The 258,682-nt window shown below is 58.1% G+C and overlaps 10 protein-coding genes across 13 annotated transcripts; 3 read left to right on the forward strand and 7 right to left on the reverse strand.

Annotated features, from left to right (window-relative positions):
- Positions 1 to 4,936: 4,936 nt before the first annotated feature.
- On the reverse strand, positions 4,937 to 11,519 carry RPL22 (ribosomal protein L22). The gene is made up of 4 exons (XM_079728429.1): positions 11,470 to 11,519; positions 9,555 to 9,659; positions 7,617 to 7,741; positions 4,937 to 5,138 (listed from the first exon to the last, which is right to left on the reverse strand). Exons 1-4 carry the CDS (start codon positions 11,479 to 11,481, stop codon positions 4,994 to 4,996), a joined length of 387 nt encoding a protein of 128 aa, XP_079584555.1. The 5' UTR covers positions 11,482 to 11,519; the 3' UTR covers positions 4,937 to 4,993.
- Positions 11,520 to 18,166: 6,647 nt separating this feature from the next.
- Positions 18,167 to 30,834, forward strand: RNF207 (ring finger protein 207; the record flags this gene model as incomplete). Its single annotated transcript, XM_079696658.1, has 17 exons — positions 18,167 to 18,357; positions 19,003 to 19,135; positions 20,323 to 20,467; positions 20,557 to 20,638; positions 20,713 to 20,788; positions 20,867 to 20,992; positions 21,454 to 21,500; positions 21,762 to 21,834; positions 21,901 to 21,969; positions 22,493 to 22,561; positions 22,646 to 22,743; positions 23,487 to 23,673; positions 23,845 to 24,030; positions 24,303 to 24,354; positions 24,675 to 24,792; positions 29,404 to 29,484; positions 30,666 to 30,834. The coding sequence occupies 17 exons, from the start codon at positions 18,167 to 18,169 to the stop codon at positions 30,832 to 30,834; spliced, it is 1,902 nt and encodes a 633-aa protein (XP_079552784.1).
- Positions 30,835 to 35,168: 4,334 nt separating this feature from the next.
- Positions 35,169 to 41,025, reverse strand: ICMT (isoprenylcysteine carboxyl methyltransferase; the record flags this gene model as incomplete). Its single annotated transcript, XM_079696937.1, has 5 exons — positions 35,169 to 35,613; positions 37,791 to 38,008; positions 38,814 to 38,983; positions 39,899 to 39,987; positions 40,831 to 41,025. The coding sequence occupies 5 exons, from the start codon at positions 41,023 to 41,025 to the stop codon at positions 35,431 to 35,433; spliced, it is 855 nt and encodes a 284-aa protein (XP_079553063.1). The 3' UTR covers positions 35,169 to 35,430.
- Positions 41,026 to 48,307: 7,282 nt separating this feature from the next.
- Positions 48,308 to 49,465, forward strand: HES3 (hes family bHLH transcription factor 3; the record flags this gene model as incomplete). The annotated part of the gene is made up of 4 exons (XM_079697406.1): positions 48,308 to 48,367; positions 48,457 to 48,552; positions 48,649 to 48,730; positions 49,092 to 49,465. 4 exons carry the CDS (start codon positions 48,308 to 48,310, stop codon positions 49,463 to 49,465), a joined length of 612 nt encoding a protein of 203 aa, XP_079553532.1.
- A 3,787-nt stretch (positions 49,466 to 53,252) lies between these two features.
- GPR153 (G protein-coupled receptor 153) lies at positions 53,253 to 58,195 on the reverse strand (the record flags this gene model as incomplete). The annotated part of the gene is made up of 5 exons (XM_079698229.1): positions 53,253 to 53,918; positions 54,376 to 54,560; positions 55,170 to 55,362; positions 57,072 to 57,501; positions 57,840 to 58,195. 5 exons carry the CDS (start codon positions 58,193 to 58,195, stop codon positions 53,253 to 53,255), a joined length of 1,830 nt encoding a protein of 609 aa, XP_079554355.1.
- A 7,306-nt stretch (positions 58,196 to 65,501) lies between these two features.
- Positions 65,502 to 159,915, reverse strand: ACOT7 (acyl-CoA thioesterase 7; the record flags this gene model as incomplete). The annotated part of the gene is made up of 9 exons (XM_079697964.1): positions 65,502 to 65,908; positions 82,056 to 82,240; positions 100,920 to 101,036; positions 116,775 to 116,861; positions 124,146 to 124,260; positions 129,758 to 129,849; positions 134,015 to 134,171; positions 140,913 to 141,030; positions 159,758 to 159,915. 9 exons carry the CDS (start codon positions 159,913 to 159,915, stop codon positions 65,810 to 65,812), a joined length of 1,128 nt encoding a protein of 375 aa, XP_079554090.1. The 3' UTR covers positions 65,502 to 65,809.
- Positions 159,916 to 168,103: 8,188 nt separating this feature from the next.
- Positions 168,104 to 169,066, reverse strand: HES2 (hes family bHLH transcription factor 2; the record flags this gene model as incomplete). The annotated part of the gene is made up of 4 exons (XM_079698715.1): positions 168,104 to 168,354; positions 168,441 to 168,540; positions 168,832 to 168,927; positions 169,022 to 169,066. The coding sequence occupies 4 exons, from the start codon at positions 169,064 to 169,066 to the stop codon at positions 168,104 to 168,106; spliced, it is 492 nt and encodes a 163-aa protein (XP_079554841.1).
- Positions 169,067 to 174,189: 5,123 nt separating this feature from the next.
- On the forward strand, positions 174,190 to 205,424 carry ESPN (espin; the record flags this gene model as incomplete). 3 transcript variants are annotated; one of them, XM_079698442.1, is made up of 15 exons in its annotated part: positions 174,190 to 174,483; positions 177,575 to 177,768; positions 188,752 to 188,938; positions 189,070 to 189,252; positions 189,401 to 189,532; positions 191,957 to 192,158; positions 193,122 to 193,393; positions 196,058 to 196,219; positions 196,310 to 196,505; positions 197,846 to 197,872; positions 198,975 to 199,120; positions 199,196 to 199,459; positions 203,991 to 204,070; positions 204,161 to 204,172; positions 205,277 to 205,424. In XM_079698442.1, 15 exons carry the CDS (start codon positions 174,190 to 174,192, stop codon positions 205,422 to 205,424), a joined length of 2,499 nt encoding a protein of 832 aa, XP_079554568.1. The 3 variants fall into 3 exon arrangements, with proteins under 3 accessions (XP_079554568.1, XP_079554569.1, XP_079554567.1); XM_079698443.1 differs by lacking the exon at positions 197,846 to 197,872; XM_079698441.1 differs by lacking the exon at positions 197,846 to 197,872 and having other exon boundaries at positions 196,058 to 196,505.
- Positions 205,425 to 206,563: 1,139 nt separating this feature from the next.
- On the reverse strand, positions 206,564 to 210,770 carry TNFRSF25 (TNF receptor superfamily member 25; the record flags this gene model as incomplete). Its single annotated transcript, XM_079727948.1, has 10 exons — positions 206,564 to 206,982; positions 207,152 to 207,332; positions 207,805 to 207,842; positions 208,030 to 208,137; positions 208,236 to 208,291; positions 209,059 to 209,137; positions 209,231 to 209,398; positions 209,754 to 209,888; positions 210,075 to 210,192; positions 210,729 to 210,770. The coding sequence occupies 10 exons, from the start codon at positions 210,768 to 210,770 to the stop codon at positions 206,660 to 206,662; spliced, it is 1,248 nt and encodes a 415-aa protein (XP_079584074.1). The 3' UTR covers positions 206,564 to 206,659.
- Positions 210,771 to 212,327: 1,557 nt separating this feature from the next.
- PLEKHG5 (pleckstrin homology and RhoGEF domain containing G5) lies at positions 212,328 to 228,861 on the reverse strand (the record flags this gene model as incomplete). 2 transcript variants are annotated; one of them, XM_079698280.1, is made up of 20 exons in its annotated part: positions 228,727 to 228,861; positions 221,745 to 221,874; positions 220,711 to 220,813; positions 220,268 to 220,328; positions 219,817 to 219,908; positions 219,224 to 219,360; positions 218,797 to 218,942; positions 217,974 to 218,186; positions 217,707 to 217,895; positions 217,310 to 217,405; positions 216,560 to 216,610; positions 216,054 to 216,203; positions 215,591 to 215,701; positions 215,313 to 215,462; positions 215,092 to 215,229; positions 214,805 to 214,924; positions 214,065 to 214,197; positions 213,856 to 213,971; positions 213,577 to 213,764; positions 212,328 to 213,108 (listed from the first exon to the last, which is right to left on the reverse strand). In XM_079698280.1, the coding sequence occupies exons 1-20, from the start codon at positions 228,844 to 228,846 to the stop codon at positions 212,328 to 212,330; spliced, it is 3,225 nt and encodes a 1,074-aa protein (XP_079554406.1). In that variant the 5' UTR covers positions 228,847 to 228,861. The 2 variants fall into 2 exon arrangements, with proteins under 2 accessions (XP_079554406.1, XP_079554407.1); XM_079698281.1 differs by lacking the exons at positions 216,560 to 216,610; positions 228,727 to 228,861 and having other exon boundaries at positions 221,745 to 221,802.
- Positions 228,862 to 258,682: the final 29,821 nt, after the last annotated feature.

A 258,682-nucleotide genomic window follows, 5' to 3' on the forward strand; every position in this document is an offset into this window, starting at 1 on the left:
ACCAGGAGAGTTGTGGGTGCTTGGCAAGGGCCCCGCGTGCAAGACCTCTTGGGGAGGTGGCCACAACCCACTCCACAGTGAGTCCAAGCTATGACCTGAAGGTGATGGATGGCATGAGGAAAGCTGGAAAAATATGCAGCACATTTCTCCTCGCCCTGCCGACCTAGTGAATTGCCAGCAAGCCCCAAACCAAAGCTCCTCTTCAGTCATGCCTGGGAGAGAACAGATCTGTCCAGCCTCCCAGAAAAAGTGCAGGGCGCTGGGAATCCCATCTCCTGGATCACTTTTAAACCACGTTAGGAGAGGTGTTGATTCTGCCCCGGGCAGGTGGCCTGCGAGGACCAAGGCAAGGGCAGCAGGGAAGCGGACGAAGAAAGCTTCCTCCTGGCCTGAAGCTGTACTTCACCTCCTGGGCAGGTAGCTGAGGGAACCTCAACCACTGAGGCTTTAGCAGGCCTGCATTTTCCCTGGCAAGGTTGCCTTCCTCTTTCCAGACCTCCTGTCTTCCTGAATGTTAACCATAAAAAGACCCTAAGCGCCACCAAACTGCCCACCCCAGTCCCCAGCCCTGCCCCCAACCCCTCCCACATGGTGGAATGAGTTCAGGACACTTCCACAGGTCCCCTGTCCCACTTCACAGAAAACTGTGACCTACAGCATTTCCCATCACCAGAGAGCCCACCACACACGCACCATTAACCTTGGCTCCAGTTCCCAAGGTGAGGTTAAGTCAGACATCATTCAACCAAGAACAGTTCCAACTGCTTAATTTGGCAAATTAGAGTCAAGATGTTCATCACTCATAATCCTCTCCCCGTCCTTGTTCTTGGCGATGGCTGCAGCTAGGTAACATTACTTAATGACCAAAAGCAAAGCAAAGCAGAAACTGGAAGGGCAGAAACAAATGGATTTTTGCCTAGAAATCTCTAGTAGTATTTAAAGGAGAGTGTTGATTACTGTTAAACTATTAAAATATGCATTTTAATAACAATGGACCAAAAATAACTTGTTAAAAACAAGCCCCAGGGCTTCCCTGGTGGCGCAGTGCTTGGGAGTCCGCCTGCCAATGTGAGGGACGCGGGTTCGTGCCCTGGTCCGGGAGAATCCCGCGTGCCGCAGAGCGGCTGGGCCCGTGAGCCGTGGCCGCTGGGCCTGCGCGTCTGAGGCCTGTGCTCCGCAACGGGAGAGGCCGCCGCGGTGAGAGGCCCGCGTACCGCAAAAAAAAAAAAAAAAAAAAAAAAAGCCCCAAAAGGTGAAAATTCGATAAACTCTGCAGTTCCAAGAGGAAGCCTGTCATTAAGGTAACAGTTTCAAGAGACAAGATTCTCGGATTTGCTGATCACAAAGTTTGTAATTACACCTCAGTGACAATTCAAAATCAAAATATTTTAGGGCTTCCCTGGTGGCGCAGCGGTTGAGAGTCCGCCTGCCAATGCAGGGGACACGGGTTCGTGCCCCGGTCCGGGAAGATCCCACATGCCGCGGAGCGGCTAGGCCCGTGCGCCACAACTACGGAGCCTGCGCTCTAGAGCCCGCGAGCCACAACTACTGAGCCCACGTGCCACAACTACTGAAGCCCGCACGCCTAGAGCCTGTGCTCTGCAACAGTAGAAGCCACCACAATGAGAAGCCCCCGCACCGCAACAAAGAGTAGCTCCCGTTCGACTCAACTAGACAAAGCCCGCACGCAGCGACAAAGACCCAACACAGCCAAAAGTAAATAAATAAAATCAAAATATTTTAGGACGGACCTAGAGATTGTCATACTCAGGGAAGTCAGTCAGTCAGGCAGACAAATATCATATGATATCTCTTATATGTGGAATCTAAAAAAATGGTACAAATGAACTTTACAAAACAGAAATAAAGTCACAGATGTAGAACACAAACTTATGATTACCAAGAGGGAAGGGGGGGATAAATTGGGAGACTGGGATTGACACACGACTGTATATAAAATAGATGACTAATAAGGCCCTACTGTAGAGCACAGGGAACTCTACTCAACACTCTGTAATGACCCATATGGGAAAAGAATCTAAAAAAGTGGATACATGTATAGGTATAACTGAATCACTTGGCTGTACGGCAGAAACACAACATTGTAAATAAACTATACTCCAATAAAAATTCATTTAAAAAATCAAACTATTTTTTAAAATATATTGAGTCTGTCCAAGGTTACCAAGCAGAGGCCTGTCCCCTTGGTACTGCCAAATCTGTAGTTGTCTCTTGTCAGGGAACCACCTCCTAGGGATGTGCCCCCCTCACAGGAAGGGGCCCGCACAGGGCCCTGCTTACAGCCTTGTGAAGTTTGGGGGTAAGTCAGCAGAAGGGCCAGGCAGCAAGAGGAAGGAGAGCAAGCTTCCAGGCTCCCCTGAGCGTGTCAGTGATGGACCAGGGGACCATTATCACCTTACTGGGGTCCTGCTCACCTTCCAAGAAACCGAGACCCCTAAAAAGGCTGAGGCCTAAATACCCCAAAACATTCTGTAATGTTGACCAACTGTCTTAAAATATACTTGATGGGATCCAACTCTCCCACTTTCCCCCGAACACCTCTGTGCTAGGCACCCCTTACCAGCCAGCACTGGTCTATTTCAACACGTGGCTCGTCCCAAAATGCTAGGAGGATGACCCTACTCAGAAAAGCACACCTTCACCACTGAAAAAGCCACAGAAGGGGGTAGTGGGCGCTTTTGAAAGGAAAACAAAATTAAACCTCAGATGAGATGGTGGTCACCCAGCCAAGGGTGAAGCCGTGCTGGATTTGGAGTCAGCTGAGAACAAGGCTGCACCAAGTTCCTATTTCACTACCTTTATGCACTTAAATCTCAGCTTGAAACACTCCAAGACCCAGTCTCTTCCTATGCCTTAATCAGGCAGGTGAAATGGGTCTAAACTGTGGCTCGGGCACAGCTGGGATAACGGGTGCCATGTAATTCAAGTTCACATCACGTACCCATCAGAAAGTCATGTGTTTGCAAAGTTATTCTCCGGCTCTGGGTCTGAAGAAATTCTACATGGAGAGTTCGGTTATAAGTCAACTCCAGAACCTGAGGCACCGCGGCATAACTAGGGTGAAGAAAGTGGGAATAAAAGACACATGTTCTTCTCAAACTTAATGAAGTCCAAGGTCATTGTTGGTATAGCAATTCATCAGTGAGGACAAACAACCAATTTATTGTTGCTAAACAGATTAACATGCCAGTCCTTTAAAAAAAAAAAAAAAAAAGCCTTGTACAATAATAGTAGCCATGCGTTAGCCACTTTAATATAAATGTGATCAAAAGTCAAAATACAAGAGTTCAAAAGGCATAGAAAAACCAAAAAGTTTCAATTTTATTACAAGTTTTAAATTCTGGGAATAGTTTAAAAAAAGAAATTTATATGCTAATTTCAGCCCAGGGCTAATTTTTTTACAACCAAACTAAGAATTACTACAAGGGAACATCAATGCAACAAACAAGTAAAATTTGCAAACCCAAGTCACAAACTTGCTAACAAAGTTAATAATCATGGTAACGGACAGCACCAAAGAGCAACTGATGCCTCAGTTAAATTTGAAACAATGCCTTCTCTAGGGCAGAGAAACATGCAAACAATTCTGCCTCAAGAAATTTGCATAGAAATAGAAAATGCTAGAGCCTTTACCACAAATGAAATTACAAAGCCTCAACATGTTAAATTCAACCCAAGGAACACCAAATGCTAAATTGGAGCCAAGGTATGACTCAAAACATTTAATTTCCAGCTATGCAACTAGCAAGATCACAAGAATTTCAGGTGTGGAAAGGCACCCTAGGCAAGCTCTTGAAAGACATGAATTTGATACAACATAATCTTAAAACAATGCAGACATTCCTGTAAAATTTAAATTTTAGAGGGCACCATAAGGCATCAGGGTCTCTTCTCAGAGTCACTCTTGATATTCTGTCAGCAACAATCACATCTTTATGATCTCATCAATGACCTTTCACAGATCTCTAGCCTCTACACATACAGCAGAACCCCTAATATCGTGGGAAGCCCTTTCAGTTTGGCCCTGCTTTTAACGTGTTTGTAGAATGACTTTTAAGCCCAGCTGTGGCCTAAATGGTGTGAAAGGGACTACTCCCTGGGCATCTCAACACTTCTCTTCACCCTGAGCTGTCTCCCAGGCCCCTCTCTTCCACACCTGCCCCTGTGGTCAGACTCCAGAACTCTGGGATTCTGATCCAGACCCCAGGGAACCTCACCGGCACCCACCTTCGGAAGCTCCACTATTCCTCATCTCCAGCTCCCCCTGGTGGGGTTCAAAGTGACAGTCTGGTGCAAAGACTTGTAGAAACAATGATTATTTACAAATTCGTATTTTTGTAGACCTTTCCTTAATTGAACACCTGTGACTTTTACAGTCGCTCTCCAGACCCTTTCCCGGGGTGTAGTAGAATATGCGAAGCAAAAGGACATTTTATTTCTAAAGGAAGAAAAAGGATGAACATACATAGTAACTGTGTCCATCAAGAGTAATTTGTAATCAGAAAATGAAAAGACAAATGCCCCAGAAGCCCGCGTCTTATCGGCACTGCCACTTTCCCAAAAACAGAACCTCAGAAACAAGTCACTGGATCTGCTTTCAGTGAATCAGGAGTTCCCACATTTGTATTCCTCCATCTTTGAGAAAAGTACCAGATGAAACTGACCCACCCCTTTTTGTGTAAAATAGTAACTAACTGAACTCACATCTCCACGCCCTCATCCACCTGTTCAATGTCTAACAGTAGTCAGTTCCCTTGAAGGAGACTTATACTTGGTATTTCTACCAAAAGAATTGAAATTTTCAAACAGAAAAAAAGTTTAATTACAAGTGAGTGGCAGCCCAAGTGAAGCCCTTTTACTATGATTTCCAATTTTCTGTTCAATCCACACTGCAGAGATACAAGGAAAGCCACCATTTTGTTTCCTAAATTTTATTTAAGAATTCATACAAAATACTCCAGATAACTGAGTTTCAATCCTCATCTTCCTCCTCTTCTTCATCTTGATTAATCTGGAAGTAACGTAATTCATAACTTTCTTTGCTGTTAGCAACTACGCGTAACCAATCACGGAGATTATTCTTCTTCAAATATTTTTTGGTGAGATATTTCAAATACCTGCAGAGAAAGAACACTTCAGAACTGCACCAGATACAAGGCCTTCTTACATTCTGAAACACTGTTAACTTTTATGAAACCCCTGCATTCAAAGTCGTAAGAATTCAAGGTGTTTCCCCATGGTTCAAAAATGGCAAAGATAGGCAAATATTATACCCAGCCAACGCTCTAACGAGAATAAACATCAATCACATTTCATCTAACCTGGACATAAAAATGAGAACAGATTAAGATGGGACTGCTGTCCATGAAGCAATAGCCCTCACCTATAAAATGGTTTTTAGCGACCACTAGGGAAAGAGATCAAGGTAGTAATTTGGCAATTAAGCACACAGTCTCAGTACCTTTTACTAAGAAACCGCTGGATTTCCAAAGAGCTGCAAGTACTTCACCTCACTGACTGAAACCTGCCACTGAGGTTGCTGGGTTACTGGGACCGGGTCTGAGGGCCGAGTCACACACACGCTCACTCCTGCTGCGTGACGCTCACCTCCCAATGCCCCCCACCTCGGCAACCGCCCTGACTGCGACTCTGCAGTGGGAGCACTTGGCCTCTCTAGTCCATCCACCCAGCGGCTGCCTCAGCCTGAGCGAGCTCAGCAGCCAACCCTGCACAGCGCTGTCAGCAAACTCTGTTCACCTAAAGGCAGCGATGCCTCTTGTGCTCAAAAGAAAGCCTGCAATCCTGTTTCTTCTCTCAGCTGTCTGCTTATGAGGCCCTGAGGTTTATCTATTCTGGCATCTTCCCAAAGCCATAAAGAGGAATAGAACGCCCAGCAAACCCACCACTGGGCAAATTCACCTTTCCAGACCTCAGACGCGCCCTCTGTAAAACAGGACTCATGCTACTTAGCCTCTCTTCAGACTGGTACAAGGACCAAATGAGATGCACGGGCAAACTGTGGCACTTTAGCCAGGACCCAAATATTAACAAATCAACAAACTCAACACCTCCAAGAAATGAACACTGTTCAACTGTCTTACTTACGCCAACAAAGCAATCTTCACAAAGGTGTGAAGATCTCAGTTCAATTCTACCCACTTTTCCCTACATAAAAATAAATCAGTTTGTTAGATTCATCTAAAAAGTATTCTTTTTCTTCCATTTATTATTTCTACTATATTGTATTCAGGTGAGGTGGTTAATTCAAAAGTTTAGGTGGCGCTTCCCTGGTGGCGCAGTGGTTGAGAGTCCGCCTGCCGATGCAGGGGACGCGGGTTCGTGCCCCGATCCGGGAGGATCCCACATGCTGCGGAGCGTCTGGGTCCGTGAGCCATGGCCGCTGAGCCTGCGCGTCCGGAGCCTGTGCTCCGCAACGGGAGAGGCCACAACAGTGAGGGGCCCGCGTAAAAGCAAAAAAAAAAAAAAAAAAAAAAAAAAAAAAAGTTTAGGTGGTCTGAGTATCTTCCTAATGGAATGCTGGGGGAAGACAGGTTAAAAGCGCTTCCCTGCGAGCTCTGCAGAAGCCCCATGGGGGTGTTAAGCGCACCCTGCAGGCCCTCCAGTGGCCCCACCTCTCACTGTATCAAACTGCCTTCTGCACAAATGAAATAACGCAGTCAGGCAGAACACGAGTAGTTCACTTAGCTTTAAAGTCATCTCTTGACTGTTTTAGTTAAAAATGGAAGCAAAGGGGAATTCCCTGGCGGTCCAGTGGTTAGGACTCGGCGCTTTCACTGCCAAAGGTGCTGGTTCAATCCCTGGTCAGGGAACTAAGATCCCGCAAGCCGCACAGCACGGCCAATAAATATTGATTAGTTCATTAAACCCTATTCTTTAAATAAGTAAATAAAAATAAAAGCAAAGGCTTAACTATAACCAACTTGTCCTAGCACTTCAAACTTCCCACTGTTTGATTCAGTTTGATTAAACGCTCCTAAGAATTATACGCCAGGCTCTGGGCTAGGAGCTAGGTATAAACACATCCAATTCCTTAGTGACCTGTAACGTGTTTTTAACCTCATTCTCAAAACAAAAGACATAAATACAGCAGGGCAAGTGAACTGATGTCTCCAACTTAAAAAATTGGCCCACAGGAATTAACAAAGTGGCTTCAGTCTAAACTGAGATTTCAGATCCCTCACCTAATTACAGCAGCATTTACAGGGGCGGTGGTGGGGGGGAACAACCAACCATAAAATTAAACATGAAAGCTCTTCAACGTCATCTAGAGGCAAAGGAAGCAATATCTTCACTTTTAAGAACATAGTCTAAGCAAGTCCGAGCATCTTTACTGCTTGAAATACTTTAGCCTGTGAAAAACAAAACTGTAAAAAACTACTAAGAGTTGAATACTTTTAACGACCATAACATTCATCCATTCATTCACCACCTCCTTACACCGGACACTGCTCCAGAGGTTAACAGAGGTAACCACAGAGCAGATTACTCAAGGTGGAGTCACATTCCTGGCCAAGGTGGGGGTGGGAATCTTAGTGCTAGGATGCAGGCAAGAAACGCCCATCTCTTTCCCATACCTTTTGGAAAAAGGCACCTCGGAAGTTACAGTGATCTTGCTTTTGCTTCTTTCAATTGTTACAACACCTCCTCCGAGATTCCCAGCTTTTCCATTCACTTTGATTCTTTCCTGAAGAAACTGCTCCTGTAGAAATCATCAAATTGACCAGTTCACCCATCTCATTTTCTTTATACTCCTAACTCTAAGCAAATATAGTTCATTAAATGTTCAATCTTAAAAAAAAAGAAAATCTTTGGCAAAAGAGCTGAAATCTAGGAACAGCAATTAGAAGATGGTACTATTCAACTGTTTACGTATGTAACTGAAGACATCCTAGCATGAACATACGTGACTGCTCCGCACACGCTTAATGTGCCTCTACGCCATGGAAGGCTGACTGCTGGGTCACGGGAAAAGAGTAGTTAGGAAACCCAGGCCCAAACTTACAAGATACAGGCAACCAAAGTGACAAGCAACTTCTGGACCTAAGACATATCTTTATATGTGTGATAAGAGAAAACAGGTCTTCAATCCAGCAGAAGGAACATACAGTGACCAAAACAATTACAGATCTGCTGAAGGGCCACGTGCACCATCACCAAACAGCAGAAGGGACAGTGGCCTAGGAGTCCAGAGATGGACTCTGGGCAAATCCCCGTGGAAGCCTGGGCGGGTCATTCACTTCCACGGGTTTCAGGAGTCTCTGACCAAACAGGAGGACTCGTTTTTGGTTTTCTTGCTATTGCAATGCCATGAAGTCCCTTCAGCTCCCAACTCCTACAGTCCTCTATTTAAAAACTCCAATACACAATATGTTAACTGGCAAGTCGGGGGGTGATTAGGTCAGAAATCCTGACCTTTGCATCTCAGACTCATAAATGACTCGTGTTTTCTATCCTCAGGAGGCGTCTAGAAGGAAGACAGTCACATACACAGGTGAGTGCAGAGGGAGGAGGGAGAAGGGAACATCCCAGACACAAACTGGAAGAAGCCACAAGTTACGAGGCACAAGAGGCCACGGAGAAAAGCAAGAAGTCACTGGCTGGAGAAGGAACTAAGGAGTCAAGTGAAGGACTTCTTGCAGGACAAGGACACAAAAGGCATCTACAAAAGGGCAGTGAACTACAGGTTACCCGAATTCCACGCTTTGTAAGCAGTGGCTGTAAGCCAAACTTTTAATTTTTTTATTTGAAAATTATTCTTGTTGTAATATTTATCTTGCAATAGTTGACCTTCTGGAGACTAAAGAGAAAATGTCAATTTAGGGCTCTGCACAATATGCCTGAATTCCCCCAAGCTTGACTATTGGAGAGGAAAACAGTAAAACGCCAAAACCAAGTTGCAGAGTCAAAAATATGGCAATGAGGTTAGTTTTTCTAGACTTATGTGAAATAGAGGAATATTGGGGAATGGGGCCAACATGAGGGTAAAAAATCAGTACAGAGCAAGGCCTGAAAAAAACCAAGCTCCAATTACAAATCAGCAAACAGGGTATTTTCACATAAACACTGAAGCTCTGATGCTTAATAAACTAGAAAACTCAAGGAGATGCTGCCATCTGTCCAAGGCCCCAGAGCCAAGCATCAGGCCCAGGTCACAGGCACCCCCTTGGCCCTGAGGGTCAGGGCCCACAGCTTACACTTAAACACACCCAAGTGCAAAGGTCTGCCTGTTTCCTAGTGAATTTTAAGTAAAATCATTTTTGGAAACTGAAGAAGATGATGATGAGGTAGTTCTCTGGCACTGACGTGCTGGAGTGCATCTCCTTTACTCCTCACAACTGCTACACAGGAAAGCAAGGGTTAGAAACAGAACTCGACAAAGCTCCAGGGTCAAACAGTAGAGCCAGAACAGCAGAGTAGCCGGGGCCAGCCAGCAAACATGCTCCAGGAGGTCTTCTCAGCGACAACTCAAAGGGCTCACTACCGCCCAGGGTGGCATCAAGGGTGTAACTTACAAAATTGGCCGCATCCATGATTCCATCTTCTACAGGATGGGTACAGTCAAGAGTAAACTTCAGGACCTGCTTCTTTTTTTTGCCCCCCTTCATCACAAGCTTTTTCTAAGAAAAGTATACAAATGATAACAGAGATGAAGGCATAACCAGTCCAAAAAAAGAAAAAAAACTCAAAAAAGCAAAACTCCTAGAATCGTAAAAGTACACGCAAATACAAAAACCATGAAACTGTGCTCGCCTGCAAAGGCGCCAGGAGTGGAGGCCGGATCATACTCAAGATGCTGCTCTACAACCTGGGGTCATGCCCTCTTGAAGGGGAAATCATTCTAGCACTCCTGACCCATGTACACTTTCCAGCCTCCCCAGTTTCTATGAGCATGAAGGTCTGTTAGCTTATGAACTACAATAAAATGAACGTTTCCTCTTACTTGCCCTAAAATTTCCAAAATAAAGTTAAAGAAATACTCATTCGTTTTCTCCCAGGATTAAGACACAGGCATGCACATGTCTTGCAGACCCAAAACAATTTTAATCTGCAATAAATTCGTGTCCTAACTTTCCGGACTCGGGTCCTGATCCAGTTTAGCCGTTTTCCCTTCGTCCTGTCTCATCTACCTTCTCAGAACAGCGACCAGAACCACACATCCTAGAAGCCCATCTAACCCCAGCTGGGACAAGGGTAAAGCTAAAACTTAGGTTCTAATTATAACGTTACTGGTGACAATTTCTGGCCTTTTGACTGATTTAATCTAGCACTTTCAAACCACTAGTTTAACTACAAGGTTCCAGCCTCTTCACTCTCAGAAAAAGCCTTGTATGATTCTTCTCTGTCTACAAGTGTAACACCGTTAAGAAAAGCATTTGGACAACCTACTTACCCGCACTTGCACTTGAAAAAGCCTTTCAGAATCTAAAAAGACCTTTCCAAGAACCCATCTTACCTCTCTTCATGTCTCAAAAAACTTCACCTAAAACCTGTATTAACTGGGTCAATTTTTCAAACATTTAGCTTTCAACAAGTCACTTCCCCCCCCCCCCCACAACGTCTTCCTAGTAACAATCAAAAGGGCTGCTTCAAAAATCTAGCCCCGGAAATATACAATCAGCAAATAAAAGACCTGCCGGCAATAGTCTCCATACCTCCCACCATGGTTTTAAACCAAAAGCATACACATGCCTAGAAACCTTACAAGCCCACCCAGGCAGAAAACTGGAGGAGCCGAAAATGTGCACAAGGGCGTCCCAGCAAAGGAGGAGGGTAGGAAAACTTCCTCCCAGTAACCTGGGAGAGGAACGATCTGCAGCCAGAGTGACGCGAGGGCGCCGCGCGAGGGCCCAGTCCCAGCCTGGCTGAGACAGAATGGAACTAGGCCCTCACCCGACACCTAAAAGGGGCTGTTGAGCTGCACCCTGAAGATTTAACTTCCTCCGCAGACGCGAAAGGCTCCTCTAACCCGGGGCTCCCTCTGAAAACAGGCCGGCCACGCCACCTTCCGTGGACCTTTCCACTGGTCACCGAGGGCGCCGGGTCCCCTCCTTCCCCGCCTTCCGCCCAGGTAACCAGGCCCAGGCCTCGGCTGCCTCACGCCGGCCGGGATCCCAGGGCCGCTGACCGACCCAGGGTGCAGTCGCAGTCTCAGGCTCCCAGATCCCCGCTGGCCGCGCAGGCAGGGGCCCAAGCCCGAGCCGCGGCCTCCGAGAGCCCCGGGTCTGCCTCTCACGCCTCGGGCCGCGGCCTCCTCCGCCCACAAAGTGCGGGGCCCGGCGGCCGCCCCAGCCTGCTCCGGCCGGCCTGCTAGCCCGGCCCCGGCAGGACGCTGAAGAGATCCGTGCACCGCGAGCCAGGCAGGGGCCGGGCCGGCGAGGCCCACGTGCCTCTCCCCAGAGCCGAGGCCTCACACGGAGCCATACTAACCACTGGCGCCATCGCCGCAGCGGAGGCAGAAAAGGAGTTGGGCGAACTACGCAGACGCAAAGAGCCCGCAGCGCGCAGAGCACGCAGGGCTCAGTCCGTACCAATCGCTCTGCCACGCCCCACGGTCGCCACCATCTCGCCCTGTTCTGTACGCTCCGGGAGCGATTTCTTTTTCCTGAATGCAAAACCTGTCCTCTCACCCGTCCGGAGGATTGTAGGGGGAGGGAGGCCGGTTGGCCTGTCCCACTGCGAAGGATCGGAGCGGGGAGCCATACTAGACTAGCCCAAAGAGAAATAAAGGGGTTCGCTCTACTTTGGAAAGTCTTAGAAAGAAAAAATATATAAGGAAATTCAATAAATTACCAGCTACCGGGATGGGAGTCGAACTCACTAACTTGGGGAGGTGAGGCCTAATTTGGGGTCCTAATGCCCGAGAGCCCTTGGCTTCTTCCTACTTAAAGCGCCCAGCCGGGAAGCTGGTGCCGGGGGTGGGGGGATGGGGGGGATGTCTACCTGCGCTAGCCCTCTTTGCTGCAGTCAGGTACACTCTCCACCACCTGAAGTTCAAGCCGCCCACACTCCGATCATCACCTCCTAGCTTTCTTTCATCCCTTCTAGTTTCCCAATTCCAAACATTTTTCTGCCGGCGCTCCCCAAACTTGCATATAGACAGGAATCACTTGGGAATCCCGTAAAAACGCAGATTCCAAGTCAATGGATTTCAGTGGCCTGAGATTCTGCATTACTCAAAGCTCCCAGGAGATGCTGCTGCTGCCGGTGCACGGTCCAAAGTTGAGTGGCAAAGGTCTTCATGCCCAGACCTACAGTTTGTGGGCTGGACCACTTTGACCCACTCTCCCCCCGTCGTGTCCTTACCAGTTACAATCACTCACTTGCACACACCCTCCAGTCCCTGTGTGCCCTGTACTCACCTAGCAGAAGCCCAATCCTGGCTCACAGTGGTGGGGGAGGAAACTCCCCATGCTGTCTGGTCTAGGTTTACCCTCAGGCCTACTCTGCCAGATGACCAAGTTCCAAACCCACCCTGCTGTCTTTTTTTTTATATAAATGTATTTATTTCATTTATTTATATTTGGCCGCGTTGGGTCTTTGTTGCTGCGCACGGGCTTTCTCTAGTTGCGGCGAGCGGGGGCTACTCTTCGTTGCGGTGCACAGGCTTCTCATTGCGGTGGCTTCTCTTGTTGCAGAGCACGGGCTCTAGGCACACGGGCTTCAGTAGTTGTGGCTCGCAGGCTCTGGAGCTCAGGCTCAGTAGTTGTGGCACACGGGCAACTAAGCGGCATGCGGTCTTCTTAGTTGCAGCATGTGGACTTCTTAGTTGTGGCATGCATGTGGGATCTACTTCCCCAATCAGGGATTGAACCCAGGCCCTCTGCATTGGGAATGCAGAGTCAAGTCTTTTTTTTTTTTTTTTTTTTTTTTTTTTTTTTGCGGCACGCGGGCTTCTCACTGTTGTGACCTCTCCCGTTGCAGAGCACGGGCTCCGGACGCGCAGGCTCAGCGGCCATGGCTCACGGGCCCAGCCCCTCCGCGGCATGTGGAATCTTCCCGGACCGGGGCACGAACCCGCGTCCCCTGCATCGGCAGGCGGACTCTCAACCACTGCGCCACCAGGGAAGCCTCTAAAGTCAAGTCGTGGTACCTAGTTAACAATCCTTAGTGTGCTTCCTCCCGAGTGACATCTCTCCTAACTCTGAGCAAGCCTCGGGGCTGCCTAACAATCTTCTAAGTGACTGTTTTCACATCTCTGCTCAGAATGCCACCTCCTCGCCCCAAAACCTCCCTCTCAGCTGATGACTTCCATTGCTCTTTTTTTGAAAACATAGAAGCAATCCAAAGAGAGTTTTCAGACACACCTGCCTCCACATCTACCCATCCAGCAACAGTTTTACCCAGCTCTGCCTTTCCTCCTGTTACTGCGGAAGAAGCATCCTTGCCCCCATCTGAGGTCAACCCAACACCCAACACCCAATGCCCAACACAGGGCATTCATCTGGCATACTTCCGCCTACTTGAGGACGTCACTCCAACAGTCCTTGCCCCCCACCCCGTGAAATCATCAATGTATCCTTTCTTCTGGATTTTTTTCCATCAGCACTCAACCATTCTTTAACATCTCCCATCTTGGGACTTACTTGGTAGCGCAGTGGTTAAGAATCTGCCTGCTGGACTTCCCTGGTGGCGCGGTGGCTAAGAATCCGCCTGCCAATGCAGGGGACACGGGTTTGAGCCCTGGCCCGGGAAGATCCCACATGCCGCGGAGCAACTAAGCCCGTGCGCCACAACTACTGAGCCTGTGCTCTAGAGTCCGCGAGCCACAACTACTGAAGCCCGCGCGCCTAGAGCCTGTGCTCCAGAACAAGAGAAGCCACCGCAATGAGAAGCCCGCGCACCACAGTGAAGAGGAGTCCCCGCTCACCACAACTAGAGAAAGCCTGCGTGCAGCAACGAAGACCCAACGCGGCCAAAAATAAGTAAATAAATTTATAAAAAAAAAAAAAAAAAAAAAGAATCTGCCTGCTAATGCAGGGGACACAGGTTCGATCCCTGGTCTGGGAAGATCCCACATGCTGTGGAGCAACTAAGCCCGTGCGCCACAACTACTGAGCCTGCGTGCTGCAACTACTGAAGCCCACAACCCTAGAGCCCGTGCTCCGCAACAAGAGAAGACACCGCAATGAGAAGCCCGCGCACCGCAACAAAGAGTAGCCCCCGCTCACCGCAACTAGAGAAAGCTCGTGCAAGCAACGTTGACTCAATGCAGCCAAAAATTAAAAAATAAAATAAAGATAAAATCCCCCATCTTAAAACAGAAAAAGCAATCTCTCAACCCCCAACATTCCCAGTCACTTACCACCCCTTTTGTCTCCTCTCTACTATGGACTGAATGTTTGTGTCCCCCCACATTCATAGTTCAAACCTTAGTCTCCAAAGTGATGGTATTTGGAGGTGAGTCCTTTTGGAAGTAATTAGATTTATTAGCGATCGTGAGGGTGGGGCTCCATGATGGGACTGGTGCCTTTCTAAGGGAAAGAAGACACATGAGATCTCTCTTGCCACGTGAGCCACAGGGAGAAAGCAGCCGACAACAAGCCGGGAAGAAGGCCCTCCCCAGGAGCCAGAGCTGTTTGCACCTGCTCTTAGGCTTCCAGCCTCCAGAAATGTGAGAAGTTTCTGTTGTTTAAGCCGCCCAGCCTGTGATATTTTTGTTGCAGCAGCCTGAACTAAGACAACCTCTTTAACCAATTTTCTTGGAAGTTTCCTCTGTGTGCTGTCTGCAATTTCTCTCCCCCCATTTCCTGTTGAACCCACTCTGGTGAGGCTTTTGCCCCCCGCCTCCTCAGCCACTAGGACAGCTCTCATCAAGGTCACTGGTGATGTCCCCCTGCTAAGCACTGGGGGCGGGTCCTGGTCCTCCTCTTCCTGCTTCTGTAGCATCTGACACCACAGGTCACTCCCTCCTCCTTTCTGACCCGTCTTCCCTGGGCCCCCAGGACCTCGGGCTCTCCTGGTTCTCCTCCCACCTCACTGGCTGCTCCTTCTCCGTGTCCTCGCTTCTCCCTCCTCCTCCGCGGACTTGAAGAGCCACAGGGCACAGAGCTCCTCTCATCTTCATCTGCACTTGACCTTTGGCATGCCCCAGACTCATATCCTTAAATACAGCTCCCCAGGTCTGTGTGTGCAGCCTCCATCCTGAACTCTTGACTTCTCTAGACCGGAGGGTCAAGGTGACCACCCTCACCCCCATGAAACCACTCTCACCTCTCCACCCTTACCCCACTCTCCATCCCCAGCCTCACCCCCCTAGCCTGTGTCCCTTCATCTCCGCCCACATTGGTCTTCCTTTCCTTCCTAGCCTGTGTCCCTTCATCTCCGCCCACATTGGTCTTCCTTTCCTTCCTCTAAATTTATTCCAACTTCTGGGACCTTGTACTTGCTGTTGGCTCTGCTTTTTTTTTTTTTTTTTTTAAGATTTTTTTAAAGTCTTTATTAAATTTGTTACAATATTGCTTCTGTTTTATGTATTTTGGTTTTTTAGCCTGGAGGCATGTGGGATCTTAGCTCCCCGACCAGGGATCAAACCCTCACCCCCTGCATTGGAAGGCGAAGTCTTAACCACTGGACCGCCAGAGAATTCCTGCCTCAGCTTTGAACTCTTCCTGGCTTTTCTTGTGTCTGATTTTTTCTCATCCTCCAGGGGCTCTGCCCACGGTTATCTAGTGTGTCCTCAGCTCCACCCCCTCCCAGCTGCCCTCCATCACATCATCGTGATTCTTTCCTTCAGAGCATTTAACACAATCTGTCATTATTGTACTTGTTTATTTGTCTACTTGGTTAACCTTGCCTGGTGGGTTAGGTGCCCTTCTTGTGTATGGCGCATGGCAGATGCTCAGTATATACTACTCAAATAGTAACATTGTCAGGATTAGATGACATAATACAAGTAAAAGAGCTCTGAATAGTATTTTGACCCATAAACACTGACCACTGTTTTTATGACTTGAAGCACAAATGGAACCAGGGCTAGGGAGGACCCTTAAAAGAATAGGTAGTTCCTGCCTAGAATTCACTTCCTTTCTTCCCCCCGGCAAACTTCTACTCATCCTTCAAAACCCAACTGGAGGAGGCTTCCCTGGCGGCGCAGTGGTTAAGAATCTGCCTGCCAATGCAAGGGACACAGGTTCGATCCCTGGTCCGGGAAGATCCCACATGCCGCGGAGCAACTAAGCCCGTGTGCCACAACTACTGAGCCTGAACTCTAGAGCCCGCATGCCACAACTACTGAAGCCCGGGCGCCTAAAGCCTGTGCTCCGCAACAAGAGAAGCCACCACAATGAGAAGCCCATGCACTGCAACGAAGAGAAGCCCCTGCTCGCCGCAACTAGAGAAAGCCCGCATGCAGCAACGAAGACCCAACGCAGCCAAAAATAAATAAATAAATAAATAATTTTAAAAAATCAGCTGGAATATTATCTCCTAGTTTTTTCTAGTTAGTAAGATTGTTTTTTATAACTTTTTTTTTAATTTATCTATTTTACTTTTGGCTCCGTTGCGTTTTGTTGCTGCATGCGGGCTTTCTCTAGTTGCTACGAGCGGGGGCTACTCTTCATTGTGGTGCACGGGCTTCTCATTGCAGTGGCTTCTCTTGTTGCGGACCATGGGCTCTAGGGCTCGCGGGCTGCAGTTGCTGTGGTTCGCGGGCTCAGTAGTTGTGGCTCGCAGGCTCAGTAGTTGTGGCTCGTGGTCTCTAGAGTGCAGGCTCAGTAGTTGTGGCCCACGGGCTTTGTTGCTCTGCGGCATGTGGGATCTTCCTGGACCAGGGATCGAACCCATGTGCCCTGCATTGGCAGACAGATTCTTAACCACTGTGGCACCAGGGAAGTCCCTGATTAGTAAGATTTTATTGCGCACCTTCTATGGGTCAGGCTGTGGGCCTGACTCTGATTTCAAGAGGGACTGCTACAGGGGCCGCTTTCCCGGAGCTCAGGGTGACATGTGCAGAGAAGGCGGACACGCTGGAGAAAATGACACTGGGTGAAACAAGCACTTGCCAGGCTAAGAAGGGCAGAGGGGGCCCAGCCGGAAAGGCTCAGAGCTTCCTCTATCACTCTCCCACCCAAACCTACCTTGGGAACTCGCTGATGATGGGCGTGGGGCCTTAATCAGTTTGGAAGCTTAGGATGTGCGTTTCACCTCACTGAAGTCTCACCTCATCACCGGGCGGCTGCCCTGTTCTATCCCAGCTCTGAGGCTCTGAGAGGTCAGAAACTTGGCCGAGAGACCCAACCTGCCAAAGGCAGCCCTGGGCTTTCAAGCCCTCTCACGTGCTCTCCCAAGAACTGGAGTGTCTGCGGGAGGGAGGGGCGGCTGCTGCTCTCGGGCGCCCTCGACTGCCCGTCGAGGAAATGGGGCCGCGCGGACCCACTCCTGTCCCGGCCCAAATCCGACCGCACAGAGCCGGCCTAGCCAGCGGGGCCGTATCCCCCTGAGGAGCCCGCAGCCAGGGTCCTCGGGCCCTGCTCTGCGCGGCGCTCCCGCGTCTCCGGGCTCCGGGCTCTGTCACCGCGGGCGGGGTCCAGTCCGAACCTCGACCCCTTGCCCGGCAGAGTTCTTTCCAGCCGCGCGTTGCCGCCTCTCCTCCTCCGGGCGAGGGGAGCAGTGGCCGCGGCCGTGGCCGTAACCGGAGCCCTGGGTCACAGTGGCGGCGAGCGCCGAGATCCATCCAAGTTTTCGGCGCGAGGCGGGCGGCGCCAGCCTCGGGAAGGTGGACGGGGGCACCGCGCGCGAGGCTGGGGCGCCTGGCGCGGAAGGGGTGTCAGCTGCGGGTCACCCAGAGGACACTGGGAGGGGAATTCCTGGGGTGGGGGGAGGGGAGGGGAGGGGGAGGGGGAGGCCCGGGGAGGCTGGGCGTTGGGTAGGAGGCACCGACTGACCTTCCAGGGCTGCCGTGGAGAGGCGGGGAGGGCGGCCGCACAGGGTCTGTCTGGCCCCTCCGCGCGCCTCCTGCCCGTTCTCCCCGCGCTCGGCGCTTCAGCCCCCAGCCCCGGGCCCTCGCTGCTCCCCGCTCCACGACGGCTGGACGCCGCGCGTGGTCCAGCGGGCCAGGTAGGAGGGAGGCGGCTCCGGGGCAGAGGGGCCGCGGGCGCCCCGCCGCCCTCCTGCGCTGTGCCCGAAGATGTCGGGAGCTATCTTTGCGCCCCTGGAGGGCCCGGGCGCCCTGGACTCGGCGAATGGCCCTCCGCTCGTGTGCCCGCTGTGCCGCGCGCAGTACGAGCACCCCTGCCTGCTGGACTGCTTCCACGACTTCTGCGCCGGCTGCCTGCGCGGCCGCACCGCCGACGGCCGCCTCGCTTGCCCGCTGTGCCAGTGAGTGCCTCCAGCCCCGGAAGAAGGGGGACTGGCCCCGCTGGGCTGGGACCTAGGTGCTGGGAGGGCAAGGCTCTGACTCCCTGTGGAGACGGCTGGGAGAGGCTGCCCGCAGCCTGCACCTCTCTGCCAGAGAACGTGAAGGCTCCAGCCCATTTTACAGATGGGGTAACTGAGTCCTGGGGTTATGGCCCAAGGCCTCCCACAGAAAGTCAGGGGGCAAGGGCGGGCTAGAGTGCGCGTGCTGTCGGATTCAATGCTGCTGGAGTAGGGGATCTCAGCTCAGCGTTTGGACACTCCCAGTAACTCACTTGGGGGTCCTGAAGTCTTCAGTCAACACAAGCAGGTTATGTTGGCTCAAGTTACCCGGGGTGGCCTGAAATTTGCCCAATGCCATGAGAGGGGGTTGAGGGGAGCCTTCTGCCTTTGACACCCTGAGTCGCCAACCCCATCCCAAGATTCCCCTAGGACTGGAAAGGGACAGGGTCAGAGAGCACTGGCTGAGATATTTATAGACATCAGGCCTGCAGGCATCCCACCTCCCGCCGCCCTATTTTTAGTTCCAGCCCGGAATGTCTGGAGTAGGAAGGGGGTAGGGAGCCTTAGGGAAGGGGCCTCTGGATCTTGGCTGGAGCTTCTCCGCAGACACCAGACGGTGGTGAAGGGCCCCAGCGGGCTGCCTCCGGTGGATCGGCTGTTGCAGTTCCTGGTGGACAGCTCAGGGGATGGTATGGAGGTGGTGCGCTGTGCCAACTGCGACCAGGAGTGCGGCAAGCAGGCAGGGGCGCCTGGGGGTGGGGTGGGGAGCGGAGGGTGCCAGGTTGCACTGTCCTGACGCTTGCAGTGTGCGCCATGTCATCAGAGGGTCACCCATCAGGGCATTCTCCAGCGCCTCTCTAAGGCATCCTGTATCCAGAATGTGGGCCCCATTTTACTGGTGTGGAGACTGAGGTCCAAAACGACTGCCTTGGGCCAACACCAAGATAGTTGCAGGGGTTAAGGCTATTTCGATTTGGGGGGAGCTTACTGGTCCCCAACTCAGAACACAGTTGTGAACTGGAACAGGAAGGGCATGCCAGGGCACAGGCCTAGGCCAGCCCTCTGGGGTCCGCTGCTACCTGGGTAGCCGTGAGCAGCTATCAACAGCCCAAGGGGAAGTGCCGTTGGGGAGGGGTGATCCTGAAAGACCAGGGAGCAGACCAGGCCAGGCTTCAGGCTGGACTGTGAAGGGCACGCGAGACTCTCTCTGGCCTGTGGAGGCTGGACCAGGTATTCCGAATCCCAGGAGGATGTCCCTGCAGGAGCAAAAGGTCTGGGAGGGCGGGTGAGTTCTAGAATATGTGCCACGCAGAAGTACAGAGATAACCAGCAGGAGGTGAGGGGCTGGAGGTAGGGAGAGCGTGGGGGAGGAAATGGCCTTGAGTGCCAACGTAGGAAGTTGGGGGTCTGTGCTTTCATAGCCATTGCTGGGGTCAGTGCCCTGGACTCTCAGCCCTGGGGAAGGGCACCTGCAGGTCTTCACTCCTTTTCCACTCCCAGCCAAGTTCCCACTCCAGATGGCCGGCGTAGGCATCCATGTGGCTACTATTGAGGGTGCCAAAGGGGGGCTTCACACACACACAGGCGTACACATACGTTTTTGTTATAGGTGAAATGTTTTGCAAATGCAGTGCCTGCCCTCCCCACAACCCCACGTAACCCCCTCCGCAAGACCGTCCTGGGTAACTGCCCCTTACTGACCTACTTACCTACTCTCTGAGCCTCAATATTCTCGTCTGTAAACTGGGTGCATGAGAGCGCTGCGCGTTGGGGTTACATGAAAGGGCTGCATGTGACCGCGCGCCTGCCCCAGGCTGGGGCCAAAACGCACAGCCATGACGTGAGGAGGCTGCAGTTCCCTCGCGGGCTGTGATCGGGATCAGGCGCCCAGTTCACGGGCGGGTTGAGCCCGAGCTCTGTCCGCAGGACGCAGAGACCACGTACTTCTGCAACACGTGCGGTCAGCCGCTGTGCGCGCGCTGCCGCGATGAGACGCACCGGGCGCGCATGTTCGCGCGCCACGACATCGTGGCCTTGGGCCAGCGCAGCCGCGACGTGCTCCAGAAGTGCAGTGAGTGCGGCGTGCCGGATGGGGACCAGCGCTGGGCGGGGATGGGGGCGGGCACCGGCCGGAGCCCTCACCGCCGCCCACCGCCGCAGCACTGCACGCCGAGCCCTACATCATGTTCTCCACCGACAAGAAGTCGCTGCTGTGCATCCGCTGCTTCCGGGACATGCAGGGGTGGGTAGAGGGCGCGGGAGGTGAGGGGGCTGGAGGGTGGCCCGGAGCAGGGCTCATCAGCGGGCTCCCCGTAGGGAGAGCCGGGCTCACTGCGTGGACCTCGAGTCGGCGTACGTGCAAGGCTGCGAGCGGCTGCAGCAGGCGATGCTGGTGAGCGCGGGGTGCCCGGCGCGCCGGGGCGGGGGTTGGGAACGCACGCCCACAAGGCTGAGGCCGCCCTGTCCCCAGGCGGTGAAGGCCCTGCAGACCGCCACACGGGAGGCCATCGCACTGCTGCAGGCGATGGTGGACGAGGTGCGACGCAGCGCGGCGGATGAGGAGGCCGCCATCCACGCCCTCTTCGGCAGCATGCAGGTGAGGGGTAGGGGGGACTAGACAGCCACAGGCTGAGCATCCTTATCAGCCATGACCGGTGCCCCGGACACAGGGCAGGCCCCTCCCCCCGCCGGGGCCCTTGTGGAGTTTCCAGTGTAGCAGGGCAGCAAGCCTTGAGCTACTTTCAGAAGTTACTTAATCGTGGTTGCCAGGAGAGTTCTAGAGGTGGAGCACGGGCCTGCCCCAGGCTGGCGCTGGTGGTGAGAGGGGGTCAGGGAAGACGTCCCCCAGGAGGTGACATTTAAGGTGAGGGCACCAGGGCTCTGCAACAGGCTCTCTCAGGCAGTGAGATGCAAGAAGGAGGTGGCTCGGGCAGCAGGGCTGGTGGGCTGGAGAGAGCCAGCCTAAGCAGCTGTGTGGCTGGGGCCCAGGGGACTGGGAGAGTGCTGGGAGGTGGCAGGGCCGAGTTTGCCCAGTCAGTAGCAGACCTTCCCTCCCAGGACAAACTGGCAGAGAGGAAAGCGCTGCTGCTGCAGGCTGTGCAGAGGTGAGTGGTGGCGTGCTCTCCATCCCCTGCCCCTTGACCTCCAGACACCTACCTCATAGCCTGGGCAGGCGCCGGCCCACCCTGGAGAGCAAGACATCAGGTGTCTACCGGTGAGGAGGAAAGCTCAGGGCTCAGGGAAGGGGTGCTAAGGAAGGATGCACAAAGCTGGTAGGGAGATGGAACCACCCAGTTCTGAGCCCGCCCCCAAGTGGGGGTGGGCAGCCCTCCCCTTGGAGATGAGGCTGCCTGCTCCTCCCCCAGCCAGTATGAAGAGAAGGACAAGGCCTTCAAGGAGCAACTCTCCCATTTGGCTACTCTGCTGCCCACCCTGCAGGTAAGGGGAGCTGGGGGCGCAGGGCCGGGCACCCAGCCCAGGCACTGAGCCGTGTCCCTCTCGCAGGTCCACCTGGTCATCTGCTCTTCCTTCCTCAGCTTGGCCAACAAGGCTGAGTTCCTGGACCTGGGCTATGTGAGTGCCCACAGCTTCTGTGTCTCCCCCGCTCCCCACCAGGAATCCACCCTGCACACCAGAGCCCCCCACCTCAGGGCTGGGCAGCCTGTTACCTGGAGGCTGGACCAGGGGGTTTTTGGGTGGCCCCCTCTTCCACACCATCATCTACAAAACATTTGGGGGCTAGCTGAATCCCTTTTAAGAGGACAGCAGGGAATTCCCTGGCGGTCCAACGGTTAGGACGCCACCCTGTTCAATCCCTGGTGGTCGGGGAACTAAGATCCCGCAAGCCACGCAAAGCGCGGCCAAAAAATAAATTAAAAAATGAGAGGACAGCAAAGCCTAGAAGGGAGCATAAGCCTCCGCCCCCAAAGTGCAGAGTGTCTACTGGAGTCCACACACCCCCCCCAGTCTTTCCTGTGGATTTGGGGGCAGGGGTGGTGTGGAAGGATTGGATGGCAGGTGAAATCCTAAAGACGGACGCGTCCTCGGGTCCTCCCGCCTCCCTGTCGCCCCCACGCCCCCACCCACCTGAGCGCAGGAGCTGGTGGAGAGGCTGCAGGGCATCGTCACGGGGCCTCATCGCCTACGGCCCGCGCAGAGCAGCAAGGTGGGCGGGGCCGCGGGGTGGGACGGGCCGGGGGCGGAGGCCTGAGGAGTATGGAGCTGCCTCACGAGCTCATCCGCCCCCCAGATCGCCAGCGACCACCGCGCCGAGTTCGCGCGCTGCCTGGAGCCGCTGCTGCTGCTGGGACCGCGCCGGGCGGCGGGTGCCGGGGGCGGTACCAGCACGTGAGCCGCAGGGGCGCCGGGACCGGGAAGGGGATACGGGCACAAGGTCCCCGTTGGGGTGGGGGCCGCCCTTCCCAGATCGCCGAGCTCCCCGCGCCGCGTCTGGGCTCCAAAGACGTCCACGCGGGAGGGAGAGTCCGCCCGGCCTGCAAACAGCCGTCGGGGCCGCCCTGGATCGGAAGCCCGTGGCTGACCTGGAGTGGAGCCAGGCCAGGGGTGGACAGAGGGACTCAGGGGCTCCCCCAACCGCCGCCGCTGCACCCGGACTGGGGTGTCTAAGCCCTGAAAGGAAGGGGTAGCTTAGGGTGGGGCCTGGGTCTCCAGAAGCCGCAGGGGGTCTGACTTCCGCGGGGGGGGGCCAGTCTAGAGAGCTGGAGACCCCCGGGGGAGTTAGGAGAAATGCCTAAGCTGGATATGTCTGCTAAGAGCTCCAGGGCCCCAGGCAAGGGATACTGGACATCAAGCCAAATTTGCAAGGTCCAGTGTGTGTGAGTGAACATACTGTCTGAGGACATCCTGGTGGACTCTTCTGCATATTGGCGTCACCCTCAGGATTTTTTAAAATACCCTGCTGATGTCACTGGTCTTGGGTGTACACAGCCTTGCATCAGGTTTTTTCAGAGCTCCTGCGTGGTTGTGGTGTGCAGCCCGGGGTGAGAGGGCTGAGAACGCGCTGGGAGCCTGGGGGAAGGGAAGACTCTCTGGACCCCCCACATCTACATCCACACTAGTTCTCTCCCCAGGCTAGCAGGGGGCTCGGGCCCCAAGGTGCTGATGGGGCCCAGCTGCCCCTCCCCCGTGGGAAAGATGTTGGGGTCACCGGTCCAAAAGCCCACGCTGCACCGGTCCATCAGCACCAAGGTGCTGCTGGCAGAGGGCGACGATTCTCCCTTCACGGAACACTGCCGCCACTTTGAGAACTCCTACCGGGTGAGTGGACCAGGGACCTGCCAGCTGGGAAAGGCCCCACCCCTTCTCGCCAAGGCGCAGTGGCCAAATCTAGTCCTGGCCACCTGGCCTGCAAGCCGTCCCTCCACCGAGGCTCCTGCTGTGCACCCAGCCTGCAGGAAACACAGGCACTGACGCGGTCTCTCCCCGCAGCGCCTGCAGGCAGAGATGCAGAACCTGAAGGACCAGGTACAGGAGCTGCACCGGGACCTCACCAAGCACCACTCGCTCATCAAGGCCGAGATCATGGGTGATATCCTGCACAAGTCCCTGCAGGTGGACACGCAGATCGCCTTGGAGTATGCTTCCGTGGAGGGCATGAGAGCAGTCTTCCAGGAGGTAGCCCTTCCCGAGGAACCTCTCTCCCCTGCAGCCCCACCTGTCAACATGTACATGGGCTACCCCAAGACGAGAAGGGGGAGGAGGACCTTGGCCTGGTGCCCCAGGAGGCCCTGGTGTGGCAGGCTCTGGAACCTGGGCCTTTGCTGCCTGGAACCACGTGGACTGGCTGGGAGCGCCCCATGGCTCTGAGTAGCTAGAGGACAGAAATGCTGCCAAGGGACATTCCAACTCACGGCCACGTGCAATATCCAACTTACTTTCTCTTTCAGATTTGGGAGGAATCCTACCAGCGCGTGGCTAACGAGCAGGAGATTTATGAAGGTCCTGGGCAGCTGCTGGGCGCACCCCCATCCTGGAGCTGATCCACATGCTTTCAGGGGCAGGAAGCCAGTTACCCACTAACCAGATACGAACCCCCGTGCTCTTCCCCCTAGCTCTTGATTTTGCCTCACAGCTGCTAACTGGCCCCCAAATGATATATCTGAGATCAGGGTTCAGTAAGTAGGATGCCTTCAGGAGTCTTACCTCACTCTTTAATTAGAGGTAATCACTGAAATAGTTGGGTTATTTAGATGGTTCAAGGCTGGAGAGTAAGAATTTGAAGCCAACAAGACCTAACGCTCTGGCCTGGTCCCCCACAGCCCAGCTCCATGACCTTCTCCAGCTGAAGCAGGAGAATGCCTACCTGACCACCATCACCAAGCAGATCACGCCCTACATCCGCTCCATTGCCAAGGTGAAGGAGCGGCTAGAGCCCAGGTGAGACCAGGGGGTATTCCGGGGGAACCAAGACACTTCAGAATATGCGTAGGAAAGGTGCCACACCTCTGGAAGAGCCCCTTTCAGGAAAGTCAGTGGGCCAGGTCATGAAGGTTTAATCAGGGCATCTGGGAGGACCAGGTGCTGGACATCTGCCAAAACACAGAATGAGCCGGCTGTTCTGAGTTTCTGCTTTTAGGCACACAATTGCCCATCTCTTTACACCTTGGGGGTGTAATGAGGGTCCTCAGCTGATCCAGACAGCAGGACACAGAGGAAAGAGAACTTCCCCAGTACATGGTTAAGACAAGTTTAGATAGGAACCTGGACCAGGCTCTCAGCACCATACTTGGGCACTGGAGGTGTTACAGTGGCAGAGGATTTTTGGTGGCAGGTCCTCAATGTGCCTGCCTCTCAAGTCTGAGCCCCACAGTGGTTGCCCTGTAGGGCTGGTACACCGTGGCCAACCTAGCCTCTCCCTCCACCACCCTCCAGGGGACTCCATTTGCCTCACTCCAGAGTGAGATCTCCTGATTCCCATATGACACGTGTCCTCTTTCATGGTTTGGTGGAGCCCATCCCCCAAGCAGCTCCTTGAGAAAGGGTACAGAGAAGGGACATGTTTTGAACAGCGTAAGGCTGCAATATCTTTATTCTGCCTTTGCACTTGACTGATAGTTTTGCTGGGTATTGAATTCTAGTTGGAAATTCTAAATTGGAAATGATTCTCCTTCAAAGGCATCACTCTATTGTGTTCTAGCTTCCAAGGTTGTCTTTGAGAAGTTTGAAGGCATTCTGATTCCTAATCCTTATAATGTGACCCACTTATTCTCCTTATTTATTTATTTATTTTAATATTTATTCATTTATTTATTTCGGCTGTGCCGGGTCTTAGTTGCGGCACGTGGGATCTTTAGCTGCGGCATGCGGGATCTTTAGTTGCGGCATGCGGACTTCTTAGTTGCAGTATGTGAACTCTTAGTTGCAGCATGCATGCGGGATCTAGTTCCCCAACCAGGGATCGAGCCTGAGCCCCCTGCATTGGGAGCACAGCGTCTTACCCACTGGACCACTGGGGAAGTCCCCACTTATTCTCTCTTCAGAAGTTTGTGGAATCTTCTCTGCTCCCAGTGTCCTGAAATTTCACATTGGTGAGGGTTTAGTTCCATCCATTGGGTACCAGTGGGTCCTTTCAATCTGGAAATTCATGTCCTTGTTTGGGCATATTTCTTCTTGAACTGGTTAGTTGATTTTCTCCACTTTTTCTCTTTCTGGAATTCTTATTGGGTATTGGCCTTCCGGGGCCGGCCCTCTGATTTACCATCTCTTTTCAGTCTTGTTTTCCACCTCTTCATCTTTTTGCTATACTTTCCGGGAGATTTCCTCTCTTATCTTCTGGCTCTTCTACTTAGTTCTTCATTTTTGAAGAAAATTTCCAAGAGCTCTTTTAAATGTTTTAAATTGTTGTTCATTTCCAAAGAGGCATTTTTGGTACCCTGACTGCTCTTGTTACACAGCATTCTGTTGTTTCATGGACAGAATATCTTACCCCTTTGGGGGCGATAGATGTTTTTTCGCTTTTGTTTTTTTCCTTCTCCCTGAAGTCTGTTTCCTCCAAGTTACTTTTTGTTTATTTAGGTTTCTACCTTCCCTGTTAAAGGCTTTTCTCAGCTGTCAGGACATCTTTTTTTTTTTTTTTTTTTTTTTGGCGGTACGCAGGCCTCTCACTGTTGTGGCCTCTCCCATTGCGGAGCACAGGCTCCGGACGCACAGGCCCAGCGGCCATGGCTCACGGGCCCAGCCGCTCCGCGACATGTGGGATCTTCCCGGACCGGCGCACGAACCCGTGTCCCCTGCATCGGCAGGCAGACTCTCAACCACTGCGCCACCAGGGAAGCCCTGTCAGGACATCTTCGATTACCTCTTCATGTTAGGAGTTGGGGTGGAGGAGAGCAGGCTGGAAGCTCTGAGCACATGGGCGGTGCTTCGGGGTAAGGGATCTGGGTGGGCAGCGTTTTTTGTTTTGCTTTATCTTACTTTTGATGCCCCAAGGTCAGTTTTAGATCTTTGCCCAGTTTCCCTCCTGGGGAAGGGAGTATCTGTATGCACAGCTGATTTTCTGTCTTTCAGTAGTTCTCACGGTGTGTCGCACCCTCCCAGAGACTAACCCTAACCCTTCAGTATTGGGGGTGGGGGCAGCGGTTCGGAGGTAGGGATCTTGACCTTCATCATCCTATTTCAGTCCCACCCTCCTACTTGCAGAGGCATCCGGGCTGCCCGTTCCTGGGCCCCCTGAGGATTCTGTGGGGGGAACTGGTCGGGCCTCCGCCGCTCGGGTCTGCTGAATTAGTGACCGTTGTCTACATGCTCTCCAGTTCCAAAATTTTGCTGTTATCCTTTCCTGCTGTCAACCTGGAGAGGTTTTTTCCCCCTCATTGTTTTGGTCCCTTTACTAGTTTTAATGAGTTTGGGGAAGAAGGAAAATTAGAGAGAGAGAGAGAGTGTGTGTGTGTGTGTGTGTGTGTGCAATTGCTGTATTAATCCAGACCAAGCCGCCTTTAAAGTGACTATTTTAACATGTCACACTGCGAGGTTGCACTCATCATGCCTTTTGCACAATTTTGATCAAATCCCTGTCCAGCCAGGACTAGTTACAGTGTCCTCCTAAGCTGACTTCACTAAGCAGTTTACTCCAGATGCTGTGTGATTCCACTTATAAAACCTCAAAACCAGGCAGAACTAACCTCTGGTGTTAGCAGTTGAGATTGGGATCATCCTGGGGGGCCTCCGGGTGGAGGTGACATGCTGGTGCCGCCTACCCAGCCTGTTCACGCCGTGTGCCCGCTCTCAGCCGTGCTCTTACCATCGGCGTCCTTTCCCTTCTGTGTGCTCCGCTTTGGTGAGCAGCCGGCTTCAAGGAGGGTGCTCCTGCCTGCCTGCAAGGGGCAACACCCCGGCAGAGTCACATCTCTGTGGGGCAGTGGCATCCATGCTTGGTGTCAGCACACGGAAAGCTCGGGCAGGAGCGCAGCTCCTGGAGGTTTGGGGCAAGCAGAGAGGCTGCCTCTAGCCTTCTTCACGGCACCACTTTCCAGGTATCTGGAGCTGCCCTCCCACTGCTGGCAACTCACACCAACCCCACCCACCAAATCTGCTCTTGTTCCCACCATCAGCAACCTGTCTGGCTACATCCCTTGGCCTCGGAGCAGCACTCGTGAGCCTGGACTGTCTGTCACCTGCGTCACACTCTTCTTTTGCTTCTGAGACTCCCCACGCTCCCGGTTTGGTTTTCCTCCTGCCCCTCCAGCTGTTCCTGCTTCTTCTGTTTTTTTTAAAGGGAAAGAGAACCTTTTTTAAAATTTTATTTATTTTAATTTATCTTTATTTATTTATTTGGTTGCACCAGGTCTTAGTTGCGGCTCGCCGGCTGCTTAGTCGTGGCATACGAACTCTAAGTTGCAAAATGCATGTGGGATCTAGTTCCCTGACCGGGGATCGAACCCGGGCCCCCTGCATTGGGAGCACAAAGCCATAACCACTGGGCCACCAGGGAAGTCCCCCAGCTGTTCCTTCTTAGTCTCTTTGGCTTGGCTCTGCCTCCTTGGCTCAAGGCCCAAATGTCAGTTTTCCCCAGGGCTCAGTCCCAGGCATTCTTCTCACCCTACACCCTCTCCTTAAGGGGCTTCACCCAGTCTCCTGGCTTTAAAACCCCATGGTATTGCAGATGACCCCCAGTCCCCCTCCCCAGCACAGATGTGCCCAAGCTCTAGACTCATCTCCAAGTGCCCCTTCCTGGGAGAGTCTCCTCTTGGTGGTCTCAGGGCACCTCAAACCCCACAATGGCCCCGAACTTGGTTTCCTCCCCGCCGAACATGCTACTCCTGTTTCATCTCAGTGAAGGCATCACAGTCACCCAGGTGCTCAAGTAAAAAGCCCAGGAGACTTGGATTCCTTTCTTTCCCTCACCCCTATTGCCAACCCATCCTCAAGTCCTGTTGACTCAACTGTCTTGGTCCACCTGCTTTGTCTCCACTGTGACCCTCAATCCAAGCCGCCGTTGTCAACCCCCGCACCCTGGCCCCTCCAGCATGCCACAGTCAGTGGTCTTTCTAAAGCCTATCATGCTGGAGCCTGAAAGTCCTTTTGGGACCCTCTCTGCCCACCTCTGACCACGTCGGCCCCTCCTCACACCCCAGGCACAATGGCCTTTCAGTCCCGCACAGAAGCTAGACTGGCTGCCACTTCCCTGCCTCTGCCTGGAATGTTCTTGCTTCGTCTTGTTCCATGGACCTCATCACCCAGGTCTCAGCTTGCACGTCAGCAGGGAGGCCTTCCCAAACCACCCTATTGAAAGCAGGTCTCCCTGTCGCCCCCCATCATCCGTCCCGCTGGGCCTCCTTCCCACCCTTGGCGTGTCTCCCCCCGCAGAACGGGTCTCCCACGAGAGCAGGGCCCAGCCTCTCTCGTCCACTGCCGTGGCCCTGGCCCTCGGTAAATATTTGAGGCCCGAAGTGTTTGCTCAAGTTTCGTGTTTGTGCCGTGAGCCTAAGCACACGCAGCGGGCTGGCTCTGCTGCATCCAGATTCCTGGGAACTGCTTTCTCTCACGCAGGTTTCAGGCCCCTGTGGATGAACCGTCAGACCATCTACAAAACACGCACGATGATGGCGTGAACGGCGAGGCCCAGGCCAGGTAAAGTGAGTCTTTCCAACCTGAGCGGGCAAACAATTTCATCTCAGAGACAGATACAGGTGACAAAGACTGACCTCCGGTTTTCTTTTGGTCCCAACTCGCCACTGACCAGCTCTACAGCCTCAGCTGGGCCTCAGTGTGTAAAATACAGGGTCAGAGGGGTTCTTAAACTGGGCGGTGCCTTCAAATGACCTCGTAGATGACAGATGTGACCTTGATAGACATGACGTGAGGGACAGCCGTGGTTGCCGCCTGCCCAACCCACACCTCTGAGAGCGCAGGCTTCTACGCCACTGCGACTCGAGAAAAAGGGATCGAGGGTTACTTCTTCCTGTGGGAGAGCATTGCTACTCACTGGAGCCACAGTGTTTGCCGAAATAATTGCCAGAGGGAGAAAAGAATGCAATAACAGATGTGTCACTGTCACAGGCTGATCTTTTTGTATTTCTCTGGAGTTGTAGAAAGTCAGAGCTAAAAGGGCCTGGGGGTGGGGAAAGGTCTGCTGCATCTAGAGCCACCACGGGGTTGGTGACAGAGCAGAAAGCAGCCCTACCCTCCCAGGCACTATGCTTCAGGGGAGGGTCAATTCAAAGGGCAGGGTCACCACAAGCCACTGAAGCGGTCTGCACTGCTGATGTTTTGGCAACTAAAAGCCATCAGAAGTGAATAAGAATCCTTTAGGAGGGGCTTCCCTGGTGGTGGAGTGGTTAAGAATCCGCCTGCCAATGCAGGGGACACGGGTTCGAGCCCTGGTCCGGGAAGATCTCACATGCCGCCGAGCAACTAAGCCCGTGCGCCACAACTACTGAGCCTGCGCTCTAGAGCCCGCGAGCCACAACTCCTGAAGCCCATGTGCCACAACTACTGAGCCCGCACGCCAAGAGCCCGTGCTCCGCAACAAGAGAAGCCACCGCAATGAGAAGCCCGAGCACCGCAACGAAGAGCAGCCCCCGCTCGCCACAACTGGAGAAAGCCAACGAAGACCCAATGCAGCCAAAAATAAATAAATTTATTTTAAAAAAAAAAGAATCCTTTAGGAGATAATGTAGTTAAGGTCCTATCACCCGCTGGTTCCTTCCCGGAAGGCTGGCCATTCTGAAAGCCTCTGCCTGGGTGGATTTTAGCGCTGGGACACAGTGAGACGGGGAGCAGAGAGGAGCTCACATTAAGTGTTTCTTTAGGAATGATCCAGTGAGTGTCTCGGAGAGGAGAGAGAAGACCTCAGAGCCGAGAAACAGCCGGACCCTGAGCAGCCTCGCAGAAGAGCCTCCACTGAAAAATAAGGATTCTCACAGACCCAAACCGAAAAACGGGGGTGACGTCCCCACATGGAGAGAGCGCCCAGCTTAGCATGGGACGGCTCCCGGAGGTCGGGCGTTTTACAGCATGCACATCAAGGCTGGGATATTTAAGAAAAGGCGGTTCCCATCGTGATTTTCTGTTTAATGTGTAATAATCATGTATCAGCAGTAAAACCCAGACACTCTCTGCCAGGTCCCAATTTCAGGTTCTCTGGCTTGAGCTAGACTTCGTGTTGCCCCGAATCTTGGTCCTCATCAGGGTGACTCGGGACGGCATCCCCGTCCGCGTGGAAGATGTTACATGAGTGAACGTCCAGCCCGAAGCCCCTCACTCCCCCGGCCCCTCCCTGGCGTCTGTGTGCTAGTCCCGTGAGCACCCGTTGGGGTGGGGTGTGCACCCGTCTGAACTTCGGGTGATGAGACTCGCCCACGGTGCAGCACCTGCCCTACCACAGAGGAATCCGGCTCCGCCTGAAGCACAGCCCCACTGTTAACCGGGCGCCGCTGGAAAGTTCCACCGCTAATCTGAGCGCTGACTCAGCAGAGGGGAAAAAACCCTTTGCTCCAGCTTTTCTCACCGTAGGGCCAGGGCTGAGCGCGTAAAGCAACGCAATAGCACCTGGTGGCCTGCGTGGCAGGAGATGGCCTCCGTCACGACTTCCCCACCGCTGTCCCCGCCTGCTGTCACTCTGCTGTGTTCACCTTCTATTGATATTAAAGCACGATTCACCAGCAACTTCGCTCTAGTGGTTTTCCACTCCTACCCAGTACCCATTTTATCAAGCGGAACTTAAACAAAATGCTTAAAAAAGAAAATTAACCTGCATGACCTAAAATGTAAAGTTTTGGAGGCAAAATGATGCCCAAAGAATCATGCTTTAAGCAAACGTCAGCTTGATTCAGTGGTTCAAACAGCGAGTGGCTTCTACGTGCCAGGTAGGCCTGCAGGTCAATACACTGACCCATCCGCCACATCAATACCCAACACCTCCACACCTGCTCTGTCAAGAGCACCGACGTTCCCATCCCAAAGCATCACAAACCTCCACGGTAGCCTGGGGGGCTGGAGGAACTTGTCATTACAAACTGGTTAGAGGTAGGACTTCAGAACAGAATCGAGGAGGCAAAACACATCTGGTTTTACGCTGTAGGTTTTGGACATTTCTTAGCCAGAAGCAAAAAGACCTTAAGAGTTTCTGGGGGCTTCCCTGGTGGTCCAGTGGTCAAGACTCTGCACTCCCAATGCAGGGGGCCTGGGTTCGATACCTGGTCAAGGAACTAGATCCCGCGTGCCACAACTAAAAGATCCTGCACGCTGCAACTAAGACCCGGCACAGCCAAATAAATTAAAAAAAAAAAAAAGTTTCTGAATCCCACATATACTATTGTTCATAGTGAAATCAAGTACAGTTTTATTTAAGAATTGGAAATAATTTCTGTGAAAGAAAATCCAATATTTAAATAAACATTTCTGCATGTAAAAAATAATAATAATTACCCCATTAGGTTACTCTCCTAGCTTAAGCTATGGGACAGTCCCGCAGGGGCAAGCACTTGGGACCGAGCCCAGAACAGGGCGTCAGGCCTCCACCGTGGGGCACAGGGAGCAAGCCTCTCCCACCATGCCAGACAGGCTGGGGTCGCCTGGCCTCACCAAGTCACTGCAGAAGCAAAACAGAGGGAGAGCACAGCTATCTAAGGCAGCGAGAAAGTGCAGCGGAGGGACAGCGGTTCACTGTTCCTGTCACAGAGGGGCTGCGACCAAACGGAGCTGCAGTCGAGACCCTACGGAACCTCACCTGTCAACACAACCGGTTGGTTTAGCGACGTTTCCCCATCACGTTAATCACCCAGAGTGCTAAATAAGTGGAAGGGATTAATAAAGTTCACTTTGTAGGCTTATGCAGTTTACGACAACGAAGGGCTGGCGGGGTGCGCTGCCTTCTGCCCTCTGCCAGGCTCGCCTACAACCTCGTTTCCGTAAACTGCCATTCCCGGCCCCAGCCTGCAAACCCCCGTGAAATGTTTCATTTTGCACTGCTTCAAAATAGCTTTGTTCTGTGCGGTGCCTATTTTCCATTTCAGAGTCTCCGCTTTGAAACCTGCAATGGAAAAAGAAATCTCCTGACGGTTTCTTAATTTGAGGGAACCGGTGATGTGGCCTTTACCCAAAATAAGCTTTCGGGAATACCCAAGAAGCCTATACCCCATTGACCTGATTCTTTTCCTGTGCGCTGTCACTGCTGAATATAAAGTTAAAAATAGCCTGAAGACCTCAGTGCAGATGAAAGTCAATCACTTGCCAAATCTTGCCCCTACGTAGTTCATCTTTGATCCCCAAGTAATTGCGGACTTCCGCCCTGGGTTACAAATCAGGGTGACAACTTGCTTGTGGAACTGCTGTTTCAGGCAGAGCAGAATGTCACGTCCAGCCCAGGTGGTGTGACAGCAGCATCTCCCTGCCGACACCAGGGCCTGCCTCCTGAGCTCCAGGCCTGGCAGGCAGGCGGAGGAAGAACAGACCGTCAGAGGCCAACACCTCCGGTCTTACTGTCCGCAAAGCCAGGGTCCTCACTAGCTCCTCTCCATCTGCTAAAGAGACGACTTCACGACCCCCAGTGGTAATGAAAGCTGGGTCCCAACCTGCTAGATGCAGCAAGAAAGGACTTTCCCTCAAGGAGCTGGGGGTGGCTGCCAAAACCCCAGCTACACTACCTCCTCAGTTTTGCAATCCTATTAAGTGGAGTTTATTTCACTAGGAGTGGTCTGCAGAACAAGTTTAGTACGGATTCAAGTCCCCAAACACAGGGAGTGCACGTTGATGTCCCACCGGGCAGTGTTCCCGCCAGAAGAATCTGCCACGAGACTCTGGCTGCTGCCTGGGTTTTCTGCCTGCGAGACCTCAGGAGGCCGAGGCTGGAATCTGTCCGGTCCTCAAACCAGCAAATGTCTCACCTGTCACCGATGAACCTGTAAACCTCTTTGGTATATATAAGGATGAAAAAACTAATTAGGCCAGGAAATCTAGAAATAAGTTAATATTTTGAGTTGGTAAAACGCTTTTTTGAACACACATTTCCAGTATCTGGTACAGTGAATCGTGTCCATTTTTGTGTAACTCATGCAATATTCATTTCATTTATGTCATCTCTGTCACCAAAGTATTAAAAACGTTTGACATTGTTCTTCTAAGTCTTCACAAGACCCCTGCGAGGTAGGTGGTATTGACCCCATCCTACAGATGGGGAGGTCTAGGCACGGAAAGGTTTAGTGGCTCCTTGAAAACCGCGTCGCGTGGCGTGGCGTGGCGTGGCATGGCATGGCGGTGCTCCAGCCAGGGGCCGATGCCACCTGATTCACGCTCTGTTGGTGCCACTGCAGGACTGCATGGAAGGAAGTCACACTGAGAGCAGGTTGCTCTCTGGTCCAGAATTCAACAAGGGTCTCAAAGCTTGTATGTTTGACTCGTAAAGCCAACCAATCTTCCCGAACTTGAAAAACAAAAGTACTGACTAAATCTCAGCTGGGATTATTTGCCCTATTTTTCTCATGAGTTGGCTTGCTTGACTGTCATAGTTGTTTATGCTCAAACCCCTTTGGAAAAGACAGTTTGAAATGGCATTAGGGGCGGTGGAATTTTGAGAACAGAACGTAGAAATCAACGGTTAACAGACTTAAGTCAGAACACAAAAATATAAGCTACGATAGAATAAGAATAAACCCCAAGTAAACGGAGAGCAGTATTTCTCAGCGTTTAACAATGCCCTGCACAGAGCAGGTGTCCAGGAAGCATTGTTTTGGATAAAGGAGAAATGACACATCTTTGACATGCCTGTCACTGGTAACAGCCCCCTTTTGGGAGCAGCCAGGACCCAGGAAAGCCACAGGGGCCCACACTGTCCCTGGCCCGGGGAGCCCTGGTAACACAAAGCATCAGCTGAGTCACCTGGAGGTGTCTGTGCTGCCTTTCTGCCAAATGAAAGGTGGGGCTCACACGCCAAGCGAGTCCCCTGAGTTCATACTGCTGTTTTTGAAAACAGATAAGTAAACATGATGAGATACATGAAGAGCCAAAGTGCCTTATAAGGAAGTGTCTTTAAAACTGTAGAGATGCTCATGCACTTAAGGACAGAAACGGGGAGGTTAAAGCTGTGCTATTTGTGTGTTTCGGTCAAAGTAAGGATTCTGAATGGGTTTCTAACACTAATAAGTACTGGTGCCCACGTACCCCTCCCTGCTGCAGGAGCCTCACTCAGCATCAAGAGTGAGCCCACCTCTCCCCAGGGGTCTTGGTTACAACTTAACACCCCCGGCCTCATGGGGGATGGAGTGTGGCCTAGGCTCTCCCCAGGCACGTTGGGGGCGCACTGCCAAGTATTGCTGTTATTTGCTTCTTGTCCACCTTTAATCTACATCCTACCTTGATGCAGCCCGAGAACAGGCTGCTCCGGGGCAGTGGGGAGGTGGGAGTGGGGGTGGGAGGAGGGGTCCTTTGGTCCTAAGGCCTTCTGACCATTTGATCTTGAGTGATATTCCAGAAGAGTAACCGGTGACATACAAAATGATTTAAGGAAGTCCGTTCTGCAGAGTGGCCGACAGGAAGCAGTTCCGTCCCACGCTGCCTGGCCTGGGCCGCCCGGGCCTATCATAGCTCCACCTTGACCCCCTTTATGAAAGGCAGGCCCGTGGGCACCCGCTTCTTATACTCCAGGTACTCGTCTCCAAAAAAGTGAATCAGCGAGATCTCCTCCTCCTCTGTCCGGTCGCGGAAGAAGCGCCACACTGTCAGAGCGTAGCTCACGCCGCAGATGGGGTTACACAGCACCACCTGATGAAGGGACACAGGGTTAGTGGACTGGGGTCAGTGTGACCCGAAACCTTGAACTTTAGCGGCATGTGCTGCTCTCCAACGACCACAGAGGACTTCCTGCCAAGGGCCCAAGAAACTCTTGAAATATCACTAGGGTCTTTGAGACCCCGAGCCAGGGCGCCATTAACGGAAACCACGCCATCACTTTCCCAACAGGGCTAAACACCCATCACTGTAGCTCTCGTTCGTATGCTTTTCTGTTGTTCCTCTTACCTGAGAGATACCTAAAAACTGGAAGGAAAGAGCAACCTCTTGGATTTCAACCCCCAGGCAGGGGTGCCGGCAACTCCTCCCTCCACCCCCACGCGTGAATTCCCATTCCAAGCACCACTGCCTTCCCGCGTGGCTCCCAGCCTGACCCCTGCCTAGCACGCTCCCTCCCACCCCACAGCTGCCTGGCCCCCGACTCTGGCCCCCGCAACCTTCCTGCGTACGTGCCGTCGATACACCGCTATCAGCTGAGCCCCCAAAACCACTTCTTCCATCAGATCACTCCCCTGCTCAGAAAGCACGAAGGCCTCAAGCACGCCTCCTCAGCCCGGCTTTCGAAGCCCAGGAAAGCAGCTCCTCGGCCCACTTCCTCTGTGTAGCTCAGGGAGCCCACTGATCCTCCCCGGCCCCCGCCCAGGACGTATGTCTTCCCCACATGGGTGACCTCACTTCTTCTCACCACTGTTTACTGAGCAGCTACTGTGTTCCCAGCACATGCCAAGCCCTTTACCACCAGCCAGTAAGCCATTCGACGCCCAGAGCAAGCCTCTTGAGTAGCGCTGCCGCCCCCGCTTAACCCGCAAGGAAACGGAGGCCAATCAGTTGATGTTAGAGCCGGACCGGCCCCACCCGCCCAACAGCGACCCCAGAGCCTGTGCCGCCACCGCCAGCAGACCCTAGAGTGGGGTTTCCCAGTCTCAAGCCACAACCCGTCATGGAGCCAGGAGATCAATCCCGTGCATCCGAAACGGCATGACAAACACTAACAAGATAGGAAACAGTGTTTTGTACACAGGGTGAGTGTTGTTCAGGAAAGATCTGTGCAGTTGTTACACACACGTGTGTGCTGGGTCATGGTGTAGAAAGATCTATAGTCAAAGAAGTATGAAAAGCTCTCCAGTCCTAGAGCACTGAGGTTTACGAGCACTTACGGCAAATTACAGGATTCCACTACAGTCAATCTGTTCCTGGGAATGTGATCGTTAATGCGGCAGTCTTAAGTTTCAGAGTTGCAAGTTTTCACACAAATGCTGTGCAGTAACCTACTATACCACTGGGGGTCACCAGAGTGCCCCCCCATACCATGCATGCACTGCAATGGGATGCCTGGGGGCCCGGATTGGATGCTCCCGAAGAGGTGATGAGTTTTCTAAGCTCTATCCACATTCTCTGGCCAAGTCCTTCTAGGACTAAGAAAACAGATTCAAGAGACAATGCTCAAGAAACAAGGCTCGGTCTGCAGCCTGAGACAGAGCAAACCTGCATTGCTCACGTTAAACCTGACACGTGACCCTGGGCTCATCCACAGCAGCCTCTGATGAAAATCAGCTAAGCTGCCTCTTGAGTGGCAGAGGGCTCTCCCCAGAGCCCCATCTCTGTCCCCATCCCACTGGGATGCTCCAGATCTAAGTTAAAGAGGCAGAAAAGGGGTACGACAGAGGGGGTAACGGCACCTAGAATCGCCGAGAGTTTACAAGCTTAGAACACCCAGATTTTAAGTACATGGCAAAAAATGCTAAAGACTAAATTAGTTCTCTTGACTTTTATTTAACTATCACTTGAAACATGGCAGGGAACACGTGTACCTATTTAAAAAGGACCAACAGGGAATTCCCTGGTGGTCCAGTGGTTAAGACTCCATGCTTCCACTGCAGGGGGTCCAGGTTCAGTCCCTGCTAAGGGAACTAAGATCCCACCAGCTGCGTGGCGTGGCCAATAAATAAAGAAAACTAAACACAACACTTAAAAAAAAAAAAAAGACAATGGAAAAAAAATTTAAAAGACCAACAACTTCGTGAATACACTGAAATCTACTGAATTATACACTTTGAAATGGTGAATTTTATGACATTTAAATTATATGTTGGCTTAAAACATATTTTTAAAAACTTTAAAGGAGACCAGTATCGTATCTGATACCATACCTGGGTTCCGATACTCCAGTAAAACCACCCAACATAAGAAGGATGCCGGAACCAAGCGTATACTCCACTTGTCACCAGGGTGTGGGTTTCTGACTTTTCATTCTGCACCACGTGGTTGAAATTGGAACCAGCTGTAAACATGGCCGCTTTCCGCAGACACTCTCCAAAGACCACCATCAGCAGCCCCGTGGCGCTGAGCCACGTGATCTGCTTCAGCTCTGCAGGAGAGGGGTGGTGACAACCGGGGAGTGAAGACCCTGGACTGCTGAGTTCCCCTCTGCATGCTTAAAATTAACCTATGTTTCAAAAGACAGGAACACTAGAACACAAGCTAGTGGGCAATCGGCATCACATTAAAACTTAATTATAAACAAAACACATTCCCCTAAGTTGTGCTGTTCACCCATTCATGTTAAAACGCCAACAGCCCAGTTAGAGTGTCATGGCAAAGAGCGGACAGGCTCTCATCCACACACACACACCCACCCCCCCGCCACACGCTCCCATCCTTCCTCTGGGGACAAAGACAGCTAGCTAAGTGAAGCCGAGAAGGATCCAGGATCTCCCCGCCTTGGCCCTTTACTGAATCTTAGGAACTACATACATTTCATTTAACTTGCTGTGGAAAGTTCAGTGTCAGAGTAGGTTCCAGATGCAGTAGTTTTTGCTCATAAAATTTTTACAAGAAATTTCTCAAGTCACAGAAAATGAACAGATCCAAATCTTCTGACTGTAAAACTGGTATTACAGCTATCAGAGGTTGGGACTTCACGTTAAATGGTACACATTACGTCCTGCAAGGCTTAAAGCAAGGCTTAAAGCGGTCAACACATCCTCCGTTCAAAATCCAGAAGCGGAATTCACAAGTGGAGCTTGTCCTTTTTAAAGAGCTTAGTGAGGACAGAGGTCTGGGGAAGATCACTCGGGGAGATTAGACCTGAGAGGGGAACCCACGTCACTGTCCTCAGGCCCACGTGGAAGCCACCCATCTCCCCTGCAGAGGGGAAAGTAGGGCACACTGACCTGGCCAGAAGATATTTTCAAGTGTGAACTCTATCCAAGAAGAAAGAGCTGCTACTGTGTACTCCACACTGTGATTCAGGAGAAAGGAATCCAAGGACAGACTCTTGGGATTATTGACTGCTGTGACTAAGTACTCAGAATAGTGGAACAATGACAGGGAGCACATATACCTAGTTAAAAACAAAAAGAACAAAAAGAGGTAAGTTGGGGCAAGGGAATCAAGTTAGCCTTTAAGTCCAAGTACAGATTTGGTCTGAACTGTCCCTGAATTCTATGATGAGGGCCTGCTGTCACCTGTCTGAGAGTGGACATCAGGCACCCACATGTAGCATTATTCCCTGAGGTTTGCAGAAAGTGGGGTTGTAAAGGGACTATGTTTTTGAATGTCACAGGAGGGAAAAAAATAAAAAAAACCAAAAAACAAAAAACATAGGTTAGGAAGGCACTATGGGCCTTCAGCCTTTTTTAAAATGACACTACACACAGTAAAACATGAAAGAGAGAAGTATCAAAATAAAGTAGTGATGTATGTCGAATACAAAAATTCGAAAAACTGAAATAATTCCAGCAAAGAAGGATTAGATGGCTCAGAGTATTGATAATAGGAGATAAAGCGTTTTACCTTGAAGCCACTGGTTCATATCCAGGTCAGGGACTAGAAGGCTCAAGGGACTGAAATCATAGTGTAGGGAAAAATCCTACACTGGCCGTGGGGGAGGCACTAGATGTGACCTAATAGAAATTAGAGACGGAAAAGGCCTGTGAAGACGAGCCAGAGCCTTGCCCCTTCCTGTCACTGAGGACCAGTACCCTCTTCTGGGAAGGGCTGGTCACATTACTGAAGGTGCAGCAGATGAGAGCACCTATGGGAAGGGTGCCAGGGAGACCTGTTTCCACCTGCGACAGAAGTAACCAACGGGCACAAGTTCTCAAGGTTCAAGATGCGGGAATCTAGGAAGCTAGAGGCCTCATTCCCTTAGAGCCCTCACTAGCCTTCAGCCAGCCAGGGATGCGGGAATATCACTACTGACCCTCTGATCCGCCCACCCTCACCTCAAAACTATCATTCCCAAAGCACTTCTTACCAGCCAAAGTGATTCCAAGAAGACTGGCTAAAACTTAGCAGCACTCCACAGCCAAACACAAAGCCAAGGAAACAGGCTCGGATGGCTATCTGAAACGGACCCAAAAGAGGATCAGTCACCTGGCTGTTCACAGAGCATACATCCTACTTCCACCCGCAAGTCCATGGAGCCGATTTGCTCAGAGGTTAACAGGGTGAAGCAGGGCTGCCTGGGTTCAAATCCCAAGCCCACCCCTCTATGGCTCTGTGGCCTTAGGCAAGTTACTTAATCTCTCTGGACCTCGGTTTCCCCATCTACACAATGGGGATGACAAGAGTACCTACCTCTGAGGACTGCTGTGAAGATTACCCATGTAAAGCACTTAAGACGAAGTGCTTCGTAAGTAAGGTTTAGCTACCATTACTATTATGATTGTTACTGTCACTCAGGGCTGTGGGAAAACTGCGTTAAACCAAGCTTATTGGCCGGATTCTCCCAAGTCCATGCAGCGAATCTGGTCGGGGCAGCCGGGACTCTGCGCCCAGCCCCCTCCACGTAACTGCGGGGGCCTCTGACCTCAGACTTGACAGCAGGTAGTTCTCCACACCTTAAATTACATAAAAGAACTCGTGGGCCCGCTCACTCCCCACCCCACGTGCATCTGCCGCAGCTGCTGAACAGCACCAACTGCAACTTCCCACCCACTCCGCCGGGTGGAGGGGGCCCGCGCCCCACGCCCCCCGGGACTGGCAGGGAGGGGGCCCTCCTGCCACCTGAACTCGCAGCTGCTAAAAGACGCGGCCGGGGGAGGCAACTCCTCTCGCGGGCCGCGCTCTCGCCAGACCCGGACCTCGACCCCGGTGGGACGGTGCCCACGCGCCGCGCCCAGCCCGCCCGGCCCCCGGCCCCCGGTCCCCGCCCCGGCCCTCGGCTCGGCCCGGCCCGGCCCGCACCTGGTAGCGCGGCGGCCGGTAGAGCAGCAGCAGCAGCGCGTTGAGTCCGGCCACGTAGAGCGCCAGCCCGGTGCGGCCCTGCAGGCCGGCGCGCGTGAGCAGCGGCAGCGCGAGCACCGAGGCGCCCAGCAGGAAGGTGGCGAGGCTGAGGCGCGCCTCGGAGCCCGGCGGAGCCCACGCCGCGCAGCCCGCCATGGCGCAGGGCGGCGGACCAGCGGGCGGCGGCCCCAACGGTAGCCTGGGGAAACCCGCCCGCCGCGCCTGCGCACTGCGCTGCCGACGCCGGCCGGGAAGGGCAGCCGCCCAGACCTGCGCGCCGCCCGCGAGCTCTCGCGATACCGCCGCGCCGCGCGGCGGGGGCCCGAATTTGACAGGAGCGCCCCGCCCCGCCCCGCCGTCCCCCCGGGACCCCCTGACCCAAGCAGAGCTGTGGCTGGCGGGCGGGGCCGCGGGGAGTCTGGGTCCTGGGCCGAGAACTTGCCGGCGGCGTCTGCCAGGAGTCGGCCCCAAACTCCAGAATGTCCCCGTCCAGAGAAATCACGTGAAACCTAAAGCACCCAGCCCCCGCCCCCGCCGCTCACGGGCCCTGCGCGGTCCCCGGCGAAACTGACAGTGCTGGGCATAAGGGCGCGAGCCGGCGATCCGCCTCCACCCCACCGCGCCCCGGGAGGTCCGCGCGCAGAGACCACCCGCCCTTGGCAGGGTCTCCGAGCGCCCGCTGGGCGCCCAGGCTGCGGGGACACTACCCTTGGGGCATGCACGCAGCGGGGTGACCGCCTACTTCAGTTCGTGTCGAGGGAGAATGTTAGCCGACGGTGGAAATCCTCAAGACATTACGTTTTTTATAAGGCAGCATGCAAAACTTTACAGTGTGTACCTGACTTCACTTGCGAAAAAGAAAAGCATATGTGTGAGCCTGGGAAAATGTTTGGAATAGAAGGCAAAATTACTTCACAACGATAATCTTCAGGTGGTAGGGACTCTGGGAGACTTTTACTGTCTTTTTTATATGTTTTTGTATTTTCCATATGGCCCACAATCAATCTATATTACTTAGGAATTTTTCCTTACTTTACCGGCGCGGCATTTTGGAACTTCCCGGACCGGGGATCCAACCCGTGCCCCTTGCAGTGGAAGGGCTTAGTCTTAACCACTGGAGCACTGGGGAGGTCCTGTTCCTTAATTTTTTAAAAGGTAAATGCCTCCACTTCCGGGCGCTCACAAAGGCCTGATGGAGGGAAAAGGCAAGTAAGCAAATGACTAGAATAAACTATGGTGGGATGGGAGTGGGTCAGGAGCCAAGTAGGGATAGAGAGGGAATGGGAGGGACCCCAGGGAGAGGCCAATGGGTGGGGGCGTTAGGAGTCTGCCCGGAAGAGTCGGTACTGGCAGCCCGCCTGAGGCTGGAAATGAGAGCAAGGACATCTACAGGAGGGAGGGGACCGAGTTTTGCAGACACAGAGGCAGGAGGAAGCAAGCCTAAAGCGGGATAGGGGACAGGCCCTGCGGGAGGCTGGAACCCAGAGTAGTGGGTCAGAGAGCCATAAGGGCAGGTGGGCTGTGAGCTGCAGTCAGCCCAGTCTGCCTCTGAGTCCCTGGCCACTCTACCTTCCTGTGTCCTTGCAGGACCAGGCAGGAGGCCTGGTGTCTGGAAAGCTGGGTTCAGGGAAGGGTAGAGAGCCTGCCTCAGCAGCTTTGTGAGCTCGGGCAGAGCAACTCTGTGAGCCTCAACTTCCTATAAAATAGGGATCCTGAGTTCACGGGTCTCATACCAATGTTCTGTAAACCCAGTATCATGTTTAAAATGTGCTCAGAAGACATTTGCTAAACTCGGTAGATGGGAACTGAAAGGAGATTTAATGTTATAAAATCCAACGTCACCCAGTTGCAGCGCCATGTGGGAAGGAAGCCTGGACTGTTACTGGGGGCTGAGAGCCAGGGTCCTGCCACTGTCCCCTGTTTCTACTGTCTCCCCCACTCAGGACCTCTCCTGCATCTCCAGGACACCTCAGGGCCACTAGAGGGTGCTCACTGCGTCTTCACTCCTGGGAGTGAGTCTGGTCCTGGGGCAGAGGGCTGCTCCCAGGAAGCTCCTTTTCTGGCCATTGGTATCTGCTCTCCACGCTGACTTATGGCAGGGGCAGTCCCTGTTCTGGGGGACACAGAGTAACATGTAATGCAGATTGGAAGGCTTGAGCAACTCTCTCTTCTCTGCCCATCAGTTCCTCTTAGACCATACATCTCCATCAGTCCCAACTTGGGGAAGGGAGAAAGAAGGGGGGGGCAGTCCCCTTCCAGGTAGGGCCAGACCAGCGGGAAGGGGAATTTTTAGAAGTCACTAGAGTTGCTGAATCTGTCAGGGCCCGGGGGTTCACCGAGGAGTGATGGAAGAGAAAGGCAAGTAAGCGAATGTATGTACCCACTGGCATAGACCCAGAGCAACAAAGTCACACAGAGAGATACACAGGCACACAGAAAAACAGTAATTCACAGAGGTATAGACAGAAAGAAACACAGGGACCTGCTTTCCCACCAGAGAGGAAAGCAATCTGATCAAACATGTCCACTCTGCACCCAGCTCTCCCGTGTCACTCCAGTTTGTCATCCCCTAGGCTAGAGGAACAGCACACCTACAGTAATATAAGAAAATAAAGAGAAACCAGTCAGCCTGGGGATGACTTGCTTTCCATTTTTTCCCCTCTAAATAAGCATTTGAATGTGTTTTGTTCTAGGAGCTGTGAGGCAAGCACAAAGGGAACCCTTTCTCATGCAGGAAGTTCCCTCTCTAGGGCCTCCCCTCCCCACCCCCCAATCCAGCCATCCACCCACCAGCTGAGGTGGCTTTCCATCCTGGGCCCAAGTGGGGATCCCTCTTGTTTTAAAAAGCCGTCAGAACCATGTTGACTTTTCCAAGTTAAGCTGCAGGCTGAGGTGAAATTAGACTCCCTCTTCTCAAACAGGGTTGCTTTACGGGAGAAAGAGGAAATGTAGGAAGGGGGAATGCTGCAGAGCAAGCAGGAGAAGGGGCAAGGATGGCTGTTAACCAAGCACCTCCACCCACACCAGCTTCCCAGGATGCAAGGCTGGCTCCTGTCCAAGCCTGACACCAAGTAGGAAACAGCTCTGGAACTCTGCCCCTCCCTCCTCCCTGAGGGTGGGTGACCTCCTGGGACTCCTTGTCACTCACAAGCCTCTGCCCCATCCACTTCCCACGTGGAGGCCAGGAGGGGCCTGTCCAGTGTGGCTGCAGCTCGCTCTGATCCTCCAAAAGCTGTTTTTTCTTCCCCTCCTCTGGCCATTCCCCACTCCAGGCATGAAAGCACCACCCCCCCACCCCCCCACCCCCGGTCTGGTAAATGACTCCCGTAATTTATGAGCACATCAGCCCAACGTGCATAAGTCATATGTGCACAAAGGGGCCGGGTAAATATTTAAAGATTAGAGCCAGCTGGGGAGAAGCACAAAAGGCTGGGACAATGAGGGTCTCCCAGAATTCACTCTCTCTGAGCTGGGCCAGCCCGGTTCAGTGTTGATGCACTCACCGGAGTCCCAGCCTTTGTCCCCTGGAGGGCCGTTGGCTGCCGGGCTATTCGGAGTCCTAACCCAGCCAAAGAGAGTTAGACAATCGCAGCCTCTCCAACCCCATCTGGAGACAATTGGCTGAGTCATTTCTGAGCTTTTGCTGTGTCCCAATAGTTAATTACATGGAGCAATCACTTTATTCCATTTAGAAGTGCATCCTGGAGGGGGATGCACATTTCTCCCTCCAGTCACTGCGCAGGCAGTGGCCTCCGCAGCACCTAACAGCTCGGGTAGCTTTAAATGCCTGAGGGCTGCAGGAAGGCAGGGGTTCCCATCCAGGGCCTGCATCGTTCTGTAATGTTCTTTCTTTTGCCAAAGTCAAGAAAACCAAATGGAGGAAGAGAGGGTAAAGGCACAGGTCACTTTGGGCCTCAAATCCCCCAACCTGAGGAAGCCACGGGCTTTGAGTAGCCCTGGAAGCCCCCAGAGCTCTCCTGAGTTATAGAAAGAATTTTTCCTGAATAAGCAGAGAGAGGGCAGCCTGTGTCCCCCCAGCGCTCTGCCTGGACTTGTGCTCCTTTCCAAGCCCCCTGGGAACCCCAGAGGCTAAAGATGGAAAGGGAGTCGGTGGCCTACATCCCGGCTTGCATAAGCCGGGTTTCTAAGTTGGTCCATGCCCTTGCCGGCAGCCCGAGAGCGCTTGGTCCTGCTTGCTCTCAGAGAGGACGAGGTCAACCCGCAGCCGCTCCCCCTACGTCGGAAAACGCCTCTCCCGCCTCTGCACGCGCCCTCGGAGCCCAGCCTGCCTAGGGTGTGTAGGATGCCCAGACGCAAAACTTGCAAACAGACCTGGGTGTCCCTAGCCTAGGTCTCCGAGTAGGATCTCGGTGGAGACTCCGGTCTTTTCCAATGACCTTGCCAAATGCAAAAATCTGCCTTTAACTTCCGAATTGGGGGTAAAGGGTGGCGAGGGTGGCGAGGAAACTGTCTCTGAAGGTGGGTAAAAGGTAAGATGGAATTTGCACAGAGATCCCTTTCAGCCTTGAGTCCCGCGCGACCCTCGGCCAGCTGGAGGCGACGAACGCGCCAAGGTGGCTGTTTGTGGTGAGGGAGCCGAGCGAGGACCCGGGCAAGCCCGGAAAGTGGGGGAGGGGATCGGCCTAGGTGGGGAGACGCCAGCTGAGGACCTGCCAGAGGGGGAGGGGGCGCAGCGGGCAGTGCCGGGGTGGGGGTCGGGGGCAGCGGAGGCGGAGGTCCATTAAGCCGGCAGGGGCGGAGCTTGACAGCCCGAATTCCTCGCGGGCCGCCCGGGCCGGCCTCGCCTGACGCAGCCAAAGCAGAACATTGCGAATTAGCGCATTTTGCGGTCAATTTTCCACTGCTTAAGAAACACTAAGCCGCCCACGTGAGCGGCCCCACCCAGAGCGGCCGGGATCTCGGGGCACGGGCTCTAGAGGGGTGGTCGCCCTAGGAGCTGCGGGGGCAAGGGTGCAGGCGGGGGCGTCTCGCGGGCCCCTTTATTGCGGCCCGAACTCTGGAGAGAGGGCGGGCCCGGCTCCCCGCTGTGGGCCGCGAGATCTGCGCCGAGGGCCATTGGTTTGCTAATAACGCCGGAGGTGAAAGGCGCGGGCGGCGGTTTATGGGGAGGGGTCATAATTAGAGGACAAATTGCCCGGCTGCCCGCGCGGCTCGAGAGCGGGGCGGGGATGAGGGGGACCACCCGAGCGAGGCGCGCGCCCAGCCTCCCTGCAGATGTGCAGCAGCTGGACGCCCGCGCGCCGCAGGGCGCCCGGGGTTTGGTCCCGAGGTGTCGGGCGGGGGCGCGGCTTTGTGGGGCCGGCACAATGCCCTTAACACTCGGCTGCCCCCTTTGTGCCCGGCCTCGCCGCCCGCCCGCCCGCCCGCCCCGCGGCGCCTTTGTACCGCGCCGCCACCGCCCCAAGCTGGAGCGAACCCGCGGAAGCCGCTCGGGGCCGGTAGGCCCCTGCTTTTCAAAGCCGCCCGGCGCGTGCCAGCGCCCGCAGTCCCGCCGCGGCCCCGCCACCCGCCCTGGGCCGGGCCCGGCCCGGATCTGGCCGGCGGGCCCTGTGGCCGGGGCAAAAGAACATTTGGGAGCCGCTGTAGCCGACGCTTCTGCCTGAAAGCAGGGCGGGGAGCGATTCTCCACGCTGCTTGGCGCCTGGGAACGCCACTGCCGGGCAGGGGGCCCATCAATACCCCGAGCGGGGGTGGATGGGTAAGAAGATGGAGCTGGGGCCCACCAAGGACCCAGCAATTTCCCCTCCCCCTCCCACTGGGACCCCGCAAAGGCCAGTTTGTTCAGTCTTCGGCAGCAGGGCTCCACTGCCGAACTTTTGGGTCCTTGCGACTTCCACAGCGCCCCCACAAGCAGCGCTAGGGGCCGCATGTTCGCTGAGGCCAAGGGAACTCAGTAAAGGGAGCTGTGTAGGTTTGAACCCAGGGACTCCCGCAGACGTCAGTTTTCCTGTCCCTCACAGCTCCTGGAGCCCAGCCTCCTGAAGCCGAAGCAGGGAGTGCACCGGAGTCCTGCTACAGGGCCTGGCGGGTCCGGGGGCAGGTGTCTCCTCCTCTGAGCTCCTTGGGTCTTCAGCCACAGCCTGAATAATGAAAAGGGGTTGACATCCTGGACCTCCAAACGTGCAGAACGGTGCTCTCCCCAGATGCTCAGGGGTCTTCACCACCACCTCCCATTTGTTGGGACCCAGAGAAGGCCAATGGGCAGGGGTGGGGGGAATAAACTCCTAGGCCTTCCCTGTGAGGGAAAGGTCCTCAGAGCCTGAGTCTTCCAGCCTGCAAACTCAGGACTGGGGGTGGGGGAGGCCTTTCTGACTGCCCTGGCCTGAGGCTGCCTGCAGCTTGCCCCCCAGTTTGAAGAGTGTGGGTTGGGTCCTAACAGGGCCAGAGGGCCCCTGAGCCCAGACTGAACCCCAACGCAGGACCGCTCCCAGTCCCGAGGCCCCAAGGAGGAGGAGGCTGGCTGTGGCCCCGCGGGCGGGCTGCATGCTTTAATGGGACACATGTTGCTGCTTGGCCCCCGCGGGCCTGGTCTGCACCTGGCTTTGAGTGGCCACAGGCAGAAAATTGCTGCATTGTCCCGACATTAGGGCGAATAATGTGGCATTGCCAGCGCGGCCCGAGCGTGAAGCCGGCAGAAAGGCCTCGCTGGCGGGTGGGTGCTCCCTGCCTCCGCATCTTCATCAGGCCCGAGGAGGCCCGGTGCTCAGTCATAGTCATTAGTGGGTCTTGCAGCCAGCTGGGCCCGTGGACCTCCCCCAGTGGGCTTGGTGGTGAGGCCCAGAACTTAGGGAGACTGGGACGGGAGGGGATGGGCTTGGGAAGGAATTCCAGACTCAGGCAGTGGTGAGGATGAGAGGGATAAAGGAGATACTGAGAGGACCTCCCTGGTGGCGCAGTGGTTAAGAATCCGCCCGCCAGTGCAGGGGATACGGGTTTGGTCCCTGGTCCGGGAAGATCCCACATGCCGTGGAGCAACTAGGCCCGCGAGCCACAACTACTGAGCCTGTGTGCCGCAACTACTGAAGCCCGCGTGCCTAGAGCCCCTGCTCCCCAACAAGAGAAGCCACCGCAATGAGAAGCCCGCGCGCCGCAACGAAGAGTAGCCCCCGCTCGCCGCAAATAGAGAAAGCCCGTGAGCAGCAACGAAGACCCAACGCAGCCAAAAAAAAAAAAAAAAAAAAAAAAGGAAAGACTGAGAAAGGGTAAAGGTGGTCCCTCAGGAGGGAGGAGGGGTCCTGGAGGTGAGGCCTGGACTAAGGGAAGAGAAGAGGCGGAGGGAGGTGGCGAACTTCCCAGTGTGTCCCTCTCTCATCCCCTCCCCCTGGGGGTTCCACAAGTCCAGGAGCGCCTCATTGACATGTAAACGAGGGGCCCCTATAAAGGCGGTTCCGCCTCCAGTGGTCTCCGCTACGACAACATGGGCACTGAGTCCGAGACCCAGGGCAGCTCTGGCGGCCCCGCCGGCAACTTCCGCAAGGTCTGGGGTCCTGAGGGCTGCGGGGGTGAGGGGTGGGGCAGAGGGCGAGAGGGCCAAGGCCCTGCCCTCTAACTGCTGCTCACCCACAGATCTCCAAGCCGCTGATGGAGAAGAAGCGACGGGCGCGCATTAATGTGTCGCTGGAGCAGCTCAGATCGTTGCTAGAGAAACACTACTCGCACCAGGTGAGAAAGGGGCCTCGGTGGAGGTAAGGGATGATACCAGCCTCATCCGCTCCAGTCCAGGCTGCGGTGCTAAGAGCCCTTTCCACGGATCCCCAGATCCGGAAACGCAAGTTGGAGAAGGCAGACATACTGGAGCTGAGCGTCAAGTACATGAAAAGCCTTCAGAACTCGGTGCAAGGTAGCGGGATGGCTTGGGGGGTCGGGCGAAGAGGCGGGGGAACTTGTGGGGTCAGAGCCATGAATTCTACAAGGCCAGATAAAAGAGGGATGGACTGAGAAGAACTGCTCAGGGCAGTGGGCAGCTGAGTGAGGAGGGGGCCCCATATTGCTGTGAGTGGGCAGGCAGCAAAAGCCCGGCTGGCTGTGGAGTTGTAATCCGGGTGGGCGAAGGTCTGGACCCGGGAAGCGGGGAGCGGGTTCGGGCTGACTCCCCTCCCTCCGCACTTCTCCCCTCCCTTGCTCTCTCCTCTCTCCATCTTTCCTTTCCTCCTCCTCTCCCCTCCTTTCCGCATTTCTCTCATCCGCTCCCCTCCCCCCAGGGCTCTGGCCGGTCCCCAGCGGAGCCGAGTACCCGTCGGGCTTACGCGGCTGTCTGCCGGGCGTTAGCCAACTTCTGCGGCGCGGAGAGGAGGGCGGCGACGGCCTGCGCTGCCCCCTGGCGCACGAGCGCGCGAGTGGCAGCACCATGGACAGCGCCAGTCCCGGCCCCGAGGCGCCCGAGCGGCGCGGCCCCGGAGCCCCCCCAGTTTGGGCCCCTGCTCCGGCCGCCGGCGGCTCGCGGTCCCCGCCACCCCGGGTCCTCTTCTCTGGAGGTCTCCCCGGTCAGTCTACCAGCATCCCCGCGCCGCAGTCGGCGTCTCGCCGCTTCGCCGAGAGCCCGGGGCCGGGGCTGCGCTTGTGGCGGCCCTGGTGAGGATCAGGTGCTTCCTCGGACTCACGGAGGCCCTCGTCTGGCCTGGGGACGCAGAGACTGTTTTGGACGGCCGGGACTCCGGTCATCGCTTCTGGTCCCGGGACGGGGTGGCCGGGAGGGTGCCGCGTCTTTTCGAACTCGGGGAAATACACGAAGCTACGATTGGACCGGGTTCTGCGCGTCTAGGCATAACCCACCCCCCACCCCAGCCCTACCCACTTAGGCCAGACTCGCTTTCTCCTCCTCCCACCTTCCAGTGGGGCTGGGAGTGGGTGTCCCGGGCTGCGCCCCTTTCCCAGGGCCCCTGGCGGGCAGCTCGTCCCCGCCCCGCGGCCGCGCCGCGGTGGGAAGGTCGCCGTCGGCAGCGGCACAGAGCGGACCCCTCGCAGCGAGGAGAATCGCTGTCCCGCCCCTGCCCATTCAGCCGGCCAGGGACGCCCTGTTCCCACCGGCACAAAGCGCGCCAGGCCCCGCCCCCCCGGCAAGGGGCCCCCATCCCATCCCCATCCTGGACCCACTCGGCTTCCGGGGATCCCCACCCCCTCCGCACGCGGCGCGGCCCACCCACTGACGCGCGCTCCTAAGTCTGCCCTCTCGGAAGCCCTCTCCTTAGCGACCCTGCCCCGCACCCGCTCAGCGCTGTGGCCCCGCCCGGTAAGATGCTCCACCTACCGCCCCGGCCACCCGACGCTTGGCTCCGCGCGGCTTCTGGTAGGGACCCCGCGCACTGTCGCACCAACTTGGGGGCTGCTAGGGCACACCCCGGCTCCTCTCAAGGGAGAGTTCACTTCTCCCCACTTGGAAAAGACCCCGGCCCCGCAGAATCCCCGACTCCGGACCTCTGGGGCCTCCAGGGAGCCCACCACCCTTGACAACCCTGGGAGTGCTGTGCGACGTTTTACTCGTCCGAAAATGAGGTCATTGCTGTGCCCGGACTCGAACCCGGGGCTCCCGGCCCGCGAGGGGAAGCCCGGGGCTGGAGGACAGGGATCCTGCCCCGAGCCCAGGAAGAGATCCTAGCACCTCCTCCCACCAGCTTGAAATTCAAAATAAGGACAGTGCGAACTTCTGAAATGGGTATAAAGAGGCCACGAAGATTCTAATTTCTCCCATGATGCCTACTTAGGTGAATCTTTTTGAACTACCAACATCAACTTTGTATAAAACGTTTCTCATTTTGGGCTGTCCCTGCCTTGCCGTGTGCTAAACCCGTCCTGGTCAGACCGCGGGGAGAGGGCGACCCGGCTCCCCTACCGCACCCAGCGGGCTCTCCGGTGCTGGGGCGGGGGTCCTGCAGTGGTGGTCCCGGGGCGGCCTCTCGGGTCTCAACTTCCCAACACTAATCCTTCTGCAGGGCACCAGGCTCCTGCAGGCCACCAGGTGGCGATCTTACATCGCGGACCCAGGGCACGTCCTCCAAATTCCAACCCAGGCTGGTGGGCGGGTCCTCCGCTAGGCACGGCTCCAACTGCTCTGCCTTCCTCGCCCTCCAGAATCAGCCTCACTGGGGTTAGCGGTCCCTGAAGCCAAACCCGGGCAGGGGCTGCCATCTGCACTCAGAGGTCATCTCCGCCCTTTATTAGGGCTTTTGGAGCCCACCAGGCCACTCCATCCTGCTGCTGTTCCAGGTCTGACTCACTCGCTGGGTGGGGCCGCTGGATTTGCCTAGAGGAAGGGGCAAGTCCAATCCAAAGGAAGGGTGCACTAGTGGAGGAATTCAGGACCCAGAGGGAGAGACGTTTAGGGGCAGCTGGCCAGCGGTGCTGTTAGGTTCTAAGTGTTTCCATGAAACCGGCCTCGGATTGCCTGGTGCAAATCATAGGAAGTTTTTATTAGATTCTGTACGGAAGATAAATGCTCAGTTGTCAAAAAAACTACAAACGGATCCCTGGCTCTGGGCTGGGTGGTGGTATGAAGACAGAGCTCCCTCCACAGTGAACCCAGGGTCAAGCTGCTCATCAGAGCAGCACACGGGCCTGGAGGCTAGACAAAGTGAGAGAGGGAGCCCCACGCTCCGGGGGCCTCTGCTGGGGGTCCTCCCTCCTCTTTAATAATTTTGTAAAAACCAGGACTGGAGAGGGACCTCAGGGGACCACGCCTCCCTGCAAGTACGGCCGTTGAATATGAAATACACAGATTGGACATAAAAACCCAAGGTGACAAATCGGCCGGCGGGGGGTGGGGAACAGTGGCTAACTGGCTACCTCTGCCCCCATATCACATGTTGGTCCTTGAAGGCACAGCAGCGTCAGCGAGGCAGGCCTCCCACGGCTGAAGCTGGACCGGAGCCCCCTGCCTTCCTCACCTGTGGCCAGCTCCTCCCCGCCCAAGTTACCCCACAGCCAGAGACAGAGCTGCGAAGTCCCCCCTGTTCTCCCGGCTCCCAGAGGCCTCTCTGGAGCTGGGACCCTGTCTGGAGGGTGAGGAGACAGGCTTGGCCACCTGAGGAGCAGAGGCAGTGCTGCAATTCCAGGCTGCAGAGCAGGAGGGAAGAGGGGTAGACCAGCTCCTTGCGGGCCCTGGAACCCCCTCCAGATCTTCACATGTAGGGGCCACCGCATGGAGGCAGGGGATGGAATGAGACAGCCTTTGCATTCACCCCGGCCCCTCCAGCTCAAAGTCCACAGCTATGCCTGGGCTTCTCCTGAGCCTGAGTCGGGGGTCTTCCTCCATGCAAGACCCAGCAGGCCCTCCCCAGGGCCCAGGGCCAAGCCCAGGCCTGCAAGAGGTCTGCCCAGCATGGAGAGCAAAAGAAGACCCCTGCCCCAGGGTGGAGGAAGACTCTTACCAGGGACCAGGCCTTGAACCCAGAAGCTGCGAGGCCTCTAAGCCAAGATCCCTTCCTGGCCAGACCTGCACGGGTGGGGGATGGGCACCAGGATAAGGAAGCCCGCTCCCCCTTTGCTTCAGTTTTCTCCACCACGTACCCACGGCCTTCATGATGGGAGTCACAGAGGTGGCTGACATGTGCATAGGCAATGGAGGCACAGTGATGAGGGTGGGATGCTAACAGCGGCCAAGGCGGGTGTGTGCCAACGGTGATGGTGCCAAAGTGGTGTGCTTTAGCTCGGCTGCGTAGAGTTCTCAAGGGGGCCAGGGGCACTGAGTGTGGGAGGCCTCAGGCTTGGGGGCCACGCCAGGCCCCTGAAAACTGAGCCCCACAAGGGACCCATGGAGGGTCCTCCACTACTCTTACTCTCTGTCCCCTCAGTGGCGGCCAGGGGCACACAGACCAGGAGACTTTGTCCAGACAGTCCTGAGACCTAACATGGTCGCCTGCTCGTCACAGATGCGGAAACCAAGGCAGAACAAGTCAGCAGGGAGCCCTGCTCAGAGAACTTGGCTTGGGCTCTGAAGACCCCTGTGCTTACAGACCCTCTGTACCCCGCCTGCTGAGGTGTGACAATTACGGGGCAGAGTGGGAAGCCGGGTGCAGTCTGGTGGCTCCTGCAGGGCTGGGCTTTGTTCCGTCCGGCGGTAGCCAGCTGCCCCGTGCGGAGCCCGCCTTTTCCCAAGCCCCAGCCTCACTCTGCCCAGAGATGCCCTGCCCAGAGGCTGGTCCGTGCCCAGTGTGGTCGTCCAGGGTGGGCGTTGCCCCTCCAGGCAATGGCCGCTTCCGGGGCGGCACACAGCCGCCGCCCAGTCAGGGCTAGCGCAAGTCCAGGCGCCGCCGGCGGTCTCAGCGTAGCCTGCCCCGAGCCTGGGCCGGGTTAGGATGGCATCTTTGGTGCTTTGGCCCCGTGGGTGGCCCGGCCCGCCTGGAGACTTGGGGAGGCCCCGGCGGGCCCTAAGACGCCGAACCTATCGAGTCCGAGTGCAGCGTGACGTAGCCCGACGACTCCGAGGGCGAGCTCAAGAAGCTGCTGGTGCTGCCGCCGCCGCCCGCCGCGCGCAGGCCCCCGGGTTCGCCCCACGACGCGCTCAGGCCGGTCCGCAGGGTCCTGGGATGCGCGTGTGCGGCCGGGCGCGGCCCGGGGCTCCGTTGCGCGCCGCCGCCGCCAGGGGGCGCCGCGTCCCCGCTTGGCTGGGCGCCGTCGCGGGGAAGGGCGCGGACGGGGAAGGGCCCCGGCGAGGCGGGCTGGCGGCTCAGGGCCTGCGGCTCCCGCTCGAAGGCGGTCAGCGCGAAGGCGTCGGGCAGCAGCGAGGCCGAGGCGCAGCGGGCGCCGGGCCCGGCGCGGCGGCGCGGGCTGCCGGGGGGCGAGCCGGGGGCGAGGCGCGGGCCGTCGTCCAGGGCCGGGGGGCGCAGCGACAGCAGGCTCTCGGCCGAGCGACGGCGCGGGCGGAAGGGGGGCGCGTCCTCCGCCAGCAGGCCGCCGCGGCGCCGGTCGGGCCCGCCGGGCAGCACCAGGGCGGCCAGGTCCTCGCCAGAGCCCCAGCGCGGTAGGAACGTGGGCAGCGGAACGGCGGCCCACAAGTCCGTGTCGTCGTGGGAGAAGCGTCGCGTGGGCGGGACCTGTCAGGACCAAGGGGTTAACCCGGGCTGCCCTCCTGGAAAAGGGGGACCTAGCCTCCCCTCACCGGGCAGGGCCACCTGAGGTCAGGGACCAGGCCTGGTCCAGGGCACCCTGGTTTGGAGCTGTGAGATTTGGGGCAAGTGACAATCTCTCCAAACCTTAGTGTTGTCATCTGTAGCTTGGGTCAGCTGGGGAGAAGTCCCCTTGAGTAGGGTGCTGAGCCCCAAGGAAACAACACAGGCACCGAATGGACCATCCTCCTAGAGCACCAGCGAACTTGGGCACAGGGGCTGGGGTGCCGCCCATGGGTCCACCTGCACAGGCTCTGTGACCTGGGGCCAGCCCGTCTTGGGAGGATGAAAGCCAGCCCCAGGAGCTGTGGCAGGCGTGAGATGGGCTCAGAGAGGAAAGGCCTTGGAGAGGCATATTTGCATCTCCAGCCCTGGCTGTCCCTACCTGCAGGTACTGCATCTTGTCCTCCTGCAAGGGCCGCAGAGGGTGGAAGTGGGGCAGGTCCCCCTCCAGGGCAGAGAGCTCATACTTGGCCGTCCTGTCCAGGGCCACAAAGTCACCCCCATAGCTGTAGTCCAGGGAGCGGTCCAACACTAGGTCTGGGGGGGTGCCACCTTCCAGGCTGGTTTCTGCAGGGCGGGGCAGAAGCTTAGGGCCGTGGAAACTTGGGGGCATCCAGGAATGGGTCCCAGGGACCCCCAGAGACACACGCAGGGCTGGTGGGCTGGTTAACAGAAAAGGAGAAGGGCAGGGTCCTCTATGCAGATCCTGACTCTGCCACCTTTTAGTTGAGGGACGGGGGAAGGCACAGACCCTGAGCCAGCTTCCTCCTCTACGGGGGTGAGAACTAAATAGACACAAGGAGCTGACACTGCCTGGCAGGTGGCAAGGGCTCAGCCCAGGGTCACATTATTACTGCTGGCAGGGAGACAGGACCGGTCTACAGGAGCCCCGGGGCAGTTCGCCAGGACCCCTAAGGTTGGAAGCTCCACGAAACACATTCAGGCTGGAGCCCACAGCCACTCTGTTAACCAGAATGTCTGATTAACTGGAACCCTGGGGGCGGCCAAGCCATACAGGGGAATGCCCCATGGGACACCAGGCTTGGGTCCTTCCTTTAGGAGTTTAAGAACCTCTGGGGTAGAACATGGGGGCTCTGACAGCTGTTATCCCGGGGACCCCCAGCGACCCCACTCAGGCGCCACTCTCCCTGGGGGGCATTTTCAGACCATCCTCACCGTCATCCGGGTCCTCATCGTCGGCCATGAGGGCCACGCACTTCTCCCAGACAGCCTTGAGGTCAGCGCGGTAGCGGTCGCAGGCCCAGAGGAATACGGGCAGCAGCAGGGCCTGGGTCACTGAGCACCACAGCACACACAGTGCCATCCAGGGCGCCGAGGCGTCAGCCCACAGGCTGCTGAAGCTCACCACCTGTGGGCACAGGGCTGGGCCTGGCACCCGGCAGGAGCCCCATCACCCAGCTTCCCTTCCCAGCCTCAGTTCTCCCACCTGTGGGGCAGGTCTGACGGCCCACCTGCCGGAGGAGGGGGAGGGGGAGACGGACAAAGCTCTGGGGTTTTGGGCGGGAAAGAGACAGAGTGTGAGGGGAGAAGGCCCTGCCCACCGACAGCCGCTGGTGCCGAGATGCCCAGTCACAGCCCCGTGTGTGCAGAGCCCTTCACAGTGCACCGGGTAGCACTGGGCATGGCCTCCCTCATTTCACCCGTGACTGCCCAAGGAGGAGGAGGCGTGGGTTACCATCCCCTTTTTGAGAGCCAGGTCTCAAGTCTCCCAGTTCAGGGACCTTTCTACCATCCCCGCTGCTCCATGGCTAGTGGCCTCCTCGGCCCCGCCCCTACTCTGAGGGTCTAGACCTCCGACCCCAGAGGTCTAGAATCAAAGTAGTTTCTGGGGGTCAGAGGATCCAACCAGGTGGCCTTTGGGTCACTGCCTAGGGACGCCTCATTCTTCTGCTCCCGGGAGAGTTCATTCCCCCACTGAGTGACATAATTATTCCTCTTTCAGAGCAGAAGTGGGCATGATGCAGACATCATGTTGGTTCTTCCATGCGAGCTGTGTGACCCTCAGAAAGATGCTAAACCTCTCTGGGGCTCAGTTTCCTCATCTGTGAAATGGGCCAAGAACACCCCACAGGGTGAGGTAAAGATTCCAGACACCGTACCAGGCCCGCAGCCTGGAGTGGGTTCCACACACAGCCCTGAAGAGAAGCTGGGGGGCCCTTCCTCCACTGCCGTTCCCGTCTGGCTCTGCAATTTCACACACGCATCTTCCGTCTATCAGCAAGGGACTGGGGACACCAGGCCCCACTGCACACAGGAGGACTCTACCTGGGGCGTACCTGGCCCACTGAGGGTGGGCCAGAAGGTCACCCCTGACTATGAGGCTGCCACACCACCTGTCACCTTCTGGAGCTTGGGTCCTGCAGTGACTCCCTGCCCAGCTGCTAGGATGAAGCCTCCATCTGGTCCTTGCCCCTAGACCCTTCCCTGTCCAGCTCCATAGCCTTCAGGGGCAGGGCTGGAGCCCTATCAGTGGGAGGGCTTGTCTTTGAGTCCAGACATCATTCTTGGGCTAGGCCTGGGGCATAGCCTCACAGACAGGACCCCAGGCAGCCTCGGTGGACCTTGGACCCTTGCTGGCAGGGTCTTCAGACCAGCCCTCACCTTGACCTTCCTCAGCTCCTGGGATCAAGTCCAACTCCCCAGCACACATTCAAGGCCTGCCCTGCCTCCCGATTCAGGATCAAAGCCAGTTCTGCCACACTAAATCCCCCCTCTGTCCATCCTGGGACCTGGACCCACCAGGAAGCCTGTGGCATGTCACCCCACCTTCCACACCCTCTGCATCAAATGGGTCTCAGGTCAGGAAAGTCCCCTGCCGTGTGACAAAAGACCCTGGTCTCTGCAGCCACCTGACATGGTGCCCTGACTCTAGGTGGGTCATTTGACCTCTCTGAAGTTCAGTTTCCACCTCTGTAAAATGGGGATGATGACGATGCCTCCTGAAAAGATCGGGTGTGAGGATTCAACCACCTAATGCCTAGAGCACGCCCAGCCCCAGGGCTGTCCCAGAGCCCATGTCCCCCCGCCAGGTTCCTACCACCCGCCAGGCTCACCCACCAGCACAGGGAAGCCCATGAGGCAGTCGTATATGACGACGATGGTGGCCACCAGGCCGGTGATCTGCAGCGAGGTCCTGGCGGGCTCGGAGCCGTCGATGGAGGAGCGGCGCTTGCCCTGCGCGTCCTCCACCACGATGGTGGGCACGGTGAAGGCGTGGCGGTCAGCCCGGCGCCCCACCCGCACCGCCAGCGTCTGGAAGAGGGCGATGGCCGTGCAGACCATGCCCATGGCCATGCTGCCGCCCACCAGCAGCAGGAAGCAGACGCCGAAGCCCAGGCCAATCTCAGCCACGATGAAGTGGCAGCCGTGGGTGTAGAAGCGCTCGCTCGTGTCATGCCAGCCGACGGCAGGCAGCGCCGACAGGATGAAGGACACCATCCAGATGCCCATGACCGTGTGCACCGCCTGCTTCTTGGCGTTGCTTAGCCTGGCATGGGGTGGGGGCAGGACAGAGGGACCTGGCGTCACTCACAGGGTCTCTCCACAGGTCCCTGGGGACCGGCAGAGGGTCCTCAACTGCCCCAGCCCCGCAGTCAGCACATCGTCACGTGTCCTTCTCACCGAGCCCTTCTGCACCGGACACTGTACGCACCCACGTACACCTACACGTGCCCGCCCCTGCAACCCCAGCACAGCATGGGGGCGGCACACCGCACAGGGACCCTGTCCCCACACCGAGGGTACCTGCACGCTCAGGCACCCACGTCCCCCTCTCCAAGGACACCAGATGTTCAGGTGCACACGGGCACACGCCCAGGAACTCACCGGTAGTTGACGGGCCAGCGGACCATCCACATGCGGTGGTAGGAGAGGGAGGTGACGGAGAAGCAGGTGGCCAGGGTTAGGGTGTAGAAGGTGGAGACGAAGACCTTGCAGAGGCCCTCGTTCCAGTCGTAGTCGGGGCGCTGGCGCCGCAGCTGCACCACGGCATAGGTGGCGATGGGCACGGCCACGTTGAGCATGTGGGTGGCCGCGAGCGTGCACAGCAGGAACTCCAGGGGCTTCCACTTCTTCTGCTTGGCCCCCACGCTGAGGATGCCCCACGCGTTGGCCAGCAGGGAGAGGCCTCCGCAGGCCAGCCAGCCCACCGCGCTGCCAGGCAGCCGCCACTCATCACTCATGGTGCAGACGGGAGCTGGCCGGTGGCTGGGACATCCTCCTCCAGCCAGGCCTCAGCTCAGAGCAGCAGCCCTCACACGCGGCGGCCTGGGGACACCAGGGACCGTGAGCATCTGCAGTGGGTTTGGGGGGAGCCAAAGAGCTCTCAGTGACTCTCCCTTGGGCTCCGGCAGTGCAGCTCTTGGGGCTCTTGGGAGTGCGAGATAGAGGGGGTCCCCTCATGCTCCATTGCCTGTCTGGTCCTGGCTTGGGAGGGGCTGCTTCGCCCTCCTCTCCCCTCTATGGAACCTCCTGGCTCCCAGGGGGTGTATACAGGGGTGCTCAATAAGTGCACATCCCCTCACTTCCACCTACTCCTGGTCAAGGTGCGGCATCTAGGCTTCCTTCCAGGCCGCCTGCATCCTCAGGGAAGCCGCCAGGCCGGGCCCAGGTGGGCGCTGTGCCGTGTGTGTACCTGGTCCTGTCCCAGAACCAGCCCTCTCACCATCAAACTCCCAAAATCCTCACGCAGCCCACGCGAGGCTCCCCCAGTGCATGTTGGGGGCCCTCACTTTCGTTGGTCCCACTTCCTTTGGCCAATGAGGACATGCCTGGAGGATAAGCCCCCTGAACCTCCCCTGTGAGGAAGGGATGCTCTGGGGACCACTCTTGTGCCCACCTTGGGAAAGGGCGGCCTGCTTTACCCAGCTCAGCCCCCAGCAGGCCTTCCTTGACCGAGCACACCTGGCAGGCCCTGGCAGTACACCGGGCTGGGGGGCACACTAAGCTCTAGCGTACTCGCCATGTGACCCCAGCAAAGTCCCTGCATCCACGTCCTACTCTGAGATGGGGACGATGAGGCTCCTTCCTCCAGGGGGAGGCTGGGGTGGACAGACGCCACATCTCTAACGCCTGGGGCCGGCCCGGTCTCACACACGGTGGCTGCTCTGGTTGCCGTGGGCAGCATAGGACTGTAGCTGGTCCAGGGACCAGAACCTGCCCCCAAGGACAGCCTGTGGATAGGCAGGAACCAGGGACCTAGGACGCGGGGCAGGAGGCACGTGCTGGGGAGCCGCCCCATCCTGCCCGTGGGCCAGGCGGTGAGGCCCCCTCCCCAGCTCAGCGCGTCCCTGCGCAGAGCGCTGGCCGGCCCCTCTGATATGAGGCCCCCCACAGCAGGCCCCTCTGGCCACAGCCTGGAGCAGGTGGCGTGGGGGACAAGTGCAGTGCTCAGTGCAGGTCTCCTGTGCATGCTGCCTGCACTTGGGCCTTCTCACCCTCTAGCCTGTGTAATCTCATTGGCTGCACATTTGCTGCCCCCAACACTCACGGGCACCACTGAACCAGACCCAGCCACGTGATCCTTCAGGGACTGTTTCCAGCTTGGGGTGGACAGGCCACCGCAGGCCCCTGGCGCTCAGGACAGGGGAAGTGACACCTCCCGGCCCGCTGCCAGGCTCCCCTGCTTGTCTCGTACAGGGTGCGGCCTGAGCCCCATGGACACCGAAGGATCTCTTGAGTCCTGATGGGTCTCATTCATCTCTGCGCCCCTGCGGTGGGCCTGCCCAGACCCCTGACCCACAGGAGGAGTCTAATCTGGACCACACCAGTGCCCACTAAGGGCCTTTTAGTGGGGGCTGGGGGACTTCTGGGGCCGGGGAACTCCCTTCCCAAACATTAGGCTTCTGCTCGCAGAGCTGCCTCCCCTTCCCCACCCCAGCCCCAGCGTGGGAGGTGAGGTGGCCCCGCTGAACCCTCCACCAGTCGTTCTGGTGTCCAGCAAGCCTCCTTGACTTCAGCATACAGAGGCCACTCGGTGTGGGGTGAAGGGCTGTTAAGACTCCAGCTTTAGCTCCCCAGCCAGTCACGTGACTCAGCTGGGCCTCAGTTTTCTCATCTGTACGTAGACATGATGGTATCTACCTCGAGAAGTGTGTGGGTAGCCGGGAAGCGGTGCCAGGGAAAGCGCTTACAATGGAGCCAGGCACACAGTAAGTGCTCAATAAATGCTTGCCACGTAGATGTCTGTACCAAAGACCTCCCTGCTCACTGAGCTATGCTGTCTCTTCAAGACACTGAGCTCAGAGGTGTGCATGAGCCTCAGACCTGCAGGCAGACGCACAGTCACCCCAGCCAGAACCTGGGACAGCCCAGCTTGGAGGGTAATGAGGCCACAGGGCTACACACAGCCAGGTGGGGTGTCTGGCAGCCTACCAGGGGTCCAGAGCGGGCAGAGTCTGCATGCTGCTGTGGGCCAGAGGCTTACACTATCAAATAGAAAACCGGATTCGGCAGGCACCTGGTGGCCTGCCATCTATTTCTACTTGCATCGCGCCGCCTTGGCCATCAGATTGGGAGGCCTTCCCTCAGAAGCCCAAGCAGGCTGTCTGACTCCTGTGACCCTGCGCCCGGCCCAGCCCACCCTGCCCACCTGTTGATTGCTGGTGCAGAGTGGTAGGGAAGGTGCCACAGGCTGCCACTGGTACAACCCTTCCTGGTGCCGGTTCTTCCCTGAGTCTAGCCGAGCAGTGTCTCACTGCAGGGAAAGGCCCTAGGTCTGTGGGCAGGAGAATGTGCCCTACAAGTAGAGGGAGGAGGCAATCCTCCTTCGAACAGGCACACTCCCCTCAGTTCGCACCCCCAGTGATCTTGTCTGAAGGACTGACATCGTTCCCATTTTATAGATGGTTAAGGAGAGGTAACCAAGCTCTTAGGTTCCCGAGCCAGGATCCAAACTCCACTCGCCTGACATCAAAATCCTGATGTCTGAAACATTAAAATGCTCGGAAACTTGGCATTTTTTTGTTCCTTGAGCTGAGGTTGTCTTTCTGGGCCTCCTGCCCCTGCAAGATGGGTTCTACTGTCCCCACAATGCAGATGGGAGCACTGAGGCTCAGAGCCCAGTGCAGCACAGGGAGGACGTATGGAGGCTGGCTTTGTGGACTCCTGAGCGTGGTGGTCCTGCGATGGGGGAGGAGTGTCACCGGGGTGGGGTGGAGAGCAAGGTCTCCAAATGCAGAGTGAGAGGGGGCCGGCTCTGCGGAAACAAGGAGACCCCCTTCCTCCAGGCTGGTGACACCTTCTGTTCATTCTCAATCACAGGGAGCAGGGGACACTAGGGTCCAGACCCCAACACTCCAGGAGGGTTGCCGCCCCCTATTGGGAAGTTTCTCCCGCAGCCCACTCAGGCTCCGCAGCATTTCAGGACTGGGCTTCCCCCTCCGCCTGGATCCCGGAGACGCTCCCTGCCCCCACCCCCACCCCAAGACACCGCAGTGCAGGCTGCAGGTGTGGCGGGCCTGGGACCCACCGGACTCTCTCCGCAGGGTCTGCGGGCGGGGCTCCGGCGTGACGTCGCGGCCCCGGGCCAATGAGGCCGCACGGCCCCCGGGCTCGATTGCGCAACAAAGAGAACCCAAAACTTGAAAGGATTCCCGGGCTCAGGCTGCCGCCCCCAGGCTACTCTCCGCCGGCGCTGCTACCCATCAGTCCCGCAGGGCCCCGCTCGGCCGCCGCCCAGGGCGGAGCTCTCGGCGAGTAGCCTCCACATCTCCGCCACGCCCGCCCCCCACCCCCGTGGTCCCCGCTCCTCTGTCCTCCGATCCCCCGCCCGGCCAGGCGCGCGGTCCTGCCCCAGCGGGGCCCCCAGCTCTGCCCAGCCCCGAGGGCGCGTCCGAGCGTCGGCCGCGAGCCGAACGCTGACGGGACTGCGGTCCCGGACGCCTCCCGAGTTACGCTGGGCAGGGGTGGGCCCAAGACCCACAGACCGGCCATCCCCGCCCCCTGAAAGCAAGCCCCCCGGGGCGGCGCTGCTAGGCTCAGAAGAAGGGGCGGACCCCAGGGAAGTTACCCTGAAGGTCCCCAAGTTGGGGGGAGGGGTGCGCGCCTTAAGCGGAGCTCGCGGCCATCGGACAGACCCCGTGACCGACCGACCACGGACAGCCCCTCCCCGCCCAAAGTCCTCCCGCCGGGGGTCCCCTGCCCGGTCGCCCCCGGGCCAGGGCGGCGGCGCTCACCCTGCATTCGGGCGCCCGGGGCTCCAGCTCGCTGCTCCCGCCTCCGGCTCCGGCTGCGGCTCCCGCGCCCCCCGGCCGAGCGCGGGCCGCCGGGGACCGCGTGGGTGGCCGGCGGCGGAGCGGCCAGCGGGCCGGGGCATCCTGGCGGCGGCCGCCCGTGGCCTGCGCGTTCCGCTCTTCTCTTCTCGGCCTCGCCGCCCCTCCCTCCCTCCCTCCCTCTCTCCCTCCCTTCGCGCCGCCGCCGCCGCCGCCGCGCTCCGATCCCGCCGCTCGGCTGGCTGCGCCCGGGCGGCCGGGGGCGGGGGGCGGAGCAGGGCGCAGGCCTCCGCGGGCGTCTCCACACCGCCCCTCGGACCGCCCACCCCCTCCCCTCGGAGGCGCGGCCCGCCGCGTGTGTCTGTGTGTCTGCCGCGCGTTTCTCTCGTACCCGCGGGGGCGCGCCCTCCGCATCCGCGCCGAAGCCCCCTAGGGAGGGCGGCGCCTCCCGCGACGCCTGGATCACGCTTGGGCCTCTCGCTGCCGACTCGGGTCTGTCCATACTCCCGGTCTGTCCATACTCCCGGGTCTGTCCATACTCCCGGTCTGTCCATACTCCCGACGCTGGCTGCGAGCCTCCTGGGGAAGACCTAGGCCAAGGGGGCCTGGGGCAGGAATGGACAGTGGGGACCTAGGGCCGGCGGTGGGGGGCTCAGGGAGGCCTTCCTGAAGGAAGTCACATCTCAGGTGAACTATAGGGGCGGGGCGTAAGGAGAACTTGGGGACCCTGAGGACTTGTGGCCTCTAGAAATTGGGGAGTCGTTTATGGGGGGAGCCAGGGCAGGAAGAGGTGAGGTTGGGTCAGCTAAGGATTCAGACTCACCCTCGGGCCTTGGTGGGGCGGGGGTTCCACCGCGGGAAGCGAGTGAATGGACCACTGGGCTGCCTGCCGGGTGGTTGTCCCTCCCACAATGGGCTCCGAAGTGTTCTCTGTGAAGCTGAGACCACGACCACGCAGCTGGGAGAGGCCAGGACCTGCGACCTGGCACCCCTGGCCCTCTCTCTTCCCTCCCTCAGGAGCTTGCCCTTCACGTAGCACTCCTAGCAGGGCACAGGCTGTCACCTCTAGGCTAGCTGGGGAAACCCATTAGTCCCCTTGATGGGGTTCTCTGGAGACCCAAGTCACAAGAGAGAGTGGCCTCTGGCATCCTGGCCTCCCAGCCAGTCAGAGGATCCCGCCTGCCTCTTCTAGAAAGCCAGTGACCACACACACCCCGGACGAAAGGCCTCCAGAGTCACTCTGGGCTGCCCCGCAGGGCACTGTCCTGCCCCGCAACTGAGAGCATCCACGAGTGCCCAGCCCTGTGTCCGGAGGAAGGCGGGCATCTGCTCGGGACTGGACTCAACCAAATGCAGCCAGTGCTGCCTGTACCACTCCATAGCCTGGCTTCTGTGCCCACCTACACCATCTCCTCCACACCCCAGAAACAGCTGGGGAGTTAGAAGCAGCTTTTAGAGGGCCCAGAGTGAGTCTTGGGATCAGGTGTTTTTTTTTTTTTTTTGGCCGTGCTGCGTGGCACGTGGGATCTTAGTTCCCCAACCAGGGATCGAACCCTCACCCACTGCATTGGAAGCGTGGAGTCTTAACCACTAGACCGCCAGGGAAGTCCCCAGGATCAGTCTCAAACAAAAGTAAAAGTGTTTGTATAGCAAGGCTCCACAATGAAGCAGAGCTGGTGAACGGCAAGTCCTGGGCCATGCGCTCCCTGTGTGTGGCTTCTGGGTGGTCAGGGCCCCTGATGAGCTCTCCGTGGACAGGCCAGCTCCCTGCCCATGTGACCCTGGTTGTAAATAGGGCATCAGCAGTAGGACGCTGACACAGGGTAGCTGGTAGTCAAGTGTGGCATTTCTAAGGCAAACAGGCAATCCAGCCATCCAGAGCACGGGCCAGGCCGCCGCCCAGCTGGCAGAAGGCAGCCTGCCCCACGCCTGTGGCCCCAAGCGCACCTCCACGAGCGAGCCCAGCTCACCACAGCCGCCTGTACTAGTGCCCCTGCCCCTGGCTTAGCTGGCTCTGGGGGCAGGTGGGAGATTAGCTTCCGATGGCCACCGTGGGGAACCCCAGGGCCCAGGCACTTTGGGGCCGGCGTGGCCGACTCTGGTTTCTCAGACCAAGGCTTTGGCCGGCCTGGGCTGGCTCGCCTCCACACCACTCCCTGCCCAGGGCACTGCCTACAGCCTTCAGGAAGTTGGCACAGGGTGCGGGTGGAGCTGGGGAGGCTGAGGCAGCCTCCAGGGGGCCGGGGGGGCAGGGTGGGGCTGCCATGGCCTCCTGTGGTCTGTTCCCTCCCCCTGCTCCCAGGCAGGAAATAACCCCGTCAGCCAGGACTGGGGCCGAGATGGATTCTGGAGGTCCTGGCGGGCGTTTCTGCACATCTGGAGCCACGTTCTCTCTGTTGGGGCCCGAGGGAGCCCTGCGTGAGGCCGTAGTTGTTGGTGGCCAGTCTCATCCCCAGACTTCGGGGACCAGCCTGGGTCAGGAGCGTTCTCCTAGGCGATGGTGACCCCAAGTGCTTGGCGGAGGGGCCTTTCTCAGGTGGGGCTGGGGCTGGGGGGCTGGAGTGGCCTTGGCAGCGTATCTGCCCTGAGGCTGCTGGACCAGGTGCACACACACAGCCTCATACTTCACATGCGCGCACACACGTGCACAGAGACAGGGATGCCGACACACGTGCACACGCGCGCACGTGAGCACGCACACACACACACACTGCCCCTCGGACCCCCACCCCACGAGCCTTCCCAATAACCCCCCTGCCCGAGTGGCTGGGGGTTCCCACATCGGGCACAGGGGCCCTGGTACCAGCTGGGGAGGCTCCCTCCAGCAGGATCCCTGCCTCGTGCTCCGAGGTGTCTCAGCTGCCTCCAGGGAGCAGATGCCAGGCCCAGGGCACTGTGGTCTGGTCTGGCTGAGCCCGGCTCTTTCTGCCCAGCTCCTTGCCTGAGTCCTCACAAAAGCTCCCCAGCCCCCATCGACAGGAAGGCCAGTGGGACACTGGTTGGGGCCTCGGAGCCAGGACACGGAACCAGGGCCCAGGAGGGGGTTGGAGGGTGGGAAGGAAGGGGTGCTCTCTCTCTGTCCAGCAAGCCGCCGGGCAAACACAAATGGGCGCCGCTGTGCCCAAGGTTCTGGGGTATGTGCAGGTACAGGCACCCGGCGGGGGGGGGGCAGGAGGGTGGCCCTGAGGAAGGGGGGCGCCCATGGGAGCCCACAGCCCCCAACACCCCGGGGAGAGCAGCCGCCCAAGACAAACAACCACCCAGACCAAGGTCCAGCCAAACAGCAGCTTTATTAGTGATGCTGGGCTCTTTCCATACCATACAGCGTGCGCCCCAGTATTCCCCAGGGTTTCCAGGGAATGCCTTGGGGCGTCGGGACAATACTGTGTAGCATTTACACTGGGATGATATAAATAAAGCTTTGGTGTATAGGTTTCCAGGAGAGGTTAACACAGGTTAACACTGCGAGACAAATACTTCACACAACACCAGCTGTCAACGTGAACTGGGTTTTTGGCCAAGGGGTAACTTCTAAATGATGAGATGCTGGGGGCTGCTCCAGGCCCCAGCGGTAGGAGGGGGCGTCTAGGGCTGAGGCTCCGCTTGACCCTGTCGTTTTGCCTTCATCTGCAGGTACCGCCCTTTGCCTTCCTCAAAGCGCTTCTTCTCGTCCTCAGTCTCGGGCTGTGGACCACACACAGAGAAGCAGGCAGGTTAGAGAACCTGTGACTGCACCGTAGCCGGGGCCCCGCCCCGCCCCGCCCCGAGGGCACAGAGAACCCGGCCCAGGACCCATCTTCCTGACAGCCCACAGCCAGCATCTCTCCCCATGTCGCCTTCCACAGCAGGCCGAATCCTGAGCCCAGCGCCACTTTGGTAATGAACTTCAGCTGAAAATGCAGTTGATGATGGAACGCGGGAGGGGAGGCCTAAAGCAGAGACGAGCCAGAGCAAGGAAGAGGGGGACCCCACGCTTGCGCCGCTCCCAGGGAATGCCAGCGGCTCTCCGTCTCTGCCCCGAAGGGAAGTGGGGACAAACACCGTGCTGGCTGGGTGACCTTGAGAAGGCCGCTTTATTGTACTAGGAGTGAGCGACCACATTGTGGGCAGCGAGCCCTGGCCAGCACAGACGCCTAGGAAGTGGCACCGGGTGTCCTTCTCACCTCTTCTCTGCTGCTTCCTTCCTCTGAGCAACCTAAGGAGCTAGGTACCTGAGTGACCAGCGGGACTTGGCCAAGGGCTGGGTTTTGCCCAGGACAGTCCTGGCTTGTGCCTGCCGACCCAGCAGGATGGCGAACAGTGCCCCCTCGCACTCTTGAGAGTGGCCTGGCCTGGCCGCTAAGTGGTGTGGCCCTGGCCAGAGAGGTCCACTGCGGCAGCATCAGGGGGTCACTTCCCAAGGCCCCATCTGTCCCACCGCACAGTTCTCTCTCGCCGTCTGGGGCCAGGGATTCGGGCTTAAAGGGCTGTGCGATTCCTCTGGGACGACACTGCCTTGAGACACTCTGAGGGTGTCTGAAAGCCAAGGAAATGGGGCAGTTGCCCTTCATCCACAGTGACACCAAGCCCTAGCAGCTATTTTTGGCCCAAGGGTTTTACAGACAAATGGTATATTGGCAAAAGAGAGAACGATCAGCCAGAGGATGGAATGTCAGGTCATACCACATAGTTCCTCCCCTTCAGCCTTCTCAGCAATTGTTCTCTAAATGTCACCAGGTGTAAACTGTCAAACCTTGCGGCTCAGAGCCAGTAGAACGTTCGGGTACCTGAAACACTAGGATCGTGGTCCTTAGAGTGGTTCCGGTTCCTGTCTGAAGAGTCTCGGGGCAGACGTGGAAAATGGTGGCTTTTCCAAGACACTTTATTTATTTATTATTTTTTTTGTGTGGTACACGGTCCTCTCACTGTTGTGGCCTCTCCTGTTGCGGAGCACAGGCTCTGGACGCACAGGCTCAGCGGCCATGGCTCACGGGCCCAGCCGCTCCGCGGCATGTGGGATCTTCCCAGACCGGGGCACGAACCCATGTCCCCTGCATCGGCAGGCGGACTCCAACCACTGCGCCACCAGGGAAGCCCCAAGACACTTTATTGGAGGCCTGCTCTGTTTTCACCTCTGGCTGACTTTTTAAAAATAAAATTTGAGGCTACTCAGTTTGACTTGAAACAGCACAGGGAGATAAACTGTTCTATCTCAGTTTCAGCAGGCAGTCCTAAGCCGGCAAGACCCCCGAGTCCTCCAGCCCCTGCTGTCCAAGGCACCCCACGAACACAAGTCCACATCCTGCTGGGCCCAGCCGAAGGTTTCTGCACACATCCAGGCAGAATGTGCTAGATCGGGGGCCTCTCAAATGTTCACATATGCATGAATCGCTTGAGGATCTTGTAAATGTGGATTCTGACCCGGTGGGTCTGGGGGTCAGAGGCTGAGACCCGTTTCTTTTTTTTCTTTTTCTTTTTCATAAATTTATTTATTTATTTTTGGCTGCATTGGGTCTTTGTTGCTGCACGCGGGCTTTCTCTTAGTTGTGGCGAGCAGGGTCTACTCTTGCTTGTGGTGCACGGGCTTCTCATTGAGGTGGCTTCTCTTGTTGCAGAGCACGGGCTCTAGGCACATGGGCTTCAGCAGTTGTGGCACATGGCCTCAGTAGTTGTGGCTCACAGGCTCTAGAGCGCAGGCTCCGTAGTTGTGGCGCACGGGCTTAGTTGCTCTGCGGCATGTGGGATCTTCCCGGACCAGGGCTCGAACCTGTGTCCCCTGCACTGGCAGGCGGATTCTTCATCACTGCACCACCAGGGAAGTCCCGAGACCCGTTTCTAACACGGGTCCAGGTGATGCGATGCTGCTGCCCACAGTGCACTTTGGGTAGCAGGACCCTGGCCCCTCCCCATCTCCATCCCTGTTCCAAATGGGGGACAGCCAAAGCGGCCAAGAATGCAAGGTCAAGGCCACCAGGCTAGAACAGTGGGGGCTTTTTCCTCCCCCTCCCCTATATGGAACTTGCTTGGCATGGCTGAGGAGACCTGTGGCTCCCATCCACCTGCAGCCCGAAGGCACAGCCCTTCCTTAGTGGGAGGAGGGGTGTAGCCGGGCTTCCTGCCTGCCTCGCAGACGACCCCATCAGTGCCTATGGGGTCCCAGAGCTGGGGACCGGGGAGTCGGGGCCCGGTGGGGCTGGCTGAGAGGAGAGCTGGAGGAGGGCAGTGGGGGGTCTGGACCACGTTCCAAGGTTCCTGCCAGCTCTAAAAACCCGCCCCTTTCTGCTGGGGCTCTGGAGCAGGCCCTCCTTCTAGCTGGTGGAGTTGCCATCTCGGGGGCAGGGGAAAGAAGGCAAGGGCTTATTAGAAAGAAAACGATTTCTCAGAAGCAAGAGAGTGAGCTTGGCCTGGGTAAGGCAGCAGGACCAAGAGGGGGCGGCTACCAGGCCCTCTGCAGAGCCCCCCGGAGCCAGGGCCTGCCTCGCGAGATGGGCTTCCTGTTTCTCCAGCCCATCAGTGGTCTTGGAAATCAGCAGATGTGGGATTCGGGTGAGAACTGGGTCCCTAAGTGCCAGGGTCATCAGCCAAGTGCTCTTGGGGCTCCAGGGAGCAGGGAGGGCACCCAGGGAGGGTGGCAAACAGCCCCGTGGAGCTGCTGGCGTGAGCTCAGGAGCTGGCGTCCCATCTGTCAGGCAAGGATGGCCCACGTGAGGCCAGGGCCTGGGGTCGGGGGGAGCTGGCACTGGGACTGAGGAAGGGCTGCTGGGCCCGGGAGATGCCCGGGGAGCAGCCCACCCTCTGCGGGCACCTGGCCATGGACCCCTCGGCGCCCCCCACACTGCGCACTTGGGTTCTTCCCCTTGAGGACACACACCACTGTTCCGTTTGCGTTGACACCACTGCCTGCAAACTTGCGGCAGGAGTGCGGGCTCTGTGGCCTCCTGCATCCCAGGTCTCTGTCTCCCGGCTCCAAAAGGGGGATGAAGCCTTCTTGATGATCTGTGGCCAAACAGGTCTGGAAACCTGAATGCTAATTAGCCTCTCCCAGCTAATGATGCACACAGGTCAAAATCTTGAAGTCAAATAAACCTGTTTAACGGTGTTTAATCGGGGCTGTCCCACAATGATTTAGCCAGGGACCCGTTTTCCTAAGGAACCTTACTCCCATCTTGGGGGTGGCCGAATGGGAAGCGCTGCCCACCCTCTCCTGAGGTCAGCTTGTGGCACGCCCTCAGAGCTGGCCGACAGCCCTGGGAGAAAGAAGCCGGGCACAAAGGCCCACCTCACGTGTGAGCCCAGTTACACAAACGTCCAGAACAGGCAACTCGACAGAGAACACAGATTAGTGGTGGCCAGGGGTTGGGGGAGGGATGAAGACTGGCGGTGCGCTGTGTCTTTTGGTTTTTTTTTTTTTTAAAGAAATGCAAGCATTTCTTTCTTGCTTTTTCTTTTTAAATAATTTATTTGTGTACTTATTTTTGGCCACGTTGGGTCTTCATTGTTGCGTGCGGGCCTTCTCTAGTTGTGGCGAGCGGGGGCCACTCCTCGTTGCGGCACGTGGGCTTCTCATTGCGGTGGCTTCTCTTGTTGCGGGGCACGGGCTCTAGGAGTGCGGGCTTCAGTAGTTGTGGCTCGTGGGCTTCAGTAGTTGTGGCTCGAGGGCTCTAGAGCGCAGGTTCAGTAGTTGTGGCGCACGGGCTTAGTTGCTCCGTGGCATGAGGGATCTTCCTGGACCAGGGCTCAAACCCGTGTCCCCTGCATTGGCAGGCGGATTCTTAACGACTGCGCCACCAGGGAAGCCCAGATTGTACATTTTAAGCAGGGGAACTGTACAGCATGTAATTTTATCTGAAAAGCACCCCAGAGGTACAAGTGCCATCCTAGTTTACAGAAAGTCAAAGGGAAGGCTCAGCGGGGCGGTGCCCCATCCAAGTCCGGGCACATGAGGCAGGGGCACCAGGGCGGGAGTGATGCTCACCGAATTAAACCAGGCACTTTCCCTGCCACGGCGCCCGGGCCTGGATGCGTGCACTCCCCACAAGCACACAGACCCCCCACTGCGGGGCCCTGCCTTGGGGAGCTGACCCGCTAGCTGACAACACATGGGAAAAGAGGTAGCCGACGCAGCACTAGGAACGTGACAATGGCAGGGACCAAAGGCAAAGGAGAGCGGAGCAAGGGGGTCTCGAGGGCCAGGCCCTGGGGAGGGTTCCTGGGAAGGCGTGCGGGCACCAGCCAGCCCATGAGAGTCTGTGTAACAACCCAGGAGGGGTCCAGAGCTGTCACGCTCCCCTCCCACCGATGAGGACGCGGGGCAGAGGCTGAGCGAGCGGCCCAAGCGACAGCCGCTAAGTGGCAGAGCCTCGGTTTGAGCTGCCGCCGCCCTCCAGACCAGCCTGTGCTGACGGACTCTCGGGGCGGGCCTGTCGGTGGGCAGCAGGGCACGCAGTGGCCCTCCCGTGTCACCCTGGTGACCCTCCAGAATAAGCCTGGAGCCCCCTGGGCCTGCAGTGGCCCAGCCCCCGTGGTTCTTCTCCTTCCGGGAGGGGACAAGCCAGGGCGGGGATGCGTTCCCGTCCCAGCCTTGGAGCCAGGCGCCTCCCCGAGGAGCTGCCTGAGCACTAGAGGCGAACAGCAGACGGGCGCTGTGCCTTCCCCTTCTGCCAGGTCCTGTGAGTGCCAGTGGGCCACATGCGGCTGCCCGAGCGTCCTCCGGATCTCCACACACACGAACAAGAATGCCGGCCCTTCCATCACATTTGGGGCCACGACCCCCATGCTCTCCGCACACTCACGAGGAAAGCCCTCTCTAGGTCATAAGCTCTGGGAGTGAGGGGTGAACATCTTGGGGACGCACAGCATCTAGAAGCCAGGGGAGGACCATGTTGGGTCCTCATCAGGGCCGCTTCTGGGGCAGCGGGCGGGGTGTCCACTTCCGGGTCGTGCCCGCACAGGGTGGGCACCTCGCCTGCCTGCCCTTGTCCCACCAGGCCCTGATGTGCAGCTGTGACGAGCCCAGCCCTCTACGGGGTCACCCCAGACGACTGCAGCTACTCACCCCCTCGGCAGCCAACAGGCCACCACGTGTCCAGAACGGGTGCACCAAAGGCTCTGGATTCTTCTCTCAAAGCGTGACCTGAGGAGGGGCCGAGGTCAAGGTGCAGGTACAAGACAGGGTACATTCTAGGCTCTGCTCAGTGGAGGGAGGGGCCCGCGCCCAGCACTGGGCCTCAGAGCTGCTGCCCTGAGTCTCTGACGTTCAACATTCTGCAGCTAACTCATCAGCCAGGAGCTGCCCTCGGACAGACCTCACGCGGCCTGATGATGGATGTACAGGCAGCTGGCCAGCTGGAGAGCGTGGCCAAGCCATTTGCCAGGCCTGGGGGGAAGGAGCCAGACGAGGGCTCATCCCTCTTCTCGCCTCTGGGGACGGCGGCCTGGGCTGCGCGTTCCAGGCTCTGAGGATTCGGTGCTGCCACCCCAAATGCTGACGGCCCTCCTCACCGGCCTGCCCTGGAAGGTGCCCAGCGAGGGCACACGTTTATGAAGACAGGCCCTGGCCGCCACCCCAGGGGGAAACAGAGCCAGACGTGAGCAGAGCAGCCTCTCTGTTCTCTGTGGAGGTGGGCGCCCTGCCCTGCTGGCCGGTGGACACTCGGCCTCCCCAGGGCCACGAGCTCTGATAAACAGCTCTCCTGGCCAAGTGACTAAGAGGGGCCACCACTTCCCTGCTGGGCACGGAGCTGACAGAAGGAGACAGATGGCTCCCCGCACGCGGCCCCGCCCACGGCCCAGCGGCCGCCTCCTCACCTCCTCGCAGCCCGTCCCCCTCCATCCGGCAAAGTAAATAAATACATAAGTTGTTGGCTGTTGCTGTTTTTAATGGGGGTTGGCGGTGACGGGGAGAAGGACAAAGCTCCTCCATGGGAAATCACATTCCCCTCAAGTGCCTGAAGCTGTTGGCAGGGAGGAGGGCTCACGACGCCCCCACCCCGCAAGTGGCTCTCGCAGCCCTTGCCCCAGCCTTGGGGGGCCCCCTGTGGGTATGAAAAAGGAGAGGTGACAGCAAAGGGGCCCACAGGCCGCTCAAGGCATGGTGACCCCTGTTTACCTGCCTGGTGGAAGGGACAGTGGAGGGGTAGTGAGGACCACAGGGTCACGGGGACCTGCTGTGTGGCCTCAAGAGACGCTGCCCACCTCCCCAGGGCCAGGTCCTCCCGCCTGTAAAATGGGGTTCTCAAGGAGGTGACGTGGCAAAGCGTTCCTGCAGTGCCAGTGCGGGCCGCTCTCCGTGCACGGCCGTCACACCGCGTGTGTGTGCGCGCGCACGTGCACGCCCGTGAACTACTGCCATCACGAATGGCCTTAGAGGCCAAGTGCGCTCCCGTCTGCCGACCCAGAGCCACTGCCCTGGGAGGAGGGCGAATGGCCCCGGGGGTCACGTTAAGGCAGCCGGGCCTTTGGAACGTCACGCAGCCCCAGGGACGTGGGGGTTAGGGGAGGGTCCCAGGGCCGGCCCCTCTGTGCTCCGGGCACCCCGCTGGCTCCCACCCGCCCGCTGGCTCCGGGCCTCCGATGTGCATCTTCGCCCCGTCTCCCCCCACCGCGCTTCCTGCCAACGCTGTCTTCCGGGCTCCCGTGAGTGCAAACCAAATGTTTTCCATTTTGCATTTTCTGTGCTTCCAGAACACACATTTGGAACTTGGCAGGGAGAGTGAGTGACTAAGTTCCACCCTCAGTAAAATCAAGAGCTTGTCCTTTTTGTAATTAACGAACGTCTGGTGTGAAGAGGGTTCCCAGTGGTGATATAACAACTTCCTGTGAGCCTGAGGGACGCAGACCTTCTTAATTAGGAAGCCATGCAGCACAGCCTCTCCGGTCTTCATAACAGGAGACAAGAGGGATCGTGGGACAATCCTGAAGGCAATTAAGACATCCTCCAACTACTGGGGCCCTTCGGCGTGGTGTGGCGAGGGGCTCTGTGCGTGGTGGTGTCCAGGAGTCCCCAGCCCCGCAGGCAGCTGTGTCCCCCAAGTGCAGCTCCACCTGCAGACCCCGACCCCAGGGGTGCTGGGCTGGGCACCCGGGAAGCCGCTGTCCGGGGGTCCAGCTCCCAGCGGCCGCAGGCACCACCGCCTGTGGCGGCACACGCAGCCCCGAACCTCCAATGATGGGACCGCCATAGGGAGTTGTAGGCACCCTCGCCAGGGGCTCCCCCCCACCCCACAGCACCAGCTCAGCCCCTGAAATCACTGCCCTCGTGTGCGGTCACGAAATTCCCCTGCGGAAGGGCCAAGAGGAGGCTACGGAAAAGGCAGGGAGCTCGGGCGCTGCCCGGGAAAGGGCAGCGACGGGTACCAGTCTCCGCTGGGAGAAGGGACACAGGCCCTGCTCGCAGCACTGGCCCCTGTACCAGCTGTGTGGACATGGCTGTCCCCACCAGACGACAGCTGTAAGGTCCTCACCGCCTTTTTCTGAGCCCTTCCCACGGGCTGGGCCCCGGCCAGGGGCAGCGTCCTCACTGCAAGCCTCTGGCCCTGCGTGTGCTCACTCGTGTCGGCGTCTTCACTGCTGTCTGTCTGAGGCCAGCACAGGGCCTGAGACACGGCGGGGCCCAGAAGGCATTTGCTGAGTGAACAAGCAAACCAACGAAGACTGCAGCAAGAAGGCCAAATCAGTGTGACTGTGTGTCAAAGAGCCTGCTCAATGGACACATTCAGGCAACCTCTGTCCCCAAGCAACTCCAGAAGGCTCAGACCACCGAGGGGCTCGGCAGGGGCCTGCGCTGATGACAGAGGCACAAGGTGGGGCGTCCGGCACACCTGGGGTGGACAACCCCCTCCCGCCCCCGATGAAGCACCTCGTCTCTTGCTGGCAGGGCCGGCATGCTGTTCTCCAATCCTGGGTGTGCACATGAGCGGGGAGATCCTTCTGCATTCTTCCTCCCACTGCGGGGCTCCGGGGTCTGTTTCTTCCTTGCATCTTTTTTTTGTGTGTGTGTGTGTGTGTGTGTGTGTGGTACGCGGGCTTCTCACTGTTGTGGCCTCTCCCATTGCGGAGCACAGGCTCCGGACGCGCAGGCTCAGCGGCCATGGCTCATGGGCCTAGCCACTCCGTGGCATGTGGGATCTTCCCGGACCGGGGCACGAACCTGTGTCCCCTGCATCGGCAGGCGGACTCTCGACCACTGCGCCACCAGGGAAGCCCCTTCCTTGCATCTTTGAGCACAGGGTTCAGAAGTGTCCCTGTCCCTGGCAGGCCTTTGCCAGGGGACTCCACACCACCTCACAGAGAAAGCACAAGGCTGCCAAGAAGCCACGGTTCTCACATGGTGGGGCGGCCTTGTGGTCCACCCCAGGATACACCAGGCGTGAGCTCACCCTCCTGAAAGACCCTCTCAGGTCCTGTGGCCGTGGCCCTTGCCTGGGCCCAGTGACCTTCACAGTCCTCTCCCCATCTTGGAAGTCACCTTCCAGGGGGGCCGCAGTGCATCAAGGCTGTCCCCACTCCAGCTGGGATTCTCCTCTTTCCGCTGCACCCTCTGCCCACGGGCCTCTCTTCCTGCAGCCGTGTTTCCGGCACCATCCGGGGTCAGGCCTAACAGTGCCCCTGAGCCTCGGGCTTTCACCTTCTATAGAAATCACAACAGCTGGGGTCCCCTGGTTTTGGAGACACAGCACTGAAGCAACAAGAAGCTGATGTTCCAGAGGTAGAACCTACCAACATTTTAACGAGAAGTGTGTCATTGGTGCATTGGGCCCTCTTCTGGAGAGCTGACTGTTGAACTTGAATTGAGTGTTCTCCAGAGCACTACTGTTCCACTAAGAGGCCAGCCCAGAGCCGTCAGGGACACAGGATCTTCAGGAGGCGTGAAGACTGGACGGGTTAAGAAGGTCAGAGGAAGAGTCTGGGCTCATGGCAGAGTGGAGGTGAGAGCCAGGCTGGCGGGGGCCACACCCTCTCATCCACGCCCCCTGTGGTACCCACACCCCTGGTTCCAGGGGCAGGTGGGACTCACAGGCCACTACAAGTTCCCAAACACCACCCATTCAGGGGACAGGAGCAGCTTCAGGATTCTGGCATTTTCCCATGACAAGGCAGACTCCCTGCTAAGCATCCAAAGCCAAGGGAGAGAGAGAGAGGACATGGGGTCAAGAAGCTTCACGAATATTCTAGTCCCCGACTCGCTCCTGTGGACGGGCAGCAAGGGCACAGCCTCCCTCACTGACGTGGCTCCCCAAACACTTCCAGGAACAGACGAGTCAGTCCTGCTGTGCTCCAGTACGTCTGAGCTTCTTATATCAGGGAGCAACTAGAAATCATTCCAGCACACCGAATGTCCGGGACAGAGGTGTCTCCCCAAGCCGTAGGGCCACCTGGGGTCCCCAGCCCAAAACAAGCCCCATGTGAGGGCCCTCTTCCCTTCCCTGGGGGTGGGATGTATGGTCCTTTCAACATATCAGGCTGTAAAGAGCAGGCCTGGCCATGGTTGGGGGGAGGTGGTGGCTGCCTCTGTTGCTGATGCTTCATCTCAAGGACCGGGCCCTTGGGAGCATTCCAGGCCCCTTCACCTCCAGGCTCGGGTCCCAGGATCGAGGAGCTGCCCACTGCCGGAAGCCTTGGCCCCGTGCTTCCCCTTTGGTGCAAAGTAGCAAGAAGCTCTCTGGTTAGATCACAGAGATGGTGCCGAGACCACAGAGGACCTGCCGGCCCGGGGTGGCTCCAGTGGGGAAACGGAGGCTCAGAGACAGGAAGGGGCTGCCATGGCCAAGGGGCTCAGGGTCTGCTCCAGGTCGACTCCACGTCAGGGCCGGCCACTGGACTCTGGGCGAGTCCCTGCCCATCACTGTCACTGTGGCCTGTCTGTGGGCTCGGACAACCCACCCTGACACCCACCGGGGAGGCGGGTCGGCATCTCGTGAACGCTCAGCTGCCTCCCATGGGACCATCGCTGCTGTGGGCACCGGGGGCATCCACCCTGCCGGCTCCCTCCCAGGAGACAGAGAATAGACTTAGCGGGCACCTGGCCCTAGGGAATGGGTGCTCAGGAAACCTGGTGGCGACTGGCCCTCGAGGGTGACCCGAGGTCCGGGGGTGATGTACAGCAGGAGCGCTCACAGCTGAGGAAGCGCAGAAGCACATGTTTTGCCACGTTCTTGGCGGAGCTCCACCAGCTGCAAGAGGGAAGGCCGGCTGCCTCCCTGATTTCCTCACTGCCGCCGCTTTCATCCCGACTTGTCACTTCAGTGGCTGACGACGGAGGCCCCGGGGTCCAGGCCCCTGTCCTCTGCACGCCAGCTGTCCATGTGGACTGGGAGGCGAGGGTCTACAAGCAGCGGCCAAGACCTCCGTGCCACAGGCCGCTCTGTGGTGTGGGTTTTCTGGGAGCCAAGCAAACCGGCTTCGGAAAGACCCTGCTCCGCCCGCTGCCTCCACGTGCCCTGGCCGTGCCGCTCGGCTCGCTGGGGAAACCGTTTCTGTTCCAAGTGACCCACAGAAGCAGCTGTGAACGTGCTCGCTCAAAACCCACATCACCTGCGTGCTTGCGATGGAGCCCAGGCTTCTCCCTTGTCGAGGGCGCGACCTCTCCCGCACGCGAGTCTCCTGGGGCCTCGGGGGCTGCAGCGCCCGCATGTGAACTAGAGAGAACGGAGGCCGGCCTTGCGCCCAGGACGGGCTTGCTCTGGCTTCAACACGGAGTCTGTCCATCGGGTTCTCACGCTTCTGGAGACTGAAAGGGCTTCCCACACCCGGGCTGGAAAGTCGCCCATGGGAGGTGCTGGGAGGTGCTGGGGCCAGTCTGGGGCCGGGTCCCAGGGAGCCACCTCGGGGCGTTCCCCCACGTCCCTCTGTACCACCTCTCCAGCGCTGGAAGGTGGTGTGGGTCTGTCCGCCACCCCCGAGGTCAGAGGGCACGGTCACAGGGAGGCCTTTAGAAGGAGGCAGGGCCTGGGCCTGGCTGGTTCCGCGTCCCGCGCTTGCCTCTCTAAGAAGCAGCCTGGAAGTGCCGGCAGCTGCAGGGCGGGCGCGGTGCAGTAGGCCCTCCCCAGCCTAAAATATTCATCAAGAACTCCAGCAGCCACGCTGCCTTCCGTGTCAGCCGGGCCCTGGGGATGGGAGCTAAAAATAGACAGGAGGATAAGTGCTGACAGCGGGGTGGGGAGGGCTGAGCCCCGACGCGGGCACACGTGGGCTGAGAGGCAGAGGTGTCGGTGGTTCCCAAGTGAGCGCCGCAGAGGCTGGGCTGGAGGCTAGGGAGTCTGCCCCACCCCCCAGAGGCTATTTTTATCCGCATTGGTGGGCCCCAGGACACCTCAGTGAAGAATCAAAGCCCATCTTTAATTAGCAACAATAGCCTGGATCGACATGCAGCCGGCCAGCGGGAAGATGTGGCCACTGCCAACCACCGGCCCCTCAGACCTGGGAATTCGGTCACCCTCCCTTCCCCTTCATTCAAGCAGGTGACTTTCCCCTAACCCCCTGCAGCCCCTCCTGCACCGACCCCCCGACCCCCAGGTCCCTAGGTTTCTGGAAAGGGCACAGACAGCCCCCAGGGTTCACAGACCAGCCCAGCCCCATGAGAGCGTCCCAGCTCTGGGAAGGTCACGGGCTCCTCCACAAAGGGCTCTCCGTGTGGACTGGAGCCCGGGGCCGGAGGCTCTCCTCCCTGAGCCTGGACTGCTACCCCTCCACCCTGGCTGCGGCACTGGTCTTCCCAGCAGCCTGAGCTCTGGGGTGCGGGCAGGGCGGAGGGGGTAGCCACAGAGAGCTCCAATCAGGCCCGAGGCAGCTCCTGGGCTCCTGGGCGGGCGCACACTACAGCCGGCTACGGCCGGAATGCAGACCTTGCCGGGACACCCTGTCCACCTGCATGTGCTCTGTGGGAGTCTTTTCAAAATGAAGATGGTCCCGACTCCTTGGCTATCCTTGGTCTCAGGGCCACTTGGGGTGTCCCGCAGGCCCCACTCTCCCTCAGCTGACGGTAGAGGAAGGGGCTCGGACGGCCGGAAGGCTGGTCCCGGGCCGGGCCTGCCCTCCAGCAGCTGGGGGGCCTCGGGTGTGTCCCTGCCCCTCCTCTCCCGCTACAGGAGGCCAGCTCGGCCCCCAGCCCTCTCCGTTCCTTTTGCTCTCTCTCCCACCAACTCCAGGCCGGTTTCCAGGCAACGGCAAAGAGTCTCTGGGTGATGGGGTGGGCGTGGGGAGTAAGGCTTTATCCAGAGAGGGGAGGGAAGGTCATCAAAGGAGGACATAGCTGAGAAACGGTGGAAGGAGCTGCTGTCGTGACCATCTGAGGGAAGGTGTCCAGGCAGAGGAACAGCAAGTGCAAAGGCCCTGAGGCGGGACTGAGTTTGGGATTTGAGGAACAGAGGTGGCCAGCCTGGCTGGACCCCGTGCCGAGGGCACCGAGGAGCCGCTGAGCTGCTGAGCAGTTCAGGTGGGAGAGGAGGCCAACGCAATTCTGTTCTGAAAAACTTGCCGGGATGCAGCGCAGAGTCAGGGTGAGGGCAGCAGGAATGGGGGAGGGCGTACGGCTTGGGGCTGAGCGGGAGGGAGGGGCCAGCCCGGTTCCCAGGCTCACCGGGAGGGAATCCACCAGGAAGAGTGGGAGTTTTGGGGGAAGGAGGCTGGCGGACAACGGCTCAGTTCGGAACGTTACGTTTGAAACGCCTGCTGAGACCCTGTGGAGAGAGGCAGCCGTGGCAGCCCATATGGGAGAGTAAAGCAAGGAGGCCCGGGGCCCGGTCCCAACCACCCGAGGAGGGCAGCGTGCAGGTTGGGATCTGTCAGAGCCCCGTGTTTCGGGGCCATGGGGTGGCCATCTGGACACTCAGCAGAGGCCCCCTCAGTGAGGCGTGCCAACGCCAGGGAGAGGCCAGTGAGATAAAGACGGAGAGTGTCCTTGGATCTGGCCACCCTGCTGGAGCCTGGAGGCTGGGGAGGCGGGGAGGACAGAGGTCCAGGGCTCGCCTGTGTGGGGCGGGAATTCAGCATCCAGGAGGGAGGTGCTGTGGGCAGCTGTGCCGACAGGTGTCCCCCAGGGCCCCTGTGGCAATATGGAGAGAGATGGAACAAGGGTCTGGGGGAGAACGAGGGCGAGCCTGCATCTGGGGGCCAAGGGAGCAGCAAGGTCCCCAGAGGGAGGGGTCTGAGACCCAGAGACACGTGGTGGCGAAGGTCAAGGCAGGAGGAGGTCAGGCCTGTGGATGGAGGTCGTGGGGACACGCGTGCATCAGCCTAGGGGCCGAGGCGGGGTGGAAGCCATCCTGCTAAGCCATCAGGATGGAGGGCGGGACGGGTACCCCGGTCCTCGTGCTCCGACGAGGCGGGCCCAGGGCCCCTCCTGGTGGGGGCAGTGGTGGAAGGTGGGGAGGAGGAGGGATGAGAGGCCGGGGGCTCCAGCGCTGGGGTCTCGGGAGGGAGAGGCCGAGGCTGCCGGACCCTCCACCCCTCCCCAGCAGCCTGGGGTCGTACGTGTGGAGGTGACAGTGCAGAGCCTGCCTGAGGACGGTGCCCACCCTGGCTCCCCTTTCCTTCCTTCCACACGGTGGAGCCCCCCATCCTTTAAGGCCAGGTTCACCAACCCTGCCCTGTGCAGCCTCCCCCCATGCCCCCCCCGACTCACTGGAGCCCCAGGGTGGGGACCCAATGCCAGCAAAGAGCGAGTGGGGCGTGCCCGCAGAGGACGGGGGAGGGACAGGAAAGGGCCCAGCGGGCAGCCGAGGCTCCTCTGGCCGCGGCAGCGGCCTTGACGAGGCCAGACGGCTCCCCTGCCAAACCTAGGCCCTGCCCCTGTGGGCCTGCGAGGCCCCAGAGAGGAGCGGGGCTGGGGGGTCAGCAACTCCGCAGCAGGCCAGGCGAGCGAGCAGGGGCCTCGCGCCCGCCTGGATGAGGAAGTGCTCCAAAGCGCAGTATGTTTATCCTTACGGAGGCTTCCAGTACGTGCTCTTTGCCAGGAGGCACAGGAGCTGCGTGGGAGCAGACGCTGCAGGGGCCCTGGGAGGCTGGCGGGGGGCCTGAGTCGCCTGCCAGTCGCTTCCACACAAGCGTCAGTCGCTCGGGACCCTAACCCCCGGCCCCTCTCCAGGCTTCTCGGCTCAGCACCTGCACCTCAGCCAATCAGCCGCACGTCAACCACCGCCCAGGGTTCTGGCTTCCTCCTGGCCCCCTAGTGACAGACGCAGGGTCTGGCTCAAGACAAACCAGGAGCAGCCTGAACGGAGGCTTTCTCTACACCCAGGCTCCCACGGACCGGCTGTGTGACCTTCCCCAAGTGCCTCAGCCTCGCTGGGCTGAGGGTGGCCGAGAGAAGCAGGCAGAGGACTCAGAACCGGCGGGCACAGGGCCGCCCTCCAGGCGGGGGCACTTGCCCTGACCGGCATAGGTAAGGAATGTGTGAGGCTCATAAAGCTGTCATCAGCCTCAAGGGGAACCTGGAGGCATCGTTCATTCGTTCACTCGTTCATTCCTGCATCCAACACACAGTCGCCCAGTGCCTCTGAGCTGGGCCTCCTCGCCCCCCTGCCCCGCCCCGTGCCCCGCCTTGACGCTGGCCGCCTCGGGCTCCCCGACTCCCGGGCTCCCCGACTCCCGGGCTCCCCGACAGCTAGCACGCGCCAAGGTGTTGGGGTTACTCCCACGACCGCCCAACACGGCCCCCTGCCCCACTGGCCTTCCTGGGGGCTCCTGCCCACTCCCCGGGCACCACTTTACGTCCACCTCAGGTGGAGGCCACCGGCCCAGCGCGCTCCCCCGGCTCCCCCGAGTGTCCACGCTGCCTGTCTCTCCTCCTGGGATTGGCTTCAGGCCCTGCACACAGCAGGATTCATGCATTTTCCCAACCGCACCCACTAAGTGCCAAGACTGTTCCAGCCCCAGTGAGCCGCTAGGAGCACATGTGCTCCAGTTGTGGAAGCTCAGTCCAGTGGGGGAGGGGCAACCGGCAAAAGAGCAGCTCCCGAAAGCCGGGTGGGGGGCGGTGCTTTGGAGAAAGGCAGGACAGGGACGAGGCCAGACCATGGATGGGGGTCTGGCGTGGGGCGGGCGTGAGGGGGTGGGAGCCCTGGAAGTCTCCGGGGATTGTGGCCTTGAGCGCTGGGGGCCCGCGGGCGCCGAGAGCTGAGGAGGGGGCCGGGGGCGAGAGGGAGGGAAACCCTTACATGTTCAGTGAATCCAAGCTTCTCTTTTCCAAATTCAGAAAATGCTAGTGACTCACCTGTGCCCCCCCGCCCCCGCCCGCCACAGCTCCAATAGCAGCCCCTTGGGTTGTGGAGCCCAGGACGGCAGCCAAGCAAACCCTGCTGGTGGCTGAGACCCGCCAGGATCTGCGCTCGGGCCGGAGCCCCCAGCTCTGCTCCCGGTGGTGGCCGCCCACCTGCCACTGCTCTCTGCACACCCAGGGCTGAGCCTGGCTGGGGAGCCAGGGCAGGGAAAGGCCACGAGGCCCAGACGCCCAGCCCCGAGGTGCAGGGCTCTGGCTTGGCCCCATGATGCAGGACACGCAGGCCAGGGCCTCCTCAAGAGCCCACCCTGGGAGGGTCCTCACCCCAACTCTAGCGCTTGTACACGGTGCCAGGACCCGCAAGGCAGCGTGCTTATCCCACGGCAAGGAGCTCGTAAGGGGTGCCTCTCACCTTGTCTGCCCAGTCCCTCCCCCACAGTCCACAGGGACGGGGCCTCACGTTTGACCTGCCCCGCAGCTAAGGTCGCCGGCCCCTCAGGAGCTGAGTGGACCCAGCTGCCCAGAATGGATTCATGTAGCTCGGTTTCTCCTGGGAGCCCAGCAAGCACCGAGCGGGCCGGCCCAGCAGCGGGGGCAGCTGCCCCCAGGGACGCACGGGCCGGAGGGGCCACTCACCACGAGCTGGGGCACAGGCAGAGACTTGCCCTCCTGGCTCAGGGACACATAGGTGAAGAAGGCACTGGCGGCCCGGTAGCGCTTCTGGGAGTTGTCCACCACGGGGTCGGAATCCACCAAGACCTCGATCTCCATGGACTTATTGCTGGTGAAGGTCACACGCCCAGAGATGGTGATGACACAGCCTGCGGAGCACAGACAGCGGGTCAGGGAAGCCTCGACCCAGGGCGGCCAGGCAGCCGGGTCGGGCTGGGCAGGGAGGGTGCAGAAATCAGCAGTACCGAGGGTGCTGGAAGACAGTCAGTTAGACAGCACAGACCATCCCACTAACTGCCAGGACATCACAACGACAGCACATCAGAGCCCCCTGAGTGTTCACCTTTCTAGTTAGTGAGAGGGCGTTTCCTTCACTTACAGAAACATTTAGAGCGGAAGGGATCTTGGTGGCCACCCAAGCGTGGGTCTCTATTCCCCGGGAGAGGCAGCGTCTGCTGGAAGGATGCTTCCAGTCAGTCCTGCCCCTCAGGGGCCAGCCCCCAACCTGCTCTCAGGTCCCTCCGCAGCTTAAGGACAAATCTGCACTGTCCATGCTTTGGCCTTACTTGTGCCACTGGAGCCACACGGCTGCCCCACCAAGTTGCTCTGAGCGCCACTAAAGAACCTTCCTCCACCCTCCCCGGCCCCACCCCCCCCACCCCCCAGCTCCCTGGCTCCAGCGTTCCCGGTGCTGGTCTGAGGGCAGCGTCACATGCACCGTCAGGCCAAGCTGCCACGCTGACCGTGGTCCTAAGTCCCCCTGGAGCCACTGTCTGCACTGCAGCCCACGTCCGCCTACCCTCTGTGCAGGTGGGACTGCGTCTGTCCCGTCAGGCTGCCCTCCGCGTCGGTCTTGCCCACTGGACCAGCGCTCTCCTCTGAGCTGCGGATCTGCCCTCCGACGACACCCCCGCGGCCCCGCCCACGGTCAGAGCCCCCAGGTGCTCCCCACCATCCACACCAGCAGTTTCCCTTGTAGACAGTCACACGTTCCTGGAACACTGTGCTGGGGGTCCCGCTCTCCCTCCACCCTGCCCCAACCTCTCTGCACTCCCCATGCCCCTGAGTCCTGAATATCTACCCTAGAGCATCCCTTCCGCCCCCACCCTCCTGGTCACGGGCTCCCAACTACCACTGGCCTCGGCCTCCCGTCCCTCGACTTCATCTCATGGAGCCCAGCTTTTCTCGTATAAACAGAAACAAGTTGCCTCACGGGGTAACTATGGGGCTGACATGAAACGAGCCAGGTGCCGAGGCTCCTGCCTGGTGGCAGGAGGCATGCAGTGCGGTCATTACCGCCAGCAGTGCTGTTTTGGACCCTGATGTAGCACTAATCCTTTCCACTGACATGTGGTCAGGACCACCATCCCAAATGCAGCCTGGTTCTGGGCTGGGCTCAAGGAAATCCCTGGCCAGGTCTGACTGGTGCTGACTGCAGGGACCTTTTAACACCCTGGGAACCCCAATGTCCCAGCTCCATGGAGACAGGCCCCCACAAAACATGTTTAGAGACCAGGAAGACAGACAAGTTGGGGCAGCAGGTGGCTGTTAGGGTGGTGAGCACGTGGGCAGCCAGAAGCGGGAGCGGTTATCCGTGGCATGCAAAGCGCCTGGGCCCACCCTGGGAACAGCCCCCATACGGCCCACAAGGGCCGCTTCCAGGGGAGCAGGAAGGGGAGGTGGGCAATCCCGAGGGTCTCCAGGCGTCCCTGCCTGTCCCCATCATGCCACCCCCAGTGCCAGCCAGCACTCTCTCACCCACGACCAGAGAGAAGACTTGGGGCCCATGAGCCAAGAGGCAGGGAGGGACAAGACTGCCCCTCAAGAGGAAACCCGCCAGAACTCCCTGGCCAAGGGGCAGGGATGCGGGGGCAGTGAATTCGGGGCATTGCAACAGTGACCGTTTGTTCAAAGAACAAATGGAAACACTCCCTTGCTTTGTCTCCTGTGCAAGCCCCCCCACCAACCATGTGGCTAATCACGTCTCATTTCAGGTAGAAATCCGAAGAAACTTCTAATCAAAAGTGATTTCAAACAACGAAGAAGTTGATTATGAGCATTAGACACAAGAGGATGCCGTCTTGAGTGTCACTCATGGCAGGAGACACAGTGATCACTTCTTTTTTAAATTTTTAAATTTTTTTGGCTGCGTTGGGTCTTTGTTGCTGCGCACGGGCTTTCTCTAGTTGTGGCGAGCAGGGGCTACTCTTCGTTGCGGTGCGCGGGCTTCTCATCACGGTGGCTTCTCTTGTTGCGGAGCACGGGCTCTAGGCGCGCCGGCTTCAGTAGTTGTGGCACGCGGCCTCAGCAGTTGCGACGCACAGGCTTAGCTGCCCCACAGCAGGTGGGATCTTCCCAGACCAGGGATCGAACCTCTGTCCCCTGCATTGGCAGGTGGTTTCTGAACCACTGGACCACCAGGGAAGTCCCTGATCACTTCTTAAAAGTCGGGAAAACTTCAATTATAGCCAAAACACCAGCCTCTTCACCTCTCAGAGATAGTGACATCTTTATTCTCACAGCCCACAGGCTTTATTTACCACTGGCTGGCCACCGCGGGAAGGTGCTTGAAAGTTGGAAGATGGACTAGGTCATTGAGGGGCTGGGACCCCATTTGAAACTGACAAGGAGAGACCCCCGTGCTGCTGAGGGCCTCCCCTTCCCTGACCCTCGGCTCAGAAAGTGCACTCTGGGGTCTGTGGCCATTCGCTGGGGATGGGGTGGTCCGAAGCACCTCAGGGCAGCTCCAGCCACGTCCACAGTTCGTCAGCTCCCAGATGCTGGGAAGGCTCCCACCAAATCCCTCACCTCCTGCCTCCTCCGCTCCCACCACCCACTGCAGCTTCACTAGGCTCCCCCAGCACCCAAGAGTGTAGAGCGGCCCGTCCACAGTGGTGGAGGGTCGCCAGCAATGGGTCCCAGCTTTGTGGGGACAGACACCTCCACCCCACAGACCCCACGCCGCCCCTGCCCCATTGCCCAGCCCGGTCCACCCTCTCACGGCAGCTCGGGCGCCCCCCGTCGCTCTCTTTCTAGAACAGAGCTCCTCTCCTTCAGGGTATCCAACCCGTTTGATGGCCTGTCTGATGTTTGCCTCCCTCCCAGCCGGGGAACCCCACGAGAGCGGGCGCCCCATCACGCCTGAACCAACACGTAGCCCCGTGTGGACAGCGGGCCACTGCAGACTCCAGCCGGACGGGGATACTCCTGTAGACACTTCACCTCAACTAGCATCGTGGCCGCCCTCAGCCCGAGCAGCCCAGCAAGGCCGGGCTCCTTCCACCCTCCCCTAGGCACAGAGGTCAGAGCCGGGGACACTGGGGGCCCATCTGAGCAGGGGACGACCCCAGCCCGAGTCTAGCTTGGTTGCTGCTCACTTTGTCTCAGAAACTGCCAGAGCAGGCACGACCTGCCACGTGCTCAAGGGCGCTCCACGGGGCGGTGGTCAGATGCGTTCCGCCCTGACTGAGTGGTCCAAAGTGCTGAGATGCTGCCTGGGGACTTTTCCACTAGGTCACACATCCAAATCCGCCCAGGGGACGACTAGTTTATTTAAGAGTGGGGTGACTGGGGCTTCCCTGGTGGTGCAGTGGTTAAGAATCCGCCTGCCAATGCAGGGGACACGGGTTCAAGCCCTCGTTCGGGAAGATCCCGCATGCCATGGAGCCACTAAGCCCGTGAGCCACAGCTACTGAGCCTGCGCTCTAGAGCCCGCGAGTCACAACTACTGAGCCCACATGCCACAACTACTGAAGCCCGCGCGCCTAGAGCCCGTACTCTGCAACAAGAAGCCACCGCAAGGAGGAGCCTCACGCGATGCAATGAAGAGTAGCCCCCGCTCGCCGCAACAAGAGAAAGCCCGCATGCAGCAAAGAAGACCCATCGCAGCCAAAAATAAATAAATACATATATATATATATTAAAAAAAAGAGTGGGGTGACCTGCTCAAGGGGAGAAACAGCATCTCCTGGTGGCACTGGGCGCCATGTGCCACCTTGGACAGGGGTGGGGTGTTGGGGCCACTCCGGATCCAGGGAAGGAGGCCAGGAAGGGACCACCCAGTTCTCTGAGCCTCTGAAGCAGGGACAGATTAGCCCTGACACAACCAGACAGTCCCCATGAGTGTCTCCACAACAGGCAGGCTCTCTGAGCCCGAAGCAGCCCCCGGGGCCCCCAGTTCCCTCAGGCTACTGTGCCCTGGGGAGGAGCCTTGGGGTCCTCGGGCTCTGGGGTCCAACAGGCCTGGGTTTGAACGTGGGCAGGGGGCAAGCCAGGAACCTTCTGTGCCTCGGTTTCCTCATCTGCAATGGGTGCAGGAGTGGCCGTCTCTCGGGGGAGGTCACTCCGCATATTAGGTTGTCTGGACAGAAGCCCAGGACAGTCACTTCTGGTGGGCTCTGAGTGCCCTCTGCAACAGCCCTCCGGGGAAAGGCGTCTCAAACCCAAAGGGAGAGTGTGCCCGCAGAACTCCCTGTTGTGTCTGCAGGGGGTGAAAAGAACCGTTCCAGGGTTTCCATGGTGGCCCAGTGGTTAAGAATCCACCTGCCAATGCAGGGGACACGGGTCCGAGCCCTGGTCCGGGACGATCCCTCATGCCGCAGAGCAACTAAGCCCGTGCACCACAACTACTGAGCCTGCGCTCTAGAGCCTGCGAGCCACAACTACTGAGCCCGCGTGCCACAACTACCGAGGCCGCGTACCACAACTACTGAAGCCAACACGCCTAGAGCCTGTGCTCCGCAACAGGAGAAGCCACCGCAATGAGAAGAAGCCCACGCACCGCAACGAAGAGTAGCCCCCACTGGCTGCAACTAGAGAAGGCCTGCGCGCAGCAATGAAGACCCAATGGAGCCAAAAATAAATTAATTAAACAAATAAATAAAGCGCTTATGGTTTCTTTGTCAATATCAGCCTAATAAATTAAAAGTGGAAATATTAAAAAGAAAAAAAGAATCATTCCAACAAGGTAATAATAAGCAGTGACATTTAAAACAAAGCCCTCCCTTCCTTTTCCCGTTTCCGCAGCAGGCACATTTACACCGGGCAAGAAGCTGCTTCTGACGCTGCCTAAATGAATCAAATGGGCGACTGTCTCCGCGAGGGAGTTCCAGCTCTTCCGCTGGTGAAGAACACGGCAACGAACCCCCTCCCCTCCTCCCTGGGTCCGCAGGACATTAGCAGTTGTGCGGATCTGACACTGAGGTGCGACCACATCCGTGGCGGCCCACAGGGGAAGAAGGCCTGGGTCACGGCTCAGCATCCCCAGCACGTGAGCCTGCCGAGAGGCGGGTACTCAGCTGCGCTCACGGGGACCCCAGCTCCAGCGCAAACGCTCTACGAGGGGCACGGACGAGCCTGCTGCCCCCACGCTCACCCCTAATGCCCGAACCTCAGAGGTGCCATGTCCTCGGCTGGGAGGCTTGGGACAGAGGGAGGGGCACTTCTTTTCATGCTGCCTTGAAACCCCAAGAGCTGAGGGGCTCCTTGTTCTTCCGTGTTTTCTGCCAGCGTCCTGTCCACAGGGCTCCCAGGGTAAGACACAGGGCAGGGAAAAGGCAGAGCGCAGAAGTGGGCTGGAGCCCGACCTGCCTCTCTGTGTCAGCTGGAATTTACTGTGGCAGGTGGAAGGAGGGTCCCCAAAGACGTCCATATCCTAATCCCAGGACCTGTGAAACTGTTACCTCACACGCAGAGGGACCTCACCGGTGTGATGCGGTTAAGGATTCTGAGGTGGGAGCTTAGCCTGGATCACCAGGTGGGCCGCAGGTCCTCACAGTGGTCCTCACAAGAGGATGGGAGAGCCAGGAGCCGTGGCAACAGACACAGGGTCAGGGAGAGGCTGCCTGCTTTGAGGATGGAGGACGGGCCATAAGCCAGCGAATGCACGTTGCCTCTAGAAGCTGGAAAAGGCAAAACACGATTCTCTCCTAGAGCCTCCAGAAGGAACGCAGCCCTGCTGACCAAGGAACAGCCCTTTTCATTTTATTTACTTTGAATTATAATGGAAACAGCCACGTGTGGCTACTGACCGCTGTGGGAGGCGGCGTTGGCATTGAGAGGATCCTGCAGGCAAATCTGACATAACCAGAGGACAGAGCTGCTGCGAGCAGAGACTGAACTGTCTGCCTCTGGCTGTCCGAATGCAGCAGGAAAGGGGGCCCCTGGGCCGAGACCGATGAGGGGGGGACGCGAGCAGAGCCGGGCCTTCCTTGGACTGGATGCCCCTGACTGCGAGAACCCTCAGCCCTGTTTCAAGCTGCTTGACGAAGGCAGGAGTTTCACACGCAACTGCGGGGTTGGGGGTGGGGGCACGGCGGTGGCTCTGGCGGTCCAGTGCGGGAGTCTAAGATGGATGGCACTGTGCTGATCAGCATCGCCCACCGAGGCTGACGCCCCCGGGCCCTCGCAGCGGACGCCATGTGGTTCAAGCCCGGCCGGTGGTGGGAAGGCACCAGGGCTTGGGGCTGAGAGCTCTGGCCCTGGAGCCGACTGTCCGGCCTCCCTGCCAGGCTCCACCATGGACCAGCCCTGCGGCCGGGGGCAGTTTCCTAAACCCCGTCATCGGCAGTTTCCAGATCGGAAAAACGGGGATAACAAGAGCTCTTGTCTCACACCCCCAAGTGAGGGGTGATCATAAAAAGCACTTTATGAACACAGTGTCTGGCACTGGAAAGTGAGCAACGTTTGCCAGAGTTAAACTTAAATAGACGGAGCACCTGCAGTGAGCAGAGCTGTGAGCTCGTCTCTGTTTCTAAATCACGGTCGAGCTGCCTGGAGGGGCACAACCCCGGAGGGCTGGCAGGTGCCCCACCGGCTCCCCCAGCACCCGGGGCCTCTTCCAGGGCAGATTTCAGAAAGAGGACAGGGATTTGGAAAAGAAAACAGAATAATAAAACACTGTTCTTCCCAAGGCCACGTTGTCAAGTGTTGCAAACTTTAAGAACAGCTCAGCGTTTCAGCTCCGGAGAGCTGGGGCAGTGAATGTCCTTAAGAAAAACATGGAATCAGCAAAGTAACTTTGGTATTTCTTTTTTTATTTTTATTTATTTATTTATTAAAAAAAATTTTGGGGCTTCCCTGGTGGCGCAGTGGTTGGGAGTCCGCCTGCCGATGCAGGGGACGTGGGTTCGTGCCCCGGTCTGGGAGGATCCCGCATGCCGCGGAGCGGCTGGGCCTGCGCGTCCGGAGCCTGTGCTCCACAACGGGAGAAGCCACAGCAGTGAGAGGCCCGCGTACCGCAATAAAAAAAAAAAAAAAAAAAAAAAAAAAAAATTTTGTTCTAGTTATTTCTGAGATATAAATTTTAAAGTAATAACTAGAATTATGACTTAAAACATTATATCAGAACATATAAGATTTTTAGAAACTTCATGTAATGTCTGAAACATTTATATTAACATATTTCCATACAAATAACCCAAAGAAAGTTTAGTATTAGTTGTTTTTTGTTTGTTTGTTTGTTTTTTTATACTGCAGGTTCTTTTTTTTTTAATTTTTTAAAAATTAATTAATTAATTTTATTTATTTATTTTTGGCTGCGTTAGGTCTTCCTTGCTGCATGCATGCTTTTTCTAGTTGTGGCGAGCGGGGGGTACTCTTCATTGCGGTGAGTGGGCTTCTCATTGCGGCGGCTTCTCTTCTCATTGCGGTGGCTTCTCTTGTTGCAGAGCATGGGCTCTAGGCACGTGGGCATCCGTAGCTGTGGCTCGCGGGCTCTAGAGTGCAGGCTCAGTAGTTGTGGCGCACAGGCTTCGTTGCTCTGCGGCATGTGGGAACTTCCCAGACCAGGGCTTGAACCCTTGTCCCCTGCATTGGCAGGCGGATTCTTAACAACTGCGCCACCAGGGAAGCCCCTGAAGGTTCTTATTAGTCATCAATTTTATACATATCAGTGTATACATGTCAATCCCAATCGCCCAAATCAGCACACCACCATCCCCTCCCCACTGTGGTTTTCCCCCCTTGGTGTCCATACGTTTGTTCTCTACATCTGTGTCTCAACTTCTGCCCTGCAAACCAGTTCATCTGTACCATTTTTCTAGGTTCCACATACATGCGTTAATATACGATATTTGTTTTTCTCTTTCTTACTTCACTCTGTATGACAGTCTCTAGATCCATCCACGTCTCAACAAATGACTCAATTTCGTTCCTTTTTATGGCTGAGTAATATTCCATTATATATATGTACCACATATTCTTTATCCATTCGTCTGTCGATGGGCATTTAGGTTGCTTCCAAGACCTGGCTATTGTAAATAGTGCTGCAATGAACATTGGGGTGCATGTGTCTTTTTGAATTATGGTTTTCTCTGGGTATATGCCCAGTAGTGGGATTGCTGGATCATATGGTAATTCTATTTTTAGTTTTTTAAGGAACCTCCATACTGTTCTCCATAGTGGCTGTATCAATTTACATTCCCACCAACAGTGCAAGAGGGTTCCCTTTTCTCCACACCCTCTCCAGCATTTATTGTTTGTAGATTTTTTGATGATGGCCATTCTGACTGGTGTGAGGTGATACCTCATTGTAGTTTTGATTTGCATTTCTCTAATAATTAGTGATGCAGCAGCTTTTCATGTGCTTCCTGGCCATCTGTATGTCTTCTTCAGAGAAATGTCTATTTAGGTCTTCTGCCCATTTTTGGATTGGGTTGTTTGTTTCTTTAATATTGAGCTGCATGAGCTGTTTATATATTTTGGAGATTAATCCTTTGTCCGTTGATTCATTTGCAAATATTTTCTCCCATTCTGAGGGTTGTCTTTTTGTCTTGTTTATGGTTTCCTTTGCTGTGCAAAAGCTTTTAAGTTTCATTAGGTCCCATTTGTTTATTTTTGTTTTTATTCCCATTACTCTAGGAGGTGGATCGAAAAAGATCTTGCTGTGATTTATGTCAAAGAGTGTTCTTCCTATGTTTTCCTCTAAGAGTTTTATAGTGTCCGGTCTTACATTTAGGTCTCGAATCCATTTTGAGTTTATTTTTGTGTATGGTGTTAGGGAGTGTTCTAATTTCATTCTTTTACATGTAGCTGTCCAGTTTTCCCAGCACCACTTATTGAAGAGACTGTCTTTTCTCCATTGTGTATCTTTGCCTCCTTTGTCAGAGTAGTTGACCATAGGTGTGTGGGTTTATCTCTGGACTTTCTATCTTGTTCCATTGATCTGTATTTCTGTTTTTGTGCCAGTACCATATTGTCTTGATTACTGTAGCTTTGTAGTATAGTCTGAAGTCAGGGAGTCTGATTCCTCCAGCTCTGTTTTTTTCCCTCAAGACTGCTTTGGCTATTTGGGGTCTTTTGCGTCTCTATACAAATTTTAAGATGATTTGTTCTAGTTCCGTAAAAAATGCCATTGGTAATTTGATATGGATTGCACTGAATCTGTAGATTGCTTTGGAGAGTATAGTCATTTTCACCATGTTGATTCTTCCAATCCAAGAACATGGTATCTCTCCATCTGTTGGCATCATCTTTAATTTCTTTCATCAGTGTCTTATAGTTTTCTGCATACAGGTCTTTTGTCTCCCTAGGTAGGTTTATTCCTAGGTATTTTATTCTTTTTGTTGCAACGGTAAATGTTTGTTTACCATAATTTCTCTTTCAGATTTTTCATCATTAGTGTATAGGAATGCAAGCGATTTCTGTGCATTAATTTTGTATCCTGCTACTTTACCAAATGCATTGATTAGCTCTAGTAGTTTTCTGGTGGTATTTTTAGGATTCTCTATGTATAGTATCATGTCATCCACAAACAGTGACAGTTTTACTTCTTCTTTTCCAATTTGTATTCCTTTTATTTCTTTTTCTTCTCTGACTGTCATGGCTAGGACTTCCAAAACTATGCTGAATAATAGTGGTGAGAGTGGACATCCCTGTCTCGTTCCTGATCTTAGAGGAAATGCTTTCAGTTTTTCACCATTAAGAATGATGTTTGCAGGCTTCCCTGGTGGCGCAGTGGTTGAGAGTCCGCCTGCCGATGCAGGGGACGTGGGTTCGTGCCCTGGTCTGGGAAGATCCCACATGCTGCGGAGCGGCTGGGCCCGTGAGCCATGGCCGCTGAGCCTGCGCGTCCGGAGCCTGTGCTCCGCAACGGGGGAGGCCACAACAGTGAGAGGCCTGCGTACCACAAAAAAAAAAAAAAAAAAAGAATGATGTTTGCTGTGGGTTTGTCATATATGGCCTTTATTATGTTGAGGTAGGTTCCCTCTATGCCCACTTTCTGGAGAGTTTTTATCATAAATGGGTGTTGAATTTTGTCAAAAGCTTTTTCTGCATCTATTGAAACGATCATATGGTTTTTATTCTTCAGTTTGTTAATATGGTGTATCACATTGATTGATTTGCGTATATTGAAGAATCCTTGCATCCCTGGGATAAATCCCACTTGATTGTGGTGTATGATCCTTTTAATGTGTTGTTGGATTCTGTTTGCTAGTATTTTGTTGAGGATTTTTGCATCTATATTCATCAGTGATATTGGTCTGTAATTTTCTTTTTTTGTAGTATCTTTGTCTGGTTTTGGTATCAGGGTGATGGTGGCCTCATAGAATGAGTTTGGGAGTGCTCCTTCCTCTGCAATTTTTTGGAAGAGTTTGAGAAGGATGGGTGTTAGCTCTTCTCTAAACGTTTGATAGAATTCACCTGTGAAGCCATCCGGTCCTGGACTTTTGTTTGTTGGAAGATTTTTTTTTTTTTTTTTTTGCGGTACGCGGGCCTCTCACTGTTGTGGCCTCTCCCGCCGCGGAGCACAGGCTCTGAACGCACAGGCTCAGTGGCCACGGCCCACAGGCCCAGCCGCTCCGCGGCACGTGGGATCCTCCCGGACCGGGGCACGAACCCGTGTCCCCCACATCGGCAGGCGGACTCCCAACCACTGCGCCACCAGGGAAGCCCCTGTTGGAAGATTTTTAATCACAGTTTCAATTTCATTACTTGTGATTGGTCTGTTCATATTTTCTGTTTCTTTCTGGTTCAGTCTTGGAAGGTTATACCTTTCTAAGAATTTGTCCATTTCTTCCAGGTTGTCCATTTTATTTGCATAGAGTTGCTTGTAGTAGTCTCTTAGGATGCTTTGTATTTCTGCAGTGTCTGTTGTAACTTCTCCTTTTTCATTTCTAAAATTATTGATTTGAGTCCTCTCCCTCTTTTTCTTGATGAGTCTGACTAATGGTTTATCAATTTTGTTTATCTTCTCGAAGAACAGCTTTTAGTTTTATTGATCTTTGCTATTGTTTTCTTTGTTTCTATTTCATTTATTTCCGCTCGGATCTTTATGATTTCTTTCCTTCTGCTAACTTTGGGTTTTGTTTGTTCTTCTTTCTCTAGTTCCCTTGAGTGTAAGGCTAGATTGTTTACTTGAGATTTTTCTTGTTTCTTGAGGTAGGCTTGTATAGCTATAAACTTCCCTGTTAGAACTGCTTTTGCTGCATCCCATAGGTTTTGGATCATCGTGTTTTCATTGTCATTTGTCTCTAGGTATTTTTTGATTTCCTCTTTGATTTCTTCAGTGATCTCTTGGTTATTTAGTAACGTATTGTTTAGCCTCCGTGTGTTTGTGATTCTTACGTTTTTTCCCCTGTAATTCATTTCTAATCTCATAGTGTTGTGGTCAGAAAAGATGCTTGATATGATTTCAATTTTCTTAAATTTACTGAGGCTTGATTTGTGACCCACGATGTGATCTATCCTGGAGAATGTTCCATGCGCACTTGAGAAGAAAGTGTAATCTGCTGTATTTGGATGGAATGTCCTATAAATATCAATTAAATCTATCTGGTCTGTTGTGCCATTTAAAGCTTGTGTTTCCTTATTTATTTTCATTTTGGATGATCTGTCCATTGGTGTAAGTGAGGTGTTAAAGTCCCCCACTATTATTGTTTTACTGTCGATTTCCTCTTTTAGAGCTGTTAGCAGTTGCCTTATGTATTGAGGTGCTCCTATGTTGGGTGCATATATATTTGTAATTGTTATATCTTCTTCTTGGATTGATCCCTTGATCGTTATGTAGTGTTCTTCCTTGTCTCTTGTAACATTCTTTATTTTAAAGTCTATTTTACCTGCTATGAGTATAGCTACTCCAGCTTTCTTTTGATTTCCATTTGCATGGAATATCTTTTTCCATCCCCTCACTTTCAGTCTGTATGTGTCCCTAGGTCTGAAGTGGGTCTCTTGTAGACAGCATATATATGGGTCTTGTTTTTGTATCCATTCAGCAAGGCTGTGTCTTTTGGTTGGAGCATTTAATCCATTCACGGTTAAGGTAACTATCGATATGTATGTTCCTATGACCATTTTCTTAATTGTTTTAGGTTTGTTTTTGTAGGTCCTTTTCTTCTCTTGTGGTTCCCACTTAGAGAAGTTCCTTTAGCATTTGTTGTAGAGCTGGTTTGGTGGTGCTGAATTCTCTTAGCTTTTGCTTGTCTGTAAAGCTTTTGATTTCACCATCAAATCTGAATGAGATCCTTGCTGGGTAGAGTAATCTTGGTTTTAGGTTCTTCCCTTTCATCACTTTAAGTATATCATGCCACTCCCTTATGGCTTGTAGAGTTTCTGCTGAGAAGTCAGCTGTTAACCTTATGGGAGTTCCTTTGTATGTTATTTGTCATTTTTCCCTTGCTGCTTTCAGTAATTTTTCTTTGTCTTTAATTTTTGCCAATTTGATTACTATGTGTCTGGGCGTGTTTCTCCTTGGGTTTATCCTGTATGGGACTTGCTGCGTTTCCTGGACTTGGGTGGCTATTTCCTTTCTTATGTTAGGGAAGTTTTCGACTATAATCCCTTCAAATATTTTCTCTGGTCCTTTCCCTCTACTCTTCTCCTTCTGAGACCCCTATAATGCGAATGTTGTTGCATTTAATGTTGTCCCAGAGGTCTCTTAGGCTGTCTTCATTTATTTTCATTCTTTTTTCTTTATTCTGTTCCGCAGCAGTGAATTCCACCATTCTGTCTTTCAGGTCACTTATCCATTCTTCCACCTCAGTTATTCTGCTATTGATTCCTTCTAGTGTAGTTTTCATTTCAGTTATTTTATTGCTCATCTCTGTTTGTTCTTTAATTCTTCTAGGTCTTTGTTAAACATTTCTTGCATCTTCTCGATCGTTGCCTCCATTCTTTTTCTGAGGTCCTGGATCATCTTCACTATCATTATTCTGAATTCTTTTTCTGGAAGGTTGCCTATCTCCACTTCATTTAGTTGTTTTTCTGGGGTTTTATCTTATTCCTGCATCTGGTATATAGCCCTCTTTCTTTTCATCTTGTCTATCTTTCTGCTCGTGTTGGAGGGTCTCCTGCAGAGGTGGGGGGTGGCTGTAGCTCACCGTGGGGACCTAACTTCAGCATTTCTGACATGACACACCCAAAGCATCTTCCAGAGACTCCTCCCTTCCCACCCTGAGAGTCTGGGGAGATTAGCTCTCCGTAAGAGGATTAGGTCAGCTTTAGGTTTTCCTACCCAAGGCCTCCAAAACCACTATATCAAAGGCAACTATTTTCCCCTTTTAACTTTTCTTAGCATTTTAGCATCTCAGTTAAAAAACAGTTCAGAAATGGAGCAAGTGGAAGTAAGTTCAGGTCTTTGGGCTTCATCAGCTTGCCCTGAGTGATGCTGGCAGCCCCGTTATAAGGCGGGCGCCTGGGGCCCCCCTTCCTGCCCCCACCAGCACAGGGTGCTCAGAACACTGCTGGCCGCGGACCAGTGAGGCAGGCGGCCTCACACCGTTACCCATCTTCTGATGGGTCACAGGGCCTGTGATGCTGGGATCCTACACAATCCTGGCTCGTGGACAAAGCGCTCCTCCTTCACCTCAACTGCCCGGCTTGAGTGTGATTCTGTGCACAGCTGCCAAGGACCCCGAACCCGCTGGCCCCTGGTGGAAAGAGGGGCGAGTCCTGGCGGACTTCCAGTGCCGGCAGAGGGGCTGGGCTGAACCTGGTGTGTCATGGGCAGCCAACGAGGCCGTGATCAGAACAACAGGTCACCAGCATTAAAGACCGTGGATATGGGCTGGTCTGGGGGCGGGGGGCAAGGGTGTAAGAGAGGTGGGCCTGCCGTGGTCCAGGCCGGGAGTGACGGCGTCCTAGAGGAATCTGATTGGTAAGAGCAAACCTGCCACCCTGTGAGAGGACACATCCCCGCCCCTGTGGGCTGCCCCCACTGTGTCGTAAGTGCGGGTGTGGTAGGCCCCCCTCTCAGCGCACACCCTTCGTGGCTGAAATTCAAAGTCATCTTCCAACCTTCTGGGGCTATGTTTTCAGGCTGCTAAGCTGCAGGCATGGCTTCCTGACAGATACCCCACCCGAGTGACAGGTGAGGCCACAGCCAGGCTGGCGTTTGGCTGAAAGCATACAAAGGACTGTCCTTCTGAGGGAGTAGTTTCACCAGAGGCTGAACGGAGATAGAGCAAAGCATTTCCTGCCTTAGACCTGAAGAAGCTGGTCAACCCAAGGGCCTGGCTTCCTCTCCATTCCAGCTGTTTTCCTAATGAAATATGCTGAAATGGGTAAGTCATAAAGTCATACCACATCTGCTAAGACACCACCTATGGTCATCAGAATAATGGCCCCCAAAGATGCCCACGCCCTAACCCAGGGAACCTGTGAATACCTTACTTCACGTGGCAAAAGGGACTTTGCACATGGGATTAAGTTAAGGACCTGGAGATGGGGAGAGGATCCCGGATTATCCGGGCAGGTCCCCTGTCACCTCAAGCGTCCTTATAAGAAGGAGGCAGGAGGTCAGAGCAAGGGGAAGGAGATGGGGTGACGGAAGCAGAGGCTGGAGGAAGGGGCCCCAAGTCAACGAATGCAGGCACTGCTAAAAGCTGGAAAAGCAAGGAAACAGACCCTCCCCTAGAGCCTCCAGAAGGATCACAGCCTGTGGACCTCTTTGAGACACCTGACCCTGGGAACTATAAAACAATGCTTTTTGTTTTTAAATCACTGGTTTGTGAAAATTCAAACAACAGTGATGATGGGAAACTCAGACGGACGGCATGTGCGGCTGGCAACGCACAGTAACTCCTGGGCTTTCCCCCACTGTGTCACAGCAGCCTTGGGGGTGAGGGGCACCCCTCCCAGGAGGGCCAGGACGAGGCTGCTCATGAGTGGTGGGGTGGGGGAAGGGAGGGGACCCCCAGGTGTGTGTCTGAGAGGTGGGATGTGACCAGGGTGACATTTAAGGATTTCCCCAACAGGACGGGTGGGCACTGCCCGATGAGGCCGGGCGCTGGCATGGACAGCTGCTACACGATGGCCACATCCCAGGGGGCCCACCTGCTCAGTCACCTGCGTGTACCCAGGACCACCTGCTGGCACCTTTTCCATGAAAATAACATGACGTAAAAAATAGTCCTTGTGCTAAGTTTTACCCTCGACCTAGGGACAAGTTAATTCTACACCCCCAGAAGAAGAAGTGTGACCCCTTTTGGTCCACACCACTGTGCTTTCCTGTCATCACTACACATTTGCTTCTCGGCTCCTTCTTCTGCCACCTGGAGGAAAGCCACTGGTCCCTCTTCAGTGTCCCCATGCCGGGAGCACACGGCCTCTCAATTCTGCCCTAGGGGGGCTGTTCTCTGGAGTCAGGTCCCACGGCTGCCCCCCTGTGCAACTGCCTGTCTCAGAAGTGGGGCACCTCCCTCTGGACCCCTCAGAGCTGCTCCTGCTCTGGGCTGGCGATCACCAGTGCAGGACCCACATCCATGTGGGCAACGGGACGGGGAAAGGGCGGTTCGGGGCACAGAAGAGACTTTACCCACCTACAGTTGTGCAGAAGAGAAAGTGAGCTTGTGTCTACAAGAAGTAAACTGTAAGAAAAGAAAGCGTCTGTAGTGAGTTGACGGTGGCCCCCCAAAAATCAGTCCATTCAGCACCCAAGAATGTGACCTTATTCAGAATAAGTGTCTCTGCAGGTGTCATTAAGGACCTGACACGGGAGCCTCCTGGATCACCCAGGGGGGCCCGAGGTCCTCCGTAAGCATCCTCATAAGTCACAGAGGAAGAGAAGAGAGGCGGGTTGCGGCCCCGGGAGGGAGACGGAGGATGGGCCACGGCCCAGGGACGCAGGAGGTATCCTCCCCGGAGCCTCTGGAGGGCGCGGACGCCTGGCCTTCAGAACCGGCAGGGAACACACTGCTGTGCTTCGAGCCCCCAGGTGGTGGTCACGGCTGTGCCGCCCGGGGACACCCACACACACTCTCACTGCCCCGCATCCTCACCAGCAGGACTGGGCGCAGCCAGGCGGCTTCACCTCTCAGCCCCCTCCCGCTGGAGCAGAACCACGAGGCCAGGGACCAGCCCAGCTCGCAGGCTGTGCCCCGGAGAGCCCTGCGGGCTCACAGCTGTCTCAGCAGATTGGCATCAGAAAATCAAAGCAGAGCCACCGGGAATGTCATCCCCACCCCTTCACCAGGTGTCTGACACGCTTCCAATGCCCAGTGCCAAGAATCCAGAGCCCACGGGGTCACCCCAGGCGCAGCCGGCCTCGCCCTGTGCTTCCCCAGAAAGGAGAGGACAGCGTGGGGGGGACCAGGGGCCTCTGGCTCTTGGCATCGAACATGGCATGTGACATGGTGTGTGAGGCGGCCAGAACAGAGACCTCAGCCTGGCAGTGCCCGGCCGGGCTCCTCGCTGGAGTCACAGCGCAGGGCGGAGAGTGGAGGAGCGGGGACACTCCTTGGAAAACAACAAATAAGGTGTGACACTGTCCACCGGCCCCAGGGGACTCCATAACTGTTATTTCAGTTTGGCCCAAATTCCTCTATACACAAAACAAGATGTGACCTGAGAAAACAGAAGCAATCTCTCTGCTCCCTGGGGGGCTCCCCAGGCCAGGAGGCCCAGCTCTGGGGCCCCAGGCCGCACAGGCCCAAGGCCAAGGCTGTGACGGCACGAGGCGCATGGGGGGCCTGCGGAGGGTTTGGCGCCATAGACGGTAGCCGGTGAGCCCACAGCCCGCCCCGCACTCTCACTCCATCCACGGTGGAATGTTCCGCCAGAAAGTACGACTGGTGAAAATGGAGGTCCCTTTCTGTGCTTTGGAAAACGAGTAACATTTTAGAAACAAAGTCCTCTCTGCACCCACGTAGCCCTGACGTCCCCCAGGCCCTTCAACGTGCCCCTAGAAAAAGCGCTCTCCTCCAGCCGGGGTTCACTGTCTCCGCTCAAAACGAACCAACGCGGCCCCTCCTTTACCTCTTTGAAAGGTAATTCTGGTCACACAAGGGACTGAGGGTGAAGTGTCGGAGGTGAGGGCTCTTTCATGGGCTCCTTTTTTCTAACGAAGGAAGGTCGACTTTCATTCTTTGGGAGCTTCCCTCAACTGCAAAGCACCTTCGCCAACAGGGCTGACCTTGAGAAGTCTGGCGGGCTCTCGAGGGAGGCCCGCTTTGTTTCTTAGCTGGCGGTGCTCAAAGGGCACCCGGGAGACACTGAACAAGTGAGCTCTGTGGAACGTAAGCGCATTTTGCGCAGTGGGTTTTGAAGTCGTGTTTAACAGTGGAGCTGTGATCACAGTCATTTACCCGGGGAGCAGTTCCAGAAAAGGAGAGGCCAGGGATCGTGGCACGACAGGAGTCTTCCTTTCCCAAGCGTCCACACCACCACCACCACCACCACACACAGCACCAAGGCCCGGGGAGGACCAGCCAAGACAGACAAGATCCACTTGTTCTGGGCAAATCCTAAAATGACACTGTGCTCTGTGTCTGAGGCAATCGCCTACTAGCTGGGAAGGGATTCTGCAAAGCAGAGGAAAGCAGCGCTGCAGACCACCCTTCCCCTAAAAGCACGCCAAATCCAGCGTGGGTCAGACTGACGTGCTCTCAGTTAGGCCAGGAAGGGGAGGCACCCCTTCACCCTTCCGATCCCAGGACGCTCTGTCCCCAGCACTCAGGCGTTCAACTGACAGGCGTGTCTGCAGGAGAGAGCGCGCAGCCGGGCTGGGACCAGGCCGGGGCCTCGGAGCCCGGAGGAGGCCTCTGTGGCTCTGGACCCAGCACTGCCCCGCTCAGCGGCGCCCCTCAAGGCCGGTGGCAAGGAGTCAGCCTCCATTCCTTCTCCTCTGTCCCCGCCACGGCCTGGGGACGGGTCTGACTCAGCTTTTCCAACGGCTGCCTTCCTGGTGAGGTTCCTTCAGAACCAGTCAGGCTCTTGCAGCCCGGACACCCCCGACCCCACGGTGAAGGGCTGCTTTCCGGGGCCGCACGGCCTCATCTCAGAAGACACGACAGACAGAAATCACCACGTGCCAGGAGGGGACAGTCACTGTACCTCTTCAGAGGAGCATTAATGTGAAACAAGCACGGGAACCGTCTTGTTTCTGGGCGGGGCTGGGACTGGACCTCAGGGTCGGGAAAACCACCACCACCAGCGCTGCCCTGCAGGGTGCAGGCAGGCTGGCCGAGGACAGGGCCGGAGGCTTCTCTGCTCTGGCCCCGCCACTGCGTACGGCACGGGTGACCTGTGCCCCCTCCAGAGAGGTTACGTGCCGCCACGGGATCTGGTGGCAGTGGTCGCAGCAACTGTGCGCGTAGGGTCTTCGCAGGGCTCCGTGCCTGGGGCAGTTTAAGAGGACGAGTTTATGCGGCTCTTCAGCAGGATAAAGGCCCCAATCGCATCTGAGTTACAGAATTTACCAGACCGAAAAGTCAAACCGGCAAACCGTAACTTCACAGATGCATCACCAAAGGCAGACTTGAGGCTCTGGCTCCTGCGTCCTGGCAGATGGGCAGAGGCCAGGGCCCGGGACAGGCAGGGTGAACCAAAAGCTAACTGTACACGGGACCCAAGCAGCCAAGGCAGCGCCCCTCTTTGTCGGCGGAGTTCTCTTACCTTTTCGGATCTTGTCGTAAAAGTTAATGGCGTCCACGGAAGCCGTGACTATGTTGGTCTTGCAGTGACGTGCGGCCACGATCCCGGCCACCTCGTCCATGAGCTTCATGGTGACCCCTGCAAAGGAGGGCAGGCGGCAGGTCAGACGTGGGGAAGGGGAGCCTACTGCCCATCCTGGAAACAGGTTATGGGAAACGATGCCCCCGTTCCCACCCGCAGGGCCGCAAACCTGGCTTCCTTGAGAGCTTTGGAAGATGACTGTGGCTGAGGTTCTAGGCCACTGACAAAGTGACGACCGTTCTCCTAACCTCTACAGGCATCCTATCCTGCCAGGAAAGCTTTGTCACACTCTCCACCAGGGTGGCCGCAATCAGAAAGCCAGATGCCAAGCGCCAGTGAGAATGTGGAGAAATCGGAACCCTCTACACGGCTGCTGGGGACGGAAATGGTGCAGCCGCTTTGGAAACAGTTGGGAGGATCTCGAAAGGCTAAACACAGAGCTGCTACGTGACCCAGCAATTCCACTCCTAGGTGTGCACCGGAGAGAAATAAAAACATGCGTTCACGCAAAGACTTGCACACGAGTTTTTGATCCCATGAGAGCATTACTCATAGTAGCCCCAGAATGGAAGCAACCCAACTGTGCACCAACCAATAAATGCACAAGGAAAATGTGGCATAGCCATACAATGGAATATTATTTAGCAGTAAAAAGAAACAAAGTACTGACACAGGCTACAACATGGATGAACCTTAACAACAAGAAGCCAGACAAAAAAGACCACATATTGGAGGATCCCACTTATATGAAATACCCAGAATAGGCAAATCCATAGATACAGAAAGTAGACTAATGGTTGCCCAGGGATAGGGGATTTGGGAGAAGTGGGGAATGGCTGCTAATGTGGTTATGAGGCTTCTCTTTGGGGTGATGAAAATGTTCTAAAATTGATCGTGGTGACGGTTGTGTAACTCTGAATAGACTAAAAATCAATGACTTGTAATGGGAGAGCTGTACGGCATGTGAATTGCATCTCAATAAAGCTGTTATATAAGAAAATAAGCAAAACTAGACAAGTGGGCTGACTGAAAGAACACTGTCGGGCCAAGGTGTCTAAAACCTCAGGCCGTAGACGTTTTCTTTTGCTCGCGCCCCCTTACTTGACGGGATCAGGACGGCATACCTGCTGCTAACCCTCCACCCCCCCGTTCCTGCCCCACCAAGGTCAACACAGTATTCTTCTTATCTTATATTTAAAACCTTGAACCATATCTTTTATTAGGTCAAACTACATGAAATGGCCAATATTCAACCGTTTTGACCTATAAAAGCAGCAAAATGATACTGATCTACCTGATAACTATCAGAAGTCTTAAAACTTATGGGGACTTCCCTGGTGACGCAGTGGTTAAGAATCCGCCTGCCAATGCAGGGGACATGGGTTCGAGCCCTGTTCCGGGAAGATCCCACATGCCGCAGAGCAACTAAGCTCGTGAGCCACAACTACTGAGCTTGCGCTCTAGAGCCCGTGAGCCACAACTATGGAAGCCAGCGCGCCTAGAGCCCGTGCTCCGCAACAAAAAAAGCCACCGCAATGAGAAGCCCACGCACCGCAACGAAGAGTAGCCCCCGCTCGCCACAACTAGAGAAAGCCCACGCACAGCAACGAAGACCCAACACAGCCAAAAAAAAAAGAAAAAAGTTATGTACATTCACCCAAGGATACAGAATGATTTCTAAAAATGCAGAGAGAGGCAGGCTCATAAAACCCTGGCTCCCAGGGAGCCATGTTTCAGGTGGGGCTCGTGGACTTCAGTGCCTGCAGGGCCAGGCAGGTGACGCCAGACAGCTGACAGCGAGGAGAGCTGGCGGGGACCCTCCTACAGGACAGCTGCTGCTTGGCCCCTCCTACTGTCCCTCAGCCCCAGCAAGACCAGACTAACAATATTTCAAGAGAAGCCTGGAACCTACCAGTTTATGAGGAATCTACCAATTTTTAAACATTGGTGATTAATTAAAACTCTCTTTACTGTGAAGGGGAGACAAAATACAATAAACTAAAAACAGGACAGAAGCCCCGTCTGTAATGGACCAGAGGCCTCGTACAGATACTACAGCAGAAGACACTAGTTAAAAGGAACGTGGGAGGCAGGGAGGGGCCCTCTGTCTGGGAGAGGCATACCTGGGGGGTTGGTATACTCTTCTCTCTACCTTTGTGTATATTTGAGCATGTCCATCATAAAAAAGTTTTTTAAAAAAAACATTAGGGTTGTTGATTTTAAAATTATGCTTCTATTACCATGACTTTTCTCATGCAAGATCCTGACAATGACGATAAAGCATGGAGACAATGGGGCAGAGTTAGCTGGCACCTGCCACGCTCAAAGTGTTTTCAAAGATACTGCGTCATGTCATTCTGCTCAACAGAGGCTCAAAGTCACACAAGGTCCAATTCTAAAGAGAGTGCAAATGAGAGGCTGGGGAAAGGCTCTTTGGCAGAAAACAGAACCACCGGTGCCAGGTTTTAACCCTGGGCAGCTGGCAGGGCAGGGAGGCTCCGGGCTTCAAGCGGCTTGGTGCTCAAGGTCTGAGACAAGGGGTAACACCTGGCTTTGCGAGGAGGCTCTGGGGGTTAAGTCATATTGGAAATGGACCCGGGAAGCCATGCCTAAGCCCAGCACGAGTCCTTCCTGGCCTTTCTACCCACAGTGAGGGAGGGGCCTTGATGAAGGCAGGGCAAGTGCTGGCTTAGCAGCCAAGTCCCTCACCGGCCTGGGGCTCCAAAGAGGTGAAAACACAGGCCAGCATACAGGTCACCTGGCGGGGGAGGGCACTGTCCCTCCCACATGGTGGTTCAGAGCTGGGATGGCCTGGGCCTGAGCGCTCCCTGCCCCCGCCTGGCTGGGGACCCTGAGCGGGCAGATCATCCTCCGAGCTTTGGGCTCTGCATCTGCAAATTAGAAGAGGTGGCAGCAGGGACACGCAGGTGACCGTGCGGAGCGAACAGGAGCTGAGCGGCTACAGCTCAGAGACTCAGGGGCTCGTGAGCACCGCTGACCTCCACCCTGGTTTCATTCGGGGCTTTGGGTAGAGAGCTGTGGTCTAGAGGGTAAATATCAACAGAAAGAGAAAGACAAGGGAAATGTCTCAGAACACCAGGAAACACGCTGGACAAGGGCGACACACACCACCTGCGGATGAGGCCGTGGGTCAGTGTGCGTGTTTACGCCTGCGTGTGTGTGCACGTGCGTGTGTGTTTGTTTCCTAGAGGGAGTGACAGAGCCCAGACTGAGTGCTCCTAGGCTGACCTGCCTCATAAAATTCACGTTGTTAGAGCAGCTGGACAAGTGCTCCCACTCTCGAAAGGACTCGGTGTGAGCTGGAGGCTTGAATTCAGTAGGTGTTTCCCGTAGACTTACTCCAAGTGCGATAAGTGACCAACAAAGCTCATTCAGTGTCTGGGGTCGGCTGCATTTGCCGTGAAACACAGCTGCAAAGACGATAATTTATTACATTAAGAAAAGGCCGATCCAGAGTCTTGAAACAGTTGAATGCAAGAAGGATGAAGAGGCCTTCCCTGGTGGCGCAGTGGTTGGGAGTCCGCCTGCCGATGCAGGGGACACGGGTTCGTGCCCCGGTCCGGGAAGATCCCACATGCCACGGAGCAGCTGGGCCCATGAGCCATGGCCGCTGAGCCTGCACGTCCGGAGCCTGTGCTCCGCAACGGGAGAGGCCACAGTGGTGAGAGGCCCGCGTACCCAAAAAAGAAAAGGATGAAGAGACAGAGGGGACTCTGGTAGAACCTGCATGCATGTGTCACAGGGGAGGGGGGGTTGCGAGCCTTTTAACCAGAGGATGTTAGAAATTTATGACGGAATGCGTATTACGTGCGGCTGTCCTGTTTTTCGATGGAGACACCAGCGAACTCAGCCACATCAGCGTCCTTCTGGGAACAGATGAGACAGAGATAGCCAGAGATTTTTTTCGAGAGAAAAACAAAGAAAGGTGACACTGGAGTCTGGTGCAGGATGGTGGTGGGAGCAGAGAACTAGACGAAAAACAGCGGGCGTTTACGGAGGTCCAGGCGCAGGCAACGCTCCAGCGCGTGGCTCAGAGCCCCTCGGGCTGGAAGGACACTGTCCTTGTTCACTGATGCCCCCCGGGGCCGGCCCCATAGTAGGCTCTTAGCACATACTGAGTGTAAGAACAAATGAATGAACAAACGAATGAATGAGTGCTGGCCCTCCCTGGACGGCAGCCTCGGAGGGGGAGGGGCTCTTATTGTCTCCGTTTTACAAAGCAGGAAGCAGAGGCACAGAGAGGCACGAATCCGTGGCTCACGCCCTCGGGCAGAGGCGGGGACCAGCCCCTGACCACAGGCCACCAGAGGCCACGACGCCTCTCGACCCAGATCCCACGGTACTGAGACTAAGACAGGACTGTGGAGAAGAGAACTCAAGTTCCTGCTGAAAGGTGGCGGTGGCAGCGACATCCGTGTGTGCAGGGTGGGGGTCCCGGATCCAGAGCTCCCAAGTCACTGGGCGGTGTCATCGGGGTGGGGTGGCTTGGAGGTCAGAAAGAAAGAATTTATATTGGGATTAATGTTTAGAACACAGAAAGTACCTACAATTAATCCCTTATTTGTAGGTCCTGAAAAGCAGAAGCGAAGAATGGAAGACTAAATGGAACAAGTAATAATCAGCTCTTTCAACCAGCGTTTTGCCCCATTTATCCAAAATGCAGGGACTTCCCTGGTGGCGCAGTGGTTAAGAATCCACCTGGCAACGCAGAGGACCCGGGTTCGATCGCCGGTCCAGGAAGATCCCACATGCCGCAGAGCAACTAAGTCCGTGTGCCACAACTACTGAGCCCGCGTGCCAGAACTGCTGAGCCTGTGCTCTAGAGCCCGTGAGCCACAACTACTGAGCCCGCGCGCCTAGAGCCCGTGGTCCGCAACAAGAGAAGCCACCGCAATGAGAAGCCCGCGCACTGCAACCAAGACCCAACGCAGTCAAAAATAAAAAATAAAAAAAAATTTTTAAAGGCAGGTAGAGGTTCCACGAGGGACTTCACTGTTACTAAATATACTGCAGGATCCAAAGCATGTGCTAGCCAGGATGGGCTCTGAGCCCAGAGCACACGGGGTGGGGTGGGGGAACGTGAGCAGCTGGCTGAGCTCCTGTTGTCTGATGCCCCATCAGCCCAGTGTGGCACCCCCAGACCATCACATCACGTGACGCGGAAGCTGGCACAGGGTGGGGACATGCCTTATTGTCCCCGTGTCCTGACCAATTCAGAACCTGCCACACAGCGCTCAGAAAGGGCTGCAAGTGAGTAAGTGAATCAGGGACCAAAGGAACGCTGAATCGACCCTGGGAAGCAGCTCCAATAGCGAGTCACAGGGCCCAAACTTGGGTAACAATCACAGTTAGTCCAGGTGAGGCCAGGAAAAGCCAGGTGAGCTGCTAGGGGACGTGTCTAATGACAAAATCACTATTCATCTCACACCTGAAGAGACAGCCCCCTGCCGACCCCAAGAGCCAGCACACAAATCTGAGCTGGGAGACCAGGGAGAGAACTGCGATTGGCTGAGACCCATAGGAAACAAGTGGTTACAGTGACGGCTCCTGGACTGAGGCCCCGGCCTCCCAGTGCCCAGGTCAGGGGGCAGACGTGACCCCACCACACGAGTCTACTATCAGATGATACCCCAAATCGGGGTTGATCCCAGGTACTGGGACAGTCATATACGGGCAGCTGGTGGCAAGGCTGAGGAGGAATCCCAGCACCGAGGGACAGGAGGTCTGGTCCACAAGGAGAGGAGCTCCAGGCGGGTCTCACCTGGACCATCTCCACCCACCTCCGTTATCTCTACCTCCCGGGGACCACGGTGGGGTCAGTGGGAAGTGACAGCACGGTAGATTTTAGGGCTCGCTACACGGAAAACCTTTCTGGGGGAAAAACTTAGACTTGTGCAGAACTCAAGTGTTTGGCCTTCTACAGTCGGGGCTCCTGGCCCCCCGCTTGGCGTGCGGGTAGCACGGGGTCAGCGCTGGAAGCGGAAACCTGTGCCCGCAGCTCCCGGCGGCCCCGAGTCTGTTCTCACAAATGCAACGGAGAAGCGTGAAGCATAACTGGGCCCTCTGGGGTCCCGTGTGCAAAGTGGACTCTGGCGGCTACTAAGAGGGAAAGGAACTGATCTCGTAAAAGCGAGATTACAGGCACCTTGGAGACACTGCAAGCTCGGTTCCGGACCCCTGCAATACAGGGAATTTAGAAATAGAGTTGGTCAAACGAATTTTTTTGGTTTCCCAGTGCATATAAAAGTTATGTTTATACTACACTGTAGTCTATTAAGTGTGCAATAGCATTATGTCTAAAAAAGCAATGTACATACCTTAAATAAAAAAGAATTTATGGCTAAAAAATGCTAACCATCATCCGGGCTTTCAGTGAGTTGTAATCTTTTTGCAACAGCAACTGTTGCAACCAAAGTCACTGATCATGGATCACCATAACAAATAGAAGAATAATGAAAAAATTTGAAATATTCCAAGAATTACCAAAATGTGACACGGAGACATGAAGGGAGCAAATGCTGTTGGAAAACGGGTGCTGGACAGAGTTGCTCAATGCAGAGTTGCCACAAGCCTTCAATTTGTTAAAAAAAAAAAAAAAAATCTGTGAAGCGCAATAAAGTGAAGCGCAATAAAACAAGGTCTGCCTGTATAATTAAATGTTGATTACGAGCCCTCTTCCCTCTTCCCGGTGAGGAACAACCCTGGACCCATCGCTGCATGGGTCTGGGCTGAGAGAGACATTCTTGTTCTCTGTTGCTAAAAGAAAACGGCCCTTGCAGAAAACAGACGATAAAATCCACATAATCTCATCCCATTATGACATTTGTAAAGAAAGACTGTTATCACAAGATACCCTTATCTATGATTGTAGACACAAGACATTACAATCAATGTGTCCACTGAGAAAAGTAAATTTTGTTTAAAAACAAAAACAAGCAGAAACGCAGCTGCCTGGTTGGTAACTGCTCTTCCTCTTACTTTGCCCAGCTGGGCCCTCTGTCCTGCCAGAGGGAGCCACCAGCCCTCTTTGACACTGGAAGTCACCTTCTCCCCTTCACTTTTTTACGCTGTAATTAAAAATATCAAGTATCCGAGTTTTCTCAAAAATGCCTCTTTCCAGGTTCCCACTGAAAAACCTCATCAATTCCTTCCCATTTAGATACGATAGGTGCCGCTGACGATGGGAAAAGAACTCTGGCAAATTAGTCTGTCGTGAGCTGCTCTCACTACCCGAGATTCGCCATTTAAAAGATGACAACAGGGCTTCCCTGGTGGCGCAGTGGTTGAGAGTCCACCTGCCGATGCAGGGGACAAGGGTTCGTGCCCTGGTCCAGGAAGATCCCACATGCCGCGGAGCGGCTGGGCCCGTGAGCCATGGCTGCTGAGCCTGCGCGTCCAGAGCCTGTACTCCGCAACGGGAGAGGCCACAACAGTGAGAGGCCTGCGTACCGCAAAAAAAAAAAAAGATGACAACAAAACTGTAGGATTTGCTGCCCTTGGATACTGCGTTCATTTCAGGAATTATGGGAAGGAAAAAAGTAAGACTTGCTTGGCCACTAACATACAGATAAACATCGGGTACCAGAGACATTTTGCAATCTAACACTTAACTGCTTACAGGTTTGCTTTTGTTTTTGTTTTTAAAGTACTGACAACACGTTGACTGGCTTAAAAATAGAGGCTGAATTTTATTTTCCCGGGCCTGCCTGGCTGACTGGGTCTCACACCTGCTGCAAACCCAAAGCAGCCGCTGGCAGCTCAGAGCCCAGCGCCACCGACTGCGCCGTGGGGGGCGATTCGTGATGCCCCCATTTCTATATTTAATCCCAGCTGAAGGAGTGTGGGTGCCGGCCTCCTATATTAAGAGAACGATAGTAAGTCCATCTTATTTTCACTAGCCCACCGTTTGCAAATTACAGGGGGAGTTATTCTAAGAGCCGGCTGAGCGACAGCCTCCCGAGACCTGCCTGGCTTCTTCTCCTTCAGGCTCCAAATGTACTTGCAGGTCTCTGGGAACCGGGACCAAGGGCAGAGGAATATTAGTTAAGGTAGCTAATAAAGGTTTTTGGAAATCAATGCACAGTGAGTGAAGACGACTGGTTTCTAATGACAGATGTCAAAGGTGGCATCTGGCGGAGCCCTCGGGCACAGCTGGATGCGGCTCCCCCGGCCCCGGGGCAGCCCAGGCCCAGGGAGCCGGGGGGAAGGGCTGCCCGGCCACGAGGCCACGTCTTACTTCTGTGTCAGGGAACTGGAGAAGGTCACAACTAAGTTTGCTTACTGCTGTTTGAGAATCAATGCCTTCCCTGTTTTGAACAGGCAACGGGGGAAGTAGGGCGCACGTGTTCCTGCCCCAAATGCCATGGAGAGCAGGGAAAGGTGGCAGCGGTTACGCACGAGCCCCTCCCAGTGGGACGTGGTGGCCTCGCCGGAGTCCACACGAGGCAAGGTCACGCCTCTGACGGCCCACAACCACTCTGGAGGGCGTCGGTTTCCTCCCAGGAGTCCAGGCTGCAGGCAGGGGTGAGGCTAACACAGAAGAATTCACGCTCCTGACGTTGAAGAATTACGCTCCAGACACCGTTAGGGGACGTCTGTCGTGTGTGCCCCTAATGATCGCAACCAAAGGGGAAGCAAAAGCTGATTAACGGGGCACCACAACCCCAAGCACCGGTCCGTTCGTAGGGAAGGACGTGCGCAGGCTGTAGAGCTGGCTGGGTTTCTCAAGCGAGATGCTTTGCAGTTCAGGAAGAAGAGGGGCCGGGAGCCACACACGTCCCCAGCTGCTCAGGGGACCAGTGCGGGCAGGAGCAAACCAGTTCCGGGATGGGTGTCAGCAGGTTCTTTGAGCGGGGAGGCAGGAAGCTCACGGGCAGCTCACAGCGCCTGGGGCTTCAGGGCTGTAACCAGACCCCAGCTCCCGCCCTTCCATCCAGATGGACAGGAAGCTGCTCTCTGGAGCCTTCGCGGCAGAGAACGGTATTTTCAGAAACAAGGATTCTTGGAAAGTGAGAACTGGAAGGAACGGGGGCCATCGCCTAACACAACTCAGCCTCACGATGAAGAAACGGAGGCCCACACCAGCCTTCACGCCCTCATCTCTTGACCCCATGAGACCAGAAGCTCCTCGAAAGGAGGAAACACGCCTTCCTGGCCTCCTTGCCTCCTCCCCGGCCAGAGGTTTGACACCCACTCCAGCACGCAGCAGGGGCTCCAACGAAACGAGGTCGCAGAGCTGGAGAGGAGCATCTGTGCCTCCTTCTGCGTTTTTCCGTGAAATCGGTTCCCCCTCCAGGTGTAGAGGACCGCTTTTCCATAACTGCCCCACGAAACCCGAGCAGACACGAGCGTCTGTGCAGGGGTCGCACGCCTCGCCTCGCCTCGCCTCCCAGACCTCCTTCGCTTGGCAGGGGCTCCTCTCGGCCCGCGTGTCCCCTGCCACCCCGGGGCTGCCGCTTCTGCCTCCCTCTCTTCCTTCAGGTCCCGCGAGGTCCCCCGACCTCGGGATCCTGGGGCAGCCGTGTGTGTCCCCTTGGCGGCTGGACGCTCGTGTGCAGGACGTGTTGCAGGAGCCCTTCTGTCTCTGGACGTCTCGGGTGGGGCAGTGGCTGCGACCCTGAGCCCCACACGGGGCTGGCACACGGGAGGGGCTGCCAGACGCTCACCAAGTCAGGGGCCGTCGTCACGCGTGCTCTGGGGGGCTGGGGGGCTGACCTGCTGTTGCCCCCGTCAGTTCTGGGCCCCTCTGACCACTCAGGGACCGTCCTCTCTCTCTCATCTTCACTCTCTCTGATCCCTTCACTCAGCACGTGGCCTGTCTACACCGCAGGGAAGGGATCCGTCCAGGCCCGGGGAGCGAGCAGGCCAGGGTGGGGGCCGTTTTACAGGGGTTGGTCAGGAAAGCCCTCTCCTTTTCTCCAGAGACCTGAAGACAGAGGGATCTGCGCAGCTGTTTGGGGACCACAACCCAGGCAGAGGGAAGAGCAGGCGGATGGCCCGCAGGTGGAGGTGTCCCCCCGCCACCGCGTCCCGGGAACCCGAGGGGCAGAGCCCGGGAGCTGACACGGTGGGGCGGGAGGCGTGTGGGGAGACGGGTCCTGCAGGCCTTGTGAGCGGAGAAGCGGCCCGAGCGGAAGGCTGGGCTTCTACCTGGAGTCAGACGGGAGCCAGCGAGGGGGCCGAGCAGGCCCGGCTTGAGCTGCCTTTGGCTCTGAGTGGACCAGGGAGGCTGATGGGCTGCTCCTGGTCGCGGAACTCGGACCAGGTGTGAGGCCATTTGCACGGTGACGTGCATGTCCCGGAGCCGATGGTGGAGGTGGCGAGAAGTCAGGTTTTGACGTTTTGAACATAGAGCCCGAAGGACTGGCGGACAGATGAGACAGAGAACCTTGAAGAGAGACCGAGTCCCGGAGGGCCGCAGGGCTTCTGGCTCAACAAGCAGAAGGGTGGCCTGGCCGCCACCACAGAGGGAGCAGTGGAGCTCCGTGCCGGACATCAAGCCGGAAAGGCCCGTCCCGAAGAAGCAGCTAGAGTCAGGAGCCGCTGGCCTAGGCTGGCGTGAGACACAGGAGTCCCAGCGGGGATGGTGGGGGGGAGTGCAGGGGTGAGGATGGGGCCCCGGGTTCCCGATGCCGGGCAGGACAGGAAGGAAGGCGGAATGGCACAGGGACTGAAGGGGTGGCAGCGGGCGGAGGAGAGCAGGGAAGGGGGATCCTGGGCCTTGGGAGGGAGGTGGCAAGGTGGAGGGCAGCCGGCTGAACTGTGAGGGCCAGACCCGCCCACCGGCTTTGGCAACGGCAGGTCAGAAATGACCTTGACAGGAGGCACGGGTTGGCGCAGGCTCCAGGGAGGACCACGAGAGGGACTGGACTCGGGGGACGGGAGGGATGGAGTGCAGACACCCCAGGGCGCCGAGCAGAAAGCGCCGGTGCTGGGGGTGGGGAGAGGGAGTCAGGCAGACAGACACGCGTCCCCTGCAGGAGCGCGCGCACCACAGGGCGCTGGGAAGCACGGGGCAGCCTGTCCTACGAGTGGGCCCAACCCGGCAGCTCAGCCTGAGGACATGGGAGCCACGTGCCCAGTTGGATTTACGGCCCGTGATTCTGACAGAGAAAAGCTGCCAATGGCTCAGGACATGGCCACCGGGCAGCGTCAACTCAAACCGTCTTTCCAGAAGACTTCTTTCATTCACTCAGTGGCCGTTCACCGAGCTCCTTCTCTGCAGAGCACCATGGGAGACAGGCAAGGGACACGGGGACCTCCAGGGGACGAGCGCCTGAGAAAGCCACAGCCAGCACGGGGGGCAGGACGAGAGAGGCCGAGGCGCGGCGGGGGGCGAAGGGCGCGCCGCTGCCTGGGAGGGCGGGGCTCAGGGAGCCCCAGGAGGGCGCGGGACTTGGGCTGGGCAGGCGGACGGCGCCAGGTGGGACGACCAGGGTGAACAAAGACACCGAGGCAGGAGAGCAAGAGGCGCGTGAGGGGAAGATAGGCACAGGCTGAGTGCAGGGAGCCGGGAGCCGCGAGGCAGCAGGGGCCCAAGGCTAAGAGCCACGCACGCCGCGGGCAGAGCTGGGGTGCCCCCATCTCCGGGGGCTCCCCTCTCTGATCCGGCCCTCACGGCCAGATGGGTCTTGTCAAAGCACAGCGGTCCCGGCTTTGGGGAGCACGCTTCCTTTCACATCCGGCCAGTTGTGGCAGCAACACCCCCTCTCGGGCCGGGAAACCCACGTGGAAACAGCCGACAGAGGGCCGGGCGAGGAGAGCCCCCCAGGAAAGAAATCAGAGCAAAGGACATCTCAGGAACCAACACGGGAGAAGGGAACGCCGTCTTCAAGAAGATGAATCAAAGGCGCAGACACAAAACCAACGCCCCCTTTTCATCAAATTATGAAAAAGTCATGTTTCATGAGCCGAGTTAAAATTCACTGACACAAAACACACCTTAGAAAACAAACAGACCTGCAAACAAAAACAATAAAAAGCAGTTTTTCTATTTCAGGCAAGCCTTTTTTATTATTATTCATTTTATATGCTGCTACCTTACTGAATTTTTAATTCTTTGAGTTACTTTTATCACTGAATCTCTTGGGTTCTCCAGGTATGTTACTGCGCCATCTGCAAAGCCAGATAGCTTTACTTCTTTTCTGCCACTTCCTGTGCCTTTATTTTTTTCCTCCTGTTTTACTGCAGTGGCTAAAATCTCCCAAACAACGTTAACTAGGGTCCCTTGCCTTTACTTGTGACCTCGGGGGACGGTCCTCCGAGCTCCCCTCTGAGTAACATGCTCGCTCTAGGGCTTTTATCATGTTCGGGAAGTAAAATCAATTCCTACTCCGAGTGTTTTCATCAAGGATGGGTGTGCGGGTGAGTTTATAAAAAGGTCTTGACTGTGACAAGAACCTGAACACCCCCACAGATAGCTGCTGGGTCACCCCTTTCAGCCGACCATGGGGGAGGGGAGAGCAGAGGGGAAACGGCCTTTTCTGGGCTGAGATCCCAGAACTACCAAGAGGAGAAAGAGAGGACTGCACATGGATTCACGCAGGACTCAGAAGGCAGAAGCCAAAAGCCTGGCCAGCGCTTCTGCACAGAGGCCCTGAAATCCAGAACCACGGAGACGCAGCCAGCCCGCCTTCCCACAGAGCAAAACGAGCGTCCTCTGCTCACTCCCTGCGTCTTTTCTATCCCCTCGATGAATTATCGGAGGCTCTGTCCCTGCAGCCAGGAAAGGAGGGAAGACCCAGCATCTGACAGGAGGCCTGGATTCCACCTGTGATTTCCAACCCTTCCTACTACATCTCTCACCAGTTCAGCGTTGCCAAGATCTGTATGTGTGTGTGTGTTTTTAAGTGGCAGGAGCCAGTCCTCAGGATGAAGGCCATGTGTGAAAATCACAGAAAATAGGGCTTCCCTGGTGGCGCAGTGGTTGAGAGTCCGCCTGCCGATGCAGGGGACACGGGTTCATGCCCCGGTCTGGGAAGATCCCACATGCAGCGGAGCGGCTGGGCCCGTGAGCCATGGCCGCTGAGCCTGCGCGTCCGGAGTCTGTGCTCCGCAACGGAAGAGGCCACAACAGTGAGAGGCCCGCGTACCACAAAGAAAAACAAAAACAAACAAACAAACAAAAAAACAGTGAGAGGCCTGCGTACCGCAAAAAAAAATAAAAATAAAAAAATAAATCAGAGAAAATAGGACGGGGAGGAGGTTTTCAAAGACCCATACGCAGTGCAGAATTACTGAATACAAGCCAAATTAGCATCCATCTCAGTTCACCGTTTCCTCCCGCGATTGGCATCTACTGAATTACAGTTTACAGGAGACTTTCATTCAAATGACTTAGACACCATTCTTGCCGACAGTATTCTCTCTATAGGAAAATACACAGTGCTCAGTGTTTTCAGTATGGTATTTATTTTGTTCCTTCACGCCTAGTGAGTTATGAGGCACTGTAAGAAGTGATTAGGTTTGGTAAAATTATTAGGCATGGTTTTTAAATCATGAGCACAAAACCCCTACTAAAATAGGCACTAAATATTGTAAAGCCATTGTAAACACTTCTTTAACACACGTTAAAAAACGCGCTTGTACTTGAGAATGGACTTGAGGATATGGGGAGGGTGAAGGGTAAGCTGTGACAAAGCGAAAGAGAGGCATGGACATATATACACTACCAAACGTAAGGCAGATAGATAGTGGGAAGCAGCCGCAGAGCAGAGGGAGATCAGCTCGGTGCTTTGTGACCACCTGGAGGGGTGGGATGGGGAGGGTGGGAGGGAGGGAGACGCAATAGGGAAGGGATGTGGGAACAGATGTGTATGTATGACTGATTCACTTTGTTATAAAGCAGAAACTAATAAATAAAAAAAAAAAAAAAAAAAAAAAAACGCGCTTGTTTTAAATGCAGCCGCACAGGCTCCGTAAGAGAGCACAATGTGCTGTAGGTTTCTAGGGGATTCCAACAATTCCCTCGCTTCCTGCATTTCACGGACGCCTCTCAGCATGTGAGGAAAGATCGGACTGAAGAGTATAAACTTTTTGCCAAGGAGACAGTGATGATGGAAATGCCACATATAGTGAACTTCCAACATCTGGATGAAATAAGCAAAAATTCTAGCATAGAGTTTCACAAATTTCAGGTAGAGCGGAGCTCTATGAGGCTCAAAGACAGTTCTTAGCAGTTACAGAAGCCCGGCCTTTGGCTGGCAAGGGCTGGCGAAGAACAAGAAGGCTGGTAAGGCCATGGCTGCTCTCAGAGAAGAAAGATACTCTGATTGTCACAACATTCACGGGGCTGGAAAGCACCCTTTGTTGTAAAGTAGAGCTTCCCTTAGGTAGGACTAAGTTAATCATATCTAAGGGCAGCGCGAGCAGTGTTTAGTTGAAAGAGGAAAATAATCATGAAATTGAAAAAAGAAATACACAGAAGAGGATTAGTTAAAAAAAGAAACAAACTTGAAAAATATATCTCAGGGGCTTCCCTGGTGGCGCAGTGGTTGAGAGTCCACCTGCCGATGCAGGGGACGCGAGTTCGTGCCCCGGTCCGGGAAGATCCCACATGCCGCGGAGCAGCTGGGCCCGTGAGCCATGGCCGCTGGGCCTGTGCGTCCGCAGCCTGTGCTCCGCAACGGGAGAGGCCACAGAGTGAGAGGCCTGCGTACCGCAAAAAAATAAATAAATAAATCTCAGATCAGGGCCCATTCTCTGATTCTGACAGGTCCAGGGCCCCTCATCCCAAGCTTTTCAACCCAAGCCTGACCTGTGCCTCTTGTTCACGGAACAAGCTTCTGCAAAGCACCTCTCTGGCTCTGTGTGAAGCCCTGGAGCCAACACAAAGAATAAGACTGAGCCCTGCTCCTGAGGCATCCCCTGGTAGAAGTATCAATGTAATCCTGACAGAGTGGTACCACTGGAACTGGGTTTTGAAGGATCAATAGGAGTTTTCAAGAGTGGAGAAGAAAGGAGAACTTGGCATTCCAGGCCACTGGAAATGAAGAGTGCAGACGAACAGCATGTGCAAGTGCCAGTCATGCCTGGGGGACGATGAATTGCTCGGTACCCCCAGAGGAGCGGTGCCCAGACTCCACCACCCACACAACTTCTGCTAACATCTACACCACTTAACAACATTTCCCCTTATGTTTTTCTTTAAACCGACTTGTTTTTTAAAGTTTACTTTGATCTGATCTGAGATGATAATCTCCATTAAATTATGGGTTTGATGTGCTACTTATATTTTCCCTAAATCACACAAAAAAATAATTACACACTGTTAAAGTAAAAAGTGTCCCTCTGTGAGCCTGGAGCTAAGTCCTCTTGTGTTCCAGCCGTGGTTCCCAAGCTGGGAACTTCAAGGCCTGTATTGTCTGAGGTGGAATCTGATTAAAGACAGAAATGCATGCAAACGCCAGAGGCAAAAACATACTGAATTAAGCCCTCTTTCTTAGCAGGTCACACTGTCACTCCCTGGTGACTTCACTGTCCCCCAATAGGCCCTTCCCTGACCCACGGGCAGCCACTAAACATCTCGTGGCCATGAGCTCCCAGGGCTGCGTCTGACCCTCCCTTAGAACAGTCACCCATCTGACTTTCATTCCCAATTTTGAAAACAGGCGCCGACAGTATTTCAGCAATTTATTATGCAACCTCTTAAAAGTCTAAATTTACACTTCATTAAACACAAGAGCCTAAACTGGGTCAGATGGCAGCATGGCCTCCTGGGGGGATTAACAAGGAACCAGGAGTAGGAAGGGGACAGAGAGAGTCTCTGGTCCTTACCTCCGTGCACAAAGCCGTGCAGGGTGCAGTCGGAAGGCCCCACCAGGTGGATCAAGCTGGACTGGCTGTAGCTGACTGTGTTCGGCTCTGGAATCACAAAGGAGAGAGATTAGGCCACGGGACCGATCGATTCCCACGGCCAAAGGGCCCAACAGTGGCGACAGTGCCCTGATGCTCGCGTGGTCACCGAAGGCTTCCCACTGTCATCACCTTAGGTAGGATTTCTCTAAGGAAAACCGTGGTCTCAACACGCTCCAGCCCGTGAGGGGGGAGGCTTTCGAGGATTAATTAGCCACTCTGCTAGTGGGTCACGACGCTACTCCCTGGGGACACCAGTGTCCCCAGCGAGGCCCTGCCCTGACTCCAGAGCAGCCACTGAACACCTCCTGCCTATAAGCCCCCAGGGTTGGTGTGACCCTCGGTTAGGAGACAGTCACCCATCTGACTTTCATTCTCAAGTTTGTAAACAGGCACGGACAATATTTTAGCAATTTATTATGCAACTTCTCAAAAGTTTAAATTTCGACTTCATTAAACACAACGGTAGGTGGAGACACGGAACTGGACAGAGATGCCATAGACATGCATCCCTAGACCTCACCCTGGGACTCCTGCCAGCCCTCCGTCCCGACCCGGCCCCGGAGACACAGCACCGAAAGGTGTGCTGGCCTTTCCTCCAGTGTCCCCCGTTCATCTTCCCAGAGGAGCAAGTCTCTGGGGGCATCCCTCACCCACGCGGCACTGCTGCTGCTGAAATATCTGTAAGAGGCTGCACTTCAAAAAAAAGATGCAATAAAGCCCCGTCTCCAGAAATCGATACTATCCCTCGACACAGACTCTTCCAACGGGGTGGGCAACACCCACGCAGGGTCTTCTGAGCAGACCCCACTGCTGTGCCTGCTTCCACCTTCCCAAAGCCTTCTGGGAGGGATGACGCCCATTTGTTTCCTGCCCGGACAGCTGGTGCTCAGAAAGGGTGGCCCCTTCCTGCCCCAGCAAGACCAAGCTGCCGAGGAAGCCAGCCTGCCGGGCCCCCGAACGGCTGGGACACCCTGCAGGTGAAGAAAGGTCCTTCCTGTATTTGGCGGTAGACAGAAAAGTCTGTGCAGGAAGTAACGCGGCTCAGGAGCCAGGAGGGGCGCCAACCCAGAGGTCGGGGCCTGGGTCTCTTAAGCGTTGACAGTTGCCTCCGAGACTTTCTCTGATGCTCCTCCACGTGGGATCTCAGACTGTGCGTTGCCTGAAGGGGTCACGAAGCGGGAAGAACTGGAGTTCCGGTGAGCTGGGGCCTTAAGGATTGACTTCCAAACTCAAGATATTTTCTATTTGTTCTCAAACCTCACGGCTTAGAGAGATTTAGACTCAAGTTTTGAGCTCATGTGTGAAGTGCCTTCCGCTCTGAGAGGTCCCTACGGGAAGGACTCAAGCATCTCGGGATGCTCCCAGCCGGAAGGGCCCTCGGCTGTGTCAGAAGCAATGAAGTGGCTCCAGCCTGGGGTGCGGGGTGGGATGGGGGAAGGGGTCTCTCATTATCATCCACAGTCAGTTCCAACCTCCGGGGGTTCTGGCGACCGGCCTGCTTCCCTGGCTCAGTGTGACTGGCAGAGGTGGGCGCCAGCCACCACGGGAGGTCCCAGCTCCTGCCTCGGGTGACCCCTCAAGCCGGGGACGTCACGGCGTCAGGAGCTGGAGGTCAGCAGCCAAGTGCAGAACTCCGTCCCAAGAAGCCAGTCTGAGGACTCGGCCATCCAGCCCACCCACCCGCATGTGGGCCCCGCGGCAGCAGGTGTGCGAGGATGCTATCTAAAACCAGCCAACAGATGACACGGACAACCCCAAAGGCTCTGGGAGGGGAGCTCCAGGGTCCCCTGGCATTCCCGGGGGCTTCAGTCAGTGCAGACGACCGGAGGGAGGAGATGCCTCCTCTCGCAGCTGCCTCCCAGGCCCCGGGGCGTCCAGAATGGCCTGGACCATCCAAGACCAGGCTGGGCCTTGGGTAACGTCGCCGGACCCGCTGCGCGGGATGAGCAGGGAGGCTCTGAGAAGGTGTCCAGAGCTCTGCCCTGCCCGGTTCCTAACTTCACTCCAAGGGGAGAAGACGCACCCGAAACCCTCCTCGTGCTCAGGAAGTGCGGGTAACAGCCCCGGCCGGTCAGGGTGCACCCAGGGCCACGCCTACTGTGGCCTCGGGGCTTCAGATGGCCTGGGGAGACGGGGTGCGGGGCACAGCCCAAGGGCCACAGAGGATGCCAGCGAAGTCCCTCTGCCACCACAGCCATCAGAGAAACACTCCAGGCCAGCGCTGCCAGCCCACGACACCCCTGATCTCCAAGGACTGTCTCCCTTGGGCCTCTCTCTTCAAAGAATAAAAAGGCCCCGAAAGCCACGGGGTGCCCTACTATGCTTTCTTTGCTTTGGGTCCCACTCATAAAAGACATCAAAGTAGCTATTTTACAGCATGAATGGAAATGAAAAGCCTCAAGTTTGGCTGCTCTCAGGAACTGCTCTGACCAGCTAAGAGGTTTGTGTGTGCACAATGACAAAAGAATTTTTTAAAATTTCAAACAATGGAAATAGCATACAAAAATCTTTGTCATGTCAACTATCTACTTATTCAAATGACAAGCCACTTGAAATGACTATAACAACCTAGTCAAAGAGATGCCCCCCACTGTTCTGCAGTCACGTTTAAAACATCAATTAAGCTGCGTCTAATGATTTAGTGTTCTTGGAACTGGCACTGATGAGCTTTCAACGAGAGAAAACACCAACATTCTGGTGGGAAAAAAAAAAATACACCCACACACCCAACACCCAGGTCCTCCTTCTCTGGGCCGTGGCCTGTAACTCATGGGGCTCTGCAGGATGGGACCTTTCCCCTGTTCTTCACGTCCTGTTTCTTAGGGCAACTACAGGGAAATGTGAAGAGGATCTTCGAAGTTCAAGGTCAAGGCACAGACATCTGGGGGTTATCCGTGATCGCTGCCAGTGCTGCCTTAACAAATAGATGGTGGGGCTGGACAGGATTCCAGGTCGCTGTCCGTGAGGGTGAGGTGTACCACGTGTGACCAGAAGGCAGGACTGGGCAGCCCCTCTCCTCACCCTCCCCCGTGCGCGGCTGGACCACGTTTCCCCGCCTCCGCTGCACGGCGGCTCTGCTGCCACAGGAGAGTGAGTGGAAGTGCTGCATCCAGGCCCAAGCCGTCAAAACCCCCGAGAGGTGAGCCTCCCTGCTCTTTCCCCTCCGGAGGTGCCCCGAGAGCTACCTGATAAAAGGTGCAGAGCTACAAGACCAAAGGGCCTGAATCCCGAGTCCCCACCTCCTGGAGGAGCTCCCCAGATCAGGAGTTTACAGGAAATAAACCTCTACTGAGTTAGGAGCTAGGATTTTAGAGTGTAAGCAGCTACAATGACCTTGACTAATGCAGCGCCTAATCTTTGAACCTGCCATTTCAAAATGAGGTCCAGAACCTGAGTTAGGTCCCCGGGGCAGCCAGAGACGAGCACAGAACTCCCTCTTCCGTGCTTGCAGCCGACGAACCTGAGGCACAGAAGGGCTAAGTCCCCATGGCGCAGAGCTGGTATCCAAGCCCAGAGGTCCGGCTCCAGACCCTGTATTCCTCCTCCTGCCTCCCCCCACCCCCAGGTCAAGTGCTGCTGGGAGCGGGGTGACGGGGCCTGGCCAGACCCTGGGGAGAAGGCTCTCCCACCCAGCGCAAGCCCCTAATGGGCACCAAGCACTCTTAGGGAAGGCTCAGGGCTGATCAGCCTGCGGGGGTAGCCGGCCACTGGCTGACCTCAGTGAGGCAGGGTCCAGGGCCTTAGCAGGAATGAGGGGCGGGTGTGACTCACCAAGACCCCGGCTGTCCCGGTAGCGGGGACCGGACTTAGAGGTGAACACTGCTTCAAACACAAAGGCCGGGGAAGAGGCAGGGCTGGTTTTTTAAGATTTATTATTTATTTATTTATTTTATTTACTTTTGGCTGCGTCGGGTCTTAGCTGCAGCACGCAGGACCTTCGTTGAGGCATGCGGGCTCTTCGTTGTGGTGCGCGGGCTTCTCTCTAGTTGTGGCGTGCGGGTTTTCTCTTCTCTAGTTAACGGCACGCGGGTCCAAGAGCGCGTGGGCTCTGTAGTTTACGGACGCGGGCCCTAGTTGAGGCGCGCGAGCTCAGTAGTTGTGGCGCGTGGGCTTAGTTTCCCCGTGGCATGTCGGATCTTAGTTCCCTGACCAGGGATCAAACCTGCGTCCCCTGCATTGGAAGGCGGATTCTTTACCACTGGACCACCAGGGAAGTCCCAGGGCTGATTTTGTCATAAACCCAACAGCTGCCAGAAAGAACGGTGGGTCACGTGGCCAAATAGTCCCTACACAGTTCAAGCTGGACAACTGATGGCCATGGGTTGAAGAATTCAAGCTAATTGTATTTTGTCTCATCAGATGGAGAAAACAATAAGAAAAACTGGGCCTCTAAAGAACTCCCAGACTCTCTGAAAAGACACCTGAAAGAGGAGGTCGGCCCCTCGTGGGGATTGCTAGGCAACAGCCACAGAGGCTGAAATGTGATTCTGGTTTCGAAAGTAACAGGGAGCGGCAGGTCCAGAGGGCCTTGCAGGCGCAGGCGGTGGTAACTCTCGGGCCAAGCCTGCCTCATCAGGGCGGGGCGGGGGTCCTCCCAGGAAGGGGGAGAGTGTGAGAAGACCCCAGTGACAAGCGCACACTGCAGTATTCAAAAAGACCGGAGAATGGATATGCGACTTCCTTAAGACGTGGTTAAAAGCCAGTCCCTATTGCTGAGAAAGATGCGTTTTTATTAGGGCCAGAAAAGGAAAAACTAAAAGCTTGTAAAAATCTATCAAGAAATCTTGAGATTTAGAATGCCACTTTCCATTAATATCATTAGAGAATAACAGATCCTGAAAAATATTATGGATCAGATTTACAATCAGAGGACGGCAAACCGAAAATTATCTCATGAGTGAAGGAACTTGAACTGACTGAAAACCCTGAGTGATCTCAGTTCCCCAGGCAGGCAGTCAAAGGAGTAAAACCAGGACGAACCTCACGGCTCTCAGAGCTCAAGACTGAGCCTTCGGCCCCGGCCTCCATCCGGCGCTGGCCAGTAACCGCCCAAGGACAGGTGGGTCCAGCCCCAGAGGCCAGTCAGAGCCTCTTCCGAGCTCCCCTCTTTGGTGCTTATGGGCTGACACCGTCTCTACCTTTCCGTCTCTTACGAGTACACTGCTCGCTGGATTTGGGGCCCTCCCCATGTGTGTGGGTAACACAGGACGACCTCACCTTGAGCTCCTTAACTTGATTCCACCTGCAAAGGCCCCTTCTGCGAATAAGGTCACAGTCACAGGGCCCAGGGACTGGGCGGGGACCTGTCTTCCAGCGTGAGGAGAGCGGCCTTTGGGCCTGCTCCAGCCTCTCTCCCAGGAACATGCCCGGCACCGAGTCTGTGCCTTTCCCGAGACCTCTCGGCCCCTCCGTGTCCCTCTGCAGTCCTCCGTGCCTTTGCCTGACCTGCCTCCTGAAAGCAGAGGCTGGGCCTGAGGTCACTGCCTGATGGTGGCATGTGTCCCAGGGCCTGGATACACTTGAGTCATCACAAGAGCCCGCAGGCCTGTGGATTACCGTCTATTTACATTTTATTGTTAAAAGATACAACTTTATCAGGTTTCATCAAAACAGCAACATTCTATTTATACCGATAGGTTTTTCTTTTCTTCCTTTCTTTCTTTTTTTTTTTTTTTTTTTTTTGGTGTTTGTTGAAAATGCAGAACAGGGGACTTCCCTGGTGGTGCAGTGGTTAAGAATCCACCTGCCAGGCTTCCCTGGTGGCGCAGTGGTTGAGAGTCTGCCTGCTGGTGCAGGGGACACGGGTTCGTGCCCCGGTCCGGGAGGATCCCACATGCCGCGGAGCCACTAAGCCCGTGCGCCACAACTACTGAGCCTGCGCTCTAGAGCCTGCGAGCCACAACTACTGAGCCCGCATGCCACAACTACTGAAGCCCGCATGCCTAGAGCCCGTGCTCTGCAACAAGAGAAGCCACCGCAGTGAGAAGCCCGCACACCACGACAAAGAGTAAGCCCCCGCTGGCCGCAACTAGAGAAAGCCCGCGTGCATCAGCGAAGACCCAATGCAGCCAAAAATAAATAAATAAAATAAATAAAAAAGCAGAACAGTAAAGACACCAACCTCCAGTGCCCTGGCCTTCACTGTGGGCAGGTGAGGGTGGAACTCAGGAAGGATGAGCATGAGGGGAGCCCTACACAAGCTGCACAGACACTGCCAGAGGCGTCAAGCGCACCCCCGATAAACGACAGAATCCGAAACCCAGAAAGTCCTGTCCTAGTCTGCACGCCTGCGAGGTGTTCACCAGTCCCGGCCCCCTACACCCACCCTGATGCCAAAGGTGAGCTGCAGCCAGGAAGGCAGGCGGGCGGGCAGGCAGAGCTTCTCCAGCCCCCGCGCTAGAGCTCACCGCGCTCCTCCTTAGCGGAAAGGGGGCAGAGCCCAGGGCACACGGAGCCGCAGAGGGACGCCCTGGGGCCAGTGCTCAGACGGCCGTCCAGGACAGATCAGGAGCCACAGCACCCGCGTGCAGGGCCCCTGAGGAGTCGCTCCGGGACCCAGCATGGAACGTGGACACTCATCACAGGAGCCCGGCTAACATGGGGAGGTTGAGGGTGTGCAGCCCGCTCTCCACACGGTAAGACGTGGTCACTGTGTGTGCAGAGGAGGGTGATGGGCGTCACCAGGCCCCGAGGCCCCCAGGCCCAGCCCTGCACGGTGTTCTGGCAGGGACTCGGGAACCTTCCCTCACCTACTTGGGCTGTGGAGGTGCGTCCTGTTAAAGCCGACAGCCCAGACTTACAGGCACAAGGATGAAGACTGGAACGCAGCAGCCCCCGCGGCCAGCCGGGCACTCAGTGTCCGTCTAACTTGAGGCCGCGTCTGGGCGGCGGGCCAGGGAACAACAATGTGGGAAACGCTGCTGCCATTCTGTCTTTTTTATGAGCTGGAAATCCCGTCCAGAACACACTCTTGGGCGAACCTGGGGGACAAATTCTCCGTGGCCAGGCGTGTGTCCCTCTGCCTGGGCAGCGGGGCCTCTCCCCACGGGGCCCTCCAGGTCAGCGCGCTACGGGAGCAGGCGCACCGAGGCCTGCGGGGTTGTCCCCCCATCCCCATGGTCGGCTGTGCGACTGGGAAGGGGCTTGCAAGGTGCAGGGCCAAGGGGACAGTGCTCCCGGGACCCCAGAGCCTGTCTCAGGAGACAGCGCCAGGGGAAGCACCGGCCCAGGAAGAGGACGCTCGTGAAGTGGCCGCGCTGCCTCGGCCCCAGCCCACACCCCAGCTCCTACCTGGGTTCAGGACGGGCTGGACGATGTCCCCGTTCCGCCACGTGGTCTCCATGCGCTCCAGCTTCTGGGCCTCGTAGCGCTTGCGGCCCTCCTCCTCCTGCCCCTGCCGGGAGTACTGCGGGGGGCACGGGAGAGGGTCAGGTCCGGCCCCCAGACTCGGCTGCTGTGTGCACTGCCTTTCTGTGACTGGAACTATCTATTCTTTCTCTGATAGTATATGTTTAACATAAATAACGAAGACACAGAGAAGGGGAAAATATCATGTATTCTTCCCCCTGCAAGAGTGCCTGGGTCAAATGTTTGCGTTACGTCCTCCCTAGAACTATTTTCATGCCCGTGTATAAATAAAAGGTTCTGCCATGCTGTATGTGAAGTTCAAAGTCATGGTATTTCCTCCTCTCACTGTATTCTCCTACCATAATAATTTATGTGATGGATCCATCATATCTGGGCCTTTAGTTTGCTCCCAATTTTTCTCCATTAAAACAATATCAGGGGGCTTCCCTGGTGGCGCAGTGGTTGCGAGTCCGCCTGCCGAGGCAGGGGACGCGGGTTCGTGCCCCGGTCCGGGAGGATCCCACATGCCGCGGAGCGGCTGGGCCCGTGAGCCATGGCCGCTGGGCCTGCGCGTCCGGAGCCTGTGCTCTGCAACGGGAGAGGCCACAGCAGTGAGAGGCCCGCGTACCGCAAAAAAAAAAAAAAAAAAAAAAACAGTATCAGGGACTTCCCTGGTGGCGCAGTCATTAAGACTCCGCCTGCCAATGCAGGGGACACGGGTTCGAGCCCTGGTCCGGGAAGATCCCACATGCCACGGAGCAACTAAGCCCGTGCGCCACAACGACTGAGCCTGCGCTCTAGAGCCCGCGAGCCACAACTACTGAGCCTGCGCGCTGCAACTACTAAAGCCCACGCGCCTAGAGCCCGTGCTTCGCAACAAGAGAAACCACCGCAATGAGAAGCCCGTGCACCGCAACGAAGAGTAGCCCCCGCTCGCCGCAACTAGAGAAAGCCCGTGCCCAGCAACAAAGACCCAATGCAGCCAAAAATAAATACATAAATAAATGTATATAAAACAGAAATCATACTGACAATCTCAGCCACTTACCATGTTATACCTACCCCATTCCTTCCTGGGATTCTTTCCTGGACATAGAACTAGAGAGTCAGGGAGCCCCAGGAAGGCTGCACCCCCTCCCCCACAAACAGGGAGAGGAGGGAAGAGGTCCCCGTGTGCCCCTGGCACTGGGCAGCCTCACTCTGCTGACTCCTGGCCAGCTGACACCCGCCAAAGCTAAAACAGCCCCCCTGAAGCTTTCCTAACGGATCACGGGGGTTCTGACCCAAGAAGTTAAAAATAAAGGTGACAGTCAAGGTTGGCACGACGGAGAATGCTGGGCCCTCTGGTGCCCACCGTCCTGGGGCCCAGTGTAGGGAACACCCCCTACCCTGGGGTCCATCAGACAGGCCCGGGGTCCACAGGTGCCCTGACCGGCCCCACCCTCCCTGCTGACCCCTGCCCGGCCACTCCCCTTCTGATGGGCTCTGACTGCCGCCCATCCATCCACTCTGCCTGCATCTCCCGCTGAGCCTGCGGAACAGCCGCCAGGCTCAGGGCCCCGTGTGCTCCTCTCTGCCCCCTGCAATTTCAGACCTTCTTCCAAAAGCCGCCTTTAAACATCTTGCTTTTCCTGCTCGTGGCTCTCCTCCAAAACTGCCCAGGTCTGAACACATTCCGTGGCTTAATTACCATTAGCTTGGGCTTGCGACCCCGTCTCTAAAGGAGGCTGTGAAAGGAGCTGAGCGGTTTGTTCAAAAGAAACGAAGCATGGTGAGTATTCAAGTCGCCGTGGACAGTTAGCCTCTTCCTCCATAAACAGACGGTTCCCCCACGTCCCACCACACAGAGCAATGCCTCTAAGAGTAGAGTTTGTGCTGTGCCTTTCTAGTAAAACTCAAGGATGTCTTACGTGTCCTCAAGAAATGCCTTTTAAAGAGATTTTTAACAAACGAGCCAACCTCCCCAGTCTAATAGATCCTCATGTCCAGCACACTCCTCAGACCTCTGCAGTCACACGGGGACCGATGAGGGCCCCGGTCCTGACACGGGCGACGAGGACCAAGAAAACGCAGCCTGTTCACAAACAAACGCCTCCTGCTGGCTTTAAATCTGGGGACATCACGAGAACCTCCTGATGATGGGCTGGCACCCAACTCTCACCCCCAAGGACTCATCAAACTCAGCTGTTTTGAAGCAGGAGCCAGCTCGGCTCAAACGTACAAGGCAACAGTCAGTGCGAGCCTTTTAACTCAAGCTCATGTTTAGACACCGATAAAAACCAGTGTCCACTCTCCAATGGCCCCCAGCCTCTCGGGGGCCACAGCTGTCCCCAGCCACCGCAGGGGTCTCTTTTTCCATCACAGGGCCACTGAGGTCGCTGTTCCCTGGGGGAAGAGGTGGAGCAAAGTGACGAAGTCCTCACTGAATGACACTGCAGGGGGGAGGTGGGCTTCCCCCGGGGAGACGCACACATGTGGTCGGTCCACACACGCACATGTATGTGTGACAGTGGGGATGTGTGTGTGTGTGTGTGAGATGCATGTTCTGTGTGTGAGATATCTATGTACATGTACGTGTGAGATATACGTATGATCAGCCTGTAATATATGTGCATGTGTGAGACGTGTGTAAGATACACACGTAGACAGAGAGACGTATGTTTTCCTAATAAATGACCGCTACCTGTGAAGGGTCGGCAGGGGGATGCTGGCAGGACATAAGGAAGTCTGAAGGTCGAGCTACCAGCGCCTGAGCGTAAACGCCCACGAGGGCCAGACCCGAGCTTTCCAGGACCGTCGCATGAGGACTCGGCTGGGCCGTGCCAATGCAAAGAGCAGAATGAAACATTTCAAATGAAATGATGAAACGAAAACAGTTCAAATCACCTGAAGGCTTATACGTGGGCCTAGCATGTGTGGGGGGAAGAAAGTGCAAATAAACATCAGCAACGGCTGCGGCTGGGAGCCGTGTGGCCTCTCCCATCTGGAGCTCTCTCTGCGCCCGGTGGGACGCTTCCGACACTCCCCGCTACCACGGGCAGAGTGGATATTTATGTCTTACGGCTAAACAAAGGGAATGGGAAAGCTACCGGGGTCTCCACCAGGAGGTGGGAGGGAGGGCAGGGGATGAGAGGGGTGATGCAGAGAGCTGCCCCGTCCCTGCAGGGACAGCGGAGACTGACACTGCCCACCCACCCCCACTCCCCCCCACCGGCTAAAAACCCACCGGCTCTCAGCACACGGGCCCCTGAGGAGCCAGAAGGGAACAAAAGCTAATGTGTTTGGCCCAGGAATCTTCCTTCAGCAGCAACCCCTTAAGATCCACCATGTGGTGCTGAAACCAGAGATATGGCCTGCTAGAGATTTCTAGACTGTGTAGCATCTGAAAATTAAATCAGTTAAATAATGTGCCTGAGTATTTACATGCGATGTGGCTAATTTAACACCAAGTGCTTAGTGGGAAAAGATGAAAGCAGGGGTTAGCACGCTTGTAATCCCTAAAGGGAACCGTCACTGCGCCTCAGACTCACGCCTGCTTCTTGGGTTTGAAAACCCCTCAGTTAGTGCTGCTTGAAAATGATGCAGTTTCCATCTTGCCAGCAGCAGAGAGGAGAGCAGCTCCAGGAAGAATGGGGGCGGGGTGGGGGGACACAGAGAGACAGAGACGGAGAGAGAGCTGGAGGGAGGGAGAGAGAGAGAGAGAGAGAGAGAGAGAGAGAGAGAGAGAGAGAGGTGGGCTGGACTGAAGGCCAGTGCTCTGGGTTGAACAGCGTCCTGTCAAAATTCCTGTCCACGTGGGACCTGTGCATGTGACCTTTTTGAGAACTAGGGTCTGTGCAGGTGTAATTAGTTAAGACACGTGCACACGCACACAGACAGACAGACAGACAAAGACACACACACACACGGGAAGACAGCCAGATGACAAGAGAAGCAGAAGTTGGAGTGATGCAGCCACAAGCCAAGGAATGCCTGCAGGCCCCAGGAGCTGGAAGAGGCAGGAAGGATTCCCCCGCACCCAGAGCCTCCAGTGGGAGCCCAGCCCTGCCCATGCCTTGATTTTGGACTTCTGGCCTCAGAAATGGGAGAGAATGAACTCGGTTGTTTAAGCTCCCCAGACTGTGTCACAGCAGCCCCAGGAAGCTCAAACAGGTGGGAAGCGTGGGAACCATCCGGCTCACACCCTGGCCCTGAGCGCCCCTCTCTCCTCACACGTGGAGGGACAGGTGGCACCGATGCTGGCCTGGTGCTCCTGGCACTACCGCCCTGCCCTCAGGGCACCAAACCCTGGACCACCAACCCGATGCAGACCAAGGTCTAAGCACACTTCCTGTTCTGCATGGAGAGAGCTCCTGCTCCCAAGATGCTTTTTTAAAGTCTAGACTAAACAGCAGCTGGAGTCCAGCAGCTGGTCGCCCCCAGGAAACACCCCGCCGGAGCCTGGACTGCGTCCACGGAGGCCAGGCAGGGTCCCAGGTCAGACGTGAGCTGGCACAGGGAGAGGGCAGGGAACGCCCCTGGGCCGACGTCTGCAGCAGCACACGGAGCAAGCCCCCCATCGTCCCAAGTGACCCAGGGCCTCAGGAAGCTGCGCAGCGGGGAGATGGGGTGGGAAGGGCTTGCAGTGGGGGGGAGGGGACAGGGGACAGGGACCGTTCCTCCGTGTGCCCTATTCCAGGGGTCCCCAACCCCGTTAGGAGCCAGGCCGCGCAGCAGGAGGTGAGCGGCGGGTGAGCGAGCGAAGCTTCATCTGCCGCCCCCATCGCTCGCATTATCGCCTGAGCCATCCATCCACCCCCCTTCCACGGAAAAATTGTCTACCACGAAAACGGTCCCTGGTGCCAAAAAGGCTGGGGACCTTTTACTGCTCTATACAGCTCCTAACTGTCTGGTTCCCAGTTTTATGATTCTTAAAAGTTTCTTCTACAGACATCTCCCTGAGGGCAGACCCTGCTAAGCCAGGCCCCGGCCCTCTGAGAACGGCCCTCCCTCACAGGGGTTAGAGCACAGCACCAGGCCTCCGGGGGAGCCGCTCAGGCCTGTCCTCGGGACATCCAGGGCCAGGGGAGCCACACGAGGAGGAGTGGGGTGCCGTTAGGGAAGGAGCTAAATCCCTCTATCAGCCCAATGTGCCCCCTCCAAACGTCTGTCCCCTGAGCCTGCCTGCAGCGGGGCCCCCCGGAGTGAACATGGCCAAGTCTCTTCACCCAGAGATGCCTCTGTCCACAGCAAAACCAAAATCAGAGGAACCAAGGCAGGGAGCAGACGCGGCAGGGGGAGAGAGCGGGGCTGAAGCAGAGACGTCCCAGCCTGTGCCCCCAGGACTGGACGCCCGGCACAGCCCCGTCACCCACCTTCCCTCCGGCCAGGCTCCTCCGGGAGGGGTGTCCGCGGGGCCCAGGCCAGCCCCCACTGGCATTCCCAGCATGAAGGATCCCAGGAGGGACGCCCCTTCCCATTGCGCCTCCTGCTGCGGCCCCGCCCCGCCCGATGCTGCTCTCCTAGGACCCGGGCCCCTGCCGCCCACCCGGGAGAAGTGGGAGGGGCCTCCTTACCACCACCGGAGGCACCTCCAGGACCTTGTCCACGTTCTTCAGCGACAGGGGCACGTACCACAGGGTGGCCTTATTGGTCAGCTTTTTGGTACCTTCAGAGAAGACAAACACGTGAGAGATGGCTGGGAGCCGGCAGGGCGCCGGGCACAGGGCAGGCAGGGCCGATGCCACATCTGGCCCCCACCCCCAAGGCCTTCTTCAGACGCGAGGTGCACGTGTGGGCACAGACCGGGGAGAGGCGTGGCCCCCAGCCTGGGGACCCCCAACGCCAGCATGCTGCCCCCACCCTGAGGCTGCTGGAAAGACTGCAGGTCACGCGGTCTAAGCCTGGGCGGCCTGGGCCTGTCAGCTTTTTAGCACTTTCTAACTTGGAAGGCCCGCACCTGGAGGGCACCGACTCCAGGCAGGCCTCCCGGGAGCCTCTGGAGTGAGAGGGAGGGAAGGGCTGTGGGGAGGGGCAGACTGGCCACCAAGAAGAGCTCCGGCTGGACAGGAAGCAGCTCATGGACCTGAGGTGGAGGGGCAGTGGAGGCAGAGCCCATCCAGGCAGCGGGGCCACAGCCCAGAGCACAGCCGTGGGGTCGGCTCATCACAGTTCCAGCCCCCGTGGCCCCTCCCTTCCCCAGGGCCACCTCCTTCCAGGTGGGAGGCGTCACACCAGACACTTTTGCTGCTGGTGACTCAGCGCTCCAATGAAGAAGCTTCCATATGGGGGCTGAGAGCGGGCAGTGGGCTGCTGGTTTCTGCTCTGGGCTGAAGGACAGGAAACAGAACCTTCTTTGGGGCGCTGAGCCCAGCCTCAGGACAGAGTGGTGCCGTCAGGGCGGGAGGCCTGTCTGGGCTGAAAACCATGGGCCAGAAGAGCCTGGAGATCACTTGGTCCACAACCCTCACTTGTACAGGAGGAGCTTGAAGCCCAGAGAGGTCAAGGGGATTGCCTAGGCTCACACAGCAACTCGACGCCATTCTGAGTACAGACCCAGACCTCCCAGGTCCCAGTAATTTCAGAGAAGTGTTTGCAAGGATGCCTTTTAGGGCTTCCCTGGTGGCACAGTGGTTGAGAGTCCGCCTGCCGATGCAGGGGACACGGGTTCGTGCCCCGGTCCGGGAAGATCCCACATACCGCGGAGCGGCTGGGCCCGTGAGCCATGGCCGCTGAGCCTGCGCGTCCGGAGCCTGTGCTCCGCAACGGGAGAGGCCACAACAGTGAGAGGCCCGCGTACCGCAAAAAAAAAAAAAAAAAAAAAAAAAAAGGATGCCTTTTAAAAGTTGCCTCTTCGACATGGACGATTCCCAGTGTAGCGGCGAACAGGAGAACTGCAGGACAGAGAGAGGACGTGCAGAAGCAAGGAGCAGCCCGGGGGCGGGGGGCTCGCCCTAAAGTCCCCCTCAGTGACTCACTTCCCACCAGTTCCTTCTGACCTGCCTTCCCAAGGCGAACCTGGGGCTTCAATTTCCTCCCCTTAAACGTAGCCCCAAGGACCAAGCCAAGCCCTGGCGGGTCAATTAGAAAGAGGGTGAGGCCCCTGGCGCCCAGGCCCGCTCCTCATGCCAGGATGTCCGCCGCTCCGCCCGGGCTCCCCGGCACCACCAGGACCACAGGCAAATAAGACGGAAAAATATCTTCACTGCACTTTGACTGAGAGTGAATCTGACAACCTGCTTTGGGGAATAAAGATTTCCTGTTTGACTCAGCTAGAGCCAGCCTGACAAGCTGGTTTCCATGGAAACCCCAAGTGGCCCTCCTCCAGACCCAAATGAACACCGTGGAGCAAATGAGGCAAAACACTCTAATTGTACTTTATCATTTAATAAAACCATCAAAAGACAAGTGCAGCGCTAAAAACATCTATTCTGAAATCTTGAGAGCTCCCAGCTATTTTCTGGAGTGATTCGCAGCAATCACGTCCCAGTTAGCTTAATATTTTGACAGTTGCCGGAGATGAATGAGCAAAGGTTTGCGGGTTGTCTGCCTGGGAGCATGCTCGCCCGGCTGCCTCACGACAGGCGGCAAGGCCCCGAGCGAGGGGGATGCACAGAGCGGGGGCCCTGCCCCCTGGGGTCTCGAAACACGGAGACGGCACACGAACAGCTTCCGGGTTCAGCCTGGTCGCCTGTTTGTCCGCCCAGCCCGGTCTCCCCACCTGTCCGAGTCCACCCGCCCACCCGGCCCGTGTTCCCAGAGCACCTGCTGGGCAGCCCTGCCCCGGGCGCTGGGACTGCCCTGGACCAGGCGGCCACATGGCCTGCCCTCGTAGGGCTCCCATCCTCGTGGACACGCGGGCAGAGATGCATCAAGACAGGAAGGCCTCGAGACACGGGGTCCCAGAGTAAAAGAGACTCACACAGATCCAAACATGGAAAGATGGAGAGAGTTTGAGAGATGCACAGACATGGTGCTGAGACCCGGAGAGGGGCACCCGGATGTGAGAGTAAGGGAGGGGGCGCCCGGCCCTTCAGCAGGGGCTCCAGGGCAAGGCAGGCAAGGTGACTGAGACGTGTAGAGAAGGCACAGCCCCAGGGCTCCAGGTCTCACCGTTCCCATCCTGTGATCGGCCCTGGGGTCTTCCCGGGGCCTCGGGCCCCACCCCCCACCCCCGTCTCGAAAAGCTTGGCAGTGCTGGGCGGCGCCCCCCTGCCCTGAGCTCGGTCCCTCTCACGTGCACAATGCCCGCCCCACTGTCCCGGAAGCCCATGCTCCTCAGCCACTTCTCTCTTTCTCGGGGCAGCTCAGGCTCTGCGTGTCCATCCTTCAGGGTCAGGGCGGCTGGGGACACTGGCGGGTGCAGAGCATCCTGACTGCAGGGCGGGGGCTGTCATCTCGCCACCACAGCCCTGGGCAAGCACTGCCTGCCTCCTGCCCGCTCCTGCCCCCAGAGGGGGGACCCCGCAGAAAGTGGGCTGGGGCACGTCCTTGTAGACAAGGCCCTCTGCCCGCTCCCCGCAGCGCGGAGGCCCCAATCTTCCTGACTCATCCACTCCTTCATTCATTCACTCATCAGTGACTGAGTCCGCGGCTGTCGTGAGCCAACGGGAAAGCACGGCCATTTCCCCTCTTGTGTCAGGAGCAGGGAGGCTCAACCCCCAGCACAGCCCAGGACAGCAGGGCTGGGTCACGTGGAGGGCGGAGGGGGGGAGGGGCCCGCACCGCACTGGGCCTCCTCCCAGTGGGCTGCCAGCCCCAATGTGGGAAGTCAGGGCCAGAGGACCCCTTTCTGTGCCACAGCCCGAGACCAGCAACCAAGGTCCCTTCGATGCCAGAGCTGCCTGCCAAAGACCGGGCTCAGGCCACAGATGCAGGACATGGGGCACAAGCCCACTGACCACTCCCCACCCCCAACCCCAGGCCGCGGCTCGGCTAAATCGTTCACTGTGCAGTGGTTGGGCCTGCTGCGGTCACCGCAATGCTCCAAATGAATAACTGAGCTCCTGGCCCGTGTCGTGAAGCCTGGAGCCCCTTAAAGATCTCTGAGCACAGCGCTCTGCAGGCAGCCACGGCCGAGGAGAGGGCATCGGGAGGAGGCACAAGGACCCAGGCAGCTCCTGCCTCTAGAACGAGCACGGAGTCTCCTCTGGGTGAGACAGCAGGTGGCCTGGGACGAGGCAGTGGGCAGTGAGGGGCCCGAGGGGCCTGCCTGCCTCATCAGCATCTCCGTTATAAAAAGCAGCGACTGTGAACCGAAGCCACACTCCCCTGCAGTGCCCAGTGGGAGGGTGAGAAGGGGTTTCCATGGTTACCACTCTGAGGAAGAGAATATTCAGATCAAAGCAGAGTCAAAGGTTCGCCCAGGGAGCTCCAGCCTAGGCCTGGCTTGCGGGGCCCAGGGGAGCACAGCAGAAGCCAGGGCAGCGTCTTCCAAGGGGCAGCAGCTCCACCGTGCAGGGAAGGGCAAGGTGGGGGCTGGGGAGACGGCAGGGGGGCCGGAGGGCGGCATGTGCCCTCCCAGCCCGCTCCCACCCTCTGCCCAGACCCGCTGGCCGCCAGGCCCCTTCCTCCCCAGGAAGGCAGGGGGGCCGTACCCTGGGCTCGTTGCCTAACTCGTCTGCGCCCCCGTTTCCCCGTCTGCAAACGAAGCGAGGACGGCAGAAGTCCCTGCACACAGGTGGAGGTGGAAATGCAGGGAGGTCACCCACAGACAGTGTTAGGACCACCCAGGGGCAGTCAGCCCTCAACGGACGTGGGCTGCGGCTGCTGCCTTACTGCTACTGTCACCGCTGTTCCCAACCCCGCACGCGGGCTCAGCAAGAGGAAGTTACCTGTGAGGATGTTTTCGGACATCACGTGGACCTGGACCTCCACCGAATGCTTGGAGGTGTAGGTGATCTCCGCGCTGACGTGGGCCACCTCGCCGATGCACATGGGCGACAGGAAGTCCGTGCGCTCCACCTGGGCCAGGGCGGCCACGCAGCACTCCTGCAAAGACCAGAGGCGGGTCAGCCTCCCACGAGGCCCCACCCTGGACACGCTCCCCCAAAACGGCCCTTGGTTTTTTCCCCACTGTTAAAGTAACGCAAGTTATTGCCACCACACACTCCTATATGCAAAACCAGGAGATGAAGCACTGCCCGAGGGCAACACGGCAAAGCAGTTGATACAGGCGATTCTGAGTGGTGGGGTTACGAGTGGCCTGTTTCTTTTTTCTGACTTTTCTACAAAAGATACGTATTACTTGTATAATGAACCGTGAAAAAAGGCATACATACTTATTATAGAAAATTTGGGAAGTACAGAAAAGGAGGCAGAGGAGGGAAGATCCCTCCTCCCATCCAGAGATAACCACGGTTTCTATTTTGGGATCTTTCTTTCCAGGCTTTTTGCCCCAAGAACAGGGGTTTTACTGGTTCACTTGTTTGGCTGTCTGGCTCCTTGTTTTGCAGTGTTAGTCACAGATAGTTGTCACTTACAGTCATGTATAGTTGTCATATATAGTCTTACGTGTTGTTCAAGCACTAAATATACACTTTCACAATCTGCTTTTCTCACTCAACAGGAGGAAAAATAATCTGCCCATGTTGTGACAAGCTCTTAGAAATCACAGTTCTTCTTTTTAAATGTTATTTATCCTTCAACTAGGCAACCATTCTCATGACTCAAAATTCAAAAGGAACAAAAGGGTATATGTCCCCAGCCACCCAGGACCCCTTGGTAACTGGATGGACGCAGCCAGGCAGCACGTGCACGTGGGGTCCAGCGGGATCCACCTGGGAGCTCACACGCTATGAAAGTGAGGGACTTGCTTCCTCATTTCTTTTCTTGACACTTTCTACGACTGCCACTTCACGATACTCCATCGCAAAGATGTTTCTTAACGGCCAAATAAAACATTCTTCTGTTGTTAGATTTGTATCAACCTCAGTTGTCTCTTATTATAAATAACCCTGTGATGAGGGTCCTTTTAGTTAAGTCTTTTTCAGTCTTGGGGATTGTTTCCAGGGCGGAAGGGACAAACATTTCGGTACGTGCTCCCAAAGTGCTTCTCGGCAGGGCAGAGTGCTTGACGTGGCCCCAGCACTCCCGCACCAGCACTGAACATCAGGGTTTTTTTTTTACGTTTAGTTTTTATTGAGGTAACATTGGTTTATATCATTGTGTAAGTTTCCTGTGTAACATTATATTTCTACTGTATACCCTACAGCGTGCTCACCACCAAAAGTATAGTTTCCATCCGTCACCAGACAGTCGATTCCTTTACCCATTTTGCCCCTGGGCCACTCCCCCACCCACCCCTTCCCCTCTGCTAACCACTGCCTTGTTCTATCTATGCGTTTTCGGTTTGTTCGTTTATTTTTTGTCTTTTATATTCTACCTATGAACAAAATCATCAGGTATTTGTTTTTCTCCATCTGACTTATTTCACTTATAGCATCATTCCCTCAAGGACCACCCATGTTGTCACAAATGGCAAGATTTCATCTTTTTTTTTTTTTTTACCTCGGAGTAACATTCCATTGTGTGTTTGTGTACGCGTGTATACCATAATTTATTTATCCACTCATCCATCAATGGACCCTTAGGTTGTTCCATGTCTTGGCTGCTGTAAATAATGCTGCCATGAACACAGGGGTGCAGATACCACTTCGTATTAGTGTTTTCATTTTCTTTGGATACATACTCAGAAGTGGAATAGCTGGATCACATGGCAACTCTATTTTTAGTTTTTGAGAAACCTCCAGGCTGGTCTCCACAGTGGCCGCACCAGTTTACATTCCCACAACAGTGCATGAGGACCCCTTTTTCTCCACATCTTCACCAACTCTGGTTATCTGCTGTCTTTTTGATAACAGCCATTCTGGCAGGTGTGAGAGGATATCTCATTGTGGTTCTGATCTGCATTTCCCGGATGATTAGTGATGCTGAGCATCTTTTCATGTGCCTGTTGACCATCTGTATGTCTTCTTTGGAAAAATGTCTATTCAGTTCCTCTGCCCATTTTTTAATCGGGTTGTTTATTTTTTGTTGTCGAGTTGTATGAATTCTTCATATATTATGGAATCAGCTTCCTTTTCATCCACGCTAACCGAATGACACAAGAGACAATCTTATCTAATTATCCACAGGACCGTGGATCTTCACTGCCAAACGCAGCACCCGGCACTTTTTGGACTTTCTACCAGAAACCAATCAGGGTTTTTAGGACACTGGACAGCACGGGTACCCCTGGGCTGGGTGGGGAGCAGGGAGCAGGCGGGCCCACTCTCGAGGGCCTGTCGGCGCCGTGCCAGCGCTGGGCTTCACTTTTCCAGCTGGTCCTCACAGCATCCCTTCTGCAGGGGTTGGAGATATTAAGCTTGTAGGTGACAAGTCAGTTCAAGCTCTGGCATGTCTGCACTCTTCCCGCCGGCCACCTGCCACCACCTGTGGCACCAACGCACAGCTCTCCCACCTGCGCGAGAACTCACCTGACACCTGGCAAACATGCAAATTCCCTGACCCGCCCCAAACCCGCAGAACCTGCCTCTTTGGAGGGACGCCTGGGGACCTCCATCTTCACCCCTTCCCCCGAGATCCTCAGACACATGGGGGTCCTCTGATGGTTTCTGTTCCTATAAATGTCCTGGAATCAGCTCTCAACGCAGCAGAGCACGAGCTGAGCAGGCAAGCGCAGCTTGTGGCGTCCCCCCTCTGACTTGCCGGGGCCCTGTCCCCCCACCCCCGCCCCACACAGACGTGTCACCCCTGAAGCTAAAACAACGCGAGGGAATTGCTGGGCGTCACCCCAAGTACATTTGTGTGGCTACAGCGCCACCCACTGGCAGAAAGCTGGAAAGGCAAGTGCGAAGGGAGCGGGGCAAGAATGCGGGGCCAGCCTCTGGGCCACTTCTGCAACTATCCAAGCTCCGCCTGCAAGACCCAAAACGAAATAAAGCAGCTGTCTTTGTTGAAGGGTGGCTAAACTACGGAATGGATATGTCCGCACACAGGTAACACCCCTATACGTTAATATTTTAAATGGAAATGCAGCTCATTTCTTGTGCCTTTAAACATCTGAGCCTTAGATGGACCCCAGCCTTTTTAAGGCTACAGAGGCATTCCTTCACTTGTGGTGGCATCTATGGAGCCAGGCCCTGCACTCGGTGCCTGCCCCTGGCCTGGGGTCTGGTTGGGGGATGGATGACAGATAAGCACGTGGCCGGTGCTCCGAAGAGGGCAGTGTGAGGTGTGGGGTGTGGGGTGTGGGAAGTGGGGTGCAGGTGCCGATGTGGGAGGGGCAGCTGCAGGTGAGGGGCTGAGACCTGGATGCTGAGGTGTCAGGCAGGAGAAGGTGTGGGGTGCGGACACCCCAGGCAGAGGGGAGGGCAGGGAGACCCCGGGGGAGCTGGAGGCTGCTGCTGAATCCATGTCCAGCTGGGTGTGGACGGCACAGGCTGGGACCCAGGCAGCTCCAACTTGACTGAGCGCTGCCATTTCCCGAGACCTAGCGGGCCACCCCAGGCACTCTATAAAGACCTGTGTGACCCAGAAATTCAAAACACAGGATGACAAATGTTTATTCAGTGTGAGCGTCTCCGAGTTGTAGGTGTCTGTGGCTCCCAGGGGCTCAGACACACCCGTAAGTCCCTGCTTCGGGGCGTAAACTAGGAGGAGCCGCCCCGACCCGGGAAGCAGCCGTGAGGGTTCTGATCAGCATCTAGCCCAAGAAGCACCCTCTGCCATGCTCCCGAAGGCAGCCTGAGTTGCACTAGCCCGTTGGGCACAGATGCCTGGAAAACCACGGGCCTGGGCTCCTGAGGGGCCACGGAGCTTTGAGCCGGGACAGCAGCTTCAGAAGCAGAGCCAGAGAAAACAGGTCTGCGCCCTGGACTCAAATTCCAGCTCTGGTACTAGCTCTTGACCTGGTCTCTCTGCAAAATACAGATAATAAATGGTACCAGTGACTGCCGCCAGGATCCAAGCGGACGCCGTGTGGAGAGGAGGGGTGGGCTGCCCTGCTCTCAAAGAAACATAGGGATCAAGGTCCAGAAAGGGTTAACTCCTCCTGCTCTTGTTATTTGAGCTGAACCTGCACCCTCACCCACCCAGGCCCTCTCGGCTGATGTCCACTCAGAGGATGCAGCTCTGTGACCTTTGGGAGCCACATGACTTTTCTAGGCCTCCGCTTCCCCACCTGCAAAGTGGGGTTAAGGAGATTCCCCAGGTAAGGAAGGAAGGTCAAGCACGCAGTGCGGTCACTGGTGCATCGTAAGCGTGCATTGAACAGAAGCTCTCCGCAGACAACTACTCCAGACATACAGCTAATGGGAGCCCACTGCGTTCCAGACCTTGGCCTAGATGCTAAGGGAATCCAGCAGGGAAGTGACGGGCAAAAGTCCTTGCCCTGGTGGGGCTTACATTCTAGTGGGGGAAGCAGCCCAGAGCTAAATGAGCAAAACGCTGTGTGCCAGGAGGGACAGTGCTGTGGACAAGAGTTGGGAGCAGTGAGGGAGCCGGTTGTCGGGGACGTGGAGATCGAATTTACGGGAAGGAAGGGGGAGCCACATGGGTCTCTGGGGGAAGAGCGGTCCAGGCGGGGGAAAGGGCCAGTGCAAAGGCCCTGGGGCAGGAATGCTGGTGTGGCCCAGGGGCGTGACAAGGGCAAGGAGTAGGAGCCGTGCCCTGACTTCACACAGGACGGGTTTCTCTGGCTGCTGTTGGAGAGCAGACCAGGGGCAGGGAGGCCTGCTAGGAAGCTGTTTAGGCAATCTGGGCAGGAAGCGACAGTGGCTCGGCCCAGATGGCGGTGGGGCTGGTGTGCAGTGTTCGGACCTGGAACTATCCACAAGGTGAAGCCGATAGGACTGGATGCCAGGGTCCACGGGCGGGAGGAAGAGGGGGTCAACGGAGGCTCCAGAGGTCATTAACTGAGCAGAGGGAGGCCGTGGGAGAAGCAGCCTGGGAGCGGGCCCCGAGTGTGTTTTGGGGCCCATCCAGGTCGAGGGCTGATTAAGCATCCAGAGGGAGCCAGCCAAGAGGCACCAGCTGGACAGAGGACCTCGGGGCTGTGTCGTGGTACTAAAGCCACAGGCTGGATGAGACCACCAAGGGAATGTGGATGGCAGTGCCCCCGGCCCACCCAGAGCCATTCAGAGGCCAGCCTCAGCCCCCTGGAGCTGCCTGGAGCTCACGCCCCCTTCCTGAGCCTGCGATTCCAGATCGCTATCTTGGGGCCACCAGCCCAGAGGCATCTCCCAGCCAACAGGTCAGACCTGCACCCCAGGCTCACTCTGGGGAAGGAGTGAGGATGAACAGGGATTCAAAGCACAGGTTCAAGACCCAGACCAACCACCCGCTTCCCCATGTGGCCTCGGGCAAGTATCCAAGCTCTCTGGACCTCAGCTTCCTCATCTGTGCAGTGGGGATAATACAATAACCACCTCGACCCCTAAGGGGTGTCGTGAGGACGACACAAGCTAAATGCTACAGAGCTTTGCAAAACCCTAGGTGGTCACTGAACCCTGGCGGTTACCAGGGCATTGTCACCCACTTGGCCTCCCTCCCTCCCTAGTCCTGGGGCTCTTCCTTCCCAGCGTCCAGCCTCTCTTGCCAGGCCTGGCTGGGACCCTCACCGTCTCCCTCTCGGAGGGTCTACCAGGGGCCCAGCCCCCACCTCAGCCCCGGCCCCTCGGGCTCAGGCCTGTTCTCACAGCCACCAGAGGGCGCTCTCTGAACGTGGCCGGGTTTGCCCCGGAACTTCACGGGAGAACTCTCAGCAGGCGGGAGAGCCCCTTCCTCACATGGAGGGCCCCCAGCCCAACCCACTCCCACTCCTCCCCAGGCGGAGGCCCCCAGGCCCACGTCCACCCACACACACTCACCCCGGCTCGGTTCATTCTACACACATACACACGTGCAGTGCTGCACACCCACGCGCACGCGCACACAGTCTGCGCGGGCGTGGAATCGGCCTCTGGGCCTGGAGGACAATGACACAGCAAGTGGCTAGCCGAGGCCCCCAGGTGCCCAAGCCCTCAGGCTTCCTTGGAGTCGCTTCTGTGCCTGCCTGGTGCCGAGCTGGCAGTTGGGGCACAAGACTGACTCCTTCCCCCAGCACCAGAGGGGGGCTTCAGAGAGAACAGCAGGTCCCGCAGGGCTGGGGGCTGGGCAGGAGACGACGGGCTGAATGCCCCGCAGCTGCCCTGAAGCCTAAAGCCACCAGCCTGGCCCCGTCTGGGGGGCGGGAGGAGAGCCGGCACCATCACAGGAGTCTGCGCTGGCCTGTGCAGCCCGGAAGCCCCCAAGGGGAGAGCCCAGACTGGCCTGTGGACCCAGGGTCAGTGGAGCAGGGGAGGGGTCCGGGTCCAGGCAGCGTGACACCCAGGATTAGCTGCCACCCGTGCAGGCTCGGGGGGGGCTGGGCCCCCGGGGGCTCAGGAAGCCGACTCCCCCTGAACACAGAGGGAGGGCTGGAAAGGTGGCTGGCAGCTGGCAGCTCTCAGCTGAGTTTCTGGAGGTCCCCACCCCTCCTCACCGAGCCCCAAACCAACTGCCAACCCAAGGGGTCCCCAGTCCAGGGCCGGAGCTTCCCAAAACCCCCGAGGCCCGGGGACCGGGGCGGGGAAGGCTCCAGGCCTGGCCTCCACCCTAACTCCCTTCCTGACCCGACAGCAGACAGGGGTGCGGCACCGCCAGAGGGGACGCTAGGCCCCCAGGGCCCGGGCTCTTCCATGGGACGCTCACCCCGTTCTGGCTGTTGCAGTGCCGGGTGCTGATGATGGCCCCTGCCTCCTCGATCATCTTCAGGATGGTCCCTCCGTGGACGTTGCCGGCCACGTTGGCGTCATCGGGCCGCATGATCCTGGGGGGAGGGGAGAAGCAGCCGGGTGAGCCTCGGGAAGGACGTCACTCGTGAACAGCAGCAACCCCGGGGAGGGGCAGGAGGTCCTCCAAAGGGCCCGGTGGCTCCCAGAGAAGGAAAAAGAACTTCCCGCGTGTTTGCTCTGACAGCCAGACAAGGGGCTGCAGGGTCGTGTTTCCACGTGCTTCCACCTTCCTGCCCGAGGGCTGCAGGCACCCGGCCTGGCAGGTACCAGGAAGGGCGGGTGGCGGGGGCTTTCCTCAAAGGCCGTGAGTGTGGCAGCAAGGTGACCCGGCTGTGGGGTGCCCAGCGCACCCGCCCCTCCTGGTTTCCAGGACTGCCAACGACCAGCAGAGCTGAATGAGCACAAGGACACAGGCTCTGACCCCCTGGAAAATGGACAGATTCCCAGGACCACCCCCTCCATCAGGAGTCCCAGGGGAGCTGGCCTCGTGCGGCCACAGATGTTCTGAGAACCAGAAACAAGTCGCAGCATCCAGACCCATCAGCAGGTGCATGCCCGCTCACCACCTGCCCCTGGGCTCTGAGAGGGTGCCAGAGGGGCCCGATTCCCTGGGATCGAGAGCTGGGAGCTCCCCAAGGTCAGGAAGGACTGAAATGCCACCCCATTTCCCCAAGAAGAAAAACCCTGTCCTTGCCGTGGGCAGTGGGGAAGCCCCGTGAAATCCCCGGACTCCCAACAAGCCAGCCTAGTGCTCCTACCTTGGGCAACCCCAAAGAGGCTGGCACTTTCCCAAACTCCAGTCTGGCTGATGAAATCTGCCTGCACCAGCCTCAGGCCCAGAGACGGGTACCAGGCAATGAGCGAGTGTGCGGTTCCTAGGTGCCCAGCATCCCTGGGCCCACCCAGCCTGTTCCAACCCACTGGCTAGCGTGGCCCCCAAGGCCGGATCCCCCACTCTGGGCCACGGAGCTCCACTGCCCTTCGGGTCTGGCTCCTTTCAGGCAGACTCAGAGATCGTTCCTGGCTCCCACTCTTACTAGCTGGGTGACCTGAGCAAAGCTGCCCAAACCCTCACTTCTCCGCTTCCTTGTCTGTAAAAGAGGAACAACAGCACCGCATTTGATGGTGGGGAAGACTGAATCACTCGAGACAACGCAGATAACAAGCTCCGTGGCTGTGCCTGGCACACGGTCAGACATAAACGTTCACCAGCACTTCCCTCTTCTCTAAGTGTCAGCCAACTGACCGCAGGAAGGCTGGAGGCTCCAAGAAAGCGCCGTAGCTGCCGTTTTCTGGAGCAAATGAGCACCGACATCCTGGGGTGACTGACAGCTGTCTGTACCTGTCGCCCATCCCCAGATGTCACCCCTTCATCCTGGGGTGCGGGCATTCAGGCCCCCTGCTTCTCGCCTTCATCACTGGCTCAGGGGCAGCCGCGACGGTCACCAAGCAGTGACCAGGGGAACCCCCAGAGCACAGGAAAGAAGCGTCACTTGGCTTCTCAAATTTTCATTTAAAAAGATTTTTGAATCAACTCAAAATAGATTAAAAACTTGAACACAAGACCCGAAACCATAAAACTCCTAGGAGAAAACATAGGCCTTAGCGATAATTTTTTTAGATTTGACACCAAAAACAAAGGCAACAGAAGCAAAAAGAAACAAGTGAGACTACATCAAACTAAAAAGCTTCTGCACAGCAAAGGAAGCCATCAGCAAAATGAAAAGATAACCTGTGGGATGGGAGAAAACATTAATATCCAAAATACATAAAGAACTCATACAATAGCAAAACAAACAAACAACCCAATTAAAAAATGGGCAGAGGATCTGAATGGACATTTTTCCAAACAGGCACATAGAAAGATACTCAACATCATTAACCATCAGGGAAATGTAAATCAAAACCACAACGAGGGGACTTCCCTGGTGGTCCAGTGGTTAAGACTCCTCACTTCCAAAGCAGGGCACGTGGGTTCGATCCCTGGCCAGGCAACTCAGATTCCATACACCGCGTGGTGCGGCCAAAAAATAAAAACATTAAAAAAAAAAAAACCCAACACAATGAGATCTCACGTCACACCTGTTAGAATGGCTTTTATCGAAAAGACAAGAAACAAGTGCCGACAAGGATGTGGAGAAAAGGGAACCCTTGTGCACGGCTGATGGGAGTGTAAACTGGTGCAGCCACTGTGGAAAACAGCCTGAAGGTTCCTCAAAAAATTAAGACTAGAACTATCATTTGATCCAGCAGTCCCACTTCTGGGTATTAATCTGAAGGAAATGAAATCACTCTCTTTTAGAGATACCTGCAGCCCCACGTTCCCTGTAGCGTTATTTACAGTAGCCAAGACATGAAACAACCTAAGTGTCCACTGATGGATGAATGGACAAAGCAGACATGGGGGTGTGTGTGTGTGTGTGTGTGTGTGTGCGTGTGTGTATAATTCAGCCATAAAAAAGAAGGACATCCTGCCATTTGCAACAACATGGATAGACCTGGAAGGCAATTAAGCTCCATGAGATAAGTCAGACAGAAGAAGACAAAAACTCCATCATTTTACTTATACGTGGAATCTAAAAAGCTCAAACTCATAGATACAGAGAACAGACTGGTGGTTGCCAGAGACCGGAGCGGTTCCGGGGGGCATGGGTTAAAACAGGAAAAGGGGGTCAAAAGGTACAAACTTCCAGTTATAAAATAACTCACGGGGATGTAACGTACAGCATGGTGACTAAAGTTAACAAGACTATGTCATATATTTGAAAGTTACCGAGAGAGCAGATCTCAAAAGTTCTCATCACGAGAAAAAGAAATTACAGCGATGTGAGATGATGGGTGTTAACCGAACTTACTGCGGTGATCATTTCACCACACACACATATGCCAAGTCACCATGTTGTACAGTTTTATATGTCAATCATATATCCATAAAACTGAAAAAAATAAAATAATTTAAAAATTTTAAAAGTTTAAAAAATCCGAGCTTATACTAGAGTTGTGGTTTTTTTTCAGCTTGAGTGAAGAGGTAGCCAATTCAAATAACAAAACGGCTGTATCAGACTCTTTCCTTTGTATTTGTTTTCAACTTAGTAAAGAACAGACAGTGCATCTCTGCGTGCGGGAACCGGTGCCTGGTGGATGCCCAGGTGGGGTAAGGGCTGGATGGGGGTTCCAGACAGGTGAGGACCGAAACGTTTTGACACCAGGAGTACCAGAGCCTGCCTCTGGCGGAGCCTGGTTCCTTTCTGTGGGCTTGCCTTTCCCGGTCTGTAAAGTGGGGCTGCCCACGCCAGGCTGGTGCAGAGGGATGCAGGGCCAGGGGGAGAAGTGCAGAAAGAGGGCCCCAGGGGGCAGAAGGAAGTGCTTGCATCCGGCAGGGCCCTGACGAGGGAGGGACTGATAAGGAGGTGGCCTCTGAAATAGGAGAACAGGGGATGGCGCCTGCGCCACCCTGCCACACTGGGGGTCCCTGGGGACCCCACGCCATCAACATCCCAATGCCCCCGGGGTCCCTGGGCACTTAGGCGTAAATGCCAGGCGCTCCAGACTGCATACTCTCCAGCCCCCTCCCGTCCTGGTCACCCTGGGTCCTGCCCCAAGGACCGTCCTAAACCTCCAGGCTGGCTGGCCACCCAGACAGGCAGCGCAGACACAAACCTTCCCCCAGGACCTGACCCTGACTCGGCTCTGCAGTTCCTGCAGACACAGGGGGGCCAGAGCCCAGCTCACTCACCCCGTTCCTGTGGCCCCAAATCAAGACTCCTTCCCCACGGCCTCACCGTGGTTCCTTCCTGGCCTCCATCCGCATGCTGAGCTGTGATCCCACACCTGCCCTCCCTCCCTCCAAAGGGCGCAGGAGCTGCTGGGCAGGGTCCTCCTCTACCCACCTTCCCCAGAGCTCCCCCAACGCGTGTCGCCTCCAGGCAGGACTGGGAGGAAGGAGGGCCGCCAGGAGAACACGCGGCCCCTCTGTGGAGCTTTTGTTTTCCCACTTTTAGTAAAGACATGGGTATGAAAAGTGCTTCACTATTAAAAAAGAAGACAAGACAGCCCAGCAGACCAAGCACGATGCCACGTGGCGCTGCCCACGGGTGTCTGAGCAGGGACGCAACGGGGCAGTACTGGGCGCGCACGCTGGCCGGCTGCGGCCGTGCAGGCGTCTGAGTCCAGGATGCCGAAGCTCTGGGTTTTCAAGAGAAGCTGGCAATCCAGAGTCTAACGTGACATCTCCTGATATTTGACTGGCCTCGCCCGACTGAAATGTTTCAACCCCACGCAGGCGGGCTCGGGGGGGCGGGGGGCCGGCGGGCAGAGCAGGTGGCGGGCTGACCCAGTCCTGGGGGAGACGCTGTGTGACCCATTCTCCCTCCCACCTCTCTCTGCCCCTCTGCCCATGCCAACCTGCAACTCCCTCGCTCCTCAGACCCCAGAAACTTCAGAGGAAAGTGGAAGGTCAGCCCAGGGAGCCCTTCCAGCTTCCCACCCCTCACGTCCTCTCGTCCAGCTGGTGGCACAGACACCGCCTCTGGTGAGCGGGCCCACACCCCACGCATCCTCTTCACCATCCTCCACTGCCCCTGCCCTCCCAGCAGTGGCATCTGAATGTCACCATGTCACCCACTGCCCCTCCCCTTCTACTCCAGCTGCTCCTGTCCCAGAGCACAGGATGAGATGGCCAGGGCTGGGCCCATGGCTAACCGAAGTAGACAACACCCGGACTCCACTCCCCCCCGGGGCAGACACAAAGCTGATGACAGGAGCGCGAAAGGAAGCTGCACAGACCCGGGTCAAGGAGTCACTCCCAGAAGGGGCAGCCCCTCACCTGGACGCCTGGGAAAACTTCGCAGAGGACGTGACACCGGGGCCAAGTCCCGGAGCGGGAGCAGGGCTGAGCCAGGGACAGGGGGCGGGGGATGTTCCAGGAAGAGGCCGCATCTCAGGGGAAGGCCCCTGCGCTGGGAGAGCTCGGTGGGTCCAGAAACAGATGACAACCCCCCAACGCTGGCCAGCAGCCTGTGGGGAGATGGGGGTGAAGAGGGGAGCGGGACGATGGAGCCAGGAGCTTGTCACGAGGGCCTGGGGCTGGCTGGGGACAGCATCTGCACTTGTCCTGGGGGATGGGGCGGCTTCAGGGAGACCGAGGCAGGGCTGGTATGTGGGGAGTCACTTGGGGACCAGGGGTGGGGGGTCTTCTTCGTCTGCCTCTTGCCTCCCAGTCCTAACCCACCGCCCACCCCACTGCCCCAAGAGTCCCTCTTCTTAAGCAGGAGTGCTTGCCCCTGCTCAGACCCTCCAGGGACCCTCCTACGGAATAAAGATTCAACATCCAACTCCCCCCAGTGATCCAGTGACTCCCAGCTTCCACCGCAGGGGGAGTGGGTTTGATCCCTGGTCAGGGAACTAAGATCCTGCATGCCCTGCGGGGTGGCCAGAAAAACAAAAGATTCAACTTCCTAGTGAGGCGTTTGAAGCCCTCAGGGATCTGGAACTTTCCTCGCCTGATCTCCCACTGTCCTGCAGGGCTCCAAGCTGCACCTGCCCAGACCAGCGCTGCTGGCCAGGCACACCCGGGCCTTCCCACTGCCCTGCCTGGGCCCACCTGTCCCTAGGGGCTCATCGATGAATGGGGAGCATGAGTGGATACAACCTCCCGGAGGGCAACCTGGTGTTACCGTTATCCGTCCAAACTCCAGATGCATAGGCTGCTCTAAGCCAGCCATTCCACTGAGAGGAATTCACCCTACAGATGTTTGCACACATGATTAAACCACGTGTGTTCAAGGTTACTCACTGCAAAGCTGTTTATCATGCAAAGACTGGCCGTGTCCTAAATGTCCACCAATAAGGGACTCAGATTAATTTATATCCACACAACACAAGAGTGCACAGCCCTAAGCAAGAGGGAGGAACGGTCTAGGAGAAGCACTGTTAGATGAAAAAAGGCAAAGCGCAGAATGATGGGAACCAGGTGACTACACCTGCAGGCCCCGTGTAGACCAACCCTGGAGGGAGGCCAGGGAAACTGGAAGCTTTCACGGCCCTTGAGAGGGGAACTAGCGACTGGAGTCAGGGTGGTATGCTCTAAGGACAAAGAACAAGATAAACTCAAAGGGCCAATATTGCCGGAACAAAGAGTTACAGGACTCCCATCACTCTGTCACAATGGGACCACTGCCATGTCCCAGAGCCCTCCCAAGCAGCATGCCCTGTCCCTTTCCCATCCCATATAAGGAAAAACATTTGCCCAGTTTTCCTCCTGCTCAGCACGCTGAAAGTATACATACTCTGCCCAGTCAGCAGATGACTCGCAGGTTCCCTGGCTATAAAAACAGACAAGCGGGGCTTCCCTGGTGGCGCAGTGGTTGGGAGTCCACCTGCCGGTGCGGGGCACACGGGTTTGTGCCCCGGTCCGGGAGGATCCCACATGCCGCGGAGCGGCTGGGCCCATGAGCCATGGCCGCTGAGCCTGTGCGTCTGGAGCTTGTGGTCCACAATGGAAGAGGCCACAACAGTGAGAGGCCCGCGTACCGCAAAAAAAAAAAAAAAAAAAACCAGACAAGCAACCCATACTCGTTGTCGACTCTCCCTGGCTACCAGGAAGTCGGCCAGCTGTTCTTGCAGCAACCCTTCTCTTTAATAAACTCTGTCTTCCTTACATTCTGCCTTGTGTCTGGAAATTCTTTTCCAACCCACGCTCGGACCATGACATTGTGGTGGCCCGTACGGGGATATCTCTTGGGGGATCTCTTTCCCCACCTCCTCTCCTCATTTCTTTTTTTTTTTTTTTTTGCAGTACACGGGCCCCTCACTGTTGTGGCCTCTCCCATTGCAGAGCACAGGCTCCGGACGCGCAAGCCCAGCGGCCATGGCTCACGGGCCCAGCCGCTCTGCGGCATGTGGGATCTTCCCAGACCGGGGCACGAACCCGTGTCCCCCGCATCGGCAGGCGGACTCTCAACCACTGCGCCACCAGGGAAGCCCCTCTCCTCATTTCTTGAGACCCTCTGGGAACAGGCAAGTTGCCGTGGAAGCAACGGAGGACTCTGGCCAGGGTCACACCCTGGTGTGTTCCGAAGGCTCCACGCTCACTTCGCCCCAGTAACTGCCGCCCAGAACGGGTGAGGGTCCCTCTGTCTTCCTCCTGACTGAGGACTAGGCCGATTGGTATTGTGCGGGCACGGGTCAGGCATTTAAAAGCCATTAGGGCACCTGCCGCTTGAAGACTCCCGTGAAAGGATAAGGGAGTCATGGAATGGACCAGGCTGTTAGAGCGTCTGTCCCCAGCAAGACATCTTCCGTGCACCGTGAGGCACATATTGGTTCAAGCAGAACACTGAGCCCCCCTCCCCTTGGCCGCCACCTGCCCGGCAGGACTACGAGGCCGATTCCTCAGCCTGTCTTCTCTGTTACACTTTCACCTTTTTCTCGGTCCGGATTGACTTACAGGAGCCTAGGCGTTGCCTCTGAGCCGTCCCTGGAGTGCCTTTCACGTTTCAGGGCATCGCCAAGCGGGGGGTCACCCGGTGGGTCCCGGGAATCTCTCTGTTTTCTTTCTTGCCCTGCCCGAGTCACCAGGTGCCTTAGTCGAATGCTCAGGGGTCACCTCTCACGGTCGGACGCGACTGTTGGGAAGGTCAGCCTATTTTGTGCCTTAGTCGCACGGAGAGATCACTGGGACAAAGGGGACGCCTCTCTGTCAGCCGGTGACTCTCAGAACCCCTGTTCTACGGCACACAGGCTAAGAACGGGTTCTGGTACATCTCGGGAGCCTCCCTCAGACTCACCCCGCGGTTGCATCCTTAGGAACTGGAAAATTTTGACCCTGAGAATCTCAAAAAGAAGAGGCTCATTTTCCTTTGTAATACGGCTTGGCCCCAGTATAAACTGGGGGACCGAGAACAGTGGCCTCCTAACGGCACACTAAATTATGACACGATCCTCCAACTTGATCTCTTTTGCCGGAAACAAGGAAAGGACTCAGAGGTTCCTTATGTCCAGAGCTTTATGGCCCTTAGAATCCGGAGCCGAGGGACTCGTGCCGCCATGTGTCTTCTGTTGCCACCTTATCCCCCCACCCCCTCTGCCTCCCTCTCCAGCAGATCTCCCAGGCGACCCTCTACTCGACCTTTCCTGTCCCCCACATCAACCCCCTTTGCTTCAGCCCCTGCCCCCGCCTCAACCCACAGCTCCCAACAGCCACCCCCTTATCAGGGCGAAAGCCCCCTCTCTTCCCTCCCCACACAAGATCGAGGACTGCCCAATGCCAGGAAACAGATTCTAATATGCTTCCCTTAAGGGAAGTAGCAAATGGAGACATGGGCACTATTAAGAGTCCATGTTCCCTTTCCCATGTCGGACATTTCCCAAATTCAAAACAAGTTAGGTTCCTTCAGTCTGGATCCCACCACCTTTACTAAGGAATTTCAGGCCCTCACCATAGCCTCTGACCTGACCCGGCAAGACATTCATGCAGTCCTGACTGCTTGTTGTACTCATGAAGAGAAAAACAGGATATGGGCATCAGCCCAAGCTTGGGCAGACGAGGCACAGCTCTGTTTCCAAAACCTGGATGGTTGGGGACCCATCTGGGGCCGGGTAAATGACTCTCTTTGTAACTACACCCTCAATTTTAATCAGACTAGCCTGGAGTGGGATCCCTGGTCCGAGGAAAATAAATATAATGTACATGAAGGTAATTTCGCTTTGTGTTGGGGAAATTCAAGGAAAAATGTGACTAAGAAATATATTAATGAAGACCATATCCCCATAAACAGCTCGGTCCTGGGAACTAAATATGTGGGGATCGGTGTGACCACCAGACATTTACTTAGTTTAACCTCCCGGCAAGATTCTCCTCCAAAATATAACATAATTCAGCGAATATTCAGAAATTTGTTATGCCAATCCGCCCGTCACACTCATCATCACTCAGAGCCCGGATTCTCCCCTTTATGTGTAGATGATTATTTCCTCGGAGTTTGGCCTTCCCAATATAACCCTAGGCCATGGGACCCCAGTCTCTTTCCAGAGGAAAACTCCCAAAAGGTCAGGGCCTGGCTCTGGGGACCCACAGCAGGGGTATCCTTGAGAGGCACTGGATTTTCTTTTTTCTTTTTTTTTTTTTTTTTTCGGTATGTGGGCCTCTCACTGTTGTGGCCTCTCCCGTTGCGGAGCACAGGCTCCGGACGCACAGGCCCAGCGGCCATGGCTCACGGGCCCAGCCGCTCCGCGGCATGTGGGATCTTCCCAGACCGGGGCACGAACCCGTTTCCCCTGCATCGGCAGGCGGACTCTCAACCACTGCGCCACCAGGGAAGCCCTGGATTTTCATTTCTATGTGGTAATGGGGTCTATCTGGATCTTCCCACACTTTGGAGGGGCTCCTGCACAATTATTGCTGTGGTCCCAGAGGCGACCATTATGACTACAAAGGATTTAGCTTCCTCAGGAGGCATTCCCAGCCTTGGGTCCTTCCTCGAAGAGGCCTTAAGACCTGTCCTGGAGAGACAAAAATGAACCCCTGCTTGGTGGGGACATGCTTATGATAACCCAGTTCTTGATCAGCCTGAAATAATATGTAGCATGTTTAGAGGGCTCTCCTGGTTTGCAGGCATACCCCTTAGAGAGGAGCGTTGTCCATCTCACCATCATGGTCCAGGAACCTTGGAAGGCTACAGTAGCAGCCACTGAGGGACAGCAGTCAGCCCTAGGCTCTCTGGCCGAAGTGGTTTTACAAAATAGGAGGGCCCTTAATGTTATAACAGCTGAGGTGGGGGTGTCTGTGCCCCGCTAAATGAGACCTGCTGCTTCTATATTAATACCTCTGGCCAGGTTGAAGAAGACCTTCAGATTCTAAAGAAAAACATCAAATTAATAGAAGATGTAAAAGAGAGAGCAGGACAGGGCCCCAAGCTGGCTTTCGAACCTCCTCTCCTCTATGGGGATCCAGATATGGACATGGCTATTGCCCTTGTTGGGACCATTAATCCTGATAGCCTTTGTTTTGTTGTTTGGCCCCTGCATTATTAACACATTATCTCAATTCATCTCCTGACAGGTTCAAAAGATTCAGTTCCAGATGGTGCTACAACAAGAGTACCAGCCAGTTGGCACACGGAATACTCTGGAACAAGCTGCCTGATCATTCTGCAGGATCTCATCTCCCTCCGTAAATATACCCTGATAGAGAGTGGGCATTGGGACCCAGGGCCCCACAATACCCCTGTCCAGCAGGAAGTAGCCAGAGAGATTGTCACCCCCTTCTCCTTACAGAAAGAGTTCCCGAACACCTGAGAAGGAGCTAGGCAGGTATGTAGACGTGAGCAGGGTATCCAATAGGGCCAAAGAATTGGCCTGTAAATAAAGAGAGGGGGGAATGTAGTGTGCTCCAAGGACAAAGAACAAGATAAACTCAAAGGGCCAATATTGCCGGAACAAAGAGTTACAGGACTCCCATCACTCTGTCACAATGGGACCACTGCCATGTCCCAGAGCCCTCCCAAGCAGCATGCCCTGTCCCTTTCCCATCCCATATAAGGAAAGACATTTGCCCAGTTTTCCTCCCGCTCGGCACGCTGAAAGTATACATACTCTGCCCAGTTAGCAGATGACTCGCAGGTTCCCTGGCTATAAAACAGACAAGCAACCCATACTCATTGTCGACTTTCCCTGGCTACCAGGAAGTCGGCCAGCTGTTCTTGCAGCAACACTTCTCTTTAATAAACTCTGTCTTCCTTACATTCTGCCTTGTGTCTGGAAATTCTTTTCCAACCTGCGCTCAGATCACAACACGTAAATATCTCAGCATTCCCTCGGAAAGATAAAGACTCCGTTTGAAAACAGAACCACAGGAATTCCCTGGCAGTCCAGTGGTCAGGACTCAGTGCTCTCACTGCCGGGGGCCCCGGGTTCAATCCCTGGTCAGGGAACTAAGATCCCACAAGCCAGGTGGTGCGGCCAAAAAATAAAAATAAAAACAGAATCACAAAACAATTATCCCATCTAAAATCCGAACTCCTTAATATAACTTTTTTCTAATTGGCTTTATTCAACAATTCGTGAATCAGACAGCATCCCATCTAGCAAGCAGAAAGGAGCTCCTCTTTTTCTATTTTTTTAAAAAATAAATTTATTTATTTATTTATTTTTGGCTGCGTTGGGTCTTCGCTGCTGCGCACAGCTTTCTCTAGTTGTGGTGAGCGGGGGCTACTCTTTGTTGTGGTGCGTGGGCTTCTCATTGCGGTGGCTTCTCTTGTTGTGGAGCACGGGCTCTAGGCGCACGGGCTTCAGTAGTTGTGGCACGCGGGCTCAGCAGTTGTGGCTCGTGGGCTCTAGAGTGCAGGCTCAGTAGCTGTGGTACATGGGTTTAGTTGCTCCATGGCATGTAGGATCTTCCCAGACCAGGGCTCGAACCTGTGCCCCCTGCATTGGCAGGCAGATTCTTAACCACTGTGCCACCAGGGAAGCCCAGGAGCTCCTCTTAATATCACTAAGTATCAAGTAAGCGTTCAAGTTTCCTCAGCTACACCCTAAATGTTTTGAAATCTGCAACTGTGAACTGTTTTCATAACTGCCCAAAGCTGGAAAGAACTCAAATGTTCACTGTCTGATAAAGAGATAATGAAGACTACTAGGCAACAACAGCAAGAATCACTGACACACACACACACCTCACACACACACACACACACGTGAAACTCACAAGCATCATGCTGAGTCTATGACTCCATTGATGAGAAATTCTAGAAAAGGCAAAACTAGTGATAGGAAGCAGACCTGTTTACCAGGGGCCAGAGCTGGGAGGAAACCAACTGCAAAGGGGCAGGAAGGCACTTTATTTTTTTAGAAATGTAATTAATTAATTTATCACTTATTTATTTATTTATTTTTGGCTGTGTTGGGTCTTGGTTGCTGCGCGTGGGCTTTCTCTAGTTGCAGCGAGCGGGGGTTACTCTTCATTGTGGTGCATCGCCTTCTCATTACAGTGGCTTCTCTTATTGCGGAGCACGGGTTCTAGGCGCTCGGGCTGCAGTAATGTGGCATGCGGGCTCAGTAGTTGTGGCTCTAGGGCTCTAGAGCACAGGCTCAGGAGCTGTGGTGCACGGGCTTAGTTGCTCCGCGGCATGTGGGATCTTCCCGGACCAGGGTTCGAACCCGTGTCTCCCGCTTTGGCAGGCGGATTCTTGACCACTGTGCCCCCAGGGAAGTCCCCAGGAAGGCACTTTTTGAGGTGATGGAAAAGTTCTATGTCACAACTGTGATCATTACACAGGTGTACACATTTGTCAAAAGTGAACCATACATTAAAAATAGGTGCATTTGGGCTTCCCTGGTGGCGCAGTGGTTGAGGGTCCGCCTGCTGATGCAGGGGACGTGGGTTCGTGCCCCGGTCCAGGAAGATCCCACATGCCGCGGAGCAGCCGGGCCCGTGAGCCATGGCCGCTGAGCCTGCGCGTCCGGGGCCTGTGCTCCGCAACGGGAGAGGCCACAACAGTGAGAGGCTCGCGTAACGCAAAAAAAAAAAAAAAAAAAAACAAAAGGGTGCATTTTATGGCACATACATTATACCTCAGTAAAGGTTGTTTTTTTAAAAAAGCATAACTACAATACAATTACCTCACCTTAAAAAAAAAGCGGGGGGTGGGGTGGGGAATTCCCTGGCGGTCCAGTGGTTAGGACTTCTCGCTTCCACTGCAGGGGGCTCAGGTTCGATACCTAGAACCCTGGTCGGGGAACTAGTGAGGCAGGAGATAGATGGGCTCCAGGCTAGGCATTTACAACTGGCCTCCTGTTCACATTTCTTGGGGCAGGAAAAGGTGGGCTTCAGGTTGGACACTTACATCTAGCCTCCTGTTTGCATTTCCTGAGACAGGAGATAGGTGGGCTCCAGGTTAGATATTTATGACCAGCCTCCGGTCTGCCCTTCGAGATAGAAATAACAAGAGAAACAGGGTAAATAGCTGGACTTGGTCTCCTGTGGACACTTTAAGATAACAGTCACGGCAGGAACAGAGAGGGGCTAAACCTTGCTTGAGTAAAAGATCAAGAGGTCTTATATTTCCCATCCCTGGGGCAAGGGAGACATTGCACCTGTGCAGAAAGGCTCCTTGGGGGTCAAAAGTCACCCAGAATAGGTGATGCCAAGGCCCCCCATAGGCCCCTGGGCCGGAATCCATCTTGGAAAAAAGTTGTGCACACAGGCTGGGGAGGGTCCTAGGGCAGGTCAGGTGTGGAAAAAGAAACCAGATAATTGGCCAAAGGTAAACAAAGACCCGGAAGAACTGCCCCATATAAATGACTTGGCCACCTCTTCACTGTTCCTCCTCACTGGGGGGGATGCCCACGCCCTTTCTCTCCGGGTGTGCATCTCTGCCCTGCTTCCGTCTTAACTAAACTGTTTCTCTGTGAGCTCTCCCATGTGTTGTGTTATGTCTCTAATGATAAACTTGGTACCTGTTTTTACACTTTTTTGCCTCCTTGAGAAATGCATTTTTCAGTGGGGGTAAGAGCCAGGGGAACTTTGCTTCTAGGCTCTAGCCCCTGGTGAACTAGTGGCTAGGATTCCTGGTTTTCATCCAGGCTGCCCAGGTTCAATTCCTGGGCGGGGAACTAAGATCTCGCTTCAAGCCACCACTCACTGCTGCTGCCTCTCCGAGATCACTAGGGTCCTGCAGGCCTCGTGGCAGGGCCAAAAAAACCACCAGAAATTCCTTAGTATCCCTAACTGTCAAGGGACTATTCACGTTTCCCCAAGTATCTCATAGATGTTTTAAAATCTGCATTTTGGGGACTTCCCTGGTGGCTCAGTGGATGGGACTCCACACTCCCAGTGCAGGGGACCCGGGTTCAATCCCTTGTCAGGGAACTAGATCCCACATGCATGCTGCAACTGAGAGTTCGCGTGCCACAACTGGGGAGCCCGCCTGCCGCAACTAAGGAGCCCGTGAGCCACAAATAAGGAGCCTGCCATCCACAACTAAGACCCAGTGCAACCAAATAAAAAAATAATTTTCTTTTTTTTTTAAATCTGCATGTTGTTGACTTTTCTACTGAAGCATAACTTGCGTGCAGCAAATCAGTATTTATAATAAGTTTCCTCAGTTATTCAGATGTAGGTAGCCCACAGGCGGGGTGACCATATAATTTACCCTCCTCCTCAGGATACCCCCGAGAGTGAAAGAAAGTGGACCGGGAGGCACAGGTCATAGTCACCCCAGGCTGGGCCCCACCCAGAGAAGCACCACCCACAGGGGGAAGCAACTCCTGGCCTGACTGAAACCAGGGAGCTGGGAAGCAGTGGTGCCAAGGCGAGGGCGATGCCAGGCTGCCTGGCCCACTGACGGGGAGGCTGGATGGTGGGTGAGCACAGCCTGGCCCACCACAGGCTCCCTGGGCTGCAAAGACTGCATCTTCACCCACAGCTCCTGCATCCCCGCAGGAAGGGAGCCAGCACTGTGCATCGCATTATGGAATGTGCCAGAATACTAACTCCAAGTGCGGTTTCTGTAACTCAGATTCTATGTTTTCACTGACTTCCCTGTAAACCCAAAGACAAAGCCCCAAAGAGAAAAAATTCCAAACGGGCAAACCTCGAAGATAAAGCAAGTCACATGACTATTCTGGCTTCCCAGTGCATATAAAAGTTATGTTTACGCTATCAAATGTGTAATAATTTAAAAAACACTTTATTTTATATCTATGACATGAGGAATATAACCAATATTTTCTAATAACTATAAATGGAGTATAACCTTTAAAAATTGGGAATCACTATATTGTAACTTATGTAATACTGTACAGCAACTATACGTCAATAAAAAAATTTTTTAGTTAAAAAAACTTTATCGCCAAAACATGCTAACCATCACCTGACAACACAAAGTTGCCACAAACCTTCAATTTGTTAAAAAAAAAAAAAAAAAAAACACAGCGATACATTCAAAGTGCAATAAAGTGAGACGCAATAAAACGAGGGTGTGCTTGTACAAAAATTCAAGTCCATTCCACTAATCTTTATTGGCACATCTACCAGATGCCAGGCACTTTGCTGGGCATTCATGGTACAGCAGTGAACAAAGCAATCCCTGAGCTGAAGACACTTCCTAGTGGATCTACACCTACAAGCAGGGCAAGCGAAAGGAAACTCTGCGGACCTCACACATCTACCTACAAAGGACTCCAGGGCATCTGCCCTGGGCCACGTACCTGCCAAGGTCCCCCTCCCTTAGCTCTGTTGTTGGGAGAGCTGCCTACAGTCCCCAGAAAGCTTCCAAGCTTCCCTTAGGAAACCCTGCCCCTCAGAGGCCTACCAGGAGTTCTGGTTTTTAAATTCCTCTACTTATTGCACTGTCCCATGAAGTAGCCACCAGCCACAGGAGGCCAGCCCGTATACATTTAAATAAATTTAAATGAATGCAATTAAAAATTCAGTTCCTCCATGTCTGACTGCATTTCAGGCACTCATTGGCCACTGGCGGCTAGTGCCGAGCGTACTGGACAGCGCAGACGTGGAGCATCTCCACCACCGCAGAAAGTTCTAGTGGACGCTGTACTCTCCACCAACCTGGTATGGGACATGTCCTTCAACTTCACCGTGACCAGCACCCAGGGGCTCCTACTAGGGGCCCGCACTGATGCCATGATCCAGCCTCACAACCAGATGTGGACGTGAGGCTGAGGAGTGGAGAAGCACGACAATGGAACACCGGCCAGGGAACAACCCACCAGCTGCCTTCGCTCCCTTGGCCGTCAGGGTCCGAGGCCACCCTAGGCCAAGTCTTTACCCTCTGAGAGCCTCATTTTCCCCCATCGGTAAAATAACGGAGTTGGGCTGGGGGCTCCTAGGGTCATTCTGATTCTGACATTCTAGAACTCTGAGTCCGACAAGGAAAAAAGCAATTTGCTAACAAAATGTGAACTAACATCATTCAGAATAAACCAAAAGAAAAATGCTCTTCTGAGACTTTAAATGCTGTCCAGAGCCTGCATCTGTAGGGCTCGATAAAAAGAAGGAGGGACATGGGAATTCCCCACAGTCCAGCGGTGAGGACTCCACGCTTCCACTGTAGGGGGCACAGGAGGGTACAGCACACCGCAGTGGTCTGGCTGTCCAAAGTCTGGGCTCTCAGGGGTCAACTCCCCACTCTGTTTTCAACTGCCCAGCACTATGCCCAAGGTTTTAATCCTCACAGCCACCGTGAAACAGGCACTGTTATTATCTCCGATTCACAGACAAGAACACTGAGGCCTAAAGCCCACATCTGCAGGAGGCAGAGCTGGGATTTGAACCTAGGCCCTTGGCTTCCTGAGCCTGGGTCCCACTTTTCAGACAAAAAGAGCTTCCGTTTACTTACAAGTGCCAGCCATTCTGCCAGGCTCTAGATACACTTCCTTTAGCGCTCAGAACAACCCATGATAAAACGGGTCACAGAAAGTTAGGCAGCTTCCAAGGGGCAGAGGCCACATTCACACCCAGGCCTAGGACTGGAGAGCTGGCTCTGACCACTGCCCTCCCCAGACTTTAGGGCCCCTAGCCCTTCAACACCTCCTTCTGAACCGAGAGCATGGGACCCTCTTAATCGTCTAGGATGGTGGTGGGTGTGGCATCCTCTCCCTGCTAGACTGTGAACCTGCTAAGCTGGGGACTGAATTTTCCATGTCCCTGTCCCTCCCTCAGGGCACTTCACCCCTTGGAGGCGTCCAGTGAAGCTTGTTAAATTCATGGGCTGGGTTGCCCTAGGCCAGGAGGCTCCTCTTTCAACATGGGGTGTCAGCTCAGATGTCCTTAAAGGGCTCCCCACCCTGCTACATCCACTCCAGTGTCCTGGGGTTTCTCAGGGCCAAGTCGCTGTGACCACGGGCCTCATCACAACCCCTCCAACTCCCTTGGGCAGTTGTGTTGGCCACCTGAGGCTCACCTCAGCCAGGTATCCTGCCCACGTGTCCTCAGTCAGAGACAATATGCCATTGTGAATATATGAGCGGCAGCCCGGCAAGCAAGCACCGTGGGTAAGAAGAAGTGTGCGCGTACACGTGGAAGTGTCCAGGCTATCCAAAAGCCTATTAACTATGTTAGAGGCTGGTTTTTAAAAAGGTAGTATGCATAGATGGGCTATTCATCATCCTGATGAAGTAAATAAAAGCCCAGCCTTCCACGAGTAGATTGAAATCAGTATGTTCTTTTGTGGGGAACGCAGTGGAAAGAAAGTGGGTCTGGAGGCAGAAGACCCATCAGGAGCTGTGCTTCCCCGCCCCCAGCCCCGGGCTCTCGTGGCCGGATGACCTTACAGAGGCAATGGGTCTCCCGGGACCTCAGCTTCCTCTTTCCTGGCAAGAGTGGTGGGCTCCCTGCCATCCTCCCTCCCAGGGGTGCTGGGCAAACCAAGCGAGATGAGAGATGCTACGAGCCCTTAGCAAATCACGAACTGCAAGGTCACCCGGCCAATATGAGGCAGAGACCGATCCAAGGACCTGATTCCAGGCCCGTCTGTCTCCCAATATCTCCCGATATTCTATTATATTTGCCCTCAGAACCTGGAGTGGGTGGCGCCAAGATGGCCACACAGCCAATAACAAATCAATGGCGCAAGGCTTCCCCAAAGATTTCTTCTCCCTAGAAAAGTCAAAACTGACCTTGAGGTCAGGAAAGGGCTTTGACTCAGTCAGAAGTGGGGGTGGGGTCAGGGCACCCCACGATCCAGCACTGTCTGCCGAGCCTTTGCCTATTCCGAGGAGATGTCACCATCCACAGGAAACTAACCTGGCTTGGACCCAAGGTCAGTGTGACGCCCGGTCTCCAAATCTGAGGCACCGGCCCCCAAACAGGAAGGCGGGGTCACTGTCAACAGTGCATCAAGCGGCACAGGCCCTGTGGCAGGCCCCAGCGCCTGTTCGGCTTTGCCAGCCTCCTTGCTCTTCCTTAGCTCAGGCTCCAACGCCACCATGCCTGCTTCCGTCCTTTCCGAGGGAATGGAAAGTAACCTTGAGGCTGCCCTCCCGCATGTGTCGGAAATGAGCCGGCTCGTGATCTCCGGCGAGGGCCCTCTATATACCGGTGCCGGTGGCGGAAGGCAGGGATGGTCCCCTGACAAGAACAACCCCTTGCCCCCTTTGTGTGAGATGCTTCCGGGCTCAATGGACCATCCTCTGTTCTTAGCCGTGAACTGTTAGAGGGGAAAGGTATTTACCGTTCTTCCTGTTTTCAGCGGCCTCCCGCCCAAAACCGTGGCAGGGCACTGAAGGGACCGCATATGTGCAGCCCCCGCCCACTCGGGCACCCACCGATGGGCTCAACCGGCTCCGGCCGCCGCCCAGCGAGCGGGTTACCTGCGCCTCACATGTCGAGGGATCCGGTTGGCTTTGAAACGCCGCCCGGATAACGACCCCGAATTAGGGGGCTCACTGGGACCTGGGCTGGGGCTCCGGGGCGCTCGAGCAACGGGCGGTGCGGGACGTGGTGGGGCTGCGCTCCGACCCCCGCCCGGGGAAGGGCGCTGCGCCGCTTCCTCGCGCAAACGGCCTGCGTGACCTCGGCGCCGCCCCGCAGATGCGCCGGAGGCCGGCGCGGCGGCGCGCGGGGAAGCTGCCGGATCTGCGGCAGCCGAGGCGCATCCCGGCCGCGGCGGGCGGGCGGGGTCCGGAGGCGACCGGCCCGGCGGGGGCGGCGACTGGGGAGGGGAAGGCGCGGGGTCGGTGGGCGTCGGCCAGGCCCGGGCGGCGACTCGGAGTCCTGGCCGCCCGCCCTCCGCGCGCCCCTCTTACCGGCAGATCTGGATGGCGGACGGGGTCTCGGCGGCGGGGCCCGACATGGTGGCGGCGGCGGCGGGAGCCTGAGGGAGCGCGCAGGTGTCTGGCAGGCCCGGCGCTGAATGAATTAGCCCGGGCGGTGCCGTGGAGGGGGAGGGGAGAGGCGGAGCCATTGCGCCGGAGAGGCGGGGCCTGTGCGCCGGCGGCGAATCGAACGCAGCCTCCTGCGAAGCCCCGCCCTTCGCACCCGCCCTCGTCCCGCCCCCGGGCCGGCGCCGGCTCCCCAGGCGTCCGGTTCTGGCGGCGGCGGGGCCTTGGTGGGGCGCCGCTTCCAGAAGGTTCGGCGGCGGCTGGGCGGAGCCGGTGCGGGGCTGGGCGGCCTCGAGGGTCAGCCTCGCCCCGCGTGGCGCGTGTTTGAATGCGGCCTTCCCCCTGCCCGCGCCCGGCTGTTCGGGAGGCCGCGACCGGTACTCGCCTTCTCAGATCAGCCCTGAGAGGAAATTGGGGGCGGTTTCCCGTAAAGGAGCATTCATGGCCGAGATGGGAGGCACGTGGGTGCACAAAACGGGGAGCCAGGAACCATCAGGCCTCAGCGAGTGTCTCTGCTGCAGGAACACGCAGCTGCTGGAGAGAAGCCAGAAACTGGGGTCCGTCTACACCGCCCGCTGTACACCACCTCTGGGTTGTTCCAAAAAGACTTCCTGAGAGTGCTGAGGGTTTGCTTGGGGTGCGTGTCCTGCAGTAAGGAGCTGTAAAGATGCTGCTCTGTTCTGTTGCACACCCTGTGCCCAGCAGTGGAGTCCAGGCCAAGTCGGTGTCACAAAATCCACCCAGAAAAGAGGGGAAAGGTGGTCACATCTATGTGCTGTAATTTTCTTAATTAATTAATTTATTTATTTGGGGGCTGAGTTGGGTTTTCCTTGCTGCGCATGGGCTTTCTCCAGTTGCGGCGAGCGGGAACTACTCTTCGTTGCGGTGCACGGGCTTCTCATTAAGGCGGCTTCTCTTTGTTGTGGAGCACGGGCTCTAGGCATGCGGGCTTCAGTAGTTGTGGCGCACGGGCTTAGTTGCTCTGTGGCATGTGGGATCTTCCCGGAGCAGGTGTCCCTACGTTGGCAGGGGGATTCTTTTTTTTTTTTTTTTCTTTTTTTGCGGTATGCGGGCCTCTCACTGTTGTGGACCCCCCCCCCCGCCATTGCGGAGCACAGGCTCCGGACGTGCAGGCCCAGCGGCCACGGACCACGGGCCCAGCCGCTCTGCGGCATGTGGGATCCTCCCGGACCGGGGCACGAGCCCGCGTCCCCTGCACCGGCAGGCGGACCCCCAACCACTGCGCCACCAGGGAAGCCCTGCAGGGGGATTCTTAACCACTGCGCCACCAGGGAAGTCCCAATGTGCTGTAATTTCGGAGAGCCATTACTCCATATGAGACTTGACTTTCTCCCAATTTTTTACAATATACATAGATTGCTTCTGTAGTCAGATTTTTAAAAATCAAAACCCGTGGAACTCAAGCTCGCCCATTTATACTGAACTAAATAGCTCATCCTGGTTACTCCTGCATTACCAGACCAGCGAGGCGGCCCACCACATGTCTCTAAGTCCCAGGAACAGAGGGAGCTGACCGGATCATGTCTATCATTTCAAGATTATTACACTAAAAGTTTCATTTTCTAGTGTGCAAGCATCTAGGGTCACCAAGCCTATTTAACCACCACCTCTTCGCAGTATGGGTCCTGAAATGGATGGATTTCTTATGATGGGACCCAGGAGCAACAGCCAGCTTTGGAGCTTTAGGCAAGGTGAATTCCTTATCTGTTAAATGGGTGTAATAATACTCACCTTCCAGACCTTTAGGAAGATTAAATGAGATAATGAAAGTAAGAGGCCCAGCACACGAATAAGTTAGGGCCTCTCTTCCTCTCTGTGCTCACCTTCCCTGCTCATTCTTTCTCTCTAAACAACCCTTCCCAGACAGTGCAATGGAACGAGGATTTACTGAGGCCCTGCCCTACTTGTATAGGTGGGCACGTCACTGGGAGAGTTGGAGACATTCTGTTCTTTTTCTAATATTTATTTATTTATTTATTCGGCTGCACCGGGTCTTAATTGTGGCACTCGGAATCTTCGTTGCAGCGTGTGGGAACTTTAGTTGCGGCATGCGGGATCTTTTAGTTGCGGCATGCGGGATCTAGCTCCCTGCATTGGGAGCGTGGAGTCTTAACCACTGGACCACCAGGGAAGTCCCCATTCTGTTCTTCAGAAAGCTCAAACTCTGATTGGGAGACAAATCCAGGACACAAAAAGCCTGGCTCTGACCACCTGCTGGACTAAATTCCTAGACTGAGTGGTTCCGGATTAAATAGCCAGGTCCCGGGACTTCCCTGGTGGCGCAGAGGTTGAGAATCCGCCTGCCAATGCAGGGGACACGGGTTCGATCCCTGGTCCGGGAAGATCCCACATGCCGTGGAGCAACTAAGCCCATGCCCTACAACTACTGAGCCTGCGCTCTACAGCCCGCGAGCCACAACTACTGAGCCTGCGTGCCACAACTACTGAAGCCCGCGCGCCTAGAGCCCATGCTCCACAACGAGAAGCCACCACAATGAGAAGTCCGCGCACCGCAACGAAGAGTAGCCCCCACTCACCACAACTAGAGAAAGCCCGCGCACAGCAGCGAAGACCCAACGCAGCCAAAAATAAATAAATAATTAATTAATTTAAAAAAATAAATTACTAACACATTGTTTTTAAAAAAGTGCAAACTTCCAAACTGCCCCCAACCAAGCTAGTAAATCAAAACAATGTAGATTCCTAGAGTGGCGAGAATTAATGCCACACTTAAAAGACCTAAAGGATGCATTGCAGCTTCATTTACTTGACCAGTCTGGTTCCTGGGAAACCAGATGGATCTCAGAGGACCCAGTTGAGTAGCTGCCCCAATTCCAGATAAGGTATCTTTTAGTTTACTGTTTGGTGGTAAAATACACATAAAATTTAGCATCTCAACAATTTTCATGCATGCAGTTCAGTGGTATTAAGTACATTCACAGTGCTGTGCAACCATGACCACCATTCCATCTCCAGAACTCTTCTTATCCTGCAAAATGGACACTCTGTAGCCAGCTGAATGCTAACTTCCCATTCTCACCCCCACCCAGCCCAGCCCCCAGCTGCCCCCATACTCAGGAGTGTCCTCTTTGTTTAAGTATATATATATATATATATATATATATATATTTTTTTTTTTTTTTTTTTTTTTGGCCTCACCATGGGATCTTAGTTCACCGACCAGAGATTGAACCCCATGCGCTCGGCAGTCAAAGCGGCGAGTCCTAACCACTGGACCGCCAGGGAGTTTCCGTTCAAGCAGATTGACCCCCCATCAGGTGAAAGGTATGAGGCTGTTGACTCAAACACAGGGAATCAGAACTCTTGGAGGTGGGACTCAGAAATCTGCATTTAACAATCTTTCCAGGTGGTGCAAAAAAATTGCCATGAATGATGTCAATGTCTGTGTGAGTCTATACCTTGTAATATTTAGCCTGAAACGGGTGGAGGAAGCAAATGGAAGGCATTTGTCTTGATATTGTAATTGCAGGAGACCCAGAGCCCGTTCTGGGTAGAGGTGGATTTACCATGAGGCTGATGAGGCTTAAGCTTGGATCGCCCACACGCAAGGACAGGTAGTAGAATGTTCTAGGAGGGAGTTCCCTCGCAGTCCGGTGGTTAGGACTCTGTGCTTTCACTGCCAAGGGTCCAGGATTAAAAAAAAAAAATTCTAGGAGCAGGGGGAGGCCAGCATTGTCACCGGGAAGCATGTTTATGGAAGCATGTTGGTAAATTGCTTAAGGAGAAACCAAAAGGGATGGGACATCAACCTGCAGGCACCACTAGTTTGAAGTGACTTATTTTTTCCTTCTGAATAAATATTCACTTCCAACCTAAATCTATACTCTATAATTTTACATGTTTTCTTACAGAGGGCCTCAAAATATAGTCCCCATAAAACCTGAATCTGTCTCTGATTTCTGAGGTCCAGAATGGTTCTTTGTTCTTTAAGAATTTTGTCCCGTGCTCCCCGAGGTTTTTAATTCACCGAGCACCAAGACAGGCGACTCTCGGGCCCTCCCTCCAAACAGAACCAGCGGCAGGCACATGTTCAGCTGGAAATCTCCTTCCTTAGCCCCCAGGCCCGGGAACCCCTCGCTCACAAAGCGCGGTCCTGGGACCAGCCACCAGCCCTTGCTCCCTACTGCCCCCCAATGGCCCTTTGGTGACAAGACACCACGTGTGCACCTAGGGTGTGCCCTCTAGCGCCCTTCTCACGCTCCTGAAACCATTCGGAGTTTTATTATAGCTGCTTTAAGTGGCCGGGGCTTTGCCAGGGCCTCTCAAAACCCAGAGTGAAACCATTTCCTCACTGGGAACCCTCAGAGGGTGGCTGCCTTCTCCCCAACATCGAGTGCCCGAGCAGCTCTCTGCAGCGTGGCCACCTGGCTGGCACAGGGACGCACACGCGCGCACAGGCACCCAGCACCCCAGAGATGCACCCACATGGGGAAGGGGCCAGGCAAAAAGTAAAACCAAGGGAAATAACACCATTGGGTGGGTTAGTTCTCTGGACCGGCTATAGCAAACTGGTGTGTGTGTGTTTTAAATAACCAATTATTGCTTTAACAATCTCGTCACTTTATTTTTAATTTTTTGGCTGTGCTGCACGGCATGTGGGATCTTCGTTCCCCAACCAGGGATTGAACCGGCGCCCCCTGAATTGGAACCGCAGAGTCTTAACCACTGGACCACCAGAGAAGTCCCACCCTGGTGTGTTTTTAAAAAGTAAATATGGGGGACTTCCGTGGTGGCTCAGTGTTTAAGAATCTGCCTGCCAATGCAGGGGACACGGGTTTGAGCCCCACTCCGGGAAGATCCCACATGCCAAGGAGCAACTAAGCCCGTGTGCCACAACTACTGAAGCCAGCACGCCTAGAGCCTGTGCTCCACAAGAGAAGCCACTGCAGTGAGAAGCCCACGCACCGCAACGAAGAGTATCCCCCACTCGCTGCAATTAGAGAAAGCCCACGCGCAGCAACAAAGAAGACCCAATGCAACCAAAAATTAATTAATTAAAAAAAACTTTTTAATTAAAAAAAAATTAGGGCTTCCCTGGTGGCGCAGTGGTTGAGAGTCCGCCTGCTGATGCAGGGGACATGGGTTCGTGCCCCGGTCCAGGAAGATCCCACATGCCGCGGAGCAGCCGGGCCCGTGAGCCATGGCCGCTGAGCCTGCGCATCCGGAGCCTGTGCTCCACGACGGGAGAGGCCACAACAGCGAGAGGCCTGCGTACCGCAAAAAAAAAAAAAAAAAAAAAAAAAAAAGAAAGAAAAGAAAAATTAAATATGGAGTCTTCCCTGGCGGTCCAGTGGTTAAGACTCTGCACTGCCAATGCAGGGGGCATGGGTTCGATCCCTGGTCGGGGAACTAAGATCCCACATGCCTTGCGGCAAGGCCCAAAAAAATTTTTTTAATAAATAAATAAAAAAGTAAATATGGCTGCTTATTGATGTTTCAAGTAGGAGGTGGCTGCCTGCACATGATGGGGACGTGCCGCCGCTGTCTCCAGAGTGGTCACCCCAAAGCACGGTGGAGAGGATTCTTCAAAGCCACAGATGTTTCCAGACGTTCCCGCAGGCTATGTTCATTCTGATCCTATTCCAGATAAACCAGTGGAAGACTCATCCGGAGCAGAGTAATTCGTAAATGTTTGTTAGAGGAGGAGTCCTTGGCAACCTGCTCTTTATCCTCGTGGAAACGAGATCTGCCCTCTCCAGATTAACTGGTGCCCGGGGACAGGTGGGGCCTGGCCCCAGCCTGAGCCTCCCCGACAGCTCAGTGCCCTGACTGTCCTTAGGTCATTGGACGATTTCACCCACTGGTTTATGAGACATGGGAGCCTTGCCTCTAACCAAGCATGATAACCAGACAGAGTTAGACTCAGTCATGGGACCAGAACAGAGAGAACATTGCAAGAGCTGTACACTGGGCACCCTGTGAGCCTGTATAAGGATCATTAAATGCCCCTGAGTGAGGCGGCTTCCCTCCCACGCAGAAGAAGCCCGCTCTGCCCTCGGCTCACCTTTGGCCATGAAACGGGGCTCTGGGAATACCTGGGGAGCTGCCAGGGGGAGGCGCCAGCAGGGGCCCTGTAGGGGAGGGATGTGGGCATCCCTATTTCACAAGCCCAACTCAGAGGACCAGCTGAGACCTTCTAGGCAGCCCTTGCACGTCCCTGCTGGGAAACTGGCTTCTCGCCTCAGGCCCAGAACCTCACCCACCCAGGCATGTCTCAGCTCCTTGCCAAGGGCTGGCTGGCCTCCGGCTCAGATCCCCAGAATGCCTGACCCTGTGTGTCACTGGCCTACCTACACGCCCCGTCCCTGACTGCTTGTATTGTGGCTTGATTGGGGTCAGATCAACGAGAGTCACAGAGTTGGGGACCCAGATGGGGCTCAGAAGCAAGCAGTGGTCGAAAGGAGGAGAGGGGCCTCTGGCTGGTCAGTTTTTACCAAATTTCGACCCATACTGAAAGTTCTTATTTAAAGGGACAAGGAGTCTGCCCAGTTTGTGCCGATGGATGGGAGTCCTTGACCCAAGGGGAAAACTTAAACTCTCGCGGTGAGCGTGGGCTTGTGGGGCTACGTGCCCCCCTCCACTCGCTCCTCACAACTCAGGAAAGCAGGCTTGCGTTCCCAGGAACTGCCCTCCCTACTTTCCACACCCTTCCCCACATTTGTCCCGGGGAGCTCATGCTCTGGCGCAGCAGCTTTTCAAAGTGATATCAGGGCTTGGGGGACAGGAGTTGAGGCCACAGCCAGTCTGTCGGGGTTCAGTAGAGTGTGGGCCCATCCCATCACCCGTTCGTTGGCTCACGATGTTTACTGCGGACCCCCCCCGTGCCGAGTTCCTTGGGGACAGAGTGGTACACTCAGCCCCAGCCCTGTCCCGCAGGAGCTTACAGTCCAGCCCGCTGGGCCCAGACAGGCGGTAGGACAGCCCACCTTGCTGGGCGCTCACCGTGCTGTCTTCACATTGACTCCTTCAGTAATGCCCACCGCTTCCCCACATCCTGCCACCAGAATCAGTGCCACGGTCATCATGGGTTTATGTGGCATAGCTCAATTTAGTGACCCCCCCATCAGCTCTATCTTCTTGCCCCTAGTGCCCTGGTCCTAGTGCACAGGCTGTTGGACCGAGGACCGGGGGAAGGACTCGCAACCTCCCACAAATGCTCAGTGAATCCCCACGAGATGCTGGGAACACGACTGAGAGTGGGCCACAGATGCTCCGGCCTTCTCCTGGGCACCCACTGCTGGGATCCACAGCACCCCACCACCACCACCGGACCTTTGAAGGCTCTCTGGCTTCCATGGGGAAGAAAGAAAAGTCTTAAGAACAAGTTGCTTCGTTATCCGTCCCGACAGTAGCAGAGAGCAGTTCAAAAGAGAAAATGAGAAAGGCGGATTCCTGTTCCTTGACCTGCCGTGTCACCCCTTGAATTTCTGCTGCTCCAGGACATGGGACCTGCTCACCTCACACTGGCACCAGCTCTGTGCTGGACCTGGGCCCTTCAAGGTGGCAGTCTTCCTCATTCTTGTCCCACCCCTTCACACCCCAAGACCACCTGGCCTGGTGTGTGGTACACAGGTGTTAACTTAATGCTTTGGGGAAATAAATCCTTCCCGAGACTACCTAAGGAAGCCCCCACCACCAGGGACACAGAGCCCTGGCTGCATCCTGTCCCTATAATTGGAAGCTTTAGGCAGGGAGCCCAGGAGTGAGGTCATGGCTCCCCAGCTTTCAGAGCCCCTCAGGCCATTGCTGCTGTGTGCCCAGAGGTTACCAAGCTGAGCTGGAGAGAAGGCAGGTTCAAGCAGGGCTGGGAGAGTGGTGACTAGTCAGAGCAGCTTGCTGCACCTGGCTCAGGTGAGCTCCTGGCCCAGCCCTTGGGCTGGTGCCAGCGCTGGGGCAGGTGTGTGGGCCGCCCAGGCAGCAGTGGCTGGCCCAGCTCTGGAACCCTTCCACCAACTGGGGTGGGAGGCTTTTTCTTCTCCCTGCAGCCAGCTGCCTCTTCACCTCTAGCCCAGACACCCCAAGTTGGGGCTGAGAGCAGCCCTCTTATTTCCTGAGCCCCCATGGAGGTCAGTCTGCCACACAGCTCACAAACATCCGGGTCTGGCCAGGCTGTAGGTACCAGGCTGGTCCCTCGTGGTGGGAAGGAAAGCCGCCACCAAGAGCTTCCTCAGTCTGTCCAGCATTCCTGGTCCCTCGCTGTCAGCAGGGCCCCGTGGACCGGCCAGGGGACTACCAGGGCCGCCAGAGGCCTGGGTCCCGAGGAGGCGCAGGTGGCGAGGGCGCGGGCGGCGGGGAGGGCGCGGGCGGGCCGCAGGAGTCCCCCGCGCGCCCGCCGTCGGGGGTGGCGCTGGCCGCCCTCTGGCGCAAGTGCTCCAGCAGGCGAGCGCTCACTGCGGGCTCCAGGACGCGGCGGGTGTGTTGCACACGGGCCAGGCGCGCCAGGCAGGCTCGGTAGCCCTCGCGGTAGCTGTCGGAGGGCGCTGCGGACGGAGAGCGGCGTGAGGCGCGGGGTGGAGTGAGGGGCGCGGGGCGCGGAGCCGGGCCGGGGCGGGGCAGGGTCACTCACTGGGCGCTGCCGTCGGGCAGGAGGACGCAGGCAGCTCCTGCAGGAAGCGCACGGTCATTTCCAGGATGTCCGCTTTCTCCAGCTTCGAGAAGAGGGAGCTCTGCGCCCGGCCACGAAGGAGAGGGACAGAGAAAGGAACAAACAAGACAGAGCTCCGGCAGGCTGCCGTGAGTACCGCGCTCCCAGGAGCTGGTGCCGGGCCTGCCGCAGCCCGCGGTGGGTCACCTTCGCCGAGCCTGTCCTACCCGGGCTCAGCCCTGGGCGCCGCGCGTTGTCCCCTCGTCGGCTTCTCCGGCAAGGGCATCTCGGCCCGCCCGGCCTCCTCGCCCCGCGAGCCCCCTACCCCCAGCCCCAGTGCGCCCGGCCTGTCCCCGAGCGCCCCGGCACTCACCTCCCTGCCCAGCAGCGACTGGATGAGGCCCTTGAGCTGGCTCAGGCTCTCGTTGATGCGCGCGCGGCGGCGCTTCTCCAGCAGTGGCTTCAGGCTCTGAAGGCGGGCGCGAAGGCCGTGGTTACGCGGGTCGCCGTCCAGGCCCCCGCCCCCGCCGCTCTGCCCCCAGCCGCCAGGCCCCGGCTCCTACCTTGCGCAGCTCCGCCGGGTCTCCTGCCCTCCGAGGTAGCCCCATGCTCGGCGGGAAAGCGGCGCCGCTGCGGGCCCTCGCGTGGCAGACTTGTGCCCGCCCAGACACCGAACTCAGACCGAGGCCCGCAGGGAGGTCTGGTGCGCGGCCGGAGCGGGCGCCAGTGGAGCGCGCGCCACGCCCGCAGCCCGGCTTTAAGGAGGCAGCGCGCCCGCTCCGCCCCGTCCCGCCCCGCGGAGCCAGGCCGCCTGTGGGTCCCACCTCCGCCTTTGTTCCTGCGCGGGGCTGGGGCGGAAGGGGAGACGGCGGAGGCCCCGGGTTCCCGCTCCAGGCCTTCGAGTCCCATCTGCTGCGAGCCCGGGGCGCCCTCCTCCCAGAGCACCTGCAGGGGTGTGTGTGGGCGCCATCGGAGCCCTCGCTGCCCTGACCCTGGGGCAGGAGGCGAGCGGGTGGCGCCAGGCCCTTGTCCCTTCTTGTCCAACGCCACCCTTCTTCCCTCATTCGGGATCAGCGCCTCCTCTGAGCCCCGCCCTGGGCTTGCGCAGGTTTCCCAGCGGCGGCAGGACCCCCAAGTCCCGGGCCTCAGGGAGCTACCACTCGGGTTTCTACTCTGGGGAGGCACTCGGCCCACCAGTTGTTCTGCGGGGCTGGAAGGGGAGACTGAGGCCCGGAAAGAGACCTCAGCTTGCTCCGGCTCTAACGGCTGGAAACTGGCCAGGCACAACTAGGGCCCCGGTGGCTCCATAGAATTCTCCGGCCCTCACCGAGTTAGGGACCACCCGGTTCCCCTGTCCTCGGTTTGGAACGGGGAAACTGAGGCCCAGAGAAAACGAGGCAACCCAGGAGCGCCCGGAGCTCATTTTCATTTCACTGGCTCCAGCTCCGGGTTCCCACCTACAGGACCGGCGGAGCTCACGTGACGGGCGGGGCGGGGCAGTCCTGGGTGCCAGCTCTTTGCTGCCCATCTCCTCCCTCCGGGCCCGCCTCCTCGCCGCGTGGCCGGTGCTGCCGCAAACTGGCTGGGCGTCCCCCGCCCATCTGCTCGGGGCTGCCCTCCGTCCACCGGCTGGCCGGGCAACGGCCAGCACGGCGGACTGCCGGGCCGACCCGCAGGAGGATGGCGGGCTGGACCCACCTAGCCGGGCCGGGAGGAGGAACCACAGGGCGGAGCCGACCGGCGCTGTCCTGGGTGCTGGACGGGGCCCCTCCCCTCCACCGCGCAAACCCCATCTCCGCGCCCCACCTTCGACGTTCTGCCTAAGTCCCCTCGGGTGGGTGCTCCCCAAGCACGGCTTGAGAAGACCAGCGCGCCCATCAGGAAGGAGCCCGGAGCATCCGGGCGAGTGGGAGCTCGCGCCACCCGTACCTGACTGGCCACCACGTATGGAGCACACGCTGTACGTCAAGCGCCTTTTGGCCCTCCTTTCCATTACCGCCCTAACAGTCCTAACTGTGAGAATAAGTCAGCACATCTAGCGGAGCAGGGCCTGGGCGTGCCTGAGCCACGTCTCCTCAAATTGAATCGTTGAGCTCAGGGTACCTATGCGCCGGCCTCCTCCAAGGTTATTAAATGTTCTCTCTCTCTCTCTCTCTCTCTCTCTCTCTCTCTCTCTCTCTCTTTTGGCCACACGGCCTGGCTTTCGATCTTAGTGACTGAGCCCGTGCCCTTGGCAGTGAAAGCGTGGAGTCCTAACCACTGGACCACCATAGAATTCCCTCATTAATTATTCTTTAGGGGCTCAAGAAAAGGACTTCATGGATCCTTAACTGATGCCCCACATGCCACCCCTGGCCACACACACTGGCTCACTCAGCTCTGTGCCGACAGGCCCCCCTGCAGCACCAACATCTGCATCCTTGCTGAGATACCCTGAAACTAGCTCCTGGGGAGGAAGGTTCTTTCTAGAACATCCCCCTCCGTGCCTGTGGACCACGGTTTGAAGCCTGGAGGGTGGGGAAGCAGACTCCATTTTCAGTTACCCCAGATTTTAAGTCTCTCCTTTCTTCTCCCATTGCTGTTCCCTTCAACCAAAGGATTCTGGGGGTTTTGCTGGTTACCTGGAGGAAGGAGTCGTTTATAACCAGGGGAACTTAGGTAAGACAGCCGAGTGGACAGGGTATGGGGGTGTAGGATTTAGGGAAGCTGGAACGACTTAGGGTACAGTGGGGACACACTCCACCTGGGTGCCTGCTCTTGGTGGGGGGGGGAGAGGTCTGAACAGGTGTTTTCCACACAACAGGTGGGCAGATTGCCTGATCCCAGCAGAAGAATGAGAGGAAGCCTCCTGGTGGGGGAGGGAGCCCCTCAACTGACATCTGGAGGGTGGGAGACATTGGGGGTGCTCTGGGCAGGGGGAACTTCAGGTGCAGAGGGAAGAAGGGCACAGCACGGTCAGCCTCTGTGAGTGTCGGCCCCTGAGCTTTGCCCCTTTCTATTTGTGCCACTGTGGACAAGATACGTTAAAAAACAAAACCAAACAAACAATGTAAAAGAATGAAATTAGGACATTCTCTAACACCATACACAAAAATAAACTCAAAATGGATTAAAGACCTAAATGTAAGACTGGATACTATAAAACTCTTAGAGGAAAACATCAGAACACCTCTGACATAAAGCACAGCAAGATTTTTTTGATCCACCTCCTAGAGTAATGAAAATAAAAACAAAAAATAAACACATGGGATCTGATTAAACTTAAAAGCTTTTGCACAGCAAAGGAAACCATAAACAAAACCAAACAAATTTAAAAAAAACACAAAACCTCCCCGTGCCTCAGTTTCCCCAGCTGTAAAATGGGTATACTGTTGTACCTCTCTCATAGCATCCCTATGGGGCTAAATATGCAGGTGAAGCCTGGCATGGTGCCTGGTAAGCAGTAGGGCTTCCAAAAATATGTTCTTGCTGGTGTGGGCTCACTAGAGATGCTGAGCAGGACCCCGTGGACCCAGTGCAGCCCAGAAAGGACAGAGAAGCCCTGGATCTCAGCCTGACTTTGAGTGGCATCCTCAGAAAGGAGTCTGAGAAGATGGTCAGCAAGGATGAGTGCTCACATGTGACTTTTATGGAGATGTCCCTATCAGCAGCGGGAGCGGATCAGGGTTGTCTCTCCTGCCTTGCCCAATGCCATAGCAGCAGCACATCACCCTGATCTGGACCCCAAAATGACAAAACCATGTGATAGTTGAGGGTGTCCAGGACCAGGGGAGCCAACATGGGAGTGCAGGGATTTTTTTTTTCCCCCATGGAGGAAGCACAAGGGAGGGGCCCTCAAGATAAGCCATTTAGCTCTTTGTCATCAAAGCACCCCTGCCACTCGCAGGCCTCAGGGTACAGCTCTGCTCGGTGGGCTAGAGGAGGGCGGCTCTGGCAGGCACCAAGAGCCAGTTGAAGCACTGAGGCTGCCAGGATAAGACTCCTCCCTCTCCTTGTCCCCTTGGGTAGGGGTCCTAGACCCCAGCCGTCATAGGTCCCATGGAGGAGTGAGGCGGGTCTGGCGTGGTGAAAGTGGCTGGAAACCCACCTGGCCACTCAGGCCTAGAGGCTCCAGTTTAGGAGGGTGCCATGGAGCGCTGGAGCCCATTGCACGTGGCGCCACCTGGTGTTGGTCCCAGGGACTTGGATTCCCACTGTTCCTGGAAGCCGCTTCCCTCTAAGGCATTTCCAGCACCATCCTGTGCCTGTCTCGCTATCCGCTGGGTGAAACACCCCAGTGCAGAGCCCTCATGGGGCTTCAGTGGGGAGGTGGGGGGTGATGGGGAGGGCGGGGAGGAAGGGCACAGGATATTTCAAGGTTGCCGATGTGCTGACTGTGCTCCCACAGCTACACAGCCCCCATCTTCTAGCAGTTCTTCCTCCTGTCCAGCCTGCTGTGCCTCCCTCCAGCTCCCACGAAGGGCTTCCGGCCAAGCAGGCAGGGTGGTTTGGCGCACGTGTGCTCTCCTGGCCTGCTGCCCTCCCAGGGCCATCCTGCCCCCTTGGGGAGGGGTCTTGGCCCTGCTCTCCGGGCAACTGCTCTGGCGCACCTCCCCATTGCTCCCCCAGCCCTTGCTTTCCCGTCTCTCTCCATTCGGCAGTCCCGGGCCCTCAAGCTCACGACGGACTCCCCCACCTCAGACAGACAGCCAGCGGCAGCTCTGGGCACTCTCTGAGGCCAGGGTCTCTAGATCCGGAAACCAGAGCCCACCAGGCATTACTGTCCTTTTCCCCTTCTCTCCCTCCCTGCCTCGGGGAGGCTATGTGCGCAGTTCTTGGGGGTCTGGAGGAACGAGGAGGGCTGACGGCACAGCACCCATGGCCACCTGCCAGGGCATAGACCCAGAGCCCCAAAGCCCCTGAGGGACTTCTTAGGCTTGTTCCTAGCGCATGGCCTTTGCCCTCGAAGTCTCCCATGCCTGGAATGCGCCTATGTACGCGCCTTTGAATAAAGCCCAGCCCACCGCACCTCCCCTTTCCCCGACTGCCCACGTAGCCCCTATAACTTACTAAGTCCCCGTTTTCCTGCTCTGATCACACTTGTCACTCTCTGGAACTGCGGTCATCATTTGCTGGCTCGTGTCCCCAGCGCCTAGGAACTGGCACTGGGTGGATGAATCAGTTCGTCTGGGAGCTCTGCCCCCCAGCGCCTGGACGGCTCTGATCACCGGGGTCTGCTTTTTTTAATATATATATATTTTGGCTGCACGGCTCGGCCTGTGGGATCTTAGTTCTCCGAGTAGGGATCGAACCCGCGCCCCATGCATTGGGAGCGCGGATTCCTGACCACTGGACCACCAAGGGAAGTCCCGGGGTCTGCTTTTTGACCGGAGGTAAATTTGGAGAGAAGTCCCTGGGCGCACCGCCTCTGTCGCCGGAGTCCGGCCCTCGGCGCTTCTGCGGCGGGCGGGCGGGGGACGCGGACCGCGGCGGGCGGGGCCGGGCGGAGGCGGCGCGGGGGGCGGGCCCGAGGCTTAGGCTGGGCGCCGCGGGGGGCCCCCAGCCCCAGAGCTCGGCGGAGGCGGAGCGGAGCGGGCGAGGCAGCGCGGGCAGAAGCCGGGCCGGCAGCCGCTCCGCCTCCCCACTCTTAGGCCCCGACGGTCGCGCCGCGGGCTCCCCCGGTGCCCCAGGACAGACGCATGGCGCCCCGGGAGCCGCGCTGAGCCCGGGTCGCGGCGCCGCGGGCGGCACCATGGCCCTGGAGCAGACGCTTCAGGCGGCGCGCCAGGGCGACCTGGACGTGCTGAGGTCCCTGCACGCCGCCCGCCTGCTGGGGCCCTCGCTGCGCGACCCGCTGGACGCGCTGCCAGTGCACCACGCGGCCCGCGCCGGCAAGCTGCACTGTCTGCGCTTCCTGGTGGAGGAGGTCGGTCTGCCCGCCGCGGCCAGCGCGCGCAACGGCGCCACGCCGGCCCACGACGCCGCCGCCACCGGCCACCTCTGCTGCCTGAAGTGGCTGCTCTCTCAGGGAGGCTGCGGAGTGCAGGTGAGTCCGTGCCGCGCACGGGGCACCCGGGGGGGCTTCCTCCCCAGGAGAGAGTTCTGGTCTGGAGCCCTCGGGTTTTAAGGGGGGGGGGGTGGGCTGGGGAGCTCCCTCCAGAGGGCTTGGGGCGGGGTGGACTCCCCGGGTTGAGAGTACCCGGGCAGTTGCCCTGGCAAGCCCTGGCCACCGCTTAGAAGAGCATCGGGGTGATAGGAAACCAGAATGGAATGGGGCTCAACTGGGATAGTATTTAAGCTGGGGGGTGGGGGAAACACAGTGATCCAGGGAGTCCCGGAGAGTGGGCAGGGGAGGGGAACAAAGGGCCTGGAGTCAGAAGCCCATGTCCTCCAGGATCAGGTCTGGGAAGTGGCAGGGGGCCGGGGTGGGGGTGGGGGGCGGTTTGCACAAAATCCTACAGCCCACCCCAGGCTGAGGTGCATGTGTCCCTAAGGCGAGGGGAGGGCGGAGGCTGGTAATGGGGAGGGCCTCCCAGCTTCTTCAGCCCAGCCCGAGTCTTCCTGCCCTGAGACCCCAGTGGGTCTCATTCAATGGCCACCAGGCTGGTGTTAGCCAACCTGGCCTCTCCTAAGCTGGAGAAGGCAGCTCAGGCCCTCATGTGTAGCTCTCCTGCTCAATCCTGCTGGACATAGAGCATCCAGCAGGTTCTAGGCCTGGGGATCCTGTCAGGTGTGCTCCTGATCTCTGGGAGCTGCCAGTCCATGGGGGCAATGAACGGCAAACACACAGTCTCGAAAGTAAACCAGGTAACGCCAGGTACTGCTAGGCCACGTGGTGGGCAGCGACGGGAGCTGCGTGGGCAAGGTGGCCAGGGAAGGCCCCTCCGAGGAGTGACCTCTGAAGGGAGTCTTGGCTGATGGGAGGGAAGTGGCCAGGTGATGACCAGAGAATTCCAAGCCCAAGGATCAGGAAGTACAAAGCCCTGAGGGGGACACATCTTGTCCTGTAGCAGGGACGGCAGGGAGGCGAGCATGTTTTCAGTGGGGTGAGGGAGGGAGAAAACAGCAGGGCCAGGTTCCAGAGGGTCTCATAGGCTGGCGTTAGGAATTTGCACGATACTGTGGTTGTAGGGCAAAGCCAGTGGAGGGGGGAACAGAACTGATTTCCCACTTACAAGGACCACTGTGTCAACTGGATACAGGACAAGAGGAAGCAAGGCCAACTCTGAGCTGGCTGGCTGTGTCCTGGCGGTGCCCAGACCCCATCCCCCCACCTCCGGGCCTCAGGATGGCCAGGCCTCCCATCCCACCCTTCCTGGGAGATGGCCCGGCCCCTTATCTCCGGGCTAGCTCTGTTATCAGGAGTTCCTGGCACATGGTCCCTGCCCACTCTTTTGGGAGGTGGCATGCCTCCCCGATCCCAGTGTCCGGCCTTGGCCAGAAGCCTCCCCAGCACAAGGAGCAGGCGGCCTTGTGCCCAGCTTATCAAGTCTCCCGCCCTCTTGCCCCAGCGGGCTTGGGTGCTGGGGGCGAACTGTGTGTGTAGGGGGAGGATGACCTAGATCCGGGGCCCTGCTCAGCTCAGGGAGATAAGCAGCTTTAGGGTGCGGGCCATAGCACGTGAGGCTCCTGGGGCCTACGTAGCTGTTGGAGCTTGGGGACAGGTCATAGGCCTGTGATCCTCTCCTTACTGCCACCCTCACCCAGAGGCCCAGAGCCATCAGGACCCTCTGGAGCCTCAGACCCACAGTCCCCAAGGCCAGTGGGAAGTGAGGGCCTTTCTCAAGCGCTGGGGCGCAGGGCATACTTCACTATGGGCCTGTCTGGGTCACCTCTAGCCAGCCTTGTCCCCTGGGCTCAGGAGGACAGACTGCACCTGTCTCTGGTCTTCCCCAGGCACTCCACACACACAGGAGTCTCAGCATCATCCTCCGCTTCCTCGGGACTGTTTTCTCTGCCTCCCCTTCCTCCCTGCCTCTGTTCTGGCCCAACAGCCGGTGTGTTGGCCCCCCACCCCGTAGCCCCTAACTGTGACCTCCCCGTCGTGCCCCTGGGCCCCGTTCCGTCTGTCCCCTCTTTTCCCTGCATTTCTTAGAGGAGCTTCAGAGGTTCTCATGCTACTGAGATTCACCTTCCTTAAGCTCAGGGTCTCTCCAGCACCCCCTGCCTCGGCCACACCTGTTCCCATGGTGCCCTCTCTCTGGGTGGGGGCGGGGGTGGGCGTGCAGAGCAGCTTCCCTTCTGTGACCCCGGTAACCCGTGCCCGCCTCCACAGCCGCCCCACCCCGTTCCCCATGCCCCTGCCCAGCTCCCTGCCCACCTCTCCGTCACCCCACGTGCTTGGTGCTGGGAGCTCATTCTGTTCTAGAAGCGATGCCCACTCTCCCAAACTCCCAGCCTCTGAGTCCAGCCTTCTGGGTGTGTGTCCGTCTTGGCCTGCAGGTCACATAAACAGCATTTGCCAACCCCCTCTCGCAAGAGACACACACACCTGGATGTTCACGGAAGACTCATTCAGCACTTCTGGGCCTAAACCATCGACCCGGCCCCTTTGGGGTGCCTGGGAGGGGTCTTGCCCAAGCCCTTCCCGGGGGCTGTCTCTATCCCACATGTACCACCACTGGCTGACTGCCCCGGCCCTGCCCACCAGTAGCCAGAGGCAAGGACATAGCCTGTTCGGGGCGGGTCTGGGAGCAGGGAGTCCGCTGGCGGTGGGGCAGTTCCCTGCACTGAGGTTGGGTCGTTGGAGATGCGTCAACCCGGAGGCCTCTTCCCTTGTGAGACCTGGGGAGGAAGAGAGGGAGGAGGCAGGGGTTGGGCGCAGGGGCTGCTCCCCTGACCCCTGACAGCAGGGCCCAACAGCCCACTCTTCCTGGCCCAGCGGCTCCCTCATGTGTCCCCTGAGCACCTGGGTGACAGGCAGGTGCTCCTGCTGGGGCGATGACAGGGTGCCCTGCAGGCCTCAGAAAGCCCAGCATGGATGGCACCGTGCTGCCGCTATGGACTGAGCTTCAAAGAGGGCCAGTTAGGTGGCCGAGGACAGAACTGCCCCAGTGGCCGGTGGGATGCAGGACGTGGTCTGAGCGAGGGATGGGGACAGGGCCAGGCCTTAGGACTAACGGGCTCTCCTCCCACAGGACAGAGACAATTCTGGTGCCACAGTCCTGCATCTGGCTGCCCGCTTCGGCCACCCTGAGGTGGTGAACTGGCTGCTGCGTCACGGCGGTGGGGACCCCACCGTGGCCACAGACACAGGCGCCCTGCCTGTTCACTACGCCGCCGCCAAAGGAGACTTCCCCTCCCTGAGGCTTCTCGTCAGCCACCACCCTGAGTAAGGACCCTCCACTTCAGGGGGCCTCTGGGTGGGGCGGGCCAGGGCTCTGGGGGGTGCCTGCAGTCGGCCGTGCCCCTCCAGCACACCAGGGGAATTAGTGCTTCTGGGCCATCCCCGTGGCCAGGGGCCTGGCCAGAGACAGCTCCCACCCAGGCTGAAAGTTCTCCCCTCCTGGTGGGCTGCCCACGGACACATGCCCCAGAGCCCTGCAAGCAGACACTCCCCCAGTACGAGCTGCACTTGAGCTGCAGCGGCTGTGCACGCAGGCCCCTTGCTTATCTCCAGGATGCTTACAGCCTGCAGCAGGCGGCTCTCGGGCTCTGACCTGTGCTAATTTGCAAGACTGTCCTAAGTGGGGCGTAGGGGTGAAGAGCATCTCCTGGACCCCCAGTCAAGAAGGAGGGGGAGGGCTTCCCTGGTGGCACAGTGGTTGAGAGTCCGCCTGCCGATGCAGGGGACACGGGTTCGTGCCCCGGTCGGGGAAGATCCCACATGCCGCGGAGCGGCTGGGCCCGTGAGCCATGGCCGCTGAGCCTGCGCGTCCGGAGCCTGTGCTCCGCAACGGGAGAGGCCGCAACAGTGAGAGGCCCGCGTACCGCAAAAAAAAAAAAGGAGGGGGAGCCACGTCAGTTATCCAGCAGCGATGGGAGACGCCCCCTGCCAGACCCCCACCCTGCCTCCTGGGCCCTCAGCCACCGCCTGTCAGAGGGCAGCTTGTCCTCTCCTGTGGCTGGCAGCTCATTCCCACTCCCCAGGGGGATGGGGCTCCCGAACCTCCCCGGCCCTCACCAGGCGAGCGGCTGGTCTGAGAACGCAGCTGAGCAGTGGGCTGGGCACGCCCCAGGGTGGGGTGGGATGTGCAGAAGAATGGGGTTCACTGAAGAGCATGGGAGTCATGGAGACGGGGTCCTGGGGGAGGGAGGGAGCCAGGTCTTAGGTGCACCCAGAGGGAGGCAGGGGTCCTGGGGGAAAGCCACCCAGACCCTGTCTGAGGTAGTGGGACATCAGCGGCCCCGGGGACCCAACAGAACGGGGCTCTGACTGGTGACCTTCGTCAGTTCAAGGGGGTACCTGGGACATAAGTGGAGACAGAGGACCCAGCCTCAGGAGGAGAGCAGTCACAAGGCGGGAGGGTCTGTCCTCACCCCTGGCTCCACTCCTAAGGGCGCCTGCCCGGCCACTGGGCACCAGGGAGCAGCAGGAGGCCAGCCTGGTCCCGTGGCCTGCTGGCAGGGCGGCTGCGTCTGGCAGCCCCTTGGGTGCAGGCATGCTGGTGTGGATACAGAGCAGCTGAAAGCCCCCAGGCCGGGACCAGGACGGCTGAGCCTGGATCGTTCTTGCTAAGCAAGGGGTTCCCTGGTTTGATTCATGGGAGACCAGCCAGGGGTCTCCTCACAGCCATCCCTGCCAGAGGCCACTGGGCACCACTCTGGCGCACACCCTCTGCTCCTGGACAAGCTAAGGTCTGGGTCACACCAAAATCAGTGGGATTTCAAGGAGGAGGCCCCAAACACCCTCGAGTGCAAGCTCCCAACCTGCAGCCATCAGCACCCTGGGGGTCTGGTCGCAGACTCGACGTAGACTGCCCAGGTAGGGGCTAGGGCGCCGCCCCTGTGCATGTCCCCACCCCCCACCCAGGTGGTTCTGACACCACCCCCTCACTTATCACTTATCACGGTGGACACTGAGGCCCTAAGAGGAGAGAGACAGGCGGTGGTCATCCTCTCGCACCCGCCAGCCTCCCCCATCACGCATGATGGGCCCCAGAAAGTCAGGCTGGTGGCCACGCCAACTTAGCTCCAATGGTGTGAACTGAGGGGGCTCCGCCTCGCCCCGGGAAATGCTGGTGGGGGGCAGGGGTGAAGCCTCAGCCTGGCCCCTGAGCCCCTCCTCCCTGAGAAGTCTGGGGCCTAGGATGAGCCTCCATGGGCTGGGGTTCCAGCCTTAGGAAGGCTCTGGCTGTGCTGGGGACACCCTCGAAGGCTCAGGGTCCGGGGCACCCTGTTGCTCCCAGGCCAGGCTGTGGTGCTGGCCGTGATTGGGCCCTGGCGCCGACTCTGTGGCCAGATGGCCTGGGCTGATGAGCCACCAGCCCCCCGTGAATCTCAGGGAAGCGGACAGAGGCCTGGGGCTCCATTCCCACAGTGACGACACGTGACCTGGCTGATAAGGAGGCACTTTTGTGTGGTTGCCAGGCTGGGCTCAGGCAGGAGGGGGTGCTGGGAGTTGAGGTAGGGCCTGCTGGCGGGGGGCTTTGGGAGCCAGTGCCCACACCCTAACTCGGAGGTAGAGACTCCTGCCCCCCAAGGCTGGGGACCCCAGGGCTGGCAGCTGGGGAGGGGCAGAGGTGCAGGCTGCCCCAGGCCGCAGGGTGCAATCAGGGGACCCAGGCAGCCTAGCTTTAGAGGCCGCCATTGCCTCTAAAGCTCTCCTGAGCCTCCCTGGCCTGCTGTGAAACACTGTGAATTATTCACAAGGGCTCAGCTCTCCCTGGCGGCAGGTGATGGAGGGAGAGCTCCTACCGGTGGGAAACCCGATCCTGCCCGGGAGGCTGTGGGCAGCCATGAGCCACGGCCATGACAAGCTACAGAGGGGCAGGAGGGCTGGGCGGCCTCGGGGGAGGGCCGAGCTAATGCTGCGCTGCACCTTGGGGAATTAGAAGGGACTGCAGGAATGGCCTGTACCCACCCACCCCTCCTCCAGTCTCTCCCAGTCCACTGGGCAAGTCCTCCCAGAGGCAGAAGAATTGCCACCGTGACCTCAGGGGCTGCTGCCCCATGGCACCCTCCCTCTGAGCCCCCTGGGGAAAAGAGTCCTTCCGCTACAGGCACGGGGGCTGGCAGGAGCTGGGCTGGGGCTGTTTCAGGCCCTGGGTCTGAGGGAGGTAGAGTCAGGAGGGTCAGCCCTCCTGGCCAGGAGCGCTAGTGGCTGGTGGAGCACAGCCACGAGCCCACGTCCCCATTTGGGGCTCAGAAGGGACAAGGAGCACGTAGCCCTCAGAGCTCCCGACCGTCCTGCCAGCAGGGTCCTGGGGCCCAGGAACCAACTCATGCCTCGACCATGTGCTTGCTGGGGGCCTCAGTAACCAGAGGGGAGCCCTGGGCTCATCTGGGACCCTTAGGCCTGAGCACTGAGGCTGGAGGGATGGGGGCAGGGCTCCAGGCCTTTCCTTCCTCCTGGGGCCCCACCGTGGTCTACCAGTCATAGAGAGCTGGAAAACCAGTCTGCGCAAAGGTTTTGGACCAGCTCCCACCTGCTGAATGCCTCCTAGGGCTCTGACACCAAGCAGTAGTCTGAGCCTCAACTGCTCCTAGGCAGTAGCTCTATAATCAGCCCATTTTACAGATTGACTCATCCAACGAATGTTTCTTGAGCACCTGCTCTGGGCCAGGCAATATTCCAAGTGTCAGGGATACATCGGTGAACCAGACAGACAAATGTCCCTGCTTCATGGTGCTGCAGATACCGAAATGGTGTCTCCGAGAGGCTAACTGACCACCCGGGGTCCCACCAGCTCCCTGTGTGGCCTTGGCCAAACTGCACCTCCTCCCTGGGTCTGTCTCCCATTCCTGGGCCAGGCGCTCACCTCTGAGGGCCTTTTCAGGTTCACCTGGGTGGCCCCCTTTCCTTCCTTAGTGCCAAGCTTCGTGGAGCCTGGCTGCTCCTGGGGCCCCGTCCAGCTGGAAGGGTTCGGGCAGCCCCTGCCTTGAACAGGAAACCTTAGCTGCTCACCTGTTAGGGAGCCCCAGGCCTATGGCTCAGCTCCCCCTTAGAAGGCCTGGGCCTGGGGCTGGCCTTCCCTGCCGGGTACTTGTTGGTGTTTGCTGAGGTCCCCTGGGCAGCAGGGCCTGGGGGGAGCCACACTGGCACACTGGGGACCCTGACCCAGGTGGAGGCTCTGAGAAAGGAGGGGCCTGGTGGAGTCACGAGAAGCCCCTCTCAGTGGGGACAGCCTTCACCTCCACCGGTAACTCCTGGTCCAAGCCTGTCATGTCACTGGGGCCCCTGCTGGCCTCTCTGCCCTCCCCCTGCCCGCTTCCCGTCCGGCTGTGCCCACCTTGGAGACCGCAAGTCAGATCCCCGGACCGGCCCCAGGCTCCTCTCTCCCGGACAGGGAAAGCTGCTTCCTTACAGCAGCCCAGAGGCCCTCCTCGCTCTGGCACCCCCATACCTGACCTCCACCTCCGCTACTCTACCTCCTGGGCTTCCTTGCTGCTCCTGCCCTCCGACCTTTGGCCTTTGTACAGGCCATTCCCACTGCCTCACTCTCTTCCCCAAAGAGCCCACAGCCGCTCCCCCCTCCCCTTCAAGTCTTTGCTCCATCTCGTCTCCTCAGTAAGGCTGGCCCCAGGCCTCCTTCAGATCAGCACCCGCCCCAAGAAGACACACGCCCTCTCCCCCAGGCTTCCTCTCCCGCCTTATTTCCCCCGCACCCTCCTCATTACCTGGCATTACTTTCTGTGCATCTCAGCACATCCTCTTACCGTCTGTCTCCCCGGGTGATGAGAGCATCTCTTCTTCTCCCACATCCTGTATGCCCACTGCCTGATACTCAGTAAATACTGACTGAAGGACTGAGGAGTCTGGGATCCCTGGGTCTTGTCCGGCCCTGCAAGCAGCTCACTGCCCGTGACCTCAGACGGAACTCCCTTCTGGACCTCCCAGGGCCCGTCTGGCAAACGGACCAGCTGAGGCCACGTGCGAGGAGGCATCACAGAGCTCCGGGCCTGGCTGCCCATCTTGCTCACTCCCACATTTATCCACTCAACAACTAGCATCCACATGTACCCAAAGTGCCCGGCCCCACTAGCGTTAGGGATGTAGTGAGTCCTCGCGACTTCATGGAGCCAACTTGGGGGGCTCCCAGGGGCGAAGAAGGAGCCAGGTCAAGAGCACGTGTACACGCAGAGACGTTCTTGCTTATTTCCCAGTGTGTCAGGGTGTGTCCGGCAGCCCTGGTGGAACCAAGCTTGAGAGGGCAGGTCTCCACTGTTTTCAAGCTCTGCCCCGCCCTGGTGTGTGGCAGCCTCGTGATATGTGTCCCTGGAATGCATGAAAAAAGTGCCAAGGCAATTCAAGAGGGACAAGTGCTATGAAGTGAAACGGGGTGTTCGTAGGAAGTGGTTGGGGGGTTTCTTTAAATTGAGGGGGTCCAGGGAGGCCCCACTGAGGAGGTGAGAGCTGAATGGGAGAGGACCAGCCGTGCCAAGACCTGGCCTGGGAGCGTTGCAGGTGGAACTGGCCAGGGCAGAGGCCTGAGGGGGCATCCTGCTTGGCTTCATCGCGAGCCAGGAGGGCCTGGAAGGCCGGGAGAATTGCAGACCAGTGAAGGCTTCTGGGGATATTCCAGGCTTGCTGATGGATTTTTTTTTTTTGCGGTACGTGGGCCTCTCACCGTCATGGCCTCTCCCGTTGTGGAGCACGGGCTCCGGACGCGCAGGCTCAGCAGCCATGGCTCACGGGCCCAGCCGCTCCGCGGCATGTGGGATCCTCCCGGACCAGGGCACGAACCCGTGTCCCCTGCATCGGCAGGCGGACTCTCAACCACTGCACCACCAGGGAAGCCCCTTGCTGATGGATTGGGTGTAAAGCTGGCTGTTCTAGAATCTTCCTCAAATCAGGGCTGCATTGCTTCACTGGGCCAGGCCTCATTTGGGTTCATTTCAAATAAGTCAGGAGGCGTGATTAGAGGATAAGAGAGGTAGAACCGCCAAAGGCTCGGAGTCTTTGTTCAGAGCGGACTCACCTCCCAGCCAGATCTAATCCTTGTGGAGATCATCCCCTACCAGACCTCCCTTGGGGCAGAAATGACTGCCAGTGGGGAGGGCCACTGGAAATGCTGTTCTCTGACCGGAGTCTGCTTCTGTGGGCAGATCATTCCTTGTTCCTAGTGGCAACGGTCACGGTAAGGTGGCACTAATCTTGGACGGAGATTTCTATCAAACGTTTACGAACGTTCCATGTTTCTTTTGTGTCATCAGGGTGACTTGCTTAATAGTTACAGTTTGTCTATATCATCTTTGTTCCCAAGAGGAAGAAAAGTATCATTATGTGATGGTTGCTAGGGAGACTCAGACTTGTAAAGAACTCAAGGGTCAAGTGTTGCCAAAGACTCCTAGAGCTTGGACTCAGGGGAGGGTGGCCTGGTGTCCTTTACTGAAACGGGGACAGTAAGGGGGGAAGGTAGTTTGAGGGAGAGTGTGGAGAGATTTGCTCCACGTAAAGGCAGGTAAAGGGGAATTTCCCTGGCAGGCCAGTGGTTAGGACTCCTTGCTTTCACTGCCAAGGGCGCAGGTCGATACCTGGTCGGGGAACTAAGACCCCGAAAGCTGCGTGGCATGGCCAGAAAGGTGGTTTTTTTGTTTTTTGTTTTTTGCTATACGCGGGCCTCTCACTGCTGTGGCCTCTCCCGCTGCGGAGCACAGGCTCCGGACGCGCAGGTTCAGCGGCCATGGCTCACGGGCCCAGCCGCTCCGCGGCATGCGGGATCTTCCCAGACCGGGGCACGAACCCGTGTCCCCTGCATCGGCAGGTGGACTCTCAACCACTGCACCACCTGGAAAGCCCTAGAAAGTTTTTTTAATTAAAAAAAAAAAAAGGTGGGCTTCCCAGGTGGTGCAGTGGTTGAGAGTCCGCCTGCCGATGCAGGGGACACGGGTTCATGCCCCGGTCTGGGAAGATCCCGCATACCGCGGAGCGGCTGGGCCCGTGAGCCATGGCCGCTGAACCTGCGCGTCCGGAGCCTGTGCTCCGCAGCGGGAGAGGCCACAGCAGTGAGAGGCCCGCGTATGGCAAAAAAAACAAAACAAAAGAAAAGGCAAGTAAAATTCAAGAAGCTGCTCAATGCACAGATGGATGAGTGAGCTGTGAGCTGAGGCAGGGGCCGCATGGACTCCAGGTCCAAGCTGGGGGGATGAGCAGCATTGGGAACAGGTGACCTTTAACCCTGGGAAGTAGATGACCTCACCAGGGGCAGAGTGTGTTTAGAAAGGAGGTCCTGGGGCTCCCCAACATGTGCAGGTTGGGCAAGGGTCGCGGGCCCATCAGGGGAGGCTGAGAAGGCCCGGTGTGTGCTTGTCCGCAGCCAAGAGGAGCAGGTGTTCGGTGGGGTCAGGGGCGCCTGTTAGCGCGTGGCCACGTCAGTCGAGGCCGGTAGCGTGGAGGTGACGGCGTTGAGGCCCAAGGGACGGGTGAGGGGGCTGGCGGGTCAGGCTGTGGCAGCGGTACCAGGAAGCCAAGCCCTGCCTTCCCTGGGAGGAACTTTGCAATTTTCAAAGATTCCTCTTCTGTCTCTCACAAGAGGTTTGGAGAGGCAACAGTTGTGATGCCCATTTGCCATACGTGGAAACTGAGGCTGGGGGGGGGCTAGAGAACGCCCCGGGGCCCTGCACAGTGAGCCACAGAGTTGGGGTGGTGGGTGGAGGCCAGGGCCAAGGGCAGGGGCTGGGGCTGGACCGGTCACCCATGGCGCCACTATGGCTAGAACTCGATGGGTTGGAGCCGGGAGGGTCCTGAGGCCAGAGGTCTCCCGAGACCCCATCCCTCTGCTCTAGGCAGCCACTCTCTGCAGCAGAAATGCTGCCCGGCCTGACCCGTGCTTGTTGGGGCCTGGACACCCCAGGTCAGCAGTGCTCCCACAGAGGCACAGGGAGGAGGGATCCTAAAATACAGCGACGGCACCAGGCCTTGCTGAGGGTTCTGCAAGCATGTCTCAGTGACGATCCTTATCCCCACTCGTGGACGGCTTTGTGAACAGAGATGGGAGGCAAGACACCACTTGCGGGTGGCACACACGCCAGGTCCTTCTCACACCGAGTCCCCCTCTGCCTCTCAAGTGATCCTAGCCCTCTGTGCCTCGGTTTCCTCATCTGTAAAAGGGGAACGATGCTGATACCTACCGGGTAAGGTCTTTAGGAGGACTAGATAGAGACCATGTGTACTTCGCGCGTCCCAGTGCTTGGCACAGAGCCGTTTGTTCGGTAGATGGTACCCACTGTCACTGTTATCCGTTACCGTCATCTCTACTACTATGTAAATTCACTCTCTCTCCATCTAAATTCATTAATTTAAAGACTAGTGTTGGGAATTGCCTGGCGGTCCAGTGGTTAGGACTTGGCGCTTTCACAGCCAGGGCCCGGGTTCAATCCCTGGTCAGGGAACGAGGATCCCACAAGCGCCGCCAAAAAAAAAGAAAAAAAAGGACGAAATTCACTAATTTACCTTGTTCCTGTGCTCATCCATATATATGTATATATATATGTTTTTTATCTTTTGGACGCGCTGCACAGCATATGGGATCTTAGTTCCCCAGCCAGGGGTTGAACCTGCACTCCCTGCATTGGAAGCGTGGAGTCTTAACCACTGGACCGCCAAGCAAGTCCATCCTCCGTATTTTTGGAGTTTACCCCAGTGCGTATGCGGGTGCCCATTCTTCCTGCCTCCAGGTGACACAGAAGAAAGGAACAAGACCAGGGTCCCCTTTCCCTCCCCGGCTCATCAGTGAATCTGCCCCATATTCTGGGGTCTCCCAGGCTGGGGGCTGTGACTCCCGTATGGGTTACTGAGCGCTCACTCCGTACCAGGGACGCCAGCTGGGGTTGGCAGCCAGTGGGCTGGCAGGAGGCTGCGAGCACAACTTCCCCCTCCTGCTCGGTTCCTGCTCTGTGCCAGCTTATCAGACCTTCTGAGCCCTCCTCAGGCTGGCTGGGCACCCGTGGGTCATGGATCCCAGCCAGGCGGGGTGGACTGGGAGAACAGGGCTGCCGGCAGATCCGGCGCCCTGAGCTGTGTACACTGCTTCATGCCTCCCCCGAGGCAGCCCGGTGGGCCCTGGGCGGGGGCCCCTCCAGTCTCCAAGCCCCAGGACCCCAGCACTCGCTGTGCCTTGGTTACCGGGTGAATAATTCAGGCCATCGAGTGTCAGCCATGAAATATTAAACGGGCTGTTCCTGACGCACCAGCTTGTGAAAGTGGGAGGGGGGCAGTGCTGGCACCGGGGCGTGGAGGCCGGTGGCTGAGAGCCAGCGCGTTCCTGAGGTGCGGCGTGTGGGCGCGACCCTGTCTGCTGCTGTGCGCTGTGCTCGGCGCACCACTGCGCCCCCGACACGGGTGGGGTAGTGGCAGGCAGCCGGGCACCGTCCCAGACTCGGTGTCAGCCCCGAAGTGGCAGCTCTGTGCCTGAGGAGGGGCTGTTCCCACATCAGGAGGACGGAGAGAGCTGGGGCTGCGTGCCTGGTGGGCGCTGCAAGCCGCCTGGGGTCAGGGGTCGGGCAAGTGGACAGGGATGGGGTTTTAGGGACAGGGAGAAGTCAGACGGGAGGGTCCGAGGGGTGTGTGAGAGCGAGGGGCCGAGTCGTGGGGGGCCGACAAGAGGGTGGGTGAGGGGGCAGATGGAGGAGGAATGGGTGGCCTGGTGCCCACGTTACTGTACACGCGGCTGGCACTTAGATGAGGGAGGGAGGGCGTGGGTGGTGGGGGTGGAGTGTGTGATCGAGGCCGTGAGCAAATAGATGGGAGAGGCGGGTGGGTGGGAGGATATGAAGTCGGACGAAGAACTGCGCTTCCTGGGGCCCAGAGGGCTGATCCAGCCCAGAGGGACTCAGCTCCGACTCCCCACCCCGCACCCGCTGTGTCCCAGACCCGCTGCGAGCTCCTCTGCCTGGGCCTAGATTGTGGCTCCACCTAGTGTCTGGATCTGGTAACTGCACCCTGGCATCCACACCCATTGCGAAGTCAGAAAAACTGAGGCTAAGCCAGTGGCAGGGACAGCTTCCCTATTTCCCAGCAGCACTCTACTTCATGGGACTGACTCCCCAGTTAGGACCCTTCTGTGGGAGCTGGGGAGCAGGGACGAGGGGCAGTGACAGCTGCAAGCTAGGCCCGAGGGAAGGCTGAGGGATTGAAGGCATGGAATGGCCCTTCCCCCAATCCCTCTCCTCGCTCCCTTCGTTCCTGCTGTGCGTCCGGGCCTGCATCCCACAGACGGATTGTGCTCAAATGCCACTTACCAGCTGTGTGACCTTTGGCAAGTCACAGCCCCTGAGCCTCAATTGCCCCACTGCAAAATGGGGATGACAGTAGGACCTAAGTTAGGACATGCAGTGAGGACCTGCGTGCTAGTGTCGTAGCGCATGGGAGGTGCTCAGTGGACGGCGGCACCTGTCGTGTCGCCAGGCTGATGACAACCACAACCAGAATATTCCACTGAATTTTAATTTCAGGTAAACAACAAATGATCGTTTAGTATATGCACATCCCATGCCACAGTGGGGGTAGACTTACACTAGACAATTATTTGTTGTTTATCTGAAATTCAGATTGTCACTGGGCATCCTGTGTTTTATCTGGTGACACTACCACTCTGCCTTCTGGGAATTCAGTCTTCTGGGGGAGGCAGAGGCCAAAATAAGTTATGATCGAGCATGACAGGTGGCCCATGGAGTGAGCCAGGGGCCGTATGAGGCACAGAGGTGGGAAAGGCCTGTTCTGCTGGAGAAATCAGGGCAGGCCTCATGAAGGAGGGATCTGTACCGAGTCTTCCAAGAGAGACGGGAAGGGCATTCCAGACAGAGGGGGACATGATCAAAGGCACAGAGGTCCGACAGCAGGTGTGAGGACTCACACTGACTGGGTCAGTGTGGCTGAAAAGGTAGGGGGAGGCCAGGTCACCACATCCCTGTAGACCTTGGTAAAAAGGTGGGCTATTTACTGAGGGCAGAGACTAGCTCAGTCAGATGTGCACTGCAGAAAGAAGGCTGCCGGGGGGAGGGGGGAGCAAGCCCGAGGCCCCGGCCCCCCACCCAGGGAGGCTGGCACAAGACTGAGTCCAGTGGGAGTTGGGCAGCCAGGCCCAGCCACTAGGTTTTTCTCCACCCCACCCTCCCAGCCCTCCAGAGCTCCCCGGGAGCGGGCGAGGGGTGAAGAAAGCTTTGGAGGGGGACGGGCACTGAGAGCCCACGGTGGGTGCTGCGTCTTCCGCAGGGGAGTGAATGCCCAAACCAAGAACGGTGCCACGCCCCTGTACCTGGCGTGCCAGGAGGGCCACCTGGAGGTGACGCAGTACCTGGTGCAGGAGTGCGGCGCGGACCCGCACCTGAGCGCCCACGACGGCATGACCCCGCTGCACGCCGCGGCGCAGATGGGCCACAGCCCGGTCATCGTGTGGCTGGTGAGCTCGGGCACAGGTCGGGGTTGGGGCTCGGGAGAGGCGGGGCCTGTACGGGACGGGGGCGGGGCCAAGAGGGGCCTGGCGCCCCGCCCCCGCCCCTCTGTGCTCCGTCCCCTCCCCCCCCCCCCCAGGTGAGCTGCACCGACGTGAGCCTGTCGGAGCAGGACAAGGACGGCGCCACGGCCATGCATTTCGCGGCGAGCCGCGGTCACGCCAAAGTGCTCAGCTGGCTCCTGCTGCACGGCGGCGAGATCTCGGCCGACCTGTGGGGCGGGACCCCGCTGCATGACGCCGCCGAGAACGGGGAGCTGGAGGTGAGGGCGGGCCGGGGGCGTGGCCGGGAGGCCGGGCGAGCGCGGGAGGGGCGGGCGCCCTCTGCTGGCGCCGCGCTCTCAGCACAGCGCTGCCCCGGCGCCGCGGTCCTGGCTGTCGGCCGGGGGTCCTCACTGCGCGCCCCTGCAGTGCTGCCAGATCCTGGTAGTAAACGGCGCGGAGCTGGACGTCCGCGACCGCGACGGGTACACGGCCGCCGACCTCGCGGACTACAACGGCCACAGCCACTGCACCCGCTACCTGCGCACCGTGGAGAACCTGGTACGCCCCGGGCGCTGCTCCCCCCGAGTTACTGCATTCCCCCCACAGCTTGCCCCCACCTCCCAGCAGGGGTAGGTGTTGTTACCCTTTTTACCACGGAGGAAGCTGAGGTTCAGGGAAGTGAAGCCCTTTGCCCGGGGTCACACGGGTAAGTGCCCTATACCACTACCCCACATGACCTCTCAGGCCAGAACCACTGACCATTGGGGAGTGAGGGTGTGTGGGCAGAAATATCGAGGGAAGGAGGACCAGCCTCGTCCTGATGAGAACCAAGGCTCGGAGAAACAACGACCCTTACACACCAGTGGGAACAGTAAAGTGCATTCACCTGCCCACAGGTATTAATTAGCTCATTTAACTCTCACCACCACACTCTGAGGTAGGGAGCGCTCGTATCCCCATTTCACAGGTGAGTAAACTGAGTCCTGGGGAGACCCAATCACCCAATCATTAAATGGTGGAACCCTGGTGTCCGGGCCTGGAGCTACCTCTCTTCACCACTACTCTGTATGTTTGCTCACTGCGTGGCTACTTCATAATTGAAAACGTGTGTTAGTCTTTTCAAATTATTTTATTATGGTTACAAAGCCATGAAGGAACCCACTGGGACTTGAGCGCAGATGTGGGTGGCTCCCAGTCCTGGGCTCTGGCTCCTCTGGTGCAACATCTGCTTTGGCGCAGGAGGGAGGAAAGAGGGCTGGCTTCACAGGCATCTTCAGAAGGGGGGCAGCCGGGCCACGAGAGGGGCTGTGGAATGAGGCTGGAGGAGAGAAGGCCGATGACCCCGTGCCCAGAGCATTGTCTGCCCTGTCGTCGAGCCTGTGGGGGCACCCTGGTTCTGGGGACTCCAGAGCACAGCAAGGCCCAGGGGTCAGAGATGGCATCTGGTCCCAGGGAAGAACTTCCCCCCCCAGAAAGGGCCATCCGGAGAGAGTAGTGGTCCACAGAGCTCTGGCGCCCCCTGATGGAGGCTTTAGCTGCAGGCAATGAGCAAACAAGCAGCATTCCTTGAATTCTGACCCCGGTAAGGTACCCTGCCTAGTGCTTTACGATGTAATCTCAGTTCATCTTTACGGTGAGTTAATACTAACGGTTGACACATATGGCATTTACTGGCTACCATGCCCTGGCACCTCACTAACTTTTAAAATCTTTGTTATAACACAATGGGGCAGGCAGTACTGTTACACCCATTTACAGATGAAGAAACTCAGGTACAGACAGAAAGGACAAGTGGTGGAAACGTCCTGTAGCTAGTAAGTGGGGGAGATGGAATTTGAAGCCACCCCCCCCAGGCTGCAATGCCTTTGCCCCTAACCTCTGTCAGGGCTGGGCAAGTACCCACTGCAGCCAGCCAAGGAAAGAGCATGTTCAGTGTGCCCCCCCCCAAGCCCAGCTCCTATGGCTCCCCTTGGCTCAGGGGTTAGGCAGCAGGGCCTGGCTCCCCCGAACTGGGTGGAGTGTGGAGGACCTGGCCCCCTCACAAGGCGGGCCCAGCTGCGGCAGTGACAGATCCAAGCCATGGAGGATAGTGGCCCAGAAAAGGCAAACACTCCCGCAGAGCCCCTAATTACGGGGCCAATGAGCGTGGCCGCTGAGCCGTTACCTGGTGCCAGGCCTGCCTCCCATTCCTGGGGGACCTGTGACACTTCTCAGGCAGGGAGGAGCCGGCCTGGGCAGGAGGCAGCAAGCAAGCGAGCAGCAGCCTTGCCGGCAGCAGGGCCAGCATGGGCAACGTAAGCACGGCCCCCACCCCAGCCCGCTCCCAGGAGGGAGGGTCAGGCCTGTGGGCAGGGGAGAGGCAGTGGTGGGGGATGGCTGAGCTCAGGGTGCCCCCACCAGCTCAGCTGGGCCACCCCAGGCCCCATCCTTTCCCCAAAGGCCCCATCAGGAGACAGGGGCTAGGCTCGTGTTGGGATTTGCCCCAGTCCGGCAAGGAGAGACAGGGTGGTTGCTGGCCAGGTCGGGAGATCAGTCTTTCCTGCAAGTTGCAGGTGCCGTGCACCCCTCCCCTATCCCCAGCTGCTGCAAGTGTTCCCACCCGCTGCAGCAGCGCCTGTGCCTCCTCGCCACGCTGGAGCCTGACCCTCTGCCCACTGATGAGAAAGGAGTAAGGCTGGTGCTGTGGCCGCCCTCGCTTGGGGTCCAGCCTAGCGTCCTCTCTCTCTTCTGTTAGCCTCTCAACCCCCCTGAGCAGAGACCAGCCAGGGCTGGGAGTTTCCCCGGAATCCGTGGTCCTGCCGCTGGGGGGCTAGGTTTGAATCTTAGCCTGGGAAGAACCTGAGAGATGATGGGGAAGGGAGCCCAGAAAGGGAAGTGGCTTGACCGAGGTCACACAGCGAGGGTGAGCCCGAGCAGGACCCTGGCCCAGGGTGTGCTGGTCTTTGGAGCGGGGTTGCCCTTACAGCCCGCTCTCCCGCTTAGAGCGTGGAGCACCGTGTGCTGTCACGGGATCCATCCGCTGACCTGGAGACCAAGCAGCCTGACTCGGGCATGTCCTCACCCAACACCACCATGTCAGTCCAGCCACCGAACTTTGACCTCAGCTCGCCCACCAGCACCCTCTCCAACTACGAGTCCTGCCCCTCCAGCCACTCCAGCATCAAGGGCCGGCGCCCCCCGCATGGTGAGTGGGCCTGGGAAGAGCGGGGAGGGAGAGCAAACTGGAGCCAGACCACTGCGCCCTGAGGACCATCCCTGGGCCCACTCTGCCCGCAGCTGACACTGGAGGCTGCCCAGGTCACCAGGAGGGCTGGTTCTGGTGAGGACAGGTGACACGCTTGTGGGTGTCCATCACAGACATGCCTGTACATCCACAGGTACCCTCACACCAACAAAAGCCGCAGGCAGCCCACATGCAATTCAGTATCCTTACACATACACAAAATGTTCCCCAGACATTACACACACCTACCCACACTCGAGTGCACACCTACACGTGTACACACAGCATACAGGTATGAATGCACAACCGCACGTACAGAACCATACAGACACCTATGCTACATGTGCGCACTCATGCACCCCAGGTCCACAGACCAATGCAAACACGTTCATAAGTACAAAGAAGCACGTACACACATTCACGAACATACACGAATGCACACTCAGGCAGAAGCCAGGCACACGTGTTCACACATGCTGACCCCGCCCTGAGCTTGGGTGTCTGTCCACCTGCGATGCCTGCTCTACGCCGCCAGGGGGTGGCCTGCAGAGCTGCTGGGGCCCCCTGCAAAGATGCAGTGTGGCCGTCCGTACGCGCGCCGCCTGCCCGGCCACATCTGCCCCGAGGAGCCACCCCTCCACCCTCCAGGTGGCTGTGCTCCGCAGCCCTGTCTTGGAGCCCGCAGCCCCCTGCCAGTTCCCCTCAAACCTGAGCACAGGCCTTTCCCCAACGAGTGCAGGGCTGCAGGTGGGCAGGGCCAGGGCGAGGGTGGGCCCGGCCCTGCGGGGCCCACAGTGGGGCCGTGTCAGGCTGCACCCGGAGCCTGCCTACTCCCGTGGCAGGTCGTTTCCGGGCAGGAGGGGGTCTTGGGCCTGGGGGCAGCCTCTTTGCAAACTCCCAAACCCAGCCTTCCCTCTGTCCCAGGGCTTCCCAGCACGAGAGCTGCCGACATACAGAGCTACATGGACATGCTGAGCCCAGAGCCGGGCCTGCCCCGGAGCCGGATGGAGAGACCCAAAGCACCACCGCCACCACCCAGCTTCCCTCCACCGCTCCCACCCCCAGGCACCCGGCTGCCCCCACCCCCGCCGGGCTACCCAGCTCCCAAGCCCCCCGCGGGGCTACAAGCAGCTGACATCTACACGCAGACGAAGAACAAACTCCGCCATGTGGAGACCGAGGCCTTCAAGAAGGAGGTAGTGAACCCTCCCCAACCTGCCTGCCCTCCGGCCCCGGGAGTGGGCTGAGAGGGGGGCAGCAGAGGCCAAGAAGTGGCCCGGCTCGTGGGTACAGGGCGGGCGGCAGGGGCGGGGGGAGGTGGTCCCCGGTCCAATGGCCTGTTCAGGAGTCAAAGCTTCCGGTCAGCCCCATGGCGGCTCAGGACTGAGCACTGGGGACAGAGAGATGAGGAAGACAAAGCCAGCACCGTCTCGGGAGTTGGGGGGCAGGGCGGGGGGAAGGAACATATACCCAGATAGCCATGCCTCTCCGGGAGCTGGGTCCTCACCACCTCTTGCACAGAGTGGCAGGGAGCTCATGGAATCGGCAGAGAATACGTGCAGACTGCCTCTCCACAGGCGTACACGTGCCCAGCTCCGGGCTCAGGTGGAGAAAGGGTCCCGAGGGAGTGTCTTCCAGGTGGGAGATGCAGGCAGTGTGAAGGTGAGGGCTGGGAGGAGGAGGGTGGAGGCAAGGGGAGGAAGCACCCGCAGGGCTCAGCACCCTCTCAGCATTGGGGGCTGGACGCGGGGGCGACATGGAGGCTGGCTCCCTGGTTTGGGGCTTCAGCTCCCGGGTGGGTAGACAAGCCAGTCCTGAGATGGGAGCCCTGGGGAGAAGCAAGCTTGTAAGAAGGGGCCGAATGCGGTGCGGGCACTTTGAGTGTGGGGTGCCCGGATGCAGGGCCTGTAGGGTCCTGGCTGAGGCTCTGGAGCAGGGGACAGGGCAGAGGGCTGGTCTGCACAGCCCTGAGAGCCCTGGGCAAGGAGGCCCAGAGGGAGCCCTGGGGTTCCGGCCAAGAGGACAGAGGGAGGCTGGTCTGAGGCCCCAGGCGGCTGAGTGTGGGACAGCGGATAGAGCCCCCCAGGGTCCTGTGGGAACCCTGACCTTGTAGTTCTCTCTCGAGCCCAAGGCGAGCTGCTCCAGGGCCAAGCTCAGTAAACAGTTCCCACAGGTGACCCACATCGCAGGGCCACCGGCTGGGGGAAGGGGAGGACACAGCTCCACTGCAAGTCTTCTTGCTGCCTCAGACCAGGCTCTCACTGGGTTCCTCTTTCATCTCCAGAAGGTGAAGGCGGCCCAGGAGAGGCCTGCAGGGGGCCTAGGGCCAGCGGACTTTGCAGGCCAGGCGTGTGGGCCCTAACCCAAGCCGCAGGCCAGGCGGCCCGGCCTGCGGCCCCTCCCCTGAGCCAGAACACCAGGACTGCGAGGTCCCGTGCCTCTCCCGTTGTGTGCGTGCCCGGCGGCAGGCGCTGGGCCGCTCCACAAGGGCCCTTTGTGTGCCCCGCGCACCGCGCCCCCCCCCCCCCGCAACTCCCTGGCTTTTTCCGGACCGCGGGCAGGATCAGGGTCGCGGCGTCCGCGCCTCGGGGCTGCAGGGGGCGCCGAGGGGGCAGGCTGGCCCAGAAAACAAATCCCGCGGTGTCGCGTTTCTTTGCAACGTGAGCCCGGCCGGGTGGGGCTTGGAGGGTCCGGGGCCACCGTGGGGACGCTCGGACTGGGGGTGGGGCAGGGGACGGCCCCTGCCAGGTGACTTGGCCTTTGGCCCTTGCGCCTCCTGTCTTTCTTCCCGGGCTGGGCTTAGTGGGGGGCCGATGCGACGGAGTGGGCTGCCTGTGCTGTCACCCGAGCCCGGCCTGCCGCCCCTGAAACCCGAGGCTTGGGCGCGGGTGTCGGTGTCCCTTACGCAGCCGGCGATGGTTTCCAGATGCGGGAGGGAAAGGGCGGGGGCGTGACCCGGAACCCGGGGGGCCAGACGTGGGGGGCTCCGCTGCCCGTGGTGAGGCCCAAATTTTGTCTCTGGCGGATGGAGGGGGTGAGTGGGGGGATGAAGCCTGGGGTGCTCGGCCCAGGACGGAGGGAGAGAGGCGCAGGGGGGCGGGGCCACATCTGGCCTGCGGGGTAGGCGCGGCGCAGCAGCCAGGTGTTGGCGGAGCAGTGGGCGCCCCCGTGGCATTCCCGACTGCTGGGGGTTTCGGCCCGGGATTGGCAGGCCCTGGGTGATGTCAGGCCGACAGAGCTCTCAGGCGCTCATAGGCGCGGGCGGGCGGGCTGGGCTGTAACCTGAGAGGAAGGATCAGGTAGCGCAGGTGTCGAGTCCATGCCGCCCCCGCTGCCAGGTGCACAGCGGGGGCCACCGGCACGGTCGCAGGTAGGAGCAGCCCCAGGCCGGGGCCGGGCGGCTGAGGGCCCTGGGCAAGCAGTGGACTTCCTCGGGGCGGAACTCCCGCAAGAGAGGGTTGCGCGAAGCCTTGGTTTCGCGTGGGACCGTCTGGTCGCCGGGCGTGGGGGACGGCTGAGGCCTTCGCGCTGCCTCAGCTGGGAGCTACCCCTTCTCCAGCTCCCCCTGGCGTTTGGGCTGGGCCACCCCGCCCCTCGGCCCGCCCCTTCTAGCCACAGTGGGGGCCCCTGCGCCCCTTGGCCCGCGCCCAGAACCCCTCCCTGTGGGGCCGGCCGAGAGTGCCCTTTCACCGAGGCCCGCAGAACCCTCGCCCCATCCCCGCTCTGAGAACAGGAGGGTCTGGGACCGCGGCTGGCCACGAGCCCCCGGAAGGTTAAGAGCTGGGGAGGGCGGGGAGAGGGATGTGGGAGGCGGAAGGGACAAGTGTCCGAAGCTCACTCCGCCCGCTGTCTTCCCGCAGCTGAGCTCCCGCGACGGCCGCAACGGGCTGCGGAGGCAGGACTCCAGCCGCAAGCCCCGCGCCTTCAGCAAGCAGCCCAGCACGGGGGACTACTACCGCCAGCTGGGCCGCTACCCCGGGGAGCCGCTGGCCGCGCGCCCGGGCATGGCGCACAGCGAGGAGGTGCGTGCACGCCAGCCCGCACCCGCCGGCCGCCCGGGACCCGGCCGGGCCGCCCGCGTCTCACTCGCTGGCCCCTCCGCTCCCCCGCAGGCGGCGCTGCTCCCCGGGAACCACGTGCACAACGGCTGCGGCGCGGACCCCAAGACGTCCAGGGAGCTGCCCCCGCCGCCCCCGCCGCCGCCGCCCCTGCCCGAGGCCCTGAGCTCGCCGCCGCCCGCTCCTCCTCTGCCCTTCGAGGGCTCTGGCCCTGGCTGCGGGCAGCGTCGCTCCTCCTCGTCTACTGGAAGTGAGTAGGGGCGGGTTGAGGGGTGGGGGGCGGCGCTAGCCCTGAAGGGGCAGGGAAACCAAGACCCCCTCCTCCCCCCACCCCCAGTGGCAGCTGCCACTGCCCTGGTGCTTCCTCTTTTCCTCTTTGATCTTTCTGCAGCCCCACCCCAATGAGGACTTGACCCTAAGGGGAGGCTTGGAGTTGCTTTAGGTCCTGCCAGAGCAGGACTGGGCTGTGTGACCCTGGGGCAAGTCCCCTTCCCTCTCTGGCCCTGCCTTCCACCCAGTAGGGAAGGCCTCCCAGCTCTGGTGGCTGCTGTTTCTGATGAGCTGGTGGTGCTAGAGGGAAGCTCAGAGAAGTAGAATTAGCTTCAGGGAGGCAGGGTTGCTGGCCAGCCTTCTTCCAGCCCCACATCTATCCTGAGTCACTCTTCCACTCCTGGCTGCTTTCTCTTGTTCTCCCAAGCTAGCTTCAGCCCAGGGCCTGGCTATAGGGTCAAGGCCAGTAACCCATCATACTCTGCCCTGTCCCTCCTGGTGAATCCCCGAGCATCCTTTTTTAAGAGCTAGACTGGTGACCAGGATTCCTGGGCTTCTCTTCTGAAATGCGGGACAGTCTCCTGCATGCCAGGGCTCCTGGAAGGCCCAGGAGGTGGTATCTGGGTGCTGATGCTTCCACTCCAGCCTGGCAGGGGGTGGCCGAGCTGCCTTCCTCACCCAGCCACTCGGTTCGCGGACCATGCTTAGTGGTAGCATCCAAAGCTTCATTTCCCTGACTAGGGATGCAAGGCTGCAGTAGCGTCCAGGGTAGGGCCAGCCTGGGCTCCTTGGGGTACCTATGGAGCCGCAGCCCCTGCAGACCACAGCCTATGGTAGCATGTCCACCGTCAGCTGAGCCTCCAGAAAGGCCCCCAACTTTGAGGTCAGTGTCTTCCCTTGGCAGCCTGGAGCAAGGCTGAAACTAGGAACAGAAGAAAAATAGACTCTGGGCTTCTCCAGACACCCCTTCGCAGCAGAGCCTGGGCTGGGTGCCCTATCCCATCCCAATGCCAAGATTGAGGCCCTTGCTAGGGGGGGCCAGGGCCAATGGCAGCCCAGCCCAGCCCTCAGGGGCACCAACAAAGCTGGGAACTGAGCGGACCACCCTTGTGGAGCCCCAGAGCAGCCTGAGCCAGGGTCAGACGGACCGGGAAGTTCCTCCTCTCACCGCCCCCCCCCGCCCCGCCCGCCCCCCCCTACCGCGCATCTCCCCTCCTCCTGCCCTCCCTGGCCCTCTCTTGCTGTCCGTGATGTCCTAGCCTCACCCCAGCCCCCTCCCTCTCCTAACTTCGCTGTCACTTCTCTTCTCTCGGGCCCTAGAAGTGAGAGTGCTGAGACACAGGAAGAGTGAGTAGCTGCATGCGCGGCTCCTTGAGGCGCGGGGGCGGGGCACAGGGCACGCTCAGGAAAAGCCAGGCTGACGGGCTGGGGTCTTGAGGAAAGGACGGGACCAGGGGCCGGCAGGCGAGGGGTCCTGGACACTACAGGTTCTACCCGCATTCTGTGCCGGGCAGACGGTTTTGCCTAAAGAAATGAGCCCGCAGCCGGCGCCCACCGGCACTTTTCCCTTTTCCCCCTCCCACTACCGCGCTCTGGGATCCCCAGCCCGGGGAACCCAGAAGCTGTCGGCCGCCTTTTTCCCCCTCACCCAGCCCTGACCCCTTCCTCAGTCTCTAAAGACAACCCTCCCCCAACTCCATTCACCTCCGCCGGCCTCGTCGGAAAATGCAAACTCCGCGCCGTGCATTTGCATGTCGTCCGCCTGGCCCCTCGTCCTGAGTGCCCCCACCCTATATCCTTAGTAAGGTCTCGGCTTTCCCGGGTCCACCAGAGCTGCGCTGCGCTTTGCCATAAGTGTGCTCCGTCTGGGCTTGCAACCAGTGCGTCTGCGCGTGTGTCTGTCTGTGGGTGTGTGGGGGGAAGGGGGCCGGCTGGCTTCTGGCATCCAGGGTCCCGAGTCTATAGCCATGGAAGCCCCAGGTGACTCAGTCCAAGGGTCACTGGGGTTTGCTGGTGCAGAGAGATGGCCAGAGGGAGGCTCCACCCTGGCGGGGCCGGGCCAGGGAAGCCGGGACAAAGGTCGGGTGGCTGGCCCCAGGCAGCGTTCTGGAGCTGGGCAGTGGGTGCGCTAGGCGGAGATATTCGCTAGAGGTCCCAGGGCCGGCCCAGGAGCCATCATGAACTCCCGGGGGCCACCAGGCGGGGGCTCCACACCCCGTGAGTAGGGTCGGGAGGATGGAGGGGCCGCGCGGGCTGCCAGCTGAGGACCCGCCTCTGGGGTCCCAGAGAGCTGCCTGTGGGACCTGGGACCTGGAGAGCTGCCCTCTGAGCCCAAGGGAAGGCCCCGGCCTGCGCTGACTTGGGGAAGGGGGCAGCAGAGGGCAGGTAGGGGGCGGCAGGGACGCGGGCCTCACACCAGGCCAGCGTCTCCTCTCCTGCCTCCGCGCAGGCACCAAGTCTTTCAACATGATGTCCCCGACGGGCGACAACTCAGAGCTACTGGCTGAGATCAAGGCGGGCAAGAGTCTGAAGCCGACGCCGCAGAGCAAGGGGCTGACCACGGTGTTCTCGGGCAGTGGGCAGCCGGCCTCCCAGGTAGGCGATGCGACAGACGCCCCAGCCCCTCGACCCCGCCCACCCGGCACTCAGCCCCGCCGCTTCTCCCCGCAGCCCGACTCGCCGCTGCCGCCGGCCTCGCCGGCACCGTCACGGGCCCGGAGCCCCACCCCGCCGGCCGCGGGGTCCCAGCCACTGCTCAACGGCAGCGTGGCGCCGGCGCCGCCTGCCACCCCTGCGCCGGGCGTGCCGCTCGACGTGGAGGCGCTCATCCCCACGCACGACGAGCAGGGCCGGCCCATCCCCGAGTGGAAGCGCCAGGTGATGGTGCGCAAGCTGCAGCTGAAGATGCAGGAGGAGGAGGAACAGAGGCGGAAGGTGGGCGGGGTTGGGCTTCCCAGAGGGCCCTGGGGTCCGCACCTGGGTCCACAGCCCATGCCCCACATCATCCCCCGATCTGCCCGGGACCTCTCAGCCTCAGACGGCTCCCATTACCTTTGGGAAAAAGCACGATTGGACCACCACCCCTCTCCTGGGAAGGTTCCCAGTCTCCACCGCCAGCACCACCCCCCAACAGCCTGTCCTTTAATGCGATGGCAGTGTTTATCAAAGTCTAAGGTGCCCTCAAATCGCCCGTGATCTTATTAAAATGCTTTTTCTGATTCAGGTGCTCTGGGTGGGGATGGGATTCTGCGCTTCTGACAAGCTCCCGGGTGAGGTTGACTCATCCAAGGGACCGCATGAGTAACCAAGAGGCTTTTGGTCGTAGTCAGAGTGGCCTGGGCTCTCTCCCTGAACTACCACTTTCCACTGATATTGAGCCTCGTCTAGCCTCAGGTTTCTCATCTGTCGGATGGGTTGATCATCCCTGGCTGGCAGGATAGTCTGCCATTGATCTGCTCAACAGACATCCCCCCGGCGCCGTCTATGTGTTACACACTGTTGGTGTTGCCTCTGGGGATTCACGGGTGAATATGTCAGTGCAGGGCGGGGGGGCGTGTCAACCAACAAGCAAGCACAGCACCTTAGTCGAGTGATAAGTGCCCCCAAGGAGACAAAACAGGGCAATGTGGGAGAGTGAGCAAGTGGGGAGGTGCTCTGATGGGGAGGGCAGAGGACTGGGGCAGCCCTAAACCGACCATCCTGTTTGGGTTTGGGGTGGTGGTAGGGGAGGAGAAAGTGATGTCTCAGGTAGACTTGGAAGATGAGGAAGAAGTGGACGGGGAGAAAAGAGGGTCAAAGAGCGAGCAGGAAGGACCGGGGAGGTCTGACAGAGTGGGTGTGGTAGCTCCAAGACGGTACCACTGAAGGGGGTGGAGTCAAGACGTCAGGAGTGGCCAGATCACTAAGGCCTGGCCTTGAAGACAGTGGACTTTCTCCTGGAGTAGCGGGGAGCCTGGGAGTGGGGTTAAGCGGAGAAGTTGGCATCGTCATATTTGTATTTGGGAAACATCTTTGTGTGGGGGGCTGTGGTGGGCCAGGATGAACTGGGAGGCCTGTGAGGAGGTGACGGCAGCCCCCCCACCACCACCTGGGCTGGAAAAACCTAAAATGAGGAACAGATGAGACTGTAAGTGCCTGGCAAGCCTAGCTCTGTAAGTTGTATTATTCTTCCAGGAGTCAGAGAGGGTGGGAAGAGGGGTGAAAGCCACAGCTTCAGCCACTTTAAGGGCCTCTCATTCAGCAGTAAAACTGACAGCATGGACAGGGAGGTCTTGGGCCACAGGGGAGTTTGATTAGGGGTCATCTGTCTGGGGTGAGGGGCGGCCTCGCTGGGATCTGGCCTCGAAATCGCAGACCTTGGATGGGGAGGGAGAGGGCTGCCGTCTGTCGCAGCTTCAACGCCTTTTGCATGTTCCTTTGGTGGTGTAATGAGCGACCAAGCCAGGTGTGGAGACCCCATCTGCCGGCCCTGCCTCTGCAACAGCGCCCAACGACCGGCTGTGTCCCCGCCAGCGACCAGAGTGGACACTGCCCAGCGCCTGGAGCGGCGGCCTGGGCTGAAGCCTCATCCCAGTGTAATGCCCGCCGGCCAGGCGCGGCCCGTCCCTGCAAACGCAGCCCCGCGGAGCCATTACACCACCCGGGACATGCAAAAGGCGCCCCCGGCGGCCGCTGCGGGAGCCGGGCCAGAGGGAGACGCGCCTCCCTCCCCTCTCTTGTCTTCCCCGCCTTAGCTGACGGCCGCCAGCTCGTGCTGCTACCCCCGCGAGGGCTGGAGGTACTCCCGCGAGTACAACGGCATCCTCGGGCCCTTCGGCGAGCTCATGACCGAGGCCGACATCCTCCGCATCGAGCAGCAAATCGAGAACCTGCAAGTGTTGCACAAGGCGCAGAAGCTGGAGGCGCGCCTGGAGCAACTGGAGTTGGAGCTGGAGCAGCTGCTGCCCATCTCGGCCGCCCTGTCGGCGCCGCGCTTCACCGTCGACCCGCGCCGCATGCACGGCCGCGCCGCCAGCCTGCCTGCCTGGTGCAGCAAGATCTCCACGCTGCTCAAGAGCATGGCCACGCTGCTGGCCGCGCTGGGCGGACGGCCCGCGCACCTGGCCGAGCTACTTGCCGCCGACACAGGCCAGCCGCTGCCGCCGCTGACCGACGCCCCCTGGCGGCCGGGCCCGCTCTGCTTGGGCCGCTCGCATTCGCTCAGCTGGTGCCGCGAGGCCGTGGCGCGCGAGATCCTCGAGTGCGGCGTCTCGGTGCGGCACCTCCGCGCCACCTACGAGCGGCGCGCCCAGGGCTCGGCGGCCGCGTGCGGCCCGCCCCGAAAGCTCTCGCTGCCCGCAGGCGCCCCGCGCCGCGAGCCCATCCTCGAGGAGGACTACGTGGCGGCCGGCACCGGCGAGCCAAGCGCCGCCGCCGCCAACGGCCTGCCGGCCGCAGGGGAGCCCCTGGGCGTCCTGGGCCCGCCCGAGGCGCCAGGCCGCCAGGCGGCGCTGCCCGAGCCCGAGCAGTTGGCGCGCAGGCCGCCACCCTCCACCGAGCTGCGAGGCGTCCAGGACTACATCGACATGCGCAAGGAGCGCATCGCCTACCTTTTCCTGGAGCACTGGCGCAAGTGGACCTTCCGCGGCCCCGGGCGCCACGCCCAGGTGCGCCTGCGCAGGCTGCTGCCCCGCGTGGTGGCCGCCGGCGCCGATCCCGGCCCGGAGGCAGCCGACGCTTCCCAGCCGCCGGCGGACGATGGCCCGGACGAGCGGCTGCTGCGCCTGCTGAAGCAGCGGCAGGTGGTGGGCAAGCTGCTGGGCCACTGGCGGAGCCTGCTGCGGCAGGTGCCGGCGCGCCAGCCTCGCGGCCTGAGCCTGGCACACGGCTTATACTGGCCCGAGCACTTCTTGCCGCCCCTCGACGGCGGCGCACCCCGGCGATACGACAGCCTCACGCTCGACCTCTTCATGCTCGGCTACTTCCAGCTGCTCGAAATGGGCCTGAGTCGCGAGGAGCGCAAGTTTCGCCACCTGCTGTGCTACGAGATGTTCGACCGGCTGGGCAGCCACCCGTGGGAGCTCATCCGCCTCTTCCACCGCGTGGTACTCGAGGAGGTGGAGGCCGGCCGGCGCGGCTGGAGTGACGGCTTCGAGGACCTCAGGCGCCAGTTCTTCGGAGACACCCCGGAGGCTGAGCCGGCCCGGGAAGAAGAGGTGGAGAAAGAGCAAAAGGAAGGGACAGATAAGGAAGAGAGGGAGCCGACCGAAGAGGCCGCTCCAGCTCAGACGGGCGACTGGCCAGAAGGGCAGCCAGAGGCGCCGGCCCCTGCGCCGCAGCCCCCGCCCCCGCCAGCCGCGCCTCCCCCGACGTCGGACCCTTCTAGCTCCGAAGCCCCCGCCGAAGAACCCCTGGAGCTGGTATCTGAGATGGGCGAGTTCAGCAATGAGGACATCTGCCGGTACATCGACCGCAGCTTCTCCTTCTGGAAGGAGAAGGAGGCAGAGCTTTTTGACATCTGAGCGGCAGAATTCGGAATTTACCCTCGAGCGTCTTAACCCGGGCCTGGATGCCTGTCTGATGCCCTCCAGAGGTCAGAATACGGCAGGAAGAAACCAGGACAGGACGAGTGGCCTTGGAAAAGCCAGAGTGCCCAGAACCAGGCTGCCTCAGCCTTTGAGATCCCACGGTGGCCGGTTGTGGGGTGTTGGCCGGAATGGGCAGGGCACGGCACAGAGCCAACCAGGTGTCCCCCTCTGGCTCTCCAGCGACGCCTGGCTCCGTGTGGAGCCAGGTGGAAGCAGCAGCCCCTCTGAGTGCGGGACTGTGGGTCCCCCTTGGGGCAGTGTGGCTCTCTTTCTTTCTTTGGTTTTTCACTGGAGTTCATAGCTACCTCTTTGGCTGAGGTCCAGGGAGCCACATGTGCAGTGTTCGTGTGACGTGTCCAGACCGTTTCTCCTCTGTAACATGCAAGTAATAAAACACTTTGCCGTAAGCTGCCTGTGTTGGATGCCCCCACCCCCATGTCATTGCAGCCACACGATTGTAGAGCTAGCAGGCATGGAACAGAAGGTCCTTCACAGTGGAACCAGGGACTGGCCTGAGCCTCTCTGAGCAGGCAGGATCTGTGAAGGCCCAAGTATGAGTCTGCCCAGAGATTCTGGGCCAGGGGCCTGGAGCCGTCTATCCACCCCCCACCTGCGCCCCACCTTGGGGAGTCTCCCCCTCTGCTCCTCTCCTCCTCTGCTCCTCTCCTACGCCTCCTACACTCAGCTCTGACCTCTCTGGCGCCGCCTCTGGGACACGGGGGCCTGAGTCTTCATCCATTTGCCCTATAAAAGGGCATCAAAAGAGTCTCTTCCTGCGACCCCATCTGTGTCCCGTTGTCCCTGACTCATGCAGCTCCCCTGGGTGGGGGAACACCCCCGCTGACCCCCGTGTCCCAGCCCATTGCTGGCCCTGAAGCCTTCCTTGTGCTGTGTTTCAGGAGAAGGAGGAGGAGGCCTGGCTGGCCAGCATGCCGGCCTGGAGGCGGGACATCCTGCGGAAGAAGCTAGAAGAGGAGAGGTGAGCTGAGGAAGCTGCGGGGCTTGGCAGGGTGTCTTGATCGTGTCCCTGAGGTGGTGGCACCAACTAACACCATCTCTTTTCTTCCAGGGAGCAGAAGCGGTGAGTGTGGGGCTGGGCCCAACCTGTGTCCCCTCCCCCCACCCAGTCACAGTGCCTTTGCCCCTTCCTCCAGCCCCCGTCTTGAGTGCATCCCCTTGTCACTCGGCCCTGTTAGCACAGTGTCTTTGCTCCCAGTAATGCCACAGACCCCTCTCCCCCAGGAACTTACCCACTGCACCTCAAAGTCTTGCTCCCTGTCCCCAGTTACCCAGCCCCCATCTCCCGTTAACCTAGCCTTTCTGCCTTGCAGTTAACCCCACCTCAGTATCGATAACCTAGAGCATCTGTCCCTCAGATCTTTAGCTTCTGCCCTTAGTAATCTAGCCGAGTGCTGTCTGATAGGTGTATAAGTTGAGCCACATATGTAATATTAAATTCCTAGCCGCCACAGTGGAAAAATAAAAAGATGAGTGAACTTAATAGTCTGTTTTACTTAACCCAGTAATAATAATTATGAAAATCATTGAGATGTCTTACACTCTTTTTTAAAACTAAGTCTGCGAGATGCGATGAGCATTTTGCACCTACAGTGCATCTCAGTCCCGGCATTTCACATGCTCAACAGCCACACGTGCTTAGCGGCTGCCTCATCAGCAGTGCAGATCTAGCCATGGTCTAATAACCTGTCCCTAATCCCCCAGCCCCTGTCTCCCAATAATGTGGTCCCTCTGTTCCCCGGCAGCCCAACCCCAGTCCCCAGGAACTCGGGTCCCAGCCCCCGCACCACGCCCTCCTCACTCTCCGTCACACTGTGACCCAGCACCGCCGTTTCCAGTAACACCCCCAGCTGGCAATAACCCAGCTACAGCCTCTCGCTTTCCCAGCTCCTGTGCGTCCCCGCCCCCCCGTGACCTCAGTCTGCCCCCAGTCAAGCTCCTCTGTCCCCAGCAATCCCGCCCACATGCCTCCTAACCCACCCCCTGTCCCCAGTCACCTACCCCTACAACCCATCGCCCTGCCCACCATTCATTAGTGCCTCTGTCCCCAGCAACCCAGCCCCTGCCCTCAGTAACACACTCCTTGCCACCGGTGACCCCCCCCCCCATGGGGCCTGGCCCACCGTCTCACCCTTACCCGGGACTGTGCCCCCCACCCCATGCCCAGGAAAGAGGAGGAGCGACAAAAGCAGGAGGAGATGCAGCGGGAGAAAGAGCAGTCGGAGAAGCTGCGGACGCTCGGCTACGACGAGAGCAAGCTGGCGCCCTGGCAGCGACAGATCATCCTGAAGAAGGGGGACATCGCTAAGTACTAGACGCCGCCCTCCTGCTCGCAGCCTCGCGAGCTTGGGGCCGCCCCCAGACCCCGCCCCGGGCCTGCCAGGCCCGGGCCGACGGGCTGGCAGCCGCGCCGCCCTCCCCTCCCGCGCTGGAACCCCCCCCCCCGCCTTGACCCCTACCCCGGGCACCCCCCCTTCCCCCGCACCCGCATCCCCAGCCCCGGGCGACGCTGGGGCGCGCCCGCCGCCGCAGTCGCCCAGAAAAAGTGCCCAAGCTGTTGACGCAGAAAGACGCTGCTTATTTGCATGCCTACTTACATATATTTGCATGTTCGTTGAATGTCAAAGTGTGCAGAGCTCTCCCCAGCCCCGTGGGTGGTGACCTTGGTTTCCTGCGGGTCGCGCGCCCTTTTGCCGCCCCCTCCCCCGCACCCCGGAACCCGCGTCGCTGTCGCATCCTGGGCGGAGGCAGGCCCCGCGCTCGGGGAAGGGGTTTTCCTCTCTCCCTGACCCAGATCAGCGCACGGCCCAGCCCCGGCCGCATTTCCCATCCCCGCCGAGGGTTTCCTCTCAGTCATTTGTTTACCAGAAACGATGAAAACTGCAAACTGCCCGTCGGGACAGAGTTGCCGCTCCCGGCGCCCCACCTCCAAGTCTGCGCGCCGTCCCCAGCCAGGCCCCGCACTCCCCCGACGCTTTCACTGTCCTGACGGAGTGCGTGGAGGACGAGGGATCCTGAACCTGTGTCTCCAACCGCTGCCTCCCCGGTCCCCGCCATCCCGCACCCGCATTAAAGCTCTCTCAGCCGCCCGGGGCTCACGCTCGCTCTCACTCGTCGGCACCGCGACTTCCTCTCCTCGGGGTAACTGGGCCATGGCGGGGCCGGAGGGGCAGGCTTGGGCTACGGGCCACACTGGCCTCCGCCGTGGGTGGCAAGACTTCTGGCCCTTTCGACGCCCCTGGGAAACCAAGCCTGCGCCACTTAACACCCCCAGTCCCGCGGAAACACCAAGCAGCAGCTTTTCTTCACAGATTTTAATAATACCAAGGCCTCAGCCAAACACAGGCCAAGAAACAGCTGATGGTCGTTGGTGCTTCCTCGCCTTAACTGGAACCCTAGGGGCGCGCAGGGGTGAGGCTGGCAGGCGCTGCTACGCAGGGCCGTGCCAGGGGCTTAATAAGTGACATTAAATGTCTACACGCATAAGTAACCGTACTTAGGGCTTCTGCAAGGGCCACCAGAGCCTCGAAGTGGCGGGTGGGCCCCGGCGTCACGGGCCACGCTGCAGGCGGCTCCGCAGGTCCTCGGCGCAGCCGTCCAGCCCCATGCGCTCCAGGGCGGCGTAGACGGCGCCCAAGCCCGCGGGCTGCTGCTGGCGCCAGCGCTTGAGCATCTCGTACTGCTGGTCGCGGAAGCGCCCGACCTCCACCTCCACCGCCTCGATCTCCGCCTCGCGCAGCCCCAGCGTGCGCACGAACTCCTTCCAGCGCCGCGCGGGCACCGCGTCCATCACCTCGTAGAGCTGCGGGCCCGGCTGGAGCATGGCGGCCGCCGAGCCTGCAGGGGGCGCCGGCGAGGGCGGGGGCGGCGGGCCTGCGGCCAGAGAGAGCCAATGGGGAATGCAGGTAGGGGCCAAGGGGCAGGGAGGTCCACCTGGTCAGTTAGGGGACGGGAAGTGGGCAAGTGGCCTCAGGAAAGCACAGCTTATCACCTCGGACTCAGGAGAATGGGCTCAAGGCCTCAGGCCCCTGAAATCCCTTACCAAGAGCTCTGCTGGGCAGCTGGTCCCAGGACCACATCACCTCCGGGAAGGGCGCCTCCTGGGCCTGGGGAGAGCCAGAGGTCCAGCTGCTGCCTACCAGCTGGACGGTGCAGACCTTCTCACTGCCGCTGGGTGTTACCGGAAGGGTGGGGCTGCTGTCCGGGGGTGAGAGGTGGGTGGCCTGGAAGCCAAGAGAGGCCCCAGGTCAGCCTCGCTTGCCTGGCTCTGGGGTCTCTGGCCAGGGGTGGGCATCCCTGGTTCAGTCAGCAAACATCCCCCGGTGGCACCTCCCCCGGTGGCCGTGCCCTCTCACTGTGACCCAGTAGAAGAGCTCCCTCTTCTGCCTGGAACGCCCTGCCGCTGCTGCCCTCTCCTTGTTCCGCCAAGCCTGGTAGAGGCCTCACCGTGGTGACACTCTTCCTACTGAACTGTTCGCCTCTGTTTACCTGTCTAGACCCCCGTAGACTCAGAGCCACTTGAGGACGGGCCCTGAGCTGCTCCCACTCACTGATAACTCAGCAAATGTGTTCGTGAGGTCTACTCCGTGCCAGCTACCAGGCGCCGCGCTGGGATCACGAGTTATAATAAGGCCCAACCGCTCAGCTCCGGAAGGCTTGCTCACTCTCATCCTAGAACACTACTGAGAATCTTACCTGCAGGGGGTTCAGAGCCTCCACCCCAGCTTCACCTGCTGAGAGACACAAAGAGAATCTAATCAGCAACCAGGCAAGGCTCCGGAACCTCCGGAACCGTTCAGCACCCACTCCCAGCGCTCCCTGCCTCAGTTTCCCCCACTGCGTCAGGCCGAATGGGCTCTGGGCTACCCATCCTGACCCCAGGCCTCTAGGAACGTGGCACACGCGCGCACGTGCACTTACCAGGAACTATGGCCTTGCAAAGCCGGCAGCGGCGGTATGTGTAGGTCAGGGTGGCACCAAGCAGGAGTGGGACCACCAGGCCTGCCAGGAGCACCTGGACCCAGAACACTGAAAGAGCAGCTGGTGGGTGGTGGGTGGTAGCCATCCCCCACCGTCCCCTCGGCCCATCTCAGCTCTCCCACTGGCGTTTCCATTTCACCACCTACCCTGCCTCCAGCCACAGACAGCCACACAGGGCACAGGACAGCCCCCAAGGGTGCTCCTGCAAGGGGAGAGGATGCGGTGGAGGGTGAGGGAGTACACACCGGGGGGGGGGGGGAACTGCTCAGGACCACCTGACATCTTCTCCATCCTGGAGGCCCTTCCCTCCTGAGAGCCTGACTCTACCCAAGAATGTTCCCCAAGTACTGCTGAAACGTCACTGGTGTCCATAACAGTAACAACAAACGCTACTTATTGAGCTTCTTCTAGACTAGACCGAGGGGCACTAGAATGTCAACTCTGGGATTTGCCTGTTTTGTTCCCTGTCGTTTCCCCAGCACCTAGAACAGTGTCTGGAAATGACAGATGCTCAAGAAACACTTGGGGAGCAGATGCGTGAATAAAGTTAGTCACCCCTTAATCAGAGCCCTGGGGAGAGCCACTAACACTCCCACGTTCAGATGGGGAGGCCACAGATTGGAGAGGTGAAGTAACTTGCCCAAGGTCCCTCTGAGAACAAGGGGCAGATCTTGAGTCTCAGCCCAAGTTTTGAAACTATATTAACATGACTCTCTCTGTAAGTGACACATCCTATCCTTAACGTAGGGCTGGAAGGATTACTAAAGGAAAATATGACATAAAGTGAAGATATGCCCCCTTATTTATCTGACATAAGGTGAATTCAAATTTCTCTTTACCATCCAGTGTTTGCCTGAAGTGGGACCCGCTTACCATAGGGTCAAGCCCCTCCTCCCTGACAGCAGCCCTCTCGATCCCCACTCTGCTCCCAGCCTCCCTTCCCCCAGCCCAGGGCAGCCAGGAAGTTACGTGGGACAGGACACGCAGCTGTTGCCATATTCATAGAAGCCGGGCAGGCAGGTCCCACAGTGAGTGTCTCCGCTGGAACCTGTGGTCCGGGAGATGGTGTGGGTCAGGACGGGAGAGAAGGAGGCAGGGGAAGGGGGTGTGGGAGTAGACAGCCCAGATCGGGGGTACCCACAGGGGGCCCGCGTGCGGCGGTGCAGGGCCTCACAGTCTGGGCACGGGTGGCAGCGAAAGGGAGAGCTGTGGGGACACTGGCTGACGACGCAGTCCATGAACCAGCCTGGCTTGCAGCCGCAGTGGGTGTCCGCCACCGCCGAGCAGTTCTTCAGGGCCACCTGGGAGGCTGGCAGGGGTGTTTGGGGAGACGGGGGAGAGCAGAGACTGTCAGAGCCAAAGGGCCCCACAGAGAGGCAGGACAGGTCCCCTGGAGAATGGAGGTGAGGAGACCCGAGACAGGGCCACCCCCAAAGTGAGAGAAGTGTGGAGATCACCACAGACCAGAGGCTGGAAGGCCACCAGGATGAGAGGGCACAAAGGCATCCTGAGGCAGGGTCAGGGTAGAGGGCCCCAGGGTGGGGTGGGCACAGGGCTCTCCCAGCCAAAGGCTGGGCTCGAGCCAGCCACTTCCTTCAGAAGGACCCTGGCCAGGGCCTGTCCTCCAGAGCCGCCCTGCCCCCAAGCACTAGGCAGCCCCTCACCCTCCTCGTCACAGGCCTGGCAGCGAGCACAGCGGGTCTTGTGGTGGTTCTCCCAGGCCAGGAAGGTGCCCCGGGGGCACGGGAGACAGGTGGAGATGCCACAGGGCTTTGTGCAGGGGGCCTTCAGGTAGTGCCCTGTGGAACCCAGCCTGGGGTCAAAGAGGGCTGCCGCCTTCCCGCCTCGGGCTCCCTGCTTCCCTCCCAGCCTCCCCTCGTCCCATCCCTGGCCTGCCTCCCACCACTGCCCAGCCCTCCTGACCCCCGCCTGCCCCATCGGCCCTCACTTCCCGCCACGTCCCTCCCACCCCTGCAGCCGCTCACCTGCTGGACAGCCCCTGCAGCAGACCAGACCGCTCCTCTTCTGGAAGCTGTGCACACAGTCACACCTAGGGCTGGGAGTGCTGCCCTGGCCCTGGGCACCCAGCAGCAGGAGGAGGGCCTGGGGGACAGGGGCTGCTGGCTCCCAGCCTGGCTGCCCAGGCGGGGGGCGCTCTCTACCCGGTCTCCCCAGCCTTCAGGGGCTCCAGCACTTGCCCACAGAGCAGCCCACTTCTCAGGTTCTTGCCCCAAAGGGGTGCCCATCGGTGGGGCTCTGGACTAACTTCCTTCCCCTGTGCACAGACCAGGCTTGGGAGGGGCAGAGAAGAGGGTTCCCACCAGCCCTTCTCTCAAGGCTGGGCAGCAGGCGGTCCCCACCCCCACCCACGCCCTTGCTAAGGTGGGGGGCCCTGATCTTTCTCTGCCTCGGGCCCCCAGATCCCTCCGGCTCCGAGAGGGTGTTTCCTCTCGGCGGAAGGGCCCCACCCCGGCTGAACCTCTAACTAGGTTGGAAGAGGGGCCGGCCCAGCCCCCAGCGAGGCCGGATCGGAGGCTCCTATCCCCACCCCCACCCCATCCCCGCGTCCCCTTCCTTCGCCGCCTCGGGGACTCAGGCCCCGGCCAGGCTCGAGGTCGTGTCCCCGCGACCCCACTCACCGCAGCCAGCGCCGCCGCACACGCCCCGGGCCGCGGCTCCATGGCCCTGGGCGCCACGCTGGGCCCTCGACCCGACCCGGGCTTCCCCGCTCCGCCCGCCGCGGGTGGGGCCCAGGCCGGCGCCCGCAGGCCCGCCCCGCCCACCCCGCGCCGCCCGAAGAGCCCGCCTAGGGGGAGGCGGAGGGGGAGGGCGCAGGGCGGGGCCGCCGGTACCAGGAAGCGAGCCCCCAGGCCGAAGCCCGCACACCTGAGCTCACCTGAGGCGGCTGGTGGGCAAGGTGCACACAGCACAAGGCTGCAGCCAGGTGCCACGCCTGGGTTCTAGCTTCAACCCTGAGACCACCGCTTCCTAGGGAGGCGACCTCCCCTCTCTGGGCCTCAGAGCCCGCCCTCAGCCATGAGGGGTTGGGCCAGAAGTACCCAGGTGGGAGACCCACCCTCCCCAAGTACTGCGTGGCGTCCCCCCCGCCCTGGAGGGGAGTCCTAGGGGGCACTCTCAGCAGAGCCTGAGACCATGGCCCACCCTGGCATAAGCTCAGAGGGGTGGCTCAGGGCAGGGCCCTCTAAGGTACCGCGTGGGGGAGGGCACCTCGTGGGGGGCTCTAGTGGTGGGCCTCATGTCTGCGGCAGGGGACAGGGGTTGACCTTGGGAGTACTGGTCAGGCGATCTCCGCCCCACTAATTCACTTCTGCTCCCACAGTCTCTTCCAGCGGGGCCCCACCAGAGGGAGGGGGCGGGAGCCCAGGGAGGCGCCCAAGTGCACCTGAGTCCGGAAAGGGGGGCGTTCCAAAAGCAAAGGACTCTTTCCGGTGGAGTATATACAAGTCTTTATAAAAGAATCAAAAGCTCAATAAATATGCAACTTTACACAGAGCCCAGCCCAAGGACTGGGTGGGTGGGTAGGTGGGAGGGAGCGAGGGAGGGAGGCAAGGACGTGAGGGCAGGGGAACCGTCCCGTTTGGGGCCAGATGAGGGTGGAGGTGGGAGGGGCCGCCTGGGATCCCAGCCCTGGAGCCTAGCCCAGAGGCTTGGAGCTGGTGACTTCGGGGGTATCGGGCAAGGGACCCTGCCTAGGCTGGGGGGCGGAGGCACAGGCAGGTTAGTGACAGTGGTGGCTGTAACGGGGCCCTGCAGCCTGGGCCTGGGCCTCTGCTGAGCCCTCCCCCACTTCCAGCCAGTCTGGCAAAGTGCAAATTGGGCCCTGGGGACGGTGGCAGAGATCCTGCCCAGCACTCCGGCTGGGGCACACATAAGGCAGCAGCTGGAGCAGGGGCCGGCACACCCCAGGAGGCGTGCTGTCTGCTGTCCCTTGGCCAGTGGCACCCTTGGGAGCCTCCCTCTGCTCAGACCTCCCTGCAGTGGAGAGGAGGGGAGAGACGGTCCTTCCTTGGCTGAAGGCATTCAGAGGGGCTCCAGCCACCCTCTCCTCCCGACCGGAATGCTCAGGCCTCTTCTTCACCACTGCCCACTGGTGCATCCTCACCAGGTGCTGAGGCTGGTCTCAGCCTCCCTCTCCCACACCCGTCCCCAAATGCCATCTGCTCCCCGCCATGACAGTGCCCCCAGCACACTGGGCCACCTGTCCCAGGCCAGGCCACTCACGAGGCAGTGAGGGTGGAGTTGAGCAGCAGGGTGGTCCTGATTCGGTAGAGCTGGGCCAACGTCAGCTTCCTGTGCTGGGCAGAGGTCCCCGGGGGGGGCTCAGGCTGGACCCTGGGTGAGGCCCCCGAGGACAGCTCTCTGCTCCTCCTGGTGGGTCCTTTGGGCTCCCCAGCTGGGCAGCCGGCTCCACCCTCCAGCTCTGACAGCTCGGGGCCACTGCCAGGGCCTGGTGCCCCCTGGCAATGCCAGCTGGGCCCAGCTTCCTGAGGGGAGCCCTGAGTCCTGGTGCCAGGGACGGTAGCAGCCAGGCAGAGTTCCGACAGGCTGCGGCTAGGGGCTGGGGGCGCTCCACGGGTGGTGGCCCCTGACAGCAGCTGGAGGAGACTGGCCTCAGATTTGGACTTGAGCAGGTGGGGCAGACAGGGCAGCAGCTGGACAGGAGTGCGTCGGCGGAGGCGGGGCGAGGGTGGGGGTGAAGGGGCCTGCGATGACTCTGGGGGCCGGAGTGCTGGCTCCACCGCAGGGGCTGGGGCCATAAAGTCTTGCAGGGAGGTCGGGGAGAGGGTGCCGTAGGCGGAGTCTATAGAGCAGGAGCGGCCATCCACTGGGCCCAGGGGCAGCAGCTCGCTGGTGGGCGTGACAGATGAGGCGGTGGTGCCGAGAGAGGTCTCGTCTGACTGGGAGCTGAAGGGGCCGCCCTCGAACTCGGGAGAGGACAGCAGCCCCCCAGGCTCCACCACCACCATGGCCAGGGTCTCTGTGGAGCCATCCGAGACACTGTGGAGGCGAGAGGAGAGTCAGCCCAGCCAAAGGAAACCGAGATGGCCTGGTGCGGCCCACGCTGGGCACTGCAGAAGTCTACAGCCTCTGCCCTCCTGGAGCTCAAGGCTCAAGAGACGGCAAGCAGGTGGCACCTGAGCCCACAACACAGGTGTCAGTAATGGTGTCTGTCGCGACCACAGCATCTCCTGTTGGATACAGTCTAAGAATCTTCAGCTCAGCTCCAGGCAGCTACCACTAATGTATCAGATTTGGCACTCAAGTTGAGAACCGTTAGCCATCCTCCCCTGGACTCTGGTGGGAGACAGAGCCCCCGTCCCCACCCCCACTGGGTTCACATCATAAAGCCATTCAGAGGAAACGGATGTGACCGGCCCTGTCCAGTGCTAATGGCCTCGGGGTCAAGAGTCCCGGCTGGAGTACCTGCCCTGCTCTGGCTTGCTGGGTGGTCCTGGATGAACGTACCAGCGCTGCGAGTTGAGGCTGTTGCTGCTTTTGCGCAGGATGGTAGGGGAACTGGCAGCCGACGCGCTGCTCTCCCCTCCTTCCTCGTCCTCGTCCTCGTCCTCCTGCTCATCCTCCTCCTCTTCCAGGCTCTGCAGGTGCTGCTGGCTGCCTGGGTGCTCCTGCACACGCAGCTGCTGAAGCTGGCTCTGCGGGTGTGGGTGCACAGGGCCCCAGCGGGCTGTGAGCAGCGGTCCCCACCAGGCCGCCCTGCCAGCCTGCCCACCGCTCTGCTCTCACCTGGGCATCGTAGATGGCGTCCACCCAGCCACGGCACAAAGCCTGGCCGCTGGCCTGGAACGTGTAGGCCCCCACAGCGCTGTGGAACTCGTTCAGGTAGATGAGAAGGAAGGACCCTGGTTAGGAAGGGCTCGCCTCAGTGCTGGCTGAGACCATGGCGCCCGCCCGTCCCAGGCCCTGCCCAGGGGCGGCGGGGCCGGGCTCCTCACCGGGGTCCCGAAGCTCCCGGCACACGATCTTTTCCACCAGCAGCGGTGGCCTGATCACCTTGGTCCTCTCTGCCTTCTTCACTGCCTTGGTCACCAAGAGCAGGTCGGTGAAGAGGAAGCAGTACACGTCCATCTGGGGGATGGGAGGCCGTGGGAGCAGAAGCCAGAGGTCAGGGCCAGGGCAGGGACCCTCAGCCTGTCTGCGGCCACACCCTCTCCTGGGGGCACTGGTGTCAAACACCTCCCTTCCCCCACTCCCCGCGAATCTGAGTAAAATTTAAATGAAGGGCAAGCCGATTTTCTTTCATCAAGCTATATACTTGTGATTTATGCCAGTTAAAAGTTTACATTAAAGAGGAAAAGGAAGGTGGTTTTAAAATCACGCTTTGTAGGCTCTGGGTTACACAGTGCCTGAAAAATTAACAGCTCAGTAGCAAGACTCTGGGCTGTTCCTGTCCTGCTCACGGAAGGTGCCCCCTCCTTCCCACCAGGAACACATGTGGCCCTGGCAGGTGGGCTAGAATGGCACCTGATGGGCTGGGACCCGGCTGCTGTATTTGTAAAGAGTAAACTGCAGGCAGATAATCATCCTTCATATGATCATAAAAGTCACCAGTTCTTAAATCGCCACCCAGGTGACTGGGCAGCTAAGAATCACAAGGGGTCCCAAGGAAGGGGTGTTCGAAACCCACGGGGTAAGAGGGGGTGGGGCGAGGGCCCTGGGTGGGGGGTGGAGTCACCTTGCTGTCCTTCCCCTCCTTCATCCTCAGGTTCCCTTCCAGCAGCAGCTGGCGCGTCTCCTCAGGGGAGGCGCCAGGGATGGGTGCTGTCAGGTCCAGGTGTAGAAATTCCTTCAGGAGCTGGGGGTTTGGTGGGGGCAGGTGCAGGAGAGGTCAGAGTCTGACTCCTCATCTCAGCGGGGAGTCCTCCAGAGAGATTCCCAGCGTAGCCTCCCATCTGTCTGCCAGTTTGGCCCCTCCTCGCTCCCAGCAGGGCCAGCGGCCCCCGCACAGACGGAGGCGCCCACCTTGTCCACCTCGTCGTTGCTGCCCTCCACCACCTCGTAGGCGTCGATGCGGCTCACCACGGCAGCCAGCCGCTGCCTCTCCTGTCGCTGCCGCATGCACGCGTTCACGTGGTGGATGAAGCGCTCCACCGAGCCGATCTACGGGTGGGCCAGGGCAGTTCAGGTACAGGGCCGGGAGGGGCCGCAAGCCAGGGAGGGACCCTGCCCGCCGCCCCAGTTACCATGGTGACGACGGCCTCCTTGGCGCGCGGTTCGTCTGTCTTCCTTAGCACCGACTTGAGAAGCAGCGGGTACTTGGTGAGCCGCTGGTGGGGCTTGGCCAGCATGTCGCTCAGCTTCAGCCGCTGGCACTGCTGGTGCTTCTCGGCCCACTGCGGAGGGGAGGCAGGGGCGGGGCTTATGGCAGGCCACGCCCAGCGCCAGCCCCCCCTGCACCTGCCGCCCAGGTGGGCCCACCGTCCTGTGCCCGGGCCCAGCAGCGAGCCCCACCCGCCCTCACCGTGACGTAGGCCCGGAAGAGGTCGTTGTCGCGCAGTAGGCCCCGCATGTACTCCATGCAGCCCTCCTCCTCCATGCAGTACCGGATGTAGGGCTTGAAGAGGGAGCCGAACTGCCGCAGGGCGGAACAAGCACAGCACCCGTTACCGCGCACTCCCCGCGGGCTGGGCCCGGCACTCGCTCTTCCTTACTGCCTTTCGCGACCACCGCAGGGGGCAAGCTTATTATCCCTGTTTTCCACGTGAGGAAACTGAGCCTCAGCGAAAGCGATCACCCTCGGCCAGGTAGCAAGGGTACACGGCCAGGTGGCGTTCACACCAGGGCAACTGATTCTGAATTCCACGCCTCTGACCACTAAGGGTCATTCGGGCCATTGGTCAGGGGGAGGCTGGGGTGATGGGCAGATGGGATCGGCGCCCCAGCCCCGCCTCAGTGTCCCTGCCTGCGTCCGACCCGGCCCGTACCATCTTAAAGCCTTTGAGGAAATCCCCGGGCTGCAGCAGCGCCCGCGTGCGCCGCGCCTTCTCCAGCACCGGCGCCATCACGCTGCCCCACAGCCCGCGGTGCAGCCGCGCGATCTCGGGGACGTTGCTGAACAGGCGCTCCGCCTCCACCTGTGGGTGGGTGGGAGGTGCGCTCGGCCCCGCCCCTCTACCGGGCCCCGCCCCTGACCATCCCCCTCCCCTCCCCTCCCACCACCCGTTGGCCCCGCTCCCACCTTTCTTCAGCATGCCCCCATCCCCACCCGCTGGTTCCAGGCCCCGCCCCCTCACATACGCCGTCGTTGGCTCCGCCCCCCGGCCGCCCCACCCTTTCTGCAGCCCCAGCCCCACCCGCTGAAGCCAGGCCCCACCCCTCACCTACTCCACCAGTCAGCCCCGCCCCTGTCTGTCCCCTCCCTTGCTCCAGCCCCTCCCCCCTCCCCGCTACTTTCTGGTACTGTGCCCCCCACCCCCAGGCCCTGTCGCACCTCACACAGCAGCCCTGACTCTTGCAGGTTCAGGAGGCAGCACAGGAACAGCTGTGGGGGGCAGGGAGCACTGCAGCTGGTGGAGGAGGGGGGTCCCAGTCCCGACGCCCCCACCCAGACCCTTAGGCTCCCCTCTACCCCTTTCCCATCCTGGGAGTGCCTGAGGCAGCCTGGGACAGAGAGGGTTCCCGCTTTGAGAAAAGACGCTCCCCACGGCCCACCTGGGGGTGCCCCTGCCCAGGCCCCTCCTGGAGGGAAGCTCTGGGACACTGCCCTCACAGCCACACCTGGAACTCTCTCCTCCACCTGTGCCCTGGCTCAGTCTGGAGTTTCTGCCCGGAGGGTGCCTTCCTTGAACCCACAAGCCCAGGACAGGTGCTCCCCAAAGGTCCAAGTCCTTACACACATCCCCCAGTGCCTACCCATTCTGCCTCCTCGTCTAGGGTGTGGGCTGCTGGGCACCTGGCACACAGCAGGTGTTTAGAAACAGCCGATGAAAGGATGAGTGAAAGGATGAGGTCTGTGTTAATCAGCTCAACCTGGCAAACTCGCCCCAAGCCCCCTCGCAGTTTCCCCGGGGCCATTGGGAATCACCTCCACCCCAGGGTGTGGCCCTTCTCCCACTTTCCTTCCCCTCTGTTGCTTGGCACCTGCTTCCTCGGCAAAGGCCCAAACTCTGCTGAGGGGCACCCAGAGGAGGCCACGGGGGGGCGGGGAGGCGGAGTGGCTCTGGGCCCACGCCATACTCACATTGGTGATCACCCTCAGTTTCTTAATGTAGGAGGCCTCTGTGTGCAGGAGCTCCCACACTGCCTCCTGCTGGTGGCATTGCCGCCGGGTCAGCTTCTGTGGGAAGGGCAGGGTGTCTCCAGGAGCCCCCGCGTGTGCCGGGATGGCCGGAGCGGGTGAGAAGGGTGAACGGCCCTGCACGCAACCTTTTTCCCAGCTGAGACACAGAGGCCCCCCCAAGTTCTGGGCCAGCCAGTTTCGCCTTGCCTGAGTGCCTCCAAAGCGGGTAAACGGTGAGAGCAGCCTGGCAGGGCTGTCCCGTGGAACATCCCGTCACCCTGGGAAGGGCCCCGTGGAGCAGGGGGATAACGTCCCCCTTTCCCTGAGGAGGGAGGGGAAGGCCACGCGCGGCACCCACCTCGTGCCCGTCGATGAGCTCCCGCCAGCTGTCCTCCAGCCGCAGGCAGGCGTCGTCCTCGTCCTCCTCTTCATCCCCTTCCTCCTCCCACGAGTCGTGGTCAAAGCACAGCCTCCGGGGCAGCCTGGGCAGCCCGAAGAGGCTGTAGGCATGCAGCTTGCCCTCCAGCTGCTCCAGCTTGTCCACCTCCTGAAAGGAGGCCTGTGGTCAGAGTCAGGGGTCAAGGCCAGCCAGCTGCCCTGCCCCAGCCCCCACGGGCCCACATACCCGGCCGAAGGCGCTGGTGCTGGGGCCTGAGCTGAAGAAGCCGCTGAAGCGACTGGCTGCCCGGTTCTTCCAGCTGTCGCTGCCGCCACTGCTGCTGCTGCCACTACTGCTGCCGCTGGGCAGAGAGCAGCTGGAGGGCGCTGGGGACTCCTGCCCAGGGATGCTCGCCTCCCCCAGGAACTCCGACATGTTCTTGCGTCGGCGGCCAGGGGCCTGGCCGGGGAGCGGGCGTCAGGGCCAGACCCCCACAGCCCCACCCCATGGTGGGTTTCCAGGACCTCGGCCAGCCCGGGAAGCAGGAGGGTCTCTGCACGCCCCCGCACCCTGGGACGCCGCCTCTCCTGAGACCTACACGTGCTCTGGGGGCCGGAAGGTCCAGAGAGACGCAGCTGGATCCCGCTCCCGCCTGCCGCCCCAGCCAGCAGCATGAAGCAGGTGGGGAGAACACGCAGAGTCACACACACACACTCAGATGCACTCAGCAGCCCAGGTCCACGTGGATCCCCGACACACACTCAGTGACACACAAAGTCTCGCTCCCCACGCAATGTCTGCTTAGACACACACACACACACACACACACACACACACACACACACACACACACACACACACACAGACTCCTCGGGCACCAGCAGACTCTCAGAGACGAGGGACATCACCGTGGGGTATGATGGTTAGATCCAGGGAGGGCCCCGTATCCTCAAAGCCAGCCCCATTTCCCAGAAGCGGAAAGTAAAGCCCCCAGAGGGAGCAGCGAGGCGCCCAGGTGACCTCCCCCTGGCCCCTCGTTGTCCCCAGCCCCGACACAGCCCCTCCTCACCAGGATGTCCAGGCTCTCCCGGCGGCTCTGCAGGTCCACGCGCTCCTGGGTGGGGGGCCCGGCCCCGGCTGGCCGCAGGATTGGCAGACTCAGGGACTTGGAGTCCTTCACCCCCTGCTCCACCTTCCCCTCGTCCCCTGGCTTGGCTGGGGTGGCAGTAGGGACAAGTAGAGGTCCTCAACGCCCAGGCCCGGTGGAGAAGGGGGCCCCAGGCCCCTCTCCCTCAAGGATCCAAACCAAGGCCTGGCTGCCCTCCCCTGAAGCCCCGCCCTGCCAACGCCTGGCACTGCCGCCCAGCAGAGACACCTGTATGGTAATGAGCTTGCTCAAGACCATGGCCAATGGGAACCTGAGCCTGGGAAGAAGCACCCTCCCCAAGGGACCCAGCCATGCCCCAGCTACCCGGCCCATCTAGTCATCTGCTCACCTTTGACCCGCAGGTAGTGTCCCCCAAACCTGTAGGCCTCAAAGGTGAGGGACAGGGGCGTGTTGGACTGGTCCAGGTAGATATCCACTTTACCCAGCGCAATGCCCTTCCTTTCAAATACTGGCAGCAGCACCTCCCTGCCCGGGACAGGAGGTGCGTGTGTGCTGGGGGCAGTCACAGGCTGCAGTCACCTGTCCACAGCACCAGCGCCACCCCACCCGCCCAAAGGAAAAGGGAGACACCCAGGGGATCACACACAGGTCCGTGCACACACACACCCCTGCCCACAGAGGTTCACGCTCCTGCGTGCCTCTACACACGAGACAACACGCCCCTGCCCTCACATGTTCACATCTGCACACCAGGGCAGACAGACACCGTTGCATGTCCGTCCACGCCCGTTCACCCCCGCAGGACTAGGCCACGTGCAGGGGCTGGGATACAAACACAGCACCCGGGCCCTCACTGCACACGGGTGGGGTGCCCACAGGTGGGGGACATGCTTGTTCACAGGCCCCCACACAGATACACACGGTCACACCTGCAGGAGGCCACACCTGCCCCCCAGCCCCGTTCTCCCCACCAAGCCCTACCCCAGCGACTTCTTCTTCATGGCTGGTACGATCTCTGTCTCGATATCCACGTTCAGGTCAAATTTCAGCGTGAAGCACTCCTTGCTTGGGTCCTGACAGGACAGGGGGTCTCAGTTCTGCACCCCTCACCCCCTAGCCTCCCCACCCCAGGGTTCCGGATGGGAGCCCCAGCAGGGAAGTGAATGCAGGGATCTCCCAGCCCTCTTCTGTCCCAGGGAGGCACCCAGCATCCCTCCGTGGAGGCAGGAGCTCCTGGAGCATCCCCCACCTGGGCTAAGGTAAGCAGGGCTGGGCTACAGGGCTGGGTGGTGAGGGAGGGACACGCTCACTCCAGGCCCCCTCCCTGGTCCTGGAACTTAGAGCAGACGGGCCCAGCCTCGGGAACGGAGGAAAGGGCCCGGGAGGGGCAGAGGCTGTGGGCGCCTGCTGTGCCAGCCTGGGGGCTCCTTACATCTGTGTGTCTCCTCCAGGCTTTCTTTTTGGAGAGCTTCAGGCCTGTGCTCTTCCGGTCCCTGCAAGGAAGCCGGTGAGGGCAGAGGTTGGAGGCATGGGTGGGCCCTCACCAGGGTGGGATACGGGCGGGTCCCAGCTGGCTGCCCACCCCTTGCTGGCCCTAGGTGACCAGGTAACACAGGTTTGCTCAGGCAAGCCAGGACTCACGAGGGGCTGTTCGCCCTCTGGTGGCCGACCCGGGAGTCACACCCAGTGGTACCTCATGAGGTAGTCTGATCCCAGAAGCCCTGGAGGCTCACCCTCCAGGAATCCCGGCAGCAGCAGAGGCCAGGCGGGGTCTCCAGTCAGCTCTTCTGAAGCCTCTGGTCCCTGGCTCTGTGATCTGAGACCCAGCCTTGGGACCCCCCAGGTGTGTGCCATGCCCACCAACCCCTCACCTACCCCTTGCCATCCACAGAGCTCTCCTCCTCCTCCTCTATGTCCACTGCAGGGCTGGTGCGCGGGGGGCATGACCGGGTGGACACATTCCGAGCCAGGACAGAGCCTTCGGTGTAAAGTGGGAGTGGGGTTGTGCCCGCTCCCTCCCTGGCCCCCTCCTTAGCCTTCCAACACGGCCGACTCCAGAGGGACCAGGGCCTGCTACCGACCCTCGGACCCCACCCCAAACTAGCCAGGGCCCCTCAGCTCTGTGAGGGGAGGGACTCAGTCACTGCTTATCTTTTATCCACCCCCAGACTCAAAAAGACACAAGGGCCCTGGGATGACACCCCGGGTGATGCCCTGTCCCCAGTACAAGTCTGCCTCAGTTTACCCATCTATTAAATAGGGATAAAGAAGCCCTGCCTCTGGGATTGTTGCAGGAAGGAACCAAAGTCCATGGCTCTTTCTTGCAGGCGTCCCCTCCCCCACCACGGTGAACACACCCAAAGTCCCAGGAGGCCCTGGCAGAGGGGACGAGTCCTTTGGTCCCTCTGACCAGCTGGGAAAGGAGACCAGAGCCACCCCAGCACAGCCAGTTGCCGGTAGGCCGGGGCCAAGTCCCTTTTCAGCAGGAGGGGTTTCTTGTTTCCTGCTGCAAGCTCCTTCTGACCTGCCCATCCCCACCCCACCCTCTGCTCACTGGCTGCCTGGCTGGAGAACCTGCCCAGAGATCCCCTGCCCTGAGGACAAGAGGGAAGGGGACCTTCTTGCTGGGCCGGGCAGGGACAGAGGTGGGGGCAGCTGTGGGAGGTGCAGACCCATCGAGAAGGACCCGGCACCCAGTGGAGACAGACCTGCCTTCGAGCTGGGCCGGTCCCCAACTTTTTCTCTTGTTAAAAAACTTGTGGAACAAAAGGGACAGCAGTGGACTTGGGTTTCACCGTTTACAGTCAACGCGTGTCCTTCTGATGGCCCTGTCGTGATGCCGACAGTTAGCAGGACACTGTGCCCCCAGGCAGGGAGCTCTAGGGGCTGGGCACCCTCCCCGTGCTCACCTTGGGGGGGCAGGTCGAAGCGGACGTGCCCATCATAATGCATGGCACCGTGGAACTTGCTGTCACAGGCCTCGCAGAGGCTGAGGGGGCCCCGGCGGTGCAGCTGCTGGCAGTCGGCGTGGTGGCATATCTGTAGGGGAAGGATGGGGGGGTGGGGTGGACGCAGACCACTGCAGTACACGGGGCTCTTGGCCCCTACGGGGGCGGCTCTTCAGGTCCGACCATCCATGCCCCACAGAGTGCCTGTCAAACGCTTCCCGAGCACCTACTAGGTGTCCATTCTGGGAGATGCGAGAAAGCAAAGCCCTGCCCGCAAGGAATGCAGTGCCAAAGGGGAGATTTCAAGTAGGTAACCACGAGGCGGGTGCTACCAGGGCCTCTTCCGGAGCGCAGGCAGAAAGGGCACCAAAAAGTGGAGCCGGGGCTGACATCTGGTTTGCCCACCTCAGTGCCTGAAACAGAATACCTCCCCCTCCTCCCTGCCCAGGGCCTCTGCCCTCGATTCTATGACCTGTGTGGCCCCCGAACAGCTGACCCCACCTGGATTTCTAAGTTAGGGTATGAAGCGGGTTACGGAGGAGTTGGGGAATGGTGTTGGCCTCTGGGTGCCTATGTGGTACCCACGGCCCGTTGCTTAGTGACAGGATCCCAGACTGACCCAATCGCCCCAGGCTACTCTTATCCCCACCACCATGGATGGCTGTCCTATCTTCTCCATCCCCCAACCCTCCCTAACTCACTCCCCACCAACTCGACTGCCTACTTTTCTAGGGAAACAGAAGCCATCAGAAGGCAGTCCACGAGCTCCTACCACCACGTCCACCCCCCTGCCCCGGGCTGCAGGGGCTTTGCGCTGCTCCAATCCCAGGCCAGCCTTCCACCGAGACCCCCCTCTCCAGCCTAAGAACCAGGACCCCGCTCAGCATTCATCCCTCTCACCGGGTCATTCCCACGGGCAAACCAACCTGTTTCTCTCCTTCTCTTTACAGCTAAACTCACCCCTTCCTGTTCTTTCCTCCCATTACCCTCTATTTTCTTTCTCCCTGACTTTTTGTTTCAAAATATTTCAAACCTACAGAAAGTTAAAAGAATAGTACAACGACATCCATACACCCTTCTGGCTTCCCCAGTTGTTCACGTTTGCCACACTGGCTCATGACCCCCCTTCCCCTGGGGAGGAAATCATGACACCACCTGAGAACACAGACCTGCTCGTGCAAAACCCCAACACAACTGTCACACTTGGGAAACTAAGTGATGATACTTAGTCCACCTAGAGTCTACCTTGGCATTTTCCCAACTGTCTAAATCATGTCCTTTATAGATTTTTTTTTTCCCACGTGGGATCCAATCAAGGTTCACATGTACATTTGGTTTTGTCTGTTTATCCCTTTAAGAATGAATGCCCGGGGACTTCCCCCGTGGCACAGTGGATAAGACTCCACGCTCCCAATGCAGGGGGCCCGGGTTCGATCCCTGGTCAGGGAACTAGATCCCACATGCATGCCTCACCTAAGAGTTCGCATGCCACAACTAAGGAGCCCATGTGCCGCAACTAAGGAGCCTGCCTGCCACAACTAAGGAGCCCACGTGCTGCAGCTAAGGAGATGGTGAGCCGCAACTAAAGAGCCCACCTGCCACAACTAAGCCCCAGTGCAAAATAAATAAACATTAAAAAAAAAAAAAAAAAAGAATGAATGCCCAGGACTTCCCTGGTGGTCTAGTGGTTGAGAATCCGCCTTCCAATGCAGGGAACGTGGGTTCGATCCCTGGTCAGGTAACTAAGATCCCACATGCCACAGGGCAACTAAGCCGGCATGCCACAACTGAGACCCGATGAGCCAAAAATAAATAAATAAATAAATATTAAAAAAAAAAAAAAAAGAATGAACGCCCTAGGTTTTTTCCCCCGTCTTTCATGACACTGATATATTTGAAGCAGCCATGCCAGCAGTCTGGCAGAAAGCTCCTCCACGTGGACTTGTCTGGAGGTCTGGGATAGTTTCAGGCTGAGCACTTGGGCCAGGACGCCAGAGGGTGGACTGTGTCCTCCACAGTGTCCGATCACCTGGGGATCTCGCTGCACTGTGTAAAGTCGCATTCTCTCTTTGTAATGAGGACGTCATCTTAGGGTGACACTTTGAGATACCCTGCTCCCCAGCAATCGCACACTCCAGGGCTTTAGCCCTTGTTGATGGCTTTTGCCTAAATCAATTATTACTACGATGGCTGCAACTGGAGATTTTCTAATTCTTCCATTTTCCCTCAGACCCTCTCCCATCCAGCTTTGGCCCCCTCCCCAACTCACTCTTCTCAGGTCCCCAATGATGTCCACGTTTCTGAGTCCTCTCGTCTGTTCTCCCGGGACCCAGCATTTGACACAGGTGGTCTCTTGGGAACCATTTCTTCCTCGGCCCCCAGGACCCATGCTCTGCTGGTCCCTCCCCTCTCAGTCCCCTCGCCTGCTCCCTGCTCTCTCACCATCCGTGGACCCCTTCTCATTTCATCCCCATCCACCCTCCAGTGACTCAGTCACTCTCATGGGGAGGGGCTCCCACAGTGCACCCTCCAGTCGGGACCAAGCATCTCCAACTTAAAACGTCTGCACGGGGACTTCCCTGGTGGCGCCCTGGTCCAGGAGCATCCCACGTGCCTCAGAGCAACTAAGCCCATGCGCCACAACTGCTGAGCCTGCGCTCTAGAGCCCACGAGCCACAACTACTGAGCCCGCGAGCCACAACTACTGAAGCCCACATGCCTAGAGTCCGTGCTCCGCAACAAGAGAAGCCACCGCGATGAGAAGCTCGCGCACCGCAACGAAGGGTAGCCCCCGCTCATGTAGAACTCGAGAAAGCCTGCGCACAGCAACGAAAACCCAACCCAGACGAAAATAAATACATTTATAAAAAAAATAAAACGTCTGCACGAGCTCCTGAACTTTTCCACGCAGCACCGTCCATCTCAATTACTAGCAACGCCTTCCGGGGGTGGTGATGTTATGGGTTGAATTGTGTCCCTCAAAAAGACAGGTTCAGGGCTTCCCTGGTGGCGCAGTGGTTGAGAGTCCGCCTGCCGATGCAGGGGACACGGGTTCGTGCCCCGGTCCGGGAAGATCCCACATGCCGCGGAGCAGCTAGGCCCGTGAGCCATGGCCGCTGAGCCTGCGCGTCCGGAGCCTGTGCTCCGCAGCGGGAGAGGCCACAACAGTGAGAGGCCTGTGTGCAGCAAAAAAAAAAAAAAAGACAGGTTCAGTCCTAACCCCCAGCACCACAGATCGTGACCTTATTGGAAAGACAGGCATTTGCAGATGTCATTCGTTAAGTTGAGGTCATACTGGGGTCTACAGCATAGAGTATGGAGTAATCATATGACTACTGTCCTTAAAAGAAGAGGAAAGATACACAGAGATGGGACACACAGGGAGAAGGCCATGGGACAACGGAGGCAGCAACAAGACTGATGCATCTACAAGCCAAGGAATACTGAGGAGCTCCTAGACGTGCCAGAAGCTGTGAGAAGCAAGGAAGGATCCTCCCCTGGAGCCTTCAGCGGGAGCATGGCCTGCCCACACCTTAATTTCAGACTTCTGGCCTCAGAACTGAGAGAACAAGCTTCTGTTGTTCTAAAGCCACCCTCATCTGTTACGGCAGCCCCAGGAAAAGAATACAATAGGCCAAACACCTCGGGGTCACCAGTGATCTTTCTGTTATTCCCCCACTCAGGCAAGCACTTCTGCGGGCTCCACCGTTAATATCCGTAGCTTCAACCTGGCCACCCTCTCCAGGCCACCTCAGGCTCCAGCCCCGGCCCCCATGGGCTCTTAGCGGGGTGACAAGGCCTCAGAGCTGGTCTCCCTGCTTCCGCCCTTGAGCCCAGTCTGCTCTCCGTGAGCGGCCACGGTGGACCCAGGTCAAAGAGGAGTCACACGTGCCTCCTCAAAAGCCCGCAGCGGCTCCCATCTCCTGCCGAGGCTGGTGACCTCAGGGGCCTCCGGTCCTGCGCTCCCAACCCGGCTCTGTCCACCGCGCCCACCAGCGTCCCGCCTTGCCTTCCGACGTGCTTCTTCGATGTGCTCCACCGCTGAGCCTGGGCTGCTAATGCCTCAGCCCGAAATGCTTTTCCTCAGACGCTGAGATAACCAGCCGCCTCCCTTCCTGCAGACCTTCACTCAGAAGTCCTCGGCTCACCCTTCTAAGGTTTCATTCCTCCACGCTCCCCGTCACCTCCTCCACCCCGCCGCCCGTCTCTCCTTCAGGCTTCCCACTGGTGGACAGTCTGTGTGCTTCACTTTGTTGCCTCCACACCGCCAGCACTACAAGGACAGCAATTTTGGCCCGTCGGGCTGGCTGCCTGGTCGCCAGTCCTAGCCGCTCAATAAATACTGGTTCAATTATTAATTATTAAGTAGCGTGATGGAGGATCACTGGAGATCTTGGCTGGAGAGAGTCCGATCAGAGATTTTCAAGATGACAGACAGGGTGAGGATGGGTTAGACAGCAGAGAAAGTGGCCCGAGAGAGGAGGAAAGAGGGAGCTGAAAAAGTCTGATCACTGATAACATGGTCCTCATGTGCCTGGGGCTGCACTGGGGGGCTCCTCATCCCAGAAGGTGGGGGCTACGATTGTCTGTACTTTACAGATGAGGAAAGTGAGGCTCAGAGTGGTTAAGTAACTTGTCTAAGGTCACACAGCCAGTGGAGTCAGGACTTGAACCCAGGGTATGTAGCTTCAGAGTCCACATTTTCACCACATTCACACCATCTCTTGGGTAGTGGAGAAGGGAGAGAGGAGTGGGGGAGGCTGGCTTCGGGTCAGCCTGGGGGGGGTAAGGAGACAAGAGGAAATCAATTATATTGAAGAGTTTTATGGTTGCTGTTTTGGCTCTTGTGTCCCTTCCGCTCCTCCATCACACAGAAAGGGAACGTGGACACAGAAATGACAGCTGGCAGGAGGCAGACTACAGAAGCCACTTGCTCCAGGGGGGTCTGGCTTCTGGGGGGCTGGGCCCTGGGCATTATGGCCCATATTCCCGATGGCAGCCTGAGCACCAGGCGCCCCGCACTTCCACACCCTTCTTGAGGGGTCTTCAAGTGTGTTCTCGGTGCTGGAGGCAAGGGTGAGGGGCACCCTAAGCAGAGCAGCTGTTTCTATCTTCACTTGATCTACTGCTAAGGTGTGAGGACTCCCCTGGCGATCCAGTGATTAAGACTCTGCGCTCCCACTGCCGGGGGCACGGGTTCAATCCCTGGTTGGGGAACTAAGATCCTGCACACCGTGTGGTGTGGCCAAAAGACTAAACAAACAAACAAACCAAAACATTTTTTTTAAAGTGTGAAAACCCCTATTCTCCTCCATGGCTCTGCCCCCCACCCTCTGGCACCCCCAGGGCACTTCTGACAGAGGGCCTGGCTTTGCAGATGCTGGGACCCACGGCCGTGAGCATCACCTCTTGACAACAAATCTGGGGAAAGCACTTGTCTTTTCCTCCCAGGAGTCCCACAGCCTGCCAGCTCGGCAGCCCTCTGGCCCTCTGTGTCCAGCCTGGCAGCCAGGCTGGCACAGGTGCCCCCCTGACCCCTTCCAGGCCTCTCGCCATTTCCCTGACAGCTTCATTTTTCTGATTCCAGGCTTGGCATTGGGCAGTGGGACTGCGGACCTACCAGCTGCCCAGGCCCTGGTCTCCTGCCTGGACATGGCAGGAGCCATGCTAGGTTGTAAGGGTTCGGGGTGGGGGGGGGTGTGTCTCTGGGACCCTTCCAGCCCAAGTCCCTGGTTCTGTGCCACAATCTCATTTTTAAACCAATCCAGTATATAGATGGCAGATTTCACAAAGATTCACTCTTTAAGGCAGATTTAGCATTCAACAAATATTTATCAAGAACCTACTAGGTACCCTGCCCTGCAAAGACCCTGGGCTGGAGAGACTCGGGAAGATTCATTTCCCAGCACCGTGGTGGGCCTTGTTTAACTCCGCCACAGCTTCTCCTTCTCTTGCTACTGCTATTACTACCAGACACTAATGCTAATAATAACGACGGGAACCCAGCTGGTGGCTGACCCCCTCTGCTCCCATCTTCCCAGCAGCCCCCAGGCTCAGGGACACCAGTGGCCATGTGAGTCAGGCCCAGGATCTGAAGCAGGTGAGTATTCAGCAGGTTTGGTTGAGGATGAAGTTCCGAGAACCCCCAGCCCCACTGGGAGGTGGAGGCTCGGTCGGGCAGAGCCCACACTGTTTGCTCCCCACCCCTTCTCTCACCTCCATCCCCTCCAGGGTTGGCGGTCTCCCCAGCACTATAGCAGGGCAGCCCCTTCCCAAGGCCAGACTCTTGGGCCTCTTCTCTCAGACCCAGGGTCTACTCCCCACCTCCTTGCTGCCCACCACGCCCACCCTCTGAGGGGAACAGCACCCCAGCCAGCCAGAGACGGATAGCAGGGTCCAGGACCAAAAGCTCCCAGGACTCAGCCAAAGAGGGGCGAGCCCACCAGATGGAACAGCCAGGTCACGCTGCACCTCCAAAGGCAAAGAATGGACCACAATTTTACAAATAACGGGGGGCCTGGCCCTTTGGGGATCATGGTCTAGGCTGATCCCCACAGGGATGGGGGCACAAGAAGTCAGTCTTCTCTGTTACACCAGGGTGTTGGCCAGAGGCAGGAGTAGGAGGGGTGTGGGCAGGGCCTGGGCAGAGGAAGGAAAGGGGGAGGGGTGGCCCAGTCCAGGGCCTGGGACCCACAGGTGTGTCCGGAGTCAGCCCCAGACACAAAAGGCCAGGCGCTGGCGGTCTCCTCCGCTGCCTGGCACCCTTGGTGCCGGGGTGGGGGACACATCCCAGGCCCCCAGCCCCTCCTCGCCCCCCGCACCCCCGCGGTGTGCACCGGGGGCAGGGGTCTCGGCCGCCGCCTGCCCATCCGCTTAGAGACGCGCGCGGACGAGGGCGCGCGCACCCGCCCCGGCCTCCCCACCCGGCCCCCCGCTCCCCTACCTGGTCTTCCCCGTGGCGGCCGCGACCCCCCGCCCAGCCGGGCTCGGAGTCCCGGGAGGGCAGCTCGGGGCTCGGCCTGGAGGCCGCGCGGCGCCCGGAGACGCCGGGTCCCGTCCCCATGGCGGCCGGAGGAAGCGGCGGTCTGCGCCGCCCGCCGGACAAAGCGCGGAGCCCCGCTTCCTGCCATTGTGCGGCCGCGCCCGCCCGCTGAGCGCGCCGGGACCCCGGGGGCGGGGAACACCCTCCCTCCCGCCCGCAGCCCGGCTCTGACCCCCAGCCCAAAGGTCCCGGGCTCAGAGGGTCCCTCCCGGACCTCCTCCTTCCTCCAGGGGAGCTCCTTGGATGCTGGGGGCAGGGGGCCCGCCGGGGACAAACGCCCTCGCCTTGACTGCGGAATCCCGGCCCCCGCCCAGTCCCGCGGGCGCCCCACTCCGCTCAGACCTCCATCCCGACCCCAACGCACACGGCTGGGGCACAGGAGATCCCTCCCGGCCGAAAGGGCATCTCAGTCCCCTCCCTCCAGCCCTGGGGACCCCCGCCCCAGAGCCTCAGCCCGGGGGACCTCTTCCCCCTCCCCCGAGGGAGCTCCCTTAATGCTGGCGGCAGAAAAGGGGGGACCGGACCAGGGACCCATCCCCCTCCGGGTCCTCAGACCCCCGCTCCCTGTCCAGCCCCGAGGACATCTGTCTCTGCTCTGACCACCGACTTCCCCGCTTCAGCCACAGCCGGCGCTCAGAGGCCCTCTTGAGGGTCATCTTAGTGCCCGCCCACAATCCAAGAGACCCCCGCCTCAGGGCCTGAGCCCGGGGGACCCCTGCTCCCACTGCCCAGGCCAGTGGTGCTGGCAGAGCAGAGGGGTGCCGGTGACCACAGGTGGAGGCGGCGGGCGGAAGGCAGGCGCGTGGGGCGGAGAGGGTAGTCCTTGGGGAGCATCCAGGAGCACAGAGAGACGGGGGTGTCGCGGAAAACCCCGCAGCCCAACTCAACTTTCCGTGAGGCCCCTGCTGCTGTGGGCTGGTCCCTCCGGGCCTGGGGCCACGCGGGAGCTTCCGGGTGCCCTACCGCCAGGGGGCGCTCATCAGAGACTGGCGAGGACGCCGACCAGGATTGGGGTGTGGTGCCGGGGTCCCCACTGTAGGTTGTCAAAGCGCTTTTACACTCATTCCCGGGAGACGGAGGCGGGCACTGTTACCTTCATTCATCGCGTGGCGGATAAAGTGAGGGAAAAGTCCACAGGCAGGACTGACACCCAGACTTTTTTTTTTTTTTTTTTTCCTGTACGCGGGCCTCTCACTGTTGTGGCCTCTCCCGCTGCGGAGCACAGGCTCCGGACGCGCAGGCTCAGCGGCCATGGCTCATGGGCCCAGCCGCTCCGCGGCATGTGGGATCTTCCCGGACCGGGGCACGAACCCGTGTCCCCTGCATCGGCAGGCGGCCTCTCAACCACTGTGCCACCAGGGAAGCCCGACACCCAGACTTTTGACTCTGGGGCTCTGGAATGGCCTCCCTGGGGAACTCCTCAGGACCCATGGGGGAGGGGGACTGCTGTCATCAGCCCCCCCATCCCCTAGTCAGCTCCCCCTCAATCTGGCTCTGGGTGGAAAGAGGGTGGGAGAGCAGCAGTTTATTCGGGCCAGGAGCTTTCCAGGACCCCCTCTGCTCCCAAATCCTGAGCCATCCCCTGTCCACACCACTGGCAGATATCTTGTAAACTAAAGCCTGATCATGTCACTCCCCCACAAACCCTCCTGTGGCTTCCCATCTTGCTTAAAATAAAATCCCAACTGTGGCCTGACTCCTACCGTGCCTTCTGGCCAGTTCCACAGGGTGGTCCGCCATGCTGGCTTCCTTCATCCCTACAACTCACCAAGCTCAGAGCCTGCACCTCTGCATTCTCTGTCTGGGACACAGTGTGCCCCTGATCTTCCAACAGCTGGCACTGGGCCCCACCTTAACTGCTACCTCCTAAGGAGGCCTTCACCCTTCTCTCAAAATAAATAGCCCCTTGCCCAAAATCAAACCCCTTACATTGAATTATTTCCTCCGAAGCAGCTATTACTACCTGAAATTATTTTATTTCTTTGTTCACTTCTTGATTATCACTTTTCCCTGCTAGACTATCCTCTCCAGCGGCCAGGAGTCTTGGCTGTCTGGCCCACGCTTCATCCTCGGCACTTAGAATAGTCCTGGCCACCGTAGGTGCTCCGTGCAGACTAGATGATAAATGGATGAATGAGAGCAGAGGAAGGGGCTTCATGCCAGAGAAGGCCACTGGGGCCTGAAAGGTCTTGGCCAGGATGTCCCTTTCTGTGGCCAACAGTCAACAAAGCTTTCCCCACTGCTTGTCCACAGGTTTTCTCCTTCCTCCTAGCATCCATGACCTTGGCTTGCTGGCCCCAGGCAGGTCAGTTTCCACCTCAAAGCTTGGAGGTGTTGCACGTGCCCCCTGCCCCTACTGCTGCCCCCCCCCGTGGCCAGCCACTGAGCAGTCCCAAGTGCCCAGGCCTGTGCCAAGTCCTGTTCACTCTTCTAAAAGACCATAAGAAGGAAACACTGGTACTACCCCCATTCAACAGACAAAGAAACTGAGGTTCGGAAAGGTAAAGTGACTTGTACTAACAGCAGATGCCCACTGGACCACTACCCATGTGCCTCAGGCACAGGGAAGGCATGGGGACATGAAGACCAGCCAAGTGGTGGTTTGGGCAGCAGGGCCTTGAGGCCCACCCCCTTGGGGACAAGGCAGATCCCCAAGCCCACTGGCCTGGGGTAACCAGGTTGCATCAAGTGGAGACCATCAGGGCTGGGCCAGGACAGGTCACCAGAGGTCACCTGAGTGACCAGGTTCTGGCCACCCTGAATCATGCTCCTGCTTGGGTCCTCCATCCAGGGCTGGGGCTGCTCCTTAGAAGGCCAGGGCCCTGCTGCCCCAGAGCCAGGAGTGCAGGGTCAAGGAACCTGCAGAGTAGGGGAGGAAAGGCACCCCAGGCCCCTGCACCAGGGGAGGGAGGAGGCCTCAGCAGGCTCTGAGGTTCCTACCTCCTCTCTACACGAGAGAGCTGAAATGGCCCATGCGCAGGCCCAAAAGGTCCCGGCCCCTGACTCCCTGGGGAGGGGGCCCCTCCCCAGCCCAGCCGCAGCTCCAGGCTCATGAGTCAGGACTGGCTTGTTGAAACTGATACCCAGAAACCAGATGCTGGGGCTGATGAATAATGGAGTCGCCAAGGCAGGAGCCCCCCTCCCACTCCCGCCCAGCACCACCTCCCCAGCCCCAGAAAAGCAGAGGCCTGTGGGCATCCCCTCCCCCACAGTGGGCTGGGGCCCCAGCCTGGTCTGCAGTGGGAGAGGCAGCTCCTTGTCTAGGAGAGGTCACAGGTCTGGGCCAAGGTCTGGAGCCAGTTCTGTGTTCTGTCCACAGCAGACTGGCCTAGAACCAGGAGTTGGGGCTCCCTGGCCAGGGGGACACCCCTGCCCAGGGGCCCCCTATCCGAGCTAAGCTCCCCTGGGAGCCTACCAGCCCCAGGGCCCCATCTGGTACCTTGGAAATCCAGGGGCGGAGGCCGCACGCGTGGGCACGTCGGCCGGCGGGGAGCCAGCTCTGCCAGGCTGCTCTCTTGCTCCCAACGGCCCACCTGGCTCCTCCCTTCCCCTAGGCCTCGGCCTCACCCCTCATCCTCGGGTTCTGGGGTCCATCCGGACGCAGAGCCTGCCCTAAGGCCCTGCCCTGTGCCGGGCGGACGGCAGGGGTGTAGAGCAACTCTCCGCAGGCCGGCCCTACTGCACCAGCTGCAGAAGCCAGCAAGGCCCCTTCCTCCCCAGGGAGCCGAACAGCTGGGACTGGTCGGTGCTAGGGGGAGAAGGAAAGGCTGTGGTCCATGAACTTCACCTCCTGCCCAGTCCCTGCACAGATGTGCCAGATCCTGGAGCCAGGACCCCGGCGTGGCAGCCTGTGCCCTTCTCCTGGCGCCTCTTTCCTCAGAGCCACACAAAAGGCTCCTTGGGACGGAGTGAGGCAGAGAGCGCAGGCCTGGGCTGCGGGAGACCTGCTTCTGGGGCCCATCTAGCCCTCTGCCCTCCCCACCTGGGTGAAGAGGGCACTGGCCAGTTCTCTAGAATTTTCTATCTAGGGATGGCTGCTGGGTCCCATTGTGTGCCTGGACTCTGGCAGAGGGGCAGAGGAATAGTGAAATCCTCCCAGAGCCCCCCAGACCTGGGGAAGGCAATGGAGGAATCTGTAGGGCCCCGGGCCCCCTGGGCCTCCACGTCCTCAGTCCTTCATCAAGGTGGGCAGGGCCTCTCCTGGCTTCATGGGTCCTGTCCTCTGCCCTTCCCCCTAGCGGGGGCCAGGCTTGGCCCAGGCTGCCTGAGGTGCAGACTCTCGCGCCCCCTGCCGGCCTCGAGAGGGCTTTCCGCCTGGGACCGACTCGGACGCCCAGATGGGGCAAGGTCGTCGAAACCGCCCAACCAAGCCGCGCCAAAGTCCCTTCAGATGCCCTCGCCCCACCAGCAGCCCTCACACCAGGGCTGGGGCCCTGCAGACTCCTCATGACCATGTCTCCCAGCCGACCGCACCCTAGAGTCACTGTGCAGGCGGGCGCTGGAGCCCATTCCACCCTCAAGTAAGCGGAGGCAGGGCCAGTGGCGCCCATCGACACCCCCCTGCTGGCCTAGGACTGTGCGGGACCCTCCACCCAGGGTTCTGTCCATTCATTCAGGGAGAGTCTTGGCGCCCGGACCCACCCCCGTCCAGACCCCGGCTTCCCCGTGAGACTCACCTAGGGACAAGGGTCTCCTCCCCAGTGGCTGGGGCTCGGGCCAAGGCGGCCAGAGTCCGACGGGCCCGCAAGGAGAGGGGGACCGGAGCCGCCGGGCGGGCTCGGTCCGCTCTGCGCCGGCTAGGGGCGCCGGGCGTAGGGGAATTACGGTAGGCCGGCGCGGGCGCTACCACCTGGGCGGGCCGGGACGTACCATCGGCGCGCCCGGCTGGGACGGGGGAGGGTCTGCGGTCCCGGGAAGGGCCCGGCGCCCCACCCGGCGGCCCAGGGGGGTGGCAGGAGGACTGGGCGGCGCTTGGAGCTAATCTAGGGTCCGCGCTGTGGACAGAGGGGAGGAGGCGCTTGTCACTGTTTCCGAGGGGGCTGCCCTTTACAGACCTGCGGAAAGTTCAAAGTCTGTAGTCTTTAACCTGGGCTTGAAGACCCGAGCTCGCCCGCCCCCGCCTAGGGCCCGCGGCGGGACGCTGCCCCCCGGGGTCCAGGCGGGGGGTGGGGGGACCCGCAGGCCCAGCCCGTCCCGGGAATCGCCCCAAGCCAGGCTCGCTTCCGCTGGATTCTGAACGGCGCCCTCCACGGCGCCTGAGAAACGGGCCCGCCTTGCTCCGTGCCTCCCTCTTTTTTCCTGGCCCACGCCTAGCAGGTCCTGAAAAAGGGGGCCATTCTGCCCTTTGGTGGTTCCCAGCATCCTGAGTTTAGAATAACTCTGCGCTCAGGACTGGAGGTGGAGATAGTGTCTGGGTACACAGGGATCCCACTGAGAAGGCAGGCAACCCAGCCCCAAGCACACCTCCCTGCTTCCCTAATTACCGAAGCTAGCAGATGGGCGTGGTTGGGCTGGGACCCCCGCGGCGGGAGCCTCCGGGTTCAGGCCTACCTGCATTTTCCCAATTCTAGACCAACTCCATCAGGCCCCTCACCAGGCCTGGGCCTCCAGGCTGCTGGAGCCCCCTCCTAATGGGAGCTACCCTCCTGGTCAGCACTGACCTTCCTGGGGCTGGTCCACACCAGAGCAGCTCATCTCCGCCAGGTAGCATGAGGTGGGTCCTCTGTCTCTGCCTCTTGGGCACCCCAGGCCTTCACCTTCTCCCCTCCAAGTTACTTAGCCAAAGCCCCCAAATTCCCCTTGCATTGCTCCTCTGGTCCTGCCCCATTCTCCAGCTGCAGACTGGACTGCCCCCTGTCCACAGCTGACTAGCATCTCCACAGACCAGCCACCTCCAGAGATTCCCCAGAATCTGGCCATTCTCAAGGGCACCCTGGCTGGCCTCCTACCTCTTACCCCCAAAGCATTGCCCAGGAGAATAGGTCACTCCCTCTCCCATTATTCACTACATCCTGCCCATTCTTTCTCCACAAGGACCTCAGATCCACCCCTTCCTCTGCCCTGTGGCCACTGGTCTTCATCTGACAACCCCTCCCCTAGGCACACACACCACCCTCCCGACTCATCCCTGCCACCTCACAGCCCACTGTTAAGCTGGAAGAGAGCTCTGAGGTCATCAAATTGAATCTCCACTCTCTCTGCTTAAATACTTCTAGGGGTGGGGAACTCACTACCTCTACATCAGGGAACAGCTTCAGCTGCTGGAAACTCTTGCCTATACTGAACCAAAGCTCACCTCCCTGCCAGGCCCCTTGGGACCCATGCAGAAAAACTCACCTCCCTTTCCTCCTGACAGTTCCTTAGAAATGGTAGGCTCTGAGGACAGACAGACCTGGTTGAGTTCTGGCCTTGCCTGGGCAAGTCATTGCACCTCCCTGCTTCTCAGTGTCTTGTCTGTAAAATGGAGGTGGGGTGGTCCCTACTGCACAGGGTGGGGGTGAGGACTAGAGGAGGTCCCTGCGGTGAGGCACTAAAGCAAGGCCTGGCACACAGTAGGTGCTGAGTAAATGGTGACTGCTAGAAGTAATACCTTTAAGGATGAGGCCCTGGGGTCCCATCTCCAGGATAAACACCCCCAACATCTTCTGTACCCTCAAATGTGGTCCCCTAGGCCAGTGTCAGCCCTCCTCCATGTCCCCTTGTGACCCGAGGTGCCCTGTACAGACTTTCATCAGAGTGCCCAGCTCACGGCAACCCAGACTCTTTCCTGTAGTTAACTTGCGGCAGGGCGGGGTCACCCACCATGTCATCACCCGGCCCCCTGGGACAGAGGGAGCAAACACTTCCTCCATCTCCCCGACAGGGCACCTGCCCTGGGAACTGGACAGATGTGCAATAAACATTTGTCTGGCTGGGTGGGGTTGGCTGGGGTCTGGGATGGAACCCAAGGAGGTCTCAGATCTCAGGGAGGGGAAGGAGGACACGCGCGAAGTCTAGGGGTTTCTCTCCCCCTGCAAGGAAGATGGACACGTGGTTGCAGATAGCATCCTTTTGAACATCTGCATCAAGCCACACTGTGCTAAGCAGTTCGCAGGTAAGCCCTCTTTTTCACCCTTGTTGCAACTTGAGAAGCCTCAGTTTCCAGATGAGGAAACTGAGGCTTAAAGACGTGTAGTGACTTGCCCAGGGTCATGCAGCGGGAAAGGGGTGGGCTGTGACCCTGGAGCTCCCAGGTGTGGGCTACTCTATAAAACTCATCCTGGGGAAGGGTAGGGACACACCTTCCCTCCGGTCATCCCCAAGGCAGGTAATCCAGACACCTCACCTGGACATCAGGGTGTTCCCTCTTCAGCTCTGCTGCCCTTTCCCCATCCCCCCCTCAGCCCTGCTCGCTCCTCACATCCTCAGAAAGCCTCATGGCTCACTCAGCTTTCTTCCAGCTCAATACCCCCTCATTTCTCTGGACACCAGCAGCCTCCTCCAGGAAGCCCATCCTGGTTATCCCCATCCCTCTAGAGTGAACTCCAGGGACAGGAGGTAGGGGTGGGGTGGCTGATTTATCTCAAAAGCCCCAGCACCCAGGAGAGGCTCAAATAAAACCTCAAGGGTGGGGCTTCCCTGTTGGTGCAGTGGTGAAGAATCCGCCTGCCAGTGCAGGGGACACGGGTTTGAGCCCTGGTCCGGGAAGATCCCACATGCCATGGAGCAACTAAGCCTGTGCGCCACAGCTACTGAGCCTGAGTTCTAGAGCCCGCGAGCCACAACTACTGAGCCCACATGCCACAACTACTGAAGCCCACGCACCTAGAGCCCAGGCTCCGCGACAAGAGAAGCCACCGCAATGAGAAGCCCGCGCACCGCAATGGGGAGTAGCCCCCGCTCACCGCAACTAGAGAAAGCCCACGCGCGCGCACAACAAAGACCCAATGCAGCCAAAAATATAAACAAACAAACAAACAAACAAAACCCTCAAGGGTGGGCCCGGAAGTGGAAGGGTCCAGCCCTGTTGGAAGATGGCCCTCCCCCAGGGTAGCCTGGGGGGCCAGTTTGGCAAACCCAAGTCCTCACTTCCCTCCTCCTCCCAGTGGGGCTGGGATGCAGCTCCAGGAGGGCAGAACCTTTGTTCCCTGGAGATCTCCAGGGCCTAGAACCAGGCCTGGCACAGCAGGTGCTTAAAGCTGATTTGGTGAATGAATAAATGACGTCATCTCCTTCAGAAAGCTAGTCACATCCTGCTAGCCGTCCCTCGAATGGCTGGGGAGGAGAGGGAGAACGATGCTCTCCGTCTCACTCCCGGCCAAGCTGTGCCAGTCATGCTGTGTGATGTGGGCAAGTTCTTTCGTCTCTCTGAGCCTCAGTTTCCTTATGTTTCACGTGGGAATAATAATAATGCTTTTCTTCTGAGGTTCTCTCGAGGGTCCAGTGAGACAGGCATGAGGGCCCAACAACCTGCCTGCTGGTTATTATTATCACCAACAATAGGATATTCTGGAACTTCCCTGGTGGTCCAGTGGTTGGGACACCGTGCTTCCACTGCAGGGGGCACGGGTTCGATCTCTGGTCGGGGAACTAAGATCCTACGTGCCACGCAGTGCGGCCAGAAAATAGAAAACAACAACAATAGGATATTCTTCTCTCCTCCTTCTCACCAAACCTGGGTGTCATTCACCTCCTCTCACCCTCTGCTCCAGCCTGCTCATACCCTTGGCAAGACCTGCCTCCCACCCCTTCTTTCCTGCCTCTGCACTTCTGCCTGTGTCAGTGCCCCCTTGCTGGAGGGCCCTTGCCTTCTGCTCTGCCTATCCACGTTTTCACTTCCACCAGAGGTCACCTCCTCCGGGATGTCCTCCCTGACTAGCCCTTCTCCCTCTGATGGCTCAGGCATCCTTGTCCCCCAAGTCTGTGTCATTTGTCCCAGAGTGGGTCCCACCAGTGATAGGACTTGGGCTCTGCCCCTGCAGGGTGGGTGACCCTCTGGCTGCTGATGCCAACGTCAGCCATGCTAAGTTGCAGGCAGCCCAGGGCTGGGACCTGACACCAGCTCTCGTCTCACAGGCCTCAGCCCGGCCCTTCCTGCGGCAGCTTGTGGGCCCGCCCCAGGAGGGGCAGCTGCCCACAGGAGAGGCTGGGACAGTGTGGCCTGGCCCCCTTTGTCATCCCTGCGGGTCAGGCAGAGGGCCCAAGGCTTTGCAGGCCCCTGGCAGGATGTAACTGAGGATAACTGAGGCCAGTTTGTTGCCAGGAGCCCCCGTCTGGGGGAGAGGCAACCAGCCAACACCAGAGCCCCGATGCCAGGCACCATCCATGCCAGCAGATTGCATCTGACATCACAGCCACCCCCTTGCCTGGTGACCACAGCAACTGGAAGACTCCCCCTCCTCTCCCCGCCCGCAGAACAGTCCTCCACGTTCCTGCTAACCGTGGTCTTCCTGTGCAGAATGTAAGCGCGTGTGTCTGGATGGAGGGGGGTAACAGGGTGGCATTTTTAATTTCCTGCAGCTGGCAGAGCTGAGCTACACAGTGGTTAGGAACAGGGCTCTGGCACCACACAGATCTGGGTTCTGGGTTCAAATCTCAGCTCTACCACATCCTAGCGATGTGTTCTTAGGTGGGCTGCTACCTCGCAACTATAAATGAGAATAATGACAGGACAGATGTCAGAAGGCCAGAGGGAGGAGACAGGGTCCTCGGTGCCCACAGTGAGTTGGGGCAGTTACAACTATTGTCACTCAACTGCGTGCTGGGAGGGGCCAAACCTGGGTTCAAACCCTTGCTCGGTCTCTCCTGAGCTGTGGGGCCTCCTCCAAGTCACAGGACCTCTCTGAACCTTGGTATCTTCATCTGGAAAACAGGGCAATGACCGACGCCTTCCCAGCAGAGCTGCCACAGCCCAGAAGGCACACAGCCCAGCACGAACCAGGCAGAAGTGCCCCGCCGTCACCGTTACCCTTATCCCTCTTGTTCTGTCCACTCGTAGCTCCCAAGTCCTGACCCTCCTTGACCAGTTGGTCCCTTCTTCCCTTTGTCATCCCCAGGCCCACAGTCACTATCACAAAGTCCCAAAGTGTCCCTGACCCATGCCCAGGCCTGAAGAGTGGCCTGGTGCCCCAGGAAGAGTGCCCGTTGGGCACTGGCACGGAACCTTGGTGGGGGCCGGTGTCCCTTCTTGCTGATTCTCAGTTTCCTCATCCGTGACATAGAGCAGCAGCTCCTGTCACCTCAGGGCTGTAAGGACTGCAGTGCAGGAAAGGGCTCTGGGGCACCCCTGCTCCAGCTGCCCTTGCAGAATTCCCCCCCCACCCCGCTCCACTGTTTCTGAACCGGGGTCAGCCCCTCTGCCTCCTAAGCCAGCCACCCTGCGGCCCTGCCCACCCCTGAACCCACACGATCCTGCAGCCAGGCCAGCTGCACCCCTGCCAGGGCCCTGTGGATTTCCGGGCCTGGACAGAGAGAGCGGTTAGAGCCCTGTCCCCTCTGCCCCCAGCTGCTCCCAGGCCCTTCAGCCCCCCTACCTTAGCCGCCCGCCCCTTGTCCATGCAGTCGGGGTCCTGACAGCACAGCCCCTTCTCTTCAGCCAGGCTCCGGTCTTCTGCAAAGGAGAGAAGAGGGTTACTAGTCGGGCGGGGCCCAGGGAGGGTGCGCCCCAGGCTGGGGCACCCAGGCTCCCCGGGGCCCCAGGAGCCTCCTGACCAGAGGATGGGTGGGGCTGTCTCCTCAATGCACCCTTCAAAGGAGGGCAGTGTCCCTTTCTCTTTTAAATGCCAACTTATCTGCACGGGAATCTGTTAGCAGAGCCCTTTTCTTGTAGCAGCTCCCCAGGGAAAGTATCCAGATTCCAGGGGGAGAAAACGTCTTTGGAAATGAGCAGCTCCCTCTCTCTGTACCACTAGTCTGGGGAGGGGGGTGGCTCAGTGACCTTGGGGCCCCAGGGTTCCTGGGGGATCCCTGTAAGACTACGGGGGGAAGGGGGATGCCAGGGGCCCAAGATCCCTTCCTACCCCCGTCCTCCACATCGCTGCCTCTATTGATGGTCTCCCCCGCAAAAGCCTGGGGTGGTCCCCTCGCTCGCCGTCCGTCTTTGACCCAGAATTTGGTCCCCTCCAAGCTAGCTGCCTCTCCTCCTGGGGCGCAGCAGCGGAGGGGGCAAGGAAGTGGGGGGAAAGAGGCTGCCCGCCCCGGTCAGCTTGCAGGGCCAGGGGAAGGGGTGATGAAGCGCGCCCCGACACGGGGCACAGTTTGGACCCCCGCATCCCTGATTCCGAGACCGGCGTCTACCTCCCACCGCGAGCAGGCCTTCCCCAAAGGAGGCGGCAGGCTGAGCCCCCGCCTGCCGAGGGGAAGGAGCTGGCCCTGCCCTCCCATTGATCCTCCCCCGCCCCAAACTCCCCGGCCTGCCCGCGATGCCCCTCGCCCGCGCCCCTCCCCGAGCCGGCGCGGAGGCGGCCAGGCCCGCCGGCCTGCATGGCGAGGCCCGGCCGGGGGCCCCGCACTCACCCATGGAAGAGGCGCCGGGAGGCCGGGAACGCGGGCGGTGCGGGGGGCGCCGCGGCCCGGCCGGGGGCGAGTGCAACGGCGGCGTGGGGCGGACGCCGGCCGAGCGCCGGGGGAGAGGCCGGAGAGCCGCGGCCGCGGGACCCTCAGCGGCTAGAGGCGGGGCGGGGCAGGTGGGCGGTGGGAGGAGCCGAGAGGCAGCCCCGCCTGCGGAGGGCGGGACTCCGAGCCCCGCCCCCTGCGCCCCTCAGCCTGGACCCCCGCTGGGCAGAGCCTGACCCCGGGCGCGGGGCATCTGGCGGGAGGACGCGACCCATCCTCCCTCCCCCCAACTGGAGCCTCCCCCTCCTCTCTGAAAAGTCGTGGGTGTGACCAAAGGCCATCCCTCCGCCCCGCAACTCCCTCAGCCTCCCAGCCACCTCAGAAGAAAACACCTCTGCTTTTGATGTGGTCTGGAGACATTTTCTCAATCTCCTGGAAAGTGGGCATGAAGGCATTTTAGACAGCTCTGCTATTTCTCCTGGCCCCAAAGGTACCGTCTAAGTGGAAACGGTGCCTTCTTGCAGATAGGCCTGCAGGTCAGCACAGCTCCCTGCACCCTTTGTCCTCCACCCCCAGCAGAGGACCCTCCCCTCATTTAGACATGCTGTCGGCGGTGGGGGTAAGGGTTCCATAAATGGAGTGGGCTTGGTGGCTACTGTTGTTTTATTACTATCATCTCTGTGTTGGTTAGCATTTTAAAAACTTTATGGAAGTATAAAATAAATATGTACAGAACAGTGCAGCTCTCATGAGTACACAGCTCAGAAAATCTTCACAAAATGTATTTTTACAAAATAACTGGCACGCAGGTTACGAAGCCGAGCACCACCAGCCCCCCTGCAGAAGTCTCCCTCATGGGAGCTGCCAGCCACTCCCCACCCCCAGGGGATGCTGTCCTGACCTCTGTTTCAATTAGTTTTGCCTGGTCTTGTACTTTATGCAAATGGCACCACGAGATACTTGGACAACATTTTAATGTTTACAAAACACTTTTCACTTCAGAAATGGAGCCTGGGGGAGGTGGCCAAGACTCTCCCAAGGGACTCAGAGTTCTCCTGAGCCTGCGTAGACCCCATCCCACCTGCAGGTTGGTGCTGGGAGGCTCTGGGTAGATGAGATCCAGGTATGGAAGACCCAGTTTCCCATGGGACCCGGGTCTCTCTCCCAAAGTCTCCCCTGGCCCCTTCCCCAACCAGAGTAGGGTGCCTGCCTTCCTACGTGCATCTATTTCATGGGCTGGCCTTGAGGACTCAGGGGTGACGAGGACCCCATCCCTGCCCTCAGGGACTCGTGACAGAGGGAACTGTGATGGATCCCAAGTCTTCTGGGTTCTCTGGATTCACTCAGCAAACATACAGCAAGGGTCCTCTGAGGGCCCACCACGTACCTAGCCCCAAGTTGGGTACTGGGGACCCACTGGTGACCCTGACAAGTCTTGAGGGCCTCATGTGGGGCCCGGCACGGCCGGGGCGAGGAGGCTGAGGGAGCAGCTGCACAAGAGGCCTTGCTCAGTGTTCCGAAGCTTCCAGGCTGAGAGGGAAGCGACAGCACAGTGTCCCCCAGTGTCCCCCAGTGTCCACCAGTCTGCTGTTTGTGCAGTGGGAACCTGGCGTTCTGAGAAGGGCCCCTGCTAATTCTCAGGACTCTCAGGCGGGCCCTGCCTCATTCAGTTCACAGAATCACACAGTTCTGATTTCCCTCTCAGAATCTCAGCTGTCTGAAGGGCCAGGGAGGCCTGTCCTGCCTCTAGCCCGGAGGCAGGGGCAGCTGAGGGGGGAAACAGCCCTGTGAGGACCCTGACGGGGTCCCTGGGGTCAGCGATCCTGCTGGCCCTGCCCCAGCCCTGCCTGTCAAGCCGTAGCTGGCTCAAGGGTCGGGTGGGAAGCAGGGCTCTTCTCCACCACCCAGCAGCATCTCCTCTGCCATCTGGGTTTCCAGGGACCTGGAGGCCACAGCCAGCTTTGGGGGAGTTTCCCATGCACCCTACCTGAATCTGGGGAACTCAGCCAGATGAGGTCTGTTTGTAACCCTGAGTCCCTGGGTTCTCACAACTCAGGGCCTGGGGTTGGGTTCTAACACCCTTTGTCCCAAGACTTCTGGATTCTGGTCCTAAATTCAGCAGGCTCTGGGCTACTTACTCCACTACAGGGTCCTGGAGCTGCCTTGCCAGCCCTCTGGGTCCTGCCATGACCGCCCCAGGCCACAGCCACTCCAGGGCCAGACTCCCCTCGGCCACCGTGGGGTGGCCGTGGGGTCTGGAGTTCTTTGTCCTGGCTCTTCCAAGCACTGGAGTTCTACCTGGCTAACCTCTCTGGCCTCTAGCACCACCCCACCACCGCCCTCCCGCCCTCCCCCCGCCCCCCCCATTTTCAGTTCCCTCAAGGTGCTCAGTCTGCTTTCTAGACGCCCCCTCTGCGGACTGCTCAGTCCCAGCCCCTCTGGAATCTAGTTTCCCTGCAGTCCACATGAAAGCTACAGCCTCCTAGAGCCCATAGGTGTGCTTTTCTACCCAGAGACTCCAAACACAGGAACGTCGCTGAGGACCCTGCTAGCTCTCAGGGCCCAGAGATGGGCCTCTGGGGGCCAGGGAGGAATCAGGCATCGGGACGGCTGTCCCCACCCCAGGCCTGCCATGGGTGCCCTTCTGACAAGTTGCCCGGTTTGCAGCCCTGCAGAACGGGTGGGCGTGGTAAGGGAGAGATGTCGTACCAGGTGGTACCTACCCTGGACATAGTTGATTGGGCCAGAGGTGGCCGTCTGGGCCAGCCTGTTCAATTAGACTGGCTCTCTTGAGAATTTGAATTGAGACAGGGAACTCCTGTTGGGCCCTGGAGCCCTGAGGCCACAGAAAGTCAGTCTGAGTGGGTACAGAGCTCTGCAGTTGATGCGGAGCAAGAAAAAGGGGCCCCATAGGAGCACCTCATCGGTGGAGACGGCCCTAGAGCAGAGAGGGAGGGCAAAAAGCAGCTCTGTGACCGTGGGGCAGCTCCCAGGGGCCGCCTCCACCACCTGCCCTCGCTCCCCCCAGGGTCCCCGCCCCGGAGTACCCCTCTGGCTGCTGGCCCTTGGCCAGCCCCAGGCAGACCTGGAACCTGGAAATTGCCCACCCCCAGGGTGCCAGATGTTGTCTCTCCGGGTCTGAAACAGCCCAGCGGCCCTCCTGGCCTCCTCGGGCCCCTGCGGCTCCCAGCATCCTGGGGAAAGCCAGGGCCCCTCAGCCAGGCAGACAAGTCCACATGCCAGCGTCCCCCACCCTCTATCTTAGTCACACGATGCCGTTTTTCCTTCTCCAACACGATCTCTACGACAACTGGCCGACAGGGCGCCTGGGCAGAAGCCGGCCGGCAGACATGTTTTGCTTGGCGAAGCACAGTGCTTCAAAAGAATTTGAATTGGTTGCCAACTTTGAAAAGTCAGATTTCACATAAAAATCCAGATTTCTGGCTTCCATGGACAAACCAGAGGAGCCTGGCAGCTCTGGACCCATATTCCTGATGGCTCCAGCTCCCCAGTTGTGTCTGCCTTAGACGGGCACACACCCTTCCACCCTCCACAGTCCCCACCACTCCCTATCGCCTCACCCCAGCCCCCTCCCTCTGTTACTCACTACCTCCCCTGGGACGGAACTGAGCTTCTGACTGCGGCCCAGCCCTTCCTGGTTCTGTTCCTCTGCCTCTGCCACATCCTTCCCATCGCTGTCTACTGTCAACTGACATCCTGCCCACTCTCTAAGGCCCAAGTTGAATGCAGCACCTTCCGGAAGGCCTCTTGATCTCAGAATATCCAAATTCCAGATGAATCGCTCCCTCCTAGATCCCACTGTCCTGGGTTGGGCCTTTGAATTGACCTGTTATTTTGGACCTATCGTCCCTGCCAGATTGCTCCAGAAACACCTGCCTATAACCATAGCTCTGACCTACTCAGCACCTGCTGGGCACTCTGCTTTTCACACATGGTCTCATTTCACCGTCAAACCCTCTGCAGCATGGTCTAAGCCCAAAGGGCAGCTGCTGGCCACTGTAGCTACTGAGCATGTGCAATGGGGCTCATCCAAATTGAGATGTGCTATACATGTGAAATACACAGCAGATTTTGAAGATTTCGTGCAAAAAAAAAAAAAACCAGAATGTAAAATCACATTGATGCGGACTTCCCTGACGGTCCAGTGGTTAAGACTCCGTGCTTCCACTGCAAGGGGCCTGGGTTCGATCCCCGGTTGGGGAACTAAGATCTCACATGCCGTGCGGCACAGCCAAAAAGTAAACTAAAATAAAATCTCATTGATGATTTTTTTATACGGATTACGTGTTGAAATGGTAATGTTTTTGAAATAGCCTGGGTTAATTAAATATATTCTTAAAATTCATTTCACTTGCTTGTTTTTAGGTTTTTTTGTTTGTTTTTCTGCTTTTTGTTTTTAATGTGGCTAGTGAAAAAAATTTAATGATGAAAGTTCTAGGGGATAGCACTGTTCTAAACAACTGAGAGAAGGAGGTATGTTGATTGTTGCCCATTTTACAGATGAGGAAACTGAGGCCCAGAGGGTTGGGCGACTTGCCCAAGGTCATGCAGCTAGTGAGTGATGAGGCTGGGACTTGAGCCTAGCACTGGAAGACTCCAAGTTTGTGCTCCTAACCAACAGGCCACACTGCCCCCATGGTGCCCCCATGGTTCCTGGCATGGTTAGGTGCTTGGCACACATAAAATGATCCCCCCATTGTCACATAAGACCCCCGTTCCCAGCTGGCTGCAGGCTGAGACAAGCGTACAAGAAACCACCCTTGTCATTCCTCAGGGGAGCCCCTCACCTCTGAGCACCCCCTGGCATAATGCACCTCAAGAAGGCAGAGCTTCCCTGCCCATCACCTCCCAACCCCAGGCCTGGCCAGGCAAAGGCTGCCCCTCCCAGGAAGCAGCTGTGGCCTTGAATGCCCCCTCCCACGCAAACCCAGCCCTCCTGGGAGCCTATCTATGGTTGGGCAGCTGCTGCGGGCTGTGCTAGGACTGAACCTGTCATCAGGGCAACTTGCAGAAGGGCAAGATTTGACCCAAACCTGCCCAAGAGCCGGAGGGGTGTGTCCTGGGCAAATGGCTGCTGACCCCAGGAACCATCCGCCTCTCCCTACCCCAGACTCTGGTCAGAGCATCACAGGTGGCCTGGGAAAGAAATGTGGTCCCCTTCCCAAAGCCCCATGTAGCCTTGTGGGGTAGGGCTGTCAAGTGGGGACCCAGCTGGAGGAAGGAGCCCGGACCATGGTCTCTGATGCTGTCCCTGCCTGCAGCCCAGGCTAAAGATGTCATCGTCCCCTGGAGCCCAGAGACCCCCAAGCACTGCCCTGCCCACCCACATGCCTCGGACTCAGTAAGAAGAGGTGGGAGGACACATTCAGAATCCCTTTCTGGGGCCCGAGAAACCGTCCACACAGTTCCTGCCCACAGGCCTGGAGCCAGCCAGCCACTTCCTCTGGCCGAGGCTGCTGTGGGCACCTGCCCATTTGCCCACCGCCACGGGCTTCCTCCCAGGCTCCTCGGAGGAACAGAGAGTGGCTGCGGGGAGAGCGGGAGCAGGACTGCGGAAACGGGGGTGAGATTCCCGTTCAGGACAATCACGCTCCGGGCACGAGCCCCGCCCCATCGCGCTGGGACCCACCACCCACCCGTGCTGGGCCCAGGCCAGGGGCTGGCAGGGTGCAGAGGACAGAGCCCACACAGACAGCTGTGTGCCCGGCTCTCCCACCCGCCTGCCTCAGCTCGCCCCCGAGGCCGGCTCACGCGCCGTGACCCACGCACCGTGTGCTGGGAACTCTTTCCCAGCCGGGGCCAAGAGGCACGGGGTCGTGATGGGGGGCCTGGTCCTGTGGCTCCGAGGCTGAGGGCGGGAACTGTGGATCTGGGTACCACCACTCACCACCCCACTGAGCCTTGCCTTCCCTTCCAGAGCAAAGGGGACACCAAGAATGGTCCCTGCCTCCAAAGGTGGGCATGAAGATGCAAGGAGCCATGGGAAGTCTTGGCACGGGGCAAGTCCCCTCTAAATGTGAGCTGTGAGGCCCCACGGATGGCAGGGACGGCCTTGCCTGGAGAGGCTGGGGGCAGGGCATGGGGAGCGGGCTTCACAGGGGTTGCTCCAAAGCCCCGGGGCTGGGTGAGGGCCCAGCAGCAGGAACACTTGGCACTTGGCCGTGACTGAGATGAAGAGGACAAATAGGAAGAGGGGGACAGACCCCTGCTTGGCCTCCCTGGCTTGTGTCTGGGACTGGCTGCGTGACCTCATGCCGGACCTCAGCCACCTTCCCTGCCTCAGTAGACAGGAACCTGCCAGGTGAAGCCATACAAGCAGACAGGACTGTCTGCCCCCCAGGCCACTCCCCCAACCCACCCTCTGGTTCCAGAACAGAGCCCGGCTGAAAGAGAGGGGGAGCTTTCTGCCAGGCTGGCCCGCGCCTGCCCCGTGCGGTCCTCCCGCTTCCCCCTGCTCCACACCCTGCCCGGCATCACAGGCTCCTGTCTCCCAGCCTCCTGCACAGGTGGGTGCTGTGCCCACCCCACCCCTCCAAGCAGCCACATCCCTCTGTCCACTTTGGCCAACGGGACAGGGTGCCCAGAGGGGCCTCCTCTCAGGTTCGACAGCTGTCATTTATGCCCACCAGGCATCCATTCTCCCTCTTGAGAGCAACATTGCCTGCCCTGCTTTGTGGAACCCGTGCCCCACGTGGTCTCTTTCTGTGCTGGATCCTAGGCCTAGCCATCACTTTCTGTGCCCTTTGGCTACAGGGAGGGGTCAGGAAAGGACCACGCCAGGCTGGGAAGTTGTGTCCCTGAGAGGCTCCTGCTTCTCCAGGCCTGCAGCCTGGGGTGGGGGCGTGCCAGAGCCTGGGGCCCCAGATGAGGCCAACAGAGAAGAGAAATGAGGCCCGAGACGCCGCGCCCTGCTGGCTTCCGCCACCCAGACCCGGGCTTCCATCACTGGCACTGGTGTCCTGACAGAAGCGGAGTCGCCAGCTCAAGGCTGGACGTTCTGCTGGGCCACTCATTAGCGGAGCTATGATAAAACAGCAATGATAACAGCCAGCATGGACCATGCCCTTGCTGTGTGGCGTGCGGTGTTTGAAGGGCTCCATGTGTCACCCCAGCAAGTCCTCTCAGCCACCGCACAACACCACCTCTATCTTTATCCCCACTGACACGGCCCGGTCGGCATCCAAACACCAGCCGCCGGGCTTAGCATCCCACACCACCTGTGCTGCCTCTAGGGGGGCTTAATCTCTCTGTGTTTCTGTTCCCTTACCTGCAATGGGGATAATACGAGAAATGGCACCTGTCCTGGGGCCTCGAACATGAACATTCCAGAAAGACTCGTCCCACCACCTGGCCCTGATCTTGGAGGCAGAGGACTGAGGCAGAGACCAGGCCTGAAGCCCAGAGCCAGGCCCTGCTGCCCTGCTCGCAGCCCAGCTGCGGGGCCCAGAGCCTGGCTCGGCCTGCCCTGTCTGCCTCCGAGGCCCCCAGGGTCCCTGTGCTCAGGCCCCTCTCCTCCACCGTCAGCGGCTCTCAGGAGGGGCCTTGTACCCCCACAGCTGCTGATGTGACGGGCAGCAGCACGTGCATGGTGAGCAGGCCGCAGGCTCTGGCCAGGGGGAGGCGGCCGGGTAGACCAGCTGTCCGGGCCTCCTGCACGCCCTCCTGGGAACGTGGGACTGCACCTACCCCCGAGGTCCTCGATGATGTCCAGGGTGGAACTCCAGGAGAAGCGCTCCACGGCCCCCAGCTCCAGCTCGGCCAGGGCACCGGGCAGGGCCTCCAGCGCGTAGGCACCCCGCTTCTTCCAGTAGAGAAACATGCTGAGGCCCGGGGAGGCCTCCCGGCCGGGCCCGTGCCCTCAGAGGCTGGGCGGCCCCGGGGACCCGGGTCCCCGAGGCCTGGACACAGTGGGTGCAGGGACTGCAGAGGGGCTGTAGAGACCCTGGGGCTGGCCACGGGCCGGCGAGCACGGCCCTCCCTGGGGAGGGGAGCATGCTGGGAGCGGCCGGGGGCCTCGGAGCTGACCAATGGCCAGGGCCCCAGCCCCACACAAAGCGCCTTTCTTCCCCTCCTACAGACATTTTACAAATTTCAACTTCCCGGCCCCCTCGGAGCCCCCCCCAAGGGGATGGGCTGGCCGTCTGGGGACGGCAGAGGCCCGGAAAAGAGTCCGATTGTTCCGTGATCTCTGTGCTAAGATAAGTTTTCAGAGGAGAAAAATGTGCTGCTCCAGGAGCAGTTCCAGCCCCCCACTCCTGACCTCTGACCCCAGCCCCCAGCCCCAGCTGGGCCCTGCAGGATTTCTCAGTGAGGAGTGGAAGCACCCATGGGGTGCTGTGGAATGACCCCAGCGCTGTTTTCAGCTGCCTGGCTGGGCCCCCTCCCCAGGAAGCACGAGGCGTGGCTTCCAGCTCCAGAGCAAAGGCCCCAGGGAGGCCTCCCAGGGTCAGAGGGCAGGAGCTGCTGGCCAGGCCTCAGCCTCCGCTGCCAGTGAGGCCCAGCATCTGCCCTCTGGGCTCTCACCAAGGGCCCTCCCTCGCTGGGCTGACCAAGGTTCCCCAGGCTGCCCACCCACTCCACCTCCCTCCCCAGACTGTGTCACCTACACCAACGGCTGCACCACACATGAAGCCCTGGGCAGGCCTCAGAGGCCTCGGGCATCGTCACAGAGCTTCACAGCCCCCTGCTCAGTGGGCAGAGGGTGGGGTGCGGGCAGGGAGGTCAGAAGGCCGGGGGCTGGAGGAGCCAGCTGCTGCAGAGCACAGATGAGGCACAGAGGAAGACACTGGCTCAGCTGATAAGCTGCAGGACTTGAATTTGAACCCAGGACTATATAGTCTCAAAGTCAGCTTGGGGGCCCAGACAGCTACCTGAGGGAGAAGGCCCGGTGGTCGGAGGGCAAAGGGGTGGCCCTGTGGGAATCCAGCCCGGATGCGGGAAGGGCACCTTGCTCGGCCTCCCAGCCAGCCTCTGCCACATTGCTGAGCCCCCTCTGTGTGACCCTGCCATTGCTCCCCAACCTTCCGGGGTCCCGAAGGAGCTAGCCCGGGTGGGGGCAGAGCTGGCCGCCCCCCACCCTGGCCCGACCAGTTGCCTGGTGACAGAGAGGCACGAGGCCCAGACAAGGGGAACTGGCAGCAGAAGGCTCCACTTTCCGGGTGAGGGGCACCCCAGGGCCGTGGCGGGTTGGAGGCTGGTAGGGGTAGCCGACCAGGCAGCCTGCACACCCCCAGCTGAGGGCTAAGGTGCCAAGAGGCAGCTCAAGTAATTCAAACCAGATGCCTGCCTGCCTGCCTGCTCACCCTCCTCCTCCGGCCCAGGGCCAGGGCCAGGGCCAGGGCCAGACGAATGCGGCCAGGCCCTCTGGTCCTTAATCACTGGCATCCACGTAGCCTGGGCCCGCACGAGGTGGGGGGCACCCTGGCTCGTGTTTACAGACAAGTGGCCAGTGTGTGGGTGCCAGGCCAAGCTCGGGGGAGTGAGATGATTTGTCCCCGGCAGCCATGGCTGGTCTCGGTGCCCACCGGGAGGGGCCAGGGTGGCAGAGTGAGCAGTGGTCCCCGAGCAGTTACCTAGTCCAGGTGCCTCTGCGTCTAGGCCTGGAGGGGCTACACTTGGCTGTGGTTTCAAAACTGCAAGCCCCAAACCCACCCCGCCCGGAGGCTGGTGGGAGATTCTTCCTAACCTCTGCTTTGGGTGAACACAAGAAGCCCCCCGACCACACACACACACCTGCGGAAGCCCTCCTCAGTGGTTGCTTGTGCTCAAGCCCCGGATGGTGCCGAGCTGAGCCTGGCTGTGCCCCTCCCCTCCCCGGGGCACATACAGCCCCCTCCCAGAGGTTCTCTCGGTCCCCACATGTGCCTTCTGCCTCCTACCACCCTGCCTTGGCTTGTGCCAGCCCTGCTGCCTGGTGTCCTCCTCTGGCTCCTCCTGTCCAGGCTAGAGGCCCGCATCCCCGACCTTGCCTCCATCCTCCCTGTGCAGGAGAGCAGGGGCGTCCGGACAGGCCCACCCGGGCTGGTCAAAGGGCCCCCAGGGTGTCCCAGGGGGGCCCAGCAGCCCTCATCACCATGCGGCAGGTGTCAAAGGCAGGTAGACACACCTGGGCCTTTTACTGGGTCTGGGGGAAACCAGGAAGCTAGACAACTAGTGACGCTGCTTACAAAGTGGGGAGAGGGCTCTTCGCCGCCTCTGAGGGAGCTGGGGTGCGGCGTGGCCGTCGTGTGTGCTGCCGTGTTCCCAGCCCCAGGTGGACACAGTGATGACAGTTACTGTGGACCAGGTGCCACCCTGAGCACCATTCGTACATTAGCTCCTTTAAGCCTCACATCAGCCCCATGAGGCCTCACATCAGCCCCATGTCCGAGATGGAGAAGCTGAGGCCAGGGGCCACTTCCTTGCCCAGGGCCACCCAGAGTGGGCAGGGGGCAAACCAGGGTGAACTCCAGAGCTGTGCTGTCACTGCTGGACTGCACTCTCTGGCCCTTGATGACGCAGTCACCGGGTACAGATGGGGACCCAGGGCCCAGAGGGAGGCAGGGCGGCCCCGAGCTGGAAGCCCATCCTCCCACAGTCCCAGGCCCACCTCTCCTGCCTGGCTCCTCCTGGAAGCTCATGACCTCTGGACAGGACGATCCCGGGGAGCCAGGAGACCAATGGCTCGTGCCCTCCTCTCGACATGCCCGACCCCAAACCCAAAGGTTTGTCCCCACTGCCATGAGCTCCCACTGGCCAGGGACCAGGGCTAGGATGGGCAGAGGGCCGGGGCAGCTTCATCCAGTTCCTGGCAATGGCCTTGGACATGGGGAGGGGGTCGAGCCCTCCGCAAACTGCAGCTGTTTCCTTGAGAGCAGAAGTGCCATGTGAAGGCCGAGCAGGAGGCCCGAGAGGCCCACTGAGTAAGGGGCTAAAAGAGGAAGAGGAGCAGGGGGTCCAAGCCGGCCATCAACCCCCATGCCAGCTGCCTCCCAGCCAGCCACGGCCTTGGCCTTGGGGGGAACCTTCCCTTCCTGAGTTCACCAACCAGGGGTCCCTGGGCCCCCTAGATGCCCCTTCCCCCTTCAGCCCTATCTGACCCCTTTCCCACCAGGATGGCTGAGGGCAGCTCCCTGAGGAGTAGAATGGTCCAGGTTCCTGCCTCTGACTCACTAGCTGGGTAGCCCCGGGCTTGACACTCCCTGAAGTCTCAGTTTCCACATCTGTGAAATGGGGTAAGGAGAGAGGCCGCCCCCACCCCCCGACCACTGTATCGTCTCCAAAAGATCCCACTCACCTGGGGCTAAGCAGAGAGCAAGTGCTTGCCCCACGGGGATGAAAACCTGGGGGGTCCCCGCCTTCTGCTAAGAGGCCCTGCCCCTCCCCCTCACCAGGTAAGGTCCTCCGTGACCCTCTGTGGTGCCCTGAGCTCCCCCAGCAGCAGGTGACCACATCTTTCCTCCACCTTCTGGAGTTTGGGGAGGACTGTCTGGACCCCCAGGGCAGCCTGGGAGCACCATCTTTGGGGGTGGAGGGAGTGGCCTGTAACAGAGCCGACGCGGCGGGGCGGTGCCCAGTGCCAGCTGTGCGGCTTGCGTGAGAAGCGGCCGCACGGGCTGTGCTGTGCTTAAGTGCTCCCAGGTCGGACTGCGGAGCCTGTTAGGAATTACGTCTGGCCGGCCAGCCAGAGGCCCGTTATATAACGTGGCACAGGGCAGGCACCAGCCACCCCTAACCCCCGGCTCCCCAGTTCCCCGGCCGCTGCCCCACTGGCCAAGCCTGAGAGGAGACGTGTCCCACTGACACCCTCCTGCCCGCCCCACGCACATAGCACACCAGACCTCCGGCTCCAGGTGAAGAGAAGAATCTGCTCCCACCTGCCAGGGCACACGCCAAGGACCCTCCAGGGCCACAGCCCCGTAGGGGCCCCCTGTGGGGTGGAGGCCACACCCAGGCAGCAGGCACGCCCCTGGGGCTGGCGCCTGCAGGAGGGGTGAACAGTGGGGCCTGGCATGGGCGGCACGGACCCCCAGCCCCCTGACACACACACACAGAGCAAACCATTCTGAAGGCTGGATACACAGGCCTGAAACCTCAGCCACCTGCGGGTCCATCAGTTTGGAAGGTGCTGGTGGAAACCTGGGCCGAAGCCACCTGGCTGAGAGCCAGCCTGGCCCTTAAGCCTCTGCCAGGCCACCGCCCCAGGCCCTTTCCCCAGACGCCTCCTCACGGCCCACTGCCCACCAGAGCAGGCTGCGTGCACCTTGCCCGGAGGGGCCTGGCACAGCGTGGGTCGCTCCACACCCCTGCAGGGCCCACCCAGCCCTTTCTCAAACCCTCGGGGGCCCCAGGGGCTGGGACTGAGGCTTGTGAGATGTCGGGTATAACAGGGCCCAGGACTCAGGATGGGGTTTGCAGAGCCTGGGACTGAGGCGGGCGGAGCCCCGTGGTGGGCTTCTTCCCCACCCCCAGGGTGGGCACCACGGGTCGCTCCTCGGCAGTGCCCCCCACAGCTGGGCTGTCCCAGCACTCAGAGTGTGGATGTGTGTGAGCCATCACCGTCATCACCGCCAGGGGACAGAGTTCTGCCGGCAGGGAGCCCTGTGCCAGAGACTGAAGTGGCTGGGCCCCTGTGGCCCTGGGCGGGAACCCTGTGCTGCTTTCACCCTGGCACTCCAACACGAACCCCTCAGAAGCAGAGGCTCCCGCTTGGCCAGGGACCCTGTCTCAGTCCTGGCTCTCCAGCTGCTGGCTGGGCACACAGTAGGGACACTGACATTAGCCAGGTCCCCTTGTGTGCTGGGCCCTGGACCCAGAGCCTTCAACAGGGAGCTCCTTTAAGTTGCCTAATGATGCTGTCATTGTGTTACTATCCCCGCATCGTCCAGAGCAGGAAGCTGAGGCGCAGGGGCCGCCTACAGACCTGACCAGGTCAGCCAGGAAGTGGGCGGGTGCTACTGCCAGAGTCTCCTCACCACCCCCCGACTCCATGCCACCTCTGTTCCCTCTGTGGCCAAGAAATTCAAGTTCCACCTGCCACGAGGATCCAGTCAATAAATAGCCCTCCCTGCCCATCACTGCCAGCATCCCGAGCTGAGCCACAGGGGCTCAGGGGGCCCCATCTCGGGGGCCCATCACAGTGACCCTCCCTTCCCCAAATGCACCCCTGCTTCAGGACTCTGGGGGCCCTTCAGGCTTAGACAAGCCTCCCTGACCTTTGAGCCCACTGATCACGATCCTCGAAGTAAATGGGCCCCTTCCTGGGCTCCCCTGAGTGTGTATGTGGCGGGGGGAGGAGGGGGGACAGCCAGACAACAGGCCCCCCAGACCCAGGCAACTCCCCAGAGGCGAAGGGGTGGGAGGTCTAGTCACTGTCCAGCATCTGGCTTGACCGTCCTCACCCACCCATCTACCCACAACGGCCTGGCGACAAGCACACCCTGGGGCGGGCTGGCCACGGACCAGCCGCCCACGCCATTCTCAGCTCTGCCTCTAGAATGCCCTGGCCCCGCTCAGGCTACCACCACCGTGTCTGGGGCCCCTGCCTCGCTCTTGCCCCTCCAAGTAAGCCTCCAGAATGCAGCCTGGCACCTGGGTTCAGATCCCAGCTCCGGCTGGCTGTGTGGCCTTGGGCAAGTTGCTTAGCCTCTCTGGGCCTCAGTTCCCTCATCTATCCAGTGAGGGTACTCACAGGACTACCTCCCAGGGTTGCTGTGGGGATTAAACGACTTAATCCGGAAGAGCGGCCTCCACACTCAGGCCCCTGGTGGGAGCTCCATGGACGGTGACCAACAATCACGGCAAGAATACAAAGCAAGGGGACTTCCCTGGCGGTCCAGTGGTAAAGAATCCGCCTTCCAATGCAGGGGACGTGGGTTTGATCCCTGGTTGGGGAACTAAGATCCCACATGCCACGGGGAAACTAAGCCCACGTGGCACAGCTACTGAGCTCGTGTGCCTCAACAAGAGAGCCCGTGTGCCTCAAACTACAGAGCCCATGCACCCTGGAACCCTCGCGCCACAACTAGAGAGAGAAAACCCGTATGCCACATCTAGAGAGAAGCCCGCGCACTGCAACAAACACCCAAAGCAGCCAAAAAATTTAAAAAAAAAAAAAAAGAGTACAAAGCAAGGGAATTCCCTGGTAGTCCAGTGGTTAGGGTTCTGCGCTTTCACTGCTGAGGGCCTGGGTTCGATCCCTGGGTCGGGGAACTAGGATCCCACAAACCACGTGGCGTGGCCAAAAAAAAAAAGCAAATCTGAAAATGTCCCTGATTTAATTAAAAATCTGCTCCCCACGCCCTGTGGGGCAAGGCCACCCTCCATGGCATGGCTGCTCAGACCTTCCCAGACCTGCCTCCACCCACCGCTCCCTGGCGGACTGATGGCTCCATCCCCCAGCCACAGAGCCAGGCCGCCCTTTGGTTCTGCCTCTGCCGCAGGTGACCACACTGAAAGGTGCAGTCTGGATCCATCTGGACTGGGAGCCCCTTGAAGCAGCTACTGGCTTAATTCCTCCCTGAACACAGGGCCCAGGCCAGCCTCGCCCAGAGCAGGTGCCAGGACAATGCTCATTGACTTGAACTTGGATCAGTCCATAACCAACCATCTCTCGCAGGGTCAACTTCTGAATACCTCAAAACTCAGTCCAGTAAAGGTGGCAGGGAGGATCCCAGCTCAGAGGGCAGCCCACAGGCCTGGACACCTGGTCTGGGGTCAGATCTGGCCACCCCGCTGGAGGAGCAGGGACCCCAGCTAGACCCAGGCACTCTGTCAGCTGGTGCGCCAGGGTTTTCCCAGCCTGGGGAGGGGGGAGAGGAGGAAATGGAGGCTTGCCTGTATCCCCAGGGCTGTCTGTGGTGATGGCAGGATGGCCACATTCCAGTCTTGCTGCCAGCTCCTGGCCACTGCAGACTTTTAAACCTGGCCAGACAGTCTGAGAGGCTGGGCCTTCTTGAGGGCCAAGTCTGTCCAAGGAACAAAGGCTTTTGAGCCAGGCTCCCAACCACAGAAAAGACTGGCCAGCCTTCCAGGACAGCTGGAATTTCAAAATATCTAACCCATTGTTGGAACACCAATCCCAATGGTTGGAAACTATTGTTGGTGTCCCCTTGGACACCCCCAGCAGAGACCCAGGTTGCCTGGGACAGGTTTTGTCTCCCTGTTGGCCCTCGGAGGCCAGAGACCCCTCCTTCTCCCAAGCCCAGGCTGTAGGCCCGGCCTACAGAGGCAGTTTCTGGGCAGGGCAGCTGCTGGGTCTTAGGCTGCCATGGCTTTGTAGAGGATGCTGGTGCTCAAGAGCCTCCCAATGGGCCTGGAGAGGTGTTGCCTGGGTCCTGCTCATTTGTATCTCAGAAAAATCAAGCAGATAATGGACAGAGAGTGACCATGCGTGTGTGCGTGCGTGTATGTGTGTGCACACGCATGAACATTATTTTAGATACTTCTCTCTGAGGAAGGTGACTTTCAGCAGAGACTGGAATGATGTGAGGGAGCTAGCCATGCAGATATTTGAGAAAACAGCAAGTGCAAAGGCCCTGAGGTAGGGACATATATTGTGTTCTAGTAAGGTGACCAATGGATGCAATTTGCCTCGCCCAGACTAAGAGGATTTCTGGGACACAGGACTATTAGTTTTAAAACCAGGATAAGTCGGTCACCCTAGCAAAGAAACTTCAAGGAGGCGACTGTGGCTGGCACAGGGTAAGCATGGGGCAGAGATAAAGTCAGAGAGGTGACAGGGCATGGGGTCCTGCACAGTCCTGTGAGGACTTTGCCTTTCATTCTGAGGGAGACGGGACCATCAGATTTGTGGGGTTTTTGTTTTTGTTTTTTGTTTTATTTATTTTTGGCTGCGTCGGGTCTTAGTTGCGGCACATGGGATCTTCGTTGAGGTGCTCGGGCTTCTCTCTAGTTGTAGCGTGCGGGTTTTCTCTCTCTAGTTGTGGCGTGCGGCTTCCATAGCACGTGGGCCCTGTAGTTTGAACCATGCGGGCTCTAGTTGAGGCGTAAGCTCAGTAGTTGCAGCAAGCGGGCTTAGTTGCCCCGTGGTATGTGGGATCTTAGTTCACCAACCAGGGATCGAACCCATGTCCCATGCATTGTAAGGTGGATTCTTTACCACTGGACCACCAGGGAAGTCCCATCGGAGTTTTTTTTTTTTTTAACAGAGGAGGAACATGATCTGACTTAGATTTTAAGAGGCTATTATCACAGAAGTAATTACAGGTGAAATGCGAGGAACTTATGAACATGAGGGGATTCTACGAGGGTACAAGGGACCTCCCGACCCTGTTGTGGCTCTGAGTTGGCCACAGAAATCCTCTGCCTTACCTCATTATGATTCTAACAAACTTTAGTTTCTTGTGCTTTAAAAACACACAATGGGGACTTCCCTGGTGGCGCAGTGGGTAAGGCTCCACACTCCCGGTGCAGGGGGCCTGGGTTTGATCCTTGGTCAGGGAACTAGATCCCACTTGTGTGCTGCAACTAAGAGTTTGCCTGCCACAACTAAGGAGCCCGCATGCCTCAACAAAGACCTGACGCAACCAAATAAATAAATAAATAAACAAATATTTAAAAACACATCATGGGGAATTCCCTGGCAGTCCAGTGGTTAGGATTCCATGCTTGCAGTGTAGTGGGGACGGGTTCGATCCCTGGTCAGGGAACTGAGATCCTGCATACCACGTGGCACGGCCAAAAAAAAAAAAAAAAAGATATAGTTCATACAAATAGTTAAAAAAAAAACCATAAAAACACACCATGGTTTTGGAAACAACATGTAAAAAGAGACAATATGCTAAATGCTTTGAACATTTAGATCCTTCAGTGGGGACTCTCCTTCCTACAATAGTGGATTAGGTAATTCAGACCAAACTTCCATCTTGGGACAACCAAAAAGCTGGATGAAAAAAAATTTTTTTTAATCTTAAAAACATCAAACCCCATGAAACACAAAAGAGGAGGATCTAGGGAGATAAACAGATGGTTTTGCTCTCAGGGTATTTATGCATTCTGAAGAAAGAGGGGGGAAACAGCTTCACTTCTAACAGCTTTGTGGAGCTAGGGGAAAAAATCAAAGTCCAGGGAACCTCAGGCCTGAGTTTGGATCAAAGTCATCCCAGACTGGTAGTGTTTCCAAGCATATGGCAGAAGCATATGAACATCCTGTATCATCCTAGGCCTCAAATTTTTCTTGCAAATAAGTTTAAAAATACAATGTCCAACACACAGTCAAAGATAACCAGGCACACAAGTAACTAAGACCCCATGTCTGAGAACCAACAGAAACACAAAAACTTGAGGTACTGGAATTACCAGACACAGACTCAAACACTGCCTCCTCTGAGTTCCACAAAACCCTGGGTGGTAGATATGGCTGTTGACTCCACTTTAAAGATAATGAAATTAAAGCTCAGAAGGCTAGTGACTTGCCTACAACCATCCAGCTAGTAAGTAGGAGAGTTGTGATTGAATATAGGTCAGTTGCTTCTGTAATCATCTGTGCTATTAAAAACTTACTACATAAGAGGGTCCTTAGAAGGACCATGGAGTGCTCTTGGTGCCCCCCCACCATGGAAGTTCTAGAGGCATGATGTCAGAGCCTGCAGCTGCCCTTGCACCTTGGCCAAGAGCCACAGCATTTCAGTAGTAGGGGTGGACAGAGAAGAGAAGTGCCTGAGACCATGTAAGGGGACACCTGCCCAGCCACCCACCCTCATGTGTCAGGGACGGGCTCATGGAAAATGATGACCAGGAGACATAGAAAGAAGGACTGAAATACTCTGCTGATGGGGCAATAATTGGCTTTTCTGGATGACAACTTGGAAATGGCCATTAAAATGCAAAATGCTCAGCCCCTTCCACCCAACAATTCCACTTCCAGAAATTTATTCTATAGATACTCTTTCACAAGTCCACAGAGATACAGGTATAAGAATGTTCACTACAGCATCATTTACAGGAGTAAAAAACTGGAAACAACCCCAAATGTCCACTCATAGAGAGCTGGTTTATTTATTTTTTTTATTAAAAAAATTTTTTTGGATTAAGTGCACTTTTTATTTTTTATTTTTATTTAATTTATTTTTTTTTTGCCATGTGGCTTGTGGGATCTTATTTCCCTGACCAGGGATTGAACCCGTGCCCTCAGCAGTGAAAGCAGTGAGTCCTAACCACTGGACTGGAGGGAATTCCCTAAAGAGATAGTCTTTTTTTTTTTTTTGGCCTCGCCATGTGGCTTGCAGGATAGATTCCCGACCAGCGACTGAACCCAGGCCACAGCAGTGAAAGCCCAGAATCCTAACCACTAGGCAACCAGGAA

Source organism: Hyperoodon ampullatus, assembly GCF_949752795.1.
Source record: "Hyperoodon ampullatus genome assembly, chromosome: 2".
NCBI classification, from domain to species: domain Eukaryota; kingdom Metazoa; phylum Chordata; class Mammalia; order Artiodactyla; family Ziphiidae; genus Hyperoodon; species Hyperoodon ampullatus.

What these genes read in the sequence shown, in the direction of transcription:
- RPL22 (XM_079728429.1), bottom strand. An exon ending in TCATGGATGCGGCCAATTTT is followed by an intron (nt 7,742 to 9,554) that starts GTAAGTTACACC and finishes TGATTTCTACAG; the next exon opens with GAGCAGTTTCTTCAGGAAAG. An exon ending in GAGGTGCCTTTTTCCAAAAG is followed by an intron (nt 5,139 to 7,616) that starts GTATGGGAAAGA and finishes CTTTCTCTGCAG; the next exon opens with GTATTTGAAATATCTCACCA.